At 40.4% G+C, this 241,853-nt stretch overlaps 2 protein-coding genes across 3 annotated transcripts; one reads left to right on the top strand and one right to left on the bottom strand.

The window, feature by feature from the left end:
- Window positions 1–1,824: 1,824 nt before the first annotated feature.
- LOC126269161 (WD repeat-containing protein 11-like) lies at window positions 1,825–221,977 on the bottom strand. 2 transcript variants are annotated; one of them, XM_049973970.1, is made up of 24 exons: window positions 221,768–221,977; window positions 191,589–191,819; window positions 184,073–184,184; window positions 183,804–183,957; window positions 171,646–171,819; window positions 167,381–167,606; window positions 142,434–142,602; window positions 134,074–134,209; window positions 130,923–131,057; window positions 130,667–130,827; window positions 115,987–116,213; window positions 90,121–90,306; window positions 89,935–90,043; window positions 89,492–89,591; window positions 89,264–89,394; window positions 80,131–80,352; window positions 56,519–56,690; window positions 35,272–35,406; window positions 31,597–31,777; window positions 21,555–21,708; window positions 21,287–21,453; window positions 19,944–20,211; window positions 2,335–2,470; window positions 1,825–2,206 (listed from the first exon to the last, which is right to left on the bottom strand). In XM_049973970.1, exons 2-24 carry the CDS (start codon window positions 191,753–191,755, stop codon window positions 2,064–2,066), a joined length of 3,765 nt encoding a protein of 1,254 aa, XP_049829927.1. In that variant the 5' UTR covers window positions 191,756–191,819; window positions 221,768–221,977; the 3' UTR covers window positions 1,825–2,063. The 2 variants fall into 2 exon arrangements, with proteins under 2 accessions (XP_049829927.1, XP_049829929.1); XM_049973972.1 differs by lacking the exon at window positions 221,768–221,977 and adding an exon at window positions 220,850–220,935.
- A 13,316-nt stretch (window positions 221,978–235,293) lies between these two features.
- On the top strand, window positions 235,294–239,197 carry LOC126269145 (UPF0687 protein C20orf27 homolog). Its single transcript, XM_049973969.1, has 3 exons — window positions 235,294–235,542; window positions 235,619–235,993; window positions 238,900–239,197. Exons 1-3 carry the CDS (start codon window positions 235,530–235,532, stop codon window positions 238,998–239,000), a joined length of 489 nt encoding a protein of 162 aa, XP_049829926.1. The 5' UTR covers window positions 235,294–235,529; the 3' UTR covers window positions 239,001–239,197.
- Window positions 239,198–241,853: the final 2,656 nt, after the last annotated feature.

Here is a 241,853-nt window from a genome sequence, read left to right as displayed (position 1 = left end):
TGTCTTGCGAATTGATCTCTGATGAAACAACATTTACCACCTTCTTAGAGGAGAAATTGGTCTTTAGACCCATGGAATAACAAAAGGCATAATGCAAAACCAAAGTCTTGAAAAATTCATATGGGGACCTTGTTGTTGAGGAGGCTAAAGAAAGATCTAAGCATTACACAACATAAATATATCTCCTCCTAATGCATACCATTTGATTGATTCAAAATGAAGAAATCCTTTTGGATTGCATTTCATAATTTATTTAAGACCTCAACATTGGTGAATAATGTTATACAATGAGCTGCAAGAAACGGAAGCATGTACTGACACACGGTGGCAGTTGAATAAATGGTGGTGTTTGACTGTGATTTAGGAATTACGAGAGATTCACTTCTTTGTTCAATGTTTATCAAACAATAGAGAGCCATGCAAAAGTACAGCTGAGGAGTGGCACTGGTGTTTTGTTTCTGCATGTTATCTTAATCTTAAGCACTAAACGATTTTTTTCTCAATTTTGTTTGGCGCATCATTAAAAGTGAGGCCAATGGCAAGTATTACATGGACGGGGTGGGGAGGGAGGAACGGGGGTGGGGGTGGGGGGTCAAACAAGCATATAGACTTACCTGCGCAATGACTGGATCTATGAACGTTCGTTTTCCCATACACATCGATTTATCACTATTTGAAAACTGGAAACTAGTATAAAGTAAAACGTCAGCATGAAACTCCTTACGTAATTAAAAACATTTTTCTCTCAATAAATTTGAGAATGTTGTACTGTTATAGAAAATGATAACTTTTACTCAAAGTAATGATTGAAGACAAACCTCTTATGGATTTTCTTGATCTATGAAAATCCAACAATGTGATAACGAAAATGGGAAAGGACAAAGAAATGAGATTAAAAGGACACTTAATTCTTTAATTAAATAAGTACAAATATATGCTAAAAATGTGAACAAAAGGTAAACGAAATCATCGTTAAACCTAGTAATCACAAAGAGAGAATGAATTGATGTAAGATATATGTGCTCTGTTACGTGGAGAAATGAAACTGAATTCAGTCTCATGAGAGGTTAATTTTAGTAATGACAAGTAAGTTATTTTACTTGAAACCTTTCATGTTAGTGGGGGGACCTATGATGTAATATGCTGTTCCACCCCTTCCTCTCAATGACATGAAAGATGTTCATGTAAAGACACTGTTTAGGTAGTTACCATGCAGAGAATGTTCTAGTGTGCACATACTGATTTGACCAATGTGCAGCGAGACACATGAGCACAGAACATCACTAAGGCATGACACCTATTGGGTGTCTTCATATGCTGTGAAGGGATCTCTTAGGCTTTGGCAACATGGCTTGGCAGTGTTTTGAAATGCTGACTAAAATTATAGTGCCCAAAATCAGTTGAAAGAAGCTGCTCTGCTCTGTTCTGATAAGAGACCTGTCCGCCAAATATTGTAATTGTTATATAAGAGCAACAGAATACAGATGTGAGCTATCTTACAGTCCTCTATCCTCTGCAGATGAACAAGAAGTCACACAGTACTAGGAGTATCACTACATAGCAGATCCACAGCTTCAAGAAAATAATCAAGGAAACCGTTCACATCAAAAGCATTAGGGTGACCGATCGTTAGTGAAGTTGTAGACACACCCATAGCTGAGCCGTATTAACACTTGAATTCAATTACCTTTCATCTGCTCTGTGACACCTTTTCCTTCATTTTGCTCTCTTCACCATAGGCAGATCTCTCTCAACCTTGAGGTTCAGGGACTTCTCCCATTTCCATCCAAACCCGTTTTCCTTGCTGAAGAAGCAAAATATGGATAAAATGCTAAAAGTATTGTTTTATTTGTCAAGTATTTCTGTAAGCACTACTGTCCAGCCTTTCTGTAACTTCAATAGAAAACCCCATCATAATAGAGTGATTTATTTTTTAATTTTGGATCATCTCTAGTCTATACTGAAATTACACTGATCACTATATTTTATTATTTCTGTTTACCACATGTACATTAAATACAGGTCTATATACATTCAAAATGTAAAATCTCACTTTCGTGTATCTATGACAGTAATATTTCAAATTCTTTGCACAGTGCTTCTCCAGCAGAACCTGCTTTTCTGCTGATATCAAAGGCTGCTTTGTTATTTCCCAGTGAGAAAAGTACTCTTGAGAAGTCCAGCTGTACTGCCGTAATTACAGACTGTAAATTTGGTTAAGGAACTTAAAAAAATAATGTAGTTCTTTCAAACACACACACACACACACAAAATCACAATATTTTGCATTTGATTACTCTAAGTTCTAAATAAAATGATGCAGAAAAAGGATATCAGAGGGCAATGGTACTCCAAAGTCTCTGCAAGCACACAAGAGTAGAGCAGCTTGCACTGGTCTGTGCAAGGTTAGAAGCAGCTCCACAACACGCGGAAATTCTCCCAGTGACAGATACACCAATAGAGCTTTATTCTGTAACATTTAAGCATACGACAAAGTATAGTGAGGTTGATGCAATCACTTGAGGTTACTGCACTTACTCAACATTGAATAAATATACTCTCTTCACTTCATCAAACAAACACTGCACACATTAAATGCTAAGGCATCTGGAAGGAGAAATTGTAAGAACACTTGTCATTTTCAAATTTAAAACATACAATGAGGTATAATGTATGATACATGAATTTTTGCACTGTCACTTTATTTTGAGGAAAATGTCATCCACCAATCTCCGAACTACATTTTACGGTAACATCAAGTGAAATTATGAAGACTGTATTAGACTTGGTTATAATCTTGGAAATGTTCAGATTCAATCATTATCCCTGTCATCAAACAGAAATTTTTATCATTTATAGTATATTTTCCAGATTAAAGTTTAGATAATTACATTATTTTCCCTGTAAGTGATGCTTTATTCACCCATATTCTGAAAGAGAGTGATGACAACAATGGAAACCCTCAGAATTAAGTACCCCACACAAAAAACTAATCACCACTGCAGATATCATAACATTTCTAGCCTTGTTAATAGCCACAAGTCAGGAAGGAAAAGAGGCCCCAAGTTTCTTCAGGTACGCCATACCGAGCTGAAGTCACTCACTGATGAGCTATCAAATAGTGTGGATGTTGATTGCTGATCTAAATACATCCACATATTTTTTATGGGATTAATATCAGGTAATTTAATAATTTAGTGTTAGCTAAATTAGAAACGTATTTGTGCGGCCCTTTGAACAATGCTATTTTTTAGGGTTCCTTATATTGTTACATAACAATACAAAGCATGGTAGCACCTGTCAGTAGCACTGTTTAAGGCTCACACAGCAGTTGCTGGTGAGTTTGCTTTCATGTAAGGCGTATCATTTGTGTTGAAAAATCATATGGCAGAGGTTGCAATATTAATGGTGTATTATGCTAAATGCTGGAATGCGAAAGTTTTTTGCTGGTAAGTGCTACCCGTTAATAAATCAACACAAAGCACCAACTTGAAAGGTAAAATGCTGCATAGCAATGATTTCATAGTTTGCGTAAGTGATGAGAATGATGTGGGAAGCAATGAAGCTGGTGTCTGCATTGAAGCTCTGAAGAATTTCCTTGAAGAAAATAAACAGAAAAACATGACTGCCACTACTGTCCCACATCGGTATGATATGATCAACAACTTGTGTGTAAATAAGAAAAACAAATATTATAATTAAGGCACTATGTTCAAACTATGGAAATTGTTCAATTTTAGATATAGGAAAGTTGGATAGAGGTCAACACACTAACAACGGATTTCCATTTGATTTATGCAGGTGAACGTTATTTGTGTGAAAAATTAAATCAAATAATAAAAGAAAGGATCAAATTGAAAAGCCTTATATATAAACACAGTTCGTTCACAAGTGAAAGTAGTCCTACAGAAACTTTTTTAGAGTAAAACAGCCTTCACCACATATAGGTGGATGCGAAGTGCTTGACAGCAACATCATAAATGACAGTAAACTCAAAATAATATCACAAAACATCAAATATATTACCAACAAAATAGAACAAATTGACGAATTTTTATGTGTTAGTAGTCCTAATATTTATCTTGTGAATGAACCAGGATGCAAAGCTAAAGAAGTGAGTAACATTAATTTAAGTAATTATAAAACAACCAGTGTCTATTGTAGGAAACAACAAAAAGGTGGGGTGTTGGTATATGTCAAAATTAATGTCCAGTGCAAAAAAATTGATTGGGTAGATAAACTTGCATGTAAGATGGTTTTTTGAAATAGCTGCAATAAAAATATAGCTTAGAAATAGCAGTCTGTACTGATCTAACACTAGCATGAAAGAATTTTCTGTCATTTACAGGAACTAGTTGACAAACTCTCACCTCATAAAAAACAGATTGTAATAGTAGGGGATGTGAACATAGACTCCTTAACTAATAGAATAAATTATCTTAGATATATTGATATATTACAGTCCTATAATTACACCCATTTGAATTCAACACCAACAAGAATTACACATGAATCTCAGACATGCATTGAGCATGTTATTACATACTTAAGAAAGGAAGAAGTTGTGGTTAGAACTGTTGAGAATTACATTTCAGATCATAGTGCATTAGTCTTAGAGCTTCTTACAGACAAAGAAATTGTATCTAACAGGGACCTATTTATCTATAAAAGAAAGCTTGACTATCATACATTAAAGGAAACCCTGGCACACACAAATTGGCATCAGGTAGGCCTATATGGAATAGAAGATGTCAATGAAATGTGGGACAAATGTTGTACAACATTAACCCATTGTCTTAATCAAGTGTGCCCAGTGGCCAAAATACTAAAGAAAACTGACAGTTCCAGGAATATTAAATTTCCCCCAACATGACAAAATTAAAGGAAGATATGAAGGACTTATTTTCTTTTCAGACACACCAAACTGCAGTACTTCCAATCTAAATACAAAGCCTGTAGAAAAGCCTACAGGGAAGCACTTACGATATTAAAAGCACAGATGTATGCTGAACAGATCTAGTAATGTTATGCAAACGGTGTGGCGTATAGAAAACAAGGAAAGAGGAGGGAGCAACAATGCAGTGTGCAATAACATAATAATAAGTGGCAATGAAATATTGCTGAGTGACCCAAAGGAAGTATGGGAGAGATTCATAGACTAGTTTAGTAAGATGAGAAGGGAGGATGTGATCGACCCACCGCAGATGCTAAATCCCAGTGATGGCGGTAATTCGTTCTTCCTGAGATGTGTTACAGAGTTGGAAATTCCCAACTGAAAAGCAAGTACGTTCAATGGCTGGGATAACATCTCAGTGAAATTTCTGAAAGAATGTAGTAATGAATTAGTAAAGCCACTACAACATTTAATAAACAGCTCTTTCAGTCAGAGGTCATTTCCTGACCTGTTCAAAGTCACTGAAATAAGACCAGTGCATAAAAGGGGAAAACTACAGATATACAAAATTATAGGCCTATTTAATTGACATCAGTACTTAGTAAGCTGTTGGAAAGGTTACTTCTTGATCAACTAGAATCATTTTTCTGTAAGTACAATGTATCAAAAAAACTGTCAGCATGGTTTCAGGAAGGGCCAGTCTACAATAACAGCTGTAGCTACATTTTTGCAAGGTGTATTGAATGAACTTGATGAAAGAAACAAAGTTATTGTCACCTTTTTAGACCTATCCAAGGCTTTTGACTCTGTAAGTAATTCTGTTATTCTACATAAATCAGAAACTTATGCAGTCAGAGGAGTAGCATTATATCTGCTAAGATCATACCTTGCTGACAGGAGATAATGTTTAAAGCTGTATTATACAACTGGGAGACATACACAAACAGTAAAATGATCTTATAGAATTTTTAACCGTGGAATCGCTCAGGGAAGCATTATCAGACCTTTTTTTGTTTATTGTGTACACCAATGATATAATATATTAAAAACAAAGATTCCAAGACTTACCAAGCGGGAAAGCGCCGGCAGACAGGCACATTAACAAAACACACAAACACACACACAGAATTACTAGCTTTCGCAACCGATGGTTGCTTCTTCAGGAAGGAGAGGGAAAGACGAAAGGATGTGGGTTTTAAGGGAGAGGGTAAGGAGTCATTCCAATCCCGGGAGCGGAAAGACTTCCCTTAGGGGAAAAAAAAGGACAGGTGTACACTCGCACACACATACACACACATATCCGTCCGCACATACACAGACACAAGCAGACATATTTAAAGGCAAAGAAGTTGTTGAAAGACAGGTGAGGTATGAGCGGCAGCAACTTGAAATTAGCGGAGGTTGAGGCCTGGCAGATATTAAGAAGAGAGGATATACTGAAGGGCCAGTTCCCATCTCCGGAGTTCGGATAGGTTGGTGTTGGTGGGAAGTATCCAGATAACCCGGATGGTGTAACACTGTGCCAAGATGTGCTGGCCGTGCATCAAGGCATGTTTAGCCACAGGGTGATCCTCATTATCAACAAACACTGTCTGCCTGTGTCCATTCATGCGAATGGACAGTTTGTTGCTGGTCATTCCCACATAGAAAGCGTCACAGTGCAGGCAGGTCAGTTGGTAAATCACGTGGGTGCTTTCACACGTGGCTCTCCCTTTGATCGTGTACACCTTCCGGGTTACAGGACTGGAGTAGATGGTGGTGGGAGGGTGCATGGGACAGGTTTTACACCGGGGGCGGTTGCAAGGGTAGGAGCCAGAGGGTAGGGAAGGTGGTTTGGGGATTTCATAGGGATGAACCAAGAGGTTACGAAGGTTAGGTGGACGGCGGAAAGACACTCTTGGTGGAGTGGGGAGGATTTCATGAAGGATGGATCTCATTTCGGGGCAGGATTTTAGGAAGTGATATAATAGTTTCACAAAATTCAAACATACAGGGCAGTGCACGAAATGTGTTACCATTTTGTTTTTGAATATAAACTTTATTGTCAATAGAATCTGAAAGGAACATATACTACAATGAAGAGCCGCACCTGGAGATTAGTTCTAACTCATCACATGCTCAATATGTCTACAATTTTGTTTCCTAATTTCCTTCAAATGAACACTGAAGTTAGTGATTACCCTATGGTACATGTTTTCCGTAATTTCACTGCAAGCTTGAAGAATAAGTCTTCTGAGCTCCATTAAATGACGTGGACATTTCGGGCAAATTTTGTCCTCTAGATACCCCCAAGTAAAAGTCACATGGATTGAGGTCTGGACTATTGGGGGGGGGGGGGGGGGGGGGCGGGAGGGGGGGGGTGAGACAGCAATTTTATCCGTCATTGAAGTGATCTGGAAACCTGAGCGAAATGATCCGCATGTCGAAATGCTCGTGTAAAAACTCCAACACAGTGTTTGCAGTATGTGGCCCTGATCCATCTTGCATGAACCACTGAATGTTGAAGCACAAGGCAGTAGCAAGAAGCTGTGGAATGAAGCTATTGCGAAGCATGCTCAACTAACGCTTGCTGTTCACAGTTTCTTCAAAGAAAAAGGGTCCAAGAAGTCGGTGACTGGAAATTTCTGCCCACGCTGTAATCCTCGGAGCATAATGTTGTTGTTCATGAAGCACTTGTGGGTTTTCAGTGGCCCAAAAGCATACATTTTGTTTGTTAACAACACCGTCTAAATGAAAGTGCACCTCGTCTGAAAACCAAACGTTGTTGAGAGTTTCTTCCCTATCCTCCGCCCACTGAGCAAACAGTAGTCTCTGCTGCTTGTGTTCTTCAGTGAGCATCTGTGCACAGGTCATCTTGTATGGGTACATATGAAGGTCACTTTTAAGAATGCATTGAACGGAGCGTCTGGATATTCCCAGGTGGACTGCTGCCATTATACACGATTTCCTGGTACTTCTCTGTACAGCAACTCGTACCGCTTCAATATTCTCCAGCGAACAAACAGGCTTAGGCCGAGGTCGCTTCGCTTCCAATACTGTTTCTTCCTGTACAAATTTATCGTACAACCTGTGGATGGTCTTCTTGCAAGGGACCCATCGTGTGTTAAACTGTTGTCGAAAACGCCTCCGAGTCACAACATGGTTTTTCGTTTCATGAAAAAGTAATACAATTGCCTATTGTTGCTGTGTCGTCAGTCTGCCATTGCTGCTTACTAGTCTCCTAGCAGCAAAATTGTGAATTACGTGTCATTTTGTAACTCAGTTGTTTTTCCAAGCTCTGCTGGTATTGCTGTAGAGATCCCACCAGGATATCTAATGTGAGTCATAAATTGTGAAAGAAACAATTGGTAACACACTTCGTGTGCCACCCTGTAGTAAATTATGCTGATGATACCTCCTTCATAAGTTGGGGCACTACAAAACATATACCAGTGCAAGATAATGCAGATAACATTAGCCTCATCACAAAAAATCTCACTAAAAAGAAATTGGCATAAAATAAGGGCAAGACAATTCTGGTGGAGTTTCTACTTAATTATAAATCAAGGCAAGTGGATACAGAACCAGAGCTATCAGTTGAAACAATTGATAAACATAAATTGTAAAAGAAAATATTAAGCACAGTGTAATTACTAGTGAAATCTATAATTATAATACAAGAAGAAGAAAGTGTTACCACATAAAATTTAGAATAAAAGAGCAACAGATGATAGTCCATTTTCTGCTGGAAGACTCTTTTATAACAGATTGCTAAATAATATAAAATTGTTAAAAGGAAACATGTTTAGGACAAAATTAAAGCAACTGTTAATTGATAAATGCTTGTAATCCATCAAAGATTTCTAATGTTATTGTGTAGAGTTTATCTTGACTTCTAAACTATTTTTAATGTTCTCATGTAAATGGACTTTGTCCACAATTATTAAATTATTATTGCCAAATAAAGCATTTATTTATCATTATTATTTATTTATAAATTTATGATGTAACACATTGATCACTATTAGTGATAACATGAACCAATAGTGACTAGTCCCATACTCTATTCCAGGTCAGAAAGGAACCTTGTCATCAGATTATAGTAACTAAATAACATGTGACTGCAAGTATAGAACAATGTGATCATATGTTGTGGATCTTACAATGGTAAATGTGACAAAGGACTTTGAATATCACACCATTGGACTGAGCCCATCACCTACAGCAACAAAAGAAAACATGTGGCATGTTTACAAGCAAATGCTTCACAGCACCTAAACAATTCATCAAGACTTGGGTTGGATAGAATTTTATGCATTATATGGACAATGAACTTTTGTTGTGATTAAAGTACTTTTAATTGTGCTACAGAATAACTCAAACTGTGAAGGACGATTCTGTAGGAGAGAACGTCATAAGAACCAAAAATACTCAAATTAGATTCGCTGCAGAATTTGATTCAAATGGGATAATAGGGAGGGTATGAGACAGGTAAAATTAGAGATATGATCTTTGTCATTTAAGTTTTTACGAATGTCCTCTGGATAGGTGGGATTACTGAGATGTGACATTACTAATATTTTAAAATTTGTCACTTGTTATTCTTAAAACAATGGCATTTAATAACTTGGCCCAGTAGTTTGTTTATGACAAGCATTTAAAGACATAGTATTATGAAAAAATGGAACTTCAAAGGATGATTTTTGTGAAATTTGAATCAACAATAACCCCTCAAAAAGCTTTGTACATATTTTGGTAATCAATTGCCTTCAGTTAAGACTATTTGAAATTGGTTTGCAGGATTTCATCATGGTCATGGGATGAATTTCATGACTGTCTACCAAAAATAGTTGTTCAAACATCAACACTGTGCTCTACATGACTAAAAAGGATCGGCATGTGATTTGCAGTCAGACAGAGGCAATCTTTGGCACATTGAAGACTGCACAACATTTGATATCTGTGTAAACATTTTGCTGTAAGAAAAAAAACTGTTTCTAATTGCCTCCATATAATTTATCCAAAGCTCTAAATCAGGCTCATGTCAATTGGTGTAAGGAAATGTTCAAAAAATATGACAAAAAAATTCACAACTGTTAACAGAAGCCGAAACTTGGATACATTCATATGGACAGCAGTACAATCAACTCTTTGGGGGTTGCAAGATGAACCAACATCAAACAAAGTGGTTTGTTCATGAAGCACATCCAAGAAAATGATCACCTATGTCTGTAGTTTCACTACAAAGCTGTCAAACAGCACATCAGATTAATCTCTCTCTGTCTATATTAACCCAATTTGTCATGAAAGGTCTTCTTTACATATAGATTTTACAAGGTGTTTATTTAGAGAAACATTAAAATGATTTGTACCAAAAACATGTTTTTCTCTCATTATTTTTCTGAAAACTTAAAATCACAGCCATCATTAGTGAAAGAGGATGAAAACAGAAAAAAATCAGAGAAGAAAAGAAAATACAAAGTAATAAGGGGGCTGAAACACACACAAAAAATAAGACATTACTACAAATTAGGTCACGGATGTAGTTAGAGAAAAGTACATGCTTTGGAATGAGTCTTCACTCATGAAAGCTGTGGAATGAGTCACCATTCATGAAATGAGTATTCATTTATGGAATTCTTAAGAATTGGGTAATAGTATGTACATGGCTGGATTAGTTGAACAATGGATCAAGTCAGTGTGAGTTACCAGAACGGACTATTTACCTTCCTCTATTTATCCTAAGATAGACTTTGAGATTTGAGTGTTTGAGTGAATTCATGCAAGATGTGCAATGTTTCTCAAATGACAAATCCCTCAAGAGGTATTTCTCACCATTGTTACAGCTGTAGCATGTAGTATTAAGACAGTGAGAGAAATCATGAATGAATGACAAAATACCTTTATGGCTAGAGGAAACAAAATGTATTTCATCTTCACCAGAAATTCATTAAATCATAGTCATAGTTCAGAAAGTAGAATAACTAAGCTTGCTGTATATAAAATATAGCATGAAAGGAATTGTAACTACCACTTATGGGACAAAAAGATGGTCTTCATTGACGTACAGATTAACATGGAAAAAATAGAGGTACTGGAACAGCAGTACATAACTCTGATTTGAAAAAGTAAGTTTAGCTACTGGAAGGGTCACTGTGACAAAGATACGAGCAATAAAACTGAACCAGAGAAAGAGGAAAGAGTTCTAGAATGTCAGAGAAAAGTAATTCCTCTCCCTTTCTACACTGGCAAGGCTGGTTGTGCAAAAGATGGGGAGAGGGAACTGAGGATGATTTTTAGAAGAATGATAAAAGAAAAGAGACCGTGGCAACTTGTGCATGGATCATTTTGAGATATCACAATCATTTCTTTCTACAATATATGATACTGATAGATCATGACAGCCACCCATAAACGAAATGCAGGTGCAGGTGTAAAATCCTAGCAAGGACAAGAGGCTTTTGTGGAGTAGCAATGTCAATGAAATTTATAAGTGCAGAATTAAGTGAATGAGGACAAGAGACTGGACTTCTTGGAACTAATCAAAAAGCTGCAGAGAGCAACTGCAAAAACATGCACTTGTATATGCTAACACGTATTCAACATCATTTCAACCACAATAATTCATTAGATGCATTTGTTCATATTTTACAGTTTCACAACAAATTAGTCTAAATGAGGGTTTAATTTGTCATACGTTAAAATCATGGATGCACAGAAAACATTTTCCACAAAGACAATATTTGCATTTGTTTTCTATGCATTCTGCCCTTAAGGGCCAAATTCTACAGCCGTAGTTAAAATGGTTATGTACATTTAGGTGGTTAATCATGGTATATGATTTGAAATAAGATGTGCATAAATAACACATTTCCAGTGATAAGCAATTATATCTATGCTATAGCATCCATAAATAAATTAGTTATGATCATTTTCTGCAAACAGATGGAAACCCTACTACTGAGACAATCATAGTCAAAAAATCTAAAAGTGCTCAAAAAACGTTTTAGGAGAAACTCATGACCTGCCCAGTCCTCCCTGCCCCAATTAAAACTTCTTTCTTGGCACTCTTTAGAAGATGAAATTGCTATCTACAGCTATCTGCATAATGGAGTTACAGTAAACTTGAATTCTCTGTGCAATTCAGCAGAGCATGCTGTGTCTTCAGTCATGAGGAGGACATTATAACTTCTACACACTATACACTGTTTAGTTTCCCAACATTCCTCAAGAGGTCATTTCAAGCTTAGATCACGTGTGCATAATTAATCATTAAATTCATCATGGTAAATTGCTCACCAAACTGGTGAACACTGCAATGGCATAATTCGAACCATTGCAGTGGGGCACAAAATTTTGAGGATTTGCCTCTTAGTGTTCACTAGCAGCCAACAACACCAGCTGAAGACTGCATGCTACAAAGTATGGTTTGTATATACTGTGAGGAAAATGCAACAGAGCAGCATGCTGCCTTTTTGGAGGCAAAGGTGACCCAGACAGTTGCAACTGTCTCCATATGATCAATTTGGGCTTTAGGCACCTGTATGAGCAACAGTAGAAACAACCCAATGCCAGGTTGTGAAAAGCAGGTGTGCTTGGTAATGCCTGAAATGGAATCTGGATCATTAACTGGAGGCTGTCTTCACCCACAGGTGCAAGATCTGTCAGACTCCTGATGATCAATGCAGATTAATGTGGTGGTGGCGAGAACGAATGCATGTCTCAGGGCATGCAGTCCTACTTAGTTTGGCAGAGAGGTGGATCAATCATGTTTTGGGCTGGTATCATGTTAGATACCTCTCTTGACTATATAAGGTAATTTTAGGGCTGAGCAGTATCAGGATAAGATCCTCCGACCTAATGTCCAGCTCTACAATAAACATTCTAGGAACAAGTCCATCCTTCAAGACAGTAATGTATGAGCACACTATTCCCATCATGTAATCACTTTTGTCCAGTACCAGCAGAGATCAACTGAATATAATGCTGATATTAACTCGAATGAGCATGCTTGGGGCCAACTGAAACCTGCAGCGAATCCTTGTAGGATAGGAACTGTCTTCACACATCGGATGACCTAGGTAGGGCTGCTGTTGCAGAGTGGAACAAGCTCGAGCAGCAATGTCTTGGTTGCCTTGTGGACAGCATGCCACATATAATTCAAGTGTGTTAGAATAGACAAAGCGGAGCAGCATGGTGGTCAATGTTATCAACCAGCAGACTTCGATTTTACAGATGTGCAAAGGTGTACACTTTCAAACAGAATGCCTTTATTCTGCATATTTTTGCTTCTACTTCACAATTATTTTTTCAGTGTCATAAGAGTTGTTCTTTCATTTTTGTTCCCCTTGAAACAAAACTAATGCATGTCCAAAGATATGCAGGTGGTGCAAAAATTTTTTGAATAATTTAGTTTAGAGAATTTATCAGAACTGTTTTACACATGTCCCTCTTTCTTCATAACCAAAGTCTCAGCATAAAATTTTTTTATCAACAAAATCACAAACACATTTCCACATTCCTATTTAATTCGAAGTAACCTAGTTAATTCCATGGTATCCATCATTCTCACCCACACAGCAGTGAGCAGTATCACGGTAGGATCCTCCAGCTTACTGTCCAGCCCTTCTGTCTATCATAACAATAGATCTTAAACCAATGTTCTGTGGGTATTAAACATCTATTTTAGATCTTCTGATTCTTTTACAACTACCTTTGTATCTCCGATAGGCATTCCATTTAATTCTTTTCTTAATCCCTATGCAGCAAAATTCTGTGGAGAGATGGTGTGCAGACTTTGAACAGATGGCATGTATGAGGGGAAATTGAGGACAAGATAAGATAAAATTGGTATACATTATTTAACCAAATGTATGCACACATTCTTTTGTAATTCATAATGCACCACTAGATGTCACAAAACGTGGATCCACCAGCATAAAACTAGATGGGGCACATTGTGTTGCCACTAGAAAAGTAGTAACACAAGAATGGGTCATTTGCAAGAGCTCGGTACTGGATGTCACCCGAATAACAAATCCGGCAGGGACATTTCAAGCCTTCTAAAGCTGTTCAATTCAAATGTTGGTGATGTGACTGTGAAGAGGGTATGCGAAGGAATAACTACAGCTAAACCAAGAAATGGTAGACCTCATGTACCCATAGACAAGTACCATCGAGCATTGTTGGGGGTGGTTGTAAAAAATCGCATGAAATAAGTGGAACAAATCACTCATGAGTTTTCAAATGCTACCAGCAGTCTAACTAGCACAATGACTGCATGTAGGGAATTAAAATGAATGGGGCAGAATAGTCAAGTAGCTCCTCATAAGCCACACATTTCTGTGGTTAGTGGCAACCAAAGCTTATGGTGATGTAAGAGCAACAACATTGGATAGCATATGACTGGGAAAGAGTAATGAATCATGCTGTACTCTGTGACAATCCAATGTAAGGGTTTGGATTTGACAAACACCTATAGGATATTCTCTACCACCATATGTAGGGTCAATGTGATGTACGGAGGTGATGTAACAGTATGAGTGTATTTTGCAAGGTTAGGTTGGGGTCCCTCTATTTCACTTAAGAAAATGATAAATGTGAAAAGATATGAAAACATTTTACTGCATTTTGTACTGTGTACAGCAGAGGAACAGTTCAGGGGCAATGAGTGGTTTTATTAGTGTGACAATGCACCACCATAAAACAGCATCTACAAGGCAAAGGTCTGTGGACAGTAAAATTGCTGAAATCAACTGGCCTGCCCTGTGTCCTGACCTGATCCCAATGGGACATCTTTAGGAAGAGTTACAATATCGACTTCACTCAAGAATCTAACACCTAATGTTAATAACTTCCCTGGTCTTTGGAGAAGAAGTAGCTGCCATTCCTCCACAGATAATAAGACATCATTGAAAGTGTCCCCAGCAGATTTATAACCATCATAAAGGCAGGTGTGGTTAGTTGGCTGATTTGGGGAAGGTACCAAACAGCAAGATCATCGGTCAGATCAGATTATGGAAGGATGGGGAAGGAACTTGGCTGCGCCCTTTCAAAGGAACCATCCTAGAATTTGCCTGAAGTGATTTTGGGAAATCAAAACCCAAATCAGGATGGTCAGATGTGGATTTGAACTATCACCCTCCCAAATTAATGTCCATTAGCTAACCACTGCTTCAGCTTGCTCGGTTCACAGAGGATGGAAACACCCTATACTGATGTCCACTAGTAGGTATCCAGATACTTTTGATCACTTAGTGTACTCCGGCTACATGCATGAGGCATACAAACCACATCTTTGCTTTCAAACAAAAGATCATCATCAGTCAGTCACATATTTATCTCTTTGCAAAATCTAAAGAAAAGTATCCAGTGTTATTACACCACTTATTAAACATCATGTTTCACACGATACACATTCATTACTACCCTATATCAATAATATAAAATTTATGATTCACTTTTAAAGCTATAGGAATCAGAGTATCTGCACTATTAATGAAAAGTATGCTTAACATACAGATTTTGAAGCTGAATGAACGTGGAATTTATGTTTGCTGTTTGTAGTTTTCTGGGTACTTTTCATAAAAAAACTTTCTTTCAGAAAGTTTATCCTACTTGAAGTAGAATAAGCCTCTTTACCAAAACAACTAATGGCATTAATGCAACAAATATGAACAAAATATTGTTAAATCTCAGTTTTATGACCACAGAGGTTCCTCCATCTGTATGTGAAGGGAAAGATGGGAGAGCGGTATAGATGTGGAATGAAGCACAAAGTAGACTGGCATGCATTAAGTTGTTGAAATAGGGACTTCAGAAAGTAACAATATTAAGAAAAGGAAAGTTTCCGCTTACCAAATAGCACAGATGCTGAGTCGCAGATAAGCACAACAAAAGACTGTCACAAATAAATAAAGCTTTCGGCCATTATGCCTTCGCCAAAAACAGACAGACACACACACACGCACAAAAATAAAAGCACACAAGCTCATCTCATACACATGACTGCAGTCTCAGGCAACTGAAATCACACTTCGAGCAGCAGAACCAGTGCATGACGAGTGTGGTGACTAGGTGGGGGTTTGGAGGAGGCTGGGGCGGCAAGGGGGAGGGATAGTGTGGTGGGGGTGGCAGACAATGAAGTGCTGCAGGTTAAACAATGGTCTGAGGAGAGGTGTGGAGGGGGAAATAGTGGAAAAGGAGAGAAGTAAACAGACTGAGTGCGATGGTGGAATGATGGCTGTGTAGTGTTGGAATGGGAACAGAGAAGGGGCTGGATGGTTGATGACAGTGATTGATGAAGGTTGAGGCCAGGAGGGTTACGGAAAAATAGGATGTAGTCCAGGCAAAGTTCCCACCTGCGCAAGTCAGGAAAGCTGGTGTTGATGGGACAGATCTATATGACACAGGTTGTGAAGCAGTCATTAAAATGAAGGATGTCATATTTGACAGCGTGTTCAGTAACTGGGTGACCACTTGTTTCTTGGCCACAGTTTGTCGATGGCCATTCCTGTGGAGAGACAGCTTGTTGCTTGTCATGCCCAGTGCTTGTTAGTGGTTGCAGCTTACCTTGTAGATCACGAGACAGGTTTCACATGCAGCCCTGTTTTTGGTAGTTTGTGACTGGACTGGAGTAGGTGGGGGTTGGAGGATGTATAGCTATTACAAGGGTATGAGCGAAGATAGCTACTCAAACTGGTGGCACTAATGTAAATTTCATGCAACTGTGTCAGCGTGATGATCGGCCTCATCTTAATGCAGCTGTTAGGCACGTTAACATGAAGCTGGGGAAGGCGCTGATGGCAGAATTAAATAAAAATGAATTAAATAAAAATTTAGTTTCTACAGGGAATCATAACTTTCTTGGCAAATGCCTTTCCGAGATTGATGTCTGAAATACTCCTCTGGGACAAAGACAAGGGGGAGATTGAGTCAATAATTAAATCACTGAAGACTGAGGACTCTCATGGTTATGATGGAGTGCCTAGCAGAATATTAAAGTACTGTGCTGCACTTGTTAGCCCTGTATTTAGCCATATTTGTAATTTTTCCTTTATGAATGGTCAGTTTCCTGACCAATTAAAGTACTCAGTAGTAAAGCCAATTTATAAAAAGGGATAATGTAGATAATTTTAGACCTACATATTTCTATGCCATCAGTTTTTGCTACAGTTATTGAAAAGGCTGTGTATGTAAGGATAATTGATTATTTATATCACACGATGTGCTATCAAATGTACAGTTCGGCTTTAGAAGTCATTTAACAACTGTAAATGCTATATTCTCTTTTTTCTGTGAGGTACTGGATGGGTTAAACAAAAGGTTTCAAAAGCTGAGCATATATTTTGATTTAACTAAGGCATTTGATTGTGTTCATCACAAAATATTGCTCCATAAATTGGACGATTATGGAATACAGGGAGTAGCTCACAATTGGTTCACTTCTTACTTTAGCAACAGAAAGCAAAAGCTCATTATCTACAATGTCAAGAATGGCTGTGATGTGGGGTCTGAGTGGGATATGGTCAAGTGGAGCGTGCCCCAGGGATTATGTTGGGGCCGCTCCTGTAGCTTATTTATATAAATGATATGCCCTCTAGTATTACGGGTAACTAAAATATTTCTGTTTGATGACGACACTAGCTTGATAGTAAAGAATGTTGTACACAACATTGGCTCGGTTTCAAATAGCGCAGTTCATGACCTAACTCCACCGCGTGCAGAAAATAAACTAAAGCTAAATCACAGTAAGCCTCAGTTTTTACCGTTTCTAACACACAATTTAACAAAATTTGACATTTTAATTTCACAGAATGGGCATATGGTTAGTGAAACTGAACAGTTCAAAGTTTTAGGTGTTCAGATAGATAGTAAGCAGTCATGGAAAGCTCATGTTCACGATCTTGTTCAAAAATTTAACACTGCCATTTTTATGATTCGAACAGTATCTGAAGTGACTGATAGTTCAACATGAAAATTAGTCTACTTTGCTTATTTTCATTCGCTTATGTTGTATGGTATTATATTTTGGGGTAACTCTTCCCATTCTAAAAGAATATTTTTGGCTCAGAAACGGATGGTTCGGGCAATAAATGATGTAAGTTCACAAACCTCCTGTCGACCCCTGTTCACGAGTCTGGTATATATATATATATATATATATATATATATATGACGATGTAAATAAAACAGAAAGAAACTTCCACATGGGAAAAATATATTAAAAACAAAGATTCCAAGACTTACCAAGCGGGAAAGCGCCGGCAGACAGGCACATGAACAAAACACACAAACACACACACAGAATTACGAGCTTTCGCAACTGGCAGTTGCTTCGTCAGGAAAGAGGGAAGGAGAGGGAAAAATGAAAGGATGTGGGTTTTAAGGGAGAGGGTAAGGAGTCATTCCAATCCCGGGAGCGGAAAGACTTCCCTTAGGGGAAAAAAAGGACAGGTGTACACTCGCACACACACACACACACACATATCCATCCGCACATACACAGACACAAGCAGACATATTTAAAGGCAAAGAGTTAAGGGCAGAGATGTCAGTCGAGGCGGAAGTACAGAGGCAAAGAAGTTGTTGAAAGACAGGTGAGGTATGAGCGGCGGCAACTTGAAATTAGCGGAGGTTGAGGCCTGGCGGATATCGAGAAGAGAGGATATACTGAAGGGCGAGTTCCCATCTCCGGAGTTCGGTTAGGTTGGTGTTGGTGGGAAGTATCCAGATAACTCGGACGGTGTAACACTGTGCCAAGATGTGCTGGCCGTGCATCAAGGCATGTTTAGCCACAGGGTGATCCTCATTACCAACAAACACTGTCTGCCTGTGTCCATTCATGCGAATGGACAGTTTGTTGCTGGTCAATGGTACCCACATAGAAAGCATCACAGTGCAGGCAGGTCAGTTGGTAAATCACGTGGGTGCTTTCACATGTGGCTCTCCCTTTGACTGGTGCAGTTGCTTGCAGTGTGGTTTTAGTTGCCCGAGACAGCAGTTGTGTGTGTGAGTTGTGTTTGAGAGTGTGTTTGGTGTGTGCCTACGTCTATTGTTGATGACGGTATTAATGGCTGAAAGCTTTATTTATTTGTGACAGCCTTTTTGTTGTACTTATGTGTGACTCAGCACCTCCACTATATGGTGAATGGCAACTTTCCTTTTCATAATATTGTTCCATTCCATTCAGGATTTTGCATTGTTTGACTTCAGAAAATAAGTTACGCATGTTGTCTCCCACTAAGACCACTGTGTAACAGACAGACACATTGTAGAAGAGAGTAGATCTTCCAGGTTTCCTGCATACAGAGTTCTGCTGAGATGCGCCACACTGTTCGACGGCTGAAATGGCACAGCAACTTGAAACTCCAAAGCTGAAGTACACTGGACAATATAATTCTTGTGGGGGAATCATCTAAAGTTTGCACAGATTCCCCATGAAATTCTGGCAGTATACAGACCACATGCAATGTCAGTCCAGCTGCAGTGAAATTGTGGCAATGATCTGACCAAGGCCACACAGCCACGGGTGACATTGAAGTCCTGTCATATTAACAGATTACAGTCTTAGTTCTGAATACTGTAAATAAAGAAAATTGCTGTCAAAAAAGCGTATTTCCAAAAATAACAGAAAGTGGGAGAGAGAAACAAGATATAAAGATATAAAAGGAAAATAAAAAATGTGAGAAAGAGGAATAAGCTACAAAGAAAAAGGAGAAATGTTACTGGTAATATAGAATAGATAAAAAGGGTGAGACAAAATATCAAAATAAAATAGGGAAAAGATGAACAAAGAAAAATGAATAACAGAATATGTTGGCAAAAGCTATATATGTATAAATCTCTATCGACACCCATCAACCAAATTGAATTCTTTTTTAATGTGATGGATAATTTTTCTTGTCATTTAGATAAATGCACGAAGTACAATATTTTGCCACTAAATTTTCACCTATCTCAGTAATCTCTCCTCTCAAGCCTCCCTCCCCCCCCCCCTCTCTTCTGTCTCAAGAATAAATCATCTGGACTCCTCCTTGCACCTGAGGAAGTAGCTATTGTAGAATAATACCTTCTGCGCTGAAGTCCAAAGATGATCTGCCCACTTGCGGAAAATTTCCTGCATCTCCTGCTGTGGTAATATGGCTTTGGCCAACCATACTGCTTGCTCCCACATACTGTATGAGAGCAGGTAACGGCAAGCATCCAGGCCTTTACCGATGAGGCACAGTAATTGTATGCCTTCACCAATATTTCCATTGGCAATTAGATTAGTGGCCACAAGTTTTATAGTGCTTTGTGCTGCTCCTGTTGACTGTATTGTAGAAACAAGGCAGGCCCTAAAGAATTAAAATGTAATCATTCTTTTATCCTCTGATTAGTGAATCATAAAAGAATTACTCATAAATGAAAATTTACGTAATAAACTTCTGACAATGGATAACTTTATAATGTGTGTTATTTTCACAGGTCTGAACCTGATAAATATAGATGATGAGAGCCTTCTCCATTAAGTTCTCGTATTGTCCATTTGTCAATAATAAGAATGTAAAATACAGAAATAATTCCGTATAATATCTACAAACTCTGTTTAAAAGCATGAAAGAGGGGAAATGGTTGAGAGGAAAACACAGGCTTTAAAGTGGAAACAAAAAATACGGAAAAGTATAAGCTAGAAAGTTCATTGCTTGACAAAATAAAAACAAGATCACTGGCACATAACCATAACAGGTGTTATAGTTTTTAAAAAATATTACTTGCAAATCCATCATTCACACAGTAGCTAGTTCCTTGGCTATTACAACCAAGTATTGTCAAAAATTAAAGTAAATTATTCATTTCAATTATCCTCAGTTAAGAACAGCCAAATTATGTGCAAGATTTAAAATTAAACTTCCACTATTTACAGACTTAAGACTTACATCTGCTTTCCATACACCCATCATTCACACAGTAGGTAGTTACTTGGCTGTTACAACCAAGTATTGTCAAAAATTAAAGTATGATAAATTTTCATTAAAATGGTCTACTGCACTTGTTGAGAAATTCATAGATGGAATAGAAGGAGTTGGCCAACAAAAATTCTTTTAAATTATGTTTAAATTGTGCCTCGTCTGAAACTAAACTCTTAATGGTTGCTGGTAACTTATTGAAAATAAATACTGGACTCCTTTCTGGACAAGAGTAAGTGATTTTAAATATTGTTCTTATTCCTAGTATTGATACTGTGTAATAGGCAGTTAGTTGGAAAAAGAGATGTATTATTTACAACAAATAGCACACTGTTATGGGAAACGATCAGGATGTTATTATGGAAAACAATCAGCACATCATTACAGAAAACTGCATATATCCTAGAAATTTCTGGAACAGATTGTTTCACTTATGTAATAATAATATGAAAGTTTTACTTACTTTATTGCATCTGTGTAGTAGTTTACATTATCAAGATCAGTTTCAAGTAACAACTGAACTGCCCTATCCATTTCTCCCAGGAGAATCAGCTGTTCTATTACTTTCTTTGTATGAATATAGTCACCTCTTTTGCTCTCATGCAATGTTACTCTTTCCAACTGTAGTTTCTGTCAAAATAATCACACATTCATATTACATAAAATATAAAATAGAAAGCATAAATTTGTGTTGCACATACAAAAATGTGTCTTGTTTTTCAGTTTCTCACCTGGTATGTGTACGGTTCACATAAAACATCATAATATGAATCAAGAGGCTGTATATGAGGATATCTATTGATGCGTTTAGTATCCATGGATGTTGGCGAGCCTGAACCAGCAGTCATATAACCAGAAGCATGTTGCTCCACGTCTCCAGTTTTACTTGAAGGAGAAGAACAATTTTACAAATATTAACACAGCCCTACTGTCACAGACTGCAGATTTCATAGTTAAGTCTAGTGACTTGCAGACCATAAGTTATTATTTACGCCAAGTGCTGAAAGATGTATTAGAGTATACAGTGCTGAATATTTTAATGTGTTCTGTCAGTTCTGATTAAATTTGTGCAATGACTGAGATTTGTTTGTAAAGAACATAATTTTAATTTTCAGCTGAGTAATAAGATTTATGCGATAGCATCATTTGTATCTATACTGTTGACAGAATTAAATCTGCTGTCATTTTTAAATTAATGAAGCATCTAGTAAAAAGTTAATCATTTACTCAGTATTTTATATGAATTTGTAAAGCATATCTTACAATCCCTTCTGCCAACAAACCCATATTTAGTGGTAATGAAATTTCTACTTTTCAAAGAAGCCAATATGTAACAGAAAACTTGCTCCAACCCTGATGACCTCAATATATACCATTAACATCCTATGATAAAACACTCATGTCAATCAAATATCTTACAATGAGGGCTCAGTGCAATATTAGTAAATGACCACATGAAACAATTAGTAGAAGGTTAAATACCAGATTGAGGGAATTTTGTTGATGCGTATCTTACATGACATGTGTCAGTAATGGGTAATTATGAGTCTCTCATAACATCAGCTTTGCTACTCAGTGAAGGGAAATAGATCAGAGTGCTCTATGTAACTCTGAAATCAGAAAAGTCTATATGTAGTCCTAACTTCCTCATGCATTACCATCTTTCCTGTTAGCAGCAGAAAGCATGAAGGGATTTGTAAAATTAAAAGTACTCAATATTAGTTATGTTTGGAATTTTACATCATCTAACTTAATACAGTCCACAATAAATGAAATATTTATTCCAAGATGAATTTTGTAACAGTTCTTCTCTGCTGCAAATTATCCTTGTTGCTTAGAGTACAGACTGTGATCTTTCATTCAATTTTTTGTACTATATGCTTACAACAGAGTAGTAGCTATACAAAGCACCATTACTGACATTTTTTGTAAATGGTCATAGTTTCTCTCTCTCTCTCTCTCTCTCTCTCTCTCTCTCTCTCTCTCTCTCTCTCACACACACACACACACACAAAAAGGTACCAGGAAAGGATTGACGATTAGAGTGTAATGTGCTATTGACAATGAGGTTATTAGAGATGAGCTAAAGCTCAAATAGGAAAAGAATGATGGAGGACATCAGCCATGTCCTTGCTTTAATTAATTCAGGGAAACAACATCAACAAAAATCTGGATGCTGCTCCCAGGTGCTTGTTTGAGTGCCATAACTAGTGTATCATATTTTTTGGTAATTTCAATAAAACACTTGGAGTGATATAACAACTCACTGCAAAAAATTTATACATTTGGGTTCTTATCATAAATAACTGAATTCAATTTGAGAGAAAGACAAATTATGGAAAAAAGAACATTCTTAGGGGGAGGGGAAGGGCATGTCTTCATGTAGTCTATTGAAACAGATCTTAGGTGAAAGCAGTCAAAAAAGCAAAGTAGTCTCTTCTGGTCGGTGAATGGAAGAAATTACTGATTATGATACAGTCCAAACACACTTTTAAGCAAAGGCTTGCATCAACACACACACACACACACACACCCCACACACACACACACACACACACACACACACACACAGTAAATATAAAAATTATGTTATACTTCAGGGGAAAATTTCATTACTTCATTACCCATGAGTATTTGAACTCGATATCATAAGGGACTTTGGTTATACATGGAGAGCTATCACTTATTTTTCTATTGGATCCTTCACAATTTGAACATGAAAGATGGTAGGTTGGTAGAGGTACTGCAGTACCTTCTTATGGCTGAACAATTGCTTGCAGAGTTATTTGTAAATTTTCTTCTCAATGCAGTCACTCTTTTGATGCACAAATAGAGTCTGCAATTACAGCATCACAAATACAATAATACTAATGCAGATATATTAATAGAGTTCAACTGCTCCCCCCCCCCCCCCTCCTCCTTCTCCTCCATCCTCCCCTTTCCCATGAAGTGTCATAACCTCCTCCTGAGCATTGACAACTACAGGGAAGTATTAACTCACTTCAGGATACTTTATAAAAGAAAAAAGGTTATATGAAATTAAGATCAACACATTTACTGCAGATAAATTTTGTATCTCCCATTCAATATTTTCTGTTACCTTCCGCATCTCTATGCCATTTATTTATTTATTTACGTACTCTGATTCTTCCACCTGTGATAACAGCTTTTTCATCTCAAGCATACAAGCCACAAACCTCTACCAAAAAGCAGATGATGCCCTGGAAGGGAAATGGGGGAGAAGGAATTTTTTATACCTAATATAATTTAGTCACATTATCCTCATCTATAAAACTGAAAATTCAATTTAGAAGGTTAAGGATTTATGGGTCTAGTTCTAATTGTTGCCATCATCTCTATCAGTATTACTTCACGACCTGGTACCATAACTTTATCCACAATTTATGCTGAATCCAGTTTCAGCAGATGCTGGATTTAAAAACTAATCAATTTATGCATCTCCACTCACTTTGTTTCACATGCTCAAGCTGCATCATTTTAATCATCCTGGCCAACCATTACTTTTCTTAATCAGCATTTAAATGCTCTGGATGACAAATGTAGCTCACCACTTGCAAAATCTTCAACTTAATAGGAGCGACATTAACCATTTTCTCAAATGAATACAAACTGTTAACTATTCAAATTTGATTTGCTCCCATTCATTTGAAATTTGTTTCTTCATATAAATGACCACCAACAGAAATTTTTTGCCTAGTACTTATTAACTGCAGACCGTAGATGGAAGGACACACTAATCACAACAGTTCTTCTGTAATAACTATTTTATGTCAGGAAATATAAAATATGACACTTTCATAGATACAGGATGCCTCCCTTTTATGTCTATCTCTTATAAATCCTCTGAAATGAAATTCTTGCAGCCAAAGAATATATTTCAGGTTCCTATCAGTATACTTGCTTTCTGCAGGCATGTAGGATCTGAACCCTGTATTTTTTGTAATTTGTTAATTTCTTCTGTGATTTATTTGTTCTTTCTGCAGAAACTATGCCCATTTTCTTGAGGTTAATGACTACTTTTCTGGTGATATCTGTGCATTTGTGACCACGTTAAACACATCAACAAATTACTAGGTTTCCATGTTTTGCGTGTGCTTTTATCTCGCATCTGTATACGCAGTTAATGAAAGGCTGCTCCAGTTGATGACATACATTTTATTTAAGTCCACAACTGGATGTTTACAAGTGGATCTGAAAACTGTCTGTTGTAAACCATACAATTAATCATTTGACATTGTTTCACAACTTCACGATTTTCAGATCCACCTGAGAAGGCCTAAATGTAAAGGCCAGAACCAGTTGTGAACATTAATAAAATCTATAACAGAAAATGGAGTGGCCTTTCATGAACTTCAACAAATAATAATATTTTAAATTCAATGCCAGACATTTTATTAATTTATTTCATTTTAATAATTCTGGCCCTACAGCACATTCTTCCATGCCAGACTTATTTATTTATTGACTTGGAACATAAAGACCATATGGACCCTACCCAAACCAACCAGCCATTATTTACCTTTTATCATTACATCCATTTTGACATATATGTTACAAAGAGTTTTATTTAAAATATTAATCTAGAAGACACAGTTTAGCAGATACATGTACAACAGATGCAGGTACAACCACAACAGCCATAACAGAAAAAAGATTATTGTCAGTCAGGATCCGATGATTTATAGCTTTTACATATGAAAACAAAAAATCATTGTTTGGCACAATCCCTATATGTCATTTCTTTATTAAAACCACCAATCTCGTCTAAACAACAGACCATATTTAGGTAATTTCTCTCCTCCTCTTCTACTTCTACTTCATTTTCTATTTCCAGTTTCTCAGGTTGGGTTGTGAAAAACACTTCTATTGTTGTCTGTCTCTCCATAACATCTCTTTCGGTTTTCCGCCCATTTTCTCAGTCAACTCCCTCACTATATCTGCCCATTTCTTTCTGTGTTTTCTTTATGGTTACTTTTGAATTAACCTTTCACAAAATATTTTTTGTGGCACTTTCTCCTCTCCACTTATCATGTGTGTACACCCCTTCAGCTTTTCCTGAAGTTTCAAGATTCTGGTCCTTTTTCTGATCTTCTCATTTCTGATTCTATCCTTTCTTGTCTTTCACTCAATATCTCTGGAAAAATTTCACCTCTACTTTCTACATTCTTCTCTCTTCCTTTTTTGTTGTTTGTTTCATGTACCAGCTGCATATGCTAGAACAGATTCATAATAAGATGAATATAGAATATTTTACCTTCTGCCAAGACATCAATGTTCCACAAAATATTTCTTATGCCCTAGCAGAAGCTGTTTGCTTGCTGTACTCTTTTCCCAAATTCATTGGCTAACCTGCCACCATTTATGATCACACTTCCTAAGCACTTGCAAGGTTGTCCTTAATACCAGAGTGTGGCCTGTTGTTTGACCAAAACTGGAGTTTTAATAAGGAAGTGACACAATAATTTTTTAACCAAATCATGACTGTTCTGAAAAAGCATAGTTTTCCTATGGTCGAGGGGTACAGTCTTTGACTAATATTCAAAACTACTTGGGTCCTGGATTCATCAAAGAGGGTGGAAGAGCAAACAAGAGTTTCAGACCAGCAACCTCCTGGCCTTGGGGTGGGAAACTGCCCATAAAAGTTAGAAGAATCAGCAATAACCAACACCAGGAGGATGCAGATGGCAATGGAAACCACTGTGTTAAAGAGAAACAATGTGAATGCACAGGGCATGTGGCCTGTAATTGAAAATGTCAAGATGATGATGATGATGATGATGATAACCCAAGCTTCAAGATAAGCCTCCCATTTGGATTTCTGGGAGGAGGCCGCCAAGGAGGATAAAAATATTGAATAAACCAACTAAAGTGCAACATTCTGTGAACTGCAGTTTGGAATGTTGGAATGAGATAGGGAGACTAGAAAACCTTAAAAGGGAAATGCAAAGACTCAGTCTTGATGTTGTGGGGGTCATTGAAGTGAAATGGAAGGAAGATAGTAATTTATGGTCAGATAAATGAAGGATAATACCAACATCATCAGAAAACTGTAAACAAGATTAGGATTCATTGTGAATAGGAAGGTAGAGCAGAGAATGAGTTACTGTGAACAGTTCAATGATGGAAATAACCCATTCAGAATTGGCAGCAAACCAGTACCAACAACAGTTTCCATATACATGCTGACGATACAAGGAGAAGATGAAGACACAGACAAAGTATAGCAGGTTACTGAAGGATAATTCAGTAAGTAAAGGGAGATGATAATTTAATTTTAGTATTCCCACCAGCACACATTGGAATGGAGGTAGATGAATTGGCGTGGTTAATGTGGCAGAATAGTGTGGACAACTACCATGGGGGCAACTGCAATGCATAATATTATGGATAGACTCGCTGATGGAAGCGTTTCTCTGCCAGTGACAGCATGCCGAGTGGGGCAGTTCTAACGTTAAGTTCAACCACTACTGACCTCACCTAGTGCCTCGTGCCATGGACCATTTCCATGTGCTCAGTTGTCAGGCACCTGCGCCTGTCATGTGCTGCATCCCTGTGCACATCTCTACGTGATTTCAGACTTTCTGCAGGCCTGTAGATTCAATTACATGATGAGTTCTCATTTTCTCTTGTGGGCCCACTCACCAGCTTGTTGAGCTACTGTTGGCCCATCCATGCCTTGTGATGACAGTGTTGTTTACTGGCATTGTCATGCCTGTGCAGATACTACAGTGGTAATGAAGGCCATTTTTATGCGTGTGTGATGCTTCTGTCTCCTGCCCCCCACTTTCTGTTTTCAAGGTTTGCACTCCTTACTATGGTCATACAACCAGCTGTCTGAGAATACATTGGGCTGGGCAGAAAATTTTGAGGCACATTTTTCTCTTAAACCGTTGGCAGTAACTAAATTTTGTTGCCCCTGCCCCAATTCACTTCTCCAAGCACGACAAGGTAAAGGCAAAGTTGCAGCTTTTGCAGGGTCAGAGTGTCATTTTGCCTATTACATCAAGTCACTGGGCCACTCTCTTGGTGGCGAGTCAAAGGCCTGACAGAAATATATAATTCCGTGGCCAGAGGAGTTGTTGGCGAAGGGAGTGGGGGCACTATTTATCATGCACTGCCTTCCATAACGCGTACCAACAGTTGCCTTTGGACACACCTTCTCCGATTTTCTTGGTATTCAACACCCCCTTTAGGTTTTACCAGTGTAATCACTTGCCTTTTGGAATCTCACCTGCACCGGAACTTATCAACAATTTTCGGGTACTCGATTCAGGGAATTCCCTGTTTCATAAACTATGTTGAAGGCATCTGATTTACGCACGCGCATCGAAGTCATCGTCACCTGCTGGCACCCAAGAACCCGAAGGAGCCTTAGTGTTTTTCCTCTTAACCAGGTTCACCAAAAGGGCATTCAGTTTGTCTAGTCTCCAGATTGTCAACAGGCTTTTCAGTCCCTCAAGCAGTTTTTGTGCTCTGCTCCCTGTTTCGCTTCTTTTACACTGGGTAAACCTTTAACCCTGGCTTGTGATGCACCCCAGTATGACATTGCTGCAGTGTTTTCCTACTGACTTAGGATGGCACCCAACAGCCCATTGCTTATGCATCAAAGACACTTCCCAAGGCACAGTGTAATTATTCACATGTGGAAAAGCAGGCAATAGCTATTCTTTTCAGAATTAAAAAGTTTCAAATTTTCTCATATGGGGCAAGATTCCTCGACATCAAGCCCACGCTGCTGGTTTCCTTATTTGGTCCTCATTCCCAGCTCCCAGATAGGAGTCATCACCAATTGCAGAGGTAAGCCCTCTTTCTCAATAATTATTGCTATGAGATTCATTACTGCTCCAACGCCCAGCATGTAAATACTGGTGTGGTCTTATGGCTGCCAGTGGGGCTCAATCCAGAGTTTGATTAGCAATAGGTTCTCACATTTGCGATGAGCAATACTGGCAGCAAACCTTGTCAGATTTTCTCACAGCAGTGCAAGAGATCCTGGCCACCATGGCTGCTGGCCCACTTTCATGAAAATTGTTTTGGTTGCCCCAATGGGTGCAGATCCAATGTGGTGTATAATTTTTCTCCTACTTAACTGATTCATTGTTGTCTAGGGGTCCCCCATGTTTGCCACAGAGGGGCATTGCTATCGAATGGTCACCCACCAGCACTGTGTCCTCACTTACACGAGTTGCTGCATGCATTGCCTTGGCATATGACTCATTGGTGCAACGTCACCTCTACTGGCCAGTGATAGATCACAAATTCGAATATCTGGTCCAGACTATCTGGGCCTGTGCACAGAACCAGTCTGAGCCATCATGCCAGTTTTCCCCTTGGAACGAGAGGAACATTAACAAAATCTACAGATGGTTTTTGAATACCTTCTTGAGTCTGGCCTTTATTAAAAGACGGAGAAATGCAGTTTTTCTCACCAAAGCTGCATTTTTTGGGAATGTACTTGGCAAAGATGGCCTTGTTCCTACAGGCACACACATCAAAGCCATCATCAACCTGCTGGCACTCAAGAACCTGAAGGAGCCTCAGTCTTTTTCCTTAACCAGGATCACCAAAAGGGCACTCTTGGAATAGGATTGACGTCAATTTCATGGATCCATTTTTGGACCGTACATGGCGGTTGGTGGATGATGTCTTATCAAAATTTCTCATACATAGCCAAGTTGTCTTCCGTGTTGCTGATAGCCACTGTTCATGCATTTTCACTCACTTTTTCCACCGAGTGAGCCCCCAGGACCCTCGTGTCTGATAATAGTCGACAATTTGTGTTGCAAGAGAAGTTGAAGACTTTGGCATTTGCAGCAGTATCCAGCATCTGATTACAACCCCATATCGCCCAGCTTCTAACTGGGAGATGGTGGCACATATATTCATAACCTAAATGAAGATGTTCGTGCCTATATCTTCCTGTGACGATGCACTGTTGAGTTTTCTGACTATGTAAGAAGTGGTGTCAGTCAATGGGTGCAGTCCAGTTGAATGTTTGTGTGGGCACCAGCCACAGAGTCTACTGGATTTTTTGCAAGCCGAGTTGCAAGACGTGGATCATTATGGCCCGCCATGTCATCGGGACTGCCGTTTGGACTCGGTCTTTCTCCTGGCAGAATGGATGACTGCTGGGTGTCATGGTGGCTCACAAAAGTCACCACCTATTTATGATGGATCTCTGTGAAAAGCAGGATCTGTCATACAAATCAGTTGCGCCTACACCCTGTTGGGTCATCATTGCTACGGTCTTCCACATCAGCCAGGCAGTAGGGTTGGTTGTGACGTAGTTCCAGGTGTGAGCTCCCACTTTGTGTGCTCCCCCTCAATGTGGGAGGGCCCCCTTCATGCTCTCCCTTTGCCTGCGGCACTGGACCCATGGACTTTGACCTGCCGCCCCCCCCCCCCCCCAAATCCTCCTCTTCCTCCTCCTCCTACCTCAGCTCCTCTCCCGGTCTCACTGGTGACTGTGGCCTCACCTACACCATCGCAGGTGGACCGAACATTGCCGACTCCTCCTCTGTTTCTCCAACCCTCAGTGGAGCCAACAGCATCGGCATTATCTCTATAACTGACTAGTCTGCTGCCTGGCTTTCCAGCACTCCCTCTGGTTCTGTGCCAGAGGTTGCAGCCCTATCCTGGCATTTTCTGCCATACTTGACCTTGTCAGGAGGGAGGGATTCAGTATTCCATAAGCCTGGAGGGGGGGGGGGGGGGCTTCTGATACTGAGCTCAACCAATGTGGCCTCCCTTGTGCCATTTCCATGTGTTCAGTAGGCACCTGCCCAAGCCTGCCATGTGTTGTGTTTATTATGATGCACATCTCTATACAGTTTCAAACTTTCTGGCACCCCACAGATTGACTCACATGGCAAGTTTTCATTTCCTCTTGCAGGGTTCTGTTCCTAAGCTTGTCGTCAAGGCACTGTCAACCAGTACAGTGCCTTGTGCTAACAGTGTTGTTTGGCAGCATTGTCATCTCTGAGCATATACTAAACTAGTAATCATGGAAATGTGATAATAGGGGAAGATACATCAAGTTATGTTACTTGGCACTGACAAATAATGTGAAAGTTACTTTTGTCCTTATGATGTACACACCAGTGTATTATGGAAAATGTTTAAATTCTATTTAATAAGTTCATTCGTCCAGTTCATGTTCCGGATATTATGTAAAGAGGGATGGAACATCACATATGTATCTACATGGATAAAGGAATTCAGAAACTTCTTGCATTTGGTGATGAACAGTAACGATCAAAACTGATAGAAATAATAATAAATTTCATAGCAACTGATCCTGGAACAAGACAACTTTTTGATAAATATCTGCAAACTGTCTGACACCCGCTACTGAAAACATCTTAACAATTGTGAGAAATAACTCGCCAGCTAGACTCGCCATTTATGGCTTGCTTACACAATTAACAAATTACTTAAACATAATTTTTGTTTACTGCAGTTCATTAAGCCACAAGTGAAAGATCATAAATTTCTTTACATCATACTTGTTTTTGAAAACTACAAGGACCCAAAACGAAAAATGATAAAGTTCCACACTGGAGCTCCCTGTGCAATTTTGAACACTACTAAGAGATACTTAACTAAATCTATAGTTTTAAAGAAAAATGTAGTCATTACATGAATGCAAAATTAGGGCAAATAACAGGTATTGTCAATGCTAATACATTTTCCAGCAGCCCAAATTTAACTTTGGGAAGAGTATGCCTCAATGCTAATATAAACTGGACTTACCCATGCTTCATCTCAACTTTGGTTACTTGGAGATAATAAAGCGCTACAGTCCAAAAGTCAACTTCCGCAAGGTCTCCAAACAACTGAGCTACCATCAAGCAACGTTCAGCTGTTCCAAGAGGACAGCGCTTCATATATTCTAGCCTTTGCATATCCACCATACTCAGTTGTTCAAAAACATCTGGATACAGAAACATGACAAATGCTTAGTAATAAATTGATTTATTCACTATAACATATATAGACAACATTAATGCTATCTGAAAGTCCTGTGTGGAAAACAAGTACTGGTAAAAACATGTAAACTCTGCTCCACATGCCCTGCCACGCCTATCGGTACCAACTGACTGCCATGCAATCTTCTGCCAAAGGAAACATTGGATGCAATATGGAAAGGCATTGGATCAGCACACTGCTCTCCCAGCCGTAGTCAGTTTTTGTGGTCTGGAACCACTACTACTCAACCAGATAGCTCCTCAATTGGCATCATGAGGATGAGTGCACCCAGTTCCAGTCTTGCCACAGAAGAAAAATCTGTGGCAATACTAGGAATTGAACATGGGTCCTCCACAAGGCAGTCAGCAATGCTGACCACTCAACTACAGAGGTGAACTACAAATAAATGAATGAGTAGAGGTAATCACTCTCAGTGTGTTGAGTGGTGGATGGGCAAATAAACAAGATAGGAAATGCTACAAAGCTTTCAGACAATGTCCTTTTTAACAGATTGACAACACGCACACGTGCACGCGCACGCACACAGTGTGTCAAAGGAGTGCAAGTTGGGTTTCACATGACTGATGTTTTCAGACTCCATGGTGTTTGGCATGGTGGACGTAATTCTGTTCGAGGTATCCCACTGCATTTGAGCTTGGAATATGTTTTATGATGCTACAACAAATGGATTTTAAGAATGCTGAACGTTTGTTTTGTAGATTACTTCTGCTACGACTTTCTTGTAAATCAGGGGCAGTTAAGAATTCAACTTATGATCCCTTGTCATGCACGACATTACACTCAGCACGGCTGCACATTTGTCCTACTGCTACAGCACACTGACTGAATGTGAGAAGGGGGAAGAGGGGAAAACTGCAAATGTGCCACATTTAAATAGCAATACAATTGCACTGCATACAGCATGGTTTTATATTTCACATCCCTCAACAACACAGATCACAAACAAAACATTTTTTCCATCATCATCACTTAAGACTGATTATGTCTTTCAGCGTTCAGTCTGGAGCATAGCCCCCTTATAAGATTCCTCCATGATCCCCTATTCAGTGCCAACATTGGTGCCTCTTCTGATGTTAAACCTATTACTTCAAAATCATTCTTAACCGAATCCAGGTACCTTCTCCTTTTTTCAATATTATTTAATTATTTTTGGTGCCCTGAAGATATAATAAAATTTTTATCAGGTTAAGTTGTCTGCATACAAAGAGATGGAGACAATTTCACATTTCTTTGCAAACAGGTTGCCGCGTAATTGTGACGCTTATCATTTCACAACTGAAAAAAGGTTTTCACGTACATATGTAGATCAAAATATTGTAGCGCTTTTGTAGCTTCATTATGGAGATGTAGAAATTCTACCTGATGAAGACAAAGTAGACAGTGGACAGTTATAACATAAAATGATTTGTATATGGGAATTACATTACAAATCAATCAGTTACACCTGCACATGTACAGGGGCACTTTCAACTGGAATCACAAAGAGACTCAAAAACAGCTGTAAGATTGGCAATGTCCTCAAAACATTTAGAAAACTATCCTTGTAACTCTATTAAGGGAACAATGAATTCTTCAATTCTCGCAGTTTCTTTAATGTCACTACACTTAGGTAATTGGATGGCGTTTTTCAGAATTTGTCTCTTCCACAATGTGAGTTTCTTTTTACATGTATCCCCATCAAATCAGAAAAAAAGGTGTTTTTCACATTACGGTGTTTTACTGTGGCAGTGTGCAATCAAGTTCACTTAAAACATGAGGTCTGCAGTCCATTCTGAATGCTGTAATTTTCGTTCTTGCACATCTTTTTTCTTCATAAATTCAACAACAGCAGGTTTTAAATAGAAAAATCATTCCTGGCAGGCCCATTGATTTAGCCAATGCATTTTTACAGTAACACATAAAGTTTCCTTACTCTTCATTCAATGCCACAGAAAAATGTTACAAATGACAGCAGAATCATTCACATGCTCCATGCCTGCAAATGTAACACAAAGTGCTCCTAGATGTACAGAGCAATGAGACCCGTGTATTGTGATTTTTGCTGTTTCATTGTCAAGCAAATCTTTAGATTCTTTCTGCATGGTACTGTAAAGTGTTTTCAAAGCAAATTTGCGGAGCCCCTTCATTATACGACTGGATAATAGATGTTGAGCATTCTCATCACTCTCTTCTGTCATTCCCATTAAGTTTTAAAGGCTTGTGGTGATAGATCACTAGACTTCCTCTTTTGTGCAAATAGCCACTGAACCTGTGAACATCCTTCACACCACAAATAAACAACAAAAGGTAAACAGCACAGACACTACAATTCTGCAGAACCGAAGAGTTGTGCTGGCCAAAAAGTGCCACAAACCACAATACTAAATGAAATGCCGTACTGTAGTGGGTGCTTCCAAGAAGAACTGAACGAAGCTGGGACAGGTCGACCATCAGCCCACACAGCCATCTCAGGTGTGGTTTTCGCACACCATGGGGACCCTGTTGTAGACTGTGGACCTGTGCTTTCTTCAAATCATTGCTCATAGTTTTTGTTCAAGGGATCTAAAGTAAATTATTCCCTCCCACTCTCCCCCTCACTCCCTCACCCTATGTTTCTCACTATTGGTTTGTGTTTGCTTTAAGCTAGACTTCAAAATAATTTTTCCATAGGTTTGCTATCCTCTGATTTTTTCCCCTTAAATCCTCAGCTTTTGATGACATTTCTAGGCCCTTAATCTCCTGAATTATCAGCTTTAAATTTTCTGTCCATATTGGCGTTACCATATTGAATACAAGTCAAGTCAACTTTATTGCAGCATATATAAAAAAGAAGTTGATGCATGCAACTACCACTGACTATACAATTCAATAACCACAAAAATATCATATCAAGATTAATAAATAAAAATATAGCAAATAATATTAAAAATCCACAAAACTTCCAAACATGAAGTATGTCTCATAATTCTTTTTTGGGGTGCCATCATAATGAAAATATATCAGGAGAACCAAAATCCAAACAACATAACATTATATAGCTATGAAATTATTAGAGAAATTTGACTTTCGTAGGACATTAATATCATAAATCTAGCACAGGTGAGCATTATCATGTACCATTTCAGACAAATACTTAATCATGCAAGTTAGTTTAGGTTCACTCTTTTACAATATTGCATAAGTACTTTGAAAACTGTCTAAAGAAAATAAAAATCTAAAACAGTAAATTATGTCTCATCATACCTTTTTTGTATGTGACTGCAATTAACTCTTAAATTAAACAATGCATTACAAACTAGTGAATCCAGTGAAGATATGTGTATTACTTTTTCTACAGATGCTTTTTCTTCTGATTACTTAATCAGAAGAAGAAGCATCTGTAGAAAAAGTAATACATGTATCTTCCAAATTACTCTACCTGTAATGATATTAAAGTAAAAAATTATTATCATAGCATACTTGCTAATTCCTGTTCTTTAAAGCCATCTTCTGAGGTGAAATCGAAATTGTATTCTTTCCAGAACTGTGAAGCAAGCAGCAGCTTCAGATTGTATGCCACCCGAATTGGAAGCAGAGAGAGGCAATACACGCACTCTGCAAAATCAGATCATAGTGTGATGTAACACAACATACTTTCAAGCAAAGATGGACTTAGTAAATATAAGTGAATTATTGCAACATTGTTAATATTTGAAGCCATTATGTCTCAGTTAACTTCAATTATGTTTAACTACATCTACATCCATAATCTGCAAGCACTGTGAATTTCTTAGCAGAGGGTACTGCCAATAGTACCTGTTACTAGTGCTTTTGATCCACACATTGAGGTAAGGAGCATGGGAAGCTTGACTGTTTAAACACTTCTGTGTCTGCTGTAATCATTCTAATCTTGTCCTTGTGATCCCTACAAGAGGTGAGCTTAGGGGAGTTGTAACATATTCCTAGATTCATTACTTAATGTAGGTTCTTGAAACTTTGTACGCAGGCACTCCCAGAATAGTTTTAGTCCATCTTCAAATGTCTGCCAGTTCAGTCCTTTCAGCATCTCTGTGCCACTTTCCCATGGGTCAAACAAACTTCTCAGTATGCATTCAATATCACCTACTTGTCCTATCTGGTATGAATCCCACACACCTTAGCAGTATTCTAGGATAAGTCACACAAGTGTTTTTTCAGTAATCTCCTTTGTAGACCGACTTCATTTCCTTAGTATTCTATCAATGAAACAAAGTATGTCACTTGCTTTACTTATGACTGAGCCTAAGTGATTGGTCTGTTTCATAACCCTACAAACTGTTACACCCAGGTACTTGTATGAGTTGACTGATTCCAACTGTGACTCATTGATGCTGTAGACATAGGATATAACATTTTTCCATTTTGTTAAGAGCACAATGTTACATTTCTGAATATGTAAAGCAGGTTGTCAATCTCAGCACTATGGCGAAATCTTATCAAAATCCCACTTAACATTTGTGCAGCTTTTTCAGGCAGTACTTTATTATAGATAACTGCACCACCTGCAAAAAGTCTGTGGTTACTATTAATATTGTTGTAAGGCCATTATCTCTTCATATTTTTCATCAATGACTGCATCTTCTTCTTTGGATGTTGACATGTATATTTGTATTATCACAGTGTCCTCTGGTTTAGTTTCAAGTTTGACTTGTATTGTTCGAGAGCTATATTGAACATATCCCTTGACATGTGAGCCATAGTTTTTCCTTAAAATTATTCCAACTCCTCCCATTCCTAGTCTATCTTTGTCAGTTCCGGTGTGAATGACTCTGAATTCTCCAGACCAGAAATCACCTGGTTGGGGCCATCTCATCTCAGATATGCCTAGGTTATTGATTTCCAGCCATTCCATTTCGAGTTATACATTTTCTAGCTTGCTACACTGAAGCAGTGTTCCCACATTCCAAGTGGCTGTGTTTAAAATTGGGATTCTTTTCCTTCACATTGTCTGTATCAGTCCCCACCCCGAGATCGGACTGGGGGACTATTTTATCTCCAGAAAATTTTACAGAAGATACTGACATTGTTTACTGCTGATGCTTGGGATAACCGTAGTTCTTTAATGTAGTGGATTCCCGTTGCCTTCCACATCCTATGAAATATATGAAGAAATAAGTAATGCAATGAGAAATGTTAAGCGAGATGAAAACCTGATTGCCATGGGGGACTGGAATGCAATTGTGGGTGAAGAACCAGAGGAAGGAATTGTTGGCAAATATGTACTTGGAAGAAGAAATGAAAAAGGAGCTCAACTAATTGAGTTCTGCTTGACGCACCAATTAGTTGTTGCAAACACACTTTTTCAACATCACAAATGAAGAAGATATTCATGGGATGCCCCTGGAGACCTGAGGAGACAACAGATTGATTACAGTCTAGTGAAAGCACATTTTAGGAACCAGATAAAAGATTGCAGGAGCTATCCATCTGCAGACATAGGCAGTGATCATAACCTGGTTCTGATGAAAAATTCACTGAGATTCAAACGTTTGAAGAAGAAGCCAGTAAAACTTAAATGGGAACTAGAAAAACTGAAAATTGAGGGACTGGCTATGCTCATGAAATAGACAACCTAGCTACAAATTTTCACCATGGTGGAGTAAATGAAGACTGGAATCAAATTAAATCTGGTATCCACAAAGCAGCAGGAAAGATAGTTGGAAGACCTGAACTCAAAAAGAAGAGGAACTGAATTACAGCAGATATTATTGATCTTATAGAAAACAGGAGATTATACAAAAATGCAATTGATGAACAAGGAAAAGCTGAATACAGAAGACTAAGGAATTTAGTTAATAGAGAAGCTAGAAAAGCTAAAGAAAATTTTCTTGAAGAAATGTGCAGGGAAGTAGAAGAAAGTATGCAAAACGGAAGAACTGATTTAGCCTACAGAACAGCAAATCAGTTTTTTAACAAACATAAAACAACACTCTCAGGCACAATAGAAAATAAAGAGGGGAAACTGCTGTTTGGTGAAGACATGGTTAAGAGATTGAAAGAATACATAGAGGAGTTGTATGCCAGAGCACCTCTGTCAGAGGAAGTAATAGGAAGAGAAGAACAAGTAGACGAAGATGACAAGGGAGATGACATTCCGCAAAAAGAATTTGACAGAGCTCTAAAAGAACTACTGGACAACAAAGCAATAGGTATTGATGACATCCATGCATAACTTATAAAGAATGATGGTGACCACATGCAAATGATGCTGCTTAAACTTATTAGGTCCATATATAACACAGGAAAGATGCCGACAGACTTCCAGAAATGTATCATTGTTCCTACACCAAAGAAGGCAGCAGCTACAAAACGTGAACAGTACCTTACTCTAAGCCTAATATCACATGCATCAAAAATTTTCATAAAAATAGTTCTGAAGAGAAGGTGGAGGATATTCTGAGTGAAGATCAGTTTGTTTCAGAAGGGGATTGGGAACAAGAGAGGCGATTCTGGCACAGAGTAGTTATCGAAAAGCAATTACAAAAAAATAAACCAACTTATATTGCCTTTGTAGACATGGAAAAGGCATTTGATAATGTTATCTGGCAAGAGATGTTCAGACTACTGAGGAAAAGTGGAATAACATACAAAGACATCCGTGTGATACTCAGTTTCTATAAGAATGAGGTGGCTGTGATTAGGAACTGTCACCAGGAACAAGAAGAAAATATCAGAAAAGGGGTAAAACAAGGCTGTGTTCTCTTTCCTCTTCTATTCAATGCTTACATCCAGGAAGGTATAGACCAAGTTCGAGAAACTACTGAGGTGGGGATCAAAATTAATGGGAAGAAGATAGACATGCTACGTTATGCAGATGATATTGCTACAGTCACGGAGACAAAGGAAGATCTAGAGGAAGTCCTCAGAAGAATGGAAAAAATTCTATGGAATCAATATGGAATGAGAACAAACAAGAAAAAGACTAAAGTGATGGTATGCAGTACAAGAGCAGAATATGAACCTCTGAGAATGAGAATTGGAAGAGAGGAGCTGGAAGTGATAGAGGAACTGACTTACCTGGGAAGCAAAATGACAAGGGATGGTAGAAGCCGGAAAAAAATTGCGAGCAGAATACAAAAGGCCAAAATTGCATTTAATCGGAGAAGGAACTTACTCACCAGCAACAACATCAGTCTGAAAATAAGGAAACATATCATGAAAGGTTTGGTTTGGTGTGTGGCCCTATAGGGATGTGAAACTTGGACAACTGGAAGAGAAGAGAGAAGATGGCTAGAGGCCCTGGAGATTGGTGCTATAGAAGGATAGTGAAGATCAGCTGGAGAGACAAAGAAAGAAATGAAGATGTGCTTAGAAGAGTACAGGAAACCAGATCTCTGTGGAGGTATATCCAAACAGGAAGAGGTGAACTTGTAGGGCACATCCCATGACACAACAGCATTGTTGGAACAATAGGAGGAGGAGGAGGAGGAGGAGCTATTGAGGGAAGGAATCGGCGGAGGCGACGAAGGATATCATACATACAACAGATCATGAATGACATTGGATGTAACAAATATGTGGAAATGAAGAGGAGAGCAGTCAGAAGAGAAGAATGGCACTATGCTGCAAACCAACCTCAGAGTTAAATAGAAAAATTAAAAAAAAAAAATATTAAAAGAAAGGGGGTCATTATATACAACATGAACACCAAGGGTACCAATACAATTCCCTGAGGGACACCTGAAGTTATTTCTACTTCTGTTACTTAGATTAGATTAGTATTTGTTCCATTATCATGAATACGACACTTAATAATGATGTGGAACGTGTCAGATTAATAAAAGTTGCCTATACAAGATATTACATTACATAAAATATTACATGACACTTAACATTTTTAATTCTTTAAAAATTTTTTCCCATAGCAACTGTTTCACTTTTTGTGCCCCATACAGAAAATTCATTTCTTTAATATATAATTTAAATATGTTGTCCTCTGCATATTTATAGCAAGAGAGTGATATGCATTTTTTACTCTCAGGACTTTCAATTGTCTTCCTCTCCACAGATACGCGGCAATGCCAATGATCAGTTCTGATTCATCGAGTCATTAATCTAATCACTTCCCAGTAAATATCTGTGTCATGTACTTAGTGGCCATTTTAAAGAAATGTAGCTCAACATATTATACTATGGCAAAAATGCATGATGATCAAGAAATGAATGTAGTGCTCAGATCAAAACACAAGGCACAGAAAATCTTTTCTTCCATTATTTATTTATTCCGACTTATCTCCCTCACTTTATATTCACAGGACACACTGCTAAACAGTGATGGTAGTAAAAAGATCAATGTTCTCATGCTCAGAAGAAATATTTTATTTTAGTCAAGTGCAAAAATAACATTCATTCATATATTCCCCTTATGTACTCTACTTCTCCAAGGCATGAGACATCCAAGATGAGATACTGCATCCTAACAGATCCTCAGTCCAGTCACAAATTTTGCTTGATGTTCCATACAATAATACTTTTGATAACAAGTGTAGATGTGGGTGGTACTGTGTGAAAAGCTTTCCGGAAATCTAGAGATGCTGTATCTACCTAACTGCCTTGATCCGTTCCTTTCAGGATGTCATAGGAAACTGCAAGTTACTATTGAAATTTGCTGGCTTGCATTCTGCTTGAGGTAACTCATTATGTTTGAGCTTAGGATATGTTCTAAGATTCTACAACAAATGCATGTCCAAGATATCAACCAACAGCTTTGTGGCGCATTCCTGCTATCCTCCTTATAGACTGTGTGGCCTTTGATTTCCTCAAATTACTAAGCATGGTTTTTTGTTCAAGGGATCTAAGACAGATTATGGTTAAAAGAAGAGCTAACTCACCTGCAAATATTGTACAGAATGTGACAGGGATTCTCTGGGCTATGGAGCTTGGTTCAAACTTATCAATTTCAGCTGGTTCTCAACCCTACTTACACTAATATCTGTATTATTCATGTTTGTGTTGTGTGATAAGTATATTGGATACTACTTTGCTAAGTAACATCTGAAAATGGAGTTCAGATTTCTGCCTCACTATTCCTGTCTTGTCCTGCTTCACTATTCCTGTCTTGTCCATGAGTCTCCAGACATTAACTTTGGTACTAGCATTATCCTTTACACATACAACCAGCATTTCTTTGGTTTTTGTGGCAACTTTCTATAAGATTCTACTGCTTTAGAAATTTCCCTCTTGACAGTCAAACATGTTTCATTCAGCATAGCTGTGTCTATGACCCTACAGTTTGTCCCACACATGAGTAGTGAATCGCAGTGATCTATTGCCTGGGCAATCAGTCACTTCGTAGATTACACGTGTGCAGGGAAAATTGCAGAGATTGGTCACTGATCATATGGAAATCCCAGGCAATTTGATGAATCGCACATGCGATTTGTGTATGCAACATGGTTGCCTGTCTGGCTAGCAGTGATGTGTGGCAATATGGCTTCTCGGTTGCAACTTTTTTGTCTAGTTATTAAGCATGGTTGTATAGTTTGGTATTTTTTTGCTTTTCCCATGTTGAGAAACAACTTAGCTTTAGAATTTTAGTTATTCAGGGACCATGGAGCACTTCAAGAAGAGAAGATGAACACTCAGATTTTGCAGTGACTAGCATTTTGAAGCTTGTGTTGTAGAAGTAGAATTTACGGGAAGTTCATAGCAACAATCATGATACAGTGGGCACCACATAATGATTTTGAATTATGTATGAAAAAATTAAACCTATTACTGATGTTTTTAACGTCTAAACACAATGACATACCATCATAATAAATGGATATTTTAACATAAAAATTCATGGATGGATGGATGGATGGATATGGTGGAAATGGGCGCTCAACAGTGTAGTCTTTAGCGTCCGAACGGAAATAACAACAGACAAGTGTCACTAAAATGCAGCAAGCGCTAAAATAGGACTAAAATTAAAGGTGAAAGGCTACATAGGCAGTTTGCACGTCAACAGTTGCAAAGTGGAATGCAGCACATAAAGAGGATAACTGCAAGAGAACGTAGGTGAAAGGGTTAAAATGAAACACATAGCACATGTTTGGAACTGGCCTATTACAAGTATAAAAGGAGTGGTAAGCCACTCGGCAACACACTAAAAATTCCAACCTAAAATTTTTGGCTGAAGACCAGAAACATCACAGTACCTTAAAACTTTCTTGACACTCGCCTTGTCATCGGCTAGAATCGAGGGCAGATCCCCACTAATATTAACTTCCGCCCTGACAGGACGATATAAATCACACTCAACTAAAATGTGGCATACAGTGATTCGTACGCCACAGGCATCACACAGTGGGGGTTCTTCTCGCCGTAGTAAGAAGGCATGCGTAAGGGGACAGTGCCCTATGCGAAGACGTGTAAGGGTCACTTCGTCACGCCTAGGTGACCGGCACGACGAACACCACGGCTGGATGGCGGGTTTCACCAATCGCAGCTTATTTTCCCTCACCGCCAGCCATTCCTCCTCCCACAATTGCATATACTTCCGCCGCAGCACAGAAACAATACCTTGCAAAGGAATAGAACATTTTGTCACTTCCGGTAATCTGCAGGCGTCCTTGGCAGCTCTATCAGCTTGTTCATTTCCCCGTATGCCCACATGACATGCCCTGGCACCCAGCAAAAGGACACTTGCTTGCCCTGTCATTGGAGTATGTACAGTCGGTCGCAAATCAGCTGTTCCAACTTCTCCGCTGGGTACAGGTTCTGCAGTGACTGTTTTGCGCTCATTGAGTCAGAGCAAATTAGAAAGTTTTTGCCCTGAGTACACCGTATCTGCTCCAATGCCTTCAGGATCGCGTGAAGTTCTGCGGAAAAAACAGTGTATTCCTGGGGAAGGCGAATCCTGATGACACGTTTGGGGAACACTACTGAGCAGCCAAGAAAATCCCCCTGTTGGGATCCATCAGTGTATACTACTGTAAAATCATGATGCCTATCTAAAATGTTAAAAAATAAAGATTTGAAAGTAAAATCTGATGTACTGTCTTTCTTAAAATTTGCCAAATCTAAAATCAGTCTGGGCCTCTGGAGGAGCCAAGGTGGGTATCTGCTCCAACCTCGACATAAAACATCAAAACCAGCCACACCCATCTCTAAAATGCAGTCCTTTGTACGAATCCCATAGGGCTTTGTTGCTCGTTGCCGGTTGCGAAAAAGCCTTTCCAGTGGAGGCTGAGCAACAGTGTGGTATGCAGGCGTGTATGGTGTGGATAATGTTTGATAGGCCTGGCGCACCATTAGTAGATGCCGCCGGAGGTGACGTGGCGGTTCATCTGCCTCTGCACACAGGCTCGGTATGGGGCTCGTTCTGAACGCCCCAGTGGCCAGCCGAATCCCCTCATGGTGCACCACATCCAACAGCTTCAAATAAGCGGGTCTTGCAGACCCATACACCGTGCATCCATAATCAAGCTGGGGCCGCACGAAGGCTCTGTAAAACCGGAGCAGACAAGTCCTGTCTGCTCCCCATGTGAGGTGACTAAGACATTTTAAAATAGACAGCACCTTAAGAGACCGTTTTTTTTTTTTTTTTTTTTTTTTTTTTTTTTTTTTTTTTTTTTTTTTTTCAGTTCCTTAATGTGTGGCAGCCACGTAAGCTTAGAATCAAAAGTGAGGCCCAGAAACTTCACCGTGTCTTTAAAATTCAGAACAGTGTCCCTCATCCTCAACTCAGGCAAGTCAAAAATGGAACGAGAATGGTTAAAAAGAACACACCGACTTATCAGTTGAAAACTGAAAACCACTCTTCTGTGCCCAGTCATCCAAACGTCGGAGAGTGAGTTGCAACTGACGAGTCGTCATTGCAAGGCTTGAAGAGGAGCAAAATACAGAGAAATCGTCCACAAACAAGGAACACTGCACAGGACTTTTCACAACAGACGTAATACTATTAATAGCAATAGCAAAGACCGTCACACTTAAAACACTGCCTTGAGGGACACCGTTCTCTTGTTCAAAGCGACTAGACAGTACGTCTCTGACTCGGTACCGAAAATAACGTGGTGACAGGAAGGACCGAATAAAATTGGGAAGACATCCACGAAAACCCCATTCGTGGAGCTGCCTGATGATAAGATGCCTCCAAGTAGTGTCGTATGCCTTTTCAATGTCAAAAAATATTCCTAACAGGTGATGCTGGCGCAGGAAAGCCTGTTGTATGGCCGCCTCCAGGAGGGCCAGGTTATCAAAGGTGGAGCGATACCTCCTGAACCCACACTGAAAGCGACTAAGGAGTTGTCTGGATTCTAGCATCCAGACAAGGCGGCGGTTGACCATCCGCTCCAAGGTCTTTCCCACGCAGCTAGTGAGGGCAACACTACAGTAACTACCCGGGCACGTGCGGTCTTTCCCAGGTTTTAAAAGAGGAATTAAAATTGCTTCACGCCACGAGTCGGGGAAGTGACCGGACATCCAAACTAGATTAAAAAGTTGGAGGAGGATTTCTTTATTTCTCCCTGTGAGGTGCCGCAGCATGCTATAGTGGATTCTATTCTGACCAGGGGATGTATCACGAGCCCCACACAATGCAGTATCCAGTTCACACATGGAAAACGGGCACTTGTACTCTTCTGTATTGGGTGAGTGGAAGTCAAAACTGCTCTTCTCAGCTGCCACTCTGTGGGGCTGGAACGCTGGATTCTGACTGGCGGTTGCAGTAATAGCTGCAAAATGAGCCGCCATAGACTGGGCAATACCTTTTGGGGTCGTGTGGTGAGTACCATTCCACATTATAGCAGCCATAGGGCACCTCCCCCCTCTCCCAGAAATCCTCCTGATGGTCTACCATACAATGAAACTTCGTGTAGAACGGTTAATGGTGTTAAGGAACTGCTGCCACGACCTCTTCTTGCTCTCTCGTATAATCCGATGACACTTTGCCCTCGTCACCCGAAAAGCTGCAAGGTTCTCTACAGTTGGCCGGCATTTGAATCTACGCAGAGCTGCCCGCCTAGCCCTGATTGCACAGTGGCATTCGTCGCTCCACCAAGGGACAGGTTGCCGCTTCGGTTGTCCCGTGGACTGTGGGATGGACGCTTCACTGGCGCGGTGAATCACTTCAGTAATATGATCCACCCATTCCTGGACACTAACCCGATGTTCAAACTGGGCAAGTTGACTATACAGTGCCCAGTTGGCTCTACCGAGCACCCATCGAGGCGGTTTCCTTTCTGGTTCCACTGCATGTGGCAGGTGAATCAGGATGGGGAAGTTATCGCTGCCATGTAAGTCATCAACCACTTCCCATGCAGCAGTGTGGGCGATGGCTGGAGAGCAAAGCGATAGATCAATGGCAGAGAACGACCCAGTTGCAATGCAAAAATATGTGCTTTGACCTGTATTTAGCAAATGGGCACTTGGGCATATGTTTCACTGAAATTTGTCTCTTGCAGACACACACACATAGGCCTATTCTGAATCAATAGACGTAGTTCCTCCACATGTGTCCTGAACCCTTGCAGGTTCCATTGTAGTATGGGAGCCATCACGGTGGTTGTATTTTCTGCCTCTCTTTCCGCCGAGGTGGGGAGACTGCAGTGGGTGGAGGCTCAGTCTTGGGGCGAGATGATTGCCCCATATTCTCAGACTCCATCAGCTCTGGGGAAGAGTCTGATGAAGCGTCTAGCGGGACCACATAAACATGATCCGAGGGTTTACCAGCCGATTTAATCTGTTGGTGCTTTCCTTTGTTTAGAGGGCTTTGCTGGAAACGGAGCTGGGGCATTTATGACCATGCTGGGTTTGGAACAGCCTCAGCAGTCGGAGATGCCTGGGGCTCTTCAATGTGAGCTCTTCAATGGGTAGCCTTACCACAGTTGCCACACATCACTTCCCCCTTACACCCTAGAGTTGTATGCCCAAAACGCTGGCACTTGAAACAGTGCATTGGGTTTGGGACATAAGACCGGACGTTCAGTTGAAGAAATCCTGCCTTGACGTGTTCTGGGAGTTTGGGGGTATTGAAAGTAAGAATGAAGGAGTCTGATTTCACCAGGTTCCCATCCACCCTTTTCATGATGTTCTGAACGTCAACAATTTCCTCCTGAGCCCACTCACTCTTTAATTTGTCTACAGGAATGTCCACGAGATCCCTACAGGTAACAGCACCCTTACTGGAGATCAGGGTACTGTGAAGCTCTGTATCGATAGTGTATTCCCCCAAGCTTTTAGCTATTTGAAGGTTAACTGCTTGCTGAGCAGTTGATGTTTCAACAAGCAGTGTCCCATTCCGTAAACGCTTCACTGATTTTAAAGTTCCAGCTATTCCTTCTAGACCCTTTTGGATATAGAATGGCAAAACCTTTTCAAAGGAACCCTCTTTCCGTTTTATAATTAAAAACACATTCTGGTTTTCAGTATGTGCTCTGTTACTCTGAACTGCTGTATGTTTGCTGACGCCGGAGTCAGGAGGACTGGCTAACCTAGCCCTCTTGTTGGATTGGGCGGTAGTGCCTACCAGCGGTCCACCCATCCCACTGGCCAGTGAAAAATTAGGAGGAGGAAAAGAGGAAGAATTCGTGGTAGTCATGGTTGTCCCACGAGCAGCTAGGGAAACTTACGTCCATCCAGACAGAGCCCCGCATGCCTGGATAAGCTTTGTACAACTGAGGTGCGGCAGGTTCCCCAGAGGTTGCCCGCTAGCGACTGTTCCACCTCAACAGCCATGCATCTTATCGGTGCGCAGCACACCTTAAGATTGAAGAGTTTTTTATAGAGGTATGTACCGTCCTCGCGATCCAGGCACCCAAGCCAAGATCCCCAGTCCCTAAGACACATAACGTTCCACCGTTGCGCCAAACGGTGGTCGCTGAAGCGTGCCCAGAGCTTACGGTATCAGCACACTGGCGGCATACACCAGTCCACAGCTCGAGGACCCCGGGTTCGCCAAGCCCGTACCCAGCAAACGAATGCTGAGCCCCCTGAGGGAATAAAAGTTCATGTAAACTAACTATCCCTTATATATATCTTGTGTGTGTGTGTGTGTGTGTGTGTGTGTGTGTGTGTGTGTGTGTGTGTGTGTGTGTGTGTGTGGAGGTGAGTACATTTGAACTGTCTGTTTGCAATTGCATAATTGTGATTTATCACTTACTTTCATTTTTCTTTTATTTTCATGCATCTATATTTGGGTCTTCTATATCGACATCTGCATACATATTTCACAAGCCACTGTACGGTGTGTGGTAGAGCATACCTTGTACCACAACCAGTCATTTCCTTTCCTGTTCCATTCACAGATAGAGCGAGGGAAAAGCAATTGTCTATATGCCTCTGTATAAGCCCTAATTTCTTGTATCTCACCTTCATGGTCCGTATGCGAAATGTGTGTGGTGGCAGTGGGATAGTTTTGCTGTCAGCTTCAAATGCCAGTTTTTCAAACTTTCTCAGTAGTGTTCTTCAAAATGAACGTCTTCTTTCCTCCAGGGATTCCCACTTGAGGTCCCGAGGCATATCCATAACACTTGCACAGTAACAAATCTAGCAGCTCACATCTGAATTGCTTTGAAATCTTCCAATCCACCCTGGTGCAGATCACAAACATTCAAGCAGTACTCAAGAATAGGCTCAGAAGTGTCCTATATTATAGTCTCCATTACAGATGAATACACTTTCGCAAAATTGTCCCAATAAATAGAAGTCAACAATTTGCCTTCATACCACAATCCTCACATGCTCATTCCATTTCATATCGCTTTGCAACATTATGCCCAGATATTTAAATGATGTGACTATGTCAAGTAGGACACTACTAATGCTGTATCTGAATATTAAGGGTTTGTTTTTCCTACTCATCCACATTAAATTACATTTTTCTACATCAAGAGCCAGCTGCCATTCATCACATCAAGTAGAAATTTTGTCTTGGTCATCTTGTATCAACCTACAGTCACTTATCTTCAACACATTCCTGTACACCACAGCATCATCAGCGAACAACTGAAGATTGCTCCCTGCCCTGTCTGCCAGATATTTTACGAACATAGAAAATAGCAACAGTCCTATCACTCTTCCCTGGGCACTCCTGATATTATCCCTGTCTCCAATGAACAACCACCATTGAGAACAATATACTGGGTTCTATTATTTAAGAAGTCTTTGAGCCAGTCACATATCTGGTAGCCTATTCTGTATGCAAGTGCCTCCCTCATACAGTTCATAACAAGGGTTATGGTAATCAGGAGTGCTGCTATTTACAATATTTCTATACACACATCTGCACAGCAAAACAAACTGTAAATACTAGCAGCTAAAATATAGGGCCAACGAATGAAAAAGGAACCAATGACAAACAAGTGCTAAAGAACAGTATTAGAAAGATGTACACAATCCATTTGGTGTCGGTGAAAAATTTAATAAAGTATGTACTACAAAGTAACCAACATTTCCCAAGAACAGCATTTGAAAACAAGTTTAATAAATTGCAATTCTGATTTCTTTTAATTTACATTTTGCAAATATCTTTGGGAAAAGCAAGATCAACTGCAACGGTCACTGAAATTACAAGTTTACCTTCCATACCAGAACTTCTAAATACAGTGGGGTTCACAGTTCTGGTTGAAACTGCTTGACAAATCACTCTTGTGTGGTAGGGTCGAGCTGGGTGACCAACTGCAGTGATATTGTATATGACCCATCAATGTGATCCACTGCTCATGTGTAGGGCTCTTCACAGTGACTGGATATCATCGAGGATGGTTCCCAATATGAGCTGTTCTACCAGGTAAATAGTTATCAAGTTAACATGAATAATAGCCAACTATACTGTTATGTAAATTATTTATATTTTATATTATTCACAATGAGCCCACTTCTGCATATTGCAATTGTCAGGTGCTCTGTAAACTCATAAGAGATGGTCTTAATATAACGGTCTTGTAGCTATGATCTGAAAAGCTACAATACATTACTGGGTTTATCTTAAATGTAACATCATTGCTGTCATGTCCTGTGTTTTTTAGAATTATTACTTTCTCCTAGGTGTGTACTGGAGATGTATCGAATTTTACTTGGTTTCCATCTATGTTACTTTTCTGACAACTTGGATGACAGTAGATCAGTGATATTACATGTATACATAGTTACCATTATAAATAAGTGATCTGTGAAATTCAATTATTTTTATTATAAAAAAACAGGACATGTTTTAAACGATGTTACATGTAAGGTAAAAACACCCAATGATGTATTATAGCTTTTCAGATCACAGCTACAAGACACCATTATGTTATGACCATCGCTTACTTATGTATTTACAGAGCACCTGACGATGGCAATATCCAGAAATGGGCTTATCGTGAATGATATAAAACAAAAATTTTACATAGCACTGTAGCTGGCTATTATTCATATTCACATTGATTATGTCATTAAAAGACATATTTTGCACTGCAGGTCCCAATGAACAGAAGTTTGTTATCAAGTTGGTGGTCAATTAGTCTTTTAAACCTATGGCTCAGTTGCTCTTCATGCTCCTCAGCACAGCTAAATGTTTCAAGTTACTTATTAAGAAATGATACTGGTGACTCTTTACCTCATTTTCTGAACACACAAACCCTCCTTCCAGTTGCCCTTTGCAATTTGGTAATCACTGTTACTACACCAGCCCCATCATCACTGATACCACTTTCTATGTCGACATCCGTAAAAAGAGTTTGATTAGTTACAATTAGATTCGTTATAGTTACATCATGAGTGGGATTCCAAAATATTTGTTCTAGGTAGTTCTCAGAGAAAGAATTTAGTAATGTTTAGTAAGATGTCTTTTCATGCTGAACAATTAGAAAATGGTAATTTTCCCAATTGATTGATCAATGATTAAAGTCGTCTCCAATGATGACAGTATTATTGGAGAACTTATGTAATAGTGAAGTGAGCTCTTCTCTAAGGTTTACTGCTACATCTTGAGGTGAGTGTGGTGGTTGATACAAGGATCCGACTAAGTTCATGTCCGCCATTGACAGTGAGTCTTTACCAACAAATCTCACATGCAGCTTCAATTTCTATCCCTGTGGATTTCTAAGTCTTCTCTACTGCAACAAATACACCATCTCCATTTACCATTAGCCTATCCCTTCAATATACAGTCTTCAATGTGTAGTGCACATCTGAACCATTTGGGGGGACCCTATAGTATTCAACTCCATGACACAAGATTCACAATTTATAGTCTAGTTTGTCACACAGCCTTTGGACACACTGGTTCGAGCCTTTCACTCACCTAGAAACTGAGGGTTCAAATGGTTCAAATGGCTCTGAGCACTATGGGACTCAACTGCTGTGGTCATCAGTCCCCTAGAATTTAGAACTAATTAAACCTAACTACCCTAAGGACATCACACACATCCATGCCCGAGGCAGGATTAGAACCTGCGACCGTAGCAGTCGCACGGTTCCGGACTGTGCGGCTAGAACCGCGAGACCACCGCGGCCGGCAGAAACTGAGGGGATCACAATCAGTTCTGGGGACAATGTTACATATTACAAACTTTGTTGAACCTCTGTGAGCATGTCTGGCCTTCCAAACTGCCTCTGCCAGTTGTTGGAATGATCCAAGTATGACCTCAGAGCCCAGACAACATGCATAGTTCATTCCAGAGATAAGAACAATTCCATCTTTTGCAATTCAATGTTTATTTTGGTTTTACCCTAAAAGATTTTGCCTATTCATACTAGGTATCATCAGTGGTCTCTCACACAAAGGAAATTATTTAGTAATACATATGTCGTTAAGAGATCTGTACATTGGAATTGTCTGTTTACCATTTTATGGTCATGATTTATCACTTACTTTCATTTTTCTATCATTTTCATGTGTCCATATTTTTATCTTTATAGGCCCTTGAAGCATTTCATACAGGTTCCCAACTGATATTTTATATTATTTATACATTTCACCACACACAATTTTTGCTAAAATAATCACATAGGTTTCTGTGGCTGGAGCCAGTTGACATGAAAGTTTTTGAGTGTGAATAAAAGCAAAAGAAATAAGGACTGGTATGAGCAAAATTTGGAAGAAATGGAAGAAATCACTGCGGCTAAACGGAAACCCTGCTTGCTTACAAAAGAAATCCAAATGAAATAACTTGAGATGACCTACGAAAAGCAAAGAACAGGGCACATCAAAGAACAGGGCACAGCAAACATCCAGGAGATGCGCAAAAAACTACTGGCTGAATTTATGTGCAGGTATACAGAAAGCGGCCGATTCTGGGGATGCTAAGGCAATGTACGATGGTATTAAGAAAGCAATTGGACCAACTGTTAGAAAAACAGCTCCTCTGAAGTCCAAGATGAGTGAAGTCATTACTGATGAACGCAAAAAAAATGGAACGCTGGGTTGAACACTACCTCGAGTTGTATGCAGCCGAGAATGAAGTTAGCAAGGATGCATGAGACACTATCAAACAAATGCCAGTTATGGAAGAACTAGATGCAATGCCTACTATGGAAGAACTCAGTAGAGAAATAGATTCTCCTGCTAACGGAAAGGCCCCAGGTGAAGATGGGATCCCTGCAGAGGTTATTAAGTATAACAAGTCTGTTCTTCTCAAACATTTATATTCACTTACCACAACCAGCTGGGAAGAAGGTTATGTCCTGATGAGTATGCGGAATTCGAGGATAGTTACTCTATATAAACAGAAAGGGAACACAAGTGACTGTAACAATTACCGAGGCACTTCATTACTAAGTGTAGACGGGAAAGCTTATGCAAGAGTCATCCTAATGTGATTACAAATCTTAGCTTCCAGAATCTCAGTGTGGCTTCAGGCCTGGCCGATCAACTGTAGATATGATCTTCTCCTTAAGACAGCTACAAGAGAAATGCCGTGAGCAGCAGAGGCCACTTTATATTGCTTTCATCGACCTTGTTTAAGCGTTTGATTTAGTGAGCAGAAATGGGCTTTTCAAACTGATGCAGAAGATTGGATGCCCACCTAAACTACAACAAATAATTTTGTCTTTTCACGTGAAAACACAAGGAACAATCTGCTTCAACGGTAAAACATCAGAAGCATTCCCTGTTAATAGTGGTGTGAAACAGGGGTGCGTGTTAGCTCCTACATTATTTGGGATTTTCTTTTCCCTTCTGCTCAGATTTGCCTTTGAAGACTGTGAGGAGGGAGTGTATCTACATACGAGGTCCGATGGAAATCTTTTCAACATTGCTCGCCTCAAGGCCAAGACCAAAGTAAATACAGTTGTTATCCGTGAGTTGTTATATGCAGACAATGCAGCTCTAGTAGCGAACACACAAGATGAGCTGCAGTATATAATTAACAAATTATCACATGCCTGTGAAAAATCTGGTCTACTCATCAGCCTTCAAAAGACTAAGATCATGGTGCAGAGCACTACCAACCTTCTATCCATCAGCATTGATGGCAATCCTCTCCAGGTAGTTGATGACTCTACCTACTTGGGATCCACAATATGTAGCAACTTGTCCATGGACACTGAAATTACTAACAGAATCACAAAGATATTATCTGTCATGGCTAGATTGAAAAACAGAGTATGGAACAAGGGACTGCTTACCACAAAAACTAAATTAAAAGTCTACAATGCTTGTGTTATAAGCACCCTTCTCTATAGCTGTGAGACATGGACAACTCTTTCTAAGCATGAATCTTGACTCAACAGCTTCCATCTCCGCTGTCTCCGGAAGATCCTTCAGATCTCTTGGAGAGATAGAGTACCCAACACCGAACTCTTTCATCATGCAAACACAACCAGCATCTTTGCACTCCTGAGTCATCGACGTCTAAGATGGTTGGGACATGTCAGGCAGATGTATCCTGAGTGGACACCAAAACAATTGCTGTACAGAGAACTTCAGGAGGATGTGAGGTCAGTGGGACGACCGCATCTTCGTTTCAAGGATGTCTGTAAGAGAGACCTGACCAAGACCAGAATCAATCCAAGTCACTGGAAAAACATTGTAGATGAGCGTGTCAAGTGGCGAGTAACTGTGCGCAATGGCGTCAAGCTCTCAGAGGACGAACGCACACAGGAACAAATCAGGAAGAGGACAAAGCAAAGAGACAGAGCGGCTTCTGTTCGAAGTCCCTCAAATTTCACACGTCCAAACTGCAGTACGGACTGCCACTCTCGAGTCGGACTTTTTAGCCACAGCAGACACTGCAGACTCTGAAACGAGCATGTTACACCATCATCCCTCAAGGATGGACGGATGCCATTATTACCACATCACAATGTATAAATAAAAATTAAAAAAAAAAAAAAAAAACTACTACTGAGAAACCAACATTTCACCCATGGTTACAGTGGCTTTCTTCCGAGTCTAAAGGGTCAAATAAAACAGTAAAACAATAGATCCTCATGAAGACCACTGTAACCATGACCGACATGTTCATTTCTAAAATACAGTTTTTTAGGAGGGCTTGCTGAAAAGTAATGCCTCTGAATTTTTTATGTGAACATTCTTACAGCTTTTTAAATAAAACAAATGTTATTAACAATCTGCATCTTTATTCTTCAAGTCCACATATTTTCAGCCCTCTGTCACTAGAAGCGTAAGGAACAACATGTTTTAATCACGTTTCGAATTTGAATAGTATGTGTGTGTGGGGGGGAGTTTCTTCTTATTTATTACTTCTTAATTTTTAAATAAATGTATTGTAATTTCATCTCATATGATCAACCCTACATTAAGAGGGCAAGGTCATGTGAAACGTGCAACAGGAGAAATTATGTCTTAGAAGTTTTCTGAGTATAGTAACCCATCTGAATGTATGATTTTGTGCTGAAAAGTAATGCATCTGAATTTTTTACATGAAAACTCTTAAATCTTTTTAAATAAACAAATGCTATTAATATTTTACATCTTTCTTCTTCATGCCTACAAATTTATTTCTCAATATAGTCACTCTGGTGACAAACACATTTTTTCCAATGAGAGACCAGTTTGTTGATAGCGCCACTTTCGTTCCTCCCTCCCCGCTCCAATACCCCACTCCACTACCACTCTGTATACCTTCCACACCACCTCAGTCAAGCCCATAGCAATTGAGCTAGGTTATATGCAGTGTGTAACATGAAAGGTTATGTGTAGTGCACAGTATAAATTTGATATACTACAAAATTGAAAACTTGTACTGTGTGAAGCTGTTGATTACAGAAGACCCGATGGCCACATAAAACAAACAGAAAAATGAAAGTACATGATAAAGAGATACACAACTGAAATTTGCTGTGAGGAAAAACTATAGATCTCCTAGTAAATCGTGTATAATTAAATAATTTTGCTTCTATTACCAACAACTGATGATACCTGGTTGAAAGAGGTGACAGACATTCAGTTAAAAACAAGATAAACATTCAGTTAAAAACAAGATAAAAATTCAGTTGTGAAAGATGGCATTATTCTTATGTTCACAGCTAACTCAGTTAAGCTGGTTTACATGTTAGCTGTACAAAAAATACGCTGGACAATCTTTGTTTTATAATCAAAAAGAAAAAATAACACCTAACTGACACCAAATGTGTATTAGAGTTTAACATCATTTGTGACAAGATCACTGACACTAAAGGAGGAAATAAGTTTCAAACATTAAGCACATGTAGGTGCTGCCTTGAGCTGGTAGGAGACAAGGTGAATTTGCTTGTGGGGGCCTGGGGCCATGTGGCCACCATGTAAGGAAAATCCTGGGATGGGGTATTCGGACACTGCATTGATTGTTTAAGAGGGCTGGCTATTCTTCAAACAATGGGCTAGTGTCAGTCAAACTGAAAGATGGTTTCTTAGAGCACTTGGAGAATCTATAACAACTCACAGTCAAGTATTAACCCATCTGCAATCTCAGAAAAATGAGGTGCATCCAATGACACAACAATATTTTCAATAAGTCTAAAACTACAGAAGTTCATATTTCACAGTGAATAAACATATTCACAATGAATCTCTGAATTAACAACTTTTACATTCACATGTTTTCGACACACAATATCTCAGATGATAGCACCGCACTATAGCTATCGTCTCTGAAAACTACATATTCATATCTGTTTTATTTCTTGATTTATTACATTTTATATATCTTTTCATTATCCAAATGTTTGTCAGGATATTGCATCCTTCCTAAATACACAGCAAATTAATACTGCATAAATACCTCATATTTTGGCATACTTGTGTATTTATGTAATGCAAAGTTCACTATTTGTCCAGTGACTATTTAAATATTAATTTAAACTGATAAAACAAATTCACTGTACTTTAAAAAGTAGTCAATCCCAAATGCTAGCTGACACCACATTTGTAAAAGTGTGCCAAAAGATGCTTCTGACAAGCATACCTAAATAATTGCTTAATAATATTTAACAATAATCTATTATAGTGAGCGCACTTGTGAAAGAATACACGCTTTTTTATGTATGGATAAATCTCTCTCTATATTTATTGGGAATGGTCTGAGTGTGACCAAATTTTTGTAGCATTTATTTATTCAAATATTGTTGTACAACATTAGTGTAGTCCAGAAGTGATCAAGATGATAAAATCATGTTTGTAAAACTTAAAAACGATGTATTTTTCGTCAGGACAGGCTTCAACCAGTGGAAAAGCAGATAGTAGCAGAACACTATGAAAGTTAACTGGAGACCAGGAATTTTTCAAATCAAGATCTCAAGGAAGTGTTTCTAGACACTTCTTTACATTTGTGCTTGAAAGAAGCAGACCTACCTCTGGTAACTAGCAATTCGATTGTGGAGGTGTTTAATTCTGGGCGGTGAACAGCTGCTACCATACATTAACTTCTGAAGGGACTTTATAATTCAAGTGGTCTGGATATGCTTCAGAGTAGGACTGTAACCTTTTCCACTTGTATTACGGTACTGAGTATAGAGAGATTGTGAGTTGTTATTCTTTGTGATAATTTGTAAATTGTGATGTTAAACTTCAAACTGTTTTGAGCTGGTGAATATTTTGTCTATTGTGATTATGAAATGGACTTAGTTTTGAAGTACATTTGATGACTACTTATCTTCTGTGTCTATTTTAACTGTATATAATAGGAGATGTCCTTTCGTGAATAAACATTATTCAACATAATTCTATGTCATCTACACCAATTATAGACATTAGAACTGAACCCTTGCTATTAAATTATTCATTAATTTTTATTTTGTATTTCAGTGCATTTTATTAGCTTACAATTCTAACCAATGTATAGACTATTTGACTGCAGGATCACAGCTACAGGTTATTATTTACAGCTAATTAGCTGGCAAGCATGAAAGCAGATGTACATGGCTCAACCTTATAACTACATCAAGCTATTCTTATTAAACAGAGCTGTGCATTGCCCAAATACCTTAAGTAGGAGTAGCCACAGGCAAAGGCGCAACTGGTTTGCTCATTCGGAATGTTGTTTAGAACAGCAGCTACACTAGCAGTAACCATTAGGTACTATCACAAAGCTTACTGGTAAGGTCTGCATCACAATCCCATAACATCTGCTCATGCTCCTTCTCAGCTCTCTCTGTTTTACTGTTAGATTTCCACTCTCACTGATTGGCCCTTCTAATGGAATGAAGCCTATGAGCCTAAGCACATTTCTCTTTTTGCTTAATCTTACTTCTGTTATAAGTTTTGGAGGTTAGTGACACATTAGTTCCCTGTTTCACTTATAATCTAGAAGAATACATACCTAAATACATTACATACCTTCAAATTCATAATCAATAAGAGGCGATGAACTAGAAGTCAATGTCATGTCCATGACACGCAAACATCCATCCTGTGTAGCTAATACAGGCTTGTCAGATGCTGCCCAGTCAATGTCAACAATTTTTACCATGTCTTTTGGGCATTTTAATTGTGAAATACGCTCATAGTGCTAAAAATAAATAAATAAATAAATAAATAAATCAAAATCTACTAAACTATGAATTTATGAATTTCTGTTACTGTAATGTGTAAAAAAAAAGTGGTGGGTGATCAGCAAGTAGCTATATTTAAAGATAATTTGTTGTGTAAATATAAAATTCCTCATTCCAAATCATTACAATTTGTTATACAAATGATTCATGGAACATAAAACTAACAATAATCTTAATTTATATAAAAAGACATAATATCATCACACTTTTAAACAGGATAATTTTTGGAAAGACAGAATATTGGAGCACACTGTTTGTTTAATACAAATTCCAATTGTTGTAGGTGTATTGGGGAAAGAAAGGCAAGACATCTAGAATGATGCAAAAATTATATTGACAGGGATGATATACATATTACAAAACACGCAAAACTCAATGATGATTGCTTCACAACCTGCACCAACTGGATCCTTCCCACCAACACTTTTCCTGTTGTGTCATATATATCTCATGTTTCTCTTCATTTATCTTTCCTCTTAAAACTTAATGCTGTATGCTCGAGTTTCTTTTCCCTTTCTACAGCTGTCTCATTATAATCCTTCTGCATCTACTGCCACATTATCTACTAACCATGTAAAATATTGAAATGACAGGTGGCCACAGAAATCTACATATTTACACCGATCTGATTGTACACAAAGGACAGTTTTATGATCTGTGTCTAATTGCTTGAACCAGTGTATTACATTATCTTCTGTTGCAGCAAACAGGTGTTACTTGAAAAGGGGGGGGGGGGAGGTACACACACACACACACACACACACACACACACACACACACACACACACACACACACACACACACCACTTGAACCAGTGTATTACATTATCTTCTGTTGCAGCAAACAGGTGTTACTTGAAAGGGGGGGGGGGGGGGGGGGGGAGGCGCGCGCGCGCGCGCGCACACACACACACACACACACACACACACACACACACACACACACACACACACACACACACATATTGTAGAACAGAACATCGCAATTCAATTCAAGACATGGTCCAACATAATCAAAACTGTAAATCTAATAACATTTCATTTGTTTCTTTGCTGTCCACATAACAATCAGTTTTCAACATTGTCATAGATTCTAGTTTACATATACAGAGGTTTAGTTAACATATACAAGTGCACACATTGATATAAATAGTGAAGGTCAGAAAAAACAAGCTTATGCTATATATGCTTGAAATTTTCTACTGAATAACAGCTTTTCTCTGTTAATGAATGCTTAAGTCTACTCTTTAAAGTGTTTAAAGTAGCTGCCTTGAGGTCAGATGGAAGTCTGCTATAAAAGATCATTCCTACTGTATGTGCACTACAGTCTGCGAACCTGGATTTTGGTTCACAAACATTGTTGCCTGCAGGATTTACGTACAGTAGATGGTTAGTATTTCATATTTTCTGAAGATTTCTCTACAAGGCTCTCTCCTGTTTAACTTGGCTACCACTCTTATTACCTTTTTTGTAGTATGAAGAGCCTGTCTGCATAGACAGGTGGTGCCCCACCCCATATCCATACTCAAGATGTGGTTGTATCACTCCAAAGTAAATTTCTCTCAAGCTATCATGGTCCAAAACAGCTGAGACACTTTTCAGAAGATACACATTTGTACTGATTTTCTTACAAATAGGGCCTACATGTTCTTCCCATGACAGGTGTTTGTCAACAATTATGCCCAGAAATTTGTGTTTGTGTATAAGGGCCAATGGAGGTGTAGATAGATTTCTACTTATGTTATGACTATAGTTAAGCATAAACTGCATTATCACTGCCTTCTCTCTATTTATATTTATGAGTAGCCTATTTGCAGTAAGATAACTAGACAGAAAATCATAACTGATTTCACTACATATCACAGCTTCAGTTGACAAAAGATGTGTCATCAGCATAGCTTAAAACCTTGCAGTTTTGGGGTTCAGTTAAATCATTTATGTAAACAAGACACAGAAAAAACCCCAATATACTTCCTTGGGGCATACCACACTGAAGTATCTTGTGGGTTGATTTGATTGTTGCCAACTGTTCATTCCTTCTACATCTACATCTACATCCGTACTCCGCAAGCCACCTGACGGTGTGTGGCGGAGGGTACCCTGAGTACCTCTATCGGTTCTCCCTTCTATTCCAGTCTCGTATTGTACGTGGAAAGAAGGACTGTCGGTATGCTTCTGTGTGGGCTCTAATCTCTCTGATTTTATCCTCATGGTCTCTTCGCGAGATATACGTAGGAGGGAGCAATATACTGCTTGACTCTTCGGTGAAGGTATGTTCTCGAAACTTCAACAAAAGCCCGTACCGAGCTACTGAGCGTCTCTCCTGCAGAGTCTTCCACTGGAGTTTATCTATCATCTCCGTAACGCTTTCGCAATTACTAAATGATCCTGTAACGAAGCGCGCTGCTCTCCGTTGGATCTTCTCTATCTCTTCTATCAACCCTACCTGGTGCGGATCCCACACTGCTGAGCAGTATTCAAGCATTGGGCGAACAAGCGTACTGTAACCTACTTCCTTTGTTGTCGGATTGCATTTCCTTAGGATTCTTCCAATGAATCTCAGTCTGGCATCTGCTTTACCGACGATCAACTTTATATGATCATTCCATTTTAAATCACTCCTAATGCGTACTCCCAGATAATTTATGGAATTAACTGCTTCCAGTTGCTGACCTGCTATTTTGTAGCTAAATGATAAGGGACCTATCTTTCTATGTATTCGCATCACATTACACTTCGCTACATTGAGATTCAATTGCCATTCCGTGCACCATGCGTCAATTCGCTGCATATCCTCCTGCATTTCAGTACAATTTTCCATTGTTGCAACCTCTCGATACACCACAGCATCATCTGCAAAAAGCCTCAGTGAACTTCCGATGTCATCCACCAGGTCATTTATGTATATTGTGAATAGCAACGGTCCTATGACACTCCCCTGCGGCACACCTGAAATCACTCTTACTTCGGAAGACTTCTCTCCATTGAGAATGACGTGCTGCGTTCTGTTATCTAGGAACTCCTCAATCCAATCACACAATTGATCTGATAGTCCGTATGCTCTTACTTTGTTCATTAAACGACTATGGGGAACTGTGTCAAACGCCTTGCGGAAGTCAAGAAACACGGCATCTACCTGTGAACCCGTGTCTAAGGCCCTCTGAGTCTCGTGGACGAATAGCGCGAGCTGGGTTTCACACGATCGTCTTTTTCGAAACCCATGCTGATTCCTACAGAGTAGATTTCTAGTCTCCAGAAAAGACATTATACTCGAACATAATACGTGTTCCAAAATTCTACAACTGATCGACGTTAGAGATATAGGTCTATAGTTCTGCACATCTGTTCGACGTCCCTTCTTGAGAACGGGGATGACCTGTGCCCTTTTCCAATCCTTTGGAACGCTTCGCTCTTCTAGAGACCTACGGTACACCGCTGCAAGAAGGGGGGCAAGTTCCTTCGCGTACTCTGTGTAAAATCGAACTGGTATCCCATCAGGACCAGCGGCCTTTCCTCTTTTGAGCGATTTTAATTGTTTCTCTATCCCTCTGTCGTCTACTTCGATATCTACCATTTTGTCAACTGTGCGACAATCTAGAGAAGGAAGCACAGTGCAGTCTTCCTCTGTGAAACAGCTTTGGAAGAAGACATTTAGTAATTCGGCCTTTAGTCTGTCATCCTCTGTTTCAGTACCATTTTGGTCACGGAGTGTCTGGACATTTTGTTTTGATCCACCTACCGCTTTGACATAGGACCAAAATTTCTTAGGATTTTCTGCCAAGTCAGTACATAGAACGTTACTTTCGAATTCATTGAAAGCCTCTCGCATAGCCCTCCTCACACTACATTTCGCTTCGCGTAATTTTTGTTTGTCTGCAAGGCTTTGGCTATGTTTATGTTTGCTGTGAAGTTCCCTTTGCTTCCGCAGCAGTTTTCTAACTCGGTTGTTGTACCACGGTGGCTCTTTTCCATCTCTTACGATCTTGCTTGGCACATACTCATCTAACGCATATTGTACCATGGTTTTGAACTTTGTCCACTGATCCTCAACACTATCTACACTTGAGACAAAACTTTTGTGTTGAGCCGTCAGGTACTCTGTAATCTGCTTTTTGTCACTTTTGCTAAACAGAAAAATCTTCCTACCTTTTTTAATATTTCTATTTACGGCTGAAATCATCGACGCAGTAACCGCTTTATGATCGCTGATTCCCTGTTCTGCATTAACTGATTCAAATAGTTCGGGTCTGTTTGTCACCAGAAGGTCTAATATATTATCGCCACGAGTCTGTTTTCTGTTTAACTGCTCAAGGTAGTTTTCAGATAAAGCACTTAAAAATATTTCACTGGATTCTTTGTCCCTGCCACCCGTTATGAACGTTTGAGTCTCCCAGTCTATATCCGGCAAATTAAAATCTCCACCCAGAACTATAACATGGTGGGGAAATCTACTCGAAATATTTTCCAAATTATTCTTCAGGTGCTGAGCCACAACAGCTGCTGAGCCCGGGGGCCTATAGAGACATCCAATTACCATGTCTGAGCCTGCTTTAACCGTGACCTTCACCCAAATCATTTCACAATTCGAATCTCCGTCAATTTCCTTCGATACTATTGCACTTCTTATCGCTATAAACACGCCTCCCCCTTCACTGTCCAGCCTACCTCTGCGGTATACATTCCAATCAGAGTTTAGGATTTCATTACTGTTTACGTCTGGTTTCAGCCAACTTTCTGTTCCTAGTACTATATGGGCGTTGTGACCGTTTATTAATGAGAGCAGTTCTGGGACCTTTCTATAGACGCTTCTGCAGTTTACTATTAGCACATTAATATTGTTATTCCTTGTTGCATTTTGCCTACTCCTGCCTTGCCGCGTCTCAGGAGGCGTCTTGTCGGGCCTAGGGAGGGAATTCTCTAACCTAAAAAAACCCCATGTGCACTCCACACGTACTCCGCTACCCTCGTAGCCGCTTCCGGCGTGTAGTGCACGCCTGACCTATTCAGGGGGACCCTACATTTCTCCACCCGATAGCGGAGGTCGAGAAATTTGCACCCCAGCTCTCCGCAGAATCGTCTGAGCCTCTGGTTTAAGCCTTCCACTCGGCTCCAAACCAGAGGACCGCGATCGGTTCTCGGAACGATACTCCTTTTATAAGTTAGCTCGACACACTGTTTCCTGTCTTTCAAATAGTAGGTAAATAGTTGTAAGGCTACACCTCTCACCCTATACAATTCTAATTTATGCAGTAGAATTGTAAGATTCACAGTATCAAAAGCGTTACTCTATCCAAGGTGCCTGTTACCTAGTGTCCTTCATTTAGCTTCTTTAATGTTTCATACATAAAAATTGCTACTGCTGTTACAATAGATTTTACTTTTCTAAAACCATGTAGTAAATTGTTAAATAAATTATGTTTGATGAAATATGCATCAAACTGATGTAATAGTACTTTCTCTAATAATTTTCCAAGGTCTGAAAATAATGATACTGCCCTGTAGTTTTTCAAGTCAGTTTTTATTCCCTTCTTATACACCAGTAGGATTTCAGCAATTTTCAAAAGATCAGGGAATTCTCCATGACAGAGTGAGAGTGTGATATTTATTAAATGTGTCAGAGGCTTAACTAATTCTCCTCTGCATTCCTGTAACAGCTTAGGTGAAATGTCATCCCAATCAGCAGACATTTTAGCTTTAAGTTTTTAAACAGTTGCTAGGAGGTCCCTCTCAGTAATGGCATGGATGAAAAAAGATTGGCTAGTCTTTGTAGCATTTAAATTCGGTGTTTCATTTGTGCCAATTTTATTAAACAACTGTAAGAATTTTTCACACACTTTTTTTGGGTCATTTGTTGTACTGTCATTTTCTTTTAATGTTATGCTGGTGTGTTCAAGAGAATGCTGTTTCCCACATTTTTCATAGATTGTTTTCTGGGCTGTTGTACTAACACAGGTTGAGTTGCTTATTTGATAGGCATATTTCTTAACTTTAAGGGTAGTCATTGAATCTCTGTTTTTTCTTCTGAGCAGTTTGTATTTTGTTAAATAGTATTGTAATTTAATATCTCTAAAGAGTGTGTAACAGTCTTTCATGTTCTCTCTCAGTTCAATGATGTCTGGAGGGAAGCTCTCAGCTTTGTGATTAGTAGCTTCGTTTCCTAGTTTTACTAAAGGACATGTTTCATTTAAAGTTTTATTGACTAGTTAATAGAAAATTTGCCATTTATCATTCACATTTGTTGCATTGTAAATTGGTTCCCATTTAATTCAAATTTGTAATTATATTTTGAAAAATTATTGTCATTATTCTTATTCATACAATTTATTCTGAAAACATTCGACACAAGGTACTTAATCACATGCTTGAAATTCTTTGGATGTTAAATCTCTGAACTGCAACCTTTTGAATCTTTGCACTTAATGTCCTCAGCATCACCTGATTCAGTTTGCCTACATTCCATTATAGTTGTTATACTTCTGTTGAAATTCATCTTATAACCCATTTTCAAGAGTTTATCCATTCCATTCAATTGTTCTTCCAAGTCCTTTGCTGTCTCTGAAAGAATTACAATGTCATCAGCAACCCTCAAAATTTTTATTTCATCGATTTTCACCTTAACTTTATTCCCTTTCCAAATGTCTCCTTGGTTTGCTTTACAGCTTTTTCAATGTACAGACTGAATAACTTCAGGGGTATGCTGCAGCCCTCTCTCTCTCTCTTCTCAACCACTGCTTCCTTTTCATGTCCTTTGATTCTTTTAACTACAGCCTGGCTTCTGCAAAAATTGTAAATGAGCTTTTGCTCCTAGTATTTTATATCTGCTGCCTTAAAACTTTCAGAGATTGTATTCCAGCCAACAATGTCAAAAGTTTTCTCTAAATTTACAAATGCTATAAATATAGGTTTGCTTTTCTTTACTTTATCTTCCAAGATATGTTGTAGCTTCAGTACTACCACACGAAATCCTCCAGTTCTCTGGTACTCAAACTGATCTTCCACCAGGTCAGCTTCTACCAGTTTTTCCATTCTTCTGTAAATAATTTGTGTCAATATTTTGCAGCCATAACTTATTAAACTGATAGTCTGGTAGCATTCACACCTGACAGCATCTATCTTCTTTGCAACCAGAATTATTAAATCTTTAAGTCTAAGGGTATTTCACCAGTTTCATGCATCTTGCAACAGTCTTGTCAAGACTAGAACTCCCAAGGATTTTTAACAATTATGTAGGACCTCCTTTCTGCCTGAGTCTTTCAGTGGTATATATATATATATATATATATATATATATATATATATATGCACTTGTGTCTGTATATGTATGGATGGATTTGTGTAGCTACTTTCACTTGGACAACTTACCACGTAATTGTTAACGATCCTTGTCAAAACTATTGCAAGATACACTGCAGAGCCAAAGAAACTGGTACACCTGCCTAATATTGTGTAAGGCCCCCATGAGCACAAAGAAGTACCACAACAGATGTAACATGGACTAGACTGATGTCTGAAGTAGTGGTGGAGGGAACTGACACCACAAATCCTGCAGGGTAAGAGTACAAGAGGGTCGAGATTTCTTTTGAACAGCCATTTGCAAGGCATCCCTGATTTAATCAATAATGTTCATGTCTTCGGAGTTTGGTTGACAGCAGAAGTGTTTAAACTCAAAAATGTGTTCCTGGAGCCACTCTGTAGCAATTCTGAATATGTGGGGTGTCGCATTGTCCTGCTGGAATTTCCCAAATCTGTCAGAATGTGTAATAGATATGAATGGATGCAGGTGATGAGACAGGATGCTTATACAAGCGTCACCTATCAGAATTGTATTTAGACATATCAGGGGTCCCATATCACTCCAACTGCACACACCCCACACCTTTACAGAGCCTCCACCAGCTTGAACAGTCCCCCGCTGGTATGCAGGGTCCATGGATTCACAAGGTCGTCTCCATATCCATACACATCCATCCTCTCAATACAGTTTGAAATGAGACTCATCCAATGAGGCAACATGTTTCCAGTCATCAACTGTCCACTGTCGGTGTTTACGGGCCTAGGTGAGGCGTTACGCTTTGTGTCATGCAGTCATCAAGGATACGCGAGTGGCCCTTTGGCTCCAAAAGCCCATATCAATGATGTTTCATTGAATAGTTTGCACACTGACATTTGTTGCTGCCCAGCATTGAAATTTGGAGAAGGTTTGCACTCCTGTCACATTGAACGATTCTCTTCAGTCATTGTTGGTCCCATTCTTGCAGGATCTTTTCCGGCCACAGCTATGTCAGAGATTTGATGTTTTACCGGATCCCTGAAATTCACGGTACACTCATGAAATAATTGTATGGGAAAATCCCCATTTCACTGTTACCTCGGAGATGCTATGTCCCATTGCTCATGTGCAGACTATTTTAACACCACATTCAAACTCACTTAAATCTTGATAACCTGCCATTGTAGCAGCAGTAACTGATCTAACAACTGCGCCAGACATTTGTGGTCTTATATAGGCATTGCCAACCGCAGTGCCATATTCTGTCTGTTTGCATATCTCTGCATTTGAATACGCATGCCTATAACAGTTTCTTTGGTGATTTAGTGCACACAAGACTAGTGAAATAATCTCAAGACTTCAAGGAGGATGTCATAATTCTGGTTTCAAATAGGACAGGTGTGAATATTACCAAACCATTAGTTTAATAACTCATGGCTGCAAAATATTGACACAAATTATTTATGGAAGAATGGAAAAACTGGTAGAAGCTCACCTTAGGGAAGATCTTTTTGAGTTCCAGAGAAATGGAGCAACTCTTGTGGTAGTATTGAATCTCATTTTTTAGACAACTATATTTCCTTTCACACATTTCACCTGCTGCATTTTTATTTTCTCCTCTCATCAATCACCTTCAATCTCTCCTGTGTTATTCAAAGATTTCTGCTTGGTCTTTTCTTTTTACCTATGAGGTTCTCTGCAGTTTCACTACATCATCGCTCAAAGGAACCCATTCATCTTCTATTTCTTCTGTTTCTCTTGTTTCGGTCCAACATTGCACAATGCTTCCTCTGAAGCTCTCCACAACCTAAGCTGCTTTCAATTTACCCAGGTCTCATCACCTTTTTGTAGTTTCATCAATTTAAATCTGTAGTTCATAAACAATAAGTTATGGTTAGAGTCCACATGTGCCCTGAACACTCTTACAGTTTAAAATATAGTTCTGAAATCTTTGTCTTAGCATGACACAATCAATCTGAAACCTTCTAGTATCCACATGTCTCTTCCACATATACAACATTATTATTCTTAAATCAAGTGTTGCAATGATTAAATCATGTTCTGTGCAAAATTCTACCAAGCAGCTTCCTCTTTCATAGCTTCCCCCCTATTGCATGTTGTTCTACTATTTCTCCTTCTCTTCCTTTTCCTACTGTCAAACTCGTCACCCATCACAAGTAAATTTCCTTCTCCATTAACTACGAGAATGAAATGAAATATCGTATGGCATTGTTGGCCGGGAGGTCCCATGCGGGGAAGTAAGGCCGCCGTATTGCAAGTCCCTTTTAGTTGACGCCACTTTGGTGACTTGCGAGTCAATGATGATGAACACACAACACCCAGTCATCATGAAACCACGGGCTGCGGACACTACATGAATATTTTTGTTTATCTCATCATACATTCTTTCAATCTTTTTATCATCTGAGAAACTACCTGGCATACAAACCTGTACTACTGTAATGGGTGTTGGCTTCATGACTATCTTGGCTACATTAATGTGTTCGCAATGCTGTTCATAGTATCTTAACCACATTCCTATTTTCTTATCTATTATTCAGCTTACTCTCACATTACTCCTATCTGATTTTATGTTGATAACCTTGAACCAACCAGATCAGTTGTCTTCTTCCTAGCACTGTACTTCACTAATTTGCACTGTAACTTCAATCAATACATTATACTTCTTAAATTCCCTAACTTATCTACTCAGTTAAAGGATCCAGTATTCCATTCTCCAGCCCAAAGCATGCCAATTTTGTTTTTCCTAATGGCAACATTCTTCTGAGTAGCCCTCATCTGGAGATCCATGTGGGGAACTTTTTCCTGACGACATCCTTCAGAGCAGCCCTCACCTGGAGAACTACATGGGGGAACCATTTTATTTCCAGAATATTTTACCCACAATGATGCAATCATCATTAAGTAATACAGTAGAGCAGCATACTACAGGGAAAAAAATAACAGCTCTAGTTTTCCCTTGCTTTCGGCCATTTGCAGTATCAGCACAGCAAGACCATGTTGGCTAATGATACAAGGCCAGATTAGTCCGTCATCCAGACTGTTCGCCCGGCAATTGCTGAAAAGGCAGCTGCCTTCAGAAAACATGGGTAAATCTGGCCTGTCTACAGACACTGCTCTATTGTAGTGCCACCTACAGTAAAGTTATCAACACTGTTGAGGTTCACAAGCCACCCACTGCACCTAGGCAAGGTCTGTGGTTGATGGGACAATGGGGAGGGGTGTGTGCCAACACTCATAAAGGTAATAAAAAGTGCTAAAATGGTGGAAAATGACAAATATAAGAAACACATCAAATAAAATGGAAGCTGTTTGGGCTATAGTAAAGGAACTGGAAGTACCACAGTAAGAATGCACAGTCTCATGGCAGTACTGTTGAATAAAATGTTATCGGGCTTCCAGTTGTTTCCAGTGGTTAAAATGCCATGAGCTTACAGCCAAGCACTCCTGGCGATTGACAAGTGGTATGACATACCACTTTGTGGCCAAGGAGTGCTTGACCGAAAGCTCATGGTATCTTAATCACTTGACACGGCTAGAAGTCTGTCAAAATTTTATTCAGGAACTACAAAAATTAAAATTGATAATCTAAAACTGAATGAAAATCTGTTAAATTACCGAAGGATGTAGCTAATATGTTTAACAGTTATTTTGTAAAGGATTCAGATAACTCTTTCAACAAAATATTTCCCATACACATCACACACACCTGACATCAAAAATTAAGCAGAAACACAATATTTCTCACGACAGGAAGTACAGCAATAAACCATGTTACTACAATCAAAATACTCCTAATATACTTGTGCAAGCACAAGCTCTGAACCAGTGATTTGCATGTAAATCTGTCATCCTAAAATGGCAACTTTCCAACAAGCTTAAAAATTGCTCAAGTGAAACCACTTCACAAAAAAAGAAAGCTACGTACAGGTGCTAAACAACAGACATGTTTCATTAATGTCTATATTTTGAAAAATTCTAGAAAATATTTTGCTTAAGTAAATATAAAATACCAACAGAATCACAACTTGGCTTTAAAAGAAACCACTCAAACAAAACGACATTTTTTTTCTTTTCTATACAAAATGCTACAGACACTATAGAAACAGGAACATACCTCTAGCATATTGCTACATTTATCATAGGACTTTGATACATCAATCATGATAATTACACAATAAGATTAAGCATTGGGGATCAGGGGAGAGGCATGTAACTAGATTAAATCATAAGATTAAGCATTGGGGAATTAGGAGAGAAGCAAGAAACTGGAGTAAATCATACTTCTATAAAAGAAAACAGATTACAGAGATAATATACAAAGTACATGGCAGTCAACACCCGTGAGTCAAATTTATTAATCGTTAAACATGACGCCCCCCCCCCCCCCCCCCCCCCCCAGTTCCATACTGAATTCCCCTCCTGTTGTTACTACATGTAAATGATTTAGATATAAACAGTAGTAACAGAAAACTAAAAACTATATCAACTTGCAGATGCGAACGGCATTGTGATTTCAGTAAGTACCAAGGAAACCTATGAAAAAACACTATGGCTGTCACAAGGAATGTAGCAGTGCGTTGATGCAAACAGTCTGATTATAAATCTGGAAATAATTATTGCAATGGACATATTCACTAACCAGTACAGGACACGAGCTAATCCTTGTATTGAAATAAATGGACAAGCAATTGGAAAAGCAGAGTGTACAAAATTTTGAGTACACTACACAAACGGGATTCACATGTGGACAGAAGAAAACTAAGCAAAACATGTTTCATAATACAAATACTAAGAAACTGTATATTATATTATAATCTTAGTACCATATATTTTGCTTACATTTCACTCAGTATTAGAAAATGTTGCAGTATTTTTTGGAAACTGTGAAGCAAATCTGAAATCATTTACATTACAGAAAACAATAATTGGCTAATGGAAGGGGTAAACAAAAGATCATTATGCAGACAATTATTTAGAAAAAATAAAAGTCTACCACTTTTATGTATTTCCAAACTAGAAAATGTAAATGTTATAAAAGAAAAGCTTAACAGGGACAGTCCCAACATCAAATGTAATGAACCTGTACACAGTTACCGCACACGACAAGTAATTAACGTACAACAAACAAGAATAGCACTAATCCAATTACACAAACTACTGCTTAGTGCCTCATGGATGTGTAACTCACTGATCTCCAACAAAGCTGCTATTCAGAAATGCTTTGTGTAAGATGTTGCATTGATCCTGCTTCCTTAAAGGCACGGTGTCCCCATAACAGGATATGAGTCATTTCTGTAGGATTTCAGAAATTTAGACCATCTTTGACACTATGTGCTAACCAAACACTGACATCAACTGTAATGCAACTTTCTTAACTTTTCAGTATATGTTTATGCTGTAGTGTATCCTTCACTGCTGTAATCTGGCAGGGCTGAGAGAACTGTTGATCCACATTAAATGAATTCCCTAAAATTGCGTCTGAAACATCTCTATACTGTAAATATTTTTTTCTTGTACCACTAGAAGTATTCCACCAAAGATTTTTTTAATGTATTAATGAAATATTTTTACTAATGCATCTTTGTAACAGTTGCCAAGTAAAATCTCCACGTGCACAGTATAAGGCACTGGTGCTGACTAGAAAGTTCTTACAGCAGTTTTTCTTTTGCTGGTGTTATGCCTTCTATGTTAATAGAGAATCATTAAGTGTGGCTATAAAAAGGACTAAGATGTGGATGATTCCGTTTTAAAAGAATTAGCAATAATTCTCTGATGTTTCCCAGCGTATGCCCAATTGCCCCCCCCCCCCCCTCGATCACAAATCACCGCAATAGCAGAAGCTTCTCGCATGCTGACTATCTTATTCTATCCATCTAAGGCACAGACTTTGGATCAGTGGAGAACACCTCCATGAACGTCCTTAAGCAACTTTCCAGATACAACAAAAACTAACTTAATTCAAAATCCTCAAATATACAAGTGTGTTCTTTTCATTTGAGATACAGTGAAGATAGTCCCAAATTAAAGACAGTATGGTCAAGTGTTGAACTGGAACACAGTGAGACTCCCCCCCCCCCCCCCATGGAAAAAAAAAAAAAAAAAAAAGAAAAAAAAAAAAAAAAAAAAAAAAAAGAAAAGAAAAGAAAAAAAACATCTAGGAGTGAATCTTAAATCTCTTACTTTAAAGAAGCATTACATGAACTGCAAGTCAAAAGTTTCCAAAAGAAACAAACTTCCATGGAAACTAGCCAGATCACTGTAAGATACTCAACCTGAAATTAGAAACTACTGCAGTGGCCTACACTATTCTGTGGCAGGGTATGCATGTCCTGTCTAGCATAATTCGATACATGCCAAACAGGCAGATATGGCTGCAGAATCTTAACAGGTTGCTTGAAATCAACTCCAGCCAAATGGCAGGAATAGCACCACTTCCTATTCAAAGAGAGAGAGCTGCAAATGACGAAAGGAAGACAGTGAAGTAGGAGATAACCCATCCCTGTATGGGCACAAACCACTGAAGTCAAGGAGTAGTTTCCCCAGAACATTGATGGCATTGAGCCACTGCTGGGAAAGCTAGGTTGCACATATGGAGGGCTACGATCTACCTTCCACCTGGCTAGAAGAGAGTTTCCAAAACTTTACCTTCTGGATATAATGTGTAATGGACGACTCCAAAGTTCCTGAACAGACTGAGGTCTGCAGTTGTCAGGTCAAAGGTTAATTTGGCACCTTGGGGCTACACTGATCAAGATGATATCCAGTGTGAAAATGGAGAAGACCATGCTGTTCATCATACGCTTCAATGCCATCTGCAACCAGCCTCCTGCACAGAAGATGAACTTATTCAAGGAACAGAAAGTACAGAGGAACTTCTTGTGACTCGCCGATCATTCAAAGTGCTGCCGCACAATTACACGCATCCTCCACATGCGGCGCTGTCTGCCAGCCATGCAGCAGCTGCGCCACCTAAGCGGCCAGCCAGCAGCGGCCGCTAGACGGACTCAGTGCTCATTTGAATGTTACTGTGTTCATATGTATTGCTTGTCAACTTGCTCTGTGACTTATGTGTGTTGTGTCATTCTGAAATGTGTGTGTTCAACTTGACGTTATAACAATTGCCGACGAGGATGGGATTTTTCCTTTACACCGTTGACCCACAGGCTTCCATGGCTACTGTCGAGCAACTATTGCAAGGTCCCATTGAACAGCAAATGCTTCTAATATCAGCAATTCGCGATTTCGACGTGGCGTCAAATGCGGGGCGTTTCTCGTCATTGACTATACCTCCCTTTCCTCCTTACGACAAGACAGCGGAAGTCTGGTATGTTTACGAAAAACATCTTCGACAGCACTTCTTGGCATTTCATGTCACGGACAAACAACCATGTAAGTCTCTGTTCCCTTCCTGGATTTCACCTCAAATGTAACGGTTGTTGTCGCAATTGGCTCCTTTGAAAGATCCTGCATCTTTTTCCTTTGCTGAAATGTGCTCACTTCTGTCCGTCTATTTTCAAAAGCAGATGCATGTGGTAGCCTTTTATTGTTGTCACAAACAGCCGCATCAATCCTATCGCGCTTGGGCTGCTGAACTTCACAGCCTCAGTCGAAAGTGTCAATTTGTTACTGATGTTCACAAAGAATCCTATGCCGATTCCATGGTACGGGGTGCTATTATCCAGTTGGTGCCCGACAAAGAAGTTCGGCAACAGGGTATTCGTCCGCTTCAGCAAACTGTCACTGCAATCGATGCCCTTCCTCACCCTACATCTGTTAAGGAACTGCAGGCCTTCTTGGGGAAAATAGCATACCATCACAAGTTTTTACCGTCTGTGGCTTCGGTGGCTCAGCCGTTGCATCGCTTGTTGCATAAAAATGTGCCTTTTCACTGGTCCGCGTCATGCAATAGGGCTTTCCAGAAATTGAAGTCTATGCTGAAACAGGCCCCGTGCCTGGCTACTTATCGACCTGGTCAATGTCTTGTTCTTGCCACGGATGCCTCTATATCGGGTCGGTACAGTCCTTGCGCACCGTTTTTCTGACGGTTCTGAACAACCTATTGCTTATGCCTCCAAAACGCTCACAGATGCCCAACAAAAGCATTCTCATATTGAAAAAGAAGCTTTGGCCATTATTTATACTCTCCATAAGCTTGGTGTTTTTCTCTATGGCTACAAAATTTCATCTTGTTACAGATCACAAACCTCTTGTTTCCTTGTTTCATCCATCAACGTCACTTCCAAACAAGGCTGCACACTGCCTCCAGCGTTGGGCTCTTTACTTGTCTTGTTTCAATTATGAGATTCATTTCCGGCCAATGGCTCAACATGCGAATGCTGATGCACCGTCTCGTCTTCCTATGGGCCCTGATCTGGCATTCAATAGGGGCGAACTTTTGTGTTTCCACCTGGATGTTGCCGAGCAGCGGGTTGTGGACGGGTTCCCTATCACCGGGGACCGGCTGGCAGCTGCTACGGGTTCTGACCCTACCCTCTCCCGGGTTTTACACTGTATTCAGAAGGGTTGGCCAGATCGCCCCTCCGCTAAGACTTCTGATCCATTGCGCAACTGCTATGCTTTGCGCTACTGCCTCACAGCTAGAGATGGTGTTATTCTCCTTTCCACTGACAATGCTTCGCCGCATGTTGTGGTACCTGCGTCTTTGCGTGCTTCGGTCTTGCGCCTCCTTCACCAAGGGCACTGGGGTGTGTCTCTCACAAAATTTCTGGCGCGCCGTCATGTGTACTGGCCTGGCATCGACTCTGAAATAGCACACATGGTCGCAACCTGCGGCCCTTGTGCGTCACAGGCCGCTGCCCCGAAGTCATTTTTGTCACCGTGGCCTTCGCCTGAAAAGCCCTGGGAACGCATTCATGCTGACGTTGTGGGACCCTTTTTAGGTACTTATTGGCTCCTCATAATTGACACCTACTCTAACTTTCCTTTCACTGTCCGTTGCATGTTGCCTACCACCCGCAGCAACCACAAGTGCTCTTGCCCGCATTTTTTATTTGGAAGGCCTCCCCTCTACTCTTGTTAGTGATAATGGTCCACAATTTGCGTCTTCCGAATTTGCGGGTTTTTGTGCTCGTCACGGCGTTATGCATGTCACGGCCCCGCCGTTCCACCCACAATCAAATGGTGAGGTCGAACGACTGGTCCGCACATTTAAGGCTCAGATGCACAAACTACTGACTTCTTCTGCTGCTGATGATGATGATGCACTTCTCCAGTTTCTGGCATCTTACCGTTTCACCACCATGGGCAACCACAGCCCAGCTGAGCTCTTACAAGGCCGACAGTCCCGCACGCTACTTCATCTTCTGCGGCCTTCCACCTCACGGCCGCGGGTGCCTTCACTTGGCTGGTTCACCGTCGATGACCTCGTATGGGTACAGGGATATGGCAGGCGGCTAAAATGGAGTCCGGATCGCATCTTAAGACACCGTGGCCGACGCCTGTACCTGTTCCGAATGCCGCTACACCACCTTCGGCTCTACCTGACGCTCGGGATCTTGGTATCTCTCAATACTCACAACGCAGCCCTCTCACCGTCATCGCGGTGCCAGTTCAAGAACGGACGCCACCAGGAGACGTGCCCATGCAGGAACCGGATGACCATCCTTTGTCGGTGCCAATCTACTCGCCGCCTCCTCCTCCTACAGATGCCGACACATAGCCCATGTCTCCTGTTATATCAACTGGACTTAACGCAATGGGCAGATTGGTGCACGGGGCCCCAGCAGATTCAACCCCTATGTCTCCTGTCATCTCGACCTGGTCTCATCGGGGACACTTCCGTCCGTACGGGAAGCCTCCTCCTCAAGACTTTATGGCCAGTCAAACAATGCCTATGGACGTTAGCCATCTCCAGGCCACCTCCATCAAGACCAGTGCAACAATTTCTAAGGGAGGAAAAGTGTTGTGACTCGAAGATCATTCAAAGTGCCGCCGCACAATTACGCACGTCCTCTACCTGCGGCGCTGTCTGCCAGCCATGCAGCAGCTTCGCCACCTAAGCGGCCAGCCAGGCATCTGTCTCGCGTGTGTGACTCAGTGCTCATTCAAATATTACCGCGTTCATATGTATTGCTTGTCAAAACACGCGATCTAGTGTTGTATTGTGTCGTTTTGAAGTATGTGTGTTCAACTTGATGGTATAACAGAACTGGCCATGTTTTAGCCAAAAGTATGAGGGGCAGTCAAAGGAAAATGGCACAGCTGGAAAAAAAAAAAAACAAGTAAACTGTTTATTATTTCAAAAGTAATTGCCATAACTGTTATTACATTTACCCCACTATGGGATAAGATAGTAAATACCTTCATGGAAAAATCTTTGCTGTTGCCTACAGAACCAGAATTGTACCCAGGCATCCACCTCTTCATCTGAAGCAAATTGATGGCTATGAATGTCTTTTTTCAGGGCTCCAAAAATATGGAAGTCATATGGGGAGGGGGGGGGGGGGGGAGATCACAAGACTGTATGGAGGATGCATAACAACTTTCCACTGAGACTTCTACAGTGTACTCAAAACAACCTCGGCAACATGTGGTTGAGCCCATTCGTTGCCAAAATTGTTTCGAGTATGCTGCAGAAGTTTTGCTGGGAAACCCTTACACATTGTCTATACAGTCCTAATCTCCCTTCATGAGATTTCCATATTTTTGGAGCCCTGAAGAAAGACATTCATGACTGTCAATTTTCTTCAAATGAAGAGGTGCATGCCGAGCAACAATTCTGGTTCCGTAGGCAACCACAAAAGTTTTCCCATTTAAGTATTGACTGTCTTGTCTCACGGTGTGTGATAAATGTATTCATAGTTATGGCAATTACTTTTGAAATAATAAACAGTTTACTCCCTTTTTCCCATCTATTTTATTTACATTTGACATTCCCTTATAATATAGTAATAACTGTGCATAATACACTTACAGAAAAAAACCTGCAGTGCCAAGAAAGAAACATATGACAAATGGAAGTTGGTGGGTGTGTTTCTACACCTGAAAGATGATGTCTATTCAGATTTTGTGGCGGTCACATAAGGTTGGTGCTAGTAGTGCCACCATAAGGATGCAAATCAGGTTTGCCTGTTTTAACAGCCGTGAACATTAGTTACCTTTGAGATTGGACTTGTTGAGTTGATGTTAGTCAGGAATGCCACTATGGCATAAAGGCGCCACCTAAACCTCACTAAGTTTGAACAGAGTCATGTGATAGGCCTATAAGAAGCTGTATGTTCCTTCTGTGATACTGCACAAAGACTTAGGAGGAATGTAGCCACAGTAGATGATCACTGGCAGCATTGGTCACAAGGATGTACAGTTGCAAGAAGAATGGGCTCCAGATGGCCACATGGCAATACCGAGAGGGAAGACCATCGTGTTCAACATATGGCTGTGGTGCATTATACTGCATCTGCAGCAGCAATTTGAGCGACTGTGGGCACAACAGTGACGTACAGAACTATTACAAATCAGTTACTGTGATCTCAGAATGTTAACGACTTAAATATGTTACCTACATAAATGTAGTCCCAAAATTTCACTACTCTAATTATTTTTTTGGGCCATGATTTTCTTCCATCAGTGTGTGTGTGTGTGTGTGTGTGTGTGTGTGTGTGTGTGTTTTAGGAGAAATAATAATAATAATAATAATAATAATAATAATAGCAGAACCTGGAAAAACAATGAAAAATTACGTTTCAGTATAAATAAAAATGTGTTGGATAAACACATTCATGAACACTTTTATGAACTGATTTTCATGTGTGTTCTTCTCTGCACACATTCTGTTGACCCGTCTGGCTTAACTGCTTAGTAAACTCTATATCAATGCTGCATGATACAATACATTGGACAACTATTGCACAACATAAGAATCTGTGCACACTCAGTCCACTCTGAAGTCTGCTACTTACTGGTTTATTGGGCTTTCAATGGAGACATTGAGACACACTGGCACAGAAGGTATTACAATAAGTTTCCTCATCACACTCAGTGACATCTTCAATACAGAGAAATGAAATTTTTATTTTGGCGGAGTTGGTGGGGGTGAGGGATGTAAATGCTATCATTTAAGTGCCACAATCTTTTTAAAAACTAAAAGACAATGGAAGAATGTTGCACCTGCTGATTTTTGTCAGTTGTGATTTTCCAAATTTTGTGGAGTCTCACATCATCTTTCAAATACTTTTAATATAATTCCAATAACAGCCAGTCCATAAGAATTCACTAGAGAATGAAACACAGCCTGTCTATGTCTGACTGCATATTACACTCTTGAAACCGCACATTACTTTCACACACATGGCAATTCTGCATAATGCATCACACAACATGCTGGATCTTTGTTGTGCTGCAGAAAAGTGATTTGTGTGTGTGTTTTTACTGTAACACAGGGTGTGATTCCTCTTAGCACCCATTTTTATATTGAAATAAGAACTGCAATATTGGAAAAGGCAATAAGGGCAAATAAGGCAGTGCGCTGTACACTGTCCTTATCAAAGAATGATGACATACATTTTCACTGTTAAATATTTTATGAGCAGTACTAAGACAAAGCTTTTCATAACTCACACTGTTAAAAGCATCTACATCTACATCCATACTCCGCATGCCACCTGACGGTGTGTGGCGGAGGGTACTTTGAGTACCTCTATCGGTTCTCCCTTCTATTCTAGTCTCATATTGTTTGTAGAAAGAAAGATTGTCGATATGCCTCTGTGTGGGCTCTAATCTCTCTGATTTTATCATCATGGTCTCTTTGTGAGATATATGTAGGAGGGAGCAATATACTGCTTGACTCCTCAGTGAAGGTATGTTCTCAAAATTTCAACAAAAGCCCATACCGAGCTACTGAGCGTCTCTTCTGCAGTCTTCCACTGGAGTTTATCTATCATCTCTGTAATGCTTTCACGATTACTAAATGATCCTGTAACGAAGTGCACTGTTCTCCATTGGATCTTCTCTATCTCTCCTATCAACCCTATATGGTACGGATCCCACACTGGTGAGCAATATTCAAGCTATGGGCGAAAAAATGTACTGTAACCTACTTCCTTTGTTTTTGGATTGCATTTCCTTAGGATTCATCCAATGAATCTCAGTCTGGCATCTGCTTTACCGACGATCAAATTTATATGATCATTCCATTTTAAATCCCTCCTAATGCCTACTCCCAGACAATTTATGGAATTAACTGCTTCGGTCCTATGATACTCCCCTGCGGCACACCTGAAATCACTCTTACTTCGGAAGACTTCTCTCCACTGAGAATGACATGCTGCGTTCACACAACAACTTCAGTTTCAGTTGCCCTGTAAGGAATACCCTACACCCATCACCACTACAACTCTTCTTTAAGTTGCAGTCACATCTGTACACCTTGCACCTAGACATAACGTGCCTGTGCTTGCCCCACAAGCAAGTAGAGGCAAGCATGCAGTGCACGCTTCTTTCTTAACAAGTGTGCACAAGTTATTCCAATAACACAGACAGCAGCATTCAAATTACACCAGTGCTCAAGCTTCAGTTGTAGGTTAAAGACGTCTGTAAGAATGGCTGGTGAGCAGCAGGTTTCTTTTGTCAGAGTCAGCCAGGCATACTGGTGATGTGCACCAGTGAGGCTGCAGCATAAACGTGCCCCTACAGGCAGGATGAGGATCACCTAACATTACTTATAATGCTAATTATACATATTTTATTTATCTTGAAAAACATGTAATGATAATTATGATTCTAAATATGAGAAAACTTTATAGTGAGGAAAAAAGTAAATTGTAAACTTGTTCATTATGAATGCATATTTTTGCTTAACTTGAAGAGCTTGCGAACTGGAGAATTACGAAGTGTGTGAAATATCAGAACAGTCTGTTGCTTTGATAAATTCAGTTCTACAGATAAGCAAGATGCATTGACAGTTGAAAATTGTGGATCATAGTGGGGAGAGGTTTTTGCAGTATATGGATCTGCACCAGCTGGTTGCTAATGAAGAAATATCATTCATTAAACATCAGGTTACTGATCCCATTTGCAAATAAAACAGTACTTTATGGATGCATATTTATGCTACAGAATGGAGGTGGATATGCTACTAAGGTTTCTAATTATTTCAGAATTATATTCTCAAATGTAAATAAGGTGATGACCTTTTGTGAAAATTTGATGTGCTGAGTACAGCAGGGTAAGGGTCTCATCATTTATAGTGTCTACATCATCAGTTATTTTAAGCTTGTGTTTTAGACCTAGATAGCCCTGAGAATTGTAGCTTGTTTTTCATCACATGACATGTGCATGACAGGTGCACTTGTCTTTCAGTCTGCGATGGGGAGACTCTTCTGCCTGAACAAGGTGGCCCATGTGCACAAACCAGAGCTGTGCATGCCTTTGTCTCAGTGCATGCACCACCTTGCCTCTTTGTGCAATGACCACATACACCCACTACACACAGGAAGTTACACAGGTGTAAACACACCTTTAAGAAGACAGGGTGGCACAGGTTGGTAACAATGAGCAGCTGGAAGTAGTATATTGGTGATTGTGGATGAAGAGAGCCTACACTACAAATTTGTCTCCTCATTTGTACAAAACAAATCAAACAATAATCTCATTTAACTGCCACAATAACTTATAGTTCACAAATTATACAATGGTGAGTCCAGGATGAAACAATAATAATATCATGAAAAGGACAGATTGCTAGTCACCTTATAAAGGAGACAATGAGTCACATACAGGCACGAAGAAAAGCTGCTATAAATTTGAGCTTTAGGCCAAAAGTCTTCTTCCAAAATGGAACACACACACACACACACACACACACACACACACACACACACACACACACACACACAAGCGCGTGCGCGAGCAATCGCTCTCTCTGGCCACTATGAGTCTAACCACAGCAGCAGGAAACAGTGGTTATGTGTGTTTTGAGTTTGTGCTTGTGTGAATGTGTATGTTTTATATTTCACACGAAGGCCTTTTGAACAAAAGCTAAGAAATACAGCAGCTTCTTGTTGTGCCTATCTGTAACTCAATGTCTCCTCTATATCGTGAGTAGCAATCTATCCTTTTCATGATTTTGTTGTTATTTCACAAATTATGATTCATACAGGGAGTATCATATTTAAAAAGTGAAAAATTACACAATAATAAAAGCAAACACTTTCTATTAAACATGGATCCACAAACGAGCTGTCTGAAAGATAACTGTGAATGCGTGGTTATAAGCTGCCACTGATGTAATTATGAAACATTGTCCCAGTTCATATGAATGCATTTCAAATATAAACTTTTCATTTAAGTCTCCAGATAATTGGGTTCATATTTTGCCTGTGACCTACCTTAACAATAAATACCATACTATTTCAGCAAGTTATGTGTTACAATGTACTGTACACTCGTAGCAGTTTAATGATGTGTTCCCATCCTGTCAGTGCATTTGGAGGAAATAATCTACTTGTCTGTACTATTGTGAATTACGAATTATTTCAAACTTCCCTGGATCATCTCATAAAACTTGAAAAACCAGTATACAGTACAGTTCACTGCTCCGGTTCTTCAAACATATTAACAGGAGTCCTGGATGCTTCCTTCTGAGATGACAACTAACAGAAAAATCTAGACTATTAAGGTCAGGTGATCTTGGAGGCCAACTTACAGGCCCTGATCGACTTAACTAACTTTGAGTGTTAGATGTCATCTTACATCATTAGCAAAATGTATTGGCATCCCAGTTAGATGGGAACTTACTCAAATAGTTTAAATTTTAGAAACAAGTGTTCTAAGTATGGCAAAATATCATACTGAGTTCAGTGGTGGTTGTACCTAAACATTCGCAGCTATCTTTGCGAATGGTTCATTTGCAGAGCCATGTTTATTAGAATGTTTCTGTTTCTATTATTGTATAGTAAGTTGCCACTGTTAATGGCTATATTTTCCTTGCTTGTGTAGTGTTTGTATCAGTGTATTTCTGCAATAAATCTAATCAAACAAAGTACAAAATAGAACTGAAATCACAAAAAAATATGTTTTACTCATAATTCATCAGTTTTCTTGATTTTATATTTATCACATATATGTTGAATAAAATTCCTCATTACCTTTTTTAAGTCAACAATGTCCACTCCATCAGCATATAGAATAAGTAGCTTCAAATTCCCTTTTCCTGGTGCAAATCGCATCTTCTTAATTCCACCACGTCCTGTATGAATATTTTTGGATGTTCGTGCTTTCAGATCCCAAATGTTTAGCATACCTTCCATGTCCCCTTGTACTATTTGTTCATTCTTGAATGCAATGCAAGTTACTGCTCCAACACCTGCCTGCATTTATTTTAAACAATTACTGCATGAACTCTCTTTAATTCACATTTAACACTAAGAACAATTATTACTGTTATTGTAAATTCCTATGCATCACAACAAAATGCAACAAAAAGACATGTAACGTTGTAGTGGTGCGGATATCATTGTTCTAGCAACTCACTGAAGGAATAATTAAAGGCCAAGATTTAGGTGCTCAATATGAAAATAGAAAGAAGACTAAAATTTTCTTAAAAATGGAATAATTAATCAATTACTTGAGAAATGCAAAGAGTATATAACACAATAAGACAAGCGACATGCCTTCAGTTTCTGTAAATTGCATCCAAGACATACAAAGACAAAAACAGATGGAGTTAGCTTTGAACCATATGTAAAAACATCTATTTGATCTTGTCACGCACTACCGCTTCCCATGCACACACATTACCATAACAGAATTTCAGCTGGCAATCAAGCAAAGTTTTAACACTATTGCAGGGACTGAAATATTTGTTATCCCAATGCTCACACATTTTCCATCAGAAGCATCAAGCCTACTTCATAACCCAAAGTAACTTGGTTTATGGAATCTCTTCTACAATGTGGATTTCACAAATAATTGTGTCCACACTGGAATAGAGAAAGATTCGAGTCAACCCCATCTTACAAGTCTAGTTCCTTAAGTTAAACCCCTTCAGAGAACCTCTGGATTGTTAAAAAAAAATGGCTGGAATATACCAACTAACTGCATCAGTCTCAAAACAGCTTCAGAAAAGAAAGGGGTCTTTTAATTAGCAAGAAACATTGACAAAAGAAACATTGACGACTGACATCTCAGATACGTTTATCCACAAAGGCCCATACTTGGCAGGGGTTTACATCTTGCAGATATGTTCTCCTGTATCAGCCACTGGTGTCAATTTAGCAATCACTAAATTTGACAAAATACTGCTGAGTTAGAATCTGTATTGCAGCAATGTCTTCAACACAGAAAAATGCTATGTACATGCAAGCAACGCAATAGCATCTCCAAAATGAGCATCAGTACCTGGTAGAATAGTTTATGTAGCAGTAAATCTAAACTCTGGAGATCCCAACTGCACACACATTAGCAGACCTACATGAGTTTCTTTGTACAAACTATATTAAAACACAAATTGTGCTGCTGAACAGCAACCTCTAGTTAATAAGAATGCTTCCTTACTGATCAATGCTCATGACACAATAAAAATTCACGATTTCTTTTCCCCAGACACTTGTTTCCTGAATATCCATATGCTTTCCGGACATGAAATATCAAACAGAAATGAAATTTTCATTACAAATCTGTAAATTTTGTAGTCAGATGCAAAATAATTGATCAACCTTTTGTTCTGATCTTAAAGCAGAATGGTCATACTCTCTCTCTCTCTCTCTCTCTCTCTCTCTCTCTCTCTCTCTCTCTCAGAACATGCCAGTCAGACATGCAATGGCCATTATACAAAAACTCTAGTTTGTTAGGCCACAAGGACAGAACATGATCCTGATTTTAGTGTACTATTGATTTAAACACACACACACACACACACACACACACAAAATAAAAACACAATGAAGTTTTGGAACCAGCAGGGGACACTCATCACGGTATTCCAAAGTGTTGACATGTTTTGAAGATAGTTTGCTTCAAATTATGTAACACTTGTTAAGATGACATTGGTGTTTTGATGTCCATATTAAAGAGGGGATTATTTCTTGGACATTAAGCAGGTGTAACAAAACAGCAGTAAATATGAAACAGTTGCTCTGCAAATTACTTACCATTCAAAACCTCTCAAACATAATAACTTACATAACTGTATGTATACTGGCAGTGGCATGCCTCTTTAACCTGCCAGAACTGTTTTCCTGTTGTCAATACCTTTCTATTAATATTGTTGTAACACATTCTCAGTATCTGTATGGAAGGAAGATTAGAGTTTAACTTCCTGTAATGACGAAGTCTGAGAGATGGAGCACAAGCTCGGATAGGTGAAGGAAATCAACCATGCCCTTTCAAAGGAACCATTCTGGCAGTTGCCTTAAGCAACTTAGGAAAATTGTGGAAAATTTACATCTGGATGATCAGTTGATGATTTAAACTCTCGTCTCCCCAAATATAAGTCCAAATGAGCTAATACAACGGCAATAATCAGTTTTTGATGATATAATGTGATTGTATGAATAAGAAAATCTACTTAGCAAGTGGTGGCAGGAGAAAAACACACACACACACACACACACACACACACACACACACACACACACAAAAATCGACCCAACAATCAGTCTTTCCTTCTCATCCCATTTGGCAAGTCTCTCCTGACCTGCAGTTCTGGGCGACTTTTCTGATCTGTATCCCTTTTCCCAAACCTCTCCAGTCCTTTTTCCTTCACCCCTCTTGTGTAATAAAAAAAGAGTAGCAGATGTCTTGACTGCACAGCTTTTAAGTGTTACTGAGGAAAATATGCTGCAGTGGCTCTTCACTAAAGGCCACTGAACTACTGTAAAAACATTTGTGTGATCCATTAGAATTGATCAATACCCATCCACCTTCAATTCTTTACAGAAATGAACTGCCACATGTAAAACACCTTCACCTTTCTGATTACTTTACAAACGAGTTAGTATGTGAAATGTTGGATGATAAGCACGTAAAATCTTTATGGTTAAAGACGCAAAACCCTAATTATCAAACAATGGAAAATCCAGGATGGAATGTAACAATATTATCAAAAGGATAGTTGCTACTCACAATATAGTGGAGATGCTGAGTTGCAAACAGGCACAACAAAAAGACTTCCACAAAATAAGCTTTCAACCAACATGGTCTTTGTCAAAAATAGATGAGACACACACACACACACACACACACACACACACACACACACACACACACACCATGACCACAGTTTGTGGCAGCTGAAGCCACACTATGAGCAGCAGCAGATCATGATGGGAGAGGCAACTGAGTGGGGGTAAGGAAGAGTCTGGGGTGAGGAGGGGTAGGTATAGCAGGGCAGGGGTGGAGGATGATGAGTGCTGCCGGGGAATGTGCAGGAACCAGGTGGAGAGAAGGTATGGCAGCTTGGTGCAGTCACGAGTTTAGATGGAGAGTGTGGGAGAGGTGGGGAGGGGATAGCAGAAAAGGAGAGAAGTAGAAAGTGTGTGGGTGGAATAGAAGGCTCTGTAGTGCTGGATGGGAACAGGGAAGGGGCTGATGGGTGAGGACAATGACTAATGAAGGTTGAGGCCAGGAGAGTTATGGGAATGCAGGGTACATTGCAGGGAGGGTTTCCAACTGTGCAGTTCAGAAAAGCTGGTGTTGGTGGGAAGGATTCATATGGCACAGGCTGTGAAGCAATCATTGAAATAAAGACTGTGTTAGGCAGTGTGCTCAGCAACAGGGTGCTACAATTTTTTCTTGGATACAGTTTGTTGGTGACCATTCAAGCAGACAGAGAGCTGCTTGGTTATCATACCCACATACAATGCATCATGGTGGTTTCAGCTTAGCTTGCAGATCACGTGACTGGTTTCAAATGTAGCTCTGTCTTTGATGGGATAGGAGCTGTTTGTGACCAGACTGGAGATGGTGCCGGTGGGAGGATGTATGGGACAGGTCTTGCATCTAGGCCTATTACACATCCTATGCCAACCTACTCATGGCCCAACTAGAGAAATCCTTCCCAAACACCCAGAATCCTAAACTCCTCACCTGGTTTCAATTCACTGATGACATTTTTGCGATGTGGATCAAGGGTGAGGACACCCATCCACATTCCTCAACAGCTGCTCACCCATTAGCTTCATCTGCTCCTACTCAACCCAACAAGCCACCTTTCTAGATGTTTACCTCCATCTCAAAGATGACTACATTGCTACCTCTGTCCACATCAAACTGACTAACCACCAGCAATACCTCCACTTCGACAGCTGCCACCCATTCCATACCAAGAAGTCCCTCCATATAGTCTAGCCACACGTGGTCGTTGCATCTACAGTGACAAGGGATCTCTCTCGAAATATACTGAAGGTCTCACTGAGGCCTTTACAGAGCGTAATTATCCTCCCAACCTTCTACAAAAACAAATCTCCCACGCCTTATCTTTCACGTCACCCACCACCTCAAAGTCTCACAGTCCGTCCACAGAGGAGTTTCCCCTTTTTACTCAGTACCATCCAGGACTGGAGCAACTGAATTACATTCTCTGTAAGGGTTTCAACTACAGGGTGTCTACATGGACACGGAAAAAAAATTCCCGGATTTTTCCCAGATTTCCCGGATAAAAATACATTTTCTCCATGGCGAAAATAGGCTTTTTCCGTGTTAAGTCACCGTATACTATTCATTGGTACTTTAAAATTCATCAATCCTTTGAATGTTTATGGTTTTATATACTGATGTAGAATTTCCCGCCACTTTAGAAAACGAAACTCGGGGGGCGGGGAGGGGGGGGGGGGGGGGGGGGGAATACGTTTTGAAACACCTTTGATGTGCAGCAATATGTACGCTGCATATTTTCGTATTACAAAGGTATAAATTTGAATACCACCAAATACCGCATGTTACTTTCCGAAGCATTGAAATCGAGTTTAGATGGGCTTTTGTAAGCCACTCATAACTCATATCACGTGATGTCGCCAGCTGATGACAGCATAGGACACGTAATATAGTCAGCCAATAGCAAGATCACTCTTCAGTAGTGCGAAAACACAAATAAGAAAAGTTAATGGTTTACATTAATATACATAGCATTCACATATAATATTGGTCTCGAAGGTTAATAAGCCGGAAGAGAAGCTAAGTTTCCACATACAATGTTGATCTTTTCTGCGTGTGATAAACTTTAAGATACATTACACAAGCGTGCCAGTAAATTTTTTAATAACGACGTAAACGTCTGATCTTCTGGGCTCGAAATTCTTCTAAATGGCCGCCCTCAAAGAGTTGATTTTTAAATGAGGGTCAAACTCTTTGTTATTTAAGAAATTCATCGTACATTCTCGCACATAGTTCATCTCACATAAAAGGAAATTTGCTTTTAATGAATGTAACGATTTTCAAACCATCATTCGCAATATTTTCCTGCTACCCGTTAGAAATAAGTTCATTTCAGCAGTTGCAAGAGAGCGGCAGATAACAGCCGTCACCATGCGATGACGCAGGAAGGCCACATGTTCGTACGTGTAAAACATTAAGAGATCTTACATTATGTCATAAAAGAAACAAGACATCAAAGTATACTTCAAGAGCATGGGAACTTCGTAAAATGCATAATTCGGCTTAAAGTGCACATTCGTGTGTCTACATATGGATGTAAATTTTTTTGGAGTACCAGTATTGTATTATCTCATGTTTGGTTCTTCATTATGGCATAATGTCATACGTGCACTTGAAATCAGTGAACAGTTGAAACCAGCCAACAGTGTGACATTCAACAATTCGTTTCAAATAAACTGACTGCCTCAGCAGGAAAGATTAATAAAAGCCAAATCTCTTTAGCAAACCAACAAAGATAACTTCATTGTTCTGCAAGGCGATTAATGCTTGACTGTCAGGAAGGTGGAAATAATATCTGAAACTAATAACATATTTTAGCCTTCTGTAATTATGGAAACGTATAATAATTCATTTGATATCTACCAGTCACAAAAATCCATTTTATCATTTAACGTGAGAGCAATAAACGAAGAGGAAACAACAAAAATACTGAACATAAACACAGGTCACATGGAGACGACCTATCTCCCCACCTCTCCTCCAACTGCTCTGTGCATGAGGCCCGGATTTACTACCTGTATATTTGCGAACCGGGGCAATATTAGGTAGTGGCCCCCAGTCACACTTCTGTAACCAGAAGTGGGAGAAAGTACTACTCATGTGCGACTCAACTATACCTTTACAAGAGCCCGCCCGCAACTGCTCAAAGGAATCTCATTTAAACAGTTGTCACGTCATGCTCATCGGAGGCAATTTGTTGTTATGAAGCATTGCATAGTCTTCCAAAAGCCTTTCACACATTTTGCTGTTGGCAGACGCTTGTATGAGCACTGTCTTTTGTTTTTGTATATGGCGCATTTCCTTTGCAACTTACATTTTTTTTTCTCCTCTCTCTCTCTCTCTCTCTCTCTCTCTCTCTCTCTCTCTCTCTCTCATTCATCTTTCATTGCTGAAGTGTTATTCTGCAGTAGCGGGATACAGTAATATCCCTTGTTAGAGTATTGGTTCTTACCACTCAAAACCACAACAATTTAACTGAAAACTAAAACAATGAAAAATTCCCGGAATTGTAAAAAATTCCCGGGTTTTTCCTGGTTTTTTCCCGAATGAAAAAATTTTTCTCGGATATCCCGGTGGTCCTGGGTCGTATACACCCTGAACTACCTCTTATGTCCTGAAATGAGAAATGTCCTGCCCACTTTCCTTCCCACCCCTCCCACAATGATATTCCACCATCAGCCGAACCTACACAATGTACTCTTCTGTCCCTACACAACTGCTGCTCCCAACCCCTTACCTCGTGGCTCATATCCCTGTAATAGACATAGATGAAAGACCTGTCCCATACACCCTCCCACCACCATCTACTCCAGTTCAGTCACAAACATCACCTTTCCATCAAAGACCAACAAACTGTGGCCAAGAAATAACTGGACCACTCTGCTCCTGAACATGCCAACCAACATGACATAGTTCATTTCAATGACTGCTTCACAGACTGTGCCATATGGATCCCTCTCACAAACACCAGCATTTCTGAATTGCGGAGGTAAGAACTCTCCCTGCAATATACCCTACGTTCCCATAACCTTCCTGGTCTTCTCCTTTATTAGTCATTGTCCTCACCCATCTGTCCCCTCCCTGTTCTAATTCCGGCACACAGCCCTCTATTCCACCTACGCACTTTTTACTTCTCTCCTTTTCCACTACCCCCCTCCCCACCACCATCTCTGCCCTGCTCTCCGTCTAAGCTCCTGACTGCACCTAGTTGCCCTACCCTCTCTCCACTTTGTCCCTGCGTGCTCCCCTGCAGCACTAACTGTCTACCACTCATACCCTGCCATTCCTATCCCTCCCTGCCCCAGCCTCCTCCTTACCCCCACACAGTTGCCTCTCCTATCATGCACTGCTGCTGCTGCTGTTGCTGCTCATAGTGTGGCTTCAGCTGCCATAGACTGTGGTCATGAGTGTGTGAGTTGCATTTGCTTGACTGTGTGTTCATGTGCGCGCTCTGATAGACAAAGTTGATGGATGTCCTCCACTGGGATATCGTGCCAAGCTTCATCCACCTGGCACATTAGAGCTTCAAAATCCCATGCTCATTGGAGACCCTCCCTGTAATGCTCCAAACATTGTCAATTTGGGACAGATCTAGCAACCTTGATGGCCAAAATGGAGTTTGGTAAGCATGAAGACAAGCCGTAGAAACCCTCACGACCATTGTCATGTTGAAATGTAAGCTTAGGATGGCTTGGCAGGAAGAGCAAAAAAACAGGGCGTAGCATATCATTTACATACTGCTACGCTGTAAGGGTGCCACAGAAGACAACCAAAGAGGTCCTGCTATAAAAAGAAATGGCACCCTAGAGCATCATTCCTGGATGTTAGGCAATATGGTTAGCAACATTCAGGTTGGTATCCCACTGCTGCCTGAATCATCTCCAGGCAAGTCTTTGGCCTGGAATCTCATTGACTGGAGTACAACTGGATTCAGTGATGAATCCTGTCTTTGAATTGAGCCCCAACAACTAGCGATGAAATGTCTGGATATGACCCAGACAACAGTGGAATACCAACCTGACTGTCACTCACCATATGGCACGGTGACCAGGACGGAGGGTCTGTGGTGTCATTTCACATCATAGCAGTTTAGTTGCATTTAAAAAAAAATGTTTGAATTCCTAAGGGACCAAACTGCTGATGTCATTGATTACTAGATTTACACTCTACTTAAACACTAACTTATGCTAAGAACAACACACACACCCATGACTGAGGGATTCGAACCTCCAGCGGGAGGGGCCACGCAATCCGTGATATGGCACATCTAGCTGCACGGCCACTCCGCGTAGCTAGTTGTCACCCATGGAACTATTACAGCACAGTGGTACATCAACAATATTCTATGCCTTGATTTGTTGCCTTTCATGGAAAATCAATCAGGGCTTTTAGTTCATTAATAATGTCCATCCCAAAACGTCTAGAATTTCTAGTGCTTGTCTTCATGCTTGCCAAACCCTACCTTAGCCAGCAAGTTGCCGGATCTCTCCCCAATTGAGAATGTCTGGAGTATTATGGGCAGAGCCCTACAACCAGCTCAGGATTTTGATGATCTAACTCCAACTGGACAGACTTTGGCATGACATCTCTCAGCAGGACATCCAACAACTCATCACTCTATGCCAACCCAAATAACTGCTTGCATAAGGGCCTGAGGTAAGCCAATACATTTCTCACTTTCTAAATTAGTGAAGCTCTTTCTCCTGAATAAATCATCTATTTTCGATGAAACTGTAATCACTTGTTGTCTGTCTTTTTCTTAACAGAGTGTACAGAACATTTCAACAACGTATGCTATTAATAAGGGAGCAGAAGGGAAGGACAACAGTCAGGCATTTTCTTTAAATAGTTGAAAATTGCCACAAGTAATAATATCATACAGATCAGAATAAGCATCCCATGTATTTCAACTAACCAGCACTTTACTTCTGTACCAGTGAAAATTTTACTATGTGAACAATTAAGCAAGTAATTTCCCTGCTGCTTACTCTACGTAATTCTGAAAAACAGCATATATACTAAGATAAAATACAACAGCCATTACAGTAACAGTTCTCTTGTTGCAATGACAAATTAGCATCAGTTAAACAACTTAAAATAATCAATGCTTGGAGCATGTACAAGTACCTCAGGAGGTATTTTAATCCCATCTCTGACACCATTGCCTTCCACAGAAAAATGGTACAGCTGGCTGTCAGAATCACTGAAGACAAAATGTTCTCTTGCTACCAGTTGTTTGTCAGAAGTTTCACCACGATCTATAAAATGTTACAACCAGGTTGTGATCTGTTCTTTTTGGGGTGATTCACATAAATGACTATCAGGTACAACAAAATAAATGCTGTAATTTATTACCTGGACCACTTGCTAAATTTGTAGGTTCAGTTTGCTCTTTTTCTTCTATATGTGCTAATTTCTTTTTTAATGACTTCAGGTTGTGAACAGGTGACCACTCCTGAAAAACAAGTCGCACATTTATTTAGTAATAGACGCTCAGCGATTGTAACTCACTATGTGGAATAAGTGTGTCAACTTTTATGTGCCTTTATTTAAAATGTTAATCTACTTGCATCAATAGGAAATCTATGATGTCCGAAGCCACGCCACCACTAATTAGACAAGCATCAAAATGTAATTTGCAGAAAATATAAACTTAAAAAGAAATAGCTAAGCAGAAAAAGGAATTGCTCAGCAGAAAAAGGAATTGCTCAGCAGAAAAAGGAATTGCTCAGCAGAAAAAGGAATTGCTCAGCAGAAGTCTTTGTGTAATACTGCATGACAAAACCAAATATACTCACCAAAGCAGTTACAGTTGGAAATTTCTTTGGCATTGTGCGAAGCATGCATAGATTTCTTAAATCCCACAGTTCAAATGGACCATCTTTCAGAATCACGATGAAGTACTGCCTGCCCAGACATAAAACATAGTGTAAACATAAAATGACAAATGATAAAATAGTAGTATTGTATTAATGCAAACTTACTTTAGTGGAGATACTTTAACAATGTCTATTGGTGTTTCTGTACTTCCTTTATCATTCCGAAGTGAAATGGAGTTTCCTGTCAGTGTGTCAGTAAGGAAAAGCTCATTGCGTACAGTATTGGATGACCCACTTGGAGTGGTATATGCGTACGTCAAAAAGCTTGTTAAGTTTGTCCATTCTATACCCCTGAAATATAAATAAATAAATAAATACATACATACATACATAATGGAATATGAGCTACAGTAAAAATCAGGTTTTGCAGGTTTAAGCTGAAGACATAAAGGAACAATGCACATAAGTGTGTAAATTACATAATGACAGATATTCAAAATATACTTGGACCACTGATCAAGAAAACATTTATTACTCTATTTGAAAGTACACTTCTAATTCCCCCTTTTTTTTAACTCTCTGAGAAGAAACAATGTTCTGTTGTTCATTGTAGTGCAACAAATAATATTTACTGTAATTGATACTAACAAAGAGAGAGAGGGGCTGACCAGTACTTACCTCAGCTCAGTACAGCCGACAGATACACAAAACAGAACAGAAAATTTACATTCCTAGCTTTCGGAACTTTGTTCCATCATCAGGGAGGGGAGAGGGGAAAAAAGGGAAGAAGGGGAAAGTGGATTCAGTAACTCACAACCAAGGTTATAAAGCAACAAGGAAAGGTAAACAGGGAGGGTAGCAAGGATGGAGGCATGGTTGTCAGAGGGAAGCCACAGATATTCTACTGTTAAGTACTGTGCCAGCTTCAAACCAAAGAGGATGCATACAGAAGTAAAGGGGTATATAGTATAAAGATAAACACAATTATGTAGGATGAAAAGATGTGTGAATGGCTAAGGAGGACAGGGAAAAAGGAGAAAACTGAAGAGTAAATGGGAGTGAGGTTGGTTAATGTAGGTTCAGTCCAGGGGGATGGCACGATGAAAGGATGTGTTGGATTGCAAGTTCCCATCTCCGCAGTTCCGAGGGACTGGTGTTGGGTGGGAGAAGCCAAATGACATGTACATTGTAGCAGGTTCCTAAGTCACTAGAATTATGTTGGACGGCATGTTCCACTACTGAGGATTGGACATCTCCTAGGCGGACAGTTCGTCTGTGCCCGTTCATGCGCTCAGCCAGTTTAGTTGTCGTCATACTGATGTAAAAGGCTGTGCAGTGCAGGCATGTCAGCTGATAAATGACGTGTTGTTTCACATGTGGCCCTGCTTGAATTGTGTATGTTTTACCAGTAGCGGGGCTGGAATAGGTGGTTGTGGGGGGATGCATGTGGCAGGTTTTGCAGTACTGTCAGTTACAGGGGTAGGAACTGCTGGGTAGAGAAAGTGGTCTGGGAATATTGTAGGGTTTGACTAGGATGTTACGGAGGTTAGGGGGGCAGTGAAAGGCAACTCTGGGTGGTGTGAGGAGAATATTGTCAAGGGATGATATCAGCTTCTGCTTCCCCTGGCCCGATATAGGTTTATAGATGACATCTTTGTGGTCTGCACTCATGGTGAAGAAACACTCCTTAATTTCCTCCATAACCTCAACTCCTTTTCAAATCTGAATTTCACCTGTGCCTTCTCCAAAACCCAAGCCACCTTCCTAGATGTTGACCTTCATCTTGTTGTAGCTCACATCCACCCACAAACAAACAACAGTACCTTCACTTTGATAGCTGCCATCCATTCCACATCAAACGCTCCCTCCCCTACAGCCTAGGTATTCGTGGCAAACGTATCTGCTACCGTGGCAAACCCCTCAACAATTACACCAATAACCTGAACACTGCTTTCCTCTCCCGCAACTATCCTGTAGACCTTGTCCACAAACAGATCTCCCAAGCAATACATTCCTCTCCGTCCAACAACAATGTGCCTACCCCCAGACCACACAGAAACATCCGCCTTGTCACCCAATATTATCCTGGCCTCGAATACATCAACAAATTACTCCGCCAGGGATATGACTTTCTCAAGTCAAGCCCTGAAGTGATATCATCCCTTGACAATATTCTCCCCTCACCACCCAGAGTTGCCTTTGCCCCCCCCCCCCCAACCTCCATAACATCTTAGTCAAACCCTACAATTTTCCCAGACCACCTTCTCCGCCCAGCAGTTCCTACCCCTGTAACTGACAGCGCTGCAAAACCTGCCCCATGCATCCCCCCACAACCACCTACCCCAGTCCCGTTACTGGTAAAACATACACAATTCAAGGCAGGGCCACATGTGAAACAACACATGTCATTTATCAGCTGACATGCCTGTACAGCACAGCCTTTTACATCAGTATGACGACAACTAAACTGGCTTAGCACATGAACGGGCACAGACGAACTGTCCGCCTAGGAGATGTCCAATCCTCAGTAGTGGAACATGCCGTCCTGCAAAATTCTAGTGACTTAGGAACCTGCTACAATGTACATGCCATTTGGCTTCTCCCACCCAACACCAGTCCCTCGGAACTGCGGAGATGGGAACTTGCAATCCAACACATCCTTTCATCGTGCCATCCCCCTGGACTGAACCTACGTTAACCAGCGACACTCCCATTTACTCTTCAGTCTTCTCCTTTTTCCCTCTCCTCCTTAGCCATTCACGCATCTTTTCATCCTACATAATTGTGTTTATCTTTATACTATATACCCCTTTACTTCTGTATGCATCCTCTTTGGTTTGAAGCTGGCACAGTACTTAACAGTAGAATATCTTTGGGTTCCCTCTGACAACCATGCCTCCATTATTGCTACTCTTCTTTTTTACCTTTCCCTGTTGCTTCATAACTGGGATTGTGAGTAACTGAATCCACTTTCCCTTCTTCCCTTTCCCCCCCTCTCCTCCCTGATGAAGGAACAAAGTTCCGAAAGCTAGGTACGTAAATTTTCTGTTCTGTTTTGTGTATCTATCAGCTGTACTGAGCTGAGGTAAGTACTGGCCAGCCCCTCTATCTCTTTGTTAGTATTTGTTTCACATCTTTATATGAGATATTCCATTAATCATTTTCTGTAATTGCATAGATAAAAAAATCTACTCACCAAGCAGTAGCAGGCAAACACACATATAAATATATTGAAATCTGCAAGCATTCGGAGACAGTGTGCCCTTCTTCTGGCAGGAAGGTTGAAGGGGAAGAACGAAGGGTGAAGGAATAGGACTGATGAGGTGTAGGACATGGGGAGTACTTGGGAAGTCATCCAGAACCCTGGGTCATGGGAGACTTGCCAGACATGATGAGACGAAAAGACTGATAGTTGTGGACTGCACCCAATGAGATTTGAAAATCTGAGAATATAAAGACGGTGGAATATAGGATAATACCCAAGGCAGAGATCACCAACAAAACATTGCGTTTATCTTGAATATGAAGGTTTTACGGGAGGGAATATTTGACATGGAAAGGATGGAAACAATCAAAATGTAAGTACAGTTAGTTGTTAGTAGGTTTAATGAAAAGAGAAGTGTGTAGCTGAACCTCAGTGAGGATGAGATCAATGTCAAGGAAAGTGGTGTGGTTTATGGGATAGGACCATATGAAATATAATTGGGAGAATGTATTTAGAGATTCCAGGTCAGCTTCACCATGAGTCCATATGGCAAAGATGTCATCAATATATCTAAATCAAACCAGGGTCTGAAGGCTTACGGATCACAGTAAAGCCACCTCCAAGTGACCCTTGGAAAGGGTTGCATAGAAAGAAATCAGCCTGGATCCCTTGGCTTTGCCCTTGATCTGTTTTTATGTCTGATCCTCAAAGGTAAAGTAGTAGTTGATGGTTAGTATAGAGTTTATAAAAGTGAGCAGAAGGGCAACATAGGTTTGGAATCAGGTGGGTGCTGTTTGAGAAAATTTTCAGTAGCAGACAGACCAAGTACACGGTAGCATCAATTGTGACAAGCAAGGTGTGTGGTGGGGGTTGGACATGCACAGATTTCAGTCAAAGTAGGAAATTGTTAGTGTTTTTCATACTGGAGGGAAGTCTTTGTACTGTAGGGTGCACGTGTTGATCAACTAAGGAAGATATAAGTTCACTGGGTGCTTTGAAACCAGCAGAGGATGTATACTGGCAACACACAATATGCAATTGCAGAACATGCTTTACAACATGACATCCATGATCTTGGTGCCCATTTCACCACATGTGGGAACTGGCGTTACAACAGGACCTTGATTCTTGCCAACCCCCTGGTAATTTACATTAATTTCTTTGGTCTTAGAATTTGTTCACAGTAACTATTCCTTTCTTCACTACCTTTTAGTTCTCAACTTTCATTTTTTCACATATCTATTTTTTGCTGCCCCTCCCACTTCTATCACATACATTGCACTTAGCTTTCCATTCTTATTAACTCATACATGATGTTTCATCAATAATCTCTGTTTTGCATATTATCCTATCTTCCACCTTTAAGCTCTCAGGTTTTCAAATCCTGGATGGTGTAGTCCCCAACAATCAGTCTTTTCTTCTACATCTACATCTACATCTACATCTACGTGACTACTCTGCAATTCACATTTAAGTGTTTTGCAGAGGGTGCATCGAACCACAATCATACTATCTCTCTACCATTCCATTCCCGAACAGCGCGGGAAAAACGAACACCTAAACCTTTCTGTTCGAGCTCTGATTTCCCTTATTTTATTTTGATGATCATTCCTACCTATGTACGTTGGGCTCAACAAAATATTTTCGCATTCGGAAGAGAAAGTTGATGACTAAAATTTCGTAAATAGATCTCGCCGTGACAAAAAAAGTCTTTGCTTTAATGACTTCCATCCCAATTCTGTATCATATCTGCCACACTCTCTCCCCTATTACGTGATAATACAAAACGAGCTGCCCTTTTATGCGCCCTTTTGATGTCCTCTGTCGATCCCACCTGGTAAGGATCCCACACCGCGCAGCAATATTCTAACAGAGGACTAACGAGTGTAGTGTAAGCCATCTCCCTAGTGGACTTGTTGCATCTTCTAAGTGTCCTTCCAATGAAACGCAACCTTTGGCTCGCCGTCCCCACAATATTATCTATGCAGTCTTTCCAACTGAAGTTGTTCATAATTTTAACACCCAGGTATTTAGTTGAATTGACAGCATTGAGAACTGTACTATTTATCGAGTAATCGAATTCCAACGGATTTCTTTTGGAACTGATGTGGATCACCTCATCCTGTCTGGTAAGTTTCCTCTGACCTGTGGTTCTGGGTGAGTTTTCCAAACTCCCCATTTTCTACACCTCACTAAACCTTTTCCTTCATTCCTCTTCCTTCCCCTTCAAACCTTGTGCCAGAAGGAGGCGGCATTGGCTCCAAAAGCTTGCAAATTTCAATATCTTTATTCGTGTGTTCTCCTGCCACCTCCTGGTGAGTAGACTTTTTATCTACAAATATACGTTATATTTTCAAAAGTTTACTATTTTCATTCATAAATTATATTTTTTGATAAATAATACGCACCAAAAATGTAAATGAGTACAATAATTCATGGCTGATGTCCAATAAACTATTCCTTCCAGCATGTATTTCATTTTGTCTATAATGCTAATACTAATGTGTGTTTGCAGAGGTCGATTGCTTTATCTAGAGACAGACTCACTTTAGCACTTTTGCTGCAATGTTCCATAAACTATTGTGGTTTCCATTATTCATGCAAATCCATAATGTTTTAAAGCAGAAAAAATATCTCAAGCACAGCACGACTTTCTCATCATTCACAATATGGGTTAATTCACTCCAGTGATACTATCATCGCAGGAATGATGGTTCAGAGCATCTAATAGCTTCTAAGCATCCGATAGCTTACACGAAACAATGGAACTCCAGGTAGCAATATCAACGATGTATGAAAAAGAGAGATTGCTACATAGCGTAAAGAAGACATGTTAAGTTGCAGATATCCACAATTAAAAGACATGTCACGGGAAAGATCCCAGTATAAATCGTCGACTGACAACTTATTGCCACAAGGTCACTTCGACGGGCGAACAAACAGGTGAAAGTTACACTACTAGAAATGACAGTCCATTCAACTAAAACTCGCTGAATCCGGCCCTTGACGTGACCGTACACTCTTGTGACCACATCATTCCATCGGACAGTGCACGTGTGTCTCCAGTGGTTGGGCGAGTACTGGCTGTCCCAACTCTCTTGCTCGACACACAACGACCCAGAAATACTAGAGGCTGCTCCAAAGATGGTACCACAGTACCCGCTATCGATAAGAGCTGCTGTTGCAACTCACGGACAGACAAGGCGAGCAAACATAGTGGTGCCAGTGAACACACTAAGAAAACGAGACACCACTATCGCTATTACAAGATGCAAAGCTATGAATGGCATCAACACAAGCCCCACACAGTTCACCAAGCATAACAAAGATGGTTGGGAAGCTTAAATGGAAATTATATGAATGCGATTTGTCTGTTCTTTGGGTATGTCAGAAGAACAGACACTACGCATTCACGTGATTGATTTGCGTCGGTGGGCAACGAATTCACCTTCTTCAGTGCGGATACACAATTACGTCCGGCCTGCTGCAGGAATCTCCCAATATCGAGCACGAAGGATGAGCTTTTCAGAAAAGCTGATGGTGGAGGGGAGGATCCAGATGGCTCAGGTCTGGATCCTTCCCTCCAGACATGAGGTGACAGTAACCTGAATTCGTTTTAGCAGACTAATAGTTTCATTCACGGGATAAAATTTTATTGATTATGAAATACAAGTTCTTGAAGTTTATTTAGAATAAGAAATGTTTAATTAGTAATTGCATGCCAAAATTTATCTGTTTAATATAAAGGTGTTTTGATTTTTGTATGCATGTAAAAAGTGTGAATTTATGTGCGGTATTTACTCTTAAACGAGTTACCACTTAGAGTGCTAAAAGTGCGCATGTACAGTTCGCTGACCTGTGAGGTGAATTTCATTTTGTGATTATGAGCCAAACAGAGACAAATCCAGTTTCATTTAGACTTTACGTGAGATAGACACATCACATAATTACAAAAAGTCATCTAGCCCATAAGAGAAAATTGAAGCCTGTGCGCTCGATTTAAAACGCGTTACACTCTAGTGCATGACTAAGCTCTCCATTAAATTGTGTATAATAATTGCAAACGTGCTTGGACTTAATACACGAAGTTTGAAATTACTTTTCAAGACAAATACTGATTTTTGATAAAAATGAACTGAAACTTTATTCAAAATATCAAGGTTCTGTTTTAATTAGGACACACATCACCTTGTTGATCACATTGCTTAGCAACACTGTAATGCAAATCAATTCATTCATTAGAACAATTTGCGACATAATAAGTCGCATTACACATACAAACTCTTACACGGAATTTGCTGATTGAATGAGGGTATAAGAGTGTTCTTTTCCAGAAATGCCAATAAACCAGTGGTTTCAAATGTTAAATTACCAATTGTTGTGTAACTACATTGATATTGCATTTCACTGATGAACACTATTCTTATTGATAAATGAAAATTAATTGCAAGTAGATTTTCAATACTCACCAACACTGCCAAGCAGCAGTTCACATCACAACCAGTTATAAATGCCAATACTACTGAATGGGCTCTTCATAATTAAAACAGAGCAATCAACTTCCAATTCTAGAATAAACTTTACCAGGTGGAATTCTTAAAATCTTGTGGAAGTGTAATAAGGTTTATCTGAACACTCCTATTGTACATCATTATTTCACATCAACTGGACAGACTATTAGTCAGAAACGAATTCACCCACAACAGCTTGTCTCACACCACTACTAAACTTTTATCGTGACTCTTCACAAGCGATCTCAAGAAGCCGGGATCAAGAAAGAAGAAAAGAAGATACATCGGTACACACTTACAAAATGACGTGGTACCATACTTTCATGTCAACATATTTGAATTGTATTTCTACTTTTTGGTTCTGTTACCTTGGGAGCCAACTGTGGATGCAAGGTTGCTCTGAAGCAGGGTACTGAAACAGGATTGGGCCATGGGAGAATTAGTAGTAACTTTAAAGGATGCTATACACATTAGTGGCATGGAGGTGAAAACTATGCGCTGGCAAGCACCACTCCATCCAGAACCACAAAAATGCACCATATTTCCGTTTAAAGGACAGTTCCATCAGTTTAAGATATTGTCATTTGGTCTAAATACTTTGGTTCTTCAGTCAGTAATCAGTGAGCTGCATGTAGCTTGTTAAGTCACTTTGTGCAGCACTCTAGGTCATCATAGAATAACTGACAAAACTGATACGTTAAGTTTTTTTCATACAAGCTGACACTGTTCAGAACAGCCAGTTAGAAATGGGAGCCAGTAGTTCCAAAGCAGTCAGTGCATTTCAAAGTTGACAATTGATTGGTGTTTTCTTTGTCACACATAGTGCCGCACACACACATAAGTTCTGTCATGGTCTGCACAGTGACATGACTAAAAGCTGTGGTGACTATCGATAAGTGAAAAGTATGTTTTATCTATGAACAACTGCCCTTGGATCAGTCTGATGCCAGCTTTCTCAGGTGCTGTAACATTTTCTCCCATATTGTGTCTAGTTATACAGTGTTTAATAAATGTATTTCCATCGAAACATGTGTTGTTAGTGATGGATGTTACTTTAACTGCACCTATAAGCACAGGCCTATAGTCAGGGTCTTTGCCTATTGATAAGGAATCTATACAAACATCAGTTCTTTTGACAGCTGTATCTTTTCACCAACTGCTTAGCAACTGTATAGCTAACACTACTGTATTTGAAGTACTAAAACGAGCAGTGATTACCTTAGTACATATAGCCAAAGACAAAATATTTGTTTCAGGTTTTGCAAAATAACAAAGTTTCGGCCAAACACTTCTTACAAAAAGAAAACAGATATTGTAAGCATGATAGATATTTAATGAAGAATGTGCATCATACGAATAGATCACTCAATTTAATTTGTGGAGGAAATGAGTCTCTATTGAAGGAGTACAAGAAGAGAGATTAGGAATGGGTCTGTCTCTATTCACATAGCAACACATTACTTCAGTGACCATCTTTTACTTGTGTAATTGTCAGAAATGGCCAAATTTTGTTATCTGTAGTGGAAGTTCAATAATTGTGCAACTTTGTTCTGCTTCAGCTATTTTTTGTACACAGAATTTTGAACTACAGTCTGATCATGTGGAATCAAGGTAAGACTACATAGCCTTATTTAAATGGTTTGAAACTGTTTCACAATCAATTAATATTTCTTTACAGATCTCATTTTCTGGTATTGCTTGACTTTCTTTGTGATTTCATTTACTTTTCCAGTGCTCAGTTCTCTGTTGAATACATTAAGGAGCATTTTTAAATCAATATTTTCACACAGGAAACTCTGTAATCATTTTTGTGCTTCATGTCCCAATACCATATCATGTTCAACAAAAGATCACAAATCATTTTTAGCACAGAGACCTGCATTCATCACCTTTTGTAGGGAAACAAATTTCAAAATCTGTTCATTTTCTTTTGCATATTAACTCAGATTCAAGAACATATCTTTTTCTTGACTCCACTATGCTAGGTAATGGCAGATCAGAATAATACTTCAAGGAACATGTAATTAAAATTTAATCTACCAAACAATACAAACAACCTTTCATTCCAAACTTCCAAGTCCAGTTTGATTTTTTCTGTAAATTGTAATAACTCTAACACATACATGTGAATTCTCTCTTCTACAGAGCTATAAAGGCTAAAAAAGTTGCATTTTAACTTGATCATTATTCAACACCTCTAATTTATTGAATCAGAAACATGTGGAGCAAAAATGATAATAAGAATATTACAATGCTGTCCACAGGTACCAAAAGATTGCTGACACTTGCTGTAGTTTCTGTCCATGCATAAAGGCTGTTAGTGGTACCCATTCAGTGCCCACACATGCATGGACGAGACAGGAACTGAAATTGAGGGTAGCAAAGAGAAAGTAGAAACAATGAACTCTAGTTTTAAATTTTCCTTTACAAATGAAAATCAAAGCATATTGAACCAATTTAATTCTCACACCACACAAAAATAAGTGATATAGTTATTAGTGTCAGTTGTGTTGAGCAACAACTGAAATCGCTAAAACTGAACAAAGCTTCAGCACCCAATAGAATCCCTGTCAGATTCTGCATCAAATCTGTGTCCGAGTAAACCCATCTTTTAACCACAATTTACCATACATCCTCGAACAATAAACCATTCCCATAAGTTAAAAAGAATGGATAGGTCACACAGTCTATAAGAATGGTAGCAGAAATGATTCACAAGACTATTGCCCAACTTCTTTGACATCCATTTTTTGTAGAGACTTAGAACACATTCTTAAGCTCAAAGATAAAGAGTTATCTCTAACAGAACAACTTCTTCCATGCCAACCAGCATGGATTCGGAAAACATCAATTATGTGAATCTCAACTCTCACTTTTTCCACATAACATCCTGAAAGCTACAGATCAAGGCTGTCAGGTAAATGTGGTATATGTACACTCCTGGAAATTGAAATAAGAACACCGTGAATTCATTGTCCCAGGAAGGGGAAACTTTATTGACACTTCCCTGGGGTCAGATACATCACATGATCACACTGACAGAACCACAGGCACATAGACACAGGCAACAGAGCATGCACAATTTCGGCACTAGTACAGTGTATATCCACCTTTTGCAGCAATGCAGGCTGCTATTCTCCCATGGAGACGATCATAGAGATGCTGGATGTAGTCCTGTGGAATGGCTTGCCATGCCATTTCCACCTGGCGCCTCAGTTGGACCAGCGTTCGTGCTGGACGTGCAGACCGCGTGAGACGATGCTTCATCCAGTCCCAAACATGCTCAATGGGGGACAGATCCGGAGATCTTGCTGGCCAGGGTAGTTGACTTACACCTTCTAGAGCACGTTGGGTGGCACGTGATACATGCGGGCGTGCATTGTCCTGTTGGAACAGCAAGTTCCCTTGCCGGTCTAGGAATGGTAGAACGATGGGTTCGATGACGGTTTGGATGTACCGTGCACTATTCAGTGTCCCCTCGACGATCACCAGTGTAGGAGATCGCTCCCCACACCATGATGCCGGGTGTTGGCCCTGTGTGCCTCGGTCGTATGCAGTCCTGATTGTGGCGCTCACCTGCACCGCGCCAAACACGCATACGACCATCATTGGCACCAAGGCAGAAGCGACTCATCGCTGAAGATGACATGTCTCCATTCGTCCCTCCATTCATGCCTGTCGCGACACCACTGGAGGTGGGCTGCACGATGTTGGGGCGTGAGCGGAAGACGGCCTAACGGTGTGCGGGACCGTAGCCCAGCTTCATGGAGACGGTTGCAAATGGTCCTCGCTGATACCCCAGGAGCAACAGTGTCCCTAATTTGCTGGGAAGTGGCGGTGCGGTCCCCTACGGCACTGCGTAGGATCCTACAGACATGGCGTGCATCCGTGCATCGCTGCGGTCCGGTCCCAGGTCGACGGGCACGTGCACCTTCTGCCGACCACTGGCGACAACATCGATGTACTGTGGAGACCTCACGCCCCACGTGTTGAGCAATTGGGCGGTACGTCCACCCGGCCTCCCGCATGCCCACTATACGCCCTCGCTCAAAGTCCGTCAACTGCACATACGGTTCATGTCCACGCTGTCGCGGCATGCTACCAGTGTTAAAGACTGCGATGGAGCTCCGTATGCCACGGCAAACTGGCTGACACTGACGGCGGCGGTGCACAAATGCTGCGCAGCTAGTGCCATTCGACGGCCAACACCGCGGTTCCTGGTGTGTCCGCTGTGCTGTGCGTGTGATCATTGCTTGTACAGCCCTCTTGCAGTGTCCGGAGCAAGTATGGTGGGTCTGACACACCGGTGTCAATGTGTTCTTTTTTCCATTTCCAGGAGTGTAGATTTCTGGAATGCATTTGACACAGTATCGCACCTACACTCATTATAAAATGTATGATCATACGTGTATGTGGTATCCAGCAAAATTTGTGATTGGATTGTGGATTTTTTGGTAGGAAGGAGAGTCATCAATAGAAGCAGAAGTAACTTGAGGTGTGCCACAGGGAAGCGTATTGGGACCATTAATGTTCATGTTATATATTAATGACATTGCAGACAATATCAACAGTAACCTCAAACTTTTTGCAGTTGATACAGTTATCTATACTGATGTAATGTCTAACAAAGCTGCTGACAGGATTTTGAAGAGTTGCAAATAGTGGCAATTTGCTTTAAATTTTCATAAATGTAAAAATCACATAGGCTCATGTAGGTAAAGCAGGCATAAGACTTCATTCAATGGTAGAATACTAGGGTAATGCAATCAGTCTACAAAGCACATTCCTTACAAAATACTAGTGCATCCATCCTACAGTACAGCTCAAGTGTGTGAGACCCATACCAAATAGGACTAACATGGGATATTGAATGTATACAGAAAAGAGCATCATGAGTAGTCACAGGTTTGTTTGACTTATGAGAGAATGTCATTGAGCTGCTGAAAGTACTTAACTGGAAGACACTGGAAGATAGACACAAACTATCCCAAGGATGTCTACTAACAAAGCTTCAAGAACCGGCTTTAAATGACAAACCTAGGAATATAACACAACCCCCTACAATTCGCTCCTGTAGAAGACTGTGACTAGAAGATTAGATTAATATAGCACACACAGAGACATTCAAACAGTCACTCTTCCTACACTCCATATGTTAATGGAATAAGAAGAAGCCTTAATAAATGGTACAATGGCAAAGTACCGTCTCTCATGCACTTCAAAGTGGTTTGCAGAGTTTGGATGTATTTGTAAATGTAGTATCAATATTCACTAGAGTATAGAACCAGAGCTGGGGTAAAGTCTACTGCAGAAACTTATTTCCTATGTAGGTAATACACTCCTTATTTGAATACCTAACAATGCAATTAATACATTAGTGATACGAACATTTTAGATTGTGGCAGTGCTTGAAGTGTCATTTTTACAGTGCCTTTTTTTACTTTAAAAATATATGTAGGACGGTAAGAGCTACTTCTTGACTCTGTGGGCTTCATCAAAAACTGAAGGACAAATCACTACCAGAAAGTACAAAATACAACGTGTCGATGATACCTTGCTATCATTTAAAAAATTATCACTACAAAACTATTAGAGAAAGACAACCATGGTTTGTCTTAAAACATTTAACAGCTTTCAAAGATTTTTTTCATGTTTTACTTTGTTGTAGATTTGTCTTGGAGTGCATCAAAATGGCGAGACACTAGGAGATGGCACAACGCATCATCTGGTATGCAGAATTCTAATCTGTGACACTGTCACACTAGTATGGGAGAGTATCACAGGCAAAAATAAGCATAATGCAGTGGTTAAAATTTTTTAGAGAGACAGACAGTTCAAAGACATTCTTTAAAGTGGACATCACTCTGTGTCTCAAGAATGTGTAGTTCCAAGAAGTCAATTCATTGTACATCCAAAAAATTGCAGGAAGCACTATCAACTATCCATACAACATTATGTAAGTGGTTCTGTGTTTCTGCATAGAAAGTGCATACGGTCGAAGCACTGAAGTCAAATAAATGTCTATTGTACACATCCATGTATCCCATGCTGGCAACCACAGATGCTGACAACGACTACTTGATTAAATGCCCATTTTCATATGAAGCAATGTTCCATATTTCTGGAGATATGAATCACCATGACATTACAATCTGGTGCTGCAAATATCCAAACTACAGGTGAACACATCCATGATAGACCACAACTTAATGTCTGTTAAGGCCTAATGCACAATAGGGTAACAAGCCTATTTTTTCTTCAAAGTGAAAACCACAATGGGAAATGTTACCTGGACATGCTTGAACAGTTCCTGCTACCACAAATCACAGAGCTGCAGCCATTGTTCATCTTCCAGCACCATGGTGCACTGCCACATTTGAGTTTGAGTGTGTAGGATGTTCTGAATGACACAATTTACAAGAGGTGGAAGGGTTGTGATGGTCCCATCACTCTTCCGATTTTATGCCATTAGACATCTTTTCATTGGGTTCTGTCAAGAATCGCATGCACACAGCATCAATCAATGACAATGCTACCTTTCATGCACAAATCAATGAAGCAATAAAAAATGTTGACGCTGTAATGCTGACCCACACTTGGCCAGAACACTAATATCACCTTAATGTTCTACGAATGACTGCAGCATATATTCAAATTCTGGCATAATAAATAAAAACTTAGAAAATTCTTATTAAATGTTTTACAACAAAACATCATTGTTTACCTCTAATAGTTCCCAAGTTATGATTGTCTGAAATGATAGTAGGACTTTGTAGACACACTGTATGTCCAGTCACTCCTATACAGGTCACCACTCACTTGGAGGCTTAACAGGAGTTATTTATTGGCAAGTTATTGATAATTTAATTTTTTTACATGTTCATTATTATTGGCTGTACTCTGTACACTTTCCCATGACTTACATGCCTAAGCAGCCTGTATTTCAGGCTAGAAGTAGTTAGGTCAAATTCAGGTTATTGATAGACCACACTTTGGCAGCAACCAATACAGTGCAATGTCACATGTGGTGCTGGAGAATGCATGGAGAGGCAACGATCTGTGTTCTCCCAGAATTCAGTGTGATAATACACAATCCTCCTTCCTGTCCTTTCCCTACTTTTACAGATTTCTGTCCACCTCACATCATCAGCTGCAATGGCTCCTCCTATCTTTTGGTGGCAAGTCCACCATCCTTGTGTGTGCCTCTCATGTACTGATCGATGAATTATAGCTTTACAGTGCTTTAACTAGGGATAGATACGTATCACAGCTATTCATAGTGGTAAAATCTTGACTGACTTGTGTATAATTGCAGCCCATCAAAAATATCAATAAAAAGATCACAATCCAATGTTTGGGACAGGACTACTTTGTCAGTTCACTTGTGACTTCTTGGGGGTGACAGAAGTCAATGAGACTGTTATTGATAACTCCCATGCTGTTGCCTACTGAGACAGTCAACAGACTGTAAGAATTCGAGATGGATTCTGTGGTGGATTTGCCAACTTCCTCACTCGAGGTATATTGTACATTCTGAATCCAACAAAGACACATGCTGACCTGGCTATGAGAATGGGTTCAGCTGCTCTCTTTTCAAGGAACTTGCCCAATGTTAGAACAACTCAGTTACACTACACTGTTTCACCCACTGTTATGGACTTGGTTATCTCCATAACCAAAACTGTCATTCGTATTACAGTACCCATGTTTTATTTTTGTCCTTTTTGTGAGCAATTGTCATGGAAATAAAGGGTATTTTACACACATACTACAATGAACTTTCATTGCACAATATACAATTTCTTCAAACAAATTTCAGGCTTGCAGCCAATTGTCATTTAATACATTGCGCAATATTTCATCTGGGCACCTGCCAAGTCATCTTCAGATAAGCCATCACAGACTGACAAACACGTACTCCATTCCACAATATACAGCACATTATGAGTATTCCAAGCAGGTGTCAAAATTCAAGTTAACAGATGGATCACACTTCCCGGTGGCAGCACTGTCACTGGTGAAACCATGGAACTCAACTGTCTTCTGTGTTATCAGATGCCAAGACCATTGGTGCACCTTGCCGCTTTCGATTAGAATAAATTGTGGAGATGATGGGTTCAACACACTATCCACATGGTAACTGCTATCACGGTTCATCAGGTTTTCCACCAGGTGTATTTCCATGGATTGTTCAATAATGGAGTCTCAAAAAGGTGATGCTGCACTCATAAACTTCTATCATACTCCCTTGAATGTCCATTGGAAATACATTGTTCATCAAATAGTGGATTTGCTTGGTTGTGAAAGTGAAATGTTCTTGCTCAGTGCACCATTCTTTCACAGTGCATATGGTGTGTTCTATGCAAGTCACACCACAGTGACCAGGTATTTTGAAAATCCCAGCCTTCCACAATAACAAATTCACAGGTCCTAAAAGGTCTGCAATCTTTGACGGTGGACATAAAATCACTTTTACTTGAAATTTACAGAGGTTTCTTGATATTTTAAACAAAATGTTACCCACAAAAGGAAGAAAAGCCAAAGACTTTATTGGCATGTACTCCTCTTTATCCACTTCCTGATTTTTAATTTTAACTGACAGTGCCCTGTTAATCTGCTGGGTGGAACATTCATTTCTTCTAAACGCTGCCTTTAACTGGGCAAGCTCTTTAGGCAAACTATCTACATCTGAGACAGTGTGAGCTCTGTGTACAAGTGTTTTAAGCATGCTCATATTTTGCAACAGGTGATGAGAAATTTGTCCTTGCAAATAGAAATCAGTGTGAGTGGGTTTACAATAAAATGAATGCTACAGAGACCCATCATTCTTTCATCTACCCAAAACATCCAAGAAAGGCAGACAACCATCTTTCTCTATTTCCAGGGAGAACCGAATGTTGTCGTGAATACGGATGAGGTTGTGAAGAAACTCTATCAGTTTATCTTTTCCATGACGTCACTATGAAAGTATCGCCCACATACCTCCAAAATAAAGTTGGTTTAAGGGCAGCTGATCCAAGTGCTCTGTACTCAAAATCCTCCATAAAATTGTTGAACAACATAAGAGACAACGGGCTGCCCCTGGAAGTGCCGTCAGTCTGTTCAAAATATTCTTGGTTGAACAAAAAATAGGTTGAGGTTAGAACATTCTGAAACAAGGCAATGATGTCTGCTTTTGCCAATTAGTGTCACAAAATCTGCAAGAGGCACCTTTGTAAAAAGTGATCCCACATCAGAGCTGACCAAATGGCCAGAACTACTTAGACGAAGAGTCCCCCAGTGTATAGATAAACTCAGCTGAGTTACGGTTGTGATGTAAGCACTTTCCCAGCAATGGGGTCAGCAAAGAAGAGAGGTGTTTGGCTAAATCATACGTATCATATGTATTATATGCAAAGCATTCCAATGTTGCTCACTATTGGACATAATGGAACACTTTTCTTATGAATTTTTTGGAGGCCATGCTGTCATGGTGGTACACAACCATTTGGTCTTGACCTCTTACTGATCTCTTGAGGCAAGAAGGAAGAATTCAGTAGTGTAAGTGTTTTCATTGCACTTGTCCTCTAGGGTCATAATGAGTCAGTATCTTCTCTTAGATTTTGTAGTGCAGTTTTTCTGCATTTATTAAGTTACTACACCTAGGAGGAACTTTCAAAAGCGCTTAGCTAGTTTCCCTTCTTATTTCTTCTGCAGCATCTGAAGGATGGTGAGGTACAACTTCTTTAACATCACTCACAAAACTAATTACAGGTGGAGCTCTAGGTGTAGCAGCAAAATAGAGCACCTTGCTTAATACAGTCAGCATCGCATCACCCAAATTTTTCACCATGAAACTGACAATGTAACATCATGCAGTTACCAGTTGGAGCAATGACTGCTGTGGCAACAGATGATCAAATTTTGACATCTGCTGGAAACTTCCATCCTTTTGGATCCAACTGAACTTAGCCAAAGTCACTCCACCAATTCAATCCCATAATACAGGAGATACGGATGGGTTGCAACCTTTATATACAACTGCCACAGTTCGGAAATCACATCCAGTCTTTGTTTTGTAAAGCAAATCCTCTCTCTAACTATAGCATGACTAGCTTTCTCAGTTATCTTCCGTGGAGTGCGGTCTTTATAAAATACATCACTTTGGCAAATTTTAGTATTATGCCATGTGTTGTAACACGGTTCATGTTTTCCATTGCACCTCACATAGTATAGACCGGAACTGTCTGCTAGGCATGCCCGATGTCAACTGACTGGGCACGGCCCGTGCTGCCCGAGTTGTTGTTGTTGTTCTGCCATCAGAGGGCGCGGCCGAATTCTCGTGCGCCTCCCGCGATCTTTCTGGTGGCTACTGCACTCCTCCTCCTTCGGGGGGCAAAGCCACTGTGATCCACTGTGTTGGAAGGTGGAGCATCATGCAGTAGCGATGACCTCCATGTCCATTGGAAGGCTGGATTCGGGGGGGGTCTGCCAACCCTAGAGCCGGAACCTTCGAATACGGTTGGAAGTGATCCACATGGAGAGGCCCCCATCATCCCACCACCAGAGACCGGGACAGAACGGGCGACAAGCCGTCGAACTCCGGATCCCGGTCCACCTCGGGAGGGGCAAGACCCAGTGGCGGGAACGATGGGGAAGGGATGGCCACAGGTGAACCAGCCTCCTGAGAAACCGGGCCTGCGAGGGGGGCCGGCTCTCGCCGGGGCATCTCTAATGATGGTGATACCAGTGCTGGAGCTACTGGAGGCCACCAAGGCTGAGAACCACCGCAGTGTGGCAGAGTCACAGGTGGGAGGGGCAGTAGTGTCCCCTGAGAAAACAACACGGGTGCCGGCAATGGGGAAGCCGCCGCCCGAGTCGTCAGAGGTTGGGTGCCCAAACATGGATGTAGCTGATTTTGGTGATGACGTATCTCCTGGTCCCCCGCCTGCAAGGTATAGAGCCGGCGGCCATTGCGGTGCAGGACCACCGCTGGTATCCAACTTAGATTGCAAGCAAACCCACGGGCCCAGACCGACATACCCGGTGCAAAGCCGCGTACGCCGTTTTGCGAAGACCGACGAGGATCAGGCCTGAGGAGGTGCAGCAGAGTCCTAGGTTGGCGCCCATGGAGGAGCTCTGCGGGGCTGCGTTCTCCCATCAGTGTGGTCCGGTATGCCATCAGGAAAAACATCAACGCCTCTTCTGCAGGAAATTTGTGCACATACGTTTTCATCTGTGTCTTAAATGTGCGCACCATGCGCTTGGCTTCCCCATTCGATTGGGGATGAAAGGGCGGAGAGCAAACGTGCCGAATACCGATGCACCTACAAAAATCCTGGAAGGTCTACGAAATAAACTGAGGTCCATTTTCCGATACCAAGGTGATTTGCAGACCTTCCACAGAAAAGATTTTTGCTAGTGCCTGGATTGCAACTTCTGAAGTGGTTGAGGAGCAGCAAACCACACATGGGAATCGGGAATAAGCATCAATGACAATCAGCCAAAAGCCATTGAGAAAGGGGCCCGCAAAATTTATGTGAACACGTTCCCATGCCTGGGTTGCAGGTGGCCATAAAGAGAATGCTGACCTGGTAGATGCCTTTTGGCTCGCACACTGGGAACAGGCGGCTACCAAGTGCTCAATTTCTCTGTCAATACAGGGCCAGTATACATGTCTGCGAGACAAGGTTTTAGTACAGGAAACACCCCAGTGCCCTTCATGTAATAACGTGAGGACCTCCCTTCACAAACTTGCAGGAACAACCACGCAAGGAGCTGTATCATTGGTAGCCAGAAGGAGAACTCCTTCCAAGACTGAGAGGCAGTCTCGTAGAACAAAATAATTACGAAGAGGGTCCAAGGCCTGGAGGTCGGGACGACCACCCCTGATGAATGAGGTGAACTGCTTGCCAGAGAACCGGGTCAGCTGCTGTGTCACTGGTGACCCTAGAACTAGCAATCGGGAAGCCATAAACCGCTTGGCGGGACGCCACACCAAAATGAAAACACATAATCTCCTCCCGATCGAACTTAGGATCCGGGCCTACCGGAAGATGGGAAAGAGCGTCAGTGTTGGCATGCTGTTCGGTAGGGCAAAAATTAATGTCATAATGTACTTAGAGAGGACAAAGGCCCAGCGCTGCAGTCTGTGGGCCGCCCTATCTGGAATCTGAGAGGCGGGGCCAAATAACGATATTAATGGCTTATGGTCAGTGATTAACTGAAACTTCGTGTCATACAAGAAAGGGTGAAACTTGGTAACAGCGTAGACAATGGCCAGAGCCGCTTTTTCGATCTGGGAGTAATGGGCCTGTGCAGGACTAAGAGTTTTAGACGCAAACGCCACTGGCTGCTCGGAGCCATCCGCTTTGCGATGGGCCAGGACCGCCCCCACCCCATACTGCGAAGCATCTGTAGCCAAAACCAACAGCTAATTGGGGTCAAAAGTAGCCAAACAAGGTGCTGACATGAGCAGGCCCTTCAAGGAGGTGAACGCTCGCTCGCATGCAGGCAACCAATAAAAAGGAACACCCTTGCGCAGAAGGCAGTACAGGGGGCGGGCTATGGTGGAAGCCCTGGGAATGAACCGGTGGTAATAGGCAATCTTGCCTAAAAAAGCTTGTAACTCCTTCAGCAAAGCAGGCCGCAGAAGGTCGACGATACCTTGGACCAAACTTCCTAGTGGCTGGACGATGCGCTGAGAGATGGTGTAGCCCACATACTCAATGGACGGTTGGAAGAAGTTCGACTTAACACAGGTTGCAACGCAGGCCCACGGACCTGAATTTGAGAAGGAGGGTTCGAAGGTTGTGCAAGTGTTCCTTCGCGCTGCGGCCTGTGACAATTACGTTGTCCAAGTAATTAATACAATGAGGGATTGTCGACATGACGCACTCACGATAACGCTGAAATATCGCCGGGGCACTGGATATTCCGAAGAACAACTGCTGATATCGGTAAAGACCAAAGCCTCCTAAAGATCAATTTTCGAAAAATATTGGAATTAATGGTGGCCTTGAAATCGCTACAAAGACGTAATTTTGCCAAGGGTTTCCTGTAAAATAACGAGGGGTGAAGCCCACTCACTAGAAGAAATGGGAAGAATGACCCCGAGGGCTGTCAGCCGGTCTAGCTCTCCTTTTACCTGAGGGCGGAGAGCCAAGGGGATCTGCCTCACATGTAGAAAACACGGGCGAGCCGACGTCTTCAACGATAAGTGAGCTTCAAAGTCTGGAACGTGCCCCAAGCCCTCCTCAAAGATATCCTTAAAGTCAGAGATCAAAGATTCCAATGATTGATAGGGAACATCTTCAGAGACCAACTGTATGGTGTCTGTGATAGAAAAACCGATAGCTTGAAAGGTATCCAATCCAAAAAGGTTAGCAGAGCTCGCATCACTGACAACAATAAAAGTCAGGGACCGAGTGACTGATATGTAAGTAACGTCCCATCCTTGTCGCCAATTGTGTTGTAACACCATTCACGTTTTCCCTCGCACTTCACATAGTGTAGACTGGGAACTGTCTGCTAGGTATGCCCGATGTCAACTGACTGGGCACAGCCCGTGCTGCCCGAGTTGTTGTTGTTGTTGTTGTTGTTGTTGTTGTAGTAGTTGTAGTTGTAGTTGTTCCGCCGGCAGAGGGTGCGGCCGAATTCTCGCATGCCCTCTGGTGGACGGGACTTTACTTGAGGCAACTACTGTCCATGATGCGCCTCCCATGATCTTTCTGGTGGCTACTGCACCATGATTCCAACATCTGAATAAAAAGCTTACAGAACTTAAGAGTTTTCCTCTCTTACCATGTCACTTGATAAAACTTTGAACATGTGAGATCGTCTCCTCCCCGGAAAGGTGTCTGATGTGAATTTTAAAATTTTCCTAGACAATTGAATCTACAAACAAATTTCAGGCTTGCAGCCAATCATTGTTTAACTCATTGCATGATATTTTATAGGGCACTAGTCACCTTCAGGAGAGCCACCAAAAACTGATGAATGCATTGTCTTTTCCATCCCATATTCCAGGCATGTGTCAGAATTCAAGTTGACAGTTGCAGCACTCCTCTCTTCTGTATCATGGGGCTGGGTTGATAAACTGACTTCAGCCAAGTTCAGTTGGCAAAATTTGATCATGTGTTGCCACAGCAATCACCACAAGAGGTAAATGAATGACATTCCATTGTCAGTTTCAAGGAGAAAAATTTGTAGAATGCAATGCTGACTGTATTACGCAAGGGACTACTTTTGCTCCCGCACCTAGAACACCACTTTTAGTTAGTTTTGTGAGTGGTGATGAAGTTTTACAACACCTCCCTTGGATGCTGCACAAGAAATATGAAGGGAAACTTGCTGTGCTCTCCTGAAAGATCCTCCTCAATGTAGTAACGATTGCAGAAAGGGTTGCACTAAAAAATCAATGAGAGGACACTGATGTGGTACTGAAGGCTGACAAAGGTACTGCAACCATTTTCTTACCTCATAATGTGTATGATAAGTTGTATGGTCTGCTAAGCGACTCTACCTATATGACGGTTGATTACGACCCTACAGGGAGTGTGCAATGGAAAACTTCTGCACTATTGCATTCCTTCTCCTTATCTTTAGAGATCATCAAGATGTTAAGAACACCTGGTTGTGTACCACCATGACTGTATGGCCTTCCAAAAATTTACACGAAAAGTGTTCCATTATGTCCAGTAGTGAGCAATAAAGGAACACCTACACATGATTTAGCCAAACATCTCACTTTCTTGCTGAGACAGTTTGTGGGAAAATACCAACATCACATCCACAGGTCATCTGACTTTATCAATATACTGGGGGCTCACCATCTAAGCAGTTCTCACAATTTGGTTAGCGTGTATATGGTATCACTTGTTACAAGGCTGCCTCACACAGATTCTTTGACACTAATTGGCAAAAACTTTCAGGCAGATCATTGCTTTGATATGGCATGTTCTGGCCTCAACCTATTTTATGTCAACCAACATTATTTTGAACAGCCTGACGGCATTGCCAGTGGCAGCCCACTGTCTCTCATTGCAGTCAACCATTTTATGCAGGATTGTGGGTAGAGAGCACTTGAATCAGCTGCCCTTAAACCAACTTTATTTTGGAGGTATGTGGACGATACTTTCATAGTGACCTCGTGGAAAAGATAAACTGATAAGAGTTTCTTCACAACCTCATCTGTATTCACAACAACATTCGCTTCTCCCTGGAAATAGAGAAAGATGGTTGTCTGCCTTTCTTGAATGTTTTGGTTACATGAAGGAATAATGGCTCTCTGGGGCATTCATTTTATTGTAAACCCACTCACACTGATTTCTATTTGCAAAAACAAAGTTCTCATCACCTGTCACAAACTATCATCATGCTTAAAACACTCATACACAGAGATCACACTGTCTCAGATCTAGATAGTTTGCCTAAAGAGCTTGTTCAGTTAAAGACAGTGTTTAGAAGAAATGGATGTTCCACGCAGCAGATTAACAGGGCACTGTCAGTTAAAATCAGGAAATGGATAAAGAGGAGAACATGCCAATAAAGTCTTTGGCTTTTCTTCCTTTTGTGGGTAACATTTTGTTTAAAATATCAAGAAACCTCTGTAAATTTCAAGTAAAAGTGATTTTATGTCCACCGTCAAAGATTGCAGACCTTTTAGGATCTGTGAAGGAAAATTTGTTATTGTGGAAGGCTGGGATTTTCAAAATACCTGGTCACTGTGGTATGGCTTACATCGAACACACCATATGCACTGTGAAAGTATGGTGCACTGAGCAAGAACATTTCACTTTCACAACCAAGCAAATCCAATATTGCCAACCACTGTATTTCCACTGGCATTCCATGGAGTACGATAGATTGATTCTGAGGGCAGCAACATCTTTTTGGTACTCCATTATTAAACAATCTATGGAAATACACCTGGTGGAAAATCTGATGAACCATGATAGCAGCTACCAGCTGGATAGTGCACGGAACCCTCCATCTCCACAATTTGTTCTAATCAAAGACAACAGAGTGCGCCAATGGCTGAGGCGAATAGTAAAACAGTGGTCAGCTGACCTTCGTGGTTCCACCAGCAAGGGTGCTGCCACCAGGAAGGGTGATCCATCTGTCAATTTGAATTTTGATGCATGCGCAGAATACTCACAGCGTAATGTGGACTGGAGTACATCTTCGTTAGTCTTCGATGGCTTACCTGAAGATGACTGGCAGATGCCCAGTCAAAATATCATGTTATGAATTAAATGACAACCAACTGCCAGCTCAAAATATGTTTGAACCTTCAATTTGCCATGAAAATTTTAAAATTCATAATATGTAATATACTGACAGAGCACTGTTATATTCTTAGTCACAACAAAGTTGAAAGCATCGGGTTGGACGTTCCCTTACTGAAAATGTACACAGTAACCAGTTAGAAAGTACAAGCCACTAAGTAATTGTGTACAGTCTGCTCTCCTCTAGAGCAGTTATCAAGCTAGCATTGCTAAAATTCAAAAATCAAACTCTTAGCATTCATGAGATAAAAATATTTAAAATTGTAAGATAGAGTTGAATTTCACGGTCTTGTTGCTTTATGTTCAGTATTTTCTAACTGTACTCTAACATCAAATATTTCATGCATTACAGCATATTAGTCTCAAAACTTATATTTTATTTCTTGTTAATAGTGAATTTGTCACTAGAAGTGTTCTCAATAAATCACACTCTGACATCATCATACTGCACTGTGCAACAGAATTAAAGGATCACTTTTTCAAAACCCAATAACTGTCCCCCATTGAAATGCATAAGTTTGAAATTTGGCTCAGAAGTGCCTACAACTTTCCATTGCAATGGTGCAAAAGTGTGGTGCCCTGTGACGTCACTCTTCAAATTAGCAATGCTTTAAACAGTGTGGTGTCAACTCAGGCAAAAAGAAGGCCACTGCTCAAAAAGTCATGAGAGCTTAATGTGGATTAATAACTTAACATTGGCACCAAATCTCACCAAAATTCCGCCCTAAGTCACTATGGACATGCCACATGATGTGAAGGTTGTCACAGTCCCTCTTACCCAGATTTCACCCGTTACATATGTACCTGCAAAAATTTCAACACCAAATCAGTGTGGTGGCTGCTCTAGCACCTGAGGATTAGGCAACACCTTCAGCAGTTGTTGGCTGGGTTTGTTTACCTTCAGGTGGCAGGATAATTTAGTGTTGAAGTTTCTGAGAGGTACATTTGTAACATGCTCAACAAAGTTGCAAAATTGGGGGGCTTAGAGCGACCCTTTGCTGTCTTATTCATGCACATGTTAACGTTGCACTTCTGTCTGATCACATCACTGGGGGGGGGGGGGGGGGGGGGGCAGAAAACAGGAAGGTTGAAAAAGCATAAGTACCCTCTCCTGACTCAGGTTACGTTCAAATTTTGTTGAACAGTTCTGAATTGTTCCTAGTAGTTCCAACCTACAAATGAGAGCAAAAACTGCAGTCGCGCTACACTCAAAAGGGATGCAATCATGCTCAATAGGGATGTGAGCCCACAGTGTCCTTACAGAAGGGTTTAAAAATCTGAGGTGGTTAGCAATGTTGAAAGTTGTCAAGAACATCTTCCTGATGCTCACTGGACTGCAAACTGTCATTTTTAATTGCGAAATGTGTTGGAGTCAACAAACCAGGAAAAGAAAAGGTATCATTGACACACCTTATGGCACCTCCTAAGGCCTTTTTGTGTCGATTCTGGGCAGCAGTGCATCTGAAATGTTTTCCTTGTCTACCCAAAACCACGTGATTTTAACACTGTGTATCGCAGTTCTGACTTGCATCACAGAGGTGTCAAAAGAAGGGGTAAAATCTGGGTAAGAGGGGCTGTGAAAACCTTCTCATCATGTGATGTACCCACAGTGGTGTTGGGCAGAATTGTGGTGAAATTTGGTGCCAACAGGATGTCATTATCCACATTACAGCTCATATGAATTTCTGAGCTGTGCACCCCCCCCCCCCCTCCTCTCTCTCTCTCTCTCTCTCTCTCTCTCTCTCTCTCTCTCTCTCTCTCTCTCCCCCCTCCCTCCCTCCCAACCCCCTTCCCCCTCTCTCCTTCTATGTGTCAACACCTTGCTGTTTGAAGTGTCCACAATCCTGAGGGTGACATCATGGGGTGCCAAACTATTGCACACTACATTACAATGGGAGACAATTAGTAGGCTCCAAAAAATGTGATCCTTTAATTTTGTTGTACAGTTTACATATTCTATCTGCACCACATTCATAGCACTTGAATTTAATCTGTCTAATTGAGGAAACAATAACTACAAGAACAGTTAGTAACAATAAATGCTCACCTGACAGGACAAGTATGTAAAGCAAGTTCTTTGTCTACAGTCCCTGTTGCAGCATTGAGCACTTGTACTAGTCCTCCAGCAGTACCCACAGCAAGTAAAGGCTGGTATTTCTGCCAGTTTCTTGTAGTTAGTGGAGGACACATGCGGAGAGATGTCACAGGAGAGGCAAGTGAAGGCAGTAGACCAACAGCAACAATTCGCAACGGTGGAGCTGCTGCTACAGAGTCCTATGAAATTGAATTAAAATTGGGTGTAGTAAACCTTAATTAAATGACTATAAAAGTTTCATTACTATTATTTCACTGACATATGAACTATCATATTTTAAGCCTGTTAAATTTATTAAATAATGAAATAGGCACTTGAAGAAAAGAAGCACAATGATGTTTCATTTCCCAATGAATGAAATTTCAGATGAAATTTTGTTTCTTTTGAATCTACATGTTCAGTTAAGTTTTATAATAAGGCAACAACAGATAATGTCATGAAAAATGTGTTTCCAAATTTGTTAACTACATGGGTAAGCCAAACTATAAATCCAAAAGTGCTGATTTTGATCTAGTTGGTACTAGGATTTTTTCAGAGAATTTATACATTTTTATCTGTCTTAAGGCTTGTAGATATGGATTCAACATCAAACTACGAGTCCTCCTGTAACGGGATGAGTTAAATGATTTTTCAGGCCAGAGAAAGACAGGAGAGTAACAAGTTTCAATAGGATCCTTAAGACTTGTAGATATGGATTCGACATCAAACTGTGAGTCCTCCTGTAATGGGATGTGTTAAATGATTTTTCAGGTCACACAAGGACAGGAGAATAACAAGTTTCAATAGGACCACTCTTCGCAAAAACACTTTGGTGTTAAAACCCATCGTCAATTTGATAACAGCTTTGTTAACTAACATTGGTAACAATGTTTTTTGTTGTTTATACCATGAATAAAGCTGATTAGTAAACAGAACACTGTTAAACACATTAATGGAACTGTCTGGACTTGAAGAACATGTTGGGTGGACAGTGACGGCGAGACAGGGAGGAGGGGCCTTCTCTTTGTAATCTACAAGGTAGACACTAAAATTATTACCAATGCATGGAAAGAAAAATATATTAATGACAATAAGGCAAAGAAACAAGTTGGCTTTAGCAGTGGAAATAACACAACAGTCCATTTGCATGTCACAAACAAAATCATAAAATACAGAATTTGAGAAAACTTTTGACTTGGTTGCAGCCAAACCTGTACTAATACCTCTCAAGACACAAGGCACTGATTGATTTACATCAGTACAGTGAAGAATGTATAAAACAACCTACATCACAATGGTTATTTTATTTAAAATGACCAGTTTTGGTCTAGTCTTCAGAATAGCACGGTGAAGAGTAGAAATCATGCTTCTTACATAAAGAAGTCAGTGACTTAAAATAAAATAATTTATACTTACTAAAATCAATAAGTTGTTACCCATTAGCTGAAGTTGACAATGTCCAGAACAGTCAGTAGACCTCAGTCACTGAAACTGCTGCTGTTGGCAAGGCAGCATTGCATTATACAGATCTGGTGAGGGTGTGTGTGTGCTGTATGATGATAGTGTCAGCCAATGAGGAACAATCTATATAAATTACATATCATTTGAAAATACAGTTTATCTAAAAGTGAATAATTATAAAAAATAGTGACTATAGGGCATAACAGATAGTTAAATATACTGAGCAACTGCAAAAATATTATTTAAAAATTATACCTTTTGTTCTTGTAGTACCATCTGGTGAAAATAAGTTATTTAACCAGCGTAATAAATTCGTAGCATCAGTTATTTAATGAATAGAATGTGCGTATAGAATAAACAAATGGATTTATGTAAAATAATTATCCTTTATGATAATTAAACAGTAATTACTTTGTATTCTGGATAATATGAAATTTAGAAGAATATTGGTGCACCCTTCTGGCCTGAACCTACCTTTGACATCTGCTGGCTATCTTACTATGCTGTCTCTATGGCAATGCCATACACAGACAGCAAGTTCAGGCCAGAAGAGTGTGCCAACGTTCTTCTAAATTTGATATTATTCAGTATACAGTGTAATTACTGTATAATTATCATAGATGATAATTACTTTACATAAATCCATTTGTTTATTCTATATACACAGTCTACTGACCAAATAGCTGATGCTATGGATATATTATACTGGTTGAATGAATTATTTTCACCACATGGTACTACAAGAAATAAGGTTATCATTTTTAAATAACCTTATTACACTTACTTACAATTTGTAACAATCTGTTCTACCCTAGACACACTACTTTTTTATAATTATTCACTTTTAAATAAACTGTACCTTCATAATTCATGTAAATCGTTCCTCACTGGCTGCTGTTGACGTCGTACAGCACAAACACACCCTGACCAGATCTATATAACTCAATGCTGCCTAGCCAACAGCAGCAGTTTCAGCAACTACAGTCTACCAACTGTTCTGGACATCATCAACTTCAGCTGATGGCTGACAAAACTTTGATTTTAGTAAGTATAAATTACCTTTTTTTAAGTCACTGACTTCTTTATGCAACTAGCATGATTTCTATCATTCACATTGCTATTCTTAAGAGGGCCTATGACTAGATCAAAACCAGTCACTTTAAATAATAATCATCACAATCTAGAATGTTTTTCACTAATTTTATTTTAATATTTGTTTCAAATGCAGATAAAGAAATGGAAGAAATTTATACAGAACTTTCAAAATCAGATCTGAAAATGAACTATAAAAATGACTAAATAGTATACAGAGGGAACACTGTAAAGAAAATTCTACAAATTAAGAACAAATCATGATGGGTTTTTGCATTTAGGGTAATTTGAGATGACGAAAGAAATAAACTGAAGTGTAAAAATGGCCTGAAGAGCTTCTGATATACGAAATAGAGTTTTTGAAATAAAACTTCTGATGTGTCTGAAAAGGAAAGCTTAAAATCAATGTGTATTGCTACTTCTAGCTTGGACTTTTATTGCAAAAACCATTAAAAAACTGAGGTTGTTCAGTAGGCATTAGAAAGTTGCACATTTGACATTACTATGAGAGACAGCAAAACAAAAAAAATGGACCAGGGAACACACTAAAATGGTGGGACATGCAGACTGATGAATGGGTGGTACACGGACCTGGATTTTGAGGAAAAAAGCAACCTCCTAATAGGAGGAGAATGCCCAATATCAGAAAATAAGCAGAGTATCACAGATGTGCACTTTTGAAGATCATAATTCATGGTGAAGAAATCTGGTGGAAGTATTTTGCCCAGCAGTGGACATCATATGGCTGTTGATGAATACTAATGCACTGTGTACTTTATATTTTGAGGCTTTTCTGAAGAAGTGTGTGTGTAGTTTGTCTTCTGCTGGACACAAGTAAGAATTAAATTGGATGCTGCCCATCCACAAGAAGATGCACATTACTTCTCAGAAGACAACATAAGATCTTGTATCTAATGGCTTAAGGGTAGAATAATAACCATAAACACCTAGAGTACACAAAGCAAAATTTAATAGCTCCATGAAGCAAAATGAGTGACTGTCACATGCAGACTGAGCTGGTGCATTCTCAAGGAGCAAAAACAATCTCTTGAACAGCTTCCCATAATGCTTCATCTTGACAGCCTTCTATAATATCATCAAGAGATTTCAGTAGTACACTCCAGTGATGGTTTGCCACCCATGAGTATAATCTGCTAGCAATGCACAATGACAGTCTCAAAAAACATGTGGCATCACTTTGCCAGATGATGTTTCAGTCTTTGCTGTTTTTGACAAAGCTGCATCCACATTTCCCCTGCGTTCTTTGCTCCTTTGTCTTGATGTCGCAGTGATACACCCAGCACTCACCCGTGGTGATTAGCCAATTGTAGAAGTCACATGGATTTGCCTAATACAGCTGCAGCAGTTCCACTACTGCCTCAGTTCAGTAGGCTTTTTAAATGGGTGTTATCAGGAAACCAGTGGGTGGCAGCCTATGACATGTTCAAAATGTCATGTAAGATGTTAAAAAATGATCCATCATTGATTTCAATTTTTCTGCTATTACCTCAGTTGTGATTCCCTGGTCTTTGAGCATGGGGGCCTTCATAAAGGATTGGTGTGCCACTTAATTCCTCATCATTCAGACTTGTTTCAACTCACTGAGAGAAGGCTCTTTCAGTGAGATGAAAGAAGTCTGTGTCACATGATGGTGCACTGTTATCATACATTTCTACTAACTGTTGCTCTTCAAATGTCGGAAATGAATTACGACACGATACTTTACTTTATCAATGGGCTGCATTGTTTTGTTTTGGGTCCTCTTATGGCATGCTTCGGTACAGTGGCTACAGACATTTACCTCCAAACAAACAAAAAATTACATAACTTTACTTTTCTAGGTGATAGTTAAAGCTTTACAACCAACCCCTCATATTCTGTTAAGGAAAACTATTGGAAGCTGTTGTTCTCTCGTGTGTTGCATATTGAAAACATAGTTCATTTTACTGTCATCTTGGTGTCTCTTCTCACTTGTGATGGGAATTTCTTTTACTGATCACAGCAAACCAACAATCTAATAGTCAGCAAAAATACGAGTATTAATAGTGCTGATCAAATTCTTTGTTCTATGTGACACTCGTATTTTGTTTGACTATGTCCAACACATCGGTAAATCTCACAGATCAACATCTTGTCAGCAGACTTCCCACCTTAAAGCTTGCATGGTATCTACTGCAGCCTTCCTTTAACATAACTAAGGGTTTCACCTGTGAACGGGTTGAATTCCCATTACCCCCCCCCCCCATTTGGTGCATTCACATTAACGTTACCCAAGACAGCATTAATGTTACCCAAGACAGCAAGGTGAAAGGGCATTAAGTCTTCTGCAAATTTTTCAAAAATATGATAATAACAATAATAATAATAATAATAATAATAAAACAGAGATAGTATCGTATGCAAAGTGAATTTTGATGAGGTTACTTCTCATAATCTGAATCCATTTGATTTCTCAAAAGCTGAATGCCTCTGTATTCAATACGCTCTTTAATATCCCAAAAAGTTATCACGTATTTCAACAATGAAATGTCTTGACACCTATCAGCAAAGGTTGTGGTTTTTTCACAAATTGTATAGTACAAATGAATTTCAACACATCTTACAAATCTAGCTACACACACTGAATAGTAGTTCTTCCCAATATTTGGTATATTTCTTGCAAGTTCCCAACTGTTCAGCAAGATTCCGGTTTTTATCGCAGTACCTTCAGAAATGCAGCAACGGCAACAACAACCACAATGTGATAACAATAATTATTATTATAAATCTTGTTAAATTGGTAATGAGGTGGTAACCTGGAAGGTCTCCAGTTTGTGAATCTTTTGGCAGTAGGTATGTTATACTCTGTGCAAGGAAGTGAAATACCTTTCTTGACTTCCACTGGCATCATTCATTTGTTCTTTCAGCTCCTGATATAATTCACTAAAGTTTCAACAGAAATTCTTAGCTTTCTGGTCCTGATGATATGTACTTAGGCCAGGTCTTTAAACATGAATTCATTCAATTGGAATGCCTATGGACATTTACCTTAAATTAATTCACATCCCTTACTTACATTAAGCACTACGAGTTAGAACAGCATTGCATTTTATCAATTTTGGACCTACAATTGTATCCAGAGTTATTTTCAGTTAAGAATAATTTATTTTTATCATACATTTTTATAAATATCACATATAACATCATTTTGGTTAACAGCCAACACAAAAAATCACATGAAAGTATTTAAGTAGATGTTGCGGAAACCAGAGTACTTGAAGTTCAATCTACAAGTTCCGAAATATCATGCACAATTTTAAATGAAGCTATTTGTTACTAAATGTGCAATGCATATATACATTTAAATGATGTTCTGAACTGATTTTATCTGAAAGTATTCTCACTTCAAAAAGAAGGTAAGTGATTGCCTTTCTTCTTCATTAGTACAGCCCAAATGGGGAACTGAGGGCAAACCCAGCATGAACATCTTTCTGAATCTTTTAAAGAAGTTGAAATTATTAAAAAAAAGTTTGTATTAAGAAAACTATAAAGGGCAAGTCAAAAAGGACTTTACAACTTTGGAATGGCACAGAAATTTAGTGAGATAACTTACAGAATTGGTAGATGTCTCATTTTGTAGCAAACAACCTCAAGTTTCACGTAAAACTGTCAAGAGTTCTTTTGGTTTGATGTGACCACCATTTGTGATGCAGCCAACATCCCACCGATAATCAGTTTCTTCTCATACTTGTTGCAGCAAATAGGGCATAACTTGTGCAAAGGCAGTGTAGATTCGATATTTCAGGTCAGCTAAATCGTTTGGTAGGGGAGGAAAAAACACACACACACACACACACACACACACACACACACACACACACACACACTCTGTCTTTAATAAGAAATCCAGTGGTGTCAAGTCTGAGAAGGAGGTGGCCATTCGATTTGCCCTTAGTGGCCGACCCACCTGTGCAGTCGCAAAGCATCGAACGTGCACTGACCAGCACAGCACCACAAAATGGCATCAAGAAGGCTCTGAACGTCACACCAATGGAAAGAGCAAGCAGTGCCACTTCTCCAGGAAAACAGAGTTCAGCGCCCTCTGTCAACGTTGATTTAACCAGCTGCCCACTGTTGGTCGGCCCTAGTTTGGTCGCAGACTTGGAGAGCATCAGTACTGAGTAACATGAAGATGTTACTTAGCCTGCATTCTGAGAGTAATAATAAAGAGTAAAATACTTGTATGTAGGAGGCACAGGAAGCATAGGAATCAAATTAAGTTATGTTTATTTTATTTACAGAAATAAAGTTTTCTATTAATTATAAAGTGTTTTGTACAGATGATTTTGTATTCCTGCCACCGGCCATCGCAACTTCCCACCTTTTACATCTATAGCTATACTCTGCAAACTACTGTGAGGTGCACGGCAGAGGGTATGCCCCATTGTACCAGTTATTAGGGTTTCTTCCTATTCCATTCAAGTATGCAGTGCAGGAAGAATGGTTGATTATCTCTGTGCGTGCAGTAATTATTCTAATTTTATATTAACGATCCCTATGTGAATGACATATAGGAGGTTGTAGTACATTTCTAGAGTAATATTTAAAGCCAGTTCTTGAAAAACTTTGTTAATAGACTTTCTCAGGATAGTTTATGTCTATTTTTAAGAGTCTTCCAATTCAGCTCCTTCAATATCTTTGTGACACTCGCCCATAAACCAAACAAACCTGTAACCATTCTTGCTGTCCTCCTCTGAATATGTTCAACACATGAATTGGTCACATGAGTGATTTGTAAGAAATCTCCTTTGTTGATTAATTGTTCTTCCCCGGTATTCTACCAACATCTGCTTTATCCACGACTGAACCTATGTGATCATTCCATTCTGTATCCCTACAAAGTGTTACACCCATGTATTTGTATGAGCTGGGTGTTTCCATCAGCGAGTCATTGATTTTATAGTCATAGGATACTACTTTTTTTGTTTTGTAAAGTGCAAAATTTTTCATTTCTGAACATTTAAAATATGTTACCAATCTTCGCAACACTTTGAAATCTTATCAAGATCTGATTGAATATGTATGCAGCTTCTTTCAGATAGTACTTCATTACAGATAACTGAACCATCTGCAAATAGCCTGATTTTACTGTTAATACTGTCTGCAAGGTCATTAATGTACAACATGAACAGCAAGAGTCCCAACACATTCCCTTGTGCACTACCGAAGTTACTTCTACATCTGACAGTGACTCTCCATCCAAGATAACATGTTGCATAATTCCCTACATGTTGCATCCTCCCTACCAAAAAGTCCTCAACCCAGACACAAATTTCACTTGATACCCCATATGATCATACTTTTGACAATAAGCATAGGTGTGGTACTGAGTAAAATGCTTTTCAGAAATCAAGAAATACAGTGTGTAACTGACTGCCTTGATCTAAAGCTTTCAGTATGTAATTTGAGAAAAGTGCAAGTTGGGTTCCATGTGATCGACATTTTCGAAATCCATGCTGGTTGGCTTTGAGGAGATCATTCTGTTCAAGATATCTCATTATGTTTGAACTCAGAATATGTTCTACAATTCTACAACAAATCTGCCAAGGATATTAGATGGCAGTTTTGTGGATCACTTCTTCTACCGTTCTTGCAGACAGGTGTGACCCATGCCTTTTTCCAAGAAATGGGCACAGTTTTTGTTTGTGGGGCTTACAGTAGATTACAGTTGGAAGAGGAGCTAACTCAGCCACAAATTCAGTATAGAATCTGACAAGGACTCCATCGGTCCAGGAAGCTTTGCTCAACTTTAATGTTTTCAGCTGTTTCTTATTCCAATTGTTTTTTCAGTGGTACAAGAAATAAATTAAGACAGTGCTCCTGGATTTTCATTTTTAAAGGAACATTTGAAAATGAAGTTGAGCATTTCAGCTTTTGCTTCACTGCCCTCAATCACCAGGAACTGGACACTTACTTTGGTGCAATTAACAACATTTACATGTTGTTGTTGTGGTCTTCAGTCCTGAGACTGGTTTGATGCAGCTCTCCTTGCTACTCTATCCTGTGCAAGCTTCTTCATCTCCCAGAACCCACTGCAACCCACATCCTTCTGAATCAGCTTAGTGTAGTCATCTCTTGGTCTCCCTCTACGCTGCCCTCCAATACTAAATTGGTGATCCCTTGATGCCTCAGAACATGTCCTACCAACCGATCCCTTCTTCTGGTCAAGTTGTGCCACAAACTTCTCTTCTCCCCAATCCTATTCAATACTTCCTCATTAGTTATGTGATCTACCCATCTAATCTTCAGCATTCTTCTGTAGCACCACATTTCGAAAGCTTCTATTCTCTTCTTGTCTAAACTATTTATCGTCCATGTTTCACTTCCATACATGGCTACACTCCATACAAATACTTTCAGAAATGACTTCCTGACACTTAAATCTATACTCGATGTTAACAAATTTCTCTTCTTCAGAAACGTTTTCCTTGCCATTGCCAGGCTACATTTTATATCCTCTCTACTTCGACCATCATCAGTTATTTTCCTCCCCAAATAGCAAAACTCCTTTACTACTTTAAGTGTCTCATTTCCTAATCTAATTCCCTCAGCATCATCCAACTTAATTCAACTACATTACATTATCCTCATTTTGCTTTTGTTGATGTTAATCTTATATCCTCCTTTCAAGACACTGTCCATTCCATTCAACTGCTCTTCCAAGTCCTTTGCTGTCTCTGACAGAATTACAATGTCATCGGCAAACCTCAAAGTTTTTATTTCTTCTCCATGGATTTTAATACCTACTCCAAATTTTTCTTTTGTTTCCTTTACTGCTTGCTCAATATACAGATTGAATAATATTGGGGAGAGGCTACAACCCTGTCTCACTCCTTTCCCAACCACTGCTTCCCTTTCATGCCCCTCGACTTTTATGACTGCCATCTGGTTTCTGTACAAATTGTAAATAGCCTTTTGCTCCCTGTATTTTACCCCTGCCACCTTCAGAATTTGAAAGAGAGTATTCCAGTCAACATTGTCAAAAGCTTTCTCTAAGTCTACAAATGCTAGAAACGTAGGTTTGCCCTTCCTTAATGTAGCTTCTAAGATAAGTCGTAGGGTCAGTATTGCCTCACGTGTTCCAACATTTCTACAGAATCCAAACTGATCATCCCCGAGGTTGGCTTCTACTAGTTTTTCCATTCGTCTGTAAAGAATTCGTGTTAGTATTTTGCAGCTGTGACTTATTAAACTGATAGTTCGGTAATTTTCACATCTGTCAACACCTGCTTTATTTGGGATTGGAATTATTATATTCTTCTTGAAGTCTGAGGGTATTTTGCCCGTCTCATACATCTTGCTCACCAGATGGTAGAGTTTTGTCAGGACTGGCTCTCCCAAGGCCGTCAGTAGTTCCAATGGAATGTTGTCTACTCCGGGGGCCTTGTTTCGACTCAGGTCTTTCAGTGTACATATGACCAGAATTTCTTTGAGTTTTGAGAAATATCATTTGATAAGTTTTGCTATGGTAGTCATTGAAGGCATCACACTTTGCTCTCTTGACAGCCAAATGTGTTTCATTCATTATTTCCATCTATAGCCCTACACTTTTCTTTTACATCAATTATGCAGCAATCTCTGGTTCTTTAGAAGTTTCTTTACAGTGACTGTATATCACAGAGGTTTCCTCCCATTATGAACTGTTCTGCTGGGTACATCCAGTGCGTGGTCAACTATTCTTTTAAATTTGAGCCAGAGTTCTTCTACATGCTCCTGACCTGTGCTCAAAATTTCAAGTTCCTGATTGAGATATGACACTACTGATTCTTTATGTAGTTTACTGAGCATATACATCTTTCTGCTTGTTTTATTTGTCCTTTGTACTTTGGAAATCATTGTTACCACAACCACATCATGGTCAACAACACCAGTTTCGACGTGGACATCCTCAAATAGGTCTTGTCTATTTGCTGCCATAAGATCCAATATATTTCCATCACAAAAGAGGTTCCTAGACATCTGCTCTAGGCAATTTTCAGAGAAAGCATTTTGTAAAGTTTTACAGAGTGTCTTATCATGCCCACCATTAACAAAACTAATTTTTTCCAGTTAATTGTTGGTTGATTAAAGTCTCTACCGATGATTTTTTTCTCTAAAGTTTTCTGTTACATCATGAGATGAGTGTGATGGGTGATAGAAGGATCTAATTATTTTATGGCCATCATCAATACTGAAGAATCTTGCCCAAACAATCTCACATGCAGCCTCAATTTCTACTTCAGTGGATTTGAGTTTGTTGTCTACTGTGGCAAATACACCACCTCCATTTCCAATTTGCCTACTCTTTCAATATACACTTAAATTTTCCTAAAAAATCTCACTGTTATCTATTTCAGGTTTCAACCAGCTTTCTGTACCTAGTATTATGTGAGCTTCACTGCTTTTCAGGAGAGCTCCAAACTATGGCATTTTGTTGCAAATCTGTTAGCAGTTTAGCATCAGGATTTTAATACTCTCACCTATGGGTGGCATTTCTTTTGGTCTTATACTGATACTTCTGGATTTCCTACAGCTATTGTTATCTTTGGAAGGAGGTTCACCTAATCTAAAAAAACTTGTGTGCACCCCACACACAGTCAGCTGCCTAAGTAGCAGCCTCTGATGTGTAATGCACACCTGACCCTTTAATGGGGCCCCTACAGTTTTCAACCTCAGGATACAAACCCAGGAAGTCTTAGCCTAGCATGTAACAGAACTTTCAAAGTCTCTGGTTCAGTCCTTCTATTCGACGGAAAACTGGGCACGATGCTGCAAATTGTGAGCTTCGTTGAAACTCCATGTGCAAAGGTGATCTTCTCAGCCTTCTCTGCCAGTCCCTGGAATGACCCAAGAGTGACCTCAAACCCGAGATGACAGGCAACGTTTGTTCCAACGTGCACCACTCTATGTAGCTGCTTACACCCTGTTCCCTCATTGGCTTCTGGGAGCTCAGAGCCATTTGAACCATTTTTTAATAGGCCCCTAACCTTTTCCGTTTATCTCCTCCTGACACTGTACAAAACAAGTTCCTCCAAATAGAGGTGAAGTGAATTCTACATCTACATCTACATCCATACTCCGCAAGCCACCTGACGGTGTGTGGCGGAGGGTACCCTGAGTACCTCTATCGGTTCTCCCTTCTATTCAAGTCTCGTATTGTACGTGAAAAGAAGGATTGTCGGTATGCTTCTGTGTGGGCTCTAATCTCTCTGATTTTATCCTCATGGTCTCTTCGCAAGATATACGTAGGAGGGAGCAATATACTGCTTGACTCTTCGGTGAAGGTCTTCCACTGGCTCAGTTTCAATTAAAGACAGCACTTCAAACTTGTTGGTTAGGGGGACCTGTACAACACCCTGAGTCCCCCCTGGTCCCCGTCCATCCTGAAGAGGACACCTAGATCTACCATTGACACACCACTCATGGCCAAGTGGATGAGTAATAACAGACACTGTACTTTCTGCAGAGGAGACAGGATCCACAAGAGAGGATATACCTGAGGTACCAGTATCACAGGTACACTACTCTCAGGAGTTCTTCAGACACACCAATTCACAGCAGCTGCCAGTAATCTGACTGTAGTCAGGGTGATATTTAGCTGCTTACAAATGTCAACCAATTCCTCCTATGTTGAAGAACAGCATTCACAGTGGGTTTGCATTTGGCTGGTGCAATGTATTTATAAGGCAGTGAACAAATAACTTTAAATTACACCCACTGATTATCTTTTAACCTGTTGAGCTACAAAATTGCCATTTCCCTATAAGAATTGAAGCAAATACATAAAACGAGATTTTTTTATTAATTCAACACAAAAACCTGGGGTAAAAACTACTAGTTTCCTAAAACGTTTTGAGGTTAATTATAGTTCTAAGCAAAGTTGAAAACAGAATTAATTTATGACACATGCAGATAATATGTTGGGCAACTCCTCTTTGAGGGAAACCTAGATGTAACATAATAAGTTAGAAAATCTGCTAGAGTAACTAAATCACAAACGGTAATTTGCTACAAACTGCTCATAGATTATGCAAAGGACAATGGTATCTTACAAAAATTCCTTTTATGTGTCGTCACTGACTGCACAGTACTCGAAACAACATCTGGTGACAAGGATTCCAGAAGCAATGACACCATTCTAAACCACTCCGTCACAGCTCGTCACATATTTCTCTCCTTTCTTTCAGAGGTGTGTTACTGCTAAATGGGTTCTTTTTTTGCAGAATAGCCACAACACTTTCATTAACTGTGTATATTTACTTTGTTGCAGTGCTCCTCTCATTAAAATGGCCTCTAACCCACCTCCTACGACACCAGTGCCTACACCACCAGCTGTTGCCTGCTTTGATCTAATGCACTTTATTCTGTTTCAGAAAAATCAAATGTCACAGTTGATGATGGCAGTCCAGCAGCTCATTAATGTACAAGCTGCTTCTGCATCAACTCCACAACAGCCAGCCACATCCATGGCACCACTTCCATGCATTCCACTGTTCTGAACTTTCAATGACCACCAAGAGTAGTAGAACGAGTACTAAGCTCAGGTCAATGCTCATTGCACTACATATCAAGTGCAAGGTAGTGTGAAACTTCCTTGTTTCTTGTCAACAGATGACACAGGAGTTTACTGCCTCACTCAGCAGCTTGTTACAACTACTTTCGATTGCGGAAAAAGCCATAGCAGACATACTGTCAGTGAGTCACTGAACTTCAGGGTTTGACATGACAGTGTTGTTTTCAATGTAGCTGTGGACAGTACTATAGTGACACAATGATTGGTGATGCAATTACTTGCAATGTGCCAGACAGCAGGAATCGTGAGCAAATTCACAAACATTCTGATTCTACTTTGAAACAAGTGTTACAAAATACTGAACATCAGGACTCGTGTGATAGCACTATGGAAAACTTTTAGGTAGCTCCTGTTCGCAGTGTAATGCAAAGCGGCAAACGCGAATGTCACACTGTGTTATGATATAGTATTTTAAGTTTAATAATTTCTTTCCTACTTTACATATCTTGAAACTAAAGAAATAAATGTTTACATTATAAAAAATTCAAAATATCTTTGAACAGTAACTCATTCCTGTGCAGGTTGCAAACAAATTCTATTGACAAATTTTTAGTCAGGGATTAGGAATTTACTTAGAGATATGAAGACAGGGACATAACATCTTTATTCGTTTATTATAACTGAATTAAATTTGTCTCACTACTGTGACCGTAGATATACACACAAGGTGTCACTTAGGCACAAATTACACATGAAAATTATCACTGAGAATAAATTTTAATTCCCCTCTTATTCCTTCATTTTCAGGATCACTTTGGGATATACTTTGTGTAACAATAAGGCTGGATGTTATAATCTTGTATTCTGGCCAACTTGGTCAGCGGGTGTGATACTACTGGATTACTATTTCTGGGAGCCACGTGAAGAATCTAGATTAACACATTTGCATGGCTGCATTTGCTATGTTTGTTCCAGCAATTGCTGAAGTTTAATGCCGAAAGTGTTAAACAAGCATGTAAGATAGTCCATGATCCATCACTATGCAGTTGATTGTATTTATGAAAGCCAACATTTAGACTACTTAACTTTATGAATAAATAATTGGTTCCATCTGCCACAGTTCCAGAGTCACTATTGATCTAGCTTTGTAATAAACAAATAAAAAACACAAGTTCCTGGTATAAAATTAATCACCATGTTGTTCTAACAAACCCTGAAGACCATTAAATTCCAGTGCTACATTACAAACTGTAATGTTATTTCTCCTCATTGTAATAAGCTTCTGGCTATTATTGACAACATTTTGGAATCAGTTGGTATTACAATAATTTACCATGACATAAAGAAGAAAGAAGAAACTATACACTGTATCCATAGATCAATACACTATAAAACCTGAGCTACCATAAATAAGAAAATTTGCACAGCTGTATTTAATAACAGGGTCTTGTTACAGTCAAAGAAAATTTGCTGGAATTGATTTTTCTCATTTTATTCTAACACATATTGTTTCATAATATGCACTTCAAAGTAGTCTCATAATTCAGTAGTATATGGATAGAAACATACATTTAAAAGAGGTCCAACAAGTTCCTCTAGTGTCTCCTGACGAGGAGAGAGTTTGGATCTTTTCATTTGTTCTCCTGGGCTGGTATTCAATGGAAATGCAATTTCCCCTGCAGCTACTTGCATTTCCAATAACACCACTTTGCCAGTGCTGATGAACAGTGCTTAGAAAAACCAAAATATATTTATTATGTGACAGAAAGGGAAAACAATTGTTTATTGTGGCAAAAAAATGTACTCCAATGTGCTATCAACTTACCAATTCTTCTTTCACAAACTGGGCTTATCGCCATACCAAGAATTTTTGATCCTTTCGAATGCCTTATGACTTCACTTTGACAACGCTGTTCATAAAACATTTCTAAGAATGGATCAGACGCCAAAGCTCCAGTATCTGAAATTAGTAACATTTTTCAATATAACAACACTGGCATGTTGCTTGATGAATTTAACAGCAATAATTACAGTGATACAGTATCAGCTTAAATACTTAATGGAAGCAAACACAATGAAATACTATGTGAGTGCAATACTCAGCAAAGAGGGAAACTACGCTATAGTCAGGCATGTAGAAATCTGAACTTCATGCTTAACTCCTTCAAGCACAGATTTTTTACACAGCACAGGTAGCAGTGTAAACATTTTTCATATTCTGATTTGCTTGTATTCTAACAGAAGAATAAAATTCCATGCAAATATACTTAAAGCTCTGATTTTTAGATAAATGTCAGAGAATTTTCAACACCTGTAGTTTAATAAATAACCTAGAGCGAGGGAGTCTCTTTCTTGAGTGATCAACAGTAAAGTTCAGTTTTTCATTCATTTACTAACACATTGTGTTCTATTATGAAGGAAGGTCTGCCATGAGGAGTGGCCGTGCGGTTTGAGGCATCATGTCACAGACTGCGTGGACCCTCCTGCCAGAGGTTCGAGTCCTCCCTCGTGTGTGTGTGTGTGTGTGTGTGTGTGTGTGTGTGTGTGTGTGTTTCGTCCTTAGCATAAGTTAGTTTAAGTACTCTGTAAGACTAGGGATTGATGACCTAAGCAGTTTGGTCCTTCAGGAATTCACACACATTTGAACATTTTGAAGGAAGGTCTTCAGGGATGGAGAACAAGTCAAATTACCCATCACAACACACTGCTTTCATTACTTATACTAAGAATCAATTACAACTAGTTCTAATACACTCACGTTGATAATTGTGAGAATTACTTACACATACATACCCATCAAGTGTGTCTTAAAAGCTGTCGTGTGCATTACTCTACTGTTGCAACAGGTATTTACAGTGTTCGATGGTGTCAGCCTAAACAAAAACTGATCATCACGTTTCACACACTGATCAGCATTAATGGAAAACATCAGTTTATTTTGCATTACAATCAAAATTATTTTTGAAGGAAATTTACCTACACATTCAATGACCCAATCCCAAATTAGTCCAGTGTGATATTCAGTTTATTTTTTTATTAAGAGGGCCAGTAAAACACAAAGAATTAACAGTGCTCCAGCAGTATTACATACATCCCCCTCAGCACCAGCTGCCACACAAGTCAGTCTGACAAAAGTCTTGAATATGATAACTGTAGCATGCTGTTTTAGTAATGTGGCTTGCTTTTGATTGCTCAATAACAACAGAACTCTGATGTTTGTTAAACATTCGTTCACTATGTCTCCTTTGTCCAGATTGCCCTTTATAGTGTGGGAGTCCTCGTCACACTGTTTGTATACTACTGCCACACAGTGGCACTACTCAGCTGCTGCTGGAATGCTGGTTATGCTCCTCATTGTGCTGACTGCTAATACTGACTGTTAAACTGTATATGGAACTAGCTTACTTTAGGGTCACTCTACTGAATGGACACACAAAATTCCAGGCTCTCCTAAAAGTTGACACACAAATTTTCTCTGTTGTTTTGGCAGACATTTCAGATTTAATGTGATGCCCAGTATCAATAGAAAAGGTGGTTTCTTCCTCGTTACAGTGGTCCATAATTAATCTAGTGCAATATTCAGTTCAGCTTATGTCCTCTACAAGCTGGAGTACAGGTGCATTTTGTGGTCCCTTTTGCTACATACTGTTAAACCACATATCACACTAGATTAATGTGGGGCCACTCTACTGAATTAGCTCATAATGTTGCACATTAAAAACCATTTTAATTGAAACAAAAACAGGCAACTGTGTTCTGTTGGCAAAGGCTCTCACAGACAGCCCTTGCTGATAAATATTTGTTTGTGCTTTCTTTCTCCCTACACATACACTAGTAAAGTTAAAGCTGTTTTATGTGAAAATAAGTGCTCAGCATAATTTATGTTCCTGAATCCAAATATTCTGATAATTACGTGAGTGATCAAGAAGGTACTCTTTTGCTTTAGTTTTGAATACGTGGTGATTCCTAATGTTCTACCAGATAACTGACAGCAGTCTGTTACACTATTGGTACCATAGGCTATTTGTACGATGTATAATAATGATTATAGAATGCTCTAGGGTTTCCATCCGGGTGGCTGTGTTGAAATTTCGCAACATTTTGATGAGTGTCACACTTGTTGAAACATCAGTGAATTTTAAGGTAGCCGTCTGGATCAAAGCACAAGAAGATTTCATCAGCAGTATATGCCAGGAAAGTCTACATTCACATACAATAATTATGTTGAATTAATCATCTTACAGTCTATTTAATGTGATTTGTATTAAAAGACGGCTGCATGTCAACCGATTATAAATTAGTAACTATGGCAATGAAATATACTTAGTTTAAAAATATAAATACATAGAGAAGTTTTTTGCACTATTTTGATAACTGTGTCTACAATGGCGCAGTTCCCCAACTAAACATAAACATATTATGGATATTCCAACAACAGTACATATTGTTTAACTCTCAATATGAGAGTTAAACAAGAGAGGCAAAAAAGGGATCATATAATGAATGTAGTTGACAGTAATGAGCTACAATATGGCAAATATCAAGACACAAGAGATATGGAAAAAGAGCCAAAGACAGGCTGATGCATGACCCATGCTCAGGTGTCTCAAATGCTAGAGCATTTTCCTTACATTGCACTTGAGTTTTAGTTGAGTATATAATTTTAACTAAAATGTTTACAGCCAAACATCCCTTTTCCTCATAGTTCAACAGAAAACAGAACATGGATGGATGAAAAATCATACAATGAGAGTATGAGGAAACTCTCACACTATTAGAGAAAGTGAGATTGGAAGCAATGGGTAGATGGAGTACATTTCAATAAAAGCCTCTGGAAGTTCAGTAATCTGTGTTACAGTCTGGTAGTGTAACGGTCAACATATGTTAAGTTTGCCCAGCCTTTATGTCTTCATCTGTCACCAAATTCATTCATGAAAGCGAAAGGTATCATTGTTTGTAACATTCACCGCACTCACCAATGCTGCTAATGCTACCAGGAGCAGCATCCAGTGGAGATGCAGCACACGAGACTTGACGGCGTCTAAATTTCACACTGACGCTTCCAGATTCATGCAGACAATATAGTATATCTCTCTGACGAGCTGATATAACCTGGGAGCCAACAAGTATCATTTGCATCATTTTATCACAACGCCATAAACATTCAATTCATTCTTCTAATAATAGCAAATGTAAAACAATAAATAAAATAAATATAAAACAGCATGAGACAAAAAAGCACGATAGACTTACACAGTATATTGTTAAAGGCTTTCACTAAAATGTCTCATTAAAAAAATATCTAGTGTCTTTGGGGCAACACACTGTACCCAGAAGAAAACAAGGAAACATCAGGTAATGAACAGATGCTTTTAAAAATGGCTACCCCAGTTTCTTTAATCCAATTATTCTATGTCACTGAGGAAAATATAAAACAGGTATCCATAATGGTGTAGGTGTCATTGGAAGGTTAAATTAATAGCTAAAATAGTGACAGGAAATGTCAAAGAGAGGTATGATGTAGTGATACAGCTAAGAAACAGTGATAGCAAGTTTTAGGGAAGGAGGTCAAATGATGTGCCAAGAATGACAAGGTCAAAAAAATACCAGATACTGTAAAGAGCAGGAAAAAGTGAGACTCAATCTTATACAAGAAGAGAAAACAAAATGTGTAGAGAACCAGAGAAAATAACAGATGTGTGAAGTATTAAATGAATAACAAACATCAAAGTGAGTGAATGCTGCAAAAAGAAAAGGACTGAGTTACAGATTCAATCTCTGCACAAAGTGAGATTAAATAAAAAAACTTTGGTCTGAACCTCGTTCAGAGGACTGGAGAAAAAAAAAGAAGAATCAAATCTGCCCCCCCCCCCCCCAACCCCTCATCTGCCCACTATACAGATGCCAATTTATACAATAATTACACTTACCAGCACATGACGCTCTTTTCAGCTGGTAATTCACACTGAAAAAATTTTAAGATTGCAATGTGTTACACAACACAAAGCAGCGCTAGTGGCACAATGATAAGCAGAAAGTCTAATTTTAAAGATGGGCTTAGATTTTACACTGTTGAAAACATGTATGGCATGGCCAGTCGAAATGTAATGAAAAATATTGACCACGACATGCAGCATAATGTTGGAATACAATATCACACACTTTCTGAAACTACTTTAACATTTTCAAACAATGGAAAATACAGGATGGAATGTAACAATATTATAGGCGCGCAGTCCGGAGCCGTGCGACTGCTACGGTCGCAGGTTCGAATCCTGCCTCGGGCACGGATGTATGTGATGTCCTTAGTTTAGTTAGGTTTAATTAGTTCTAAGTTCTAGGGGACTGATGACCACAGCTGTTAAGTCCCATAGTGCTCAGAGCCATTTGAACCTTTTTTTTTTTTTTTTTTTAAGGGAAGTTGCTACTCATCATATAGCAGTGATGCCAAGTCGCAGATAGGCACAACATAAAGGCTCTCACAATTAAAGCTTTTGGCCATTAAGGCCTTCGTCATATATATACAAAGATGATGTGACTTACCAAACAAAAGTGCTGGCAGGTCGATAGACACACAAACAAACACAAACATACGCACAAAATTCTAGCTTTCGCAACCAACAGTTGATTCTTCAGGAAAGAGGGAAGGAGAGGGAAAGACGAAAGGATGTGGGTTTTAAGGGAGAGGGTAAGGAGTCATTCCAATCCTGGGAGCGGAAAGACTTACCTTAGGGGGAAAAAAGGACAGGTGTGTGTGTGTGTGTGCGCGCGCGCGCGCACACACACACACACACACACACACACACACACACACACACACACATCCATCCGCACATACACAGACACAGACAGACATTTGTAAAGGCAAAGAGTTCGGGCAGAGATGTCAGTCGAGGCGGAAGTACAGAGGCAAAGATGTTGTTGAATGACAGGTGAGGTATGAGCAGCGGCAACTTGAAATTAGCAGAGGTTGAGGCCTGGTGGGTAACGGGAAGTGAGGATATACTGAAGAGCAATACACACACACACACACACACACACACACACACACACACACACACAAAACTGCAGTCTCAGGCAACTGAAACCACATTGGCTGTTGCCCGAGACTGCTGTTGTGTTTTGTTGTGCCTATCTGCGACTAAGCATCTCCACAATATGGAGAGTAGCAACTTTCCTTCTCATGTTATTATTTGAACATTTTGTCACTGCACTTCTTATACTGAAAGGCAAACTCATTCATAATTAGACCCGCATGTATACGACATAAATAGTCCAATATCAGAATGATACACACTCTACCAACAAGCCTCTAATACCATTTATAAAATGAACATCAACACTGATATTTCTTTCCCTTGGCCATTCAATATGAGATTAGAAAATTATTTCTTACAAGAGAATTACCAAAACAAATGGTGTGAACCCTGTGCCACAAGCAAGCAAATTACTTTGACTGTCCATGGTAACTGGGGGGAAAAATGTGATATGCACTGATTGTAAGCTCCTAAGTAATCAATAATGTCTAAGCTAACATTTTAATTTCTCTGAAGTGGCCACATTTTCAGTCAACACTTACAGAAATAAAATAAATATTAAGAAAATAGACTACCCTTCATCTCAAGGGTGAAGCACTGTTTCCTAATAGTTGTGCATTTATCAGTGTTGTTAGGATTTGCAGAAATTATGTATGTGTCACCATACACTTAAATGCAAAACAAGATACTTTTAATGGACATGAATGTGGGCTGCATCTTATAAAATGCAGAATGCAATGTGTGATGAAACTAAATTCACATTTAATCATTTTAAAAACATGTCGATTATAATTGGCCAAGGAAATAAATGAAGTCTTAAAACATTACACACCACAGGATAGATAAATAAATAAATACAAATACAAATACTATGTGACCAAAAGTTTCCAGACAGCAAACTGAATGTATTGCACATGACATTAGGATATGCATCCAAGGGAATCCAAGTGCAGAGTGTGTAACACACAAAAAAATAAGAAATTCTTATCTTTACTGAGTGCTAATCTCTCAACAATTGATACAAACACATAAAACTGAATAATATCAGCCTTCTAGCTTTTAAAACCAAGTTCATTCTTCAAGGAATGAAAGAGTAAATAGTTGGGGGGGGAGGGGGACTTTGAGACATGTAGATGAAGAGGTATCTATCTCATATGAGGGGGATGCAAGACAAAGAGGAAGCAAAGACCATGAAAAAATATCTGAGCTCCACAAGTTCAGCAATTCACCAGAAAAATTTGAAAGGTGCTCTACACACTTGTTGTGAGGTGAAAATTTAGGAAAATACAAAATTCAATCAATGTGCTGGTAAGCAGAAATTAATTGACAGAGAGCCCTGAACAGTACAAAAACACACCAGACATCTTCACAAGTTTTTGCACAAGACTTCTATCACAATTCAGCTACAGAAGCCAGAGTCAGAATAATGCTCCAAAGAGTCACTGACACAATTTTGCTGTAGTGCTGCTACTAGACCCCACTGACCATGCAAAAAGATACATGACACTGAGTTGAATGATACAAGCAATATCACCATTGCTCTGTAGTCATAAAAGATCACAGTGCATGGTGTGACACTCACAGTCTTGTGTGGGCATGGCAGATGTCTGAAAAAGTGTCTTTTATAGAACCAACACCAGAGCAGTATGACATGTTGACCATGGGCGTAAAGAGACATTCCAAAATATCTATCCCTCATGGCTGTCGAAGATCTTACATCCCTGGTCTCACGTCACATCAGGCAGCCTTATTTACAGAATATAGAACCTTATTTAGAGAAACACTTTCAGTGAAACAACTATAGAAACAAAAAAATCAATTTCTTCTATAAGAGAATCTAAAAGTGAAAAATGGATTAAAACAATAGAAAACCAAGATCTGAAAAAAGAATCATAAGACCTGGAACCTTCTGTGATGCCTCTGCAATGATCCAACTAAGACCACTACATACCAAAACATTACCCACTATGCAAATGGAACACAAACTACTACTAAATGATAAGCCCATCCATAAAACCTAAGCTATGAAGAACTCAGCAAGAGAAGACTAACAGCTTTTCACTCCCATTCACAATGGATGAATTACAGAAGGCTATCAAACACAGTAAAACTGGTAAGTCAGCTGGCTTGGACAATACGCAAACTGAGCAAATCAAGCACTCTGGACTAGCAACAAAGGAATGGATTCTCCAACTCTTCAATAAATGTGTTGACAGATGTCAAATTCCAAAGATATGGCTGAAAAGCTGATAATTGCTTTACTGAAACCTGGTAAAGAAGGAAATAGTCCAAAGAATTTTACACCAATCACACTACTGTGTTGCATTTAAAAACTGCTAGAGAGAATAATTTTAAACTGTCTCTCACATGTTATTGATCCCTTCCTTATACCTCAGCATGCTGGATTCCACCCTTGAAGAAGCTGCACAGTACAATTACTCAGTCTTACACAGTTCATGTAAGATGGATTTGAAGCCCGTACGGTGACAGAAGAGGTATTTGCCGACTTTTTAGCAGCATACAACACTGTCAACCACCAAATATTATTAAACAAGGTCTACAACCCAACCAAGGATTTCAGCCTCACCAGGGTCAACACCAATCTTCTGCAGAACCAGTGATTCTTCATTGACCTCCAAGGACAGTGCAGCTGATGGAGGCTGCAGAAAAATGACCCCCCTAAGAGAAGTGTGTTGGCTTCAGTTCTGTTAAATATACACTAATGACTAACCCATAGTCCCATAGCTTCTTGCATGCTGATGACCTCACCCTGCAATCCAAAGCACAACTTCAGTTCAATGGAAATTATCCTAAATATTTCTCTTGAAGATCTATCAAAATATTACGTAATGAACCAACCTAAACCAAACCCATCAAAGACACAAGTGTGCACTTTCCATCTGGGAAATAGGGAAATCACCCACAATTTAGAGATAGAATGGTCAGCGTTCAAATTGGAACACTGTGACACTCCAAAATATCTAGGAATAACACTTGGCAGATTTCCAATGTTCAAAAAACACTGCATTAATTTCAAATCAAACGTTTCCACCAGGAACAACCTACTGAGAAAACAGGCCAGATCACAGTGGGGCAGCCAAACTGAAACCAACTGAACTTCTACAATGTCATTATGCTACTCCACAGCAGAGTATGCCTGTCCTGTTTAGCACAAGTCAACACATGTCAAGCAGGTAGATATTGCCCTGAACACCACATGCAGAGTTATAACAGGCTGCCGGTCGAATGGCTCTACCACCTTGCAGGAATTGCACCACTACCTGTTCGAAGAGAAATAGCAGCAAACAGGGAAAGAACAAAACTGGAAGATGAAAAAAAGCATCTCAAGCATGGGCAACAAGCCTACCCACAACAACTTAGGTCAAGGAAAAGTTTCCTCAGAACATCGGAGAAACTAACAATCACTGATGAAGAAGCCAGGCTGCAACTACAGAGGGCTGAGACATCCCAAATTTCTGACTGGAAAAACAGTTTCAGAATCTTTCCCCTCCTGGTCGTGATGAGAATTGGCCAATCTGGAAATCCTATAATAGGCTGAGGTCAGATCCTGGACTAACCTGGCAAAATGGGGATACATCGAAGAAAACAAAACCCAATGTAACTGAAGGGAAGAACAGCCTGTTGAACATAAGCTTCAGTGTTGACCATGTCCAGCCAACTGCACGAAAGAAGACCTTAACCAAGCAATGGAAAATGCACTGAAAGTGGCCAAATTTTGGTAAAAAATTATATAAATTGCATTGATCCGTCAATAATTGTGTAAGCTGTGTTTTATGTATGCTCCTGACATGAGAAAATTAATGGGTGAGATCTCTGGAATAAGTAGAAAAGAAGAAATTTGTATATTATGGTCACCTACGTTATTTATAATACATCAAAGATAATGTATTACAGTAAATAAACAAAAAATCTTAAAGACACCTGAGTTTGAAAGTAGAAGTTCTTAAAATCAGTGTGTGTATTTATAACTTCCTCTTTCTCAAAGACAGTAGTTAGTAACAGAAGAATAGTATTTACATATCAGTAAGAAAAAAAGAACTGAAGTAGGCGAACACACACACACACACACACACACACACACACACACACACACACACACACACAAACTAAAAATGTAGCAGAATATCTATCTGATTGTCTAAATTCTTCATCCAGAAAAAAGGTGGCAGAAGATAAGAAAAAAATGACAATGTGCATAGATGCTGAAGGAATAGAAGCATTTAAGGAAAGGGTTCAGAAGTAATGATCTATTATTATTAGTCAAGCTTCAATCTCCAGTGTAATAGTAGTAATAATAATAATAATAATAATAATAATAATAATAATAACAATAATAATAATAATAGCAAATACAAGGACTTCATTCTTTGTTTATCTGAGAATGAGAGCACTTAGTTACTTCCAGCAAGGATTACACACAACTTCAATCCTTAACAAAACTTTTTCTCACTGAAACTGCCACAAAATGATGAAAGGAAAAAAATCATCACTTAGCACATTTTTGCTGTTCATGAAGACAAAATTCAGCATCAGGCATGACGTTTTAATTTATTGTTTCTTTACTGCTAATTCTATTCGCAATACAGTTTGCAGACAGTATCTATATATATAGATACTATCACTGGATGTACCTGTAACATTATATCACTGTATAACATCATAAACATTTAAAAGTGTAAAAGACCAGCTTTTCCTTAAAATGGAGTGCAAATTACATAGTTCATATTCATCCAGTGTTTCCTAATAAGAGCTATTAGGATTCCCAACAAACTTTAAGCATAATTTCAAAACTTTCCTTCACTTTTTCTCACCTATCCACTTAAATGAAGATAACATTAAATGCATTAACTAATCATTTGTAAAGTAATCGGACTTTGAAGCTGTTTTATATCGGGTGGTTATAATTAAACTGACAGTATTCCAAGTGCTGCAACACAGACTGTATACATTGCAGGATGGGGAAAGACCATAAGTACATACATTAATCTGTACTCTCACAGAATACGCTGAAAAAAGATATTCCACTTCCTGCCACCAGATGAAAATATGGCACTGTTACCTGTCAGAATGCAGTGTGGTTGCAGACTAGTCTGCAAATATTCGTTTCACATACAGCTTGAAATGCCATATCTGCACACAGTAACCACTCCTGGATATGTTAAATTCTGAAACGTGTCACATGGACAATACAGTCATTCCTTTCCTGATGTTAGACTTTTACCATTGTGACCCAATCAGCCTGAATGCAGAACTACTGATTATTATAATAATGGTCACCTGCCAACTGCATGACTTTATGTCACATTTATATTGTTGAAATTAAAACTTGCTCGAAAATTTTGGAATCCCTGGAACCAACATCTTGCCACCAAAAATGTCAGTAACAGGCAAAAATGGTCGAGATTCTCAATTACTGGAATGGATCAACTTTCTATATACATAATTAAGCTTGTAAGAATCCTCAGTGATGTAGTTCTACTAGCACCTGGTCAATTTTTATCAACAAGTGTCACTTGCACTCTTTTTCCACTCAAACATGGCTATTTGCCACACAAGAGTTTTTTGATAAATATGAGTTCGAAAAGAGGCTCCTTTTATAATATATTCAATGTAATATTTAACAGGAATTTGTTGATTTGCTGGAGCCTGGTGCCTTGTTCACTTTGAGTGGTTCACATATGTTAACACACTTTTAAACGCAGAATTTAATATTTTGGCTTTCAGTCTGTGTTATGTCTCCATACACAACTCGTGTACAAGAGACAGAATAGAAGATTTTGATCCTTTCATGGACTTTAGTAAGAAAGGATGATGTGGAAGAGAATGGAAGAACAAAAGGCAAAAAGTTACATAAATAAGGTCAAGTACATCTTGCATAGCCAGTTGCCATTTCCAGGGTTTAGAAGCAGTGGAGATGGCAGAAGGTGATGTAAAAGACCTACATAAAAAAATAATAATAATCAGATCCATGTGGTTATGCCCATAGCACATTACCATTACTTTTATACAGTTCTACAGTTCATCTTTAGCAATGCTATTGAAATGGATTCCCTGCTGTCACTCGACTGTTACCTGTTCCCTTTCATCTCCAGGTCACATGTTTAATACCTGTGCATTTCATTCATACCATTTCTCTTTCCAGTAATCCATATTCAAACACTGAAGGCCTTTTTCAAAAATTTAAAAAGCTAAAAATTCATCTGCATTCTTACGCTACACGTACGCACACAAGTTCTCTCTCTCTCTCTCTCTCTCTCTCTCTTTCCATGAAAACTTACCTGCACCAGAGGAGAAGCTGTTTTCTCCAGGGGGATAATGCCCACTGTCTGATTAATGTGCAGGTCTAGCATAAGAATTTCTCGTGCATATAATAGCAGCAAATGGTGTCGTAATGACTGATGGTACTGCAGCTGCAAGCATTCACTTACTGTCATATAATCATCGGGCCTGCATGAAGATAAATATGAATTTTTACTTGTCACATATTTTATTTTAGGGAATCAAGCTAAACAAGTGAAATATGTATGCTATACAATTTTAATGTATTGTTGGAATAGCAAAGAAAGTAGTAACAGTTGTTAGCAGGGTTTGTGTGTGTGTGTGTGTGTGTGTGTGTTTGTGTGTGTGTGTGTGTGTGTGTGTGTGTGTGTGTACACTGCCTTAGATACTTAAATAAGCAATTATTTTTTCTACTAAGGCTACAAGTGAAATGCAAAAGTGTTTAAAGGTAGACCTATGGCAAAGAGAAGAATAAGCCACCAGCACCATTCTAATCTTTCAAACAGAAAACAGAAAGTTGTACTGGATAGTCAAGAAGGTGCATCAGCATCATCGGAATGGGGAACAATCACCTGTGGAGTGCCTCAAGGCTCCATTCTGGGCCCCCTACTTTTTATTATTTTTATTAATGATCTTCCTCTATGTACAGATTTTTGTAAACTCACCATCTTTGCTGATGACACTACAGTACTGGTTGATAACTCTGTGGATGAACTTGAGGTGACAGCTAATAAGGTTTTTAGTGATATTGTGAACTGGTTTAATGTAAATGGTCTTTCTATTAATCACAGTAAAACAAACTATCTCCAGTTTCAGACAGTCTCTAAAGAAGATGAACAAGAACAAAAACTAGGTGACATGCAGATAGCTAAGGTCGATAGTACAAAGTACCTTGGCTTACATATAGATAGCAAACTAAACTGGTCAAACCACATCTTGGATCTCTGCAAAAGGCTGAATTCGGCAACTTATGCTTTACGCATTATCTGCTCTTACAGAAATACGGAAACCAGTAAATCAGCTTATTATGGTTATTTTCATGCCATTATGGCATATGGAATCATATTCTGGGGAAATCAGCCACTTGCTAGGAAAGTGCTATCTGCACAGAAAAGAGCCATAAGAATCATGAGTGGAGCCCACCCTAGAGCTACATGCAGAAATCTTTTTACAGAACTTTAAACCTTCATATCCATTGCACAATATATATATTCTCCCTGATGTGTTTCATAAGGAAAAGAAAAGCCCCTCTTCAAACCTAATAGTGTTTATCATAATCATGATACTAGACGAAAAGATGATATCCACTATGAGCATGCAAACCTGAGTAAGGTACAGAAGGGGGTTCACTTCAGTGGTTGTAAGATTTTTAATGCCCTCCCTTCACAAATTAAGTGTTTAGTAGATGATGAGTTCTCGTTTAAGAAAAGCTCAAGGTAGTTCCTATTGCAAGGGTCATTTTATACTATAGAAGAGTTCCTGAACCACGATGAATAGTACCCTAGTACCTGTACGGATAAGTCTCAGATACATTTCCCACTCTTCATTTGTGATCCTGTATATCTATTACTTGTAAACATCTTAATTTTTCAGTAGTATATTTTCTGTATTTATGTGTATAGAGTCTTGTGGCGTCGCAACTAGTGCGAGCGCACAGTTTTCTATCAAATATTTACTGTGAAATGTAGACAGACTGTAAAGTAGCCATCAGATTAGCATATGTGCTGTAGCGGGCAGATTACCGGTGTCCGTTCGTCTGACGTCACGACCATATGGCATGTCTGTACCGTGAGAATGTAAGACCTGTGCGCTAACTAGCCGCGTGTATAACGTGGAACTTTCATCTTTAATAACTTCTAACTGAGGAACCTGAGGAAATTAAAAGTTAATATACTAGTTTCTGTTATGAATAAAAATAAGTCATCCAAATTTGAGCTTTGAAACCTGCATATTTTGGAAATTAGAAAAATCTTACAGAAAACGCAAATTTCTACAATTTTCGAGTCTAAATAAATACCATTATGTATAGATCACCTTCAGTGACCATCCAACTATGAAACAAAATCACCTTCCGTGCTTTTGTATTTATTTTGAGAATTTTACTTTTAGAAATTCGCCTATAACTTTGTTAAAACCATAAATGTTTTGAATTTTTGTGAACAGTTATTTTATATGAGTAGGTGAGAGTGAATGAGTGTGCCTGAGTGAATGAAAGAGGGACATTCGCCATTCTTTGCAAGTGTATAAAATCTAGGTTGGAACTCGCAAGTGTTCAGACGATGTAACCGTGGGAACAGAGTCGCCAGTGGTTCCCCATCTTAGTGAATGTCGGATGTCCAAGAGTGTATGGTATTGTACAAGCAGCCAGAACGTTCGCGAGTATTTAAATAATTTCTGGAAATAAAGTAAAGTCTAGTTTTCCTTTCGGTTTGTTAAATTATACAGTAAATTTTGTGTAACAAGAAATCATGACGTAAATGATTCAGAAGTCATGACTGGTGCGTGCTAGATTTTGGCGCGAGGCGCACCCAAAGAGTTAATTCTGATTGGCTGTGTGATGTGTGAGCCAATGAGATGCGAGGACGGTTAGCAGACTAGGAGAGTGAGTCGCGAGTGGATGAGGGTCGCGAAGGAACTGTGATCGAGAAGAGACATGCTTGATGTGTCCTCGCGAATAATGTGTAAAATGAAGTCATAAAACGGCTTCATCGGTTCGGTACTGTGCGATTTGAGACTGGAAGAGTCCAGTAACGCGTAGTGTGAGTTTGAGCGAGTTGTGACTTTTCGTTCCGCGAAAGACGCGAGTAACTTTAATAATTAAAAGCGTGGCGGTACTTCGTAAACTTTTACTAAGTGCTTATGGCGAGCATTAACGTTAAAAAACGAACTATTATTGAACATCGACTGCAAACGTGTATGTTAGAAAATCGTCTGTGTTGCAGTTAAGTAAATTCCGTAACTTTGAAAGCTAATTCTGGCGGGGTTTGAGTGTGGATAGAATTGTGAACTGAACTTTCTTCAAACGTAGATTAGCGGGCTGATGATCAGGCTTAAAGACAATAAAGAGCTTAGATAGAATTACCAACTTCGCGTTCTCGTTTGAGTAAACAATTACTACCATTCCAATAACTCAATTTATTTAGGAAGATTGCTCATAGATTGTATTTCAGCAAACATGTATCGCGGCCTCCGGTGAGCGGCTATTAAATTGCAGTTTCTTCAACACTGCTTTTCTGCAATTTTTCCAGTAGCTGCTATCAGGAGAGGCGAGTGCAGCAACTACCTAAGAAACGAGGTAGGTGGATTTTCTTTCAGGGAAAGGAAACTGCGCGATAAGAGCCTGACCCGTCGCAGTCTGTAATACTTAACTTTGTAACATTTATTTTTTTGTAATTTTAATTTGTAATGTTAATCTAAGCCATAAAATTTTAATATGAATAATAGCAATACTTACAAAATACCATAAAAAGTTTGTAAAACTGACACGTTCCATATCCTGTGATGTATTCACAACATGGATCACCGGAACACGAAATAAATAAATAAATAAATAAATAAATAAATATCAGAACATGTACTTGTGAGTTTATCTACCGAGCACAGCTGGTGTGTATGCCTGAGAACACAAACCATGTAGGCAGACGGTAAGGATGTGTCACAAATGATGAAGTTTGCTTTGTAGGGTGCTCAACTATCATCAGCACCCGTACAAAATCCCAATTTTTACACAGTCCAATTTTTTCACAATCCAGCCTAGCTACTGTCACAAATAATAATAATAATAATAATAATAATAATAATAACAATAATAACAATAATAATAATAATAATAATGAATATGATGATGAAATGATGAGAACAACACAAAGACCAAGTCCCTGGCCAGAGAAAATCCCCAACCCAGCGGGGAATTGAACCCGGGACCCCGTAATCCAGAGGCAGCAACGATAGCCACTAGACCACAAACTGTGGATGGGTGCTGTCACAAATGATGAGCAGGTAATTTCCATGTAGCCATCTCAAGAGGCCAAGCAGATTTGACAGAAAGTCACTAGAATTTCCTCCTAACTGATATATTGTGTGTCCAAATGGTCGGCACAGTAGATGCCAAAGATGACGATATATCGCCACATATATTTATTAAAATAAAAGATACACATACATCCAATAGTCATACACTAAACCTAGACATATATCTCAATTTCCATCAGAATTATGAGTATTAATACTTTCACTGAATGTAGAGCACTTTAGAAGTTATATCAAGGTAAAGTTTTATGAATATGATAATTGAGTACTTAATTAATAAGAGACATGCAAAGAAAGATACAAGACCCACTGAGATGTCATTGAATAGCTCACTGAATAGTATGCCATAAGACAGTAATAAGTACCAGGTAATAGTTTTAGACACAGACATTTTCTTAGACAGGGCCTAATTAATGAACCTGATTAGATTAGGTATGTAATTCCTTAGTAACAGGTAAATTGCAGTGAATAACATTGTTTTGGGATCACGAGCAGCAGGATAAATTCTCAAAATTACTACCACTGAAACTTCTATGGTTGAATATTTTGAAATAAAAGTTGTTTGGCTCTGTATTTGCATTGTCTTGGGGGATGCTGTCAATAGTACCAGGGCACTTTTCTTAAATAAAGTAATAAATAGTTCTAAAAACAAAGATTCCAAGACTTACCAAGCGGGAAAGCGCCGGCAGACAGGCACATGAACAAAACACACAAACACACACACAGAATTACTAGCTTTCGCAACCGATGGTTGCTTCTTCAGGAAGGAGAGGGAAAGACGAAAGGATGTGGGTTTTAAGGGAGAGGGTAAGGAGTCATCCCAATCCCGGGAGCGGAAAGACTTCCCTTAGGGGAAAAAAAGGACAGGTGTACACTCGCTCGCACACACACACACACACTCGCGCACACACACACACACACACACACACACACACACACACACACACAAATCCATCCACACATACCGCTTGTACAAACGAAAAGAGAAAGTAAGACGATAGAGAAGATTTCGAAATGCAACAGAGACAATAACAAACGTAATTGTTGGGTTCAAATTAATGATGATGTAAATAAAATAGAAATCTTCTCTATCGTCTTACTTTCTCTTTTCGTAATAAATAGTTCCTAATGTATAAATCAGATTAGACAACATTAGGTAGAATATAAGCACATATGCACAGTAATACAAATGTTCACAAATAACAATTTCTAAAGTTCAATAATAACAACAATAAATTTTGTTTTGTCACACACTGAATGCAGACAGGTCATTAATCTCATTAGCGAAATTAAGTGGATTTAAACATTTCAAGCCCCTAATATAATGACAGAAGAAACTGAGTAGCACCGTGGTGTAGTGGTTATGATACTAACCTGTTGCGCGAATTCAAAACTCACCTTGACTGTACAATTTTAATTTCTATATTCAGTTCAAGTACATTCTAGAAGTATCCACAAAGAGAAAGAATCATTGCACTGGAATGTTTTGTAGCCATATATATACTGTATGTGTTCTGGCTGGTGGCAGTCTGCTCCATGCTGTTGTCTGTGCAAGTGCTGAATAAACCTTTGTTAAGAGAAGTTAGTGTTTGTCAGTCATCTAATTACACCTTCTTCTACGTGAAATTATTCTGGTGGAGGCACTGGGTATTGGAACATGTGATGACGCACACTATCGACGACACAGTTGCTCCCATCAGGCCACAACAGAGCTCCCGTTTACGTGGTAAGAAACCCGAGTTCGAGCCATATTCAACAGATCACAATCTACCAGAGACACAAGAAGAAGAGGACGTTACAATGACAGCAACTGTGTGCCACCACATGAGACATCCTTCCAGGTTCTCTGGTGACTATGTCCAAGATCCTAACAAGTGGCTGAAGGTATATGAGCTTATAGCCTAATTTAACAAATGGGATGACACCGTGTGTTTGGCTAATGTATTTTTCTACTTGGAGGGCATTGCCAAGCAATGGTGTGAGAACAACGAGGTGAAGTTCACAAGCTAGGAAGTATTCCAGGCAGAGACACAATGACGGAAGTGCAAGACTTAAGATAAATTAAAGTGCAGGGTACAATGTCCTACATTCTGACGTCTTGGAGCTGTGTAAAATAGTGGATCCTAGAATGAAGAAGGAAGATAAGGTTGCACATCTCATGAAGGGTGTTGCTGAGGACATGTATCAAGCCCTACTCCTGAAGGAGGTTTCAAAAGCAGACGACTTCATAAAATGATGCAAGCATACTGAGACAACGCATCAAAAAAGAATTACATGCAAGAAGTTTGAACAGCTTCCAAACATCGTATCAATGTCTGTGATGGAGGAAGCAACTGATTTCACAAGTGTTCTTCATCAGATGGTGAGAGAGGAAGTTCAGAAGGCACTTTGATTGCACGGCAAGCAAAAAAAAGAGTTCATAAGGGAGGAAGTGGAACAGACATTGAACACAATCTCTTGCCCTTCATTTCCCTTTAAAATGGTGAAAAAGCCAGACCCAGATGGAGCTATGTTTCTACAATGCTGCATGAGGAATATGTTTGGGTACCAAGGAAGACTGACATCTAGAGGACCCAGGACAACCAACCAATATGTTTCCACTGTGGACGACCGGGACACGTGGTGCGCTATTGTCGAGAAATGTGTTGGATATTTGATGTTGATGACGCACGCACCAGAATACAGCAGATGTATCTTAGCCAATGCCAACTCTGGGATGATGAAGATGAACAAGAAGACGTGGGTGCAGGACAACATAGGTCACCATCGCTGCAAGCTAGCTGCTGGAGAGGATGCTCCCAACACACCGATCAAGGTTTCCATCACTGTTTAGGAGCTCCAGCTGATCACCTAGCCGCCACAACCTGGTAAACTGAAGGGTGCAACCTTCCTCGGAGGTGAGGCTGCCAAAGAGAAAAATCCTCCACCGTCAATCACTACAAAAATGATACGGAACTATGTCGATATCTTCATGGATGACCAACCAGCCCTAGCTCTTGTGGACTCTGGAGCACCATATTCAGTCATTTCGAAGAAGTACCGTCGCCAGTTGCAGAAAACCATATTCGTCAATAATAAAACGTCTGTGCTGAAGGTGGCTAATGGGAAGTACGTAAAACCTACACGAAGATGTTTCATTCGTGTGGGTATAAGTGGCCATACACAGCCCTTAGAATTCATCATCTTAGAAGAGTGTAGTCATGATGCCATCCTTGGATGGGACTTTTTAAAAGCTTCTCAGGCAACTGTAGATTGTGGTCACTCAAAGATTATGCTAGACAAGATGAGATACTGTGGGCAGGAAGATGCGCATCCGACTGTGTGGAGACTGTATGTGCTGGATGAAGTGATCATTCCTGCAGTCAGCACTAGAAAGGTAACTGTCGTGTGCCATGCCATGTATCAACCCATGGATCTTGTAGTGGAATGTAAGAGAAGCACACCACTGAAGAATAACTTGGTCATCCCAGCCTCTGTCATCTCATTTAAGAACTGCTTCGGTGAATTGTGGACAGTTAACTGTCACCGAGAACCGCAGATCCTTCCAAGACGCATGTGCGTAGCAAACACTGAGACATTAATTGAAGAACTGCTCAGTGTCATAGAAACTTCCCATGCCAAATCTGTGGGCGAAATTAGCGCTACCACTACCAGACAAGATCTACTAGCTCGACTATCACCAGATCTCACAAAGGAACAACAGAAGAAGGTACTTGCCATACTTCAAGAGTTCTCTGAATGCTACAATCCACAGGTGAAGAGCAAATTAGACAAATCGACGGTGAAGCACCAGATTAACACTGGAGACCATCAACCAATAAGCCAGAGAGCATACCTTGGGTCAGCTATGGAACGTCAAATAATTTGCAACGAGGTAGAGAAAATGATGAAGAATGACATCATTCAGCCTTGGTGTTGATTACAGGAGGCTTAATAAGATAATTAAAAAGGACGTTTACCCTCTTCCACGAAATGACGACATACTAGATTGTCTGAAGGGGGTCAAGTTTTTCTCAACCATGGACATGTACTTGGGATACTGGCAAATCGAAGTAGATGTGGCTGATCATGAGGAAACTGCATTCAGCATCCTTGAGGGCCTGTATGAGTTTCAGATAATGTCGTTTGGTTTATGAAATGCACTACCAACTTTTGAACAGATGATGGATAATCTTCTAAGGCACCTGAAGTCGACGATGTGTCTTTGTTATTTAGATGACTATATAGTGTTCTAAGAGACACTGATGAACATATAAAAAGACTGATTGCGGTTCTTAAGTGTCTCCAACAAGGCGCATGAAACTTAATCCAAGAAAGTGTCTCTTTGGAGCAAAATAAATCAAAATACTTGGACACATTGTGTCAAACAAAGGTGTGCGGCCAGACCCAGAAATGGTGAGATCTATAACAGAGTTTCCTATTCCTAAAAGTATCAGAGATGTGAGAAGCTTCCTCGGATTATGTTCTTATTACCGTTTTTTTATCAAAGACTTTTGTATGAAAGCCAGGCCACTCCAAGGGTTGTTAAAAGCTGATGCTAAATTTATCTGGGGTGGTGCTCAACAAGTCCATGTAAGGGTGTCCATGCAAATTGCATTGAATGACTGGTAAAATACATCAGAGCAGACCACTGCGCATTTTCCTAAGTCTCCCTGAGCTACAATGTGAAATATTTCTAAGTGTTGTGCCTGTCATCATGAAAAAAACTTTTATGAGAAAAGATGGCCGACAACTGAGATCACAGGTATTTTCTTCGTCTGCTAAAAGAACTTATTTAAGAGGAAATAGTGTCACATTTAAATTTCCTTTGTTTTGTGTACTTGCTCTAGTGTCCGTTCTTGTCACACAACTGGTTAATAGCATCCCAGCAGAGCTTGTTCTTAAAAAACTTGTTCTTTACCTGAAGTCCTGATAATCGCAACATAACCTGAAATTTTGAGTGACATACACAAAAAATTCTCTTTAAGTTTTCTTGATAGTGCAAAATTCATTTAAAAAAGACAGCTACCAGTTTCATCAGTGTCTATTGTCATAATAAAAGTGTAATTAAACATTTCCAAATTGCATTTTACTAACACATTTTGTATTGTTTACTAGTTAGATAGACACGATCTAGGCCTAAATTTTTCAAGTTAATAACATTTAAAAACCTGACCAAACACACTAGATAACATAACTTCTCTATAAGCAAAGTAATTACAAATTCATTCTTGTCTCATTGTATCTCTAGATCAGTACAAAAACAACAACTACCACACAAGACTTTTGTGTCATTTTTGGTTTCCACACAGCCAATCTCGTGTCCTTGACAAATTTAAAACATTCTTTAAACTTAATTATTCTTTCGAAACTGACCAAGAGTCAGAAATGTGGTAACTGTTATAGGGTAGTGAGTAGAGGGATTTGTTGCCTATCTTGTAGGAAATATTTTCACTGGGTGGTGGTGGTGGTGGTGGTGGTGGTGGTGGTGGTGGTGGTTGTGGGGAGGGGGGGCGGAGGGGGGGGGGGGATGCAGTGGGGAGAACAGAAGAGGTTCTCTCCTGTAACTGCAAAGTCTGCAGTAGGAACATTTTGATGGGGAACATGAAAGGAAAATCAAGTGGAGAAGAGCCTCAGGTAGAATGAGGAGCAGAAAATGTACAGCACACTTCAACTGAGGCCAAGAAGCCTAGGAATGTACAAAGTCTTAGGAAGTAGCAATGGGCGAGGTGTAGGTCCTCAGTTACAGGAAAGTTTAGGGGTAGCGTACCAGGTTAAGCACACCTCTCCTGAACACAGTCTTCTTCTATCCCATCATAATGTCATACTGCATTATCACAGCATGCTCCTTACTCAGTGGCACATCACATTACTCCAAACCAGCACACCAATTCACAGAGGTTAGACAAACACAGGAACCACGTCTTGCGCCAATACTGTGTATGCTGTCCCACCTTGAAAATGTGTGGCATTCAGTATCTTCAAGCCAACTGCAGGGCTAAGTCATGTGATAGAGGACCTAAGATATTTATGTAAGGACTTTACAAAAGAGGACCACGTAGTGATAGTGGGTGGGGTGGGGTGGGGTGGGAAACAGTTTGGACATAGGTGGTGACCTGGACAAGATGGCTTCCCTCACTCATGGCATCAACATACACTTTGTTGAGCTGTTTCAGCGTCATGATCGAGCACACCTTGATGGAGCTGTGAGGCAAATCAATGGGGGGTTAGGGATGGCTCTGACGACAGCCAAATTTGCTCATGTTTTTCTGGTGCCCATCGGGACTATCATCAGATGGGGTTACACTAGGCATGGCCTACACCTAAACAGGACTGGGAAGGGAAGATTGATACAGCTGATTCATGAAATTACAGGAGTTGGATCTCGGGCCACACAGCCAAATATCTGTTGTCATAGGTCGGAAAAGTAGGTCTTTTTTTAGGATAAATCTAGACAACAGGTACCCCTGCCTAAAGAGTATCTCCAGCAGTTTAAAAAATACTGAAACAATCACTCACAAGATTGATTTTAACACTTCAAATATAACACATACCAGATGTCATGAAGAAAAACAAACCATTGAAAAGAGTAACATGGGAGATTTCACAGACTTAACCATCCTCTTTCAAAACATACAGTCAATAAAAAAATAAAATACAACTAACAGAAGTTGAGCTCCAATCTTTGAACTGCATAGTAGTTTGTATTACTGGGCATTAGTGTAGACACACAGAAATCCAACATGTAGTATTATCATTGTGTGAAAGGCCAACTCTTACTGCAGAACTGCTTCAAGGAATGGAGGATCATGCATTTATATTAGAAAAGGGACAAAGTTCAAATCAAGACATGACCTCAGTACAGTAAGTGAAGACAAGCACTTTGAACTATCAGCTGTTGAATTAACAGGGCTTGATATCACCAATAAATTAATCATTTTGTGTGTGTATAGATCTCCCAGTGGTAGTGTGGACACTTTTTTCAAAAAAGTAATAGAATTTCTAGATAAAGTCTCAAGTACAAAGGTCAACATAATTCTGTGAGGAGACATTAACATTAACACTAAAATCATAAAAGAATCCAGCAGCACCTTCATAAACAACCTTCAAAGTTTTGGCATGTCCCTTTTGGTCAATAGTGCAACAAGGGTAACTACAATGACTGCATCATTAATCGACCACGTGGCCACAAATATGGACAGGGAAAAATGTGATGTAGCTGTAAAAGGTCTCTGACTATCAGACCATCTCTGTCAAATAACAACAGTAAAGTCAGGCATCGAACCATTCCCTAAACTACAAGCCTACAAACAACCTATACCAGAAATCAAAATAAAAGACTTTTCAAAAGAACTAAAAAAACACAAAGCTGAGATGAAGTGTATAAGGAAACCAATGTGAATATGAAATTCTCTGAACTCTCCACACTGTTTAAATTGACTTTGAAAAGGCATTTCAAAAAGTATGCATGTCTGTATAAACATCTCACAAAAACATATGGATAAATGACATTGTTAAATTAAATGTAGATGGCACCTCTACAGACTGTGTAACAAATGCAAAATTTCTAGGAATGAATATTGATTCTCAGTTAAAGTGGTGTGAAAACACAAAGATCCTTGCAAACAGAATGTCATCAGCATGTTATGCCCTTAGAATCCTGTGATCAGTGTGTAACATGCAGTGTCTTTTAGTTATACATTATTCACATGTACACTCAATTCTTAGCTACGGCATACTTTTTTTGGGAACAAATGCACAAAATATGAACACAATTTTCAAACTCCTGAAAAGAGCCATAAGAATAATAGCCAAAAATACTAGTCGAGCTCATTGTAAAGATCTGTTCAAAACACTGGTGATTTTAACTGCTTCATGTGAATACATTTACCAGTCAGTTGTACACATAAAAAATAACATTGGTAATTACTGCACAAACAGCTCTGTCCATGACCAAGCAACAAGAGTTAGACTCAACTCACATTTACCAAGAAAAAATAAAACATAAAACTCAAAACAGCATTTTCTACCAAGGAAAAAATTGTACAACAAATTACCAAAACAGATTAAAGAAATTGTAAAAATACACTTACTTAAAAAGGCAGCTAAAAAGTACCTGTTATGCAAGACATTTTATACACTGAAGGATTACTTAGATAAAACAGAGTAGGGGGTTTGATAAAAAATGTTATACAAATAAATAAATAATAATAATAATAATGATTATAAACCATCCAACATTTCACATAACACCTTCACTTTAACTTTTTTCCTTCTTTTTTTCTTTCTAGAAATACTTACCCCCAAGCTAGGCATATCACAATACTAACACCTCTTCCTCTTTGTGAGCTCAACATCTCACTCATCATGGAGGGATGCTAACTCAGTTTTTCAGGATAGCAAATGTGAAGTTGTGATACAGAAAATGGCCCAGAGATCACCAGTGTGTGTGTGTGTGTGTGTGTGTGTGCGTGTGTGTGTGTGTGTGTGTGAAGTTTTATGAAACAATGTGTTTATAGAGTGTGCAGTGACTGATAGTGAGATATGAGTGAACAATGTGACATTACATTATTTAATAAGTTATTTGTAAAAAAAAAAAAGTATTGTATATCAGGAGTAAATCTAATGATTGTCTAACTAGAAGTCTGTAAATATATGTGTATACAAATTACATCAAACATTGTATACAAATTAGCTTATTTTAAATTGGTCTAAACTTGTAAACATTTTGACATGTCTTGTATCCTTGTAAAATGAGATCTACGGATGAATAAAGTTACTACTACTACTACTACTACACTCCTGGAAATGGAAAAAAGAACACATTGACACCGGTGTGTCAGACCCACCATACTTGCTCCGGACACTGCGAGAGGGCAGTACAAGCAATGATCACACACACGGCACAGCGGACACACCAGGAACCGCGGTGTTGGCCGTCGAATGGCGCTAGCTGCGCAGCATTTGTGCACCGCCGCCGTCAGTGTCAGCCAGTTTGCCGTGGCATACGGAGCTCCATCGCAGTCTTTAACACTGGTAGCATGCCGCGACAGCGTGGACGTGAACCGTATGTGCAGTTGATGGACTTTTAGCGAGGGCGTATAGTGGGCATGCGGGAGGCCGGGTGGACGTACCGCCGAATTGCTCAACACGTGGGGCGTGAGGTCTCCACAGTACATCGATGTTGTCGCCAGTGGTCGGCGGAAGGTGCACGTGCCCGTCGACCTGAGACCGGACCGCAGCGACGCACGGATGCACGCCAGGACCGTAGGATCCTACGCAGTGCCGTAGGGGACCGCACCGCCACTTCCCAGCAAATTAGGGACACTGTTGCTCCTGGGGTATCGGCGAGGACCATTCGCAACCGTCTCCATGAAGCTGGGCTACGGTCCCGCACACTGTGAGGCCGTCTTCCGCTCACGCCCCAACATCGTGCAGCCCGCCTCCAGTGGTGTCGCGACAGGCGTGAATGGAGGGACGAATGGAGACGTGTCGTCTTCAGCGATGAGAGTCGCTTCTACCTTGGTGCCAATGATGGTCGTATGCGTGTTTGGCGCCGTGCAGGTGAGCGCCACAATCAGGACTGCATACAACCGAGGCACACAGGGCCAACACCCGGCATCATAGTGTGGGGAGCGATCTCCTACACTGGCCGTACACCTCTGGTGATCGTCGAGGGGACACTGAATAGTGCACGGTACATCCAAACCGTCATCGAACCCATCGTCCTACCATTCCTAGACCGGCAAGGGAACTTGCTGTTCCAACAGGACAATGCACATCCGCATGTATCCCGTGCCACCCAACGTGCTATAGAAGGTGTAAGTCAACTACCCTGGCCAGCAAGATCTCCGGATCTGTCCCCCTTTGAGCATGTTTGGGACTGGATGAAGCGTCGTCTCACACGGTCTGCACGTCCAGCACGAACGCTGGTCCAACTGAGGCGCCAGGTGGAAATGGCATGGCAAGCCATTCCACAGGACTACATCCAGCATCTCTACGATCGTCTCCATGGGAGAATAGCATCCTGCATTGCTGCGAAAGGTGGATATACACTGTACTAGTGCCGATATTGTGCATGCTCTGTTGCCTGTGTCTATGTGCCTGTGGTTCTGTCAGTGTGATCATGTGATGTATCTGACCCCAGGAATGTGTCAATAAAGTTTCCCCTTCCTGGGACAATGAATTCGCGCTGTTCTTATTTCAATTTCCAGGAGTGTACTATTCCTGAAAGCATATGGCACCATCACTGCCCAGATCAGAACAGATCCTGCCACTCCAATTCCATCCAAACAAATGCAAATGAGGAAGAGGGCTGCCTCCTTTTTACAAGTTTGGTCCACATATCATGCTAATCCCAAGAAATTATGCCACTTAACAAGTGATCACCAGCCTCGCTTACAATCTTAAAACTAAATGCATCATCAGAAGTGCACAAAAAATCTGGATAAAACAGCATATTACATTGACTCTACATTAAGTAGTTTGCCCCCAAATTAAATTTGAATAAATACATATTTTAACTGCAGTGTCAGTTTCAGTATTTGCTCTCTGTGCCTTGAATAATAATATCTTGCAGAAAATTGTCTTCTCTTTTCACTGCTGCAATCAGAATTTTCACTGCTGCAACCAGAAGTCAAGTATCTCTAACAATATTTAAATTAAGGGCAAAACAAAGCAAAATACTGGTTAATTAACTATAATTGACAAATTCTAGTTCTTGTAATCCAATTATTGTTGTGTGTGAACTTTTGCCAGCACAAGCTACCATGTTCATCATTTAAATGCCTTGGTTTATCAATTAATCTAACTTAAATTAAGGATCCAATTAAACTGCCTCTCACCGGTTAGTTACACATGCAATCAAACATGTATCTAGCTTAATCTACACATATTGATGATCACTATAAACTATGGCTTGTGCTGCATGTGCAAAAACATGTACAATGCTGTAAACTTTTTGTGAGCACTTCCAGACTAAATAGACGTCATGTCCAGACAGGGTGCAGAGTTTGATAGTTACAAATGCTCCCAGCCTCACCATACAAGTTAAGCACACCTCTCCTGAACACAGTCTTCTTCTATCCCATCATAATGTCATACTGCATTATCACAGCATGCTCCTTACTTAGTGGCACACCACATTACTCCAAACCAGCACACCAATTCACAGAGGTTACACAATCACAGGTACCACATCTTGCGGCAATACTGTGTATGCTGTCCCACCTTGAAAATGTGTGGCATTGAGTTGTGTAAGTGTCACATGCAAAAAAGATGACAAAAACCCACAAACAGCTTCCTGCTCTTAACTGTTATATGGTTTTGGTTATCGTGACCATTGTTCACTGGCTAGGCAGATGTAGATCTAGAGGAAGGTGTTGAAAAAGGGGGTGTGTGTGTGTGTGTGTGTGTGTGTGTGTGTGTGTGTGTGTGTGTGTGCATGTGCGTGTGTGTGTGTGTAAAAGGTGGGGGAGAGGCAAAGAGAAAAATGAGAGAGGAAATGTGAAAAATGATATCCCACTGCAGGATTTATGGTTAATGCTTGACTGAAATGGGTATCAAAGATATCTAGTGTCTTTCACAAGAACTCTTTGCAGGTTCTAATGCCATTAAGTTTTATTGTTGGGCTGTGTTTCCTTACTATGCATATTGTATTCCCTCCTCTGTGTTATCACTTCTTGAGTTCAACAAGCCTGCCAGAAAAATTATCTGAAATATCTAAGGATACTGCTGGTGTCTGAAAAGTTAGGTGTTAATAACATTTCACTTAATATTTTACAACTAACCTTTATCCATACTGACAATAAAATGAAAATTTGTTAAGAATATTTCTACACAAAGTTGGCAGTGTGCTTAGTCACTTTGCATTTCAGTACAAACTACAGATGCCAAATAGAACATGTGTAGTGTGAATGGAGAGCAACAGAGAACAGAGTTGCAACTGTAGTACTTCTATATGAACAGAGGTAACACATACAGTGCATCTGTGAACTTCTTACTTGTGCTGCTTGTATCACCTCGATATATTTCAAGGACTTTTTGTTAGGAAAATAACAGACATAACAGATGAGAAGGAAATATACAAACATTTACTACCATTCCCTTATGTGTGCTTCAACTACAGCTAAACACATATTAACACTGACCCCAGTAATAGTAAACTGCCTGTTTAAAACCTGTCCCTCCTGTTGACGGAATTCATAATGTACTGCATCTGATGATGTTGATATTTCAACCACCGACGTTTCAGTTCTTTACAGAAACTAAAGAAGCCGAGGAAGAACATGTATGTAGGACTCCAGGAGACATAAATATGAAGTAGCAAAGCTGAATGTGAAACGCTAGAAAATTCTGCATGGATATGACCAAAAAGAATAATCTGCAATGCTAAATGAAGCCTACAACCAAAAATGTAGGTATAAGTGTAATGACAAAGGTTCTGAAAAACAAGAGCACGAAATATTTGCAAATTTTTGGGCACTTAGTCCTTAGATATTTCAGATAATTTTTCTGGCAGGCTTGTTGAACTCAAGAAGTGATAACACAGAGGAGGGAATACAATATGCATAGTAAGGAAACACAGCCCAACAATAAAACTTAATGGCATTAGAATCTGCAAAGAGTTCTTGTGAAAGACACTAGATATCTTTGATACCCATTTCAGTCAAGCATTAACCATAAATCCTGCAGTGGGATATCATGTATAGACCAGTGTGAGAGACATGCCACCATACAAATTACCATAAAGCAAACTGTAAACTGTTGAACAGCATATCTTATCAGGTCATTTTCCATACATATTTCACATTACAGCAAGCTTCAAAATTCAAACATAAACTACCTCCAGGCAGCTTCAGCACTGCCATCATCTACAAACTTTACAGAGAACTGTCTGAAAAAAGAAATGAAGAATCTGTGAAAGGATGACCATACTGATAAACCTTCAACACATGATTTAATCTGAGTTTTCACCATCCTAGTTCTGACACTTGTGACTAATGTGACAAGTATAATTATCAGCTGCAGTGCTCCCAGAATGAATTTTTCACTCTTCAGCAGTTTGTGCACTGCTTCAGTTACATGCCGATTACATATGTTAAAGGGAGTTATGTGATTTGAAATTATTTAAGCTACCCATACACTAGTCATTCTTTTAAGACCAGAAGCATGCAGGGTGTACCAGCAAGAAGGGTATCAGGATTTTACAGAGCATAAAAACAAGGCAGAAGAGGAAATGTGTATCATCTATATACCAGTGTGAGAGACATGCCGCCATACAAATTACCATAAAGCAAACTGAAAACTGTTGAACAGCATATCATCTTTGGTGAAAAAGCTTACTGAGAAGAATGCTGAAGCAGCAGTTTAAGTGTACGAAGAGTGTTTAAGAGGCACTCATGACATACTGGACCGTGAACAAGACTGAGCTATGCTTACTTCAATAAATTCATACTAAAGTAGTTTATTAACTTGTTACTTACGAAATGTGGTAGTCTGGAAACTCAAATTTTTCTGACCTTGTCAAGTAATATTTATTGTTGTAACAATCATCATTGCACTTATATTACTTTTACACTGAATGATATTCACTCAAACAATAAAAGTGACTTTAGGCTCTTTTACAGCTTTTAACAATTGTTGCAGATTCACTTCTTTCATTCGCGAGAGAAATTTACAGGTATCGCAATACCATACTGCAAAACTTGACCGTCACTAAATTAGAAATAATTTTATTATATCCCTAGGAATTTGAAGTTTTTCGTCTCTCAAGTACAAAAATTCACGAAATAATTCATTACTGGACAAAGAGAAAGAATAATTTACTGCTATACCAGTAAAAGCAGCTAAAGAAGACACTGTTCCATAAATGAAATTGCATGTGCTGAAAGTTGCAGATGGGAAATATGTCCAGCCAACAAGAATAATATCAATTACAAAACACAGCCCTTCAGAATGAGATTTTCACTCCGCAACGGAGTGTGCGCTGATATGAAACTTCCTGGCAGATTAAAAATGTGTGCCGGACCAAGACTCGAACTCGGGACCTTTGCCTTTTGCGGGCAAGTGCTCTACCAACTGAGCTAACCAAGCACGACTCACGCCCCGTGCTCACAGCTTTACTTCTGCCGGTACCTCGTCTCCTACCTTCCAAACTTTACAGGGGCATGAGTCCTGCTTGGGTAGCTCAGTTGGTAGAACACTTGCCCGCAAAGGCAAAGGTCCCGAGTTCGAGTCTCGGTCCGGCACAAAGTTTTAATCTGCCAGGAAGTTTCACAGCCCTTCAGATTTGTCATTTGTTTTTCAGAATATCGTCATTATGTTATTCTTAGATGGGACTTCTTGCAAGCATCTAAACAGTCAGACTGCAGAATATCAGTGCTCCAGATCAATGAAGCTATTTCAAAAAGCACACAACACAAACATTGCTGTGGACATTTTTCTGACATCGAAGACATTGTTATCCCGCTGTCATCAACAAGACAAATTCCAGTCCTCAATCAAGGTGCTCTGTTGAACTGTGAAGTTGACTGCAAAAAGCTACTCATGCTCACAAAAGAAATTTACATGTCAGCGATGGTCATAAGCAATGTAAATGGTTAAAGAGAACTTTGTATCACTAGCTGACAAGATCACCCACAACTCACATGTAAAGATGTGTGCTTAGGACAGCTGAACCAGTCCACTAGAGGCAACTTAGTGCCACTGATGAAGAATTGTGCTCCACCACTGCCAATGACAATGCAAAGAAGGAAGCTACTATCAGAGTGCCAGTAGTATCCACGAACCAAGTGGCGCATGGTAAAACACTCTACCAACATTGGGGATCATCCACAAGCACTCGTGTAAGCTGTCACCAGATGAATGACACATTGCCTAGTAGGAAATGGACAACATGCAACAAGATGATATCACTGAACCTTCAGAGTGTCCTTGGTCCCCTCCTGCAGTTTTGTGAAGAAGGATGGTACACGATGTTTCTCTGTTGACTACCGATGACAGAACAAAAAACACAAAAAGGCCTACACACTGTTGACACCCTACACTGCTTAAAAGGAGTAAGGTATTTCTCAACAATTGATGTGAAGACAGGCCACTGGCAAGTTGAGGTCGACCAGGCTGACTCAGAAAAGATTGCCTGCATAACTCCTTGTGGCCTCTATAAGCTCAAAGTTATGTCAGTTGGACTGTGTAACACTCTAGCCAACTTCAAACACATGACAGACGACACTGCTTAAATGGATGACATGTCTTTGTCATTTGAATAATGATGTTTTTTTGAAGACTTCTGAAGAACATCTAAGCCACACGACAACTATGCTGAAGTGTGTTCGGACTGCAGGCCTCGAGCAATATGTGAAAGAATGCCTCTTCATCAATCTAGAATACAAAATCTTGGGCACCTAGTAAACAGTGATAAGAGTCCATCATAATCCAGAGAAAATAAAAACAATCACATATTTTCTGACTCTTTGGCACATTCATGGCGTGAAACGTTTTCTTGGAAATGTGTTCATACAGTCGTGATTCGTGATTTGTAAATAGGTTCTGTATCAAGGCACAACCCTTGCAAGAACTACTGAAGGGAGACACTAAATGTTCCTCGAATAAGATGCAAAAAAGATCTTTTCTTGTCCTTAAGCAGGCACTAAAATATTATCCAGTCCTATATTCTGAATACAAATACTCTGTGTCTGACATATTTCTGTGGTGTGTCAGAGTTGTTGGGGTGCAGCCAGCCACACTTTACAATATACTGCGCATATCTAAATAACAGGCAACACAGCAAGCACATTGTGCTTGAGAAGGAACCACTACTGGATGGCAGCTGACCCCTACCACTCGACTTGCTGAAATGTCAATCACAAAGTAATTTTATTGGAGTATAGCATTATATGACGAGAACACCACAATGGACCTTCACACTAACACTAGCGGTTATTAGATACATGTTTTCTGGTACAAATTCAGGATACAGCTGAAAAGGTGATTGTTATTCTTGCAGATTATACTTCCAAGTCCGAGAGGTATTATTCACCAGCTGAGAAAGAATGCCAAGCATTTGTTTGGGTCATCAACAAGCTCTGGTCATATTTATTTGGCAAACCATTCAACATTGTGATGAATCACCATTCTCTATGATGGCTGACTAACCTGAAGGATCCATCAGGTGAACTGTTGAGATGTGCACTGAGGCTTCAGGAATATTATGTTACAGGGGTATACAAAATCTGACCCAAACAAAAGGATGCCAACTGCTTTTCAAGCAATACTGTGGCAGAACGCAGCAGCATGAACAATAACTGAGTCATCACTACATTAAATGATATTGATTCTGAGCAAAAAAAAAGATCCAGCATTGCTGAAAACCAAAGAATGAAGAACTGGCCACAGGAAAATTCCAATTAATAAACAGAACATGACGGTTTGCAATCCCAGTTCATCTACAGCCAAGCTATCCTGAAGTTTTCTCATGACTGTCCAACACCTGGTCACGTGGGATTCATGAGGACTATAGACAGGATCAAATGCAGGTATCGTTAAAGTGATCTCTACTGATCCATGGGACACTATGTGAGCCACTGTAAGGAATTCCAGCGACAAAGGACATGTCACACTTACATCTAGGGAATCTGGTACTAATTCCACCAAACTGGAATTGCCTATCTGTGGAGTTTGCAAAAGTCAACAATTGGGAATCAATGTACAATAATCTACACTGACTACTTGACCAGCTACGCTGTCAACAAAGCTGTACCAACTGCTGAAGCTCCTGAAATTGCAAGACGCCATTTTGATGCACTGAGCACCCTGAGTGACGATCTCTGATCGTGCAAAAGTTTTCCACTCAAACAAGTATCAGAGAGAATCTCATGACAACCTATGACCCACACATAAATGGTCTCACAAAACACTTCAATAAAATGTTGGTAGATATGGTATCAATGAAAGTTGAGGTCAAACAGACAGGTACCGGGATAAAATACTGCGTATTAAGACATTAGCATACAACAAAGCGAACAAGACATTATAGGCTTCAAACCCATTCTTTCCACTCCACAGTCGTGAGGACCAAACAACAATGAATGTACTGCTCCCATTTCAACTGGACGATACTCAGGGTGATTATATGAAACACCCCATCACCAGGACTAAAGAAGCAAGACAGCTAGCTTACATGGAGAACCTGGACACCAAAGAGATTCACCAAGAGGGCTGTGTGGAAAGTGAGACTATAAGAAAAATTGCTGAAGTGCTACTTTGGGCTGCACTGTATCCTTTGTCTCTTGTGAGATGTAAACTAAAGAGTCAAGAATTAGGACTTTTCATCAAGAAGACGAAAACACAGAGAAATCATCCATGTCCTCTGTAATAAACCCAACTACACTACTGAGGTGCAGATAAGCAATGGATGCTTCTCTTTCAAGGAAATTGCAGTCTCACTTGACGATTGTGAACCTCCACCGGAAGGGGCCATGTCAATGCTCATCATAATGAAGATGATGTGACAACATGACCAGAACACAAGAATCTTCCTGTGCTGCCGCACAGAGGACCATTGACAACTGACAAGAAATAAATCCAGAGTGCTCTAGTCTGCTCTAAAGAGAACTCCTGAAACAGCAGGTCACTGTTTTTCAGAGAGTCACAATAATGCTACAAGCTGTGAAACATGCAGTGTTATGTAGCGGATAGAGTTGAGGGCAGGCATGCTGCAGCTTGCAAATACAATCCTGACCACTAGTAATTATTTGTAATTTAGTATTTGTCATTTCCAGAAAAATTCTCGAAATTTCTTATGTTTGTATAACTCACAGTACCCTTCACCCAGGAGCTCAGTTCTGTTCTGTTCTGGATGTACATTGGCGTTTGTAATAAACGAGCTTTCAGAGCTGTGTGTTATACTTCACTGATAAGCCGGCTTAGATTTGATTTTAGTTATGATGTGACCATACTAAATTACACAGAAGCAAAATCTTGCCTACTGCAGGTACATACACTACTTAGCGATGCAATGGGGCTCTAAAAGTAGTTTCCGTTTCAATTTACTTCCACACCTAAATTACTCACACTTTAGATGTATTTGTAAAATCAGTGCTGAAGTGTTCTTGCACATAAATATTTCTGTATTGCACAGGAGATACATATCAAATATCATGGTGCAAAATGATCTAGTAACAAACAAAACAAATTACACACACATAATTTCTCTAACAATAACAATCACTTTCTCAATAAGCAGCCCATTATTTTATTCTGTGAAGAATATCCGAGTTATCACTGCTGGTACACTAGAACAAATCTGATACCACTTTACAAGAGGAATTATCTTACAGTGTCCCACAGCTATTTACAGAAAATATATATCCCTAAATTAAATGGATTGTACTTCACAGGTGCATTTATTTTGGAGTGTCTTACCATCATAGTCTTTCATACAGCTCTAAAATAACCTAAACCATTTCTGCTGCTCCACAGCCTCATAGCAATATTTGTTCCCACAAAATGCATTACCATCCATTTCAGCTCTCAAAAAAATCATAGCAAAAACAAGTACAGAAACATTGATCATGAGCCTGGGTAATTTATATTAAAGTGCCTCCACAAGTAATGACCAGTCTTATACACTTGTTTAACTAGTATAAGAGTCTCAACAGTCAGCGACAGACTATCTACGAGGGTCACTCCAAAAGAAATGCACACTATTTTTTAAATCCATCTTTTATTCTACATTTTTTTACAATTTTACAGTGTGTAGTTACATCCTTTAGGAACAATATTTTCATTTCTCCACATAATTTCCATCCCTCTCAACTGCCTTACACCACTTGGAACCAGCGCCTGTATACCCGCATGGTAAAAATTTTGGACCAACCTGTTGGAGCCACTGTTTGGCAGCATGCACAAGAGTGTCGTCATCTTCAAACCTTGTTTCTCGAAGAGAGTCTTTCAGTTTGCCAAGAGATGATTGTCAGATGGAGCCCAGTCAAGACTGTAAGGCAGGTGTTTCAGTATTGTCCATCCGAGTTTTGTGATTGCTTCCATGGTTTTTTGACTGACATGTGGCCATACATTGTCGTGCAACAGCAAAACATCATGCTTTTGCTGATGTGGTCGAACACAACTCAGTCGAGCTTGAAGTTTCTTCAGTGTCATCACATATGCATCAGAATTTATGGTGGTTCTACTTGACATGATGTCCACAAGCAAGAGTCCTTCGGAATCGAAAAACACCGTAGCCATAACTTTTCCAGCAGAAGGTGTGGTTTTAATTTTTTTTTTTTTTTTAGTAGGGTGAATTTACATGATGCCGCTCCACTGACTGCCTCTTCGTCTCTGGTGAAAAACGATGGAGCAATGTTTCATCACCTGTCACAATTCTTCCAAGAAATTCATCTCCACAATTCTCGTACGGTTCCAAAAGTTCGCTGCATACCATTTTTTTTTGTTTCTTTGTGAGCCACTGTCAACATCCTGGGAACCCACATGGCACAACCCTTTTTTAACACCAACACTTCTAGTATTCTGCAAACACTTCCTTCCCCTATCCCAACATAGCGTGAAAATTCGTTCATTGTGATGCGTCTGTCAGCAGTCACCAATTTGTGAACTCTCTGCACATTGTCTGGAGCGTGTGCAGTACGAGGCCTGCTGCTGTGAGGACAATCCTCAAAATTGCCGTGCCCGCTTTCATCACGTAACCTGCTTGCCCACCAACTAACTGTACTGTGATCAACAGCAGAATCTCCATACACCTTTTTCAACCTCTTGTGGATGTTTCCCACTGTCTCGTTTTCACAGCACAGGTTTTAATGAGATAAAGCTTCGAGCAATCCAAGAATTTTCCATAGTTCAGTCCAACTGGTAGATAACTTCCCTTAAATCCAAGTTAAAGTCCCAGCTTAGTAAGAAATTTGAAATGTGATAAACTTTCTTTAAACTAATGATGGAGAGGTCATTCCATCACTTTCCAGTATCTCTCCATTTCAGCATTTGAGAAATAAACATATGTAAAATAGTGCTCCAACAGGAAACTTGTATGTCAAACATTTGCTAAAATGTAAGCCTCTTCAGTGGCCTCCCCAACTATCCTTCCCACCTACCTTTACTTTGATCATTTTCTACAAAGACTCACTGGAATTTATGACTACTCTACACTGCCACAAATTGCATACATTCTCTTCACACTCTCTGAATGAAATGTTCTTTCCAATACCTGTTTAATCACATTTTGCTTCAAATTACTTGTTTCCTGTTTAACACTATAGTTCATTATAGAATTAACTTTCACTGTAGTATACCTACCACATGGTGTGCTTTGTTTTCTACTATCTGGTTTTATTCTTAATTATTAAACTCTAATTTGCTACATACACATCATTAACTATTAGCCTTGTATTTAGATGCAGAGATTGAACTTATACAACATCAATTTCACGACTGAAGCAAATCTACGATAAATAAAATTGTGGGACTATTCTATGTTTAATGTTCTCCAAAGATGAGATTCTAATAGGCTGAAATTTCTGGATACTTCATATGCCTCCCTTATATAAAGCTGAGTCTCTCTTTTAGTTCAATATTACATACTGCCTCCTCCCACTACCAGCCCAACCCAATCTTTTTGGTTTATGGAAAGTAACTTTTACTTATCTGAACTTAAGAGGGAAAAAATTGGAAATTAGTGGTACGGTCTTATGGGACCAAACTGCTGAGGTCAGTACTTAATCTAACTTAAACTAATTTATGCTAAGGACTTGATCTTCCGATGGGGGAGTAGTCATGTGGACCATGACAAGGCGCCTCATACCGCGCGGTGCTTACGAGGGAAAAAATACCTAATTTAAATTATTAGAAGAACACAACAGTGATGAAAAATTACAAAAGGAAAAATTAGTTACAAAGGAAGTATTTTTGAAAATGGATACTGACTAACCGTGGCTTGTTTTCACCAACAACAAGCTCCTTCATAAGTTTCCTCAGTCTGTCTCGGGTACGTTGTTTCTCTTCAACCCCAGATGATACATTTGATGAACTACTCTTGCTTGTATTTGTGGATTGTACTGATCGAGGACTTGAAATGTAGAACTTTCGGCCATTTGACGATGGAATTTTGTCAAGTGTGAAGTCATCAACAAATAATATACAATCAGAGCAGGCAACTGAAATTTTTGTAAAGTGACACAAATAGATTAATCATATTGCCTTCATATCTCAAACCATCTGTATTAATCAGTACTTTTGAGTATACGAAATAAATGAAACAATTTGAACTACGATAATTAAGTAGCTAAGTAACATGAAAAAAATTGACATACGTTATATACACTAACCTAAACAGGCAATTTCAATCAGGAACATTACACTCATAACAACTTTATGGCCTTCAGCCTGTTATGAATACTCCCCCCCCCCCCCCCCCCAAATGAGAAATGCACTGTTGCTGCCAGCTGTGTCAGTTTTTTTGCCTACCTTTTGTTTAAAAAATGTATAAAAACACAAACACGACAACAGAGGAAATCCTAATATTTGGGCAAGTACAAAGGAATAAGTATTTAGATATAGCAATCACAGAATCTAATTTCAAAGCAGTTGGTATGTTCATGACTTTAACAATAACAGGATATTTTAGTGCCCTCTGGGAATCATCTTAAAGTGTTAATCATGCCATTTTATGCTCATAACAAGTTTTTTTCCTCATGAATTTCAGTGTTTAAAAAAAGTTGAAAATGAAATTCAAATAATTTGAAAGCCCATAAAACAATCCATTTGAGTCATGTGATGCCTGAGCTAGCAAGCTACTCCTACTGTTGTGAAGTCCATTCACAATGATTTCTTGTTTTGGAATTTATGTTTCAGAAAACAGGTTACAAATGGTGTGTAATACCACATTGTACAAATACATTTATAAAAATTCCTGAAAAATTGTTTTTGAGTGTTACAAAGAAGGAGAAGATGATTAAAATGTGGTTGTAACTCACTGGTACAGATCCAAATGAGATAGTGGTCATTACTTATGTTTTTTTCTGTGAGTATTATTTTGATGTAAGGAAACACACCATATGGGCATGTTGTCACGTTGGATTTGTAACGCAAATGACAATGTTTACAAGATAGATCCGCAATTTGGATCAATTTTTTTTTCAGTAACATAGTTATGTAAGAGCTTTAAATTCTATATCATATTATACTTTTTAATATCTGTTTCCATTTATTAGCTTCATTTTACACCTGATACATTTGAGATGAATGACAATGATGGTGTTAAGAAACTGTATTTCAAACCCAAAATACCTCTTATTCTGAAGAAATCGTTTAACGATTTCTGACCACATTATTCTTCGCAAGTAAGCTATTGAATACAATAATTTGGCCCCTCCAACTGTTTCAACTGAACCTGTTATAAAACTATATGATTCTGACAAAGGGAAAATTGAGCACTGCATGGAAGTTATGAGGAAATGTAATAAGACTAGCACATTACAATGCAATGGAAGGTGATCCTTCTTAAGCACTCTTAAATCATTGTTTTTCAGCAGCAGTTAAGTATTCATTAGAACAACAGATGTTTTAAAGCTCTACTGCATATTTTATAGACATAATTTTTCGGTTATTAACTCCTGAAGAGATATAACATTTCATCGGTGTTCAGGCCCGCCACAAAAATTCGACAGTTCATGAGGCCTATGATGGACGATCTAGGGCTTAGAATGCCTGGAGTGTATAAGCTACCATGCCAGTGTGTTATTACTATGTTGGCCAAACAGTACACACTGTGGAGCAACGCCAGACAGAACACGAAAGGTGCTTACACCTACGCTATCCAGAAAAATCAACCGTGGCAGAACACACTTACAAAATGGACACCAAATTCTATTCGACGAAACATCTGTCATTATGAGGACGAAGGGATTTTGCGATAGTGTCATAAAAGAAGCTATTGAAATAAAAACCTCTGAAAATGCGATCAACAAGGACAGCGGTTTGCAGCTCAGCACAGCCTGGGACCCGGCCATAGAAAGGTTAAAACAGGCGTGACAGACACTGGATGAAAACATTACCAAATATGGCGAGGAAGAGAGCACCAGTGACGTCACATCCAGCAGTACGACTATATAACAATGTGGCCACAGCAACACAGCAGTCATTCTTACCACTTGACAATGACTGAGGAGAGCTCAGTCGAAAGCTCACGGGATTTTAACCGCCTGACATGGCTGGAAGCTCGAGAAAATTTTATTGATTCATATCGCCGCAAAACCTTGCATTCATACATAATTTTCAGGTGGTTTAAATTAATGACCTGGAGGAACAGAAAAACTATAATGTGCAAAGCTGTTGAGGGAAAACAATGATACTCTGCAACTTCCTATGAGTGCCATTACATGGGATGAAAATTTGAAAACATGAGTAGTTTTGGCAATAACAATAGCAATTAACAGTCATAATTATCTTCTGAATGAAAAAGTTTCCACTGTGTTTTATTGCGCATGCTTTCACAAGATGTCCTCAAAAAATTTTGCAGCATGGTCCAAGCAAATAATCAAATTGCAGATTCCCTCAGTTTTAAGACAATTCTGCAACTTACTGCTGTGTCACACTATTTCCACCCAGTTACCATGCAATGCAGTTTTCACGTTTCCTATTTCTGGAACATAAAAATATGGGTTGTTTTTGAAGAACAAAGAGACCATAAATGAATCAACTTCAGGAAGTTTACCACTAAAAGTCTTCACAAAATTCCTTTCCATTGTTACATAAAAGCTGTAAATGCATTTTCTATCCTAAATAACTAAACTGTTTGCATAAAAAGTATGGAAAACACTAGTAACTTTGGCTAACACTCCTGTGACAGATATATAGCTTAATCTTACTCTTAACCTGTGACGTCACTATAGCTTCAGCCGATAACGGATCATGTTCCATCACGTAACCAAATCATGAAATTTAAGGATTTTTAAGCTTCAGTTACATAAAAATAACATATTTTCTGAGAGTATTGTCCAAAAATGCTTTCTGAAAGTTATAATAATTCAGAATCTTTGACAATGAAAGCTACTCATGCAGGTGAAATATCAGGATATTCATATGGAAATGTCAGCTTAAGATACCAAGATGTAAGCCTGCATATATACATCAATTGGCAGTTAGTTCCACATCAAATCTGCCCTTTGCTGCTTCCTCTAGTACTATTCAAGTTATTTCCTGGTGCATTAATACATATCCCATTACACTGTCCTCCTCCTCTTCCTTTATAGTTTTCCATACATTCCTTTCTTCACCGGTTCTAGAACCTCCTATCAAGTTCACTAAATTTCCAGCATTCTTCTGTAATATCACATTTCAAATATTTTGTTCTTTTCCACTTTTGCAGCAGTTGATTATGCACTTTCACACAATTTAGGTTCCAATTCGTACTCACAATTTCTTTCCCCTACTAATGATTGTGTATAGTACCTTTAGACTTCTTTTTACAAGGAATGATCTCTTTGTCCATGTCAGTCTGTCTCTTGTGTTCTCCTTGTTTCACTTCCCAGCTGACATAATTCCATCACTTCATTTACTTGTTGCTAATCTCATATCTGCTGCTCTTCAATACTTTCATTTTTCTTTGATTTATTCTCCATACACATTCTGTGGACAGTACACTGTTCATTCCACTCATCAAGTACTCCAATGTATTTAGCAAATCTCATCACTGATATCATTTCCTCCTAAATTTTAAACTTTCGTCTAAAGCTTTCTTTTATTTCTTTCATTGCTTCAACATACAGATGGAACAGAGGAAGAGAGAAACTTCATCCTTGTCTTCCGCACTTTCGAACTGAAAGCCTTTTATCTTGCTCTTTTATCTTCCTGTTATTCCCTCTTGGTTCTTGTATAATGTACATAGTATAGATAGAAATGTACAAAGTCTTTTGAATAGGTTATTTCTAATTTATGCCTGTCTAACTTTCATGTGCCTGTACACTGTCAACTATGAATAAGACAACACAACATTCATATAACAGCATAACACAAATTAAGGAAGGACAATTTCATACTTGGTTAGTATAGTCTAGTATTTCATGCTCTCAATACACTTCAAATACTGTATTTTATCCACATATTACATAACTGAATATTTGTAGAAATAAATTGTAATTTAAAATGCAACACTTTAAGCAAAAGCAGATGTTTAGTTTTTAACAGCAAACTCACATGCCACCTTCATTGCATTAAATGGATCAAATGAGAAGCTCACGAGATTTTCTGTATATGTCTTCTTCCACAGCTTTGTCTTGTTTCTTATGTCCCATATAATAAGAGAATAAGGGGGATGAAGAGCAGCTAACATGGTGTTCCCATGGTCATAAGCTGATACCCATGACATATCTGAAAACATGTGCAATAAAATTATTTAAGAGTAAAACTGACTTAATGAAAGCTGATGCTCATGACACTGGAAAACATTAGTTCACTGATGGTAATTATTTTTAAAGCTACTAGACAAATTGTATCATTGTTTAATACACAAATTAGCACTTGATTAGAAAAGAAAAGTTTAATAACTGAACAACCATAAAAAGCAGATACCTAGAAGGGTATTCAAATTTTCTGAAATACAATACATTTAACAAGCTCACTGCACAAAATATTAGTCACCCATTTAAAAGTCACACTGGTTGTTTTGGAACTGGTAACTGTTGGCCATGATGCATGATGTATGTCACGGCAGTGAAATGTTTAGTATATTCATCAGTTGTATAGAATCAATGTAGTAAGATGCCTTAATGTGGAGACATGACAATGTCAGACCTCCTGAATTAGCAAAATACATTAAATCACCCAAACGACATGGGGAATCACATCGGCTCTCTGCCACTTGAATTAATGACAAGATTTGGTGTACTGGCCAGCCTGGATGTGGTTTTTAGGTGGTTTTCCATGTCCACCTACGTAAATATCATGCTGGTTGCTGTGTCTTGTATAAGATACACGATGCACAACACTTTGTAAAATGACGACACATTTGACAGAGAAAGTATACTAGATGCAGATAGAATGGGTGCATGGATTCCTCCTTATGGAGGGGGGCAGGGGGAGAGAGAAACTGGCAGTAGCTTTTAAATGCCTTTGGGAGTGGTGACCTGATCATAATATTGGCCTATCTCTAGGTATGGTTGTTTCTCAATACCACAAGAGAAGTACCATCCCAGTGCTGACTTGATATTGGATGGGTACAGGACACTGGGCAGGAAGGAAGGATCAGAGTGTGTCAAGAAGGAGCTGCCATGGTCAGATGTGCCTATGACTACACTGTGAATGAAGTTGACCACCTTGTCAGTGACAAATGAAGTCAAAACCAAACCTGGAGTGCTACTGTCTGTGAATGTGGATCGAGTTCAGTCGGTTTCCAAGTGAACATTGTGAAGGGACTGTATGCAATGGACATGGAGAGTGAGTATCTCAAAAATAACCATTCTTCACAGCAGCACACAAAGTTGCATGTGAAACTTCCTGGCAGATTAAAACTGTGTGCCCGACCGAGACTCGAACTCGGGACCTTTGCCTTTCGCGGGCAAGTGCTCTACCATCTGAGCTACCGAAGCACGACTCACGCCCGGTACTCACAGCTTTACTTCTGCCAGTATCCGTCTCCTACCTTCCAAACTTTACAGAAGCTCTCCTGCGAAACTTGCAGAACTAGCACTCCTGAAAGAAAGGATATTGCGGAGACATGGCTTAGCCACAGCCTGGGAGATGTTTCCAGAATGAGATTTTCACTCTGCAGCGGAGTGTGCGCTGATATATCAGCGCACACTCCGCTGCAGAGTGAAAATCTCATTCTGAAAGTTGCATGTGTTCAAGATATCAACCAACAAGGCAATTGGTCAGTGGCTAACAGTTTGAAAATAGTGTGGTCTGCCAAACTGCAAACTGCCTAATCTTAATCTCATAGAAAATTTCTGTGACTGTTCGGAACAGTGAGTGAAATGCAGCAGACAGCCCCACAAATTTTTAGATCTATGGGATCTAATCATGAATGAGTGGAGGAGTGGTCTCAGTTGGATATAACATATCTGAACAAACTGTGGACACTTCTTCACCTAACTGAGGCCATTATCAAGACTGAAGTTAGTGTTACACAGTATTCATGAATGAATGAATTCAGTTAGATAAGACGTACCTCAAAGAACTGTGGGCTTGCCTCCTCTTCATATTAGAAAACACTCTTAAGTTCTTTGTATCTAATGTAGAAGTTATGGCTAGTTTGACCTGTAAATAGTGACCGGGACAGTCACTGAATGTAATTTCACATAAGCAGGATTCTGAGAAACTGCCTTTATTTCTTTGTGTCAAAATCTGTAACACAGTTCTGCCCTTCTGCTGAAAACAAGGCTTACTTTATATGGTTTGAAGATGATGTAATTTTTGGGGCTATATTACCTCAAAAGTGGCGGGTCCCTTCATTGTAGAGACCTAATTACCCCCCCCCCTCCTCCCTCCCTCCTCTCTGCCCTTGCCTCACACCATCACCATCACCATTTTCCAACTTCTACCAATCCCCTTTTACTTCCTCTGAAGAAGGAACATATTACACTGAAAGCTGCAAGTTTTATTTCCTACTGTAAGTGTTGCTATTGGTAGTACTAGAAGCTGCATCACCTAAAGGTTAGTACTGGTCATCACATTGTATATGCTTCAGGGAGGAATTGTAGGGACAGTGGGAATGGTTTATTTTGGAGATTAGAAAAGACGAAGAGGAGGCAGTAGGGACCCTATTTTTATGGGAATGAATGGATGCAAAGATTAAGCTTCAAATGTTATCTTCCATTTCTTCTTGCAACAGGTGGCTCAATCTCCACCTACAATATGAATAAATTACCCCTTCTCGCCAAATTTAAAGCTTCCCCAATAATTCTCTTTCTTATATGAAGAAGTAACATGTTTTACTGAAAGCTAGAACTATTGTTTCCTATTGTGGCTGCCAGCATATTGGAAGTTGCATCATCTGCACTGTACTTATCAGCCTTTCTCCCTTCTGGCAGTTGGTAATTGGTATTGGCTTCATTTCAGTCTTGGAAGGACTAACTCAGAGTATTACTTATAGTAACTCACTATGTTACACATACAATGAAGTGACGAAAGTCGTGGGATAGCAATATGCACATATGCAGATGGCAGCAGTATCACACACTCTAGTTATAAAAAGGCAGTACATTGGAAGTGCTGCCATTTTTTCTCAAGTGATTCATGTGAAAAGGTTTCCGACATGCTTATGGCCCCAATATGGGAATTAACAAACTTTGAATATGGAATGGCAGTTGGAGCTTCATGCATGGGACATTCAATTTCAGAAATCATTAGGAAATTCAATATTCTGAGATCCACAGTGTCAAGTGCATGCCGAGAATTGCAAAATTCAGGCATTACTTCTCACTACAAAAAATACAGTGGTCGATGGCCTTCACGTAATGACCAAGAGCAGCGGTGTTTATACAGAATTGTCAGTGTTAGAAGACAAGCAACACTGCATCAAATAATTGCAGAAATCAATGTGGAATATATAATGAACATATCCATTAGGATGGTGTGGTGAAATTTGGTGCTAATAGATTATGGCAGCAGATGACTGATGTGCCTTCACTAACAGCACAACAATGCCTGCAGTGCCTCCCCCTGGGCTCATGACATTATTGGCTGGACTCTGGATGACTGGAAAACCATGACCTGGTCAGATGAGAACTGATTTTAGTTAGTAAGGGCTGACACTAGGGTTTGGGTGTGCTGCAGGCCCCAGGAAGCCAAGGACTCAGTTGTCAACAAGGCACTGTGCAAGCTGGTGGTGGCTCCATAATGGTTTGGGCTGTGTTTACATGGACTGGGCCCTCTGGTCCAACTGAACCAATCATAGATTGTAAATGGTTATGTTTGGCTAGTTGGAGCCTATCTGAAGCCATTCACAGATTTCATGTTCCCAAACAACAATCGAATTTTTAAAGATGAGCCACAATTGTTCACTGCATGTTTGAAGAATTGAAGAACATCCTAGACAGTTCAAGCGAATGGTTTGGCCTCCCAGATCATACGACATGGATCCCATTGAACATTTATGAAATAATTGTGAGGTCAATTTGCACACAAAACGCTGCACTGGTAACACTTTCGCAATTACAGATGGCTATAGAGGCAGCATAGCTCAATATTTCTGCAGGAGACTTCCATGCACATTGAGTTGCTGCACTGCACCAGGCAAAAGGAGGTCCAACATGATATTAGGAGGTATCCCATGACTTTTGTCACCTCAGTGTATTCTATATTCACAGAGGTGCCAACACCACACAGGCCATTCACTGATGTTGCTCTTAATGTCTATAAGGACTCAGAGGATACTGTTTTCCTGTGTAGGCTCTAGTTTTGTTTTTTAAAAAATACTTTATTTCGTAATTAGTAATTAGCTAATTTCATCCCCTTCAGTATTATCAAGCTAACTGATGGTAAAAACAATATAAAAATTATACCATTAGTACGGGGAAAGCAACATGTGATAGCTTCCCTAATAAGGGTTTCATACAAGTGGAGTAGCTATGAGTATAGCAATGGCTTTACTTTCGCAAGGTGCTCTCATCATTCAAACTTTTAACTTTCTCCTGTAATATCTGAACTCTGAGGGATGCCTGCTGTCAGCAAGTCAGCCACAAATTCTTTCTAATAAACAGTTTGAGAAGGTAGTCTCTAAAATTGTTGTTTATTAGTAGAATCAACATCGCTCCTCTCGATACTGGCTCATCCCACAGTCTGCTGCATTTCCAGTCCGCTTACAACTGTCTTTAGTATGAGCAGACATCAGGATACCAGACACTGTTGGTTGCCACTGAAGCCCAGCCAGTCCCACTATTCCACCTGCTATAATCTCTCAGTGGTATTGCATAACTGGAACAATACTGGACACAAGGTATGTCTCCCATTCAAGAATTATTACAGTGTCGGTGAACCAATGGAAGCTGCCTATGGAATCTTCTGTTTTTAAATTCAAGGTTAAATCTAATAAATTATGAAGGTCGAGGAGAAAGGCTGATAAACTGCAAGGAAGTAAGAAGCTTAAATAGTGAGTACGAGCTTCCTTCAAGGCAGAACAACATACACCTTCTGACCAACGGCATAAAATGAACAAAAATTGGTGTCCCCAGAAGATATAGAAGTGGGCAGAGCAAACAATTAAAACTTCAACTGCCAGCCACGTAAACCTTCCCATTTCTTAGAATTTCACCTATTAATTTAGGAGTAATGGAGACCAATCGCCAAATACCAGAAGCAGTGAGTTGTCGAGAGGCACACACAAAATAAAAGAAAACTTTGTTTGGTATTGGAAAAAATCGTTTGAAGAGCTAGAGTCCAAACACGCGTGTGCGCTAACGTGCGCGCGTGTGCCCACACACACACACACACACACACACACACACACACACACACACACAGTGTTCTGGTTGGCTCACAATGCCGGGATTGCAGTTTGGCAGCTGGATCGGACTGAGGGTTTGTGTCAGGTGGAGTGGGTAGAGCAGGAGACAGGTGTGAGCAGGATGAGTGGCTGGGAATGTGTTGTCAGTGGCTCAGAGGTAGGCAGTAGGTGGGTAAGCTAGGAATGTGGAAGGAAATTGTGGCACATGCATGGGCTAGGCATATGACACAGGTGTACCAGAGCACATGAGGTGCGGCAAACAATGAAGATGATGTGGAGGCAAAGAATGAGAAAGGACGACAGGACAGAGGAAAGGGAAACTGCTGGATAGAAGGTACGAGGACAGTAGGTTAGCAGAGATTGAGGCCAAGAGGGTTCCGAGAGCAAGAGACATATTGTACAAATAAGAAAGCTGGTGCTGGAGGCAAGGGTCCAAATCATGTGTTGAATTCTAGCATGTTGTGCCCAGTGAGGGCCACTGAGTGGTTAACTTCGTTCTTGGACACAGTTTGATGGTGTAAATCATGCTGGTGGACAGCTGGTTGGTGATCACGCGAACATAAAACACTGTGCAGTGATTGAAGCAGAGCTGGTATTTGCTTTCACAGATGGCCCTGTCTCTGATAAGAGAGGATAAACCTGTGGCAGGACTGGAGTATGAAATGCAGGGTTGGGTGGATTGGTCAGGTCTTGCATTTTGATCTTCAATAAGGATATGACCCACATGGCAAGGGGGTTGGGAGTGGGAGTGGCATAGGGATGGACAAGGATGATGTGTAGGTTGAGTGGATAACAGAATACTACTTTGGAAGGCATAGGAAGCATCTTAACAGGATGCCCCTCATTTCCAAGAATAACAATTTATAATCAAAGCCCTGGATAAGGATATGATTCAGCTTGTTCAGTACATGCTGATACTGGATGATCATGATTTTTATTTTTTTGGGGGGGGGGGGGGCACTCCTTTGTTGCTGCATCTTAGAGGTCGTGGGAGGATCAGAGGTTGTAGATGCATATATAATGGATGTTAGCAAATGTAATCTACTCTCTTGTTTAGGTTTTGTGGTTGGGACTACTATTAATAGAGACTTGTCAAGATGAAGGTGATGAATTATACGAGACCAGCAAAAGTTTAGTGGCACGTACATGGGTGTAATTGATCTGAAATTATTTAAAAGGCTGCATGCCCCAAAAATATACCTTTGTGTCTTCAATGCAGTAGATTCCATTGCCTCCATTATCCTTAGACTCTTGATAATTGCTGGTTCATGAAGTTACATGGATAATTTCTCACACAAAGGGGAAAAATGGTAACCTCGACCACACATCAATATTACTGACAGAATGATAGTCTTTGGCTGCCATAGTATATGAATTTTTTTATTCATATTTTTAATAGTGGCTGGGACAGAACTCATGACTTTCGTGTTAGACAACACTAACTAAAACAAAGAAATCACCATATATTTGTGTAGTTCACATACTAGGACTAGTCTTGCTTTTGATAATCTGTTAGTCCCCTCTATAAAGATCAACACGGATTCCACAAGCAGAGTTCTTCCAAAACTCAGCTCGCTCTGTTCATCCATGTGATTCAGAGCACTGAAGACATCAGTGCCCAAATTGATGCTATGTTCCCCAACTTCAGGAAGACATTCGATACAGTTCCACACTGTCGTTTACTGAACAAAATGTAAAATTACTGAAATTGGACCAGATTTATTACCTCGCACGTCGAAGTCAATATATCGCTCTTATGGGAACATAACTGACACGTGTAAAAATTGTGTAAAGGAAGAGGCATAATGTACATTTGATCCTGTGGATAAATTTGCAAGATATACGAGGCTGTTTGTCAACAAAGCAGTTGCTCCCTACATACCACTGAGGAATGGAACACGGATAGGAGCAAAAATAGTGGTATCACAAGTAACTTCCACCACATACAATAAGGTGGCTTGCAGAATATATACATATATAGCAGTAGCTACAATCGAAAACATTACATGTCTAACAAGCAATGTATTGTCATACACTGAGGATGAAATTAATTTTACATTGCTATGCTTAAGACCATTAGGAACCATCATGCGCACTCCATGATAGGAAATTGGAGACAAAATGCAGAGAGCAGGCAAAAGCGGTAGTGTTTAGGTTACCCTAGCTAAATAGTAGTACCAGAGCCCTGCAAATTGCAGATGTTATGGGCAGCTGTCCCAGTGGAGACGTTTCACTTCAGAGAATTAAGTGGTAACTCCATCTGCCACCTAGATTCTGTTGTAAGGCATCAAAGCAGAAGATGACCATGAAAAGGCATGTTTTACCAGAGGCAACAAGTTTGATAGTTGCTTTTTCTAATGTTTAGAATTAGCCTTCAGTGTAGGAGTTAGTTTGATCACTAATAAATAATGCTAATCAGACCCCTGAATTCCTCGAGTCTAATGCTGCAAAAATCCTGTTGAGTCCCAAAATCTGCATCTCTCGCAGGTGCCCTGTGGGAGTGTTTGGCACTGATCCAAGTCACCACTGCCTTCACTGGGAATTTGTGTTTCTGCATCTGCTTCTTGCTGTTCGGAAATTGTAGACTGACAAAGCACCCGTCTTCCCTCTATCCTATGTTAGCACATGACAGTATATTCATGTTCAAGAAGCATGACATCAAACAAATGTAAGAAGTTCAGTTAGCCTTTTAAGATGGTGTCAGCGTCTAGAGGCACTGAAATGTTGTGTAATATATTTGAGATCCAGAATGTTAAAGGATACGTCATGGAGCTAATAGTTATTCTTTCAGAAATTTGATTTATTTATCATTCCACATAAAATTTTACACGTAGTTCCACATTTCCACACGAAAATCTCAACACATTAAACATATAACTCTTTTTCACTATCTATCTGCTGCTACACACATTGCAACGAGCTTTACAGGTGCATCAAAAACAGTCTGATGCAGTTAGTGCTTACGCATAATAATATATAACAAGCTGTTATCCTCAAAACTTCTAGAACTTTCAATAAGCCAACACCATGGCAGTGCGATTTTTGTTTTTAGATAGTTCATCAAATTTAGTTTACTGAATGTTCTTAAGGACATGTATTTATTTGAAGATTTTTTAGTAATAACAACTGATGATAAAGGTTAAAACATTTGCAGTTATTAAAACTGGAAACTTCCTGTAATGTTACAACATCATCTGCATACTGATACAAAAAACCTAAAAATATAAATGGTGACATATGTTTTATCTGAGTTGAGACATCATCATCATCATCATCATCATCATCATCATCATCATCATCTAAGACTAATTATGCCTCTCAGCGTTCAGTCTGGAGCATAGCCCCTTATAAAATTCCTCTATGATCTCCTATTCAGTGCTAACTTTGGTGCCTCTTCTGATGTTAAACCTATTACTTCAAAATCATTCTTAACCGAATCCAGGTACCTTCTCCTTGGTCTGCCCCGACTCCTCCTACCCTCTACTGCTGAACCCATGAGTCTCTTTGGTAACCTTGCTTCTCCCATGCGTGTAACATGACCCCACTATCTAAGCCTGTTCGCCCGGACTGCTACATCCATAGAGTTCATTCCCAGTTTTTCTTTGATTTCCTCATTGTGGACACCATCCTGCCATTGTTCCCATCTACTAGTACCTGCAATCATCCTAGCTACTTTCATATCCGTTACCTCAACCTTGTTGATAAGGTAACCTGAATCCACCCAGCTTTCGCTCCCATACAAGAAAGTTGGTCGAAAGATTGAACGGTGCACAGATAACTTATTCTTGGTACTGACTTCCTTCTTGCAGAAGAGAGTAGATCATAGCTGAGCGCTCACTGCATTAGCTTTGCTACAACTCGCTTCCAGTTCTTTCACTATGTTGCCATCCTGTGAGAATATACATCATAAGTACTTGAAACCGTCCACCTGTTCCAACTTTGTTCCTCCTATTTGGCACTCAATCCGTTTATATCTCTTTCCCACTGACATTACTTTCGTTTTGGAGATGCTAATCTTCATACCATAGTCCTTACATTTCTAATCTAGCTTTGAAATACTACTTTGCAAACTTTCAATCGAATCTGCCATCACTACTAAGTCATCCGCATATGCAAGACTGCTTATTTTGTGTTCACATATCTTAATCTCACCCAGCCAGTCTATTGTTTTCAACATATGATCCATAAATAATATGAACAGCAATGGATACAGGTTTCAGCCTTGTCTTACCCCTGAAACTACTCTGAACCATGAACTCAATTTACCGTCACCTCTAACTGCTGCCTGACTATCCATGTAAAGACCTTTAATTGCTTGCAAAAGTTAATCTTGTAGAACAGACAATAACTTCCTCCTAGGAACCCAGTCATATGCCTTTTCTAGATCTATAAAGCATAGATACAATTCCCTGTTCCACTCATAACACTTCTCCATTATTTGCTGTAAGCTAAATATCTGGTCCTGACAACCTCTAAGAGGCAAAAAACCACACAGATTTTCATCCAATTGGTCCTCAACTAATACTCGCACTTTCCTTTCAACAATACCTGAGAAGATTTTACCCACAACGCTGATTAAAGAGATACCTCTGTAGTTGTTACAATCTTTTCTGTTTCCATGTTTAAAGATTGGTGTGATTACTGCTTTTGTCCAGTCTGATGGAACCTGTTCTGACTCCCAGGCCATTTCAATTATCCTGTGTAGCCATTTAAGACCTGACATTCCGCTGTATTTGATGAGTTCCGACTTAATTTCATCCACCCCAGCTGTTTTATTGCACTGCAATCTACTGACCATTTTCTCCACTTCCTCAAATGTGATCCTATTTCCATAATCATTCCTATCCCATTCTACCTCCAAATCTGAAACATTACTGATCGTATTTTCACCTACATTGAGCAACTCTTCAAAATATTCCCTCCATATGTCCAAGGCATCCACAGTATTCACCAGCAGTTTTCCTGACCTGTCCAAAATACTTGTCATTTCCTTCTTACCTCCCTTTCGAAGACTGCTAATTACACTCCAGAATGGTTTTCCAGCAGCTTGACCCAAATTCTCCAACCTGTTTCCAAAGTCTTCCCAAGATTTCTTCTTGGATGCTGCCATTATCTGTTTGGCTTTGTTTCTTTCTTCAACATAACTTTCTCTGTCTACCTGAGTTCTAGTATGTAGTCATTTTCGATACGCCTTCTTTTTTCTTTTACAGGCTGCCTTGACTGTGTCATTCCACCAAGGTGTTTGCTTCATCCTACTTTTACACACTACTGTTCCAAGACATTCTTTAGCCACTTCTAGTACTGTGTCCCTCTACCTTGTCCATTCCTTTTCCAATGACTAATTGACTACATTCAACTAACTGGTACCTTTCTGAGACCGCTGTTATGTACTTGTGCCTGATTTCCTTATCCTGAAGTTTCTCCACTCTTATCCTCCTACATAGCCAGCTCTACCTTCTTCCCAGAGTAGCCCCCATTGATATTAATAGCTTCCCATCTCATTACCATTTGTTTGCAAAGTCGTATCTTAGGAGTCCCTGGTTTGTCAGTTAGAGGTGGGACTCCGTCACCTCCAAAGGTCCGAGGCATTTTGCTCTGATTGTTGCCATCATATTTAAAGTACCAGGGTAGCAGGTTGCTAGCCTTACTTTCCCCGCGTCCCATTGGGTTTTATCCCTAATGGTTGAGGGACTAACCGCTGGATTTGGTAGTCTTTACGGTAGGAGCACAAAGGTGACCATGACTCGGAATATGTCCGAGATGCCCAGCCTTATTCCAAAGTAACTGGTATCCCGACTGTTGGGACCACTTCCTTGGCCACTCATACATTGCCTGTGGTTCATGAACTAGGACATGACTACAGGAACCCACACCATGAAGTTGAAACAGTCTTTTAAAATTATTAACAAATAATTTCATTTTCTTTAAACAGGATATGCTGTTGAATTTTTGTAAACTAATGTTTCAAGCCCAAATCTTACCAGAATTTAGGTGGCATCACATACTTCACTAGTTGGGGAAAAAAGTTCAATTAGGCCATGTTTTATTACAGCATAGAGCAGGCATTGGGAACCGACTTGATATCCTTAGTCAAAGTTAGAAAATTCTTCCTCTATGTAGCATGCTACACTAAGAATTGGATTTATAATCAAAGGAGGGATGCAATAGGTCTACTGAGATTATGTTTGAAATTATGTTTTTGAAAACTGCAGCACCCATCAATAATTCACCAAATTAATTCAAGCACAGATAATATGTAGAACAGTTAGCAATAATCATTAAATGAATTAAATGCACTGAAATTAAAAGAATAGATTGATGGGGAAGAAATCAAAGAAGATACAGTGACACAAAATGATAGTGGTGCAAACTCTTTACATGCCGAACCTGTAATGTAATGAATATACCAATGACAACTGAAAATTTGTGCCAGACCAGTGCTCACACCTGGGTTTCCTATATACTGTGAGCAGACACCATAAGAATCAGTTTATCTAAGCATGTCTCCAGGCCTGACTCAAACATTCATTCTCACTGATGATTCCACCTACGATTTCCGAACACTGCCACCAGACTCCATCATGAATAGTCAGAATAGAAACACTCATATCAATTTTAAGTTCTGTTGGCAGATCATGTCACAAAAATTCAATTCGTATGTGGGACTAATAATAAGCAATACAGAATACACATTGCTTATTGAACAACTGAACCTTGCAGCTCTCCTAGAATTCTCCTCCCAAAACCAAAACCTTGGTGCATCTATAGTCCAATATCTTTCACAAGTTTGAAAATGACAGTGATATGCAATGTACAGCCCATTGTGCTGTGTAAGGTGGCTTGTAGGGTGTAAATGTAGAAACATACAACCAGGTAAAGCCAACCGGCCACCAACAGTACTTTACATACTAACCTAGGATTGGTTTGCTGCCATCCTGTAATATAGCAGATGGAATTCCAGCAGCAACATCCCACACAATAATATGCCCTGTTGTATCTGAAGAAATCAAATTAAGAGTCACTTGCTCATGAAGATGTCTATTGTGAGACACATTCTCCCACAATACCTGTATAAGGGAAGAATAAAAAAGAAGTTTAGACAGCATTTTCTATTGCAAAACAAAAAAAGTCTAAACTTTATTACACACTAAATATAAGTTTCATTTTAAATTAAATATTTACCTTATTCACCATTGCTTTATGTTTATCGAGACACTGTATTGGCTGGACATTTTTTGTGTCAATAATAACAACAGTGTAGTTTGAGCCATATGCCAATAGACCATGACTGCCCCTGAAAATGAGTGGACAAAACATGATTCAGTACCAGCAATGAAATACTGATGGTTAAATGAAAACAAACACTGGAAAATTGAAAACAGGTTCATATAAATAAAAACCACCTCTGAGTGTGGAAGTGCCATTTCTAGGAGGGGATGGGGGAGGGGGAGGGGGGGTTGATGGGTTGGACATAAGTGGCAAAAAAATAACTAGTGAAATAGAGTATATGATTTTCCTACAAATTCTGAACATATAAACTATTTCTCAAAAGGTAAGGAACAGGCAGGGTAGCAGGGCAAACTAAAATAGTCCGTTGTGCTCTCTGAATTATACATTACAAGATAGTGGTTCACAGTCAGCTGGGGTTTGGAGGAGACAAATCAGTGCATGCATGATGAATAATGAATGATAATGACAGAAAAAAAGAAAGAAACTAGAACTGTTACAGGGAGGGAAACAGATTGTCTTAAGAAAAGGACTGAGGTGGACATGAAGATGAAAAAAGAAGGGGGAGTGTGGTTGTGGGGGACAGAAGAGGATCAGGTAGTGGCAAAAATATCTTATACTTAGGACAGGAAACTGGCTGGAGAACACAACATAAATCTTACCAAAACATTAATGAAATCAGAAACATACTGGTAGATAATGCAACTGGAACTACCATGAACCAACCATTTTACTAACAGAACTAATTTCATCATTTATTTGTTTGTCAGTGTTTAAAAGCTCATTAAATCAAAGTTGTCCTCAATGCAAAGGTTATCTTTAAGACCTCAGTGGTTTACTAGTAATAGTCCCATACTTTTTCTGTTCAGTATCACTCCTTTCATTTTTTGTATTGCTTTGTAGGTGTCGAGCACTCCTGAAAAGTTAGCACTCAAGTTATTAGTTCCTATATACTACAACAATAGTTGAGGTGGTTATAATAGGTATACAAATTGGATATAATAAAGTCCAAGTACTTAGGTGATCCTATTGAGAAGAATCATTTAATTGTCAAGCTGTAGCATCTGTGGTCATGTGGTTGATTCTGTTAACCGTTTATCACATTCTTTAGAGGAACAAAAAACATTGCCTTAACAAGCTTGACAATGGAAAAAATCTTTCGTTTTGATTTTTACATATATAAAGATATATTTTCATGTATTTTAATGTTTGAATTTTGTTGTTTGATAGAAAATATAATAAAAGTATCTTACTCTTTTATTTATCAAGAAATTTCTAACTCGCATAATAATCTCACATCTAGCAATTAAAGCAACCGCTTAAGAGCAAATATAAGTATTGGTTCATAAATTACCTTACCATGTAAGAAACGAAATGTGGTACCTTGGAGGGCCAAATTAAACTAAATTATTGACATTTATAGAGCGGCTGGACAAGTTAAATAAAGAACAAGGGGATTATAACCACGATGACAACTCATCATCTGATAATTGCAACAGAAACTGTTACAAATCTTGCTTCCAACCAAAAAAACAAAATGAAATATTGCACAGTTAGAAAACAGAGTAATAATAATTATTGTTATTATTATTATTATTATTATTATTATTATTATTATTATTAGTACCAGTAATTAAATGAGAAACAGAAATAAAATCTTTAATTCTAATGATGAGAGTAGTGTGTGTAGAAATAGACTGTTGGGTATTTAACTTTGCCAAAAAATTTTATGATTGAGTTCCTGAAGGAATACAAACTTTAAAGGTATGTCCTGGACCAAAGAATGTAAAATAAACATAGTAATTTTTACGGTACTCGGATTTTACAGAAAATTTATACAAGTTGTGAAGACCACAGCTATACCGTTTACAGGAAATTTGTGCCATGTTGGTACTCAATCCCAGGTTTTCCACTTTTTACATGAGTGGTTGCCTTATCCACTTCGGCTATCCGAGCATGTCTCACAGACAGATCCAAACTTCTGCTTCCCATAGTGGTCACATAACTATGTGATTCAGGCACAGGGAGAGACTTGTTTCCTTTCCTTTCAGGCTGCCTTGGCTTTGGCAGAAATACATCAGTACAGTGTCTGCATTTGACAGTGTCTGTAAAATTCGATGCAATGGTCCTTTGGAGATGCATAACGGACACTGGCAAATACAGATGCTGCACTAATGTAATTTACAAAATTACAGGCTATGAACAATCAACAATTATTAAATTTATTGAAGCAAAAATCCAAGTGGATTTGGGATCACTAGAAGAGGTTAAACTTTTATGTCATTCAAGAATGAATCAGGATTTTAAGTTAACCACAGATGCATTGGAATATGGTTTGGCTGTAAACTGGTCCAAGGAAAATGGGATCTAAAGAACCGACAGCACCAAGTTATATAGCCTTCAGTAGTGGGAAGTCTAAGCAAACAGAAGTTAAATCCATTCAGCTACTGATAAAGTACTACTATCTACTGTCTGGAGTTTACAGAAGTTTCAAACATTAGTGTGGAGTTTAAGGATACTAATATATACTGACCAAAATATTTTGGCATTTTTAATGTACATACATTGCTACATAGCTGATTCATGAGATGGGTTCTGTTTATCAAAGAATTTAAACTGCTAATCAATTATATTAAGGTTCACTCAATGCAGAACCTGAAGCATGATCCAGATTACTGTCAGGCAAGAAATTTAATGTTAAGACTTCGTCAACTATCAAATATTTTTCCAGAATTCAGGTATTTATACACTTCACATATTCCAGAATACACAACTGCTATGAACACAAGATGTTTCAAGAACCTTCCAGAAATGGGAAATGCTAAATAACAGATAGCTGTTGGTGGTAGAGTTTAAAGTGGTGACCTCAGCCGGTCAACCACCAATGCCAACCCCTATGCTACACTGCATGCACTACCACTCGTGGTAGTTATTACTTGAAGGCATATTTCTGAACAAGTCTCTTGTTATTGTGATCTTCATCCAAAGATTGATTTGATGCAACACTCCATGCTACTCTATCCCGTGCAAGACTCTTCATATTCGAATAGCTGCTGCAACTTACATCCTTCTGAATCTGCCTATATATAGTTTTTATCCCAACACTTCCCTCCAATACAAAAGTGATGATTGCTTGATATCTCAGAATGTGTCCTATCAACTGATCAATACAACCATGTAACCTTAAGCATTCTTCTGAACTGCTTATCATCTACATTTCACTTCTGTACAAGGCTACACTATAGGCAAATATCTTCAGAAGAGATTTCCAAAGAGTGAAATGTTTTTTTGAAGGCTTTTGTGGCCACTTGTTTACAAATTGCCTGTTGGATTCTGTCTCGGTTCCTTACCTAATCAGAATGAGATTTTCACTCTGCAGTGGAGTGTGCTATGATATGAAACTTCCTGACAGATTAAAACAGTGTGCCGGACCGAGACTCGAAATGGGGACCTTTGCCCTTCGCGAGCAAGTGCTCTACCATCTGAGCTACCCAAGCACAACTCACGCCTCGTCCTCACAGCTTTACTTCTTCCAGTACATCTCCTACCTTCAAAACTTTACTGAAGCTCTTCTACCCTTTCAATTTACCTAATGTTTTTCCACATCGAGGGGATGGCACTGTCAAAACTTCACCTCCATACCAGCAATGGAGTGTGATGCCTTGACAGTGCCAGCCACTCATACTGGTGAAAGGTCAGATAAATCATCAAACAAAAGTCGCAAAACTGAGACAGAAGCCAATAGGCAATTTGTCACTTAAATTTATATTTAATCTTTACAAATTCTTCTTCTTCTGAAACACTTTTCTTGACATTACAAGTACACAGTTTATATCCTCTCTACTTTGGCCATCATAAGTTATTTTACTGCCTAAACAGCAAAATGCACCTACCAATTTTAGTGTCTCACTTCTTAATCTAAATCCCTCAGCATCACCCGACTGAATTCAACTGCTTTCCATTACACTTGCTTTGCTTTTGTTAACTTTCATCTTATGTCCTCCTTTCACGACATTGTCCATTCCATTCAACCGCACTGCCAATTCCTTTTCTGTCTCTGAAGGATTACAATGCCATCAGCAAACCTTAAACTTTTTATTTCTTTACCTTAACTTTAATTCTCTTTTCAGATTTCTCCTTGGTTTCCTTGACAGATTGCTCAATGTACGGACTGAATAACATTGAGGATAGGTTACAACTCTCTCTCACTCCCTCCTCAACCACTGCTCCCCTTTCATGCCCTCTCCCTGTAACTGCTGTCTGGTTTCTGTACAAGTTGAAAATAACTTTTTGCTCTCTGTATTTTACCCCTCCTACCTTTACAAATTGAAACAGAATATTCCAGTCAACATCATCAAAAGCCTTCTCCAAATCTACAAATGCTATAAATGTAAGCTTGCCTTTCTCTAACCTATCTTCTAAAATAAGTTGTAGGGTAGTACTGCCTCATGTATTCCAACTTTCCCCAGAACCCAATCTCATCTTTCCAGAGATTGGCTTCTACCAGTTTTTCCACATAATTCTGCACATAATTCATGCCAGTATTGTGGAAACATGACTTATTAAACTGATAGTTTGCAATATTCACAATTGTCAGTACATGCTTTCTTTGGAATTGGAATTCCTACATTCTTCCTGAAATCCTGTCTTGTATATCTTCACACCAGGTGGAACAGTTTAGTCATGGGTGGCCCTCCCAAGTATGTCAGCAGTTCCGTGGGAATGTCATCTACTCCTGGGACCTTGTTTCCACTTAGGTCTTTCAGGGCTCTGTCAAATTCTTCTTTGAGTATCATATCTTCCATCTTGTCTTCATCTGTTTCCTCTTCCATGTCTATTGTACTGACTTCAAGTTCATTTCCCTGGTACAACCCCTATACACACTCCTATTTCCGAGTTTTCCCTTCGTTGCTTAATACTGGTTTTTCATCTGAACACTTGTTATTCATACAACTGCTCCTCTTTTCGCCAAAGCCCTCTTTAATTTTCCTGTAGGCAGTATCTACCTTTCCCTTGAGGGAAGTGGTCGGGGGGCAGGGGAGCTGTCGGGGGGGCAGGGGAGCTGTCGGGGGGCAGGGGAGCTGTCGGGGGGGGGGCGGGGGAGTGGTCGGGTGGGAGGGGGAGCGGTCGGGGGGGGAGGGGGAGCGGTCACGGGGGAGGGGAGCGGTCACGGGGGGAGGGGAGCGGTCACGGGGGGAGGGGAGCGGTCACGGGGGGAGGGTAGCGGTCACGGGGGGAGGGTAGCGGTCACGGGGGGGAGGGTAGCGGTCACGGGGGGAGGGTAGCGGTCACGGGGGGAGGGTAGCGGTCACGGGGGGAGGGTAGCGGTCACGGGGGGAGGGTAGCGGTCACGGGGGGAGGGTAGCGGTCACGGGGGGAGGGTAGCGGTCACGGGGGGAGGGTAGCGGTCACGGGGGGAGGGTAGCGGTCACGGGGGGAGGGTAGCGGTCACGGGGGGGAGGGTAGCGGTCACGGGGGGGAGGGTAGCGGTCACGGGGGGGAGGGTAGCGGTCACGGGGGGGAGGGTAGCGGTCACGGGGGGAGGGTAGCGGTCACGGGGGGAGGGTAGCGGTCACGGGGGGAGGGGAGCACTATATAGTGCTACCTCCTATGTGTATCTCACAAAAATACTATGAGGATAACACTGGAGAGATCTGAACTCACAGGGAGGCTTGCCAGCAATCATTCTTCCCACAACTGGAATGGGAAAGCATAGGAAATTGCTGTAACACACACTGGCAGCAAGATAGTGCTGGATTCATTAAGAAATTCAAAGAAGAAATATAATGCAAAATCAGAATATTCCAAATGTACAGTTGGCACATAGACTTTGAATCTATTCAAAGCTCACACAGGGGTGAGGACCAATGCACTAGCTGATAACCTAGCTAAGAAAGGATCCTGACCACAGAAAAATTAATAAGCTACTTCAAAATATCTACCCACTCAATAAAATTAAAATTTAGAAAAAAATGGGAAATTGAGTGAGCAATGAACTAAAAAATAGGAGAAATACAAAACTGTATTTTCCTACAATCCATCAATAATTAACAATTAAGTTACCACTATGACCAAACTTTACCGCTATTTTCACTGGTCTGTTATACATATTTCAGACTTATTATATACATGTGTTGTGCACATGTAATGGTTAAGACCAAACTCTACCAACTGCTATTAATTTGCAGTTTAACAAAAATGAGGGACAAACTCAGGACCTAGAAGATAGTGTCAGAAGTTCCATGCGGCTTTTCGCGCATGATGCTCCAGTATACAGAGAAGTTGCAGCATTAGAAAATTGCAGCGAAATGCAGGAAGAGCTGCAGCGGATAGGCACTTGGTGCAGGGAGTGGCAACTGACCCTTAACATAGACAAAAGTAATGTATTGCAAACACATAGAGAGAAGGATCCTGTATTGTACGATTATATGATAGAGGAACAAACACTGGAAGCACTTACTTCTGTAAAATATCCGGGAGTATGCGTGCGGAACGATTTGAAGTGGAATGATCATATAAAATTAATTGTTGGGAAGGCAGGTACCAGGTTGAGATTCATTGGGAGAGTCCTTAGAAAATGTAGTCCATCAACAAAGGAGATGGCTTACAAGACACTCATTCAACCTACAATTGAGTATTGCTCATCAGTGTGGGATACGTACCAGGTCGGATTGACAGAGGAGATAGAGAATATCGAAAGAAGTTATCTGGTAAGCATGATAACGTTACGGAGATATTTAGCAAACTCAAATGGCAGACTCTGGAAGAGAGGCGCTCTGCATCGCGGTGTAGCTTGCTGTCCAGGTTTCGAGAGGATGAGCTTCTGGATGAGGTATCGAATATATTGTTTCCCCCTACTTATACCTCCCGACAAGATCACAAATGTAAAATCAGAGAGATTTGAGTGGGCACGGAGTCTTTCCGGCAGTCGTTCTTCCAGCAAACCATACACGACTGGAACAGGAAAGGGAGGTAATGACAGTGGCACGTAAAGTGTCCTCCGCCACACACCATTGGGTGGCTTGCAGAATATAAATATAGATGTAGATGTAGAATTAAATAACTCAAAGGACGATGATGGTTTGTTAATAAATCATGCTTAAATCTTAAATTCACAATTTTTTTTTTACAATTGTTTTAATTTAATAAGGCTATTGGACATATTACAATATGTCATCTTCAAATATAAGTACAAGCAATTCTTACAAAGCCTGAATATATTCAATGAGGATAATGGATTCCTAAACATAGTTCATACAATTATTGAGACATTTATAGGCCTAGTATTGGATTTCAGAAGAAAATCCACATATTTGAATCCTTATTTAAAATGTCAGTATCTTGATATATTATTTCTCTAAAGCCAGACAGACACAACTATAACTCGAATTTTTAAAAGACTGTGCTTCTGTAGTAAAAATAACTTAAAGAGTAAAAAGCAATGAAATTGATTTGAGAATTACTGAATTACCAATGAATTGCACCCTGGTTTTGCTGATTTGCTGCACCTGTGATTACACGAGCTGAAACTCTTGGTATCTGAATTGGTGCTGTTTTCTGATGTTCTGATTCTTCAACAGAGGGATTTCTTTCAATCAGGACGTCTCTACGTTCCTGGACTTCTTCCACATCACCCATTTCAAAGTCCTTACTTTTTGTTAGCTGTATGGTGGAATTTGAAATTACATTTGCTGGGGGTACACTGAAAATAAGAAAAGCAAGACAAATTAAGACTTCTACTTAAACAAGTTCAGAAAAATTCAGTAACATAGAAAATAAGACTTCACAGTCCAAATGTAAAAAGAACTTAATGTTAAAAGTAATAGCAATTATTAAAAACTAGTGTATCAAGCTGGACAAGCAATCTGTTCCTTAAACACATTTAAGTTTATGCAAAATAATAAAGAAACAATGCTTGCAATAAGCATTGAAGTGGCCTGCACTAAACAAAAGTTTCTCCCTTTCTTTTAACTTATTGTGTGGTGATGCTTAGCAGTGACCCAAATTCTCCAACAGGAGGCTTTTTTTAAAAAATCTGACTGACAGTTAACAAAAGAAGAATCCTGAATAACTACTTTTGTCACACAGATTTTAGTCCAAAACATCCTTAATTGCACAAATTTAACTACTAATGACTTTTGTTTTGTCTTAGGGAGGAACACTGTAATGGAAGTAGCTCACAATCATGAATCAAATTTTTTGCCACATCTACAAGAGAGTAATACTGTGTCAGTAAACTTTTTTCTGGAATAATATCTACATAAATAATTATATTCATATTTTTTAGTATTTCAGGAAGTTACAAGAGTTGTGCATAAGAAATTTCATGGTAAACCAGTGTTTGTGATTCACAGTTAATGTGGCAAATATTATAGCTAACATATTGTGTCACATGTAGTTTTCCCTTTGAAAGGAACTGCTTACGGTCTGTATTTATTGTACATTAATGCTATTTTCATGATTTTTAGTGATTATAACCTTGAGAAAGTATCAGACAACTAGCAACTTTTTATTCCAGGTTTTTTTTTCAGTTCCCTTAAGAGGTATCTCATTTTGTGTACAGCTGCTTCACGTTTAGCTTAATAGACCCAGAAATAAAGGAGACTCAACAAAACTATTTTAAAACTTCTGTTACTGTTCAATAAAACATTGCTCCAGCCACAATTCAGCCCCATTGTTAACACTGTTTTCTAACATAAGACAAGTTAGCCATTGTTTGCTGAAAATTGTCCTCGTTACTGTGAAGCGATTGGTCACTGCTGCCAGCAAATGTGTTGGGAAGACTTCAGAGTTTGTGTACCAAAAATCCTATCCTCTCCTGCAGATCTTGTCTCCCCTAAACGAAGAACAAGATCTAATATGGTTTGTCCATCTGAACTGGGATACAGAGAAAGACAATGAGCAGGTGGCACAGCCAAGGGGAGAGAGAAAGTCATGGATAGCAGAAGCTAAAGGGTAACGAGAGCAGCATCTGTCAATAGCCTGCAGGCTGCTCATTGGGACAGAACAAATTAAAACACTGTGGATGGAGGCCTGAGAAACAAAATGGAAGGCTCTGTGAATGGCTAGTAGCTCTGCTGTGAATACACTACATGATCCTGGTAATAAAAGCCATTCTAAGCAGTAGGAGATGTGAAAGCATATCCCCCCCCTTATTGATTGTCTTAGAATTATCAGTGTAGGAAATAGCAGCACCCTGGAACTCTTCAAGGATTGCATGTACAAGACACTGGAGAACCATAGAGGTGACAGAGACCTTAGGACCCTGCATAGGCTGATCCTAATCCATGGTCTAGGCACAATCCAATGGAGGGTGTGGGAGAAAATATACAGGATGTGTTCCAGTGAGGGGATATGGAGATCCCAACAGAGGGAAGTGAGATGCATGCCAACCAGCAATCCCACCCGTGGGCAGTTGTCAGGAGGGAGACATCCCACATTTACAAAGAGGACAGAGGACATGGGATGGTCAGGGAATTGGCGAATGGCAATTGCATAAGAAAGAAGGAACTGGCTCATTCGTATTTGTAGAGGAGGAATGCCTGCTTCTGTGAGGAGACTGTCAACGGGACTAATGTGAGAGGCACCAATAGCCAGACGCACCCCACAATGGTGAACAGGGTCAAGTAGTTGCAGAGTGGAAGGAGCTGCTGAGCCATAAACCTGACTATCATAATCTGTTCTGGACAAGGCCAGAGTACTGTAAAGATTGAGGAGAGTGGTACAGTCTGCACCCCCAAATGTGTGGGCCAGGATGCAAAGAGCATTAAGCTTCCGCATGCATGTAGCCTTTAGGTTGCGAATATGAGGCAGCTTTGTCAGCTTTTTATTAAAAATAAGGCCTAAGAAACAAGACTGTGCTACAACATCGAGGAGCTGATGGCCTAAATAAAGTTCTGGATCGGGTCAATGACAAAAATGCAAACCCCATGTTTTGGAGTGAGAAAACTGGATACCATGGGAGATGATCCATGCAGAGGCACTTCGGATGGAACCTTGGAGCGAGCATTCAACAGATATTACTGAGTGGGAGCTGCACCAGATACAAAAATCATTGATGTACAACACTGGGGTAACCACAGACCCAACAGAGGTGACAAACCCATTGGTGGCTATGAGGAAGAATGTGGCACTTAGCAAAGAAGCCTGTGTGATACCGTTCTCTTGAATCTGAGTGGTGCTGAGTGAAGTGCCAATCGAACCTGGAAGAGCCAGTGAGATAGAGACTCGTGGATAAAAATCAGAAGGGGGCCATGGAAGCCCAAGTCATAGGGGGTAACTAAAATGTGATGATGCCAACCCATGTCATATGCCTAACGTTCGTTGGTTTGTGGGATTAAAGGAGCCAGACTACAATGGTCATCGGTCCCTTGTTCCATAAAAACTAAAACCACCCGAAGAGAATAAAAAACGAACAACAGGAAAGACAGCAGACGAAACATGACATGAAATACTCTGACAGAGACCAGACAAAACAAATTAAAACACACAGTGTGACGGTGGTTGGCCGACCGTAGAGAAAAAGAGGAAAAGCCAACCACCAAGAACACTTTAAAAACTCAGTTTAAAATCAGAGGCTAAAAGCCAGAATCAACACTTAAAAAAACACTCAGATTAAAGGATAAAAACCCCTGCCCGAATAAAACACAAAACCAAGTCCACCATGGCAGAGTCATCTGATAAAAGAGCAGAGAGCGTGTCAGGCATTGCAAAAGTCTGCCTGAGCACGGTTAAAAGGGTGCACTCCGACAGAATATCTACCACCGTCAAGGATGCCCCACAACGACAAAGAGGGGGATCCTCACGACACAGTAAATAACTGTGCATGAGACGGGTGTGGCCAATGCGGAGCCGACAAAGGACGACTGAGTCCCTGCGGTTGGCTCGCATGGATGACCGCCACACAGTCGTCCTGTCCTTGACAGCACAGAGCCATTCAGCATCCCAAAACAAGAGAACTTTGCGGCGTAAGACTGCCCGCAAATCAGCCGCCAGGAGGCCAATCTCCAGAGATGGCGCACTGGTGGCCTCTTTCGCCAGGTGGTCAACAGTTTCATTGCCGGGTATACAAACATGGCCTGGGGCCCAAACAAAGACCACTGACCTGCCGCTAGGGGCGAGAGTATGCAGGGACTCCTGGATAGCCATCACCAGACGAGAATGAGGGAAACACTGGTCAAGAGTTCGTAAACCGCTCAGGGAATCGCTACAGATAACGACGGACTCACCTGAGCAGGAGCGGATATACTCTAGGGAACAAAAGATGGCGACCAGCTCAGCAGTGTAAACACTGCAGCCAGCCGGCAACGAACGTTCTTCAAAATGCTCCCCTAGAGTTAGTGCATAACCGACTAGACCAGCAACCATCGAACCGTCGGTGTAGACAACGCCAGAGCCCTGATACGTGGCCAGGATGGAATAAAAGCGGCGTCGGAAGGCATCCGGAGGGACTGAGTCCTTCGGGCCATGTGCCAAGTCGAGCCGAAGGCAAGGGCGAGGCACACACCACGGGGGTGTACGCAGAGGGGCAAGGAAAGGAGGTGGAACAGGGAAACACCCAAGCCAGGAAACAAGCTGTTTGACACGTACAGCGATCGGACAACCCAACCGGGGCCGACCTTCTGGCAGATGAACGACTGACTGCGGGAAGAGGACACGATAATTTGGATGCCCGGGCAAGCTAAAAACATGGGCAGCATAAGCAGCCTGTAATTGTTGGCGTCGTGATCGCAGTGGAGGGACACCTGCCTCCACAAGTATGCTGTCCACAGGGCTGGTTCGGAAGGCACCAGTGGCAAGGCGTATCCCGCTGTGGAGGATTGGGTCCAGCAGATGGGGATGCTGAGCCATAAGCCAGACTCCCGTAGTCCAGACGGGACTGGATTAACGCCTGGTAAAGCCGTAGGATTGTAGATCGGTCAGCGCCCCACCTGGTGTGGCTCAGGCATCGCATAGCATTTAGATGCCGCCAACACGCATGTTTAAGCTGCCGAATATGAGGCAGCCAAGTCAACCGGACATCAAAAACCATCCCCAAAAACCTATGGGACTCCACCACTTTAAGAAGCTCGCCATCAAGATAAAGCCGCGGCTCCAGTTGAACAGTGCGTCGCCTGCAGAAATGCATAACGCAGGTCTTGGCTGCGGAAAACTGAAAACCATGCGCTACAGCCCAAGACTGCGCCTTGCGGATTGCGCCCTGTAGCTGACGTTCAGCAGCTGCAATGCCAATAGAGCTGTAGTAAAGGCAGAAGTCGTCAGCATACAGGGAAGTGGAGACAGTATTTCCCACAGCCGCAGCGAGCCCGTTAATAGCCATTAAAAATAGACACACACTGAGAACAGAACCTGTGGCACACCCTTCTCCTGGACTTGGGAGGAACTATATGAGGCCGCGACGTGCACGCGGAAGGTACGATACGACAGAAAATTGCGGATATAGATCGGCAGAGGGCCCCGAAGACCCCATCCATGAAGCGTAGAAAGGATGTGATGATGCCATGTCGTATCATATGCCTTCTGCATGTCGAAAAAGACAGCAACCAGATGCTGACAGCGGGCAAAGGCAGTACGGATGACCAACTCCAGGCTCACCAGATTGTCGGCGGCGGAGCAGCCTTTACGGAACCCACCCTGAGATGGAGCCAGAAGGCCTTGAGACTCCAGTACCCAATTCAAGTGCCGGCTCACCATCCGTTCAAGCAACTTGCAAAGAACGTTGGTGAGGCTAATGGGACGGTAGCTGTCCACCTCCAAAGGGTTCTTCCCTGGTTTCAGAATGGGGACAACAAGACTTTCCCGTCATTGCGACGGAAACTCACCCTCGACCCAAATGCAGTTGTAAAGATCGAGGAGGCATCACTGGCAGTCCACTGAAAGATGTTTCAGAATCTGAGAGTGGATTCTATCTGGCCCAGGAGCGGTATCAGGACAAGCGGCGAGGGCACTTCGAAATTCCCACTCACTGAATGGAACATTGTACAATTCAGGATGGTGAGTGCGAAAAGAAAAACTCCGACGTTCTATCCGCTCCTTAATGGAGCGGAAGGCCAAGGGGTAGTTGGCAGAAGCGGAATTCATAGCAAAGTGCTCTGCCAAGCGGTTTGCAATGACGTCGGAGTCAGTACAAACTGCTCCATTCAGTGAGAGCGCAGGGACACTGACAGGGATCCAATAGCCATAGAGGCAGCGAATCTTGGCCCAGAACTGCGATGGAGTGACATGGAGGCCAATGGTGGACACATACCGTTCCCAGCACTCCTGCTTGCGTTGGCGGATAATGCAGTGGGCTCACGCACGCAGCCGTTTGAAGGTGATAAGGTGGTCGATTGAGGGATGTCGCTTGTGACGCTGGAACGCCCGCTGGCGAACTTTAATCGCTTCAGCGATCTCAGGCGACCACCAAGGCACAGCCCGCCACCGAAGGGACCCAGAAGAATGGGCAATGGCAGATTCGGCGGCAGTAACGATGCCGGTGGTGATCGACTGAACCACTGCATCAATGTCATCGTTAGAGAGAGGCTCAATAGCAGCAGTGAAGGAGAACAAGTCCCAGTCAGCCTGATTCATAGCCCATCTGCTAGGGCGCCCAGAAGACTGACGCTGTGGCAGTGACAGAAAGATCGGAAAGTGGTCACTACCACACAGGTCATCATGCACTCTCCATTGGACAGACGGTAAGAGGCTAGGGCTACAGATGAAAAGGTCAATGGTGGAGTATGTGCCATGCGCCACACTTAAGTGTGTGAAGGCACCATCATTATTATCGAGAGATGGAGCTGCGACAATAAATGCTCAACGATGGCGCCTCGACCTGTTGCCACTGACCCACCCCACAGATGGTTATGGGCGTTAAAGTCGCCCAGTAACAGGAAAGGTGGAGGCAATTGAGCTATCAGAGCAGCCAGGACATGCTGCGCGACATCACCATCCGGTTGAAGGTAAAGACTACAGACGGTAATAGCCTGTGGCGTTCACACCCGAACAGCGACAGCCTCTAAAGGTGTGTGGAGAGGTACAGACTCGCTGTGAAGAGAGTTCAGGACATAGATGCACACGCCACCAGACACCCTTTCATAAGCTGCCCGGTTCTTATAATAACCCCGATAGCCACGGAGGGCGGGGGTTCGCATTGCCGGAAACCAAGTTTCCTGCAGAGCAATGCAGAGGAAAGGGTGAAGGCTGATAAGTTGGCAGAGTTCAGCTAGATGGTGGAAGGAACCGCTCCAGTTCTACTGGAGGATGGTGTTGTCCATGGCAGAGAAAGGCTTGACGGGACTGGGAAGGGAGATTACGCCGCTGGGTCACCTGCTGCCTCTGATTTAGCACCTGTGATTGTGCTTTCCATGGCGTCTGATGGACTGGCGAGATCGAGGTCCTCAGCGGACACAAGAATTTCCACCGCATCCTCAGACGCACAGCTGGAAGGTTGTGGTGGGATGGCTGTCACTGTGAGTTCCTTGGGCTGAGAGCTCTTCTTGGGTTTTCACGCCGTTCCTTGGGTTGCACCGGCTGGGAGGGCTTCACCGATTCAGTCTCCGTGACGGAGGAGGATCGTGAAGCCCTACAACCAGCTGATTGCGGGCACTTACGCCATTGTCGGTCGTCAGGCTTCTCGCTGGCGGAAACCTGGGAAGGGAGGGACCCAAGGGACCCCTTGCGAGCGTGAGAAGCCGTAGAAGTTGGACACTTCTCCGGCTTAGAAGTGGGAACGGACGTCCCCGATGGGTGGGTTGGTGTTGCTCCTGAGGTAGGTGGCGCAAGAGCAACCCGGTGGGTAGAGCCCCCCACTGGCGAGGGGGCAGGAGGAGTTTTACTACTCGTCGATCCGGCCACAATTTGAGAAACAGACAGGGCTAGCACAGGTGTTGTAGCAGCAGCGTAGGAAGATGTCATTCTCACAGGATGGAGTCGGTCGTATTTCCTCTTGACCTCAGTATAGGTTAGTCGGTACAGGGTCTTGTATTCCATCATTTTACGCTCTTTCTGGAAAATTCGGCAGTCTGGCGAGCAAGGTGAATGGTGCTCCCCGCAGTTGACACAGATGGGAGGCGGGGCACATGGAGTATTGGGATGTAATGGGCGTCCGCAATCTCGACATGTGAGGCTGGAAGTGCAGCGAGAAGACATATGGCCGAACTTCCAGCACTTAAAGCACCGCATCGGGGGAGGGATATAGGGCTTAACGTCACATCGGTAGACCATCACATTGACTTTTTCTGGTAATGTATCCTCTTCAAAGGCCAAGATGAAGGCACCAGTAGCAATCTGATTTTCCTTCGGACCCCGATGAACGCGCCGGACGAAATGTACACCTCGGCGCTCTAAATTGGCGCGCAGCTCTTCATCAGACTGCAAAAGAAGATCCCTATGGTAAATAACTCCCTGGACCATATTTAAACTCTTATGGGGTGTGATCGTAACGGCAACATCCCCCAACTTGTCACAAGCGAGTAACCGTCGTGACTGGGCAGAGGATGCCGTTTGTATCAGGACTGACCCAGAACGCATTTTTGACAAGCCCTCCACCTCCCCAAACTTGTCCTCTAAATGTTCGACGAAGAACTGAGGCTTTGTTGAGAGAAAAGACTCCCCATCAACCCTTGTACAAACTAAGAAGAGGGGCGAATAACTGCTTGTCTTTGGACTTATGTTTCTTCTTCTTCGCTTTCAGAGGTGGAGGAGGGCAGGGCACAAGGGAGGGCAGGCATCTGCAAGATCTGGGACCGAAAGAGAATGGATGACCTTGAGCCACAAAGATAGTGCATCTGGTGGCCGAGTGGTTGGAGGCTTTCAGCCTGAGAGTTGCCAGGGAGGGGTCCCAGGGGGCAGCCTGATCACTGGCAGGTGCCAAAGAAGGGGGGCACTTCTTTGCCCAGGAAGGGGGAGGAGCTCCCTGGCTGAAGATCATGGGCATTGCAGAGAAGGGGGACAGGATTGGGGTAAGGAAGAGGTAGGAAAGAGAAAGGATGTAACAGAGGCAAAAGTTGATGACAGTGCCACTGGATGGAGCCTCTCATACTTTTGGTGAGCCTGAGCATAAGACAGGCGATCCAGGGACTTGTACTCTTGGATCTTCTATACTCTCTTGTAAGCCAGGCAATTCAGTGAGTGAGGGAAATGTTGGTCATGACAATTGACACACACGGGTGGTGGAACACAGGGGGCTTCCCTCATGGAGTGGGTGTCCAAGCACATAACCTTGACTTTCTCTGGGAGGGTATCCCTCTCAAAATCCAGAATGAAGGTGCCAGTATCTGTGAGTTGTTTTTGCAACCTTTCTGCAAACATCGAACAAAATGAACGCTGCATTGCTCCAGGTCAGCTCGGAGTTCCTCATCAGTTTGCAGGATGAGGCCCCTATGAAAAATCAGTCCCTGGACCATATTCAGAGATTGGTGAGAAGTAGTAGACATTGGGACATTGCCAAGACGATCACAGGCACAAAGAGCTGCGGACTGGGCAGCAGAAGCAGCTTTGATCTACAGGAAGCCTGACCGCTTCTTACTAAGAGCCTCCACCAAACTTGTCCTCAATATCCTCCACAAAAAACAATGGCTTTGTGGCGGTAAATTTATCCCCATCCATCCTAGTACAGACGAGATGGCGCAGAAAGTGTACATCCCAAGACAGTGAGCCTGGCACTCTTCCCATGGTGTAGGCAGGGAAGGGAAGTCGCCGGGTCATATGAAGCAGCATTCAATGTTCCTTCCCTATTCGAAGAGACAGTCGTTTGAGAACAGCCAGATTTTTGCAGCCTGCTATGCTTAATGCGCCAATCATCCACACTGACACCACCCACTCTGATCAGGAGCTCTCCCAATGGTTGCCACTCAGCCATAGCAAGGACCAACTAGCATCGTGAACATTGCAAGGTGTTCCGATGCTCTAAGAAGACAAGCAACCACTCTTGGAATACGTGGAGAGGGAACAGCTCAAGTATCAGTAGTGTGATCCCTCAGCCAGATGAGTAAATAACAGCCCCACCACACAGGGTGGCTACACATGCTGTTGTACTAGCAGGATGGAAGGAGGCTACAATGGGGAAGGGAGAGGAGAAGGAAGGCGCTGAAGAATCCACACCATAGATGCTAGGAAGGGAGTTCTTCCCCAAATGGCTCACACTAAAAAACAGAAAATTTAGAAGCGGAGGTCAAACCCCAAACGTGGACCTAAATTCCAAAAAGAATGAAAGAACAGGCAGAAGGAACAAAATTGCAAGCAATGCAGGGAACTAGGTGGATAGTCAGGTCATTATAAATCAGAACACAGAAGGGAAGGAGGGGGCATTGGGGAAGGAGTAAGGATAGGGAGGGAGGGCAGGGTGAAGAAAATGTGGCCAGGGAAGAACGAATTGGCTGCAATAGCTTGGGGCCCCGTGTGCACCACACACGAACTCATGAAAGGACCAGCCGCCCCCCCCCCCCCCCTCTTTCAGGTGCACCTCTTCTTCTGGGTAACTTGTGACAACATGTTTTTCTTGATTCCCTTGGTACTTCATCATTCCTTCTTCTTTTCGTTCCTGTGGTGTAGTCCATTCTAGTGCTCTAGCAAACACCTCTGTGTTGCATTACGTTTCTGTGGTGTAGGTCCTTCCTGTGCTCCTATGCTCATCACCTTTCCATTTTTTCAGGGTAACTGGTAGTGGTTTTTCTCTCTCATGTGTCCGTGTCAGTTCCTCTTCACTTCATTTTTACATTCCTTATATTTTTTTCTCTACTGGCCTTTCCCATTCATGTACTCCTGCACACACTGCATTTTACACCCTATGGACAAAATGCCTACTCAGTTGCACTCATTGTTCTTGATATAATTCATATTTTTGAACCTTTCAGCTATCCTTGTCCTCAGTGACCTCAGTACTTCCCCATCTAGCTCTGATCCCTGGCATCTGCTCCCTCCTTTTGCCTGGTGTTTCTTTTCCAGTGACCACTACCCCACTGGCTTTGTGGATGTCACATTGCCATGTTCCCAGTGGCCACAATGGTCAAGTGCCACCAGCATTTCGCCAATACCATGCTGTCTGTTGGCACTATCATGTTCCCAGTGTAGTTACAGTGGTATTGTCTGGCCTCCCACTGCCACCACTCCACTGGCTGCTCCCGTGGCTTCCGTCATCTGTTTCCGGCAGTGTATGTGCACCTCACCAACTGGCTCCAGTCAGTCACTGCGCTTGCTCCCATGGGCCATTGGCTAGTCATCTCCGACTTTTCAATAGCTCCTTCTGGGACTGCTCCATCAGCTGGTCATGTCGGTCTGCACTTCCAGTGCCACAGTCATCATGTATATTTTTTGTTTCAGGATTGCTATATGCCACCTTTTTCACTGCCAGGCCTGGGCTGTCCAACACCACTGTGAATGGTACGTCTCAACCTCAGGTCACAGGTTCTGGGGTGACAGGCTTGCAGCCACTGAGATATACCCTCATCCTTGATTATCCTCTGCATCGTACCAAGGGAGAAAACACCCCTACCCAGTGGGCACTTGTTGTCATAGCAATCTCTCTCTTTTTCTTTGGTTTCACCTTTCACAGCTGAGAGATGGATTGCAGGATGTTTTAGCTAGTGTCAAGATGGCTCCTCCATCTTTTTCTGAAGGGGTGGAGAGGTATAGTAGCTGGTCGTTTGTGAGCCACTCTTGTTACCAGCACAATGTCCACAATCAGCGGGTCGTATGTTTCAGGATCACAGATGACCTTCCTTCAGTGACTGTTTATGAGCCACGCTAGTACCCTGTATGTTGTGGACACTGTACTGATTACAGTCTACTGACAGATTGTACTAGCAGGCACCTCCATGGTCACCAGCACCACTCCTAGGCAGTGCATATAGTGGCAGTAGCAAAGGTAATGCTGCAATCAAGGGAACTAGCTTGCAGCCGTGCGTCATGTGTCTGTCAAGAGCCCACAGATATTTCTCCACTTGCTGTGTATTTAACTTGCATCACAGCCTCCAGCAGGTATCTCTTTGCTCAGATCCAGGCCACGCACCAGCCCTGTTCTGCAGCCCATCCATTAGAGCATTTCACTGAGTCTACACCACAATGTGATGCTGCTGCAGCAGATACCAGGAGAGACACTCCACATCATGTAGCCAGCAGTCTTTGTTGGAGCCTCCTGCTCCCTCACCACTCGCCTTCCCAGGGCTCCATGCCACTGTACTGGTATTTCCACTGTGAAATGTTGACTTTGTACTTGTGTTCGTGTGATCATTTGATCAATTTCACTACACTCTTTGATTCTGTTACTCATATCGAATACAGGATGATCAATTTATCTGTTACTCAAACTGAGTCTTATGTGGAATCTAACTTCTGTTGTGATGCTGTAATAAAAGTTTACTTAAATGCAATCATTTGCATTCCATTTACAACTAAGAATGCAGAAAGGATCACTCACTTTGTATGCCTGTGGGCATCATTCTTCATTCTGAAGAGGATACTCCATCAGCCATTGAAGGAACAGGGAGTGACCAACTGCAGATTGCCACACAAGTTTGAGACAAGTGATGCCTGTCATCTAAGCTCTGAGTTCATAGTTTGGTCATTCCAGCGAGTGGCAGAGCTTTGCTCACAGAGTTTCAATGAAGCTCACAATCTGCAACATTGACGACAGAACCAATCATTGCTCCCTGGTTACGAGTCAAGTGGAAGGCTTAAACCAGAGACTATTAAGGTTCTGTGACAAGCTAGGCTGCAACTTCCTATACTTGCACCACAGGTTTGGGAACTGCGGGGTCCCCACAAATGGGTTTGGTGTCCGCTATAAATCAGAATCTGCTACACAGATACCTGATGGTTTGTGTGTCCACACAAGGCTTTTATAATAGCAAAGAATTCACAATACAAATGCCAGAATTTGAAATACTCCCAAAACTCGGTGGAGTTCACATTACCATACATACAGTAAGCTGGTTAAAACCTGAAATTGATAGTGATGAGATTTTTAGGGAAAATTTAACTTTTTATTAAAAGAAGAGGCTAATAGCAAATTTATCAATCGTGATAAAAGTTGAAGCTGCAAGCAAGATTTTTTGGGCAACAACTCAGTACCAATGGTGGGCATAAACTTACAATCGGATCCTTCTATCAATCACCAGATGTAACTGAAAACTTCAGAGAAAATTTAAGGTAATTAGTACATAAGTCCCCCAATTGTACTGTCATCATCCCAGGAGACTTCAATCATCCAATGACCAATTGCAGAAATTAAAGCTTGAACTAGTGGCATGACAAGAAGTACTGCAAAACATTATTAAATGCCTTCTTTGAAAACTTGTCCGTTCACTGATTGGTGAAACATGGCTGATTTTGTGCTGGTCTGGAATGTTTACAGTCATTGTCAACCTTACCCACATAACAGCACTGTGGACTGTACCAATAAGTATAGATTTTGAATATAGTGCTGATTCGTATGTGGTGTTGTAAATTGTTATTGTTAATATTATTTACTGGTCTGTGCAAAGATGCTATACCTGGTCTTTATCACAGCCCACCACAAACTCCATTTACTCTGATGACTCCTTAACCCATTACACATTCATTTCTTGTGGGGCTTTCCCAGCAGCCAACGTGTTACACACCAATTGGAAGCTTCACTCCCAGCACCTTCCCCAAAGGAGCCAAGTGTGTGATTAGCAGAGCGATGATGAATGAAACAATTTTGGTTATGAAGGGGGCAATGAATGAAGCCTTCAAAGGCTACCGTAGCAGAATCCTACTGAATTATCTCTTACAAAATCCAAAAGAAATTCTAGTCTTACATGAAATCAGTTAGTGGTGTGTCCAGAAATTCATGGATGAGACAAGAACGGAAACTGAGGATTTCAGAGCAAAAGTAGAAATGCTGATAAACTACATTTTCAAATGTTCCTCTACAAAGGAAAATCTAAGAACACTCCCCAAATTTAAGTCTCATACCATTGGAAAGATGAGTGAGATACATTTTTGAATAAGTATTGTTGACAAACAGCTGAAATCGTCAAAACTGAACAAAGTTCCAGGGTCCGATGGAATCCCTATCAGATTCTGCACCAAATTTACAGCTTCTTTTAACCATAATCTGTAGCAGATCCCTCTGACAAAAAAATCACGCCAAATAGTTAGAATAAAGTACCAGCCACACCTGCCTACAAGGAGGGTAGCAGAAGCGATTCACAAAACTACCATCTAATTCTTGTAGAATCTTAGAACATGTTCTGAGGGTAAGCATAATGGGGTATCTTGTACAAAACGATCTCCTCCGTGCCAACCATTATGAATTCCGATCATGAGAAACCCAACTCTCAATTTTCTCGCATGACGTACTGAAAGGCAGGGATCAGGGTAGTCAGGCAGATGTGTATTTCTTGATTTCTGAAAAGCATTTGACTTATTATTACACCTATGCTAATAATCAAAAGTATAATTGTATGGAGTATAAAGTGAAATTTGTGACTGGAGTGAAGATTACTTAGTAGGAAGGACGTGTAATATTACCTCACATGGAGAGAACTTCAACAGATGTGCAGTAACTTCAGGTAGGCACAGGGAAGTGTGTTGGAAACCTTGCTGTTCATGTTGTATATTAATGACTTTGCAGATAATATTACCAGTAATTCCTGAATTTTCACAGATGTGGTTATCTAAAAAACACTACTGTCTGCAAAGTGCTGCACAAATATTCGCTTAGATCTTGATAGTATCTCAAGGTGGTGCAAAGATTTAAATGTTGAGAAATGAAAATGGCACGCTTCACAAAATGAAAAAAATGTAGTTTCCTAGACCTATATTGTCAATGAGTCACAATGGATGTAGCAATGTGTAGGGTTATGAAATGGAACAGTCAAATATGGTCAATCATAGGTTAAGCCAGGTGTCAGACTTTAGCTTATTACGAAAAGCAATCAGTCTACAAAGGAGGTTGCTTATAAAACACTCGTGCGACAACCATAGAATAATGCTCAGGTGTGTGGGACCTGTAGCAAACAGACTAACAGGAGATGTTTATTGTATACAGAGAAGGGTAGCATGAACAGTCATAGATATATCTGATATAAAGCACACCAATGGCAAGATGCGATCAATACCTTCATTGTGTGATAACAATGGAGAAGTCACTGATGATAGTGCCACTAAAGCAGAGTTATTAAACACGGTTTTCCGAAACTCCTTCACCAAAGAAGACAAAGTAAGTATTACTGAATTCCAATTAAGAACAACTGTCAAGATAGAAACATAGAAGTAGATATCCTTGTTGTAACAAAGCAGCTTAAATCATTTAATAAGGGCACGGCCTCCGGTCCAGATTGTATACCACTCAGGTTCCTCACAGAGCATGCTGATAAAATAGTGCCATATTTAGCAATTATTTACAGCCACTCACTCACAGAAAGATCTGTACCTAAAAACGGGAAAACTGCTTAAGTCACACCAATATCCAAAAAGAGAAGTAGGAGTAATCTGCTGAATTACAGGCCTATATCACTAATGTCGATTTGCAGTAGGCTTATAGAACATAGACTGTATTCAAACATTATGAAGTACCTCAAAGAAAACGATTTATTGACAGAGTCAGCACGGATTCAGAAAATATCATTCTTGTGAAACACAACTAGTTCTTTATACTCATGAAGTAATGAGTGCTACCAACAGGGGACATCAAATTGATTCCATATTTTTAGATTTCCAAAAGGCTTTCAACACCATTCCTCACAAGCGCCTTCTAACCAAACTGTGTGCCTACAGAGTATCGCCTCAGTTGTGCAGCTGGATTCGTGACTTCCTGTCAGAAAGGTCACAGTTCATAGTAATGGACGAACAGTCATCGAGTAAAACAGAAGTAATATCTGGCTTTCCCCAAGGAAGTGTTATAGGTCCCCTATTGTTCCTGATCTATATTAATGAGATAGGAGACAATCTGAGTAGATGTCTTAGATTGTTTGCAGATGGTGCTGTCATTTACCATCTTGTAAAGTCATCAGATGATCAAAGTTACTTGCAAAATGATTTAGATAAGATATCTGTATGGTGTGTAAAAGTGGCAATTGGTTGGTTGGTTGGTTTGTGGGATTAAAGGGGCCAGACTACAATGGTCATCGGTCCCTTGTTCCATAAAAACTAAAACCACCCGAAGAGAATAAAAAACGAACAACGGGAAAGACAGCAGACGAAACAGGACATGAAATACTCTGACAGAGACCAGACAAAACAAATTAAAACACACAGTGTGTCGGTGGTTGGCCGACCGTAGAGAAAAGGAGGAAAAGCCAACCACCAAGAACACTTTAAAAACTCAGTTTAAAATCAGAGGCTAAAAGCCAGAATCAACACTTAAAAAAACACTCAGATTAAAGGATAAAAACCCCCTGCCCGAATAAAACACAAAACCAAGTCCACCATGGCAGAGTCATCTGATAAAAGAGCAGAGAGCGTGTCAGGCATTGCAAAAGTCTGCCTGAGCATGTTTAAAAGGGCGCACTCCGACAGAATATGGACCACCGTCAAGGACGCCCCACAATGACAAAGAGGGGGATCCTCACGACACAGTAAATAACTGCGTGAGTCGGGTGTGGACAATGCGGAGCCGACGACTGAGTCCCTGCAGTTGGCTCGCATAGATGACCGCCACACAGTCGTCCTGTCCTTGACAGCACGGAGTTTGTTAGGAGTGGTAAGACCGCGCCATTCAGCATCCCAAAACGAGAGAACTTTGCGGCGTAAGACTGCCCGCAAATCAGCCGCCAGGAGGCCAATCTCCAGAGATGGCACACTGGTGGCCTCTTTCGCCAGGCGGTCAACAGTTTCATTGCCGGGTATACAAACATGGCCTGGGGTCCAAACAAAGACCACAGACCTGCCGCTATGGGCGAGAGTATGCAGGGACTCCTGGATAGCCATCACCAGACGAGAACGAGGGAAACACTGGTCAAGAGCTCGTAAACTGCTCAGGGAATGGCTACATATAACGAAGAACTCACCTGACCAGGAGCGGATATACTCTACAGAACAAAAGATGGCGACCAGCTCAGCAGTGTAAACACTGCAGCCAGCCGGCAACGAACGTTGTTCAGAATGGTCCCCTAGAGTTAGTGCATAACCGACTAGACCAGCAACCATCGAACCGTCGGTGTAGACAACGCCAGAGCCCTGATACGTGGCCAGGATGGAATAAAAGCGGCGTCGGAAGGCATCCGGAGGGACTGAGTCCTTCGGGCCATGTGCCAAGTCGAGCCGAAGGCAAGGGCGAGGCACACACCACGGGGGTGTACGCAGAGGGGCAAGGAAAGGAGGTGGAACAGGGAAACACCCAAGCCAGGAAAGAAGTTGTTTGACACGTACAGCGATCGGACAACCCAACCGGGGCCGACCTTCTGGCAGATGAACGACTGACTGCGGGAAGAGGACACGATAATTTGGATGCCCGGGCAAGCTAAAAACATGGGCAGCATAAGCAGCCTGTAATTGTTGGCGTCGTGATCGCAGTGGAGGGACACCTGCCTCCACAAGTATGCTGTCCACAGGGCTGGTTCGGAAGGCACCAGTGGCAAGGCGTATCCCGCTGTGGAGGATTTGGTCCAGCAGATGGGGATGCTGAGCCATAAGCCAGACTCCCGTAGTCCAGACAGGACTGGATTAACGCCTGGTAAAGCCGTAGGAGAGTAGATCGGTCAGCGCCCCACCTAGTGTGGCTCAGGCATCGCATAGCATTTAGATGCCGCCAACACGCCTGTTTAAGCTGCCGAATATGAGGCAGCCAAGTCAACCGGACATCAAAAACCATCCCCAAAAACCTATGGGACTCCACCACTTTAAGAAGCTCGCCGTCAAGATAAAGCCGCGGCTCCGGGTGAACCGTGCGTCGCCGGCAGAAATGCATAACGCAGGTCTTGGCTGCAGAAAACTGAAAACCATGCGCTACAGCCCAAGACTGCGCCTTGCGGATTGCGCCCTGTAGCTGACGTTCAGCAGCTGCAATGCCAATAGAGCTGTAGTAAAGGCAGAAGTCATCAGCATACAGGGAAGCGGAGACAGTATTTCCCACGGCCGCAGCGAGCCCGTTAATGGCTATTAAAAACAGACAGACACTTAGAAAAGAACCCTGTGGCACACCGTTCTCCTGGACTTGGGAGGAACTATATGAGGCCACGACGTGCACGCGGAAGGTACGATACGACAGAAAATTGTGGATATAGATCGGCAGAGGGCCCCGAAGACCCCATCCATGAAGCGTAGAAAGGATGTGATGATGCCATGTTGTATCATACGCCTTCCGCATGTCGAAAAAGACAGCAACCAGATGCTGACAGCGGGCAAAGGCAGTACGGATGGCCGACTCCAGGCTCACCAGATTGTCGGCGGCGGAGCAGCCTTTACGGAACCCACCCTGAGATGGAGCCAGAAGGCCTTGAGACTCCAGTACCCAATTCAAGTGCCAGCTCACCATCCGTTCAAGCAGCTTGCAAAGAACGTTGGTGAGGCTAATGGGACGGTAGCTGTCCACCTCCAAAGGGTTCTTCCCTGGTTTCAGAATGGGGACAACAAGACTTTCCCGCCATTGCGACGGAAACTCACCCTCGACCCAAATGCGGTTGTAAAGATCGAGGAGGCATCACTGGCAGTCCACTGAAAGGTGTTTCAGCATCTGAGAGTGGATGTTATCTGGCCCAGGAGCGGTATCAGGACAAGCAGCGAGGGCACTTCGAAATTCCCACTCACTGAATGGAACATTGTACAATTCAGGATGGTGAGTGCGAAAAGAAAAACTCCGATGTTCTATCCGCTCCTTAATGGAGCGGAAGGCCAAGGGGTAGTTGGCAGAAGGGGAATTCATAGCAAAGTGCTCTGCCAAGCAGTTTGCAATGACGTCGGAGTCAGTACAAACTGCTCCATTCAGTGAGAGCACAGGGACACTGACAGGGGTCCAATAGTCATAGAGGCGGCGAATCTTGGCCCAGACTTGCGATGGAGTGACATGGAGGCCAATGGTGGACACATACCGTCCCCAGTACTCCTGCTTGCGTCGGCGGATAATGCAGCAGGCTCACGCACGCAGCCGTTTGGAGGCGATAAGGTGGTCGATTGAGGGATGTCGCTTGTGACGCTGGAGCGCCCGCCGGCGAGCTTTAATCGCTTCAGCGATCTCAGGCGACTACCAAGGCACAGTCCGCCGCCGAGGGGACCCAGAAGAATGGGCAATGGCAGATTCGGCGGCAGTAACGATGCCGGTGGTGATCGACTGAACCACTGCATCAATGTCATCGTTAGAGAGAGGCTCAATAGTGGCAGTGGAGGAGAACAAGTCCCAGTCAGCCTGATTCATAGCCCATCTGCTAGGGCGCCCAGAAGACTGACGCTGTGGCAGTGACAGAAAGATCGGAAAGTGGTCACTACCACACAGGTCGTCACGCAATCTCCATTGGACAGACGGTAAGAGGCTAGGGCTACAGATGGAAAGGTCAATGGCGGAGTATGTGCCATGCGCCACACTTAAGTGTGTGAAGGCACCATCATTTAAGATCGAGAGATCGAGCTGCGACAATAAATGCTCAACGATGGCGCCTCGACCTGTTGCCACTGACCCACCCCACAGATGGTTATGGGCGTTAAAGTCGCCCAGTAACAGGAAAGGTGGAGGCAATTGAGCTATCAGAGCAGCCAGGACATGCTGCGCGACATCACCATCCGGTTGAAGGTAAAGACTACAGACGGTAATAGCCTGTGGCGTTCACACCCGAACAGCGACAGCCTCTAAAGGTGTGTGAAGAGGTACAGACTCGCTGTGAAGAGAGTTCAGGACATAGATGCAGACGCCACCGGACACCCTTTCATAAGCTGCCCGGTTCTTATAATAACCCCGATAGCCACGGAGGGCGGGGGTTCACATTGCCGGAAACCAAGTTTCCTGCAGAGCAATGCAGAGGAAAGGGTGAAGGCTGATAAGTTGGCGGAGCTCAGCTAGATGGTGGAAGAAACCGCTGCATGTTCCACTGGAGGATGGTGTTGTCCATGGCTGAGAAAGGCGTGACGGGACTGGGAAGGGAGATTAAGCTGCTGGGTCACCTGCTGCCTCTGATTTAGCACCTGTGATAGTGCTTTCCATGGCGTCTGATGGACCGGCGAGATCGAGGTCCTCAGCGGACGCCAGAATCTCCACCGCATCCTCAGACACAGAGCTGGAAGGTTGCGGTGGGATGGCTTCCACGGCGAGTTCCTTGGGCTGAGAGCTCTTCTTGGGTTTCTCACACCGTTCCTTGGGTCGCACCGGCTGGGAGAGCTTCACCGATTCAGTCTCCGGGACGGAGGAGGATCGTGAAGCCCTACGACCAGCTGACTGCGGGCACTTACGCCATTGTCGGTCGTCAGGCTTCTCGCTGGCGGAAACCTGGGAAGGGAGGGACCCAAGGGACCCCTTGCGAGCGTGAGAAGCCGTAGAAGTTGGACACTTCTCCGGCTTAGAAGTGGGAACGGACGTCCCCGATGGGTGGGTTGGTGTTGCTCCTGAGGTAGGTGGCGCAAGAGCAACCCGGTGGGTAGAGCCCCCCACTGGCGAGGGGGCAGGAGGAGTTTTACTACTCGTCAATCCAGCCATAATTTGAGAAACAGACAGGGCTAGCACAGGTGTTGTAGCAGCAGCGTAGGAAGATGTCATTCTCACAGGATGGAGTCGGGTCGTATTTCCTCTTGGCCTCAGTATAGGTTAGTCGGTCCAGGGTCTTGTATTCCATCATTTTACGCTCTTTCTGGAAAATTCGGCAGTCTGGTGAGCAAGGTGAATGGTGCTCCCCGCAGTTGACACAGATGGGAGGCGGGGCACATGGAGTATTGGGATGTAATGGGCGTTCGCAATCTCGACATGTGAGGCTGGAAGTGCAGCGAGAAGACATATGGCCGAACTTCCAGCACTTAAAGCACCGCATCGGGGGAGGGATATAGGGCTTAACGTCACATCGGTAGACCATCACATTGACTTTTTCTGGTAATGTATCCCCTTCGAAGGCCAAGATGAAGGCACCAGTAGCAATCTGATTTTCCTTCGGACCCCGATGAATGCGCCGGACGAAATGTGCACCTCGGCACTCTAAATTGGCGTGCAGCTCTTCATCAGACTGCAAAAGAAGATCCCTATGGTAAATAATTCCCTTGACCATATTTAAACTCTTATGGGGTGTGACCGTAACGGCAACATCCCCCAACTAGTTACAAGCGAGTAACCGTCGTGACTGGGCAGAGGATGCCGTTTGTATCAGGACTGACCCAGAGCGCATTTTTGACAAGCCCTCCACCTCCCCAAACTTGTCCTCTAAATGCTCGACGAAGAACTGAGGCTTTGTTGAGAGAAAAGACTCCCCATCAACTCTTGTACAAACTAAGAAGCAGGGCGAATAACTGCTACTGCCATCCTGAGACTTACGTTCCTCCCACAGTGTGACCAGGGAGGGGAACGTTTTCGGATCGTACTTCTGAGCGTTAAACTGAGCCCGAGAATGTTTAGAGACTGCTGGCGGCTGGCCACCAGCGAGAGACGATGTACCACGCTTCATTGCGGGTCATCCGCCCTGATGCCACCTACTCCGACCAAGGGCCCTCCCCACGGGCGCCACCCAGCCACGGCAAGAGCCACCTGGCAGGATGGCTGTTGCCGGGAGTCCCGATACCCCAGGAGGATAGGCATCTACTCCTTGGCATACGTGGGGAGTTAACGGCGCAGGCATCAGTAGAGCGATCCCTGTGTTGTCAGGGGGCTACAACCAACAGGGTACATGGCGGCCCCACCACAACGGACTGGCTACCGTGCTGGATGTTAGGTAACATGTGGTCCATGGTCGCCGTCGGTGCAGAAAGAGGCACTGCACAGTGCAAGGTGTTACCTGCATGCAGAAAAAGAGTCATGCCCAAGAGATTGAGAGCGGACAGGACTGCAGTTCAACAGTGTACAAGCTGGCGAAAGGTCAATTAAGGCGCCCTTCCCCAATCGGCTCGCTCTTCAGAAAATTTTGAGAGATGGAGGTCAAACCCAACAGGGGACCATCATACAAGGCCGAAAATTTTGAGACTCCTTTTAGTCGCCTCTTACGACAGGCAGGAATACCGCGGGCCTATTCTAACCCCCGAACCCGCAGGGGGAAAAGTGGCAATTGACCCTGAATAAAGAAAAGTGTGAAGTTATTCACATGAGTACTAAAAGAAATCAGCTAAATTCTGATTACACGATAAGTCACACAAATCTGAGGGCTGTAAATTCAACTAAATACTTAGGGATTACTATTACAAATAACCTAAATTTGAACAGTCACATAGATAATATTGTGGGTAGAGCAAACTAAAGACTGTGATTCATTAGCAGAACACTTAGAAGGTGCAACAGGTCTACCAGAGAGACTGCTTACACTAAGCGTGTCTGCCCTATTCTGGAGTATTGCTGTGCAGTGTGGGATCCGCATCAGGTGGAACAGACAGATGACATCAAAAAAGTACAAAGAAGGGCAGCTTATTTTGTATTATCACAAAATAGGAGAGATAGTGTCACAGACATGATACATGAATTGGAGTGGCAACCATTAAAACAAAGGCATTTTTCGTTGCAATGGGATCTTCTCATGAAATTTCAATCACCAGTTTTCTCCTGGGATTGTGGAAACAGTCTGTTGGCACCCACCTACATAGGGAGAAATGATCATCCCGATAAAATAAGAGAAATCAGGGCTCGCACAGAAAAATTTAACTGCATATTTTTCCCGTGTGCCATTCGAGAGTGGAATGGTAGAGAGACAGCAAGAAGGTGGTTCATTGAACCCCACTGCCAGGCACTTTATTGTGCGTAGCAGAATAATCAACATAGATGTAGATATGATCCATATGAGAGCATCCCATAAATGCTCAAGAAACTGAAATGGAGGACATGTGAAGATAGAGGCAAACTATCCTGAGAAAGGCTACGTACAAAATAGTAAAAAGCAACTTTAAACGACCAGCTTCATGTATATCACTGCTTCCAACATATTGTTCCCATAGGGATTGTGATGGCACCGTTAGACTAACTACAGTGCAGTCCATGTGTTAATGAAATGGAAAGAAGGTCTAATAACTGGTATAATGGGAAGTACTCTCTACAATGCACCTCACAGTTTACAGAGTACAGATATAAGTGTAATGATCACTATGTCATATTTAATGTAAAAATGTATGGTCAAGCATGAAACAGGACTGTTACAGGCACTCAAACAGGAATTAATGAAGCAAAACTATAATGCTGTAAATGATATCTATCGACAATTGAGGCCAATACTTAGTGACTAGAAAATTAAGAATAAAATTTCATATCACCATATTTCCATAAATGCTGAGTGTCCACTTTAGATGCCAGTCAGGTATCCTAATTCCATCTGCATCTTCCATGTATGTAGGGTGGAATCCTGCCCCAGCAGCCATTAGTTATGAGAGATTCACAAGCACCACAGAAAGCTCAGAAAAAGCAACTGCTCGAAGGGGTACTGCAAACAATATCTAGTGGGATGGGATAGAAAGTGCAAAAGCCAGTATCAGAAATTTCTCAACAGCACAGACCCTGCAGCTGCAGATGGCCTGATGGGTAGCCTAGATGATGCACAGTGAGAAACATGGATGGAAACCATTGAATTACTTGATTTCAAAGCACTTTCCAGGAAGACCTGGGCACTCCAAAAACTATCTGAAGCCAATGAAATAAATCATAACACCACAGGTGTTTCTGCAAATAGGATTGCAGCCCATATACAGTGACACCCAGAATGTTGAGAGAAAGAGCTCATTCAAGAACAATACAACATTAACTTTGTGCATCAAAGACAAACAGTGCCCCTTTAGGCTGGTATTCCTCCAAATATTCCACTGTCAGAGTCACAGAAGCACTTAGATTATAAAGTCAGGCAAGGCAACCGGACCCAACAGAATACATATGAAATTCCTTCTACAATAAGGGACCTACACCACAAAATGGCTTTCACATTTCAACATACAAATGTGATGGCAATGGGTGTGGGGGCGGGGGGGGGGGGGGGGGGGGGGGTGGCGGCAATGTGTGTGAAAGGCTGAAGGATTCAAAGATCCCAAATATCATCACATTGATTAAGCCAGAAAAAAACCAAATGACCAACTAAAGAGCTATTGAGCAATTTCATTGCTCAGCACCACATACATGCTGCTTGAGAGTCTCATACAACAGATTGACCCCAAAAATATTGGAACCAATCCCAGATGAACAAGTAAGATTTCCACCTGCTAGAGACTGCGTAGACCAGGTACTCTCACATACAGAGGCAAGCTGTCAAGAAAATCAAAAATCATCAATTGCTTTCATAGAATTTCAATGGAGATTATGATGCTGTTTATAACAACAAAAACAATCAATTTTGACAGAATAATTAAAATGAATAGATATTAAATCTACTCACCAAGCAGTGGCAGAACACACACATAAAAGAAGGTTGAAGTTAGGCAAGCTTTTGGAGCCAGTGGCCCCTACTTCAGGCAGAAGGGTTGAAGGGGAAGGGAGAGAGGTGAAGGTAAAGGTAAAGGACTGGAGAGGTCTAGGAAAAGGGGTAGATTTCGGGATAGTCACCCAGAAGCACTGGTCAGGGAGACTTACTGCATGGAATGAGAAGGAAAGAATACAAAGGATTATGTACAAACAAATTTGGATAATTATGTGCACCCGTGTTATCTGTCTCATTGATAATACATTCACCAAAAAAGCTTTCAAAATAATTACCAGTTAATGATTAGCTCAACCAAAATACACAACAGGCTGCCCCACTTTTCTTCAGTCATTATAGTGAAGACATGCCAAACACAAGGTCCAGGAAATTCATCTACATGGTTGACTGGGCTATAGCTGAACGACATGAATCATTTGAGGTCACTGAAGATGGGTTGAGGTCTGACTTAAGGCAGCTGAGTGTCAACTTTCATAAATAGAGACTGTAGCTGAACACAACGAAGATGGAAGCACCATGCATTTATTTCTGTAACTGCTCAACAAAAGAGCTTAATGTCAACTTCAAAGGAAAATATCTCAACCATAAGAACTACCCTAAATATCTAGGAGTCACACTGGATAGGACTCACTCTCACAAGGAGCATCTGACAGAGATCACAGGTGAATAAGGCCAAGGGCTAAACTGTGCGGCACCCCTTGGGCTCCAACCCAAATATGCTTCAGACGTCAGCAGTTGGGCTCGTCCATTCGGTGGCAGAATACTGGATTAACACCTTACTTATGTACAAGACTGACATGGTACTAAATGACACTAAGCTCACTATTAGCAGCAGAGTAAATTCCATACCTTCTGCACTGCTGCCCTTCTTAAGCCATATACCACCAGCAAAGATACGGTATATAAATGACATCCATAGAGAGTATCATAAATTAACAACAACCCTAAACTAGCTGTAGGTAATGACATAGCTGATCTGGTTCGCAGAAGACGGACAACAAGAAGACCACTATTAGTCACTGCTATAGAACTGATAAACTCAAACTTTGAAGTTCACAATGCCTGAAAACAACACTGGCAAGACCAGTGCCCACCATAATGTCAAAGTTGCATGATCACATATAAGCCTCCCAATTTCAACCAATCACAATATGTATGGATGACATTAAATTGAATAAGCACTGACCACAACAAAAGTGCCAAAGTCAGGGGAAGGTATCATCTCCACAATGTGACTTCAGAGCCGCAAAGCAAACAACCTAACACATTGTGATAAAATGTCCAAATGAAGCCTACATGGGACCCTTCACCAATTTCTTTGCAGCAACAGATGGCATGATTGAGTACATCCAATGCTTGGATATTAATTTGAAACTTAAGTTTAACATATAATATGTACATGTGCATATGATCTATATTAATTTTATCATTGTATGAGTATACATGTTTCATGATATTTGCCATACAATTAATTAATTTACTGCTTCTTAACAATATCAGAATTCCTGGATGAAGTAATAAGTAAAATAAGAGAAGTCACCACTAACCTACAGCAGATCAATGCATGGAGAACAGAAAACAGCATTCACACTAGTTTTCAGCACTAGCTCTTTTGCTAACAGTAGTACACATATCCACAAAGAGAACCACCCACACAGACACTTCTGTGGTCATGGCAAGACTAATTATTGACACTCAATTATTCAAACCAGATGCATGAGCTGATAGAGGTGGGAGAGGGTTGGGAATGATGCAGAGAGATGGCCGGGGGAAAGAGGCAGGCCTTTGGAACAATAAAAGTGTACAGAGAGTAAAATGAAAAGAGGTATAGGAAGAAGGAGAGGGACTGAGGTGGAAGGGGAAAAGAGGATGGGGGGGAGGAAGGGGAGGGGGGGGGTAAGGAGAGAAAGATTAGGAGGACGAGGGAGGGAAAGGGAAGAGAAAGTGAAGGAAGAGAAGTTTCAAAAGGGATAAGAAGAGAAGGAGATTGCTCACATGATTTGTGAGGAGGGAGGGGGGGGGGGGGGAGGATAGTGGGAGACATGATCAGTGGACAAGGGTACATGCATTGGCATTATCAGAATTTAATATTTTAAAAGTTTGCATTTTGGCGTTATCGCGTACGCGCATACTAGCCGTACTAGGTCTGCGCGTACGCCAAAATGTATGTAAGTCAGAGAATGCTGAGTCATGATGTGTTACTTAATCAGTGCTACGTCAGCAGCGACGGAGCGACTGCTTTGTGTGGGGGGAGTCCAAAGTGCCCCCCCCCCCCCCAGTCCCCCCACACTATTTATAATTGTTTATAATGTTCAGTTTGGTTAATTGAACAAAACTGTTGCATCCTTGAGTAAAATAGTTCTCAATGTACCCTTGTCCGGTTCTCAGCTGACGTTACAGATCAGAGTGTTAAGATTGAGTGAGCAAAGTTAAAGTTCTTATACATTGAATTCCCTATAGGACTTAGTCTCTGAAATAAATAATTGTTGATAAGTTTGTTATTTGTTGGAATTTTGAGATAGAATTTGGTAGACATGATCAGTGGACAAGGGTATATGCATTGGCATTATCAGAATTTAATATTTTAAAAGTTTGCATTTTGGCATTATCGCGTATGCGCATACTAGCCGTACTAGGTCTGCGCGTACGCCAAAATGTATGTAAGTCAGAGAATGCTGAGTCATGATGTGTTACTTAATCAGTGCTACGTCAGCAGCGACGGAGCGACTGCTTTGTGTGGGGGGAGTCCAAAGTGCCCCCCCCCCCCCCCCAGTCCCCCCACACTATTTATAATTGTTTATAATGTTCAGTTTGGTTAATTGAACAAAACTGTTGCATCCTTGAGTAAAATGGTTCTCAATGTACCCTTGTCCGGTTCTCAGCTGACGTTACAGATCAGAGTGTTAAGATTGAGTGAGCAAAGTTAAAGTTCTTATACATTGAATTCCCTATAGGACTTAGTCTCTGAAATAAATAATTGTTGATAAGTTTGTTATTTGTTGGAATTTTGAGATAGAATTTGGTAGACATGATCAGTGGACAAGGGTATATGCATTGGCATTATCAGAATTTAATATTTTAAAAGTTTGCATTTTGGCATTATCGCGTATGCGCATACTAGCCGTACTAGGTCTGCGCGTACGCCAAAATGTATGTAAGTCAGAGAATGCTGAGTCATGACGCGTTACGTAATCAGTGCCACGTCAGCAGCGATGGAGCGACTGCTTTATGTGGGGGGAGTCCAAAGTGCCCCCCCCCAGACCCCCCCACACTATTTATAATTGTTTATAATGTTCAGTTTGGTTAATTAAACAAAACTGTTGCATCCTTTACATATTCACATACTCCTTTACCATTTACCCAAATGAATACGGACTCATTTACAGATATTTTCTCGTGTTACGAGTATATAAAGACAAAGCAGAAGGTGACATATATGCCGATTTACCAAAGTCTTTACTAGCGAGTTCTGCCATATGATAGGTACGATAAGCAATAACGTCTCTGTAAACAAAACTTTCAAGTCCACCAACACTAGGTACTCCTGAAGCTCCACATACAATAGCTACAATAACCACCTGTCACCATGACCAAAAGAATCATTAATATCTAAACTAAAATTAAGACAACAACCATAAAAAACAGACGGGCCATCCAGCAATGCTTGAGCAGCAACAGATTTGACTGGTATACGATTCTTCTTGTCTCCAGATGTTGTAGCAAATTCGATGTTCTCGACGGTTTTGTAGATTGTCTGTTTAGACGTAACACATCATGACTCAGTATTCTCTGACTTACCTACATTTTGGCGTACGCGCAGACCTAGTACGGCTAGTTTGCGCGTACGCAATAATGCCAAAATGCAAACTTTTAAAATATTAAATTCTGATAACGCCAATGCATGTACCCTTGTCCACTGATCTGAACGGAGTAGGAGTGGTGTGGACATAATAGAGAAGGAAAAATGCAAGACGGGTTAGCTGAGGTTTAGGCCAGTGGGACTGTGAGAGTGCAGGACGTGCTGGAGAGACATTTTCCATCTGCATAGTTCAGAGAAGCTACTGCTGGAAGAGAGTATCCAAATCGTTCACATAGTGAACCAGTTGTTGAAGTCATTTCTCTTGTGATGTGCAGCAAGTTCAGCAACCGGACGGTCAAGTTTGTGGTTTGCAACAGTTTGGCGGTAGACATTCATGCAAGTGAACAGTTGGTTACTTGTTATGCCAACACAGAATGCTGTACAGTAATTGCAGCATAGCTGATAAATAAAATGGCGGCAGAACACACACATAAATTGGGCAATCTTTCAAAGCCAGTGGCTCCTCCTCCAGGCAGAACGGTTTAAGGGGAAGGAAAAGGACTGCAGGCCTCAGAAAAGGAGTAGATTTCAAAAAGGTCACCCAGAACCACGGGTCGGGGAAGACTTACCAGACGGGATGAGAAGGAAAGATATTCCTTCTTATCCAATCCAGTAGGTCTCCTCTAACCTATGGTTCTGGATGACTTACCTGAAATCTATCCCTTTTCCTAGACCTCCAGTCATTTTCCTTCCCCTTCAATCTTTCTGCCTGAAGGAGGAGTCACTGGCTCCAAAAGCTTGCATCATTATAACCTTCTTTTATGTGCGTGTTTTGCCGCCTCTTTGTGAGTAGATTTTTTGTCTAGCCAATTAAATTATTTTGTCAAAAATTGATTGTTTTCACTGTGATACATAAAATGGCTGCTTTTACATGTGGCCTTGCCTTTTATGGAAATGCCAGTGACGGCACTGCAGTAGAATGTGGTACATGGGTGTTTGGGACAGGGCTTGCATCTGGGCCAACCCCAATGGAGTGACCTATGGGGTGCAAGATTGCGAGTAGGGTTGGAATAGGTGTGGGCAACAACATTCTGTAGGTTGGGTGGCCAGCGTAACAACACTTTGGGGGATGTGGGTAGGATATCCCTCACCTCAGGATACAATGATAGGTAATTGAAGAATTGGTAGAGGATGTGGTTCTTTTTTTTTTTTTTTTCAAGGCCAGATGATACTGTGTGCCTTTCTCATTTATGCATTAACTGCTTCTTAAAAGTTTGTTAACTATTTTAGTAGACATTGACAGAATTACTTGCATCACGTGCTACTAACAGTCCACCAAGGAATTTACTTCACCCACAATCATCTTCTTGCTAATTGCTGGAATTAGTTTGTGCCAAGGGTAGCTTAATGAACATTAAAATGGTCAGTGGACAAGTAGCACTTAACAAATTGCTTGGCTTCCACATACAACACAATTCAACCCACCTTTTTGTGGTACATGGTCCAGCTGACAGTTTTGACAACTGTATTCATATATATTGTAATCTCATTGCAGTAACATGCTGACAAGTGGGAACTTCTACAATTTTTTACAGATACTACAAATCATCTGTAAAATGACGTGAATGACAACTTAGGATTTTCAGACCATTTGAGATTTTTTTCAGTAATTATTCTTACATAACAAAGGGTGAGCTGAAACTACAATGCTAGATGTCGGCTTCTTGCCATTATGTAATGTTAACATTGCACGCTACATCATGCTTTCGCAAACAGAAAGAACATTTCACTGACAATAACTCTTTTGCATCTATATTAGCTTGAGGAACATAAGTTGTAGTGACAGAATGATCCATAGAAGGACTCAAAGTCTTGGTTTGGTTGTGTTAAGGGGAAGTAGTAGACTCTGCAGTTAATACAGGGATCCCTAGGTATTACCCATTATTTTCGGGCCGACCTATGTATTTCTATCATTGAAATTGATACTTTTTGCCAAAAAAAAAAAACACTGCAATAACAAAGCTTCACTTGCGTTAGTGTTAAGGATGGGCATACATGATAAAGCCTCTCAAAAGCACCATATAGAATAATGTAAGGCGCAGGGAAATCTGTTGTGGAAATTATGTTACAAACAGTGTCTGAAAAACGTGTTAAAGTGGTGAAAGCATAATAATCTGGACGATAACTGTCTATGAGAACCAAAGTAACGGCATAACTTCATACGACAACAGTAGGGGAACTAAATCACATCATGCGTCTGGGCTACTACAACCAAATGTTACTATCTGAAAATTTTCATGTCCTGAAAATGACACGCTGTCATACAGCGCGGCACCAATCACTGGCAGAGTGATCGCTAAAATACTTGTAACAAGTAGTTTACAACCAAAGAGTTCTACTCACTTTTCTTGAAAACAGTTTTAGGTCATACTATACATTTACTTTTTCAGTCATTTGGTTATAATCTTATAGCGAAATATGAGTGTTGAACACATGTGGTACGTTATTAACTACACTGTACAACCCAACTGTACACAAACTGAACTGACATGCCTTCGATCTACTCCCAGCCACTATCTCAGCCTGACTGAAAACAAACATGTTTCCGTGCTTGACAAGAAAAGATGCGCAAGCGTGCTTGCCCAACAACTCTGGAGCATGCGTGTGTAGCATAAGTTTGCGCAAGCATTTGCACTGTACAAACAGCTGATTGCTCGTAATTTAGTTATGCATGATTGCGTAAGCATTCAAGCGTGTGCGTGACTAGGCATGTGTGCCAAGAATACGGAGGCTTCTGCGCTTATAAGTGATTTGATTAGATATTTATTTCGTACTGTTAAATTACACTGCGTGCCGGCATTGTACCGTACTTCAAGTCGCGTCGAAGAAGATAGTATTAACGGAGAATAGAGAAGGAAGACATCAATCCATGGCAGTACCACATATACACTCGCGTCAATCCGTCTCGTTTTTGTTACCCAGTAGCCAGTACTATAGCAGTCTGCCAAGGGGCCAGTACGTGATACTGTTGAGTTAGGCTGGATCTTGTGAAAGTGAAAGTGAATCGTCTTCTTTCATAGTGGATTGTAGAATAGAATACATACGGGACGATCTGTAGTGCAATAAATTGTACCAACAACAATAAGAAGACACCACATTTGTCTTTCTTCGATTTCGTAAGGACTCTGGGAGGTATTCAACGGTACATTACAAAACATTTTATTTACGATTCTCTTGTAAGCAAGAGATATTTACTATGAATACCTTTTTTTAAGAATAAAAATTTTCTAGTAAATTGCAGAAGATCCGACCTGTTGCAGAAAGGGTACATTTCCGGTCAATTTAGTGAATGTGTGAAGTAGGAGACTTGTGTCGTATGCGATACCTACATAATTTAACATACAGAATTAGCCACTGCAACGGTAGCCGGAGGGAGAACCACACAGATGTGACAAAGACACCACAAAAGCAATAAAACTGTTTTTCCTGGCAGAGAAGAAACCAATTACACAAATGTTGCTGCATCTGAACCAAAAATGTCAAGGTCTTGAACACATTCGGTTTTGAAGCAAACTTAATTGCATTTTCATAGTTAATTTTATTCAATTAGTCAGTGACATATTACATCACATCCATTAATTACATGTATGTAATCTACATCACAGACACAGCTTTCTGCAACAGACTGAAAGCAGAACTTGTTCAGTCATTCGGAATTAGATGATTTAATGAGAGTGTTGAATATCTCTATTTGAAACAGCAGCCGTCCATTTGTACTCTAAGATCCAACAGCTGCAGTAGGTCTACTAGAAACCCATTTGCAGGAATATTCATAAAATGGTAGTTTGTGACCCCTTTGTTGACCAAGTGGTCAATTTAACATCAATTAACTTTAATGCTCAGCAAAGAACAGTTCTTAAACAAAGGGACTGAACATAATTTGCAATCTTGATTACAAGAGAAGATGGTCACTAGCCTTGTACCTGACTTTAAAATAGTACATGAAAACATACTTGACATTAGGGAAGATGTACGTAAGTTGGCTTTTAAAGGCAGTGACTTTATAGAAAATGTAGCACAAAATAAGATGCCAAATGGAGCTCTGTATGTGATGAAGTCAATCAAGAAAAAACTTAGAGGTTACGAAGATTTAATTGTCAGGGCAGGCAAAGGTAATACTGTTGGTGTCATCTATAAAAGAAATTATGTTGCTAAGACAGAAAAGCTTTTTCAAGAGAACAACATAACACAGTTCATCATTATCTGACTAATGCTTATAGTAAGAATGTTAGGACGTCTCTTCTTGAATGAGGTAATATTATCAGTCCTGAGAATTTCTACAGAATAAAAGTAATGAACCCAAGAGCACCAGCACTTTGCACATAAATTAAGACCGATAAAGAGAGCTTTCAATTCGCCAGATTGTGAATTGAATAGGAAATCTGGGTGAACCCACAGTGTAGTTTTTTGCTGCAAATAATAAGTAAAGCATTTGTATACAATAAAAAATTTTCTATTTCAAATAAGAAAGAATTAATTCAAAAATTACTTCTCTCAATACAAAAAATTTGTAGACTAACATTACCGTTGACGAGATGATCGGTGTTATCCAAGCAAACCTAATGGTCAATTAACTACTGATGTGATTAGAGAACTAACTTTACTTCTTAAATTGGTAACATCCTACAATTACTTTTCTTTCAATAATTCCATGTACAAGCAAGCTGACAGGCTGGCTGTGGGCAACTGTCTCGCTGGCTGTCAGGCAGAGGTTTTTGTGAACAGTTGGATTGGGTTGGAGTTGTTTAGGGAAGGAGAACAGACAGCGAGATCATTGGTCTCTTCGGGTTAGGGAATGATGGGGAAGGAAGTCGGCCGTGCCCTTTCAATTGCCTGGAGCGATTTAGGGAAATCACGGAAAACCTAAATCAGGATGGCCGGACGCGGGATTGAACTGTCGTCCTCCCGAATGCGAGTCCAATGTGCTAACCACTGCGCCACCTCGCTCGGTCTTTGTGAACAGTCTAGAATGTAAATACTCTCAGCAAGCTTCTGGTGTCTCCAAAAATAATTTTATTTTATCGCCCTTATGACGACGATGTACTCATTGTACTTGATGGCCCTTTGGATAATATATCTTTAGTGAAAGATACACAGACAAAGTGCTGAATTATCTGAATGTAAAGCTTCAGCTCGCCAATAATGAAATTACTTCTGACATCTTTCGTAAGCCAACCACCAGCGGCTCAATAACCCATGGGCCATCATGTCACCCATATCAGCACAAAATGAGTTCCCACAAAGCCATGATAGACCGCCTATATGAACTTCCTTTAACCTCAGCTGCTGTTGACCATGAACTATCCAATTTACAGTTAGTTGCTAGTAGTAATGGATATAACCCAAACATTGTTGGTAAGTTGTACAAACAAAAAGTAGACAACTGTAGTAATTTAAGAGGTGCTAACACTTAAATGCAAAAACACAGTCTGTTCTACTACCGTTCCTGGGTAGCATTTCCCATCACCTCCCTAGGCTGGTCAGGAAATATAAGGTTAAAATACCTTACACCACTCATGACAAAATCCAGTTCCAATTTATACATAATGAGCAGCCATGTAAAGACAAATTCTCTTGTTCTTACATTTATAAATTAACATACACTTAATGTTCTATTTCAGACATAGGATAGACTGGTCGGATGTTCAGAACAATATTTTACGAGATTATGCTCGTAAAAATTAGGCAATTACAAATAATTCTTCATTAACTGACAAGTTAACAGCTAGCCCACACATAGAACCTGCACTAAAATATTACCGATTCATGCAGCCAAAAACAAAAAGCTGACTTTGCTAGGGGAACTGGACATTAAAAAACCCTCTAATGTAGCTACAGTCATTAGTCTTAATGACCAACTGATTATCAAGAATCAGACATTTTATGATGACAGTTTTTCAAAGAGTATAATCGACACTGGCACGTTTCTCCTCAAAAGGATGTCAAATTATTTCTATATTTTACATTTGACATATGGATTTTTTTAAATGTAACTTGTGTGTTTTGAAGACAAGCTTTTCTGTCCATATTTTTCTTATGCGCTTTTAATGCTAGCAGATGGCGTCTTGTTTAGATACCTTATCTCGTCTTTGAATGTTTTTAAATGTGTTTTATTGTTATCAACTATTTTAAATATATTTTTCGTTTGGATCGACGTCAACTGCCACTGTTCTATTTTATTCTTATTCACTGTACTTTCAAAAACGTAAACGCCACTTGGCGAAATTTCTGTCTTCTCCATCAGCAGTGTCCTGCCTGCTAGTCTCAAATAGTGCGTGCACATGTGGTCATGTATTCATTGTCACTACAATTTCCATACAAGTATTTGTGTCAAGCTTGAAAGTGTGAATTTATCTAAGTGTGGCTACTTGCCTTCACCAAAGATAAGAATCGGCCCCTCATTCATATTTCCACTACCAAATTACAATTTGTCTCTTTGTTGTGAGTCTATGGCAACATCTTTGAAAATTCTTTTACTTTTGCATTTTAGGTTCACACCGAAATTTTGATTCCTTATGAGTAATGTGTTACTCACAGTTTTTACATATAAGTACCTGTTCACTCTACTTTTACATAATTTTTTTAAAAATTGCTTTCACCTTTTTATGCTATTTAGAACCATACCCCTAATCTGCGATTATGTGTTCCTCCCACATAGGATTTCTGAAGATGGATCAAAAAGGTAAAACGCGTCAATAAAGCTTGCACTCCTTTTACAAACTGTATTGTTTTTTCCTGCCAACAGTACATTATGGCTGCCACACCCTGACAATAAAATAGGAGGATTTCAGTAAAAAAAAGTAACAACAAAACTGCATCTGCAGAAAGGAAAAATGAAGAACGAAGAGAAATAATGCCTACAAGAACTCCAGTAAGAAAAAATATGGCATCTCAACATCTGGCTGGTGATTCTTTATTCTATAGTCAAGGAAGGAGAAAAATCAAAGTTAAATATTAGTGGAAAGAAATATGAACATTGTAATCAAATAGAGACTCTGAAAGTTATCATTAAAGATAAAGAAATAAAGCTCATAATTACAATACATGAGTAATAAAAAATGAGAAGTAGAAATGCTTGCAAATGAAACATGCTGAGACATACAGTGTATAAAATTAGAATTATATTAATACCTTCAGCTGCTAACGGCCGTTGATATATATCAACGGGGCCAGGTGAAAATGTGTGCCCCTACTGAGACTCGAACCCAGGATCACCTGCTTACATGGCAGACGTTCTATCCATCTGAGCCACCAATAGTGTGACTACAGGGACTCTCTCACACATGCCTCCCGTGAGACCCACATTCTCATCTTGTATGTTCACACACTACATTCGTAGCGTGGCTCAGATGGATAGAGCCATGTAAGCAGGAGATCCCGGGTTCGAGTCCCAGTCGGGGCACAAATTTTCAACGCCCATTAGCAGCTTAAGGTATTAACGTAATTCTAATATCGTTCTAGACGGCTGCAGGCCATGAATGGTGTCTGTTCTTTCGGACATGTCGGAAAGCACAGACACCATATCCATATAAGTATTATGTGTATAAATGAACATGGAATAAAAGAGAATGAAATGAACACTTTTACTGTAAAAGATTATGTTATTGAAAACTATTCCCACAAATCAGAATATAAGGGTGGAGGAGTAGCAATATATTTTAAATGGGTAAGAATAATGGCAGCACTATGTATGACACATACAAAAATTTACCACAAAGTAAAGAATAAGATTCTGAAATAACCTGTATTGTACACATTGGGTTAAGATTATCCTGTATGAACGGATCGCCAAGTGGTAAACAAAATACTTCCCTCAAAGAATGTCCAGTCTACTAGAAAAAGTCAAAATGAAAGACTATACAACATATGGCTATTTTAATATTGATATGTGAAGAGAGGACAAAAAGCACAAATTTGAGGAGCTGCTAATAATTACAAAGTAAAGGCAGCTATACTAAAGTCTACGAAAATACCTTTGGTAACCTAGTCAGTTATTAATAATATTGTCACTAATATGGATAGCAATGCATATACAACAAAGGTTCTACAAACAGTACTTTCTGATCATTCTGAATAGGTGTATGAAATATATGGAAATCTATACCCACAAAAAGAAGATAAAAATGTAGAAAGAGATATCAGGCTTTTCAATGAAAAGAAGATCAACATATTTAAAGTAATGTTGAGAGAAAAACAGTGGGCAGACACTCTTGAAGCTCAGGGAACACATGAATAATAAAGTGCTTCTTGAAATTAACTCTGAGAAGAGTAACAAAAATTACAAAAAGAAAACAAATAAAATAGAAAGTATGAAATTGAGTAACAAAATCATTACAAAGAAAACAGGAGTTGGCAACATGCTGAATAATAACTAGATAGATACAGTAGAACACCTAAAACATAGATGTAATAAACAAGAAAGTATCCAGATCACTGTTACCAATAAACCAAACCACTTGTTCCTGAAACCAGTACCTAAACAGGAAGTGACAACTGTTATAAAGTAGCTAAAGGCAAAAAAGTCTGCTGGACATGAAGAAGCCTCCAACGACTTAATCAAGCAGGTGACAGAAGAAATAATTACAGCACTGATGGATGCTGTCAAATGCACATTCCATGATGGAGAATTTCCTGATAAACTTAAATTAATTATATTAGTAACTTCGTACAAAATGGGAAAAGAAAATGATCCTAACAATTACAGACCAGTGCCCTGCTTCTCCAAAATGTTAGAATTGCTCAAAAGGCTAACTGTTCACCTGGAAAAGCAGTAACTCCTGCACAGCATGGATATCAGAAAGGGGAAGCAGCGGAAACAATAATTTAATCACTAACAGAATTTATAGCATAGGCCTTGATCAACAGAATGGTAGTCTCAAGAGTTTTTCTTGACTTATCTAACGCGTTTCACATGACTTATCTTGCAGTCCTAATAAAGTAAACATAGAATATTTGTATTCATGTGCCAATAGCAGTGATACGACTGTGCTAAATCTTTCCATTAATTTTGAAGCACTTCGGTAAAACACTTTCATTTCAGTCAATAATATAGCAAAGTGGTTCATGGAAAACAAGTTACTCAACTATCTGACAAAAACTAAGTATATGGTTTTCTACAATAAACAAAAAGAACATGTAGATGTGTTTGTAGCTGAGAAAAAATGGGAAATAGTAACTTGAGCTAAGGTTTTAGGTGCGACAATAGACTGTGGTCTATAATGGAAATAATTAATAAATACTGTTTCCAATAAGCTAAGCTCAGTGACATTTTAAATAAACAATAGGCTCTGTATGCACATCAACGTCTCTTGTTCACTGTTTGTCATTGACGTTTTGAACCATACATGCAATATGGAATCACAGAATGGGGGAGCTCATCCACCACAGAAACAAAAAGAATTCATACTGCAGAAGAAAGCCATTGGAATTATATCCAAAAATAAGCAAAACGAATCGCGTAGAAACTGTTTCATAGCTCTTAATGTACTGACATTTCCATCACTTTATATATTGAAGATCACTGTGACTGCATTAAGTGATACCACAAAACTGGACATTAATGGGACTCTTCGTCCTCATTGCCTAAGGAACAGAGAATAATTATGGTGCATTTCATAAAAACTTAATATTTTCGAAAAAGGACCTTACTACCCTGGTATCAAGTTCATACAAGCACTGCCAAGAGACTTACAGAATGTCAAACCTATGAACAAGTTTTCTGCAAATCTAAAAAAGTTTTTAATAGAAGAAGAATTCTGTTGTGAGCACGAGTACATAAGCAGACAGTGAGCAATAGTTCATAGTATAAGTGATAAATTTTATGTATGACATTAAGAGAAAGAAGAATTAAAACTAAGTGTTAGAAAGAAAACTACTTGTGTGCAATATAAGACAACATTTTGTCACAAATTGTATTCTTGTAGATTCTGGTGTGTGTATTGTAAATGATTATGCATTACATGACATACTGTATATATTGTGCAAACTATTATATGTATTATATGTATTCTAGATTGAAAAGATAATGACATATCCTACATAAGAAGTACATAGCTGTACAAAAGGTAATTTATGAGGCCAATAAATACCACAATCACATCAGCCCCTTACTGCAAAGTGGTCTATATATGAACCAAACTGTAAAACAAATGCGTACTTTCTATGTATGTAGTGTCTTTCGAGGTTACTAGTCCACACTGACAAGTAATTTTGAAAAAGTTTTATTTTCCAAGATAAAAGAAAAAAATTGGTTTGGAAAATTTCTGGATCACCACGCGCATAAGGTACAATATCTAATAGTTCACTGATTACTTTACTACTGTTTAACTACATTACAACTTCACTTATGTTGTCCAGTGACACATAATCTACATCAGTACTGTTTTACTCGTATGGTGTGGAACATTTTGAAACAGTTTCTGTCCTTATTCAGACACAAATGAAATTAAAACTTCACACATTGGACAAATGATCTATCCACTCTTCAGTTGTAGAAAATCGCATAGTTGCGGATTTCCCTGTGTAGGTAAGTCCACACTGATTCAAAATGTCCCATGCTGCCTATGTAAAGGGATACTGATGTAGAATATGTGCTACAGAAAAATATGGTAATGTAATAGTTATTTGATGTAGTATAGTAGCAGCACTCACAAAAAATAATGAACAGCTTGTTATTGCACTTTATGTGCAAGGTGTACCACAAATTGGCATTCCACAGCTTTTTCAGTAGCGTGCAAGAATCCGGATTGATCCCCAGTGAAAGCTGTCAATCATCGATATCCAATAATATGTATTAGGTTTGCCTAGCAGGGTCACAATCGCATTCTGGAGAAGCTACTTTTCCTCACCTATACAGCGAATCAGCACGTTTGCTACTGTTTGTAATCTATTTTGAATAGCGCAGTTTTCTCGATGTGGTGTAGTGGCGAGGCAAGGCATATTATGAACGACAAGAGCTACCTGCCTTGCCCACTCCTCTTTCCAGCGATCACTTAGGCTGAATCCATTTTCATCCAAAATTGTTGCGATGTCTTGGCAGATTTGTAGAAGAGCGTTGTTCTTGATCTTTTTGAGTTCACTAATGAGTGATCTCTCTGGTTGTAGATGGGGAGGAGCTAAATTGATTAGTGGAGGTAGCCATTGGGTTGGGGTTGACTTTATTGTGCTTGTTATAAGGTGCATAGTTTTAGTCAGACGTTGACACAAATGATGCAAGTACCGTTGACCCAAAAGTTAAAATGTGTGTGTGAATTCCTAAGGGGCTAAACTGGTGAAGTCATCGGCCCCTAGCCACTACTTAAACTAACTTACACTAAGAACAACACACATACCCATGCCCGAGGGAGGACTCGAACTTCCTGTGGGAGGGTCTGAACAATCCATGACATGGCGCCTCAAACCACACAGCCAATCAGCGTGGCACTGTTAAGCCAGATCAGTGCATAATACTCCGCTGCTGAATAGACTAGACCTAAAGCTCTGCAAGATGTTTTTGTGAGTTCCGAGTTTGCAGCTGTGTTTGACAGATGGTTCATGAAGCTCAGAGATCTACCCAGGGTGACACGATTGTTGGACAGCAGTTTGTACACAAAGTAATACTGAGTTCTCTGTTGGCTAACTTGTTGTTGAGGTGGTATGTAGAAACTTCTGTCTTTGTGGCTCTCTCAAATAGCAAAAATATTTCCCAATTACTTTCAAGTCCTTCTCCAAGATGTCCTCAGTGGTCTCTGTATCCTTACAATTTGCTACCAACGCCCAATTGTCGGCATATCCAATCTTCCTTTATGTGGTTTCGGGCATATCAGCTATATATGGGCTGAATAGTACAGGAGCCAGAACAGGTCCCTGTGGGAGGTCATTGTTTACCTTCATTTGAGTGTTAATTCTATTACCCATGATCACTTGGAGGCATTTATTAGACAGTATGACACTGGTCAGGTTTATAGTAGTTTTGGAGGAAATCACTTTCATGTGTTTTAGAATTATGCCGTGTCTCCAAACTGTGTCGCACGCTGCTGTAAGGTCGATAAACGTAGCTTCTATGAATTTTGTTAACGAGAGAACATTATCTGAAAACTCTGACGAAGGTGAAACAAGTCTGTACAGCTGGTATGTGTTTAAGTATATCATGACAGATCCTGTTATAGAGTGGTCTTTCCCTAAAGTTTCTGAATTACGCTATGGAGGCAGCTGACCTATAGTTCTATGGGGAATAATTTCGTTATCCTGTTTTAAGATGGCGATGATATTAGTTGTCTTGAATTGGTGAGCAACAATGCTTGTCTGCACGATATCAGTGAAAAATCTGGCAAGCTACTTTCTTGCATTTTTATCGAAATATACAAGGAATTCGGTATGAGTGTCGTCGAAGCATTTGGCTTTCTCTAATTTCATTAGTTGAAGAGGTGCTGAAATTTCTTCCCTGTTTAACGGGTCAAGTAGTTGGTTTCTGTGTTGTAGACTGCTTTGACGGTCTTGAGCTCTTTCTTAGTTTTGATTGAATGCTTACAGCCTTGTGCTTCTTTTGAGGATGACACAATGTGATTAGCAACTTTATTTGGTGATACAGACTCACATACACATTCTAGCGGACTACTATCTCTTAACTCCTCAACCCATTTTTCATGTCTTACACTATCGATTTTGTAAAATAATTCATCTGCTCTCTCTCCTGACCTCCGCTTTGCTGGAATTCCTTGTACAAGTTCTCGCCCTCAACAATCGAATCAGGGATTTGCAAAATGTACATGTGTTAGAAAGTCAAGTGACATATAAGAATGTGCAAATTATTAGACTCCTTACAAAGCTGTTAGATATCATAATAAGAACAGCCAGCAACAAAAATACCTGTTTCGAATGCATGAAATATGTCATTGTATACTCTTGCTTTCAGTTGAGCAAGTTTCAGTTTTGCACAGATTTAAAAGTATTTCTTTGTGCATAAGTTGTAGCTTATGTCAGTGAATCCGTAAGATTCAGCTATTTTATTTCGTAGTCGTTCATGTCTCTTGATAATTTACTAACGCTTGAAACGCAAAAATATAATATCTGTTTCTTTAATGAAGTAGAAAAATGATTAAAAACAAACATTAACTTTAAGGCTTGTTTTCCAACTGCTGGGGTGCTAGTGTCATTCCATCTGTCACGTGGCAACAACTTTCACTGCACTGAGTGTCGTGAGTGTATACAGCCCAATTCACACTATCCGTCATGTCACGTCGAAACATTCAAAAATGAACTTCAGATGGCGGCATTAACACATGCAATCAACAGACTGTCACGTCACGTCCCTCCAACGTATCTTGAGAAGAAAGTTTTGACTAAGGAGGTTAGAATATACGCTTAAGTTTTACCCAAAAATTGCACTGCTATCGAATTCCGGTTTCAAACGGCTTTCTGTAGCTAGTATTATGTGAACATCACAGATTTTCAGAAGTGCTTCAAACTCTGGCACATTGTTGCTAATGCTTCACTGGTTAAGTACTAGGATTTTAATGCTCTCGACTGTGAGAGGGGGGGGGGGGCATTCTTTTGGATCTTACACTTACGATTCTGGGTTTCCTACAGCTGTCGTCTGTCGTTTATGGACATGATGGAGAGTTGCCTAATCTAAAGAATCCTTATGTGTACCCCACACACAATTAGCTACCTAGGTAACAGCCTCTGACATGTAGTGCTCACCTGACCCATTCAGGAAACCCTATGGTTCTCAGACTAATGGTGCAAGTCCTGGAAGTCGCAGTCTAACTTTTCACATAATCAGTTATGGCCTCAGAGCCCAGACGACAAGCATCGATTGTGCCACTGTGCGCCACAACCTGCAGTTGGTTGTACCCTGTTCTCTCGATGGTTGCGTGAAGAGCTTTTCAATATGTTGGATGAGGCCCACAGGCTTATATATTGAGTGGAACTGGTGTTCTTCCTTCCCCTTGCTGCCATTTCCCTAAAGGTTTCGATTATTTGCTATATGTTCGAAGTGCCATTTAACAGATCCATTACCCTCTCGCATTTGCCTCCTCTTGATACAGGACAACTCAGGTTCCCCAAAACAGGTAAAGTGAGTCCCACTGACTAAAAAAAATGGTCAAATGGCTCTGAGCACTATGGGACTTAACATCTGAGGTCATCAGTTCCCTAGAACTTAGAGCTACTTAAACCTAACTAACCTAAGGACATCACACACATCCATGCCCGAGGCAGGATTTGAACCTGCGACCGCAGCAGTCACGCGGTTCCGGATTGAAGCCTCATTGGCTCAGTTTCAGTTTCAGTGAAAGACATAATGTGAACGTGTAGCTTAGGGAAATTGTCGTAAAACCCTCAGTCCTCCCTGTCCCCGCCTACCCTGCACTGGATGTCTAGATCTACCAGTGAAGCACCGTTTGCAGTGCAGCGGGCGAATCATTTATGTCCTACAGAGGAGATAGGTTCTGCAGGAGAGGATAGAACTTGAGGTTCCTTTGGTACCAATACCACAGGTACATGGCCTTAGGCAGTACTTGTAACACACCAATTTTCAACAGTTGCTAATCGTTTGACAGTAGTTAAGGCGATTTCCAGATGATTACAAACGTCAACCATATTACTTTAAACTAAGCCTACTGACTATTTTTTAATCTGTTGAATTAAAAAATTACTAATTCCCTATAAGAACTGAAGCAAGTACAGTATACATGCCGAGATTCCCATTAAGGCAGCAGAAAAACCTTTGGTAAAACTTACTAGTTTCCCAAAAATTTTTAGGTTAATTATTGTTAATTTGGAGATCGATAGTACAGTACAGGGTAGTCTAAATGACTCCATATTTCTTTCTGTTTCATATAAAACAAAATCCAATCTCGTTGTATGGTAGTCTATGTACTCATGCAATGACAGCAGTATAATAGTTACAGAAAGGGCACAAGAAATGTTAGTAGTAGTAGCTGAAAAGGTAGTTATAGCAGTTTGCAAATGTTCAAACAGCATCACCTGACTTAATTCGACTACATTCCATTATCCTCGTTTTGCTTTTGATGATATTCATCTTATATCCTCCTTTCAAGACACTGTGCATTCAGTTCAACTGCTTTCCATGTCCTTTGCTGTCTCTGACAGAATTACAATGTCATCAGCGAACCTCAAAGTTTTTATTTCTTCTCCCTGGATTTTAATACCTACTCCAAATTTTTCTTTTGTTTTATTTACTGCTTGCCACGTCATCATCAATCAATGAAACGTAGCATTTAAGTACCTAGGGGCCGAGTGAATAGTAACAGTAATGTATCCATCCAAGAATCATTTTCATTGGTACAGGATTTATCAGCTTAATATACGAAAAAACTTAAATCATATAATTATATTAACGAAAGGCCAGGGTAGGAGATTGTCTGTGATCTTGTTGAAAGGACGATTCTGCATCTGCCTGAAGTGATTTAGGATAACTCTCATCAGCGTTGCTGCACAGGTCATGGGTCTTCTCCTTTCCGAATCTGAAATCAGCGTCTTAACAAATACACAAAATCAGTTGGTTTGTACAAATGAAGGAACTAAAGAAACGAGACCTCTCTTACTTCTCAAAAGCAGTGTTGTGTTTGAGATGTAGAGAGAAAACCGACAATAAGCCATTTAGTAAAACAGCATTTGACGTTTTTGCCATGCTGACATGCTTGTATAGTGCTAGTCTGTTTCAGATATATTCTTCAGTATACCAATATGTGACTGAATCATCACTCTGTAAAACTACCAACGATTCGGCCGCCAGGCAGCTTTCATTGTGGTGTATTATGAAGGACGCCTGCTATAATGACGTAAATGTCGGTAGTTTCATAGCGTTATGACGCGGTCATACAAAAGTTTTACTGAAACCAATTCCAGCTACAAAATCCTACGCTCTTATTTGCCAGTAAATCATGTACACGTGCAAGCTGGCTAGCATAAATCATGAGGAAAGTTGTGCAGCCGCTCTCGGGTATCTTTGCTCAAAGCCCTCAATTGTTCAGTAATCAGTTGCATCTGGCGTCAAACACGCGTGTGTTGTGGTGAAGTTGTCACAGTTGAGTAAATTGCGTTTGAAGAGGTGTTTGTAGTTTAGTAATCGATCAAGAAGGGTGTTGTTGATGTAGCTGAAATGTGTGAAAAGGGTATATTTTCTTTTGTCTGATATACGTTGTAGTAGTGTATATAGTTTTCCCGCTTTTAATTTGTTTCCTTTTGCAGAAAGTCATCATGTTCATTTTGGCGAGGATACGGAGACGTTTGGGAAGGATAATGAAATCATCGTGAAGTGCACAGGTTATAATACTGTTACTGCCCAGTTAGGATTTTTAAAATTAGGTCACAAATACGAAATAAAATTTGATGTGCCATGTAGTGTTTGCGACTTCAGGCCGGCCGAGTCCTTAGATGCGTCATGCTTCTCGGATATTCCAAATAAAAATTGTTACCTTATTGCCGCAGTTGTTGAGAGTGAATCTGTCCATATTGCGGTACACCTAATAGCTTATAAGGAGAAACTGCTAAAGGAAGAGATTCGCATTACAGAGCCTACCCGCCAGAAAGGATTTACCATTCACCTGTTGGCTAGAGTGCTAGGTGTGTTACGTTTATTTCACCAATACATTAGCCTACTAATTTTTTGTTTGTTTGCTGTGTGATGTCTGCTCGTGTCAGCTGATGTTATTTAGATAAATTTAAACTGTAACACTATAAATATTAAATAGTCCCAGCTGAATCTGAATGTAAGTGTTATAAAATTGCGTTCCTTACCTGTTGTTTGAATCGCTAATCTGAAGAGACTGTCATTTTGAATTATTGAACTTCAAAATTTTTTTTGTATTTATGTGAAAGGAAAATGATGTTTCCACAGTCTTTGCTCCATTTTCCTGTATTCAAAAAAAAGTAATTGTGCACTCTTTATGATCTGGGTAATTAAATGTATTTGTTACCTGCAACGTTTTCATATTTTTTTTCATTAATCTGTAATAATCCCTATACTCATGCTATGAGAGAAATGGTTACATTTCATTGGTTGTTCCAAAGTTACCCTGTGTTATATATCCTGTTAATAATCTCCCATCTTCAACTCTTAGACTCATATTATTAAGAAAAAAGTCATAGTATATTTACCACTAGATGGCGAGCTGTTTCTCAGACATTGCACGTGTTCGACAAATGAGATGTTTCTGGTACAGTGCGAAAACTATAATATTCCTTGTAGGAAAGCTCACTATTCACAGGGGCAGTATACGGTCTGTAGGAAGTATAAGGAACAGAAATTGTGCTATAATGTAGTAGAAGCACCACCCTTCCAAGCCCCCTCCATGAAATCTTAGTAGTTGTGACAGAGTAGGACCAGTCATGTACAAAGTGCAGGAAGAATGATCACTCAAACACCTCTGTGTGCCCTGTAATTAGTCCAGTGTTGTCTCTGTTGTGAATGATATCCAGAAGCATGTTTTTATCATCTTTACCCGATAATGACCCTTGAAACTGTGTAATCAGGAGTTCATATGATAATTGGTGCCTGTCTTTTAGCATTTGCCAGATCAGGCTTGTCACAATTTCTGTCGTGTTCCCCTATGTCAAACAAATGTGTGTTCCTTGTCCTCCATTAGTCCTGTTTGGTGTGGGCCACAAGCTTGAGCATTAATCTAAGGTACGATACACAAGTGTTGAGTAAGCAGTGTCATTCGTAGATTGTCTGCATTTGAGTGACAATGATCTTGTTATTGATGTGGTAACAGTTTCAGATTGGTCTCTCTGCATTTCTCATTTTTTGTGTGTGTGTGTGTGTGTGTGTGTGTGTGTGTGTGTGTGTGTGTGTGTGAGAGAGAGAGAGAGAGAGAGAGAGAGAGAATGAGTCTGTCTGCCACACCACCTTTTCTTAACCTTGTGGTGCATGATTTTCACTGCAGTGTATAACGTTTAATGGTCATTTCTCTGGCATTTTCATTCAGTCATGAGGCATGAAAATACATACGCGGCACAACACCAGTAGGGAGTGCGTATTACTGTGGAGTATGAGCATGTGCAGCCTCTGGACTGATTGGAAACCCCAGAAAAGTGACCTATTAACAGCTGTCCATTGTAGTTGAGGCTGTGTGCCACATGGCTAAAATAGTAAAGGAAACATTTGGTCAAAAGTAGTGGGACTGAAAACCTAAGTTCCTATACAAGACTTACGCTTTTGTGTTGTTATGCTGGCAGGTGACTGATGTGTTGGCAATTTTAGCAGACTGTAAACCTGCTCGTTATAATGCATTGTGTTTTTTTTTTTTTTTTTTTTTTCTCTCCAAAGTTTTGCACAATGAAAATTTTAGTGCTGTAGATTGGTGCCTGGTTTACTTACATGGCAGAGTCAGTTGTGGTGTTAGATTCTTGTTCCTATTGGAAGATTACAGAAGTGTCAGATTCCACCCGTATGCTTTGACCCATGATGTTATCAATATGGTGGAAATGGCTATTCTAAGCGTCTCCAATATGGCACCTATGATGTCACTACATACACACAGCAACAAACATGAAATCTCCCTTCTAAAATGCAATCAAACTAATGGGACAACTGTGGGAAATTGGGGGTTTTAGGGAGGGTACAAGCTGAAAAACACACCACAATAATGAAAAATAAAGATGATGGGGAAAAAAAGGAATCGGACATTTCCCATTACCTATATAGGTCAACTGCAGCTGACGATACCAAAACACCAATGCCTATAGCAAAAACTATGGAAATTGGAATCAGACAGTTCCCTCGAGCACGGCTGGTGATACTGAAACACCAATACCTGCATACGAAAATTGGAATTGGTCATTTCCCTTGATGTACATAGGTCAACCATAACTATTGATACGAAAAAACCAACACCTACAGATACAAAAACAAAATCAAAATCACAACACCTCAAAAATTCAAAAGTCAAATATTCCTACATAAATTAAAACTCATTCAATGCACAATAAATACACAAACCATTACAACTTGCAAAAAATTAACCCCCCCCCCCCCCAAAAAAAAAAAAAAAAAAAAAAAAAAAAAACCAGTTACCACCAACAAATTAAAACACACACACACGAGGGCGCCATCAGGCACAACAAGATGACATCTACAAACACAACCAACTCATAAACTCCGCACCTTAATGACGTCACACACCGCAACACCCTTATGTCATGGTTCAAAGTAGACGAGTGGAATCTGATACTTGTGTTGACCTCCTATTGGTTACAAATCTTTGAACTTTTCTCTGTTATACATCTCATATAGATTGCATACTTTTAAAATATTTTTATTTTCAATTTTTTTTAGTGCTTACCAATTGATCTGGTTTAATTCCTGTTGGAAAGTCTTAATGAAGCAACTACTCATCATGATTGTTAATGTTCTTTAGTTGCATTTGGTGCAGGCTATATATAACCCCCTGTTAGGTGCTATTCTGCATCATATGATCACATATTATAATGAACTACTTTGAAATGACTTTTTACTTGATTTATTCCAGGAAAGAACAAAGGAACTCCTTTGCTGCGTAATGGTGTCCGTTGCATAGGTGTTGAATCAATGGATGAAGATTCAGAAGCTTCTGACTGGCAAGGCTTTTGAGAAATTAATGTAATAAAGCTCCCTCCTTAAAAATGTGCTATTGGTAAGATTATATAAATGTTTGCCTGTATTAATGAACTGATGTAAATATTTCACACATCTATTTTTGTGATATCCCCTGTGGAAATATTTTTCACATTGCTATTCAATTTGTATTTATTTTAAAGTGAAATACAAATTTAGTTTCACTTGTTACAGATTTCCAAGTTTTTTTGGAGTCAAAGTGTTGTCCTTTGTTTTTGTTACCATACATTTAAGTAAGAAGGTTTTCTTGTTAATTTATAAGATCTTAATAATCACTGACATGCTCGAGTTCACATGTAGCTGTGTTATGGCAAGTCTGTGGGAGATACATGGCCAGAAGCCAGTGCATTAAAGTTTGTGTGTGCAGGATGTAGCTTTCAGGTTATAGAAAGTGTGCAGTATTATTCCATATTATTGGCAGAGTTTAAAAATAGGCCATAATCAATTAATGGTGTGTATTAGATTCATATGTAGTGTGCTGAAACATAGTTAAGAATTACATCTACTAATAGAAATCATGATAATTTGCCATAAAATCCACCAAAAAGTATGTTTTAAGAAATAAATGATGGCAGTTAGCAACAGCCGGTTTTGACTCATTAAACAAGAATGTGGAACTAATTTGAAAACTGGGTGCCTTTGCATATTTGGAGTACATGGAAAAAGTCACTGTACAGTTCTAAGTATATCACTACCAAAATCGCATCGTGTCTGCTTATGTCTAACAAGACTGTTGGGGCGTAAAAGATCTAAAAAGTAATAGATATCCATTTGATAGGCCATAAATACTACTTTAACTTTCGTTTTAGCTGTAACCCAACTATGGTACCATGAGACTTCTGGATCCTATATTGTATGGTTGAGAGGAAATGACTCCAGAAAATTCTTGAGTTCATGCATTTTATAGAACTGCTGTTTTACCTAACTTAGATTATACTTCAAAATAAGTATAAAATTACCACTAGCTACTACCATGCTCGTTTGTGGTCCTGGCAGAACTAGTTATCAATACAGAAACAAGATTCGTTAGCCTTAATTCCTTGCCGTAATATAATGGCGTCATTGAAGTTGAACAGTTCTCTGAAAGAAAAGACAATGTCAACTTCTGGCTCAGTTGTCAGCTTATTTACAAGAGGTGAATACAGTTTTCACTCCTGAATGCGCATACTTAGATGCTGCACACTATCTGTGGGACGTGTACACACTTAGTGCCGTTTTGGGCGTAGTAGATACCGTGTCGAAGTGCTGCTCGTTCCCGGACCCTGGCCGCATGTGGGCACTTCAGGTAGCTTTTCTAATGTCAACAACTATGGCCTTTAAAGGCTGGTGGCGTCAGCACTGCGGGGTGTGAACTCAGCAGCTCCGGGCAGAGGCTGCTGCCCGTTCAACAGTCACAGCCAGGGACAATGAGGAGTGGCATGCTTGACTACCTATGCCATGTACTGAAATAATGCAAGTCATTTGTGACTGTTAACAGTGTTTGCCCTGGGCACCAAGGACCATCGTGCACTCAGAGTAGTATCGGGGCTCAGTGTCTCTGTAATCAGAGGGAGTGCCACACTTGCAGCGTGGCATCGAAGCCAGAGCCCGCAGTGCCTACATGTAGGGTCTGAGAGACCATCTTGTGTTTGTATGGTGACTGTCAGGGGGTCAAAGTATAGGAGTTGTCATTATAGGAAGGTTACGTTTGTGAAACAGGTGAACCAGTGGATTTGTCACATTTAAGGTTAATGCTAGGGTTGTACTCATTCTAATTTACTTGGGCATTCTCTCCCTTGTGCTTAATTGTTTTACTTGTAATTGTTTGTGGCGTACAGCTACAAGAATTCAGTTGGCTCATGATTACAAAGAAGTAGTAGGTTGATAGATCACTCTGCAGCTACCTGTTCTGTCTACGTTAATATTGTTATTTTGCCTTGTTTTTTCGTCTTGTAAAAATGAGTAAAGGTGAGGCAGTACCAAAATCTGAGACACAAGGCGTCACCAAAGATGAGGCCATAGAATCATTAGTGAATCAGGTAGCTCAGTTGAGGGCAGATGAATTAACTTTATGTTAAAGTTTATCAGAGAAATGTGATGAAGTAGAGTTGGAGTACAAGGAAATCAATAGGTTGAGGGAGGTGGGAGATCAAAGACACATCTTTGGGTCAAATGTCAGAGTTTTAATTGTAGCCAAATGGGGTAAGTGCAAAGGTGGTGCTACTAACCATGATGAAGTGATGGGGATAACAATCATTACCAGGAATTTAATGAGAATGGTAGTAGAGGAGCTATAGATCATCAACGGGGGTAGTATTAGAGATGGTTCAGGGGGGGTAGGCCTGGTCTGTTAAACTTCAGAGGGAACCCCAGATCATAGACAGGGTTACTGGTAGAGGTAGTTTAGGGCATAGGACTGGTCTGTTTAACTTTGGAGGGAACCCCAGGGCCACCAACAGGAGTTGCCAGTAAAAGTAAATTTGTAAAAAAAAATTATAACAGAGATGGGATGGGCCATAATGGGTGTAATAAATAGTAGAGAATATAAAGTTTTGTTGGATATAGTGATGCGTGTGTCAGTGTCCTTGAAAGAATTAGTATATAGGAGGAGGTGGAACCCACCATGGTACAAGTTGCATGGAGTATAGGATAATGATATATGACCAAGGGGCTCAGTAATGATGAATTTTTCATTTGAGACTAGAGAGTTTAGACAGCGTGCAAAAGTGGTGGCTTATGTAAGTGAGCGCTGCAGCATGTCCTGGGTTTAGACTTTCTGCATCAACGTTGTACCTTAATTGACCTTCGCCGACGATGTTTACTGGATCTTGGCGGGAGGGAATTCTGGCC

Source organism: Schistocerca gregaria, chromosome 1 (assembly GCF_023897955.1).
Source record: "Schistocerca gregaria isolate iqSchGreg1 chromosome 1, iqSchGreg1.2, whole genome shotgun sequence".
In the NCBI taxonomy this organism is placed as follows: Eukaryota; Metazoa; Arthropoda; class Insecta; order Orthoptera; family Acrididae; genus Schistocerca; species Schistocerca gregaria.
The sequence above is the reverse complement of the archived record's forward strand: the minus strand, read 5'-3'. Positions and strand labels throughout refer to the sequence as shown.

Excerpts from the sequence above, each read along its gene's own strand:
- LOC126269145 (XM_049973969.1), top strand. Across the intron at positions 235,994-238,899 it reads CCTGTTGGCTAGAGTGCTAG|GAAAGAACAAAGGAACTCCT; the intron begins GTGTGTTACGTT and ends GATTTATTCCAG.
- LOC126269161 (XM_049973970.1), bottom strand. The coding sequence starts at position 191,755 with ATGGGTGATGTGGAAGAAGTCCAGGAACGTAGAGACGTCCTGATTGAA. Across the intron at positions 116,214-130,666 it reads TTGTTGGACCTCTTTTAAAT|GACTCTGTAGCAGCAGCTCC; the intron begins GTATGTTTCTAT and ends TCAATTTCATAG. Across the intron at positions 2,471-19,943 it reads TTTGGACTTCAGCGCAGAAG|AATAAAGCTCTATTGGTGTA; the intron begins GTATTATTCTAC and ends TAAATGTTACAG.